Genomic DNA, 288,358 nt, shown 5'->3' with positions numbered 1-288,358 from the left:
CCCATAGGGAGGAACCCATGGATCAGGAGCGTGGGGCTGAACTGCAAACAAAACAACAGTAAAAGGGTTAAGAAGATGTAACTTTTGTTACAAAACAAATAAACTAAATTAACAAATCAAGGGACAAAGTAAAAGGCATCCCCTTAAATGTAAACTGCATAAACATAAGACAAAATTTAAAGGAAGCTTGCAAACATTAAACCAAAATGTGATTAAGAGGGTTGATAAAGCACCCCAGTCCCCACGGTGCCCACCGGGCACAGAAGCCCTTGAGGGTGCTGGCAGACACCGCGTGCTCCCTCTCCAGGGACACCCAGCCACGAACGTAGCCACGGAAGAGGGGCAGACACTCAGGTCAGACGACCCCCTCGATCGCCTGCTGCCTGAACTTGTTAATGGCCAACTTGGCCAGGCCCAGGAGCAGGTTCACAAGGAGGTCCTCCTCCCTCCCGGCACCCCTCCGCACCGGGTACCTGTAGATCAGGAGCGTGGAAGTCCAAACAAAACAACAGTAAAAGGGTTAAGAAGATGTAACTCAGAGGCAAACAATTAAACCAAATTAACAAAATGAGGGATAAGGTAAACACAGCCCCTAAGTTAGGTTAGCTGTAAAACCAAAGACAAAATTTAGAGGAAACTTGCAACATCAAACCAAAATGTGATTAACAGGGTCAATAAAGCACCCCAGCCCCCCCCCCCCCCCCCCCCCCCCACCGGTGCCCACCGGGCACGGAAGGCCTCGAGGGTCACTCGGGTCAGACGACCCCCTCAATTGCCCATTGCCTGGGCCTGTTAATGGCCAACTTGACCAGAAGGAGCAGATTCACGAGGAGGTCCTCCTCCCTCCCTGCCCCCCTCCGCACCGGGTACCCGTAGATCAGGAGCGTGGAAGTGCAAACAAAACAGAAGGGTTAAGAAGATGTAACTCTTTCAGAGTCAAACAATTAAACTAAATTAACAAAATAAGGGATAAAGTAAACACAGCCCCTAAGTTAGGTTAGCTGTGAAACCAAGGACAAAGTTTAAAGGAAACTTACAAACATCAAATCAAAATGTGATTAAGAGGATCGATAAAGCACCCCAGTCCCCGTGGTGCCCACTGGGCACGGAAGGACTCGAGGGTGCCGGCAGACACCACGTGCACCCTCTCCAGGGACACCTGGCCGCGAATGTAGCTGCGGAAGAGGGCCAAACAGTCAGGTGGGACAACCCCCTCGATCGCCCGCTGCCTGGACCTGTTAATGGCTGACTTGGCCAAGCCCAGGAGCAGGTTCATGAGGAAGTCCTCCTCCTTCCCGGCCCCCCTCCGCACCGGGTGTCCATAGATCAGGAGTGTGGAAGTGCAAACAAAACAAAAAGGTTCAGAAGATGTAACTCTTTCGAGTTATCAACAGATCGCATGTAACTCTTTTGAGTACATTCACAGTTCTTGGTTTCCGGGAGTGGGACATGAACCCACAACCTTCTGATTCAAAGGAGAGGGTGTTATGAACTGAGCCACAGCTGACACCTCAGTTAAGAAACTCTTTCGAGTTACCAACAGTCACAGATTGCAACTCTTTTCGAGTCAAAACAATTAACTAGATTAACAATAACAAGTGATAAATCAGGCACTGCCCCTAATTCAGGTCAGCTGTAAAACCAAGGACAAAGTTTAAAGGAAATTTACAAACATTAAACCAAAATGTGATTAAAGGGGTCAACAAAACACCCCAGTCCCCGCGGCGCCCACCGGGCACGGAAGGCCTCGATGGTGCCAGCAGACACCGCGTGCTCCCTCTCCAGGGACACCCGGCCGCGAACGTAGCCGCGGAAGAGGGACAAACAATCGGGCGGGACTCCCCCCTCGATTGCCCGCTGCCTGGACCTGTTAATGGCCAACCTGGCCAGGCCCAGGAGCAGGTTCATGAGGAGGTCCTCCTCCTTCCCGGCCCCCCTCTGCACCGGATGTCCATAGATCAGGAGTGTGGAAGTGCAAACAAAACAAAAAGGTTAAGAAGATGTAACTCTTTCGAGTTATCAACAGATCGCATGTAACTCTTTCGAGTACATTCACAGTTCTTGGTTTCCAGGAGTGGGACATGAACCCACAAATTTCTGATTCAAAGGCGAGGGTGCTATGAACTGAGCCACAGCTGACACCTCAGTTAAGAAGATGTAACTCTTTTGAGTCAAAACAATAAACTAAATGAGCAAAAAGAACAAGGGAGAAAACAAGCACAGCCCCTAAGTCAGGTCAGCTGTAAAATCAAGGAAAAACTGTAAAGGAACCTTACAAACATCAAACTAAGATGTGATTAAAGGGGTCAACAAAACACCCCAGACCCCGCGGTGCCCACCGAGCATGGAAGGCCTCGATGGTGCCGGCAGACACCGCGTGCTCCCTTTCCAGGGACATCCGGCCGCGAACGTAGCCGCGGAAGAGGGACAAACAATCGGGCGGGACTCCCCCGTCGATCGCCCGCTGCCTGGACCTGTTGATGGCCAACTTGGCCAGACCCAGGAGCAGGTTCATGAGGAGGTCCTCCTCCTTCCCGGCCCCCCTCTGCACCGGATGTCCATAGATCAGGAGTGTGGAAGTGCAAACAAAACAAAAAGGTTAAGAAGATGTAACTCTTTCGAGTTATCAACAGATCGCATGTAACTCTTTCGAGTACATTCACAGTTCTTGGTTTCCAGGAGTGGGACATGAACCCACAAATTTCTGATTCAAAGGCGAGGGTGCTATGAACTGAGCCACAGCTGACACCTCAGTTAAGAAAATGTAACTCTTTTGAGTCAAAACAATAAACTAAATGAGCAAAAAGAACAAGGGAGAAAACAAGCACAGCCCCTAAGTCAGGTCAGCTGTAAAATCAAGGAAAAACTTTAAAGGAACCTTACAAACATCAAACTAAGATGTGATTAAAGGGGTCAACAAAACACCCCAGACCCCGCGGTGCCCACCGAGCATGGAAGGCCTCGATGGTGCCGGCAGACACCGCGTGCTCCCTTTCCAGGGACATCCGGCCGCGAACGTAGCCGCGGAAGAGGGACAAACAATCGGGCGGGACTCCCCCGTCGATCGCCCGCTGCCTGGACCTGTTGATGGCCAACTTGGCCAGACCCAGGAGCAGGTTCATGAGGAGGTCCTCCTCCTTCCCGGCCCCCCTCTGCACCGGATGTCCATAGATCAGGAGTGTGGAAGTGCAAACAAAACAAAAAGGTTAAGAAGATGTAACTCTTTCGAGTTATCAACAGATCGCATGTAACTCTTTCGAGTACATTCACAGTTCTTGGTTTCCAGGAGTGGGACATGAACCCACAAATTTCTGATTCAAAGGCGAGGGTGCTATGAACTGAGCCACAGCTGACACCTCAGTTAAGAAGATGTAGTTGCACAGCCTGGGCATGGGTGTTAATCACTTGTACATAATGTTCACTATTGTAAATAAACTCCCAAGAATATCTCCCTGCCTATGGCTGCTTGATCTGATGAGCAGTGTTGCTTTCACTCAGATGTGAAACCTTGGTTCCTGCACAAGATAAAGGCACATGTCTCAGTCCAGGGCCTCTACCCTGTGCTTTGTGCGGCCTTCAGACCAAAGTGATGGTCCGGCCTCACACTCCCTGGACACATAGCTGATGTCTGCTCCTCTATGTCATTGCTGCCAGAATATCATGGGCAAGCATCACAGAGCTCTCTCATACTCTCTGTGTGGTCTCAGCACTTTTAAGGTGGGGCTGGCCCCCGTCTCTTCAGCATCTGAGACCAGTAACACTGTGCTCCTGAAGGGCTCAGGTGCTGAAGGCACAAAGAATCAGATGCTTCTAAAGTTTCATGGCTGCGTCTCTATGATATGACCCTGATAACAGAATGCAAGCAAGCTGTCCACGGCCAGACAGGAGTCAGACATTCACACAGGCTATGTGAAGATCTATGGAGTGTCCTCACTGCATGTCGTCGTCATCATCCTCCTGGGATTGAGCGACTATTAGGGCCTCCACTGTGTCTCCATGACAGGAGCATTAACACAGAGGGTATGTGTGCTGCCATAAGCCAGACTGGAGTCAAACATTCACAGATACAATGTGAGGATCTATGGTGTCTCCTCACTGCATGTCGTCATCATCCTCCACAAATCTAGCAGCTATGAGGGCCTCCCGAGCATGCCTGCCTTGTCCAGCCAGTGCAAGGGCCTCATCCCTATCATCATCACATTCGAGGGCCTCCTCACTCTGATTCCCATTGACATCCTCCTCATCGGAGGAGACATGCAGCTCCTCCATCTCCTTCTCAGCCATCTCGTCTCTCCATTGCAGCACCAGGTTGTAAAGGGTGCAGCAGGTGACGATGATGCGTGATACCCTCTGTGGACTATATTGCAGGGCTCCACCAGACTGGTCCAGGCACTGGAATCTCATTTTCAGCATCTCAATGGTCTGGTCCATCAAGTTGTGAGTTGCAGCCTGAGCCTCATTATACCTTCACTCAGCTGCAGTCTGAGGCCACCACATGGATGTCTTCAGCCACATCCTCTGCGGGTAGCCTTGAACCCGAGGATCCAACCCTACAGCCTCTGTGTATCCTGGAAGACGTCAGGGATCTATGACCTGTTAAGGATGTATGGGTCATGGCACTCCCTGGATGTGTTTGCGGTGGTTGCACTCCAGCTGAACATTTAGCGAGTGAAAGCTCTTGTGGTTGACATAGTTGACTGCTTATTGCCACGGAGATCTGAGCGCCACGTGAGTGCAATCGATGGCACCCTGCACCTGTGTGAGGCCTGAGATCTGGGCAAATCCAATTGCTCTTGCATCCTGGCTTTCCTGGTCCTGGGCAAAATGCACAAAGTCGTGTGCCCTCATGGATGCATTTGTGGATGGAGGCTCGTGATATCCCACAAAGGTCACCTGTGGAGCCCTGAAAGGAGCCACTGCTGTGTAAAAATTGAGCGCCACTGTCACTTTCACGGCCACTAGCAGTGGATGCCTTCCATGTCTCTGTGGCGCCAAATCCTGCAGCAGGTGGCAGATGTGACCGACCAGTTCCCTAGGCATGCGCAGTCTTCAGTGACACTGGTTCTCGGTCATCTGCAGGAATGAAAGGCGGTGACTATAGATCCTGGGTCTAACAAGGCGCCAACCAGTGATTGCTCACTTTGGCTCTTCGGTGGCGTGTGCGGGAGCCCCAGAGTGTGAGTGTGCTGAAAGTGTTGCTCCTCCCTCTGCCCAGCCAGGCGCCTCCGTTGCTCTCTTCTCTTTCGTCTCTGCTCTCTGTACGCCAAGAGGCATACAGCTAGTTCACCAGGCTCCATGGTCCTGATGTACACCTCCTGCAGGATGAAAGAAAGATGCATGGGTAAGCTTGGGTGTACTAAGGACTTCTCTTGGTTAAGTCTGAAGGCCTCTTAACTCTTAGAGAGTGCAGGCCACCACTTGGATGGCGAGAGTTTAGTGCGCTGCATGGCTGCCCAAAACCCTACCTACCTCCGCCCCACTCCACCTGGCTGATTGGTGCCGGCTTTGCCCACTGGACTGCATGCTGTGTTCTCAGCTCAGGTGCAGGCATTCTCCTAACCTCCACTGCAAGGCTGCGCTGTTAGCTTGAACTATGGCGGAGACTGGTCCAAACAGAACGATGACATTGCAAGGGGCTGTGAGCGCCTCCACCAGTGACTGCTCCATGTCCAGCTTTAGCAAGGAGATTGTACAATGTCCTCAGTCTTCCAACTGTTCTGCAGTCCATTAAAATGCTCATTAGTTTGCAGTCTGTGCCTGAGGCGTGAAAAGTTCAGGAGCATTTGTGGGACTTCCATGCCTCTGCATGGTTACTTTATACAAGGCTTCCCTAATGACAGGCTACTTCCCTCCTCCCCACTCTGCATGTGCTTGTGCATTACCATCAACCACAGTGCAGCCCTAGCCACATCAGCTGGCCTCAACCGCAGTGCAGCCCTTGCAGCTCCCCTAAACTCACCTAAACCATACAGCAGCCCTTGTACACCCCCCTCCAAACCACCCCCCAGCCAAAGTCGCCTCAACATTGAAGTCCAACAGGCAACCCTGGCGAGCGCTGCACAGCCTTACTGTGCACTCACCTCCGAGTTCCCCTCAAAGTGCAGTCAACTAAGTGCACGCCTTATATATGCTGTTGTGAAACACGCTGGTGTGGTGCTTGGATGATTCAACGTGGGGGGATGATTTTGGCAAGCTGGGCTTATAATGATATGCAGATGTATTATAATGAGGTTCCCGACATCTGATGGCGGGAGACGCGGCCCGCCATTGACGGTTGGAGCAGATGATTGCAAACTAGTTTCACAAACTCGTGAAAATGATTTTTAGCCTTTTTGCCATATTGTCCGCTCATGCCACCGAACACGCAAGATGCCAGCGGGCACAGAAAATTCTGCCCAATATCTTTAACTTCCTTAATTGTGCATGGCTGGTGCGTCCTTCCCCTAAGTCTTTTTTTCTCACTGGAATGTATCTTTGCTGAGTGTTATGAAATATCTCCTTAAATGGCTGCCACTGCATCTCGACTAACCTGCCCCTTAACCTAATGTCCCAGTTCACTCTGTCTTCTTACCAATATAATTGCCCTTATTTAAGTTTAAAACGTTCATTTTAGACCTAGTCTTCTCTCCCACAAATTAAATGGAAAGTTCACTCATGTTATGATCATTGCTATCTAGGGGTGCCTTTAGAGATCATTAATTAATCTTGTCTTGGTGAGTTGCTGAAGTGCACCTTGTAGATGGTACAAACTGCTGCAACTGTGCAATGATGATGGAGGAAGTGAATGTTTAAGGTGGTGGATGGGGTGATGATCAAGTGGATTGCTTTGTTGAGCTTCTTGAATGTTGTTGGAACCACACTCATCCAGGCCAGCAGACAGTATTACATCACACTCTTGGTTTGTGCCTTGTGTACGGTGAACAGGCTTTGGGGAGTCAGGAGGTGAGTTACTCACCAAAAAATTCCCAGCCTCTGATCTGTTCTTGGAGCCAGAGTGTTTATTGGCCTGGTCCAGTCATTTTCTGGTCAATGAGAACCCTCAGGAAGTTGATGGTGGAGGATTCAGTGTTGCGGGCGAGAGAAATTATAGAGATAGGGAAAGGCGAGGTCATGGAGGGATTTGAAAACAAGTATGAGAATTTTAAAATCAGAACTTTGCTTTACCAGAAATCAATGTAGGTCAGTGAGTGAGGGGTGATAGGAGAACTGGAGCTGGTGCAAGTTAAGACACGAGCAGCAAAGTTTTGGATGGCCTCAAGTTTATGGAGTCTAGAATATGGGAGATCATCCAGGAATGGTCAGATCTAGAGGTAATGAAGGGCTGAATGAGGATTTCAGCAAGGGTAAAATGACAGATCAGTGTTCATAAAAGAATTTAATGTGATACAAAATCAGATCATACACCTAAGGGGTAAGAACCTCGCTTACCAAAAAAAGCGAAAGGAACAACATAAAACTGAAAGAAAAAGCTCAAAAGAATGCAAGAACTAACACAGGTCCTAGTGAATGGGATAAAAGCAAATGGAGTTTGAAAATAAACTTGCAATGGATATCAAATACAGCACAAAAATATTTTGTTATTTTATCAGGAAGAAGAGAATGGTAATGAATAATGTGGGCTTCTTGAAAACTGATAACAGTGATGTTGTCAATGAATATAAGGAAATAGTAGAAATGTTGAATAATGCTGAAAAGAGAGACATGTTTCGGTGCCTCTATGATACCAGGTATGTAGACCATACGTCCCAGCGATAAGCTGATCAAATTAAACAGCAAGTTCCTTCGGTTGTTCGTAATAGCCAAAGTACAGTCTGCACTCAACAAATCTGTGCTTGCAAAACCCAAAACAATATATCTACTCTTAGATGTGTTTCTGCAATTGGACAGCGCTTGCTGAACAATCCTGTGTTCGCTAATAACTACACTAACAACCAATTTTAAGATAATCAATCGAGCTTGTAACATGGCTCATTTATGCTTGCTAGAAGTGATATACATTCATGTGTAGGGATCTGTTCTCTGCAAACAAAAGGAATAAGCTCAAGCCTTGTGTCTTTTTTGAATTACATGGGAATTTGGGGAGCCTATAGTTCCCCATTGCATTTTCCATGGCAATGCCTCGGCCAATCAGACTCACCAACCAATCAGCACCCCTTTCTCCTGTAGTATCAATTGTTGTGATCATTTGAAATTTAGCATTCTTGCCTTTGTCCTGATGAGCGGAGGATGAAAAGTTTTGGCAACTTGTCTCTCTTTTCAGCAATATTTTGTTATGATATGGCAGGTGGTATTTGCCGGGCTGACCAAATCCCAAAGGGAAACTTGGTCAGGCTATCACAATGATTTTGCAATTTGTATTTATTACAAGAAGGAATGTGTACTGAAGTCAGAAGTAAAGATTCCACTACTACTTATGGAGATTTTAAATATTCAATCAAACCATTTATTAGCAAAAGAAAAGAAAACTTAAACACACAAGATTACAGCTACACCAGTTAAATTTAGTCTTATAACATTTCCCAAAAGGTTTGTACTTAGCTAGACTCACAAATAAACACCCATTTCCATGCAGCAGTCGCTACAGATTCTTAATCTATAGAACATCCAGTAGTATTACTGCAAGGCACTCACTGTTGCTGTAAGGGAGGTATTTCACAAGCTTCTCTCTCCCTCTCACTCAACAATGGAAATCCAAGGCGTATAACAAAACCTTACTTTCTGAAACAACCAGACACTTCCCTGGGGTGGCTAGAGGCTGTTTCCTTCACAGATCTGTCTTTAAGATCACATGGCTACACACACACCTCATACAGCATTCAATCTTTCCTTAAATACATTTCATCCCCTTTCATCTTTAAACCCATGATTTTTAACTTTCTTTTGAAAGTTACCTTTCCCAGAATCTAAAAATGTTGTCTTTATGGCCACCACTTTCGGGAAACATAAACTTAATAATTTTGCTTTATTTATTTATGATCTTTGTCCAGTTATAAAGCTTCCTTTTTTCTCTCTTTTTGAAATTCAATAGCTAAAAACTCACTCCTCATTTATCTCCGAATGCAAATTCATATTCATGCTGTATCTACTGGTATTCCATTTTAGCTCACACATTTCCACTTCAAAGTGCCTGCTTTACGCCAAACCCTTTGATGATTTAAACCTTGCAGTCTGAATATCTTCAGTCTAATTAAGTTAGTCACACACACACACACAACAAACACAACCCCCACAAGCCAGCTTCACAGTATCCCACAGTAATATTGGAAAAAATGATATTTCATTTATAATTTAAATGGTGAATAATTACTTTGCACTTGTATTTAGAGGAGGGGAAGCAGATAGCATGCCAGGCAGCACAGGGAAACTAATATTGAATCAAGGATGGGGACTTAACAAAATTAACATAAGCAAAATAACAGTAATGGACAAAATAATGGCACTAAAGAGTGATAAATCCCCAGGACCAGATGATTTCAATCCCAGGGTTTTAAAGGAAATAAATAATAACATTGCAGATGCCTTAACAATAATCTTCCAAAGTCCTCTCGCTTCAGTAACCATTCCTTTAAATTGGCAAGTTATACATATCACACAGCTATTTGCGAAAGATGAGGTAGGGAAACAAGGAAATTATAGACCGGTCAGCCTTACATCTATCGTCAAGAAATTAATAGAACACAATTAAAGATAGAACAGCTAAACACCTTGAAAATGGTCAGCTGATTAGAGAGAGGGAGCATTGAGTTATGGAGTGTAGGTCATGTCTGGTGAACCTGAATGTACTTTTTGCAGAGGTGACTAAAGTAATGACAGGTGAATATTTATGGATGTTACTTAGGTTATGAACTACCAGAAGGCATTTGATAAATGCTCTCATATGAGACTATTAACTACAACTGAAGTTCATTGAATTGGCAACAAAGTATTGACCTGTTTAGGAAATTGGCTGAGGGGAAAAGAAATGGATAATGGACAGGTACTCTAATTAGCAGGGATTGTCTCATGGTTTCCCACATGGATCTGTTGGGGTCTCAACTGTTAATATTTATTATTATATGATGAGACAGAAAGCCACAGACCCAAACCTGTCACTGACAGAAAGATAGGCGGCATTGTAAGCAGTGTAGGTGGAAGCGTAAAATTACAAAGACATATCGATAGATTAGTGAATGGGCATAACCAAGGGAAATGGATTTTAATTTAGGCCAATATGAGACCATCCACTTTGGACCTAAACTAGATAGAATAGAGTGTTTTCTAAATGTTGAAAAGCTGGAAGCAGTGGACATTGAAAGAAACATAGTGGTGCAAGTACAAAGATCATTAAAATGTCATGAACAGCATATAAGTAATCAAAAAGGCTAATGGAATGCTAGACTTTGTGTCCAGAGGGCTAGAATACGAGGGGGTAGAAGTTATACTACAACTTTATGAAGTTGTTGTTGGAGTACTGTGAGCAGTTCTAGGCACTATGCCTTCAGAAGAAAGCATTGATCTTAGAGGGAGTGTAACGCAGGTTTAGCAGAATGATACCCGAACTCAAAAGTTTAAATTATGAGGAATGATTACACAAACTAGGGTTGCATCCCTGGAATTTAGATTGTTAAGGGGTGATTTGATTGATGTTTTCAAGATATTAAGGAAAACTGATCAGGCAGCTAGAGAGAGATTGGGGAGTCTATAGCTGGAATTTACCAGGCTTCTGGGGCTAGGCAGGCAGGTGGACGGACCTGTAAAATGGCAAGAGAAGGCATGCACAATATCTTCCCATCACCATGCCATCTTACCTGTGGTGGTAAGGGTGATGGGTGACCCTATTGCCCAGAGGCCAAATGAGCCACGTAAATGGCCAATGGAGGGCTTCTTCTTGATGTCACTGACACTTTACCAGTGGTGAGGGGACCCTCCGCTACATGGAATGACAGTCCAGTGAAACCTGGCAGTCTCTCACTAGGCTCAGTGGGGGATGCCCACTTGTGCAGGCACTCTTTGGCCCACAGAGGCTGCCTCTGCCCCCTCCCACCACCCCACCCCCAAAGCAATGGTGCTGCCTATCATTAACCTCAATCCTCTCTTGCCAGTGCCTGACTGACCTCGGCACCCCCAAACTCCATTTACCTGTTCATGAAGGCACCATCCTTCCATTGCATTTGCATCTTCCAGGTGCTGTCCCAGCATGGCCAACACTCCTGCTGATACTGCTGAGACTATGCAACTGCCAACCCTCCAATTGGCCAGTACCTCTTGGGGTGGGTGGCCATCCTTCATAGTGATGGCCACTTTGTGGTCCATTAATTAATTGGCTGCAACTAACAAGCTGCCGTCCTAGATCCTGTAGACCACAGAAGCGGGGTCAACACTCCTGCTTTCATGCCCATCATTCATATATATGAACACATGAACAAGGAGCAGGAGTAGGCCATTCAGCCCCTAGAGCCTGCTCCGCCATTTAATAAGATCATAGCAGATCTCATCGTAACCTGAAATCTGCATCCCACCTGCCGCTGATGACCTAACAGCCAAGAATCTATCCACCTCTGCCTTAAAAATATTCAAAGACTCTGCTTCTACCACCTTTTTGGGAAGAGAGTTCCAAAGACTCAAAGAGTGAAAATGCTTGCCTCATCTGTTTTAAATGGGCAACCCCCTTATTTTTAAACAGTGACCCCTAGTTCTAGATTCTCCCAAAAGAGGAAACATCCTCCCCACATCCACCCTGTCAAGACCCCTCAGGATCTTATATGTTTCAATCAAGTTGCCTCTTACTCTAAACTCCAGCGGATACAAGTCTAGCCTGTCCAACCTTTCCTCATAAGACAACCCGCCCATTCCAGGCATTAGTCTGGTAAACCTTCTCTGAACTGCTTCCAATGCATTTAAATCCTTCCTTAAATAAGGTGAACAATAAGTGGAGTACATAGTACTCCAAATGTGGTCTCACCAAAGCCCTGTACAACCGAAGCATAACCTCCCTACTTTTGTACTCAATTCCCCTCACAATAAATGATAACATTCTATTAGCTTTCCTAATTACTTGCTGTACTTGCATACAAGCCTTTTATGATTCATGCACTGGGACACCCAGATTCCTCTGCACCTCAGAGCTCTGCAATCTCTCACCATTTGGATAATATTCTTCTCTTTTATTCTTCCTGCAAAAATCGACAATTTCACATTTTCCCACATTGAACTCCATCTGCCAGATTTTTGCCTGCTCACTTAACCTATCTATCTATATCTGTTTGTAGACTCCTTATGTCCTCTTCACAACTTACTTTCCTAACTATCTTTGTGTTATCAGCAAATTTGGAAACCATCTTTTCAATCCCTTCATCCAAATCATTTATATAAATTGTAAACAGTTGAGGTCCCAGCACTGATCCTTGTGGCACACCACTCGTTATATCTTGCCAACCTGAAAAAGACCCATTAATGCCTACTCTCTGCTTCCTGTTAGCTAGCCAATCTTCTATCCATGCCAATATGTTACCCCCTATAACATGAGCTCTTATTTTCCACAATAACCTTTGATGTGGCACTTTATCAAATGCCTTCTGGAAATCTAAGTACAGTACATCCACCAGTTCCCCTTTATCCACAGCACATGTTACTTCGTCAAAGAACTCCAATAAGTTGATTGAACACAATTTCCCTTTTACAAAACCATGTTGACTCTGCCTGATGATCTTGAGCTTATCCAAGTGCCCTGCTATAATAATAGCTTCTAACATTTTCCCTATGACAGATGTTAAGCTAACTAGCCTGTAGTTTCCCGCTTTCTGTCTCCCTCCCTTTTTGAATAATGGAGTTACATTTACAGGAGCGCTGCCGTGATGACTAAACCCAGCTCTAGGACTTTGTATTTTGTGTATTTTAGTGCCTTTGTTAATGTTTTAATGCAAAGATCTGTATAACTTGATACTTTTGTCTACAGCAACAGTTCAGTTAGTTTAATACAGATTGCGGCAATGTACCTAATTTCCCAACATAGAATTCTGTCATGTATTGATGGAATAATTTTCATTACCTCCTAGCAATTTTGTTCAGTTATTTCTCAAAATCATTTGAAGAAAAAATAGAGTACACATTTTAAAAGCACTATTCAGAAAAAGTTCATATCCAGCACATATTTTAAACAGAGGTTGTGTGTATGAGAAAGAGAATAAGAGAACTTACAATATAATTGTTAAATACATGTTATAATATTTGCTTTGTTTCCTATAAACATCAGAAAGTATATCACACTGAAGAAAAGCAGAATGCCTTTCCTCATTCTACGAGTATAATGTTGTAACAAACAAAAAAAGTGTTCTGTTAACAGATAAAAATTCAAACATTCTAATCATTGCTACAGTATAGATTAGTATAAAAAATTAGATAGGATTGGAGAGTTAGACAAGATGTCTTTCCTCATCCTAATTTGACTAAAAAAATGTAAATTAACTTTTTGACAACAAACAAAGTCTCTGAGAAGAGAGTTAAGAGAGATTGGGAAAAGGCAGGAGGCAAGACAGGAAACAGGTTGATGATGAGGGTCCCTCTGGCCTCGTTCTACCAACTTAGAGGCTTTGAGGAGAGTGGATGGAGTTAAAGGTGAAGTAACAGTGGAGTGAGAGAGCTTTAGTAGATTGTTCAAAGGGAAAGATTTAGGGGTAGCAACAGAAGAGAGCAGAGGCACTGATGGGAATGTGGGGATGATAGAAAGGGGAAGGGCTATGGGAAGATAAAAGGTATGGGATACAATGGGAACTTGGAGGAAACATGTTTGATGGAGAAGGAATGGGACAGAGCTGTTGTTAGACTTGTTTCTTAAGCAGAAATGTATCCATCAGCAGCTTCTTTTGCTGCCACATCACCCACCATCTCCTTCTTAGAAGAAAATAAGGAAAAGATAGAAGTAAAGTGGGAGAGAACAGACAGAATCAAGAAGTTCAGTAGAGAAACTGAAGAGGAGGAAAAAGAAAAGGAGAGTCAGCAAGAATACAATAGAGACAAATAAGAGAGTGGCCATATTCTCTAAATTACTGTGCGAAATACTTTAGGAGGCCCACTATTAATATATTAAAAACTGTGTGCCTAACATCACATATAATATTATCCAGATGTCACACCCCAGTTGTTAAATAATCTTAAAATGCTGGGTGCTTCCAATCTGCAACATGAAACTCACACGTACATTCCTATCTGCAAAGTTCCCTAATGAAACAATTAAACTCCAATGATGTAGACCTATATTTACCTAATTTTTTAGTTTAAAGGAACATAGCTTCACCGCACCAGAACAATACATTGAGCAGTAGATGGCTTAACATTCCATTTCAAGCTTCTGATCAGAATACACATGTTCTGTTTTCTTTGTTATGATCATTTGCACTATTGTGCAAATCCACATGATGTGACGGGAAGTGGAGGGGCTCCTGAAATTGCTGAAGTATTGTTATGGAGACCAGCAATTGCAATGGAAGACTGAAAAATAATAAACTCTGTTTGACGCAGGTACAAAACTCCACTTAACAAACTTGGCTATGCTCCGTGGTTTGACCACACTCGAGAGTATTTTGCACAGTTCTGGTCTCCAGATACTTTGGTTAGAACACACTTAGGCCAGAACCTTAACGCCTTTAAAGATTTCCTGAGGTTGGGCCCAAAGTGGGCCCTGACTCTACAGGTGATGCCTAGATGCTTGCCTGCCTGTACGATCTTACCGGAGATGGCCAATTACTCAGAAGATACATTCTCAGTGTGTATGTTCCTGGCATCACCTCAGCTGGTTAGACTATGTGAGGATGCACACGGGGGACACATTTTAGTGCTCCCCCATGTCAATGAAGATTGCCACACGGGCCACGCAGCTAGCGGCTAGCGGCACTACCTGCCTCCAGAGAAGCAAGGTATACCTGCATCTGGATAAGTATGGAGTGCATAGCTCTGACCTCATATGCCTTGGCTGGACCACATTTGGAGTAATGGCATGGTTTTGGCTTCCATATACCTAGGTTAAATTACACTTGGAGCCCCCTGCACAGGTCTGGATCCCAGGTGTTAACAATGATATAGGGGATCATGAGCATAATATAGTCACTAATAAATCCAATGGGAAATTGAGAAAAGGCCTCTTTACCCAGAGAGTGGTTAGAGCGTGGATCTCACCACCAACTGGCGTGGTTGAGGCAATTGGCATAGATGCATTTAAGGGAAAGCTAGATAAACACACGAGAGAGAAAATAATAGAAGCATATGCTGATTTGATTAGATGAAATTCTGTGGGTGGAGGCTCAAGTGGAGCACAAACAACAGTATAGAGCAGGTGGGCTGAGTGGCCTCTTTCTGGGCTGCACATTCTATGTAATGAAATCATTTTTTATATTTGAAGCACTTTGGTGTGTTTATAAGACACCATAAGGTGCAATATGTTATTTGTTTAAATTAAGCTTAAGTGTCTACAGGTGGGAGGCACTTATTGGATAATGACTTGTGCATGTGACACTGTTGGTTGGGTTGTAGAGTTAGAAGCTATACATTTGTAATGTTTCACCTGATGAATAAGTCTAAAACTGAGTAAACATTGAAGATTGACTTCTGGTCTCCTCCTACACCAGCTGGCTATAAGAAGTTTTAAACAATAGAAATGTAACATTTTCAATGCATTTACTTCAAGTTACAATAACTCAAATTGATTGTGTTCACCATACCATGTGGCAAAAGAAATTTCAGTTGTTCAAGAGAAAATAAATGATGTGCGCTTTCCCCTGAGCCAAGCTCAGCATGTGTGGGTCTGCGGTAATGAGTTAACGTTAGTGCACTGCATCTGTGCAAGTATAAATTGAGAAAGCAGAGAGAGAGGAAGAGGAGACAGAGATAGGAAAGACAGGAGTGAGGAGGGGGAGAGAGAAAAGTAGGGAGCAGAGGAGAGAGACAGTCTAGAGAGAGAACGGATAGAGAGACAGGAGAAAGATACACAGAAAAGGAAGAGGATAAAGAAATCCAGGGGAGACGATAAAGGAAGACGATATATCCAGGCTAAATTTACAGAAAGAGCCTGGGACACCTTTGACCATCTCCTCTGTAAGTCTTTTCATTTATAATTTTAATATTTTATGGTCATTTTGCTCTTCCATATTGCAATAATGCAAAGTTCTCTGAAAATTGTTTATTTCTGTTCACTTTTAAATCTCTTAAGCTCTCTTTACCATCTCCCTCCCTCCAGTTTTCTTTGTGCTCTTTTTCTGTCTAACTTTTACCTGCCTCTTCATTCCTCACTCTTTCATCAGGTAGTGTCCTCATCAACTGAAGATTGCTAATCATGGCTTGTGCTATGATATCACTATGAGACAAAGAAGTAGGCCCTGAGAACTACCTCAGCCAGCTGTTAGGATCATTCTGCACCCCACTTTAGCCTTCTAGCCAACTCAGCTAGCCAGCTCCCTTCTCCCCGCTTGCTTTAGCATAACGTGAGAATCCACACCAAAAAAAAAAGTTTACGTCTGATTTCTACTCTCTCTTTGCCCCTGGACATAATTCAGGATGTGATTTCAGATTTCACTTCTCACATATTAGGAAAATTCTAAATTTTACAGGTTCATTCCCAAAAAGGAGAAAGTCTCTGATATTTCCTTAAGGGAGAATGATAGATGAGGCTTTTCTTCTGTTAGTTTGAAAAATATTGGAAATTTGGCAGCATTTGTAAAAACGTCAGAAAGACCTTCTGAAATAAAGTGTGGCCCTCACCTCGGTGAAATAGCAGGAGCTCTGTACATGTACATGGGGAGAAATCCTGATCCTGCTGTGTAAACTGGAATGTCATTAGCTCACAAGAGAAATATGAAGATACCTAAGTAAAGACCGAAAAAGACCATCACTGTATCAATTTATCTTCATCCAGACATGGATGGACATCACTAACCTATCAGTCACACATGCAATGTCCTGGAGAGGCAAAAGAAAAAATACTAATTACTGAACTCCAGTGTGTATGAACATCTGGTAAGGATCATTAAAGATGCCATTGATGATTTCAACCAAATTATTTTGTTTTGTTGGTGAATTGCTTGGAAACCAAATTTCTCCTGATTCTTACCTCTGAGTCAAAAGGTTGTGTGTTCAAGTCCCACCCTAGAGACCTGAGTGCAAAATCTAGGCTTTCATTTCTGTGTAGCTGTCAGGCAGGTATCTTCCTTAGGATGAGATGATATATCGTGGCCCAGTTTGGCCTCTCAAGTAGATGTAAAAAGATTCCATATTTCGATGAAGAATTAGAGCATTTTCCTGGCCAATATTTATCAATCAAGCAGCATCACTAGAAGAAATTACTTGGTAACTTTAATATTGCTGTTTGCGAGACCTTGCTGCGTGCAAATTGGCTACCACATTTCCTACATTACATCAGTGACTATACTTCAAAAATACTCAATTGGCTATGAAGTGCTTTGGGGAGTCCTGGGGTTGTAAATGTCGCTATATAAATGTGAGTTTTTCTTGCCGTTGTGTGTCTTACAAGCTGTATGTGTCATGTACCATGCATGACAGATACAATCCACAACATACAAGACAATATCACAAATGCTTCTAATGCTCAGCAGCTAGGAAAAACAAATGAGAATAACACTGATCTTGCCTGGATAGCAAATTGTAAACTCCAGGTGAAGTACAAACTAGGAAAAGGCAGTTTCAATGTTGCTTGGTCCCCAGGTAAACATGGATAACTCTCTGATAAAAGGTAAGTAGGATCTAGAAGCAGTTCCATTTAAGGTGCTAGCAGTTAACATATGGGCAAGCACTTTGTGTAACAGGCAACTCATTGTTGCAACAAAAGATGCCCCTCAGCTACATCATTGACAGTGAACAGTGTGACTGAACTTGCTTTTATATCTTCATATGTTAAATTCATCTTGTAATCTAGTGGTGTTCCTGGTTGTCCAGCAGGATCAGGATATCTCCTTGTGTACTTCTGCAGAGCTACAGTGTGGTAACTGTACAACATGCTTACAATATAACTATGCTGTGTCATTTTGACAAGCTTTAGCATTTGAACTGTGCCAGCGACAATGCTCATTATTGTAATTTTGCAGAGATCTTTTTTCTGTCTTCATGGTTGGATATGGGTTAAATAGCCCCACAACCTTACCTTAAGCCCAAGCAATGGCAGGTTAGAGATGATATAGCCTGTAGAAATAGTTCAATTCTTCAGTGCTTTTGGTTAGGCACAAAGTTGCAAAGAGGGGGTCCCCATGCTTTAAAGTAAAGCCACATGTACCCATTGTTCAGTAGATTATGAGGCTAGTTGTCCATGGTTTGTAGTTGATGATTTGTGGTATCTTATTCATCCTGGGTGTTAAGCAACATTCTGGGCAGAGTGTAGACAGAAAGACTGGAAAGGGAAGCTGGAACAAGAACCCACTGTTAAAATGAATGTAAGAAGAATCCATTGGGTTCTGTTAGGAGCATGTCAGATTCTCCTTTCCCCACTCCACCCAGCTAATGTTTAATGCTAAAGGGTTAAAAATAAGTATCGACCCCAGTGTGTTGTGACGTGATCTGTTTGAATAGGCAGATGCTAACAGCTGTGAATCTTAAGATTCTCAAAAGTAATCTTTTGTCTTCTACATGCTGGGGAAATATTTTGGTTTCTGTGTTTCACTTTGGCTAAATGTGCTCGCAGTTATTCACCCTTGACATTTTTTTTTACTTTTAATGATATTCCTAGTAAATACTGATTTTCTGCAAACTTACCTGGATTTTCAGGACCAATTTTTTCTCCCCTTTAATTTTCACTAGGGCCAGAATATTACGCTCATTGGGCAGGCGCGTGCCCAACACGAATGAGCATAAAATGGTGTGCGAGCGTCCCAATGTCATTGCACACTCGCGTGATATTTCGGTTGGTGGGTGCACGCGGGAGTTGGCAGTGCCCCCGCTGACAATTAACAGGCCTCTTAAGACCCCTAACAATCCATTTGATTTAAATATTTTGCTGCCTGTCCAACCTTACGGTTGGCGGGCAGCCGAAAAGACCAAGCGACCTTTGCACTTTTTAGGAAACCTCATCCACGGGTGGGATGAGGTTTCCAACAGCAATTAAAAATAAAATAAAAATTTTAACTTTTCATTAATAACATATCCCTGCTCATGTGACAGAGTCACATGACGGGACATGTTTTTTGACATTTTTATATTCTTTATTTTTGATTTTTTTATATCTACATCTCCCTGAGGCAGCTCTGTGCCTCAGGGAGCTTTTCCTGTGCGCACCCACGCCCATGTGCGAACTTGTGTTCTTGCCCTCCTCCCCACTCCATACAGGCAGCGCTGCAGCGCGCATTTCACACTGGGCAGGCATTAATTGGAACGTCAGTGTGAAATTGTGGTTGCGGTCCGATCATGGGCGGCGGTCAGCTTCCCGACCGCTCCCACTCGCCTCCACCGAACCTGCCCACTGAGGGCAAAATCCTGGCCTACATTTTGATGTTAAAAATAGAGTCTGGAAAACACCTGACGAAACCCCTGGGATTTAATATTGGCATTAAAAATTGACTTTAATCATCCCTATCATCTGGAAATGATCTTGATGCCCATTATCACCATACATGACTCACTCAGTGACTGAATCCACCATTACTGTCAAACAAGCACTTCACCACAGCACGAAATGTCAGGCAAACTTGAGGTGAGGGGGAGGAGACCTGGTAGGACACTGGACAGTGACCAAGTTTACCTCAAGAAACATGGAGATTAATTTTAAACTTTACGCCAGAGACAAACCTCACACCTTGCAGGACAATGTATCTCCTTGAAAATGTTATTTTTTGTAGCTAATCAGTTTCTTAGTTCATTTCAATCTTGATGTTAGGAAATATTTGTTTTAAAAAGTTTTTTAAAAATCTACTGCCTTTCTACTGAACCATTGCTTTTTGTGCTTTCTCTGTATCCTGTGCACTACTCCTGCCCACTCCCCATGGCCTCTTCTCTGTCTTCTCCATGTTAGTGCGCCTAATTAATAACAGATTATGTTTCTTCACAGGGATCTGTTAATGAATGGAAATAGTGTAATACAATGTGGTATCATTTTTCCTCTTTCCCTCTCATGCATGCAGGTATTCCAATGGAGCCTTTCATTCGTCTGTGGCTTTGGAATGCCCTGGAGCTGTTGCTATTCCTCACGGCGATCATTGATGGCCTCCCTGTCCTGCCCTGTTCAGCTCATGGTTCTGCCTCATATTCACTGGTGTTTAAAGGCAAATGGAGTCCCAGTGCCTTCCCCAAGCAATACCCACTGTACAGGCCTCCTGCACAGTGGTCACCCCTCATAGGTAGGAGGAGAAATACCATGCTGGACAATAATGGAAGAGCAGTGTGCATAAGGGCAGGGAGAAGTCAGTGGTGAGGTGGGGGAATAAGTAACTGAGAATTCAACCACCCCTCTACATACAGAAAAATGCTTGCTTTTATTTAAAGGTATAAGTGTATTATGTCCCTTTATTTAAAAAAAACATCAGTAGCACATAGAATTGTAATTCCCCTCTCCATGGTTTTACTGGTGGCACTAACCCTTTCATATTTAAGCAGGTTAAGTCCTCTGTTAGAATAATGGAGAGGAAAAGCTAGTATGAGGGCATTAATTGTTCCTACAATGACATCACTGACAGTATTTTTTACCCTTTAAGGGGTAAATGTTTCTCAGTGCTGGGCCTGGGGAAAGCTCACCTCCCTGAAGAGGGACATGGAGTGCAGGCCCATCACCTCAGCTCTCCCCCTGCTGGGCTGCCTTGGCCTAAGGTTACATCATTGGGTCAGTGCCAAGTGCAAGCTCATACAATGGAAACGAGGTGGAAAGGGATATTCCCAGCTCCTTGTCAGAAAGGATAGGATATGCTTGAAGAAATCAGATGTTCGGGTTCCTCAGGGGGTCTGTGGGGCTCCTAGAGGTGGATAACTCAAGATTCAGCAGTAAGTGCTTTCTTCATACTTAAATCTCACCTGAATGAGTTCTCAGGATGTTTTCTCTGTTGCTCTCAGAAAGCAGAGCTGATACCAGCCAGAAGCACCTCTTGGGCCTGCATCTGCGCTTCTCTGATTTGCCTCCCTCCCCTGCACCCCCCTGCTTTCAATCACAAGACCCAGGGATGGGCCTGAGCACACCCAGAGCATTCAAATGGCTCAGGACAGGAAGCTTGAACGGGCCTCATTCCTCACAGCTGCAGCCCACCTCCAATCTAGCAGGGATTCCTCTAGTATTATCCTGATTTGCCAAATATGAATCTTCCACTATGGCAGATGATCTATTTGTTAAGCAAGTACTGCCAGGTAAATGGTTATAAAAAGGTAGACGCTGTTAAAATAGACCGACAGACCTTTGTGCAATAGTGTCCAACAGTTGATAGTGAGTCGGCAATCCATTTAAACTCTCTCTAGATTGTCGTTGATGGAAATAAAAGTCAGGAGAGATGCAAAATGGACTCCTGCTACACACTCACCTGTTTTACCCCGCTGCACAAAGTCAAGATCAAAGTCAAAAGCCAGAGTAATTATTTAATCTTTCCTGGTCTGAGTGGTTTAGTTGTTCACCAACTTAATCAGCTTACCCGTCGAGGAGTTTACTCAATGACTTAATGAATGCCTTAAGCTGAGTTAATAGCTTAGTTTTTCAATGCAGCGGTCACTCATAATGACAAGTACCAGCTATGGCAGTTGGATTCCCTGGCCAGTCCTGGAGTACGGGAATACACAGAGAGAGGAACACATGCTACACTAACACAGGAGACCGAAAAAGCAAAGAACAAGATACACAGCATTGCTGGGTTCTTCAAGGCACTAGCCATTCCAAGTGGGATAGGACAGAGATCAATTAAGCTTACAGTATATCCAGCACACCCACTGGTAAGGAACTGGTGAAGCAATGTTTTTTTGTATATCAGGTGGACAGCTGGCTGACTAATTTGAATCTGGTGGAAGCACAGAATCCCATGGAGAAATTATAATGTGGTGCCAATGGGGGCAACACAGCCCAGTGCAGACCTGCCCATCTATTTGTCTCTTAGATACACAGCTGGGATTGACATATGGAAGTTAATCGGTATTACAATTAACATTCGGATGCCTTGAGTTGATGATACTAACACACCATGGTGTGCAGATCAATGAGGCAACAACCATAAAAGAACGATCCTTTCTAAATCTACAAGCCCATAAAAATTCAAACAGGACAAACCAATAAATGAGGAACAGTCATAAAGAGGACTGAATTGCTTGGGTTTTGTGGCCTGGGTTTAAGGGATTGTAGTCCATGGACTGTAGTTTGGAAACTTTTGGCTTCTCTAAAAAGACTGTGCAAATCTCAACCTGATACTCAAATTAAACTAAATTCAGGTATTGGTAAATTAATGCAAATTGATCTCATTCTGATAACCTCAAGTTCAAAATTTGGCTTCATTCCCATAACCCTGTCTCAGCAAATGATGGTTAGCTTCAGGTCTGACATTTAGTTGTGAGCAATGTAGACACCAAACCATAGAGAACATTTCAACACTGTGTAATCTCTCCCTCAAGCAGAATTTGAATGTGTATTGTCCTTAAGGGAATCAAATAGAAGAGATTAGTGTTGAGAGGGGATATCTATTGTGAGGTGATGTGCTAATTGACCTTTTCTGTTGTTGCTACCTGTAATATGTTCTGCTTGGAAACCATGAAGCAGTCTTGTTACAGTTACAAAAAAAGTCTTTATTAACATTACTGAACTATGTGATTATTTACAATAGAGGGCAAAGGTATGGAGACAATACCATACTAGGTCCTTACATGTTGCTACCTATCTCCAGATTGACTTTAGCTCTAGGTCATGTGTCTTCTTACATCACAGTGTGGGCGGTACTCTACTCGGTCCCACATTTACCCTTTAGGTACCAGAGCTTTCAACTATACTTCTCCCCAAGTCTTTATCCCCTTTATCTGAATAAAGACTGACATTAGTTTACTTACAGTTTGCTTCAAGCCTTACATCGCTACAAGTCTTGTGTACTTAACTATAGTGTTACAACTATAAACTATTCTAACTCTAAAATACTTCATGATTAACATTACAACATTAGCAACACGCATTGACAATGTTCTTACTACCCTATGGGCACCCACCACCAACCCCCCCACTTCTTGACCTCAGGGACTAAGGCGGCCTTGAGGTCTTGTACCCCTGCTACATCTTGTTTGATGTCCGGTCAGGAGAGTGGTAGGCTCTAGGGGTTTTTGATCTTGGTGGTGGATCTGGATGTAGCTACTATCTCCAGACTGACCTTAGCTCCAGGTCATGTTCCTTCTTACATTACTGTATAGTGGGTACTGTACTCAGCCCCATGTTAACCCTTTCAGTACCAGGTCCTTTTACTACACCTACCCCCCCACCCCCCCCAAGTCTTTATCCCCTGTATAAAGGATGACTTCATGTGCTCCTTCCGTTGACGGATGCTACACTATGCCTGGTTGGTTTGGTTGAAGTGGCGGTGATTTGTTGTAGTGAGTGGTGATTGTTTCTTTCTGGGTGTACGAAAGAGGTATTTGTCAGGTTGTCAGTGGTGTTCCTTCTTTTTCTTCTGCCTTTTCCGGTGTCTGGAAGCTCTCTGCAGTTGAGGGAGAGCAGTCATGTGGATGGAATAAGAGTAGCGCGGTAGCTCACCTTTGTGTAGCTGTGTTTGTGTGAGGCTGCTACCTGGTTCCAGCTGATGCTGTCGTTTTAGCACGCTGGTTGGTAGTTGTTGGCGCTGTGCATTAGGCTGCTGGTCACTGGTGGAGGTAGAGGCTTCTCTGGAGTTCCAGAACTAGCGTCACTTCCACTGGAGGTGTTGTGGAAACCTCCTGTGCAGTGAGTTGGTCTGGCCTTTGGGTAGTTTCGGGGAGCTGAAATGAAGAACAGACCTGCTCCACAAACAGAGAAGAGAGGTTACAAATAAAGTCAATATTTGAATAGTGTGTCATGGTTCGGCCTTCAGGAGGATGCCTTTCAAGCTGGGTGGGGACCACCATTGACTTCACAGCTTCTGCCGGTCGAAGGAGATCGAGAGCTATGCAGATGTCTCTGCTGAAGAGTGAAAAGGGCTGATTCTGCACTAAGTACATCAGCTCCATAATCTGTTTGTCTCCAATCCTCAATGGCTCCTGAATCATACTAATGACTGAGGTTTGGACTCCCCCTGTGCCGTAGAGTGGGATGTGCATCATTTGGGCCCCGTAGCATTGGAGCCATGGTTCCTAGTTCAATAGGACTGCCACTCCGGCACCAGAATCTAACTTAAAGTTGGCTAGGTGGCCCTTCACTGAGATGTCCGTGTTCCAGAAAGAAGAGCTGCATCATCCTTTGTCGCCCAGGAAGAAAAGCTCTGTGTGTCTTCTGGGTTGGTGGCATCAACTTGGTGGATGGCTCTCGGGTTGTCTGTGCAGTGCTGAGGTTGTGACTGGCACAGTCCACAGAAGTTTCCTGTCTGTGGCAGTGGAAGCATTTGGCAGCACTCGCAGGATTTCCGTGAGTGCGCTTCGCATGCAGAGCTGGCACAGTTGTTCGGCCAGGTGGTTGGGTGGTGGCTTACCCTGGCTTGTACAGTTCCTGCATTTGCATGTGGTGGACTGAGGTGTGTGGCCTCTGCCCCATGAAGCACCCTCCCCTCTGAGAATGATCTTGTGTTAGCCTCACAGCCCAGACAGCCTAACTAGCTGGGCAGCCTTGTCAAGAGTAAGGTCATCTTTGGCTTGAAGAATGTTGAGGAGCAAATCGTACATGACACCCACCACGATTCTGTCTCGGATGAGTTCGGACTTCAGATCATTGTATTCGCATCCTTCTGCCATGCGGTAAAGATCATTGATAAAGGAAGAGACAGGGTCCCTAGACTGATGGATTCTCCTGTTAAATTTGGCACCTTTCAAGATCTTATTAGATCTCAGGTTGAAGAAAGGGTCGAAAATTTTTAAAACATAGTCAATATTAGCAGATGATTCACCAATGGATTGCCTGGCGATGATATCATCTGTAATCGGCCCAATGGAATAAAGTAATGTGCTAACCTGTTCTGCCTGTGACTTTTTATTTAATCCTGCAGCAGTGCTATTGCTCAGGAACCTTTTCCTCCAATAACCCCAATTGTGAGATTGGTCAGGGCCATGGGTAAGGCACATTGCAGGTGGTAGGGAAGAATTGTGTTCCATCTTTAAAATATTTTAATGTGCGGGTGTCCCTTTAAGAGTGAAGGGGATTTCAAGGTGGTGTCGCTGGTATTGATGAAGACAGGATTTTTGCATGCTTCACAGTTTAGGCGTAAAATTCAAAATAACGGAGGTGGTCCGCTGGGGAAGAAGAACCCTCAAAGTCGCTGCGGGTTGGGTTACTGCTGAGGGTCATTTTAGTTGCAACGGCGTGCTGTGGGGTTGGGGGCGCAGAATTCTTGCTGGCTGGGAGGCTGAAGAATTGCAAGGCACCCAATTTTTTAAAATTTAAATTCCTCTGTGTTTGATCTCTTTCTTTTGTTTTTTCTTTCGTGATGTTCCAGACTTGGGGCGCCAAGTGGAGAGGGCATCAAGTTGGAGTTCTGGCTAGTGATGAGATGCACAACAGCCTGACTGGATTTTTAAAAAATGGTTCACAGGACTGGCTTGTCTGGAACTTTAAGAGGATCTTATCTCACCCAGCAGACTGCTGGCTGCTGACTCTGCTTTGTTGAAGCTGATCTTCCACAGAGATTCAGTGAAGACTTTTATTTGAGCTTAACTTCTGCCTTTTTTCTGCTGCCAGGCTCTCATGTCTCTGGAGTTTTTCAGGCACGTTTTTTCAGTGTCTTGCTTTTTGAGCGAGAGGTTGTTTTAGTGCAGAATTATTGCTAGTGTCATTTTCTTGAGTTCTTCAATCCTTTAGAGAGGATGTGGATTTTTATTCCCTGCTGCCACCATGGTCCATTCTGTTGTCACTACCCATGATGTGCACTGCTTGGACACCATGAAGCAGTCTTGTTGAAGTCTTATGGCACAGCCTATGGCAAATGCTGAGCTACTCAAATCCCAGGGGGAAGCTTGAAACAACTTCCACAACTTGTTTTGTAATTTGTATAAATTTCAAGATGCATGCCTTGAATTCAGTAGTAATAAGACTACCAAACCTTCTAGGTTTCTTACAAAACTAAATTAAACCTTTATTAATAGAAGAAATGATTTTAAATAGATACATAGATCTACAAATTACTACTATGATAACTTCTAAATCCCCTAATTAATCTAACTCCCAGTTACACTTTTGTTAAGGCAACAGTTAGACACATAGATTTTAAAAGACCCAGGCAAAGAAACATGATACCCTGAACAACCCAATTCGAAGTGAGTTTTCTTAACTTCAGTTTGTTGTAGACAGCAGCTTGAGGTGTAGATGTTGAAGGCGTTTCACACTTCTTAGATCTTAGAATGCCTACCTTTACACACAACCTTCTCTCCTTTATACATATTTTCCCCTTTGAATGCAAATTCCCATTGTTTCACTATGTCTTTGGACTTTACTTCTCTGATCATAAAAATCTCTCTCAGTAGTAATTTTACCAGTAATCTTTGGGAAAAATAAACACACTGTTCTTGAACTTCACCTGGCTAGGTGACACATTTCACCCCTCTTTTGAAAACAATCTAGTCTGGTTTATTTTAAAATGCTAATGTTCCCTTTACCCCTATGTCTACCTACTTAACATTTCAAACCTAGCTTATCTCCTAATACATCAAAGCCTTCAGACCAGCTGCCTTTAATCTAATTAAGACACACACACACACACACACACACCACTATTTTACAATAAATTCTAATAACATTATTATATCTTCCTGATATTAAGTTACAAAGAGCTTTATTAACATTACTGAACTATGTACATATTTACAGTAGAGGGTAAAGGTATGGAGAGGAACCCATACTAGGTCCTTACATGTTACTATCTATCTCTAGACTGACCTTATCTCTAGGCCATGTGCCTTTTACATCACCATCTGGGCGGTACTGTATTCAGTCCCATGTTAACCCTTCAGGTACAAGATCCTTCCACTGCATCAATGAGTGTGATTGTATGGAGAGTTGTATCCTTTCACTGTGGTTTACTTGTTGCTTATTCTTCAGCTGTCCTTCATGGTACGGATAGTCCCCAGTCCTGACTGGTTTGTTGGCAGTGACAACATTATTCTGTGTGAGGGGAATCATTGGAAGGAGGAACTGACGCTTGACCTTTACCCTTATGATGCTGGGACAGACAGTGGCTTCACTTTTTCCTCACCCAATTTTGCAACAGTTCCACAGGACAAAATAACAAAGGTAATCAATGTCACTTCTAGCCACAGACTTGTAATTAAATTTGAGGCACCAAAATGGGTGGAGCAAAGAAAGTACATGAGAGAATAGGTTCAACTGCTTTGTACTCTCCATAAAGAAACGCATTATATATGGCCAGTGGCCTCTGTAATTCCACTACATTAAGAGGTCACTCTCAGCTATAGTGAGCTGTACCAATTGACTGCTCTCATCTCTCTCCACGAGAGTTAACATTACGGTTAAGAGAAAGGGTGAAAAAATAATCAATGACATTACAATCATTTCAGTATACAAATACTTTGATAAAGTTCAAATGCATACCCAGAGACTTGGTGAAACCTTCCTTCAAGGACTTGGGTGAAACCGATGTTATGATGATCCCCTAATGATGCCCACCCAACAACATCATGTAATCACTTGATAGAGGTAGGAAAACAATTTTACACAATCTCTGACTCTCAAGGAGATCAAACACAAGTTCCAGGAGACCACAATGACCAGGAGGCACATCACCCGACTTCCTTTACATATTTTTTCAGGATGAGAAACAACATTATTCACACTGCAGAGAACTCCGGATTTCAAAATTTCACCGAGAGTATTTGTCAACATTAGCTAAAATATGTCCATGGTATATTCAAATTCATCTTCCTTCATCCAAACCAATGTCATGTGCAGATTCAAACCCATCATTCATTCAAATCCATATTGTCTTCAGTTTTGCTCCAAAACTGGACGTAATATTCTAGATGAGGCCTAAACAAGGTCTTGTGCAAGGACACAATGGTACTTTTTATTTTATATTGGATTGCCCTAGCAATGCACCCTAATACTTGATTTGCTTTAGTTATGGCCTGTGGCCCTGGTTGTAAACCTTTAGATACTTGTATTCTATAACATCAAAGTCCCTTTCCCATTCCAAAGACTTTAGTTAACAGCTCTGTGTGATATGCGTATGCTTGGCATTAGCCCCGTGCACTACATTTATCTACATTAAATGATACGAGGGGTGAGAGGCTTCAGTTCGAGGAGACTAGGACCATAGGACTTAGGAGCAGGAATAGGCCATTCAGCCTTTCGAGCCTGCTCCATCATTCATTGAGATCTTGGCTGATCTGGTTGTAGTTTCAGCTCCACTTTGATGTCTACCCCCGATAACAGAATCACTGAATCTTTACAGTGCAGAGGGAGGCCATTCATCCCATCAAGACTGTACTAGCTCTCTGAAAGCATTTCACCTAGTCCCACTCACCTGCCTTATCCCCGTAACCTTGCACATTCTCTCTTTTCAGATAGCAATCCAATTCCCTTCTGAATACCTCGATCTAACCTGCTTCCATCACCCCCTCAGGAAGTTCGTTCCAGACTCTAACCACCCTTTGGGTAAAAAAAAATTTCCTCACATCACTTCTACTCCTTTTGCCCATTATTTTGAATAGTTTTTGATGTAATCTTGAGTGGGAACAGTTTCTCACTAGTTACCCTGTTCAAAACCTTCAGGATCTTGAATACCTCTATCAAGTCTCCTCTCAGTCTTCTTTTCTCCAAAGAAAACAATCCCAACCTCTCCAATCTATCCTCATAGCTAAAGTTCTTTATCCCTGGAATCATTCTTGTGAATCTCCTCTGTTTTCTCTAAAATGCCTTCACATCCTTCCTCAAGTATGGAGCCTATAACTGGACGCAGTACTCCAGATGAAGCCTAACTAGTGTCTTATATAAGTTCAACACGACCTCCTTACTCTCGTACTCAATTCCCCTATTAATAAAGCCTAAGATACTATATGCATTATTAACTGCTCTCGCAACATGCACTGCCATCTTCAATGACTTATGTATATATACACTGAGGTCCCTCTTTTCCTGCACCTCCTTTAGATTTTCTCCCTTTATTTTATACTGTCTCACCATATTCTTCCTGCAAAAATGAATCACCTCATATTTTGCTGCATTGAACTGCATCTGCCAATTGTCTGCCCAATCCACTAACATGTCTAAGTCCTTTTGAAGTTCAACTCTATCCTTGTTACAGTTGACAATGTTTTCAATCTTCGTATCATCTGCAAATTTTGAAATCATGCCCTGAACACCAAAGTCTAGGTCATTAATATATGTCAGAAAGAGCAAGGGTCCCAACACTGACCCCTGGAGAACTCCACTACAAACCCTCCTCCAATCTGAAAAACAACCATTTATCACTACTCTGTTTCCTGTCATTCAACCAATTTCTTATCCAAGTGTCTATTTTCCCTTTTATTCCATGAGCTAAAATTTTGCTCACAAGTCTGTTGTGTATCAAATGCCTTTTGAAAATCCATATACATCACATCAACAGTGTTGCCCTTATCAACCTTCTCTGTTACCTCCTCAAAAAACTCCAGCAAGTCAGTTAAACCTGATTTTTCCTTAATGAATCCATGCTGGTTTTCCTTAATTATCCTGCACTTGTCCAAGTGACTATTGATTTTGTCCCAAACTGTAGCTTCCAGAAGTTTTCCTACCACTAAAGTCAAACTGACTGATCTGTAGTTGCCGGCTTTATCTTTGCACCCCTTTTTGAACAAGGGTGTAACATTTGCAATTCTCCAGTCCTCTGGCACCACCCCTGTGTCTAAGGAAGACTGGAAGATTATCAGCAGTGCCTCTGAAATTTCCACTCTCACTTCCCTCAGTACCCTTGAATGCATCTCATCCGGTCCCGGTACCTTATCTATTTTAAGTAAAGATAACCTTTCTGAACCTCCCCCTTCTCAATTGTAAATTCTTCCAGAGTACCAGTTACCTCCTCTCTCACCTTGGCCTGGGTAGCGTCTTCTTACTTTGTAAAGATAGATAAAAAGTATTTGTTTAATACCTCAGCTATTTCTCCTGCCTCCACATGCATGTCCCCTTTTTTATCCCTAATTGGCCCTACTCTTTCTTTTAACAACCTTTTATTATTTGTATGCTTGTAGAAGACCTTGAGATTCCCTTTTATATTAGCTGCCAATCTCTTTTCATGTTCTCTTGTTTTTCTTATTAGTTTTTCACTTCCCCTCTGGTCCTTCTATATTCAGCCTGATTCTCCATTGTATTTTCTACCTGACATCTGTTGTATGTGCACTTCTTCCTTTTCATCTTCACCTCTATTTCTCTTTCATCTAGGACGCTCTGGATTTATTTGTCCTACCTTTCACTTTCAAGGGGGATATACCTTGAGGTTGATTGCAATACCTTTTCTTTGAGGTGGCCCATTGTTCAGCCACTGTCTTTTTTGCCAACATTTGATTCCAACTCACTCAGCTCGGATGCATTTTCATCCCATCGAAGTTGGCTTTCCCACAATTAATTATCCCTGCTCTGGATTGCTCCTTGTCCTTTTCCATGGCCAACCTAAACCTTATGATACAATAGTCACTATCCCCTATGTGCTCTTCCGCTGTTATTTGATCCACTTGGGCCAAATCATTCCCCAGAACCAGGTCCAACTGTGCCTTCCCTCTCATTGGACTGGAAACATACTGCTGCAGAAAATTACCTTGTACACACCTCAAGAACTCTCGCCCCTCTTGTTCCTTTGCACTGTTCCTATCTATATTTGTCTATATTTGGATAATTGAAATCCCCCATTATAATTACTCTATACTTCCTGCACCTGTCTGTTAATTTATTTGCAAATTTGTTTCTCACATTCCTTCCACTAGTTGGTGAACTATATACTACACTGATCAATGTTATTGCACCTTTTTCATTCATTACCTCTAGCTAGAGAGATTCTGTCCTTGACCCCTCCAGAACATCCTCTCGCTCCAGTACTGTAATGGAATCTTAAATCAATGGTGTCACTCCACACACCCACCACCCCCCTTTTCTTCCTTTCCTGTCTCTCCAGGAATATTTAACACACAGTCCTGTCCTTCTTTGAGCCAGGTCTCTGTTATAGCAATAATCTCATAATTCCATTTGTCAAACTATGCTTGTAGTTCACCAATCTTATTAGCCACACTCCGTGCATTCACATAGATGCACATTAACCCTGATTTAGGTTTTTTGACTTTCCCCCTTATTCTGATCCCATCAAATGGCTTGCTATTGCCTACTTTAATTCTATGAAACTCTCCAAGTATTCTATTTACCACGATACTACTTTCTGATATATCCTCCTTATCAGTTAACACTTTTCTACTTCCCACTGCCAGTTTTTCCCGTCTCCGTTCTGAATTTCCCTTCAGGTTCCCACCCCCTGCCAATCTAGTTTAAATCCTACCCAACAGCAGCAGCAAACTTTCCCACAAGGACATTAGTCCCAGTCCTGTTAAGGTGTAACCTGTCCTTCTTGTACAGGTCCCACCTGACCCATAACCAGTCCCAATGCCTCAGAAATCTAAAGCCCTCCCTCCTATTCTATTTGTCCAGTCCTGTGTTGAACTGCTCAATCTTCCTATTCTTACACTCACTAACTAGCAAGTGGCACTGGGAGTAATCCTGTGATTACTGCTCTTGAGGGCCTGCTTTTTAATTCCCTTTATAACTCCCTAAAATCTGCTTTCAGGACCTCATCCCTTTTCCTATGTATGTCATAGGTCCCAATGTGGACCCTGACCTCTGTCTGTTCACCCCCCCTCAAAAGAATGTCCTGCAGACACTCTGTGACATCCTTGACCCTGGCACCAGGGAAGAAACATACCATCCTGGAGTTACGTCAATGGCTGCAGAAACGCCTGTCTACACGCCTAACTATGGAATCCCCTACCACTATAGCACTTTCACTCTTCCTCCTGTGCAGCTGAGTCACCTGTGGTGCCACGAACTTGGCTCTTTCTACGATCCTCTGAGGAACCATCTCGCTCACGAGTATACAAAAATAGGAAAATGGTTAGAGTAAGACAGCCTCAGGGGATTCCTACACTACCTGTCTGTTTCTCTTAGATACTCTGGTGGTCACCCATTCCCTCTTTGCCTGTGTACTTCTTAGCTGTGGTGTGACCGTCCCTCTAAACGTGTTATCTACGTAATCCTCAGCCTTGTGGATGCACCACAGTGACTCCAGCTGCCGCTCGAGTTCCACAACCTGAAGCTCAATTTTCTGCAGCTGGTGACACTTCCTGCAGATGTAGTCATCAAGGGCACTTTGTGCCTGCATGTCTTCCCACATCTCGCAGGATACACATTCCACATGGCCAAGCTGAACTGACATACCTTAAACTTTATATAAAGTGTTTACTACAGTATGGTATAATATAATCGCTCACCTGTCACTCATCAATTGTCTCTTCTGTGCTGAGTCCAGAAAGGCCTATACCTACTTAGCTGTAAAATCCTGGCTCTCTCTCTCTCTCTCTCTCTCTGCTGCTTTATGGGCTCCTATGACATTCAATCAGCTTCTTCCCCTGTAGTAAAGTAAGACCCAGCTACTGGAGGCTGAGAAAAGGTATAAAATGAAAGGAGCACCTCCTTCCCTGCTTCGCAAACTTCCTCACTCACCATACTCCAAATTAAGCACTGTAATGCACCAAAGCAGCACTCAAGTGCAGACCAACCCTTGACCACCACCAACCCCCCACCCCCTCTACCGCCTTGTCTATCAAAAATCTGTTTATGTCTGCCTTGAATAAATTCAATGACCCAGCCTCCACTACTTTCTGGGGAAGAGAATTGCACATCCTATCGACCCTCTGAGAAAAAAATTTTCTCCTCATCTCTGTCTTGTACGGTAGACCTCATATTCTTAAACTGTGTCCCCTAGTTCTAGTCTCTCCCACAAGTGGAAACATCCTCCTGGTATCTACCTTATCAAGTCCCTTCAGGATCTCATATGGTTCAATAAGATCACCTCTCATTCCTCTAAACTCCAATGGGTATAGTCCTAACCTGTTCAACCTTTCTTCATAAGATAAGACTCTCATCCAAGGATTGAGTTGAATGAACTACTAAAGAACTAAAAAAACGGAAACTTTTCATTTAAAGGTGAAGCGGAGATTGGAGAGAGGTTTAAAGTTCTGGGGGGCTTTGATATGGTAAATTGGGAAAACAATTTACACTTATTATTCAGTAACTAGAGGATATCACTTTAAAATCATCACCAAAAGATCAAAAGAAAAGGTTAGCAGAATATGTTTTATGCAGAAGGTTGTTAGGACATGTAATGTTCTACCAGGAATAGTGATGGAAATGGAATTTGTAATAGCTTTAAAGTAGTAATGAATAAATATTTGAAAAATGAGCAACTTAAAAGGGTATGTGGACAAAACAGGGGAATGGTATTATGTGGATTACTGTTTCAGAGCAGTGGCATGTCATCATGGGTCAATTATGACCTCTTTCAATGCTGCACAATTCTTCAATATGGGTACATAACTTTGGAACAAAATGAAAAGCAACATCAATAACACTATAGGATATTCCAGAATCCATTATCTCACTGAGTGCATTGACCAACATTTATTAAAGCTCATCCTTGATGAATTCAGTTTCATCTTCATTGACCTAAACCGTTCACAAAGACTATTTCAGATGCAAACCCATTATTCATTCAAACCCATTCATCAAGCCTCTCATTGGTGCAAACTCATCAATCATCAGTTGTGCAAACCAGCTAGGTCCAACCTTATTTTCCATGGCTCCAAATGTATTTGACAAGAATTCGTAGAAAATAATGATTGGTATTACACAACAAAATATTTGTTTTGAAAGCTGCAGAGGTTTCCTTCTCTCTCTCTCTCTTTCTCTGAGCAAATGGTCTAATTCTTGGATAACTCCAGTAACACCATATTTTAAATGCTTGCTTCTTCCAGATAACATCAGCTTTTCCCAATCATGGCGCTAATTCATTCTACTACCCCAGACTTAGACATCTCCCACCAATGGCACAAGTCACACTCCGGAAACATAAGAATTGGCAGTCAGTAAAAACAGCCACTATCAACTTAAACTTCATACCTCATGGCAGGGAAGCCGAGAGGTTTTCAGGTAAGGAAGTACCCCTGTCTTAAGCTGTTTTTACCTTGGTGACGGTAGGATGTTTGCATGAGCGGTTCTCAATAAGTGTCCAGCTAGCAGCAAGCCCCAATATAAAAATGTGTAATTTGTGCAGGCCAATGCCGAGGAAGACTTACTTAGAGTTACTTTATGCTATCCTTATTCATATTTGTGAAGGCTATGGGACCTGACAATATCCTGGAAAATCCAATGCAGCCAATTACCACCCCATCAGTGTACTTTCAATCGTCAGCGAAGTGATGGAAGGTGTAGTCTACAGTGCTATCAAGGAGCCCTTACACAGCAATAACTTGTTCACTTTTGCTCAGTTTAGGTTTCGTCAGGGCCACTTGGCTCCTCACCTCATTACAGCCATGAGCCAAACATGGACATAAGAGCTGAGCTCAAGAGGCGAGGTGAGAGTGATTGCCCTTGACCATTAAGGCAGCATTTAACTGAGTGTGGTATCAGGGAGCCCTCGCAAAACTGGAGTCAATGGGAATCAGGGGGAAAACGTTGAACCCTCAACTGCTATCATCTAGAACGACAAGGGCAGCAGACACATGGGAACACCACCATCTGGAAGTTCCCCTCCAAGTCACACACCTTCCTGACTTGAAAATATATCCCTGTTCCTTCACTGTCACTGGATCAAAATCCTGGAACTCCCTCCCTAACTGTGGGTGTACCTATGCGATACAGACTGTAGCGGTTCAAGAAGGCAGCTCACCACCACCTTCTCAAGGGCAATTAAGGATGGGCAATAAATGCTCACCTATCCAGCATTGCCCACATCCCATGAATGAATAAAAACATCTCCCCAATGGTTGGAGTCATACATAGCACCAAAAAAGTTGGCTGGGCTTGTTGGAGGCCAATCATCTCAGTCCCAGGAGCTGCAGGAGTTCCTCAGGGTAGTGTCCTTGGCCCAACCATCTTCAGCTGCTTCATTAATGACCTTCCCTCCATCATAAGGTCAGAAGTGGGGATGTTCGCTGATGATTGTACCATGTTCAGTACCAGTTGCAGCTCCTCAGGGACCGAAGCAGTCCGTGTCCATATGCAGCAAAACCTGGATAACATTCAGCCTTGGGCTGATATGTAGCAAGTAGCATTTGCACCACACAAGTGCCAAGCAATGACTATGTCCGGCAAACAAGAATCTAACCATCTCTCCGAGACATTTAATGGCATTACCATTGCTGAATCTCCCACTATCAACACCCTGGGAGTTACTATTGACCAGGAACTTAACTGGACCATGCATATAACTTTTTTATTCTTTCATGGGATGTGGGTGTCACTGGCAAGGCCAGCATTTGTTGTCCATTCCTAATTGCCCTTGAGAAGGTGATGGTGAGCTGCCTTCTTGAATGACTGCAGTCCACCCATATACTCCCAGAGTGCTGCTGGGAAGGGAGTCCCAGAATTTTGATCCTGCAACAGTGAAGGAATGGCGATATAGTTCCAAGTCAGGATGGTGCGTGACTTGGAGGGGAACTTGCAGGTGGTGGTGTTCTCATGCGTCTGCTGCCCTTGTCCTTCTATGTGGCAGACACCATGGGTTTGAAAGGTATTGTCAAAGGAGCATAGGTGAGTTTCTGCAGTGCATCTTGTAGATGGGTCACACTGCTGTTTCTATGCATTGGTGGTGGAGGGAGTGAATGTTCCTCAAAATTTCTGGCTTCTGACCTGCCCTTGTAGCCACAGTGTTTATATGGCTGGTCCAGCTCAGTTTCTGGTCAATCTGGGAATCCAGGACAAAGCAGCCCACTTCATTGGCACCACCATCCACCACCGGCTTACATTCATTCCCTCCACCACTGATACACAGTGGGAGCAGTGCGTACCATCTACAAGATACACTGCAGCAAGTTGCTAAACCTCATTCGATAGCACCTTCCAAACCCTCAACCTCTGCTACTTGAAGGACAAGGGCAGTTGACACATGAGAACACCATCACGTGCAAGCTCCCCTCCAAGTCGCACACCGTCCTGACATGGAACTATATCGCTGTTCCTTCAGTGTCGCTGAATCAAAGTCCTGGAACTCCCTCCCTAACAGCACTGTGAGTGTACCTACACCACATGGACTGCAGCGGTTAAGAAGGTGGAACATCACCACCTTCTCAAGGGCAATTAGAGATGGTCAATAAATGCTGGCCTAGCCAGTGATGCCCACATCCCATGAAAGAATGTTTTAAAGAAACTATTTATACAGTTCAGCTCAGTTACTACTGGGTGTGAGGTTGCAGCACAAAATGACCCATAAATCATTTTAGTTGGGTGCTTGCTCAATGATCAATTATAACTACAGTATCTATCTGTTTGGGCCTTCAAAGCATGTACTGATACTGAAAGATTACTAAGTAAATAGTTCCTCTAAATATGTAATGTGTTGTGAGTGGTGGCCGAGTTGGTACTATTGATAGAATTGATCCGCAGACACTTCTTGGGTGGAAACTTTAAGTTTATTTACAAGGTATTCAACAGCTACTACATTTGTGCTTTCAACTCCAACTCTACCTCTATACTACTATCTACTGAGGTAGCCTGCGCTACTCTCCTATTGGTTACTATAGATCATGTGATCTTCCTTAACAAGAATTGTTCTTAAAGGTACAATACACATGAAATAAAACCATAATTACTACATAATGGAATTATCTAATCCTGAAGTTTGACTACGTTTTAATGACCATTGAATATAAGCAGAAATGCAGCATACCATTCAACGCTACCTCCTTTCTCCATTTTGCTGCACTGTTGGAGCTACTGCCTGTTTCTCGGATGGGATGTTAAACTGAGGCCCGGTCTGTCCTCTGAGGTGGACCTAAGAAGTCCCATGGCACTCTTTCAAGAAGGGATGGGGAGTTCTCTCAGTGTCCTGGACAACATTTATCCTTCAACCAACATCACTAAAACAGATTATCTGGTCATTATCACATTGCTGTTTCTGGGACCTTGCTGTGCACAAATTAGCTGTCATGCTTCTTACATTAAAACGATGACTATATTTCAAAAGTATTTTGTGGCTGTAAAACATTATGGGACAACCTGAGGTTGTGAAAGGTGCTACATAAATGTAGACCTTCCTTTCTTCTAAATATCTTCTCTAAAATTCAGTGACTGGAAATGTACTGATAAATGTTCAATAGCCCTCCTACACAAGCAGCATTGCACCCAACGGGGGAGAACAATGTAACAGAATCTGTACAAACTAGAAAGTATGTCCTACATAACCTTTGGAGCTGCAGCTGGTTTATAATTACTGTACTGTGTCCTACAACATTCCACAGTCAGTAACCACATTCACAGAGCATATGGTCTTACTACAAGCAAACAACGGGGCTGATTTCTGGTCAGTATTGAGTTGGCTGATTTCATACAAGGAAAGAATGAAGGTGGCACCAGTGCCCCCGAATTAATGGTATAGGGTATAGGATGTTGAGGGGGTGAGTGGGGGAATGTGTAATCAAACAATGCCTCCCTACCCACAAAGTGCTGGTGCACATCAGACAGGAACAATTGTGATGTCCTCCATAGTGGAATAGCCTACTCTCACTGCCTAGGCTCACCAATGAAGAATGACCCATGGGTGAAGTTTGGGATGGCTGCTAGCAAGTTCTTTCTTTCTCTTTCTAACTAATACCAAGCTTCATTAGAATAAGTTACTCATTCAAAAGATGAGGTATGAGAAAGAAAAACACCTTTCCATCATCCAGCTCACCCTATTAATTAGATCAACTCAGGGGCTCATTTGCCTCCTGCATTGGCACCAGATTGGAACCCTTCTGCATTCTGTTCAGTCAGGAATTTGTCCAGTTCAAACCAGCTGGCCATATTTTAATGTCATTAACAAATTTCCCAACATTTTTACAACATGAAGGAAAATATTGTAGGCACCTCAGATAAATGGTGCATTTGCTGTCTGTGCCATTTTTCTGCAGCTTTCTCGATTCTATCCACCACCTGAAGTGACGATGGGTGAATGGGAGTACAACTCCAAAAATGCAACTTTTCCTGTCCACTGTGTGTCTGTCATTCTTCAGCCAGCACACTCCAAAGTGTTGAAACTATGAATAAAAGAGAAAGAAAGGCAATTGTTTTCATGGCGGTTTCTTTTGGCTTGAAGCCAAAACGTTACAATCTGTAAACTTCTCTCACCAGAAACAAATAATCAAAAATTGACCTGTAGGTGCCTATTTACAATCATTGAACATAAAGAAACAGACTGCTCTTTAGCATGAAAATAATATAATGTGTTACATTATACTCTGTTATGTGGTCAGGGGAGTGATGGATGATGCACCTAGAAGGGCTAGAGCAGTAGACACATGGGAGCACTATTATCTCCAAGTCACACACCACTATGGCTTGGACATATATTGCTGTTCCTTCACCATTGTTGGGTCAAATTCCTTGAACATCTAAGCTAACATCACCGTGGGTGTACTTTCAACATATTCACTGCAATGGTTCAAGAAGAAGGCCATCACGACCTTCTCAAGGGCAACCAGGAGCGGGCAATAAATGTTGGCCTTGACAGCAATGCCCATATCCTAAGAATAATTTATTTTTCAATGATAGTGCATTATCCCAAGCTGTACTACAAAAGAGTAGCTAGTGGCTGTCAATTGTATAAAGAATAGAGGTTCCAGACCAGAGTCCCATGGAAGTCGATTCGGAGCAAAGTATTTTTAATTTATTAACAGGCAGACCAATTTAGTTTTGTCCTCTAATTTCAGAATGGTTCCTAAAACTACACTTCCAGCCTCTGTACTCTTTTTATGCCCATTGATGCTGTTCTCTAAATTATTCAGACTAGCTGGTCTCCAGCTCAATCCATTTTCCGGTCATCCATTTCTGGAGATGCTAGAAATATTGGCCTGAGCCTCGCCTGTCTCCTCACTTATTTCCGTCATGGCTTTTTGAGTGTATCCCATCTGGTCCAGGTGTCCTGTGGTTGTTTAATGCTTCATAACACATGTTTTAGGGATCTCTACTTCTGTTGTAAATTCTGAGCCAGAATCACTGGACCTGGAACATGCCCAGAACTCTATTTGCAATTAATTTGAGACAGCTGTAACTGCATGGTCTCCTATTATACTTGGACCTAACTTATCCCTTAATGAATTCATCTGGTCTTGAAACACTTTGTAACTTTACAAAATGTGCTGGGCAATTTCTTGCTGCTATCAGACATATACTTCATAATCTGTTTGCCGCCACTGGAGCATTTTGCCCCCCTCGGCACACTCTCCACCTTGTTCCATGTACCTCCTCTGATACCTCCTCCAAGTGCCCATTCTTCATGCCTAGACAAGGACTGATAGGCTGCTATAGCACCAAAAGCGTCAAGTCCAGTCAAAAACAACTTGCATTTATATAGCACCTTTAACATAGTGAAATGTCTGAAGGCACTAAACAGGAATGTTATCAGAAAAAATGTGACAAATGAAGCACACAGGGAGGTATTCGAACAGGTGACCGATAGCTTTGTCAAAAAGGTAGATTTTAAGGAGTCCAGTCCTGACTTCACCTGATGCTTGTGCACACAAGCACCTTCTAGCAAAAGTCACTGGATAGAGAGCGGGAGCAGAAATCTTGGCTGATTCTTTCTCACACCTCTTTAACCCAGGTGTGCCGAAGCCAATAGTTATGGGTTAAGAACTACATGACAGGGATCAGCTAACCCAGTGCTGGCCAGAAATTAAACCTGATTATATATTATATCGAATCAAATACATAGATAAATTGTCAATATAATGAGAGATGTATTGCTGCACAATAATTTGACAATTATTTGTCTGCTTTGACTAGCAAACAGATTTAGATGCAGTCAGGTTCATATACACATTTATACTACTTGCAGTGAAAGCAGTTCTGCGATAGCTTGCAAATGCCTGGATTCCAAATCCATCCTGTTTCTACAATTGGATGGATTTGCATACGCTCTGTTGTGCTAAAGTTGCATTAATAGCTTTACTGTTTCCGATGCTCACCTTCCTTGACAGAATGTCAATTCAGGCCAAAAGTGCTAACATTTGGTCTGCAATGAAGATAAAATCATGGTGTTATTAATATTAATATCCGTCACTGCTGGTAGTGTTTATCACCTGGAGGCAGAGAATGAAACCTGTTAAAATCAATACTGTAATACAGAGTACAATGAAATAAGCACAGCAGATTTAAAAAAAATATTTGCTCAGACGATGTGGGTGTCGTTGGCTAGGCCAGCATTTATTGTCCATCTCTAATTGTCTTTGAGCAGGTGGTGGTGTTCTGCCTTCTTGAACTGCTGCAGTCCACGTGGTGTAGGTACATCCACAGTGCTGTTAGGGAAGGAGTTCCAGGATTTTTGACCCAGCAACAGTGAAGGAACAGTGATATATTTCTAAGTCAGGATGGTGAATGGCTTGGAGGGGAACTTACAGGTGGTGGTGTTCTCATGTGTCAGCTGCACGTGTCCTTCTAGTTCATGGGTTTCATAGGGAGGTGCTGTCAAAGGTGCTTTTGTGAGCTGCTGCAATGAATCTTGTAGATGGTACCCACTGCTGCCACTGCGCATCAATGGTGGAGGGAGTGAATATTTATGGCGGCGGACGGGGTGCCAATCAAGTTGGCTGCTTTGCCCTGGATGGTGTTAAGCTTCTTGAGTGCTGCTGGAGCTGCACTCATCCAGGCAAGTGGAGAGTATTCCATCACACTCCTGACTTGTGCCTTGTAGATGGTGGACAGGCTTTTGGGGGTCAGGAGGTGAGTTACTCTCAACAGAATTCCCAGCCTCTGACCTGCTGTTTTAGCCACAGTATTTGTACAGCTGGTCCAGTTCAGTTTCTAGTCAATGGTAACCCCCAGGATATTGACAGTGTGGATTCAGCAATGATAGTGCCATTGAATGTCAAGGGGAGATGGTTATATTCTTTCTTGTTGGAGATAGTCATTGCCTGGCACTTGCCTGGTGCGATTTTTATTTGTCACTCATCAGCCCAAGCCTGGATATTGTCAAATCTTGCTGCATATCGACACAAATTACTTCAGTATCTAAGGAGCTGTGAATGGTGTTGAACATTGAGTAGTCATCAGTGAACATCTCCACTTCTAAACTTATGATGGAGGGAATGGCATTGATGAAGCAGCTGAAGATGGTTGGGCCTAGGACACGCCCCTGAGGAACCTTCTGTGGTACTGAACTTTTTTCTCAGGTAGTGTGATGGGTGAGTGCATGTCAGTACAGGTGTATTGCATATACTATAGACAGCCAAGAGCTGAGGTGTTACATCACACATGAGTCAGAATCATGGGATTCTACAGCATGGAGGTCAGCTATTTGGCCCATTTTGTCTGATCTGGCTGGTGAATAGATGGTCCAGTTGGATGCACTCCTTTGTTGTTTTACTTTTTACGTATCCATTCCATTCCCTTTTGAAAGTTACTATTGAATCTCCTTCCATTAGCCTTTGAGGAAATGCATTCCAGGTCATAACAACACAGAAAATAAAAAATATTTTCCTCATCTCCTCTTTTGCCAATTGTCTTAAATCAGTGTCTTCTGGATACCACCTGTAAACTACTTGATCAAAATACATTATAATTTCGAACACCATGATTAACCTTTAACCTTCTCTGTTCTATGGAGCACAATCTCTTTCACTGTATATGGATGGTCATATCAGTTGTGTCGCTGTCCTTATATTTATTGAGTTGCTGTGTCAATGAGGGTTAGAGAGCCTCCAAGAAAAGTTTCACATTGATCTCTATTTGGTCTTGTTTTTACTTACAGAAACACCATTGGATTGTAAGGTTTCCACATGGTCTTCTTGGGGTCTGTGCAATGGAGATTGCAGTCAATTTGGTACCAGGAATAGGACGCGTTTTATCCACACAAAACCTTCCAGCAGCGGAGCTCCATGTCCAGAGCTGGATCAGGAGAGGAAGTGCATTCCCAGGAATTGTTTCCGGTGATGTCGTTAGATGTGTGACTGACAGCATTGCTGTTGGGTGACAACAATTTCAGTCGTGTAGGTCACAGTTAAGAGTTTTTACCAGTGACTGATGAATGCTTAAGGACATAAGAATTTTTAAGAATGGAAGAAGGCCATTGGAGCCAACAAGTCCATCCCTTTTTGATTGTTCTCAGTGCTTTCTCACCCATCTTCTCATCATATCCTTCAAACCCTTCTCTCTCCAGATACACAAATAAATGTCTTTTAAACTCGTGTACACCGTCTGCTTCAATGGCCTTCTCTGATAATTTAGTCCACAAGTTTATTAGATGAAATCTGACATCCCTTATGTCTCCAAGTCCCCATGTGTAAACTTGGTTCTTGAACCCTTTGTAATTGTGAACAATTTGCCTGAAATGAAACATAAATTATCTTGAAAAATATTTAAATTTCAGTAGATCAGCTCAAGAGCCTCCACTTCACCATCCAAATGAAATCATGTTTGCCTGAGTAGAACCATAAAACACCATTAGTCAGACTATCTGATGAATGAAAGTCAGGAAGAATTCTCTGAAGAAAGTCAGAGAATTGGATAGATTATTTGAGAAAGAAAAAATTACAGGGGAGTGGGACTAAGCGGGTAACTCTTTTAAAGAGGTGGCTCAGGCATAATTGCTCTCCTTCTGTGCTGTATCATTCCATGCTATCATCAGAGACCCTTTCAAAAGAAATGAATAAGAAGGTAACCAGAGGACATTCCCAATGTTAACTAACCAGTAGATAACTGAAACCAATTAATTTCCTGGCTCTGGGTATTTATATAGGCTAATGTTCCCTCACACCCTACACACTCCACAACACCTGGTAAGTAGCCATTAACTAGCTTCCCTAATTGTTTAGTGGACAAAGGCATTGCTCAGTGTAGTTTGGGCCACACAGAGCAGAAAAGTCTTAAATTTGATTCCTGGCTAATGCTGAGTTAGATCTCCTTCGTGACCTGGCAAATTGAGGTGCTATAATGGACACTAGCATTGAGTTGGGAAGTTTAGCAGGGTTCCTTCTCCCGCTGATTACCCAGTGACCCATACAAAAAAGTTACATGTGTGGGGATGTCAGATGAGGAAAAGATCAGTCTCAGTCAGATAATCTGAAGGCACGTGACTATCTGGCTCACACATGAAGGTTAGCCACTTGAGAAAAGTGTCATGGAACATCTTTGGTGCCCAGAGAACAGTGTCCCAGCATAAGTTGATGCTTCTTGGAAGGGCAATAAAGATGGAATTACTGAAAATTAAATAATTACATAAAGTAAATACAGAGCTCAGTGACAGACTTCAGTGATGTGGGGTGTTTAATGCGTGTGTCCCAGTTTTATGCAGCGTAAGAGGTTAAACCCTGGAAGTTAGCATGTTTAAATCTGAGTTCTTACTGGTCTATTTTAAAATGCCGCTGGAAGAAAATTGCTAGAATGGTTTCGCTATTTACAGGAAGACAGCCTGTCATGTGATGAGCTGACTATGTACCTGCTTTGAAAATGCGAGGAAATTTAAAATTATTATTTAAAAAATTAGCAGACAGAATAAAATGATGCTAACAAGAATAATTATTTCAAACTGGTGAAGAGGATGATCAGTAAACATGAGTCTAATGTATTGTGAAACTTAAGTAAAAGCTAAGATCCCAGGTCATGTCATATAACTAGCACAAAGGAAGATGTTTATGATTATTGGAGGCCAATAAATAAGCCCAAGACATTGTTGCAGGAGTTACTCAGCACAATGTCCTAGGCCCAATCTTCTTCAACTGCTTCATCAATGACATTCCCCCCAACATAAGGTCAGAAGAGGGAATGTTCACTGATGATTGCACAGTGTTCAGTGCAAGTCACAACTCTTCAGATATTGAAGCAGTCTGTGCCTGCACGTAGCAAGACCTGGACAACATTCAGGCTAGGGCTGATAAGTGGCAAATAACATTTGCACCACACATGTGCCAAGCAATGACCATCTCCTACAAGAAGGAATCTAAGCATCTCCCCTTGACATTCAATGACATTCCCATTGCTGAATACCCCACCATCAACTTCCTGGGAGTTAGCATTGACCAGAAACTGAACTGAACCAGCCATAAAAATACTGTGGCTACAAAAGCAGGTCAGTGGATGAGAATTCTGTGGTGAGTAACTCACCTGCTGACTCCTCAAAACCTGTCTAACATCTACAAGGCACGTGTCACTTGTCTGGATGAATGCAGCTCCAACAACATTCAAGAAACTTGACACTATCCACATTAAAGCTGCCTGCTTGATTGGCATCCCATTCACCACTTTAAACATTCACTCTCTCCACCACTGATGTACAGTGGCAGTCATCTGTATCATCTACAAGATGCACTGCAGCAACTCACCAAGGCTTCTTTGATAGCACCTTGCAAACTCGCGACCTCTACCACCTTGAAGAACAAGGGCAGCAGACACATGGAAACACCAGCATCTGCAAGTTCTCTTCCAAGTCACTCATCATCCTGACTTGGAACTAAATCCCTGTTCCTTCACTATCACTGGGTCAAAACCCTGGAACTCTCTCCCTAACACTACATGGACTGTAGCAGTTCAAGAAGATGGCTCACCACCAGCTTCTCAAGGGCAATAAATGCTGGCCTAGCCAGCAGTGACCACCCCTGATGAATGAATAAAAAAAATACTCCACCAATGCTGACAAGTAGGAGGGGAGGTATGATCAACTCATGATCCAAATCAAGTTTGGAAATTAATCACTTCTAAATTCTGCAAAGAAGGAAAAACTGAGGGAGGAAGGGAGGGGGAGAAGGAGTTCCAGAGGATGGAGGTGCTGGGAAAGAAGGAGTTAAAGAAGTAGCCTGCTGTGCAATAGGTTTCAATTTCAAAACAGTTAGGAACAAGGAAGGAGAATTAAACAGTAATTTTGGTGTTGTGCAAGGTGCTGACTAAGACGGGGGAAGGAAATCAAATCTCTGAGTGGTGGAAGCTGCAAAGAGATACCAGCTGTTGCCTTAAAAATTTAAGAATATGCTTTGATATAGGTGCTCAGTTTGTCAGACACACATGATGCTTGGCAGAAACAAAAACAAAAATTTCTGGAAAAACTCAGCAGGTCTGACGGCATCTGTGGAGAGAAAGACAGAGTTAACGTTTCAAGTCCGTATGACTCTTCTTCAGAACTAAAGGGAAGTAAAAATATGGTGAAATATATACTGTTTAAGGTGGATAGAGGGCCAGTGATAGGTGGAGGCAAAGGAGAGATTGCAAAAGATGTCATAAACAAAAGGTCGAAGGGGTGTTGATGGTGGTGATACTGGCTGAAGGAGGTACTAATGGTGACATTAAGAGTAGGAAGCAGAATGAGCAAGTGACAGATGGCCCTAGTGGGGATGGGGTGGGGGGAGGGGATGGTGTGGGAGAAAAGATTGAAATAGGCTAAAAGGTGGGGATAAAACAATGAATGGAAATAAATTTGAAAATTAATAATAATAGAAATAGGTGGGAAAAATATATATTTTTTAATATATATAAAAATTAAAAATAAATATTTGAAAAGAGGAGATCAAAAAGGGGTGAGGATGGAGGAGAGAGTTCATGACCTGAAGTTGCTGAACTCAATGTTCAGTCCGGAAGGCTGTAAAGTGCCTAATCGGAAGATGAGGTGCTGTTCCTCCAGTTTGCGTTGAACTTCACTGGAACATTGCAGCAAGCCAAGGATGGACATGTGGGCATGAGACCGGGGTGGTGTGTTGAAATGGCAAGCGACAGGAAAGTCTGGGTCATGCTTGCGGACAGACCGAAGGTGTTCCGCAAAGCGGTCACCCAGTCTGCGTTTGGTCTCTCCAATGTAGAGGAGACTGCATTGGGAGCAGCGAATGCTGTAGGCCAAATTGAAGGAAGTGCAAGTGAAGCGCCCTGCTTGAACAGAGGCCCAAACAATCCCCATCCACCACCACTCTCCTCCGTCTGGCTGAACTTGTTCTCTCACTGAACCTTAAACTCGTCTCACTTCCTCCAACTTAAAGGTGTGGCTATGGGTACCCGCATGGGCCCCAGTTATGCCTGTCTCATTATGGGATATGGAGAACATTCCTTGTTCCAGTCCTACTCAGGCCCCCTCCCACAACTCTTTCCCCGGTGCATCGATGACTGTTTCAGTGCGGCTTCATGCTCTTGTCTGGACCTGGAAAAATTGATTAATTTTGCTTCCAATTTCCACCCCTCCATCACTTTCACATGGTCCATCACTGACACTTCCCTTCCCTTCCTTGACCTCTCTGTCTCAATTTCTGGTGATAGACTGTCCACCAATATTCAATTCAAGCCCACCGACTCCCACAGCTACCTCGACGATAACATCTCACACCCTGCTTCCTGTAAGGACTCCATCCCATTCTCTCAGTTCCTTCACCTCCGTCACATCTGTTCCGATGATGCCACTTTCCAAAACAGTGCTTCTGGCAAGTCTTCCTTCTTCCCTAACTGAGGTTTCCCACCCACGGTGGTTGACAGGGCCCTCAACTGTGTCCGACCCATCTCCCTTGCCTCTGCCCTCATAACTTCCTCTCCCTCCCAGAACCATGATAGGGTCCCCCTTGTTCTCACTTTTCACCCCACCAGCCTCTGCATTCAAAGGATCATCCTTCGCCATTTCCGCCAACTCCAGCATGATGCCACCACCAAACACGTCTTCCCTTCACCCTCCTGGTCGGCATTCCGTAGGGACCGTTCCCTCTGGGACACCCTGGTTCACTCCTACATCACCCCAACACCTCAACCCCCTTCCCATGCAATCGCAGAAGGTGCAACACCTGCCCCTTTACTTCCCCCTTCCTCATCGTCCAAGGGCCCAAACAATCCTTTCAAGTGAAGCAGCACTTCACTTACTCAATTTGGAGGAACAGCGCCTCATCTTCCAATTAGGTACTTTACTGCCTTCTGGACTTAACATTGAGTTCCACAACTTTAGATCATGAACTCTCTCCTCCACCCTCACCCCTTTTTGATCTCCTCTTTTCAAATATTTATTTTTAAATTTTTATATATATATTTTTTCCCACCTATTTCTATTATTATTATTTTTAAAATGTATTTCTATTCATTGTTTTATCCTCAACTTTTAGCTTATTTCGATCTTTTCTCCCACACCGTCCCCTCCCCCCACCCCACCCCCACTAGGGCCACCTGGCACTTGCTCATCCTGCTTTCTACTCTTAATGTCACCATTAGCACATCGTTTAGCCAGTATCACCACCATCAACACCCCTTCAACCTTTTGTTTATGACATCTTTTGCAATCTCTCCTTTGCCTCCACCTATCACTGGCCAGTGGCCAGCTTCACTTGTCCCACCCCTTTTAAACAGTATATATTTCACCACATTTTTACTTCTCTTTAGTTCTGAAGAAGAGTCATATGGACTTGAAACGTTAACTCTGTTTTTTTTTCTCTCCACAGATGCTGTCACATCTGCTGAGTTTTTCCAGCATTTTCTGTTTTTGTTCCAATGATTGTTTGCTGTGTCCAACAGTATAACTACTGTTAGGCGTCCCATAAACTACTCCCATCGGTGTTTTCTGACTCTAGCTATTCCTATGGAGTGAAGCCAAGATTCAAGTCTTTATGGGGAGAAACTGAGGAGGCTGATGGAACTGGTTGCTACAGTGTGGCACAAACACTAACTAGATTCCATGACTTGTTAATATTGTAGCAATGCCCCTTTTTGGGAGGTGTGGGATCTACAAGCTCTAGAAACACGCTTAGACCTTACCTTAGTGGCCACTTGGCAGGCTGTAAGCTTACAAACTGAAAGTTAGTGGTTAACTTCACCATGGGAAGGGGCACCATCAAAAACAGGTCTGGTCCTATCCTCAACTGATGTGCACATGCGCATACAGATTAACAGTTACTTGATTAGGAATCATGGACCAAATCCCTTGCTTTATTTTTCCCTCCCCAGTCAGAATTGCTGAGCCAAACCTGCTAACAGCAGCCAACTCATCATAGTCAAGGGATCCAATTTGCTACCATCTTGGTCTCTGTATAAACTCTTTCACTCCACCTTCTCTCTATAACCTATTTAACTTACAACTTAGCATGCATCTTCCAATTCTACTCCTGTCACCCTCTGCCTTCCACAGTGCCCCGGATGCCAGAACCCTCATTCATTATTTCCTTTACATTCTGGAACTCTATTGCTAACCTCACAGAAATAAGTAGAGTGAGCACATGAAAGGAGTTTTTAAAAAGCACATGGATTTTGGAAATACAGAGTAAATGTTTTGCATATGCGCTATGATGATTGAGGGTGATCTATTTACAAGATGCTGGACTTGGTTTAGTAGCAGCAACCTTGCCTGTGTTAAATGATTGTGGGTTTATGTTGCACTCTGGAGCCCTAAGCACAGGATCAAAGCTGACACTTCAGTGCAGTACTGAGGGAGTTCTGCCTTGTCAGTGGTGCCATATTTTGGATGAGACATTAAACTGTGGCCGTGTCTGTCCTTTCAACTGAACATAAAATATCCATGGCACTATTCAAAGGAGAGCAGAGGAGAGCAGTGTCCTGGTTAAAATTTACCTCTCAATCAATATTACGAAAATAGATTATCTGGTCATTATCATGTTTGTGGGGTCTTCTGCGCATACATTGACAGATGTGTTTCCTACATTCTGATACTGACCACACTTCAAAAGTAGCAACTTTGGGATGCCCTGAGTTTGTGAAACATGCAAGATAAATGCAACTTTCTTCTTTCTAAAACAATCTCTTTACCCATCTCTATTAGAGTCCTCACAACCTACCTCTGAGCATGGATTTTGGTAAAACAAAAACAAAAAAGTGTGGATGCCAGAAATCTGAAATAATGAAAAGAAAATGCTTTTTATACTCAGTAGGTCAGGCAGCATCTGAGGAGAGAGAAGGAGAGTTGATATTTCAGGTCTATGACACTTTGTCAACACTAGAATAGGTTAGAGACATAACAAGTTTTAAGCAAGTCTAGAGACAGAGAAAGGGTAGGGGAGGGGAGAAACAAAAGGGAAGATTTGAGGGATGGTGGAAGGCAGGAGAGATTCAGTGACTAAAGGGAAGATGGTTCAAGGCAAAAGAAGATGATAATAGGACAAGTAAAGAAATAAAAGATGGATCTAGATGAGGTGTAAATGCGAAAAGCAGAACCATAAGCAAGAGTTGATGTTGAAAAATAAGTGGAGGCATAGGTTATGATTTGTAGTTGTTGAACTCATTGTTGAGTCCAGAAGGCCATAAAGTGTCTAATTGAAATATGAGCTGCTGTTTCTGGAGCTTACACTGAACTTAATTGGAACAGTGTAGGAGACGTGGACAGAGAAGTTGAGTGGGATTGCGCCAGAGAATCAAAATGACAGGTGACTGGAAGCTCACAGATGGTGCTTTGCAAAGTGATCACCCAATCTGAGTTTGATCTCTCTCCAGTGTAGAGGAGGCCTCATCATGAATAGTAAATACAGTTTATTAAATTGAAAGAGGTACAAGGAAATCACTGTTTTATCTGTAAGGTGTGTTTGGGGCCTTGGACAGTGGGAAAGGAGGAGGTAAAAAGACATGCGTTGCATCTTCTGTGTTTGCATGCCCTATGGGAAGAAGAAGGTGTACTGAGGGATGGACCAGGCTGTCAAAGAAGGAACTTCCCTTCGGGGTGCTAAAAGGGGAAAGAAAGATGTGTTTGGTAACACCATCATGCTGGAGGTGGTGGAAATGGCAGATGATCCATTGAGCATAGAGGCTGGTGGGATGGAAAGTGAGAACAAGGTGAACCCTATCTGATTTCTGGGAGGGACAGGAAGGAGTGAGAGCAGAAGTGAAATGGAACAAATGATTTCTGATAACTACTCTTGTACTTGCTGCTCAGTCTTTAGACCCCCTGGGATATTTAGTTGGGTGAAATTTAACGTACATGAAATCTAACAGGGCAAGTGGGTACGACTCATGCTTGATGATGCTATTATACAAGTGTTTAATATGCTTGGATTAAGCTCCTCCTCTCCCAAGGTTAGCTCCTCTGTTACAGAATCTGGGAAAGGAAATTTTCGATGTACAGGTTAAATGTTTGGATGATAATATCACAGAAAGTAATTTCTAACTTAATGTGTTTATGTAGTGACTCCATATTAATAAGGTCAGTGTGCATCATTGTATTCAGTTAGTTGTCTTGGTTACTCACTGGGCCACTGTGACACTTTGACCCCCAACAAAAAGTCATTCGTTTAGAAGAAGATTGGTAAAGGGAAAGAAATGGACACATAAACCGTACAATTGTTGCCCTAGATTTTGTGGTTAGTGGCAAAGCAAGGAAGCTCATCACTGATATCTAAGGAAGTTGCCACAAAAATCCAGTGATTTTTCTGGTGTGATTTCCCTTTTCCTGGTGGTAATTTAAATCTGGCACAAGTCTTGGTGTGCAGGAGCAGTGATGTCAACAAGCAGGTAGGAAACCAATCCAACTGAAGTATTTACATGCAGCAAACCAGGAAGTTAAAAGTGTCTAATATAACGTAATTTATCAGATAGCAAAATAAATGGTTATTATTGGATTAAGATAGAAGGATGATAGACAAACTTTTTTTAAAAATTAAAAAGGTATGGGGAATGTTTTTATCATTATGGAGAAATTTGACATTCCACAAACTTTAAGCTAGCTTCTCAGGGTGTAGGTCGTTCAAAGGTGTCACTAAGCAAATGGGGATATACAACCAGCCCGACAACTTGTGAATGTGAACTGAGCCACAGACTATGCAACATCTCCTGCAATGCCTATTACTAGAGGAACCCTGCACTGTTGCAGATCTTGCCGAATTCAACAACAAGGTGCAAAAATGTGTCCAGTTCTGGCTGGGCCATGTATAGACTGTCCGTGGACACGATAAGAAGAAGGGCAAGTGAGGTGTTTATCAGTATTAAATACACTGTTAAAAACCTAATTATACCCCATTCAACAAGGTGTAATTTTTCAGGGTTTCTACATTTACCCAATAGCATCAGAGTGGAAGTTCTTGTCAATTCATTGATTGTAGATTGAAGGAGCTGATGCTTCAACAGCTCCCCCACTGGAGAAGCCTGGAATCACTGACAGCGACTCCTAATCTTTACATTACTCTGAACATGTGCGGAGTCCTGAAATTTTTGTCAATTTTAGATGAGCAATGATGGTGAACGCTGACAATTTTGCACTGTCACGACCACTGCAAAATCTGGGCTTTTGGGATTGCCACAAACTCTAAAATGGGGAGAGACTGGCTCAACCTTAGAATAGCTAAAGTGCATAGTTTAGATGTAGCTTTCTCCCTTAGCAGATTTCACACATTGACAAAGAGGGGGAATAATGTGGAAAAAATTAAGGGAGAATTCAATAAATCAATAAAAGAGGGGACAATTGAGTGAAAATCATAAGTGTGAAACCCTCCTCAAAAATAAAGTTGACTGGTGGGATTGAGAACAGAATTTTTGGAGTAGAGATGTCTGACTTCTCAAATGTTTGAAGCAACCTTTATGATCACCAACAATGAAGAAAGAAATAAATAAAAACAAAAAACTACTGCGGATGCTGGAAATCCAAAATAAAAACAGAATTATCTGGAAAAACTCAGCAGGTCTGGCAGCATCGGCGGAGAAGATGCTGCCAGACCTGCTGAGTTTTTCCAGGTAATTCTGTTTTTGTTAAGAAAGAAAGAAAGCCTATTTCAACTTCTCACAATCAAACTTTTTTTTAACCCAAATGCCAGCTCGGCATTCCAAATCATAAACCCTACATCTTAGGGATACACCTGACCATGTAACTGAACCTACCCACAACATCCCTAAGAGGGCGACAAAGTGTCTGGCACATATATCCAATCACAAAGAAGAAAGTGAAAGCAGCCAATGAGCTGAGCCACGGCAAAAAGGAAGCGCCAATCGCCATGGCCCAGCTTGCAACCATCCAATCCGAAAAGGCGATGAAAGGGGTACGTGGCACAGTGGTTGTCGCATGCGCAGTGCCACGACGCTGCGAATGGTTACACATGCGTGATATTGATTGGGCGCTATGGCGCGGCCGGGAAGGCGCATGCGCACACTCTTCCTCTTCCCGGAGGCGGGTTGTGCGCAGGCGTAGTGCAGGTGTTTGAGCTAAGATGGCGGACCGTGAATGGTTGCGTTGCTTGGTGTTGCTGCATGTCGTGGTCACATTATGTTCCGGCCTTTACTTCCACATCGGCGAGACGGAGAAGAAATGTTTCATCGAGGAGATACCCGACGAGACAATGGTTATAGGTAAATGGAAAGGAGAACCTCTGCCTGAGGTCCCTCTTTGATTTAATCTGACTGACACGTAAACTCTGTCAGAGGTAGACGACCGGGCCCGGACTCGGACTGAGCTCTGCTGCCCTGACCGCACGCAGAGCAGAGCAGAGCAGTGGTTACTTGGGTTGGGTGCTTAAGTTAACCCCAGCAAACAGGGCAGAGGAAGTTGAAAGTTTGCCGCTTTTTCAGAAGACAGTGAATCTCTGTACCAAACTGGGGTCTGTAATTGGCTCTTAGGGATTGGTGAGTCATTAGGTTTCCGCATCAAATTTCCATGAATGAGTTGATGTGTATGAATATTTTTGAAAAGACAAGTTTCTTGTAATAGTTAATTTTATACTTCAATTTTCAAGCGACAGTATTTGTATAGTTCCCTTTTATGCACTAAAGTTTTAAAACTTCTTTATTTTTGGTGGATGCGAGTAGCAGCATGAAGTGTCACCTTGTAGTTATGGTTGGCCTTGTAACTGTGAGAGTGAGTGCAATATCAGTTTTGGTCACTAAAACATAAAGGTTTGATCCCTGGAGGTGATAAAGAATCACAGGGCTTACCCTTGACATGAAAGTAGATGGGCAAACTTCTCGGATTCAAAGGTGATGAACTTGGGTGTTTAGGATAATAGCCCTAGTCTCTTACCTTCTCTAACCTGGGATTACCAACTCTATCTGTGCAGGTTTTGTGATGTGACTTCCTACCTCTAGGTACCCTCCTTAGTAAAAGAGCTCTTTCCCCATATTCATCATTTTTCTAACTAATAAATGGAAGAGTTTGAAGAAAATTATCCCAGTTTCCACTTGATAGACAAGGTTAAGTTTTCCCATCTTGGAATTTCTCTCTGGCCTTACTGTGTCTATCTCTGATTTGTTCCAGCCTGCATCACCAAGATCTTTCTTACTCCAAGCTCTGCATTTTTTGCCCCTCCCCTTACTAGATTTTTAGCCAAACTTTCAGCAGTCTATCTTTAACCCCCACCCTCTCTCTTTTTAAAAAAAATTTCAAAACCCATCTCTGAATTTCTCTCTTCCTGGCTGTGTCTATTTTCCCTATGTCTGTGAAACAGACTTTTTTATGTTAAAGGTGCTCTAAAAATACAAGTTGCATTGGACATGATGAAAACTGCTGGTGGAACACTGCTTCAAACTGAACCATTAAAGTAAAATGGTGGGTAGGGCCTTGTTGAGTGTGATTCAAAGTGATGAATGGCATATTTAGAAATAATTGCAGGAAGTTCTTCAAATGAGTGATCAAAATATGGAATGGGCTTTCAAGTCATTGTGAAATTAGATGCTGTGATGGGAGGACAATCTTCTTTCTGACTGGGTGAGCTCAAATAGGTTAATTGACCTTATGCCTCTTCTTCAGAGCTGAGACTTTTATTCCTACTGTTGCAGATATGTTTCCTTCAACCTATAATATTTAGAACAGAGCTTAATTGGGTGATAAAGATGCAGCAAAATCTATTTGAAATGATGTGAAGAGTAAGGAAGGCCCATTCAAAGACCATGTCTTTTCATTTGTGAGTTGTGGCTCCACTGGAAACAAATGTCAAGGCATTTATTGAACAAGGAACATATCATTTCAAATGTTGTTCAGGTTGAGGTCAGTGTACTCCCACCCTTCAAACAAAGATTCTGATATGTGAAGTTCTGTGCTGGACACTTCAACCTGTGCCTTTTGGGGGGGGAAAGTGCTGGTTTGTTTCAATTAAATGTGCCACTTTTATCCCTTGATGTGAATTTGTCCGCCGCACTTGCCTTGGAGTCATTGGGTGCTGTGAATACTGCCAAATTTACTCACCCATTGGTCGATTTTCATGTTTTGACACTTTGTAGAGCTGTAATGTTTTGGCTTTGGATATACTGGCAAACTGATTCTTTGATCCAGCTTACAGTGGAAATAATCTTTGGAACCTGCTTACCCTTCAAAAATATGTAGTAGTCAGACAGAAAAAGAAACATGTCAGCAAAGGGCTTAAAGTTGTTTTATTTTTGAGATAAAATTATTTCTTTTTAACAAGATAAAGTAGAGAGAGCAAATGACAATTAAAACTTAAATGTAGAATTCGGAAGAGGTGAAAGTTTTTGCCATGAGTGTCTTATACTGGCACTTTTTCACAGCAATTTTGCTGGTCATGAACTCGATGGCTGGAGATTTGAGAGTGGGACACGTTTACGTGATTGCTGATGGTAGTTCATTTTACGCATTACTTTGTGATCTTGTATTTTCAAATCTTGTGATACATTGAGAGACTCGCACTGATGCAGTGCCTTTCACAACCTCGTTTCACAAAGTGCTTCACAGTCATTGAAAGATCTTTGAAGCCTAGTCATTTGTTGTAATACAGGAAAAGCATGGTAACCACCCATGAATAGCAATGTGATAGTGACCAGATAGTTTGTTTCTTTAGTCAAATACTCTCAGCCTAATGTTAAGTGCTGTAACCCTGGATGACCATTTACTTTTGTTTCTTTCAGTGAGCCACTTCCTTTCGCTGTGGTTATAATGGTTCTATTCTATTGAACAACATCTTCCTGCTATGCAGGCTGCGTGTTTCTTGCAAAGTGCATTTTGTCCTCCATGCAGTCCCTGAAGTTCTGCAAAGTTGAGGAAAATTTACTTGGATAGAAACTTACAAAAATTGTGGAACTCTTCTATATAAAATATTGGCTTGTGCTGGTTGTAGGTCTCCTAGGGGAACAACACAGGCATTTAGCTCCAGAAGTGATGCACAGCTCAGGTGGGCGTCATGGTGGTTTGCAGTAAGGAAATGAACTCTGCAGCAAAGTTACAAACAGGAGAACTGGTGTATTCTTTTCTGGTTCCTATCAACCTCGATTAGGTTCTGTTTGTAGTTTGAGAGCTGTGCTGCTGTTGGCCTAATTCGGGAAAGTGCTTGAGATAACTTCTGGACACCTCTAAATAGAGATGCAAGCTTTTTTAGAAGCAAAGTGAGATACTAGTCCCTCTAGTTGTCCAGAAGGTGAAACCATCACCTGCTGTAATGCTTAACTCTGCACAGCAGGAAGGTTTTCGGTTCTGTTACTTGAATGTGTCCAATCAGCTGATGATCTGAACATTGAAGTAGAAAAATAAGCAATCTGGCCCTGTAAAGGCCCTGATCGGGATCCAGTGATGCCTGGTGGAAAGGCGTGCATGTGGATGTCTGCTGAGGATCAGATTCTTCTATAATGTCTCCTCTTGCTCTCGTTCTGCCCTCATCTTGTGTGAGTAGTCTGTAGGACATCATTGATTAAGCTCACGTACAATGACTGGTTATCTGGACAACTTGCTGAATGTTTGTAAAACTTCACCCCAGCAGCAGTTGGAGCCTTCAGGAGTGGGGAGGAAAATGCTTTTGTAGCCTGAAATGATGCTCTGATTATGCTTCCTTTTCCTTTTTGTGACATCACTGGGGCTTGAGTAGTTTAAGATGCCATCAGAATGTCACTGGTTAGAAGCTGAAAATCATTTGCATTTTGACACTTTTTTTTCTCTTTCATGGGGTGAGAGTCGTTGGCATGGCCAGCGTTATCGTCCATTCCTAATTGCCCTTGAAGGTGGTGGTGAGTTGTCATCTTCAACCACTGCTGTCCATCTGATGCAGGTACACCCAAGTGCTACTCGGAAGGGAGTTCCAGGATTTTGATCCAGTGACGATGAAGGAATGGCGATAAACCTCCAAGCCAGGACAATGTGACTACGCCACTGTAATGGAGCTCAAACACTCTCTGAGACTCAGGCTTCTTTAAATCGGTTTTATTTGAGCATATGCAAGGGAGCTGCAGTCATTCTGTAAAATTACGACACAGCTCCCCGATTAATTACATTCCACAACTTTTGTACTATTTTCTTATCACAGTACAGTTGAGTACATTTAAATACATCAAATCACTGCCTGACACACTAATGCTCTACTGTTTCTACCCTGTTGAGTTCGTATACATGTTACTATGTTTATCAAATCATTCCAAAATATATATACATGATTATACTATCCAATCGTATTCAGGTACATATACACGGACCTTGGTTTAGTAACTCAAGACTGTTTGTTTCATCAAAGCCCCCTTTTTGTCCATTGTTTATCTTCCCATATCTAAGCTAAAACCATCTGCCCCTTCTCTATCTATTGAAGAGCACACTTAATCTATTCTTAATGTCATGCTTTGTCTCCAGTCTGACTCTCAAGGCTGTGCAAGGTTCATCTGGCAATCTTCAACTCCCAATGTGCTTAGTAGCACTAGCTGCCTGGAGATTTTAAATATTTCCAGCAAATTCTCACTCTGTTCTCTTTTAATACATTTAATTCCCCCTAACAGAGAGTAACTTGCAGATGGTGATATCCTCATGAGTCTGCTGCCCTTGTTCTTCTAAGGCGGCAGAGGTCGCAGGTTTGGAAGGTGCTGTCGAAGGACCCTTGGTGAGTTACTGCAGTACATCATATATTTTGTACACACTGCTGCCACTGTGCGTTGGTGGTAGAGGAAGTGAATGTTTGAGGTGGTGGATGGGGTGCCAATCAAGTGGCTGCTTTGTACTCGTGACGAGCTTCTTGGGTGTTGTGGGAGCTGCACTCATCCTGGCAAGTCGAGAGTATTCCATCACACTCCTAACTTGTGCCTTGTAGGTGGTGGACAGGTTTTCAGGAGACAGGAAGTGAATTACTCACCATAGGATTCCTAGCCTCTGACCTGCTCTTGTGGCCACAGTATTTATATGGCTGGTCCAGTTCAGTTTCTGATCAATGGTTAACTCCCAGGATGTTGATGTTGCGGATTCCGCCTTGATAATGCTGTTGAAAGTCATGGGATGTTTCGATTCTCTTGTTGGCGATGGTCATTGCCCGACACTTGTGTGGCACAAATGTTACTTGTCATTTATCCCAAGCCTGAATGTTGTCCAGGTTTTTCTGCTAATTGGAACAAACTGCTTCACTACCTGAGGAGTTGCAAATCGTACTGAATGTTGTGATATCATCAGGGAACATCCCCACTTCTGACCTGATGATGGGGGGAATGTCATTGATGAAGCAGCTAAAGATGGTTGGGCCTACGACACTACCCTGAGAAACCCCTGCAGTGATGTTTTGGGATTGAGATGATTGACCTCCAACAACCGCAACCATCTTCCTTTGTGCTAGGTATGACTCCAACCAGTGGAGGATTCCCCCCGCTGATTCCCATTGACTTCAATTTTGCTAGGGCTCCTTGATGCCAAACTCGGTTAAATGCTTCCCTGATGTCAAAGGTAGGCACTCACCTCACCTTGATTTTGGCTCTCTTGTCCATGTTTGAACCAAGGCTGTGATGAGCCGAGTGGCCCTGGCGGAACCCAAGCTGAGCATTAGTGAGCAGGTTGTTGTTGAGTAAATGCTACTTGAAAACACTGTTGACACCTTCCAGCACTTTGCTGCAGATTGAGTGTAGACTGATGGGGCAGTAACTGGCTGGATTGGAGTTGCCCTGCTTTTTGTGGCCAGGACACACCAAGACAATTTTCCCACATTGTTGGTTAGATGCCAATGTTTTAGCTGTACTGGAACAGCTTGGCTAGAGCATGGCTAGCTCTGGAGCACAAATCTTCAGGACTAGTGCCAGGATGTCCATAGCCTTTGCAGTGCCTAGTGCCTTCAGCTGTTTCTTGATAGCACAATTGAATTGGCTGAAGACTGGCATCTGTGATATTGGGGATCTCAAGGGGAGGCTGAGATAGATAACCTACTTGGCACTTCGGGCTTAAGACAGTTGTAAACGCTTCAGTCTTGTCTTTTACACGTATGCTGAGTTCCACCTTCATTGAGGATGGGGATGTTTTGGAGCCATCTCCTGTGAGTTATTTAATTGTCCACCATTCATGACTGGATGTGGCAAGACTGTAGAACTTTGATCCGATGGTTGAGGAATTCTGTCTATTACATGCTCCTTCTGTTAATTGGCATGCAGCAGGCATGAGAAATTTCTGCTCTTTGGTGATTTCCAATGTTTGGAATTCCGCCATTCTAAATATGTCTCTGACCTCAGTCCCTTCCATAGTCCAAACAGAGCAAAACGATTGAAAGGGCAAGTGTCACTGAGAGCAGGAAAATAATGCAGGGTTGCGATTGGAGAAGCAGCAAGCATGAGAGAGAGAGAGAATCTGAGGAGCTGCACCTCCAGCCACAGATTGTGTCTCTCCCACACTGGCTGCTCCAGCTCCTCCAATCACAGGTTCCTGATCTTGCTGCTCCTCCAGAGACAGAATCTATGATTGGAGGACCAGTAAGGGTGGGAGGGAGGAAGCCTGCCCATGGAGGTTGAAGAGCAGTTAGTCTGACCGGACCTGCTGTCGACATGCAGGCGACTGCGCTGTCACAGATCACTTCGACCAGGTGTATGATCACTAGTCCGACCCAGTCAACGTCTTCTGTAACGCTGAAGATGAGATGAATAAGAAAGAGGCAGGCTGAAACCCAGAGTGGTGGGGTGTCTGTAACAGGCTGCGGTTGAGGTGGGAGTTCTGTATTGGGGTAAGGGGCTCTGTAACAGGCTTAGCTGGGGGCGGGGTGGTTCTGTATTGGGGTAGGGGGCTCTGTACCAGGTCGGGAGGGTTGTTTCTGTATTGGGGTGGGGGGGGTTCTGTGCTGGGCCGGCGTGGGGGTTTGGAGTTGACTCTGAGTTTATGACTGGATTGCATTCATTCCGTCCTCGTGATATCTAAAGGTTGATTTTCCCAGGTGCTCAGCAGATAGTCTGAGTATAAGGTGGTGTGAATGCTTGACTGAGCTGAAATATGTATTCCATCATCCACTTTTAATCAGTTAAAAACAATGTACTGATCATTAAATGGTTCAGTTAAAGCTTCAATACACAATATTCTGCGATAGAATGTGAAAGGTTCCGATTGTAATCTGAACCTGTGCATTCGAAATTCCTCATGGTGTCTGAATGGCCTCATTTATTGCTGGAATGGTTCTATGACTCGAGTAGGGGAAGAAGTAGAATAGGGTAATTTCCCAGTGCTTGTGTTCCTGCAGCTGTGGGGGGTGATTGGGTATGCGGTTGGTATTGGGGGAGGGGTCGGGGTCTGTACCGGCCTGCAGCTGGCTGGCGGGGCGGGGTCTGTACCGGCCTGCAGCTGGCTGGCGGGGCGGGGTCTGTACCGGCCTGCAGCTGGCTGGCGGGGCGGGGTCTGTACCGGCCTGCAGCTGGCTGGCGGGGCGGGGTCTGTACCGGCCTGCAGCTGGCTGGCGGGGCGGGGTCTGTACCGGCCTGCAGCTGGCTGGCGGGGCGGGGTCTGTACCGGCCTGCAGCTGGCTGGCGGGGCGGGGTCTGTACCGGCCTGCAGCTGGCTGGCGGGGCGGGGTCTGTACCGGCCTGCAGCTGGCTGGCGGGGCGGGGTCTGTACCGGCCTGCAGCTGGCTGGCGGGGCGGGGTCTGTACCGGCCTGCAGCTGGCTGGCGGGGCGGGGTCTGTACCGGCCTGCAGCTGGCTGGCGGGGCGGGGTCTGTACCGGCCTGCAGCTGGCTGGCGGGGCGGGGTCTGTACCGGGCCATCTATTTCACTGGATGTGCAAGGCTCGGTGTTTGAGAGTGGGAACCCTGTCTGGGATTGTCACTGCAGCACAGGGACTCTTCTTTTGTTTTAAGGGGATCCCGTGCACAGTCTTTTCTGCACGGTACTGTGATGGGTTTAGTGATATCTAAAATTGCAAGTGGGTGATGATACACTGGGGAATATTGCTACCCTCATTCCCACAGTGTTGCATCAAAATTACACTTGAATCTGTTGATTCTTGGCTGCTGCATATTTCCACCGAATCAGCCAAGATCAGCGCAGCAGAGATAATAAACCCTGAGAAATTCCTAAGGTAAAAGCAAAATACTGCGGATGCTGGAAATCTAAAACAAAAACAAAAAATGCTGGAAAAACTCAGCAGGTCTGACAGCATGTGTGGAGAGAAAGACAGAGTTAATGTTTCGAGTCCGTATGAAGAAGAGTCATATGGACTTGAAACATTAACTCTCTCTCTCTCTCTCTCTCTCTCTCCATAGATGCTGTCAGACCTGCTGAGTTTTTCCAGCATTTTTTGTTTTTGCCTGTGAAATTCCTGATTTGTGAGATTAGTGCATTGGCTTCTAGGACTTCAGGATCTTGACTGCTACCTTTTTAAATAAATAAAACTGGTGGTGAATTGGAAGGCAATGACAAATGAGAAGAAAGTGATCAAAATGTAGAAAATAATTTGGTCTGTTAATAACTTAGATAAACTGTTTCTTGTGTCTGTCTGATTACTGCTTCATTATGTTAAATAGTTGAAATTTGAGATTAATCTGATCTTGGTTTACTTTTGTAAATTGGGAGTTTTACTTGGAATCCAAATTTGCGAGAAAATACCGAGGGACTAAGGAAGACTGGTATCCTCCTATGTTGACTGCTTTGGATGACAGGGACTGAATCACCTTGTCTTTGTAGGTGATGAGCAGAGATTTTTCAGATGACAACCGTAGCTCATGAGTGGTGACGCCTTGTCCCTTACTGAAGCTTCCCTGCCATCCAGCAAGGTGATGTTTTGTTGTAATGCAGGATGAAGTCTGCTAATGTGTACTAACTGCATGAAAAGCTGACGTGTTGAAATGTTGAGGTCACTTTGGTGATTTTATACAAGTGCATTGGTCCACAGTCTTGACAATAACAAGGTAAACGAATGGAAAATGAATGTTTCTACACACTTGAAGTCTAATAATTTCATCCATTTGAAGTGGCCTAGAAGCATTTGCATTTCACGAGCGCTTTAATTTCCAGCCCCTCATGTTGCAGTGACGTTGCTGCTTTGCACTGTGTACTTGATTCCTTGTCTCAAAAAAATTTCAGACCTTATTGTCTTTGACCACTCTCATCCCTGCATGTAAGTAATCACGTTTTGCCACTTCACCAGGTTGACACCTCATTTTTAGGTATGCCTGGTGCTGCTCCTGGCATGCCCCCTGCACTCTTCATTGAACCAGGGTTGGTACCCTGGCATGCAGGCAATGGTAGAGTGAGGGATATGCTGGGCTTCAAGGTTACAGATTGTGGTTGAATACAATTCTACTGCTCCTGATGGCCCACAGTGTGTCATGGATGACCAGTGTGTGTTGCTAGATCTGTTTTGAATATATTCCATTTAGCACTGTGGTAATGCCACACAACATGATGGAGTGTGTTCAGTGGGAAGATGGGACTTTGTCTCCACAAGGGCTGTGTGGTGGGCACTCCTATCTATACTGTCATGGACTAATGCATCTGCGACAGGCAGAGGATGGTGAGGTTGAGGTCAACTAGGTTTATTCCTCTTGTTTGTTTCAACACCTGCCACAGGCCCAGTCTAGCAGCTTTGTTCTTCAGGGCTCTCTCATTCGTGGTGCCACCAAGCCACCCTTTGTGATGGACATAGAAGGCCCCCACCCAGAGCAATTGTTGAATTTCACTTTTATAAATGCTCAAATTTCCACACCCCTCCTTCCCTTGAATGTCCTTAAGCTGGGTGGTGGTATAAGAATCATGCTGCTTGGCTTTTCACATCAATGTGGTCATGAATCAGTTGGCAGGAGGCTTGTTTAAGTAATGAACAATGTCTTCAACCTTCGTTTCCTCCTCCTATCCTACCTGACAGCTGCTGCTCATTGACAAGTTGTAATTTAGCAATTGATGGAATTAACGGTCAGTTTGTTTCAATTGAATTTTTCAGGTAATTACAAAACTCTGATGTATGACAAACAGAGGGAGGAGTACCTGCCTTCTCCTCCGGGACTAGGAATGTTTGTGGAAGTCAAGGATCCCGATGATAAGGTACGGCACATCCAAGCTGAGAAAGCCAAACCAGTTCATTTGCTCACTTAAAGAGCATTATCTACTGGATTAAGACATTTTCTCTCTCAGCAAATTACTTTTTCAAGTGAATTTTGCATCAATGGTGAATGATAGTGCTGGGAAATTGAATATTTTTGCACTTGATTTCCTTCCAAGTCAGGGTTTGATGCAGCGTAAAGCATTAATCTAAACTTTAGTGAGATTTCCATTTGCTATATGATTTTTGCAAAAGCAAGCTTAACCAAACAGTGGTAATATTTCTATGATTCTGTGTTTCTGCCATTAGATAATAAATAAAACCTATTTGGTACTATAATTTGCTCAATGACAAGCCACAGATAAAATTGTTGAGAATAATACCCATATGAACATTACAGTGCACGGCATTACCATTGCCAAATCTCCCAACATCAACACCTTGGAGGTTACCATTGACTAGAAACGTAACTGCACCAGTCCAATAAATACTGTGTCTACAAGAGCAGGTCGGAGGTTGGAAGTTCTGCAACATGTAACTCTTGAATCGTCAGAGCCTGTTCACTATTTACAAGGCACAAGCCCGGAGTGTGATGGACTACTTACCACTTGCCTGAATGAATGCAGCTTCAACAACACACAAGAAGCTCAACACCATCCAGGTCAAAGCAGCCTGCTTCATTGGCACCACTTCCACCACCAGCGCATAGTGGCAGCAGTGTGTACCATCTACGAGATGCACTGAAGCAACTTACCAAGGCTGTTTCAGCACCTTCCAAATTCGCAATCTCTGCCACCTGCAAGTGGAATAAGGGCAGCAAACGCATGGGAACACTGCCACCTGCAAGTTCCCCTCGAGTCACACACCATCCTGACTTGGAACTGTATTGTTGTTCCTTCACTGTCGCTGGGTCAAAGTCCTGGAACTCCCTCTATAATTGCACTGTGGACCTGCCTAAAACAAGACTGCAGCAGTTCAAGAAAGAGGCTAATGACTACCTCGAGGGAAGTTGGGAATGGGCAATAAATATTTGTCTTGCCAGTGATGCTCTGATCTGATTAGCAAAAGTATATTAAACAAATTAGGATCTCTGAAGCTACAAGACTTCCCCAGCTCTGTTTTTTAATGAAAGGACTGTGAAGCTCTAATATATGTGCCTGTCTCTAATACACACACCACTCTGCAATTGTTATGTATTTGCTCAGAAGCTATTCCAAAAAACCTCAAATGGTTGTAGGTATATCAGCAAATCAAGGCTTATAAAGGGAAGATTGGAGCTAAAATCCAATGCAGAACTAATGATTTAATGTCTGTCTTTTTCTATAGGTCATTCTGTCAAGGCAGTATGCTTCTGAGGGAAGATTCACATTCACCTCCCATATTCCAGGAGAACACCAGATTTGCCTACACTCCAATTCCACCAAACTTTCTCTATTTGCATCGGGAATGCTGGTAAGCAGCAGATTTGTAAGAATAATACAGCTTAGGAGAAGAGAAAGGTAAAATCGGTAATAAATATTGATTGTGAAACCTTCACATAGAACTTACAGCACAGAAACAGGTCGTTTTGTCCAACTGATCTGTGCTGCTGTTTATGTCCACATGAGCCTCCTTCCATCCTACATTATCTAATTCTATCAGCATATCCTAATATTTTCTCCCTCATGAACTTACCTAGGTTCCCCTTAAAATGCATCTGTGCTATCTGCCTCAAATGTGGTAGCAAATTCTACATTCTAATCATTCTCTGGTTAAAGAAGTTTCTCCTGAATTCCCTATTGGGTTTCTTAATGACTATCTTATATTTATGATACTTAATTTTGGACTCTCCCACAATGAAAACCTTTTTTCTACATCTACCCTATCAAACTGGGTTATAATTTTAAGGACTTCTTTTGGGCTCCCTGTCAGCTTTTTCTTTTGCAGAGAAATGAGCCTTGGCATGTTCAATCATGATAGTTATAATTGCTCAGTTTTGGTAGCCTTTTAATTTTTTTTTTACACATAGTGTCTCCTATCCTTTGTGTGATATGAAGACTGGAGCAGTACACGTTATTGTAAGCGTGGTCTCGCCAGGGTTCCATATAAGTGTTTAGCATAACTTCCCTTCTTACAATGTAAATACCATTTTGCCTATTTTTCCCTCTGTATTTTAATGGGTAAGATCTGTTCTGATTTCAGTGTGGTAACTGACAAAATGTTAGTGAGTTTGATGGCTTTGCTCGTCTTACCATGGTGATGAATCCATTGCTTTCTCTAATCATAGTTAAAAATCCAACAAAAATATTACTGTTAATTTTAATTCTGTATCATTCTCCTCATCCTGTGAAATCTTTGGATGCCCTGTGGGTGGGGAGGGAGAATGACTGATTTAACTTCAGATACATTAACTTAACTATTGCCTTCAAATGTCATATAATGGGACAAAATGACCTTGGAAATTTCTGGCTATGAAATTTGAAAATATTTTGGTGGCCATATTCGATTGTCAGATAAGCTACTTTAAAATTACTTTCACCAGCTCCACACTTGCTGTCAGCGTGAACCATGATTTATTTTTATTTTTAAAAGAATCATAAAGTTCCTTGCTTTGAGATGTTTGTCCAAGAAATGAAATGTATTTCTTCTGATGTTGTTTTTGTCTTGAAGTGGGGTTGGGAATCGGCCACACAAGTGCAGGCTGATGTTCCTAACCCAGCTGGGGTTTTTGTCACCAGAACTTGACATTTGCATTGAATGTTGAAGTTTCATGTATTTCACCAGTAGGTTTAAGAGCCTGCCCTCCTTTTATGTCAGTGTTATGCTAATCCTCTAGCCCACTCTTTTTTAATCCTGTTCAATAAAACAACCAGAGCATTATTGAATCATCTTAATTAAAGAAGCACTGAAAAGTAGCCTTGTGGTCCAAAATGCCTATCTTAATTCCTCTCCTTGCATGGCACTGACCCATTCAAACCAGGATACTCCTAGATTTAGTTGAACAGCTAAGTTATTTTTTTATTTTGAGGGCAACTTGAGTAATGAGTTTTTTTTCCCTGCAGCGGGTTCACTTGGACATCCAAGTTGGTGAACATGCCAATGATTATGTTGAGATTGCAGCGAAGGACAAGCTGTCAGAGCTCCAGCTTCGTGTCAGGCAACTAATTGAACAGGTGGAACAAATCCAGAAAGAGCAGAACTACCAGCGGGTAAGTGGGGGTAGAGGGGAGGGTGTCTAGGAGAGAAATATTGGGATAGGTGAGGGGTCAAGGACATAACTGTTGGAATGAATGAGGAGCAGGAACATAACCACTGGAAGGGAGGATAAGGGCAACCAAAGTAGAGTGAGGGCAGGAACAAGGTAATTGAAACCCCAATTACTAAGAAATAAGAATCAAAGCATGTGTATATGGATTCGAAGCAGCAATAAAACTGGGTACAAAAGTAATGCGCATCATGGGGAGTCTAGAGAGTCAATAAGTTTAGCTTAGTACCACACTCCACCTTTAGAAATTGTGGATATGGGCCTCAAACTTCTAGTTACTGATTCCTGGTTTTTATTGTTTAACAAAATATTCAAAAATACTTAAGGTTTTTAATAAAGATACTGTTGATTCTTGATGTGACATGTGATGAGTCCACCGTACATCTGTTGTAATTGTATTCAATGGAGTAGTGCCCTACTTTTGAAAAATCTGATGATGCATTGGTATAGATGTAGGGCTTTTTATTCTGGGGACCAGAATTGCTGCCTAGAGTAACCATTTATGTTCAACATGGTACAATGTAATGATTACTCCAAGATATGGCCTCCTTGCTGTAAATATTTCTATACCCTGAACATTTTTTTTCTGTTCCAGTATCGTGAGGAGCGGTTCCGAGTGACTAGTGAGAGCACCAATCAACGAGTCCTGTGGTGGTCAATCGTGCAAACGCTGATCCTCATTCTGACTGGAATCTGGCAGATGAGGCATCTGAAAAGCTTCTTTGAGGCCAAGAAACTGGTGTAGGTCATGACTGCAATGACCTGTATTCAATCGATTTAAATACATTACAAGGCTGATCGGTCAAAGTTACGTTCTCAATTACACAATTCAAGTCATGGCTCATTGGATTTGGCCCAATTTCATTCCCCCTTCCCAACCTCCATGACATGCAGTGCTTCCTACATAACAGTGACCACATTTCAAAAGTACTTCAGTGACTGAAGTGCTTTGGGATGTTGTGAAAGATGCTACAGTATATAAATGCTAGTCTTTTTTCCAAATGGATCCTGGCAAGTAATGGATAGTATGTTTGCTAGGTGTGTTTTTGGAAACATGCCCAATGACATAAAGGCAACTCTGACCAACCCACAGTAAAGCTGGAGTTGACTGTTTTGTTGCCTCTGGGACCCTGTATCTTGTTAAAGCTTGTAAATCTGGTTTTGTTTTCATTTTACCAAAACTTTGAATACCCCATTGCTGAAGCATTCGAAGCAGGGTTATGCAGTATTTAAATTTACTAAGATATGTATTCCTTTCCCCATCTATAGCAGCTGAGTTGTTAAATCCATTGGCTAGTCTTAACATTTTTGAAACTATTAAGCACCAAAAAATGTCTTGCGAACTTCCCTTTAAAGCCTAAATAGTCCATCTTTTGTGTGACCTTTTTCATTTAAGTCATCCCTAAATATTGTGCAGTGGCAACCTCAGTGTGACCAGGTGTGATCCTGGAGGTATGTTTGCAATGTTACCAGACTTGGTCTGTATGGCTAAGCAAGAGTTAATTATTTATAATTAGCTGTTCGGAATTAATTTTCCCTGACTTTGGGAGGGCAACACTGCAGAGCAATTTAGTGCTCTGATTTTTTTTTTGTAATGTTCTCAAACATAATTTATTGAGTTGCCATTTGTCTTTGTAATTGGAAACATTGGTTTTGGTCATATCAATCATTGAGGGATAAGGATGTAGGAACCACTGTGTACATGTTACTGTGGGGGATATCCTGTATGAATTTGAGTATGAAAGGGTTGGGGTTACATTTGTGCAGCTGCGCTTGATTCTGATTGTTTGTAGGCAGCTGTAAATATTTGTACCACGACTGCTGACTATCTGGGATCCAGTAGCAGCACTTTGGCAGGAGTAGAAACGAGAGATATTCTTCTCATTCTGACTGCATTCAAATTAACATTTTGAATATGATGGAATCAATCCAGTAAGCATTTGTACTGTCTGTTCATAAAGTTTTGAACTTTGCTGCTTTTTCTGGATTGACAGAGGTTGGGTGGAAATGTTAGATTGGTATAGGGGCTTTTATTTTTCTGTTTTTTTTGTCTTTCTCTCCCTTTTTATTGGGGTAGATAAATGTGTGGTCATTGCTACTTTCCACTGTTGTCAACACAACCTGTTCAATGAACTGACCCCATTGGTTTGCATTTGAGGTTTTGCAGTTTGAGGAACTGACAGAATACCCGACAGGGTATCTATGTCTGTTCATATTAATTGAGTACACCAAGGTACTCCATATGACGTAGGTCATCCTGCTGAATCTGAGAGTTGTTGCATACTTCAGGGCACCCCATCATTGAACTGCTAGATGGGAAACCAAGTTGACTGCCATTATCCAGATATATCCTGTCTTGCTCATTTGATCATTGACATGGATGCCTGGACATTCATGATCCACTGCTGCCAGAGCTTTGGTATTTTGTTGGAGGGTTGCTTAAGGGGCCATAACTATGGCTCTCCAGATGCAAACTGCTCTAAAAGCTGAGGTAATGGTCCCCATCTCTGAGCAGCAGTTTCTTTAGATTGCTTACTCCTTCCAAAACAAATGTCATGCTTATTCTAGCATAAACCATGCTTGTCTAATTATAACTGATGACTTTTGACCCCAGCTTTTAGTTTGAATTGCTCCTACATGCTGAACTTTGTCATCAACCAAACTGATATGTTGAAAAAATCGAATATTAATAAATGTCATTTCTTCCCTTTTAGGGAAATAACCTATTATATTATATTGTATCCCCAGAACCATTTTTTCTGCTTGGGAATCTCTATCTGGAAAACTACCACATAAGGTGGCCAGATCAGTTCATATTAACCCAGTAAACAAAGGCATTCTAGATATGTAATGCCTCCTGGTGAATATTGATGTGAACCAATTCACAGGTGTCATGATCATCTCTACAGGACTTCAATGCATGTTTTCTTCAAGTTTAACAGACCTGGTTTCCTCAACTACCTTGAGTCAGGACCATCAGGGTTGTGCGTCACTCCATGGCAGTTTTAGTGTTGCACTGTAACCAGCAGTCCAGGAGAATGCAGCCAACTGAGCCAATTACAGTAGTGCTTATGTGAGGCGTGGGGGGCAAATGAAGAGAAGGCATCATCCTAGGTGTCTGGAGCATTCTGAAACAGTGATGGGCTCACTGATGCATTCAATGGTTGGATTGAAAAGTGGGTTTTTGTGTTAGAGATATTTGTCATTTGTCAGGGAGAATGCTATAGTGGTTAATGATATTTCGCATGTGTTCTCTTCAAAAGCACCTGTGAAGGAGCTGTCTGGATTGTAGAGTGCATGCTACATGGGCACTGTTTTTCTTATGCTAAAAGACAGAATATGGGTGGTTTAATCTATTACTTGCATCCCTGATATCTTTAGATGCGAGATTTTGCTGTAACTAATAACACAGATGTAAGGACTGTTCTAGGTGTAGTGTGTGAAAAGTTGAAATGAACAGAACCATTGTGTGCTGCCTGGAAACAATCCTAATCAGGTAAATGGTTAGAACATAGACCAGGGCAACTGTTGCAAATGGGCAATTGGCCTTGGACACCCAAGGTGTAGCCCTCTATGTTGTAATAAAGCATCGGAGCCAATTCATTGATTATATAAATGTTGAGAAAATAAATAGTGCCTCAGAATGTAAATTTCTGCTTTTTCTTCAAGTTATTGTTTTCCATTCTTTTAGTCCACCCTCCTTAATTTCTTTTCCTTTTTTGAACTTGATGCATTTTGTGTAGAGATTACATTGTTTAGTGAGATTTGTTCCTCTGTATGTTGCAGTAATTGACATGTACAAGTTCTTAGTCACTGCTACTGTGGACCATTTTTCATAAGTTCTCACTTTTGAAATAAACCAATTCCACCTTTTTAAAAAATTCTCATTCTTCATGCTGGCTACCTCTGAACTATGCATATGTAATTTGCATTTTAAAAACAAAATCTTTGGTTTGATAAATCTTTGAGGATAAATCAAAACCGCATTGTAGCCCAATGACTGCATTAAACTACAGTTGCCAATTGTTGTTGTCCCGTGGCTTACAACATAAGTGTGCTGTGAGATACTGAACCATATAGACCATGCACTCTGAATTAGATCTCAAGTGAATTAACTGACCTTGACTGGGATGTGGTGCTAAGCGATTTTGGCATCCCTGGACTAGGAAGGGTGGGGATGGGGGATGTGGGGGGGTGGGGGGGGTGTGATGTTGGTGGCGTGGTGGGAGGGGGCATGGAAGGAGAGGAAAATGTAGCCACAACTTTGACTGCTAGCCAATGATCCCTGCTGGACTGCATGTGGATGTTGAGAACAGAATTTGGCTCAGCTTTTAAGCTACAAGTAAATAGCTTTCTGACACTTGCTGCTCTGGTTCATCAATGAAGAAAGACAACTTGATTCAGGTAGTGGAGAACTTTGAACCCCCATGAAATCCCAGAGGGGTGGTGCACAGAAAACTGGAGGAATGAAAAATTGTGACTGTTGAATTTAAAGTCAGAAGTCAATTGATTTTTACAGACTGGAATTAAAAACCAGTTAGACGTGGATAATCTGCTTTCACTTATGTTTGGCTTTCGGATTCCATATAACAGGATGCAGTGAGATCCCGGTGGATCTGTGAAAATTGTGTGGATTCGATGCGTGTTTCTGGAGCTGACTGCATTCTGATTTGGATGTCTTTACAGTATTTAAATTCTGCAGTCAGAATTGCTGTATCTGATTATTTTACAAAAAACGATGAATTTGTAAATCATTTTTAAGCTGATTTATTTTTCACTTAAAAGGTTTAATAAAAGTGTTCATATACCCAACCTCCATTGTCCTCTTTGTTCCTGTAGAGTCCAGTTTTTGTGTTTTCCCCTAGAATGCTTGCTGAACAGAACTGGTTAGCATTGTGGTCGTAAAGTTCACATTGAATGACCGCTCAGCACCAACCTTGTTCCTATCAGGAAATGATCGCAAATACTCCTGGGTCTTTTTTTTTTTGTCAGATGCTAGCAAAATATTTTTGCTTATTGCTGTATATGACTTGGTTTGTGGGAGAGTTGTGTCTGAGTAATCTTAACCTATTTCTTAATGGGTGTACAATACATAACACACAATTGTCAATACATGACTTGGGAATGCTTAATAGCACTGGGTCTGTAATTGGAAGAGTTCTATTCCTCAGTACCTACTGTTCAACCAATGAACCTAAAAATTAATAATATTGAGCATTTTTAAAATTCATTCTTGGAATGTAGGTTACCAACAAGGCCAAGCCTAATTCCCCCTGAGACAGTGGCAGCAAGTTGCCATGGTAGCTTGCTAGACTTTTCACAGAGCAGTTCATTGATGTCGGCCAGGAGTTACACACAGGCCAGACTGGATAAGGGTGGCAGATTTCCTTCCCTCAAGGAAATTAGTGAACCAGATGTGATATTACAACAATCCAGTAGTTTCAGGCTCATCAATACTGACCTAGCTTTTTATTCCAGATTTATTTAACTGAATTCTGCTAACTGATTCATGTGTGACTGTTTCTGCCGCCCCCCACCCCCCCGGCCCCAATCCTCCTCTCATCAACTTAGTTGGTGCTGAGATTACGCAACAAGTGTACATTAAACTATTAGGAATCTGTATTGAAAGTGATCTCAAATGGAATTGCCAAGTGCATGAAATGCTTGAGAGCAAATGGAAGACTTTATATGCTATGTCTTCTCAAGCATCACGATGTATCTCAAACAAATCTATTCAGTGTTTACTAGTTATGTAAGACCCATCGTTGAATACACTGCCTGTTTGGAATGCTGGAATTACCCACGATCATGTGGAAAAAGCTAGAAAGCATTCAGAACCGAGCACTGAAACCAATCCTAGGTAACGGTGACAAGGGTGGTGCTGTTGTTGTCTGGTGCACTGACCTCTATCTTGCAGAGGCTGAGCGTCAACTCGCAGACACTTCCTCCTACCTCCCCCTGGACCATGACCCCACCACTGAACGTCAAGCCACTGTTTCTAGGACTGTCACTGACCTCATCTCCTCTGGAGATCTTCCTTCCGCAGCTTCCAACCTCATAGTCTCCCAACCTTGGACAGCCCACTTCTACCTCCTACCCAAAATCAACAAACAGGACTGTCCTGGCAGACCGATCGTGTCAGCCTGTTCCTGCCCCAAGGAACTCATTTGCTATGTTGACTCCATTCTCTCTCCCCTTGTCAAGTCTCTTCCCACCTACATCCACGATTCCTCTGACACCCTACGTCATATCAACGATTTCCAGTTCCCTGGCCCCAACCGCCTCCTCTTCACCATGGACGTCCAATCCCTCTACACCTCCATCCCCCACCAGGATGGTTTAAGGCTCTCTGCTTCTTCCTCGAACAGAGGCCCGAACAATCCCCATCCACCACTACTCTCCTCCGTTTGGCTGAACTTGTTCTCTCACTGAACAATTTCTCCTTAAATTCCTCTCACTTCCTCCAAATAAAAGGTGTGGCTATGGGTACCCGCATGGGCCCCAGCTATGCCTGTCTCTTTATGGGGTATGTGGAACATACCTTGTTCCAGTCCTATTCAGGCCCCCTCCCACAACTTTCTCCGGTACATCGATGACTGCTTTGGTGCTGTTTCATGCTCTCGTCTGGACCTGGAAAAATTTATTAATTTTGCTTCCAATCTCCACCCCTCCATCATTTTCACATGGTTCATCTCTGACACTTCCTTTCCCTTCTTTGATCTCTCTGTCTCAATTTCTGGTGATAGACTGTCCACCAATATTCATTACAAGCCTACCGACTCCCACAGCTACCTCGACTACAGCTCCTCCTGGAAGCACTCCATCCCATTCTGTCAGTTCCTTCGCCTCCGTCGCATCTGTTCTGATGATGCCACTTTCAAAAACAGTTCCTCTGACATGTCTTCCTTCTTATCCAAGGTTTTCCACCCACGGTGGTTGACAGGGCCCTCAACCGTGTCTCACCCATCTCCCGCGCATCCGCCCTCACACCTTCCTCTCCCTCCCAGAACCATGATAGGGTCCGCCTTGTCCTCACTTATCACCCCACCAGCCTCCGCATTCAAAGGATCATCCTCCGCCATTTCCGCCAACTCCAGCATGATGCTACCACCGAACACATCTTCCCTTCACCCCCCACCCCCGGTGGCATTTCACAGGGATCATTCCCTCTGGGACACCCTGGTCCAGTCCTCCATGACCCCCTACACCTCAAGCCCCTCCTACGGCATCTTCTCATACAACTGCAGAAGGTGCAATACCTGCCCCTTTACTTCCCCACTCCTCACCGTCCAAGGGCCTAAACACTCCTTTCAAGTGAAGCAGCATTTCACTTGCACTTCCCTCAATTTAGTCTACTGCATTCGCTGCTCCCAAAGCGGTTTCCTCTACATTGGAGAGACCAAACGCAGACTGGGTGACCGCTTTGCGGAACACCTTCGGTCTGTCCGCAAGCATGACCCAGACCTCCCTGTTGCTTGCCATTTCAACACACCACCCTGCTCTCATGCCCACATATCCGTCCTTGGCCTGCTGCATTGTTCCAGTGAAGCTCAACGCAAACTGGAGGAACAGCACCTCATCTTCCGACTAGGCACTTTACAGCCTTCCAGACTGAACGTTGAGTTCAACAACTTTAGATCATGAACTCTCTCCTCCATCCCCACCCCCTTTCTGATCCCCCTTTTTTCCAATAATTTATATATATTTTTCTTTTCCCACCTATTTCCATTATTTTAAATGTATTTCCATCCATTGTTTTATCTCTACCTTTTAGCCTATTTCGATCCCTTACCCCCACCCAACCGCAACTAGGGCTATCTGTACCTTGCTCGTCCTGCTTTCTACCCTTAATGTCCCCATTAACACATATTTTAGCTAATGTCACCACCGTCAACACCTCTTTGACCATTTGTCTATGACATCTTTTGGCCATCTCCACCTATCACTGGCCCTCTATCCAGCTCTACTTGTCCCACCCCCTCCTTAAACCAGCTTATATTTCACTTCTTTTCTATTTTTCCTTAGTTCTGATGAGTCATTCGGACTCGAAACGTTAACTGTATTCCTCTCCGCAGATGCTGTCAGACCTGCTGAGTTTTTCCAGGTATTTTTGTTTTTGTTGTGTACAAAAGCTCCTCCGACAAAATCGAACAACTGAAGAGAGATCCTTTTGCTGAAAAGCAGCAAAAGCTCTGTCTGGACTTCACTAGAAAACTCTTGAATCCCATCTCCTACTATCATTATCTCTTGCAGTAACCACATACAAGTAAATATGTGATGGACTAACAGAAAAGACACCATTCCACAAATAAGATATAGAAGGAATAAAAACTCATAGCATTTAAATAATTGAGAATTTAATTAACTCAACCTGACAATATATATATATGGGCATTAATACGAAATGCAGTGCAGTCAGCCTTTCATTTCTATTTTGCAAATTAAGGAGACCTGTTTTGCAACATACTGTGACTTGTATGCTGAAATGATCATAATTGTGCAATCCTTTTTATAATAATGATAATTCATGACATTGTGTATAACTGACTACTTGTTTTATTTGTCGTCTTCACAATTCAGCACCTGCAACCATTGTGATTTTACAATAAACTAATTATCTATCTACCTAGCTCACAAACTACCTAATTTTCAAACTGCAATGATGAGATTTGAGCTCTTGGCTCTGGATGACTAGTTCAGTAACATAGCCAAGTGGTTTTAAACTGGTAGTGCTCATAATCTAGCATAGGGGCTATTGTAGCCTGCCATTCCTCATGTGTATCTTGGCTGATTTGGTACTGCATGAATATTGGGTTATCGTTCACAGATGCCTCATTGGTGGTTGTTCATTACATTTGGGTGTGGTGTGGCACGCTCTCTTCCTTGCCACTAAAAGAGAAAAGCTATTAAGGAAGGTTATTTAACTTCATGCTTTTAAAAAAAAACCTTTTGAAATGAACCTATTGGTCATATATAACTGTAACTTCTGAGCTCCCCAGCATCATATTGGGGTGTACCCAAAGATACGTTGGGAATCCCTTTCGGAAATTTCCAGGTAAGGTTTGCACGGCAACTGTCAAGAAGTGTAAACTCTCCCTGGGCAATTGCCCCTGCACTGGGAGCCATCTGAAAATGTGATTTTAAATTGCAAACTTCAGATGGTTCCAACTGGGTTACACTATTAGTTACCCAGGAAAAGATAGGAGGATTAAAAGCACTCTTCGCTTCTGGATAACAAAGGTACAGACCCAGACTGACCCCCGATGGGGCTGTCCCCTGCATCCCTGACCGCCCCCGAGGGATTCATCCAACTCTTGAGATTCCCCTCACCCCCACAGGGACACCCCCACACCAACCGCCACCCACTCCCCCCCCCCCCCCTACAATCCGCTGGGCCTGACTGACCCCTACCCCTCCCCAGGCCCAACCTGTCCAGAGGCCCAACACACTCTTTCTTTTCCCCCCCACCAACCTCCAAATCCTTTCTACTTAGCTTCTTCCTGGCCTGTCAAAGACCTTTAAATTTCAATGGATCTTCAGCTGCTGTAAACTAGGTCATTTTAGTGCTGTAAAAAAGGGTGTGGCCTCTTTCACTTTGACTCAGCTGCATTTCAATGCTAGACCCCGGGGACGTGGTACACTGCCTGGATCTCACCTGGCCTGAGTCGGAAGGTCAGATGAGATAGGTCTGAAAACAAAATTAAGGTGAGAAATTGTGCATGGAATGGCAATCCAACACTGAGTGCCACTTTGAGGAAGTTCAGGTCCATAATTTGTTTCCTGAGAAAGCACTTGGCATTCTCTTGCTAACTACCCACAATCATATGGTTGAAATACAGAGCTCACCTTGTGGGGGCTTGCAGTTCCAGACCTCCACCCGCTTTATTTCAGCATTTGCGGGTACCCTTTAACCAAGATACCAATTGGGATTGTCATTTTTATCAAAAAGCAGTGCTTAATTTTGGCTTAAACCATCAAGGAAACTTTGTAAGATAGTTTTAACAGTCCAGTAATATTTGGCAAAGCGATAACTGAAAATCTGGTTTAATTTAAATTAGTTGATCCACAACCATTGAATCAACAGTTTCCCAGGGAGAAACATCCTTTGCAAATAATTGGCGGGTACAATTTGATATTGTTGAGACTAATCTGGAGCAGTGGTTGTATAGATGTCCAGGTTCATAAATGGAAAGTAACTTGACTAACTCTTAATGTTCAGATATGGAGTCCTACAGTTGTGCCTTTTGAAAAGACATCTTCAATGTATTTTTTTGATTCTTAAGCTTTGAAGATTCAAAGAGGACAAAAAAATCCACAAGTGAGCTTAACCTGGACCCTTTGCCCTAGTATTAGAGCATGAAGCCACCACCTACTTTATGTATGGGAAGCTTGTATGTGAGTACAGAATTTACAGGCTTGCCCAACAGATCTATGCGGTTGGTTATGCTCCACGTGAGCCTTCGTCCCACCATATCAACATTATCTCTCAACAGTAATATCAGATTAAGTGATTTACATATAGACAGGTAAAATTCCATTGATGTGAAGTTGCAGTCAATTGTAACGAAATAACAGGGCCAATAATAGCACAGAAAGCCACAACAACCACATTTCATTCATTCTGGATGATCCCCCAGACTTGATGCAGTTTTTGTATCTACTATAATCGACATCTTTAATAGCACAAATGTGATCAGTACGGCACCACTCGTTACATTCCCCCAAGTCGTAGCTGACCGAGTTATATTCATAATACTTCTGCAGATGACTCTTGTCCTGGCTTAATTTATCCAGCACAGTCTGCATGGATTCAACTGTGGCATCAGGTACTTGGAATGCTTCTGTTAAGCGATATTCTTTTTCCCAACGTGGAGCCCAGGTGTTAGCAAAGGTTAAGTTTAAATAATAGGTCACCACGTCCTAAGATGGGAGAAGGGGAGAAAGATATAGATTAAAACCAAGCAGTCTTTTTATTTTGAGTTCATAAAGCATGTTCCATTTCATGCAAAGGAATGTTCTACAGCTGCTTTAGAGAGCGAATGCAGTGCATTGTACAGTATTAAATGAAAGATTGACCAGAAGCTGCGGGGCTCAATCCCTGGTCTGCTTTGTAACAATTATTTCCTGTCATTCGGGGCTAAGGAGGTTCTTCTTAAAAAAAAATCAAGGTACTGGGGTTCCCACTCCAGACTTATCGTCTTGCTCACCAGTGTTTCCTGCTGGAGAATGTATGCGGGTGGACATTGGGAGCAGGCTTAGGTTTCATGACGCTCAGTGCTGGTGCACACAGAAAACAATGGCCACCTGAATGGGGTACTGGGGCTGACATTGCCTGCAAGAATATACCAAACAGAATCCCGTGGCCTAAGGGGGAAAATTGGGAAAAGATATAGGCACACAGAGTCAACTGATGATTCAAAGTGGCTTTTTGGAAACTTTCCAAAGCCTAAATGGGCCAATAGATGTAATTCACAAAATCTAATGAATGCCAAAGCAAATGTGGAGAATGGAGATTTCAGGCAAGAGAGCTGGTCCGGAGCAGATGTTGAAATGGTACCGAAGGCTTGCTTCCCTGTTTGGAAATTCTGGGCACCCCCACCAGATGAAAAGCAGTGCAGCATGCCTGGTAGGTATAGGCAACCATGGTTAGTGCTGTGCAGAATACCTGCGGAACCCACAAATGGGTTTGGAAGAAGGGGAAAATCCTTAAAGCTTTCATTTGTTAACCATGTGTACCTGTATTCCAGCAGCACACATGTAAGTCGCAACTTATAACACAAACTCACATTGACAGCTTGCATGGGCTTCATGCAGCAGATCATTTTAATGTAATCTGGCTGATCAGCTATTGATACAAAAGATGCTACGCAGCTGGAGAGATACTTATCTGATTTCATTCTCAAGACTACTCTGCTTGAATGACAAAGTAGAACCTGGTACAAATGAACAGACTCAAACTGGAGGGGACCTACAAATTATTATGCTTTGCTCCCTTTCAGAAGGCCACTGTGAAGATCCTTTCTTCTAAAACCCTGAAGGGAGACAGTGAAACTAAAGGCTCATGGCTGGTACCGTCAGTTTGTGCTTATTGTCCGCACAGCTTCAAGGCTTTTCTTGACTGAGTAACTAAAACTACGCAAAGTGCACTCACCAGGCCACCATACAGTTTTAGCATGTCTCTCTTCATTGCAAAATGAGCACAATTTGAAGTTCATTATTCTATCTGATGATTGCTGCCCCAAAGCCACAACTTTGAGTGTGGGATACAAAGATATGAACCAGGAGTTTTAAACTGCAGCAGATGATTACTTCCATCAAAGGACATCCAAGAATGACAGGTTAACATTTGTGACTACTAAAATTCTCAACTAATCGTTCTTCTAGACATTGATAGTTTACTGTTCTCTATCTCATGATAGGAAACACTTGGAGACTATCACATATTAACAATACCCTGTTTGACAATAGCCCTTATTTTGCATTAATGATAATGTTGAGACCAACAACATTCACCATTATTATGGAATAAATCAGACTGCAACTTCTGGCGGAAGGTAAAAGGATATGGCAGTGGGACAAGAGAAGAAACAAAATATGTGACTACAGGAGATGTAAATGGAAGAATAATCACCACCATAGTTGCCATCAAAAAACAGAAAATGTGCAGAGATTATGATGTCAAATTGTTGAACTCAATGCTGATTGGTGATTCTGCATTTATAGCAAACGTCGATAGATCTTTTGTTTCTTGTCCCATTGCTACCAACTTTTGCCTTGCAACATTAATCCCTTGGTTATTTAAGCTCTCCTGCCTTCCGCCCTATCAGAGAACTTTGTTTTTGTTCTTTCTTCCCCTCCCCTCCATCCCTCCCCCCACCCTCCATACCCTCAACACTTCTTCCCTGCCTGGCTTAAAAACTGTTACATCTCTAAGCACTCCCAGTTCTGATAAAAGGTTACTGACCTGACACATTAACTGTTTCTCTCTCCAAAGATGGTGTGGACTTGCTGAGTATTTCCAACATTTTCTGTCTTTATTCAGGAGCATTCTAACTTTGCTGCTGCAAGAACCATTTTCTTGGACACTGAGGCTAATTCTCTATTCACAATGGCCAGATCATCTGGTCTCCGGGCTGTTGGAGACCAGAGGTATCACCCAAGATGTGCACCGGGACCTTGCGAAAGTCCTGACATGCTGACCTGTGAGGGAATTACCCAGGAAGTTTGAACTTCCGGCAGGCAATTCTCCTGCTCCCCGGGACCCTCCGCGAATGTGCCTGACTCTGAGTTAGTGTCGGAGACTTTGAACAGTTTTGACATACTTACCTGAATAGTTACCCAGGAAAAGTTAGACAGAAAAATCCTAGTCTAACTCCATTAAATACATTATTCCCCCCCAGTATAATCTCAAACTCCAGTGGAAACCTGTTTGACAAGTGCAAAGTCTGAGGCTCCTCCACTACCGTCTGCTCAGTCCCATTACCTTCCTCACTCATGGTCACATCCTCCTATCCCTCACTGCTGACCAAAACAGACGACCCTATTCTAAGAAGTGTGACTGTGTTCTGGAACAAAGTGTCCAGGTATTTCTCCCCCTCCCTTATATTGCGCAGTGTCTGCAGTTCGGCTTCCAGGCCAATAATCCTGATCCGGAATTCCTCGAGCTGCTATTAATGATGTAACTGCGACATCAGTAGTCAGATTACTGAGAGGTTCCAAAAGAGCTAGACGCAGAACAGTCTGTGTCCTGAAACCATGCCCTGGAACTCTCTCCCTTACAGCGCTGTGGATGTACCTATACTACATGGACTGCAGCGGTTCAAGAAGGCAGCTCACCACCAACTTCTCAAGGGCAATTAGGGATGGACAACAAATGTTGACCGAGCCAGCGACGCCCACATCCCGTGAGAGAATAAATTTAGCAAAAAAGACATAGTCAAGCGTTTCCCATCCTTAGCCCAGGACTGATGAAACCATTTGTGGTGCCCCAAACCCCAATCAGAGAAGGCAAGAAGAATCACAAACAAACCAAGAGCCTTCAGCTCTGCAGAATGCAGCAAGTGACACCCATTACCAACAGCCAGGGATCAGTGGCTGTTTTCAGATTTCTGTTTGTAGACATCAGCTGCATGAAAACAGCAATATTATACCAGATTTGGAAGCAAAGCAACATCGATCTCGTAATCTGAATATACCCAGTTAAGTTAAAGTTCTTACAGAACAGTGACCACATTTTAATACCAGCCCATGATCAGCTTAACATGAAAGCCAGGCCCAAAGCGCAGGATCCTCCCTTAGGAAAAAACAATGAGGTAAGTTGGGAAGTAGTGATTAGGGGGTAGAATTGTCATGGGGTTCACCTGCCGTAACTTCAGTGCCAACTCTCGAGAAACCAGGGGAAGCGGCCACTAATGCTGTTCACTAAACTTCTACTGATCCACCAAGGTTATGGCAGGAGATGAGGGGAACCTCCCCCATGTGTAAATTCCAGGCGCAGGTGAGGGGAATGGGTTGGGGTAGGTGGCGTAGATCAGGAGTTCCACGTTTCCAGACTGCACTACATAATGTTTCAAAGAACGTGGAGATGACATTATGGATGCTGAGCCAGCCAGTCTAGCATGTATGAATTCTTACCAAGATCTGGAGAGTGTCTGTATTATATTCAAAGAGGCGAATCCCAGGGTTTTGTGATCCATCTTGTAAGCCAGCTAATGTGGTTTTCCAAGGGGTCACCGCAGGGGCAATGAACATAGCACTAACTGGAGAACCTGCAATGAAATACTTCTATGATTTATTAGTCGAAGACCAATGGCCACATATAAAATTTAGTGTGGAGAAATCTGTGGGAGGAAGCAATAAACACTCAATAACAAAACTTTCAAAAGAATAGAAGAGCAGAAAGGCTTAGAGGTTCTAAACCTCAAAAGTAGGAGGACAAGTTGATAAAACAGTTTTATAAATAGGGTGAGGTAATGCTAATACCAATCACTGGTTAGGCTACAGTTAGAATTTCTGTCCAGTACTGCATACTTTAACTTTAGGAAGGATGTCAAACCTATGATCAAGGTGCAAAAACGATGATTTGAACAACAAGATTTGTTGTAAGAGATCTATAGCTTATGTCATCTATCCATGTAGCTCAAGTTGTTCGTACAGTACAGTATCCTTGGCTTTGTTATGGATGTAGCAACTTTGAGTAAGGAGAATATGACAATACTGGGAAGAAAGTCCTTGAGGGATCAAAGACAGAATCTATTTGGTCGGAGTTAAGAAACACTAGAGAAGCTATTACACTACTTGGTGTACTTTATAGACCACCAAATAGTGGGAAGGAGGGAGAGGAGGAGATTTTCAGGGAAATCATTGAGAGGTGCATGAACTAAAGAGTGGTGATCATGAAAAACTCTAACTCCGCCAGCATGGAAGGGGGCAGTGATTGTGTTGAGGGCTGAAAAGAGAAGAAATTCTGACAAGTGTTCAGGGAATTTTCTTGATTGATATGTTTCCTGCATGATGAGGAAAGAGGCATTGCTAAATCTAGTCCTGGGGAGTGAAGTGGAGAAGGTCACAGTGATGGAATATCTTAGGAAAAGCGATCGTGGTATGAAAAGGCTCATTATGGAGGACATGGAAAAATCCAAAATAAAAATACTCAGCTTGAGGAGAGCTGATTTCAGTGAATTGAGGAGAGCTCTTACCCAGGTAAATTAGAGTCAAAGATCGGCAGACAGTAATATAATGGAGCAACGGATGGCAATTGAAGTGGAGACGGTTCGGGTTAATCTAGATACAAAACCACAAGAGAGAAAGGGAGGGCAACAAAAGCAAGAGGTCCCTAGATGATGAAGTCAGAGAGCAGGATGAAGCAGAGAAAGTGGGTGTATGATAGATGCCAGCTGAATAATAGAAGGGAGAATCAGGCTGAATATAAAAAGTACAGAGGAGGAGTGAGAAAGGTAATGAAGGGCAAAATAGACAGTATAAGAAGGGTTGGTGGTTAAAACAAAAGGGAATCCAAATATCTTCTTTTGGTATAGAAATAATAAAAGGGTTATTAGTGGAGCGATGGGGCTGATTAGGGGCCGAAATGGAGATCTATTGGAAGAGACAGTGGGTGCAGCCGAGATCCTAAATGAATATTTTGCATCTGTGTGTATCAGGAGGATGTTTGCTGAAGTTATGGTAAATGAGGTTGTTGGAATACGATATTAGAGAAAGAGGAAGTTCTAGAAAGTCTGGCAGTTCTGTGGTGAGTAAGAATCTTCAACAGTCCTTTAAAAGAGCCAAGACATATGGGATTAGCTGGATTGCTCTTCAGGAGACCCGCACAGACTCAATGGGATGAATAGCCTCCTTCTGTGCTGTACTATTTAATAATTCTAAGAACTTGCATTTATATAGTGCCTTTAATGTTGTAAAGCCCAAAAATAATAATTTTATAAAGTAACCAGGTTGACATAGATATATATATATATATATATATATATTTCCTTCCTGTATTCTGGCTGGGACACAGGAGAGAAAGGAATTGTCCAACACAGCTGGTTTTGCTGCGAGTATGTTTCATAGACCTATATACTTCATGTGGAAAAAAATTCCTGTTTTGATTGAGGTGTTTTAATTTCACACTCAACTTCCTCCAACTGAGGATCAGGCACAAATTGATCCCAGGTCAAAGCAGGAGATATTAGGATAGGTGAATTGGTGTAAGAGGTGGGTTTTAAGCAACATCTTAAAGGAGGAGAGAGGTAGAGAGACAGAAACATTTAGGGAGGGAATTCTAGAGCTTGCAAACAACGTCCGCATAAGAGGGTCAGTTCTATGCTTAAGTCTTGGTGAAGATGTGTCAACCTAAAAGTAAGAGATCTGCTAAATAAGCCAAGCTGACACATATTAGTCATCAGGAACTCATTGAAAAAAACAAATTAGGTTTGAAAAATCTAAAATACTCTCTCTTCTAAAATAGAAGAATTGATTGGTTAATTGGTTGATTTGCCAAATGACAAGAAATTAGTTAGTGTCTGTTTGTCCTACCAATTTCAAATTGGTGGAAGTTGAGCGTGAAATTAAAACACCTCAATCAAAACAGGAATTTTTTTCCACATGAAGTATATAGGTCTATGAAACATACTCGCAGCAAAACTAACTGTGTTGGACAATTCCTTTCTCTCCTGTGTCCCAGCCAGAAGACAGGAAGGAAAAAAATATATATATCTATGTCAACCTGGTTACTTTATAAAATTATTATCTTTATTTTAAAAGGCTTTACCCTGACTAGCCATGAATCATACCCGAGGAATTTCTAACCTTCAAAAACCAGCAGGGCCCTTGTTATCTTTAAAGAGGTATTTATGCCCTTTGTGACTGCTAACAATCAAATTCCGAAGAAATGCACCAACATTTGCACTACCTTTACATTTCTAAGGCAGTGCTCTGGCCAACAGAGATGGTATGTCAGCAAAAGGGACTCTGACTCCTCTATTGAACACCTCAAGATTTCAGACCTTGGGAAAATACATCCTTTGTCCAACACTCAGGACAAGAAGTGGGAGGTTGGTTACATGACCTCCCCCAAGCTGCTAGAACCTGTGATATTGTCACTTGGAACTGAACCCAAGCAGGCTACCATTTTATCATCTAACAGGTAGCAGCAAAGAGAGCTCTGTCCAGGTAAAGTGCCTGACCCTCATCTACACTGTGAACTACTGGAACATCGGAACTCTTGTATCTGTGTCTATGAGACTCATTCGTCTCTATCTGTCTTCTTCAATCATGGAAGCCTCGCTTCTGGAAAGTCAGATCACCCTGCAACATTTTCAGCCACTAACCTCTGAAGGAATACACCACTGGACTTTTGATTCTGGACTCTGAGCTCATGTGAAACTATAACTCTTAATTTTAATGTGGTCTTGCTCTGTACCCCTTTCTTTCCCTTATCCCTCTTTTATTGTATGAATGTAAAAAGGGGCGGATGTCGTGAAACCCCATTCCCACATTTTACGTGTTTGTAAAATAAACTAACCCTCTTATTTTACCTTATCTCGCGTGTGCTGTGGGGTTATTAATAGAGGATTGGATCACTCCAAAACTGACGGGTTGGGAAAAATACACCACCACTTACAAAGGGGGAAATCAGAAATCGAAAACACCTTTCTGTTTACGGACAGGTAGTGAGTGGAGAAATCAGGGCTGTTTTAACTTAACCCCACTCCTGTCATAACACCTTGCTATATTATCACGCATGGTGGTGCAGTCAACTCTTCATTATCTCACCTAATGATCAATTCATGTGTCAGCCTAGTTAGTTAGTGCTGCCAGAGTATATCATCATGAGGAGGTTGATAAATTTATTTTTGTTTAATAAAGACAATTCTATGGTTTTCACAGTTACTCAACTGGTTTTGATGGTTAGTAGCTGAACATAATGTCCATGAAAATCCTGTGTTAAATTTCCATCTGTGCTGAGTTTGAATATCTCAGTCACGGTGCCTCAGTTGGACTCAGTGTCCACTGGACTGGGAGGGGAGAAGGATATTGGGTGGTTTCGAGCTGGTGTCTGTCCTGTGCAGGTGAGCAGGTGGAATCGAGTGAAATAATCTTTATGGCCGCCCTGGGGTTCTGACTGAAGGAGTAAGGACTTTAGGAGTTAGCTCCAAGTGTTATAGTCAAGTGATTTTCTTCCTTTATCATTTCAATTATGGTTGGCAATGCATCCAAGGATCAGCTAGGGAGGTGCATCTGGGTTTTGTTGTGACATGTCACAATAGTCACTCTGGAAATGGATTGATTTCCAAGGAAACATTGCAAGGAGTTCATCAGTTACAAGTGTGGGGAAGCTGGCCTGGCACTGTTGGCGTAGAGAGTTGCAAGGCTTGTCCAGGTGCGGATTGACCATTTTAGGGAAAGTTCAAGATCACATTAGAGCAGTTTTGACCAATTATGTAATTGTGAAGACAAATGGAAAATAATTATTGACAATTATACTGCAAAGTGTGAGGGGAAAAGATGTGTGGCATAGCTACACAGTGTAAAGAACATATTTTTTATTTTTTGGACTGTGGCTTTAAAAACTACCGTGGCTGCAGTTTAAAAGAGATGTTCAATGGAGCAGGAAGAAGAAAATCTACAATGTTGCTATTCTGCAACAGCGTGAGCCAGGTTGGACAGAATGGTGCTGTAAAGGAGACTTGGTTTAAGAGGGAACTGCCCAGCGATGGCGTTTTGATTGGCTCCTGAACAAGGGACCAGGTTCTGTGTGAGGATAGTGCAGTAGATCAGCTCCTAGCCTGAAAAGAGGAAAGGTCTGAAACCTCTCTCTCCTGTGCTTTGTAAGACTCCAGTAATCCTGCCATAGTAGCTAGCTGGTTATTTCTCACATTGCTGTGTCCTGCTTTCTTTGAGAAACCCGTCAGGAGGAAAAGGGGAAAAATCATCAGCAGAGACATTAAAAGCAAGTTTCAATCAGAGAACCACAGACTGCAAGTACTGGGAAACCATCTTGTGTCAGCCATAACAGCCTACAGGGAATTTGGAAGAAAGCAATCAAAGTCAACCCATCTAATCCTGAACTCCGGACTGGTGTTATTGAATTGTCTTATCTCACCCTTAAAATCCATGTTTTGTGTGTGTGTGTGTGTGTGTGTATTTGTGTATAGGGGTTAAGAAAGGGTAGAATTTAAGTTATAGAGTTAAAAGTTAGCACTTCATATTTCTTTTTTTTTTTGCCACTGTTTACAGGCAATGTGTTTAATAAACAGTTATCTACTTATTAAGTTTACAAACCTGGTGCCCGTATTCTGTTAGCCTAAATTAAACAGTTAGGTAGAATTGGGGCCTAATCAAACTTCTCACATTTGTCATGGCTCAGGGAGCAGTGGGCTTGTTATTACAGCGTACTATCCCCAGTGAGTTATGACAACAGTCAATAGAATAGAATTTGTACATAAGTTTTGACGGATCGAGAAGAATTTGTAAACTTGTTGCTTTTATTGTCCAGATAATGTGATGAAGTAACTAAGAAAAATGATAGAATGTTGACTTATAGAGGCAGAGTAGCAGAGTACAGATATGCGGAGATTATACTTGAAGCTATTATTTTCTGTTAATTATGCTAAAATGCATTGTTCAGACCAAACCTAGATTACTTTGTTCAGTATTGTCACTGCTCTACGGTAAGAACATACATGTATTGGAAAGGGTGTAGGAACACTTAGGAATTATCCCAAATAATAAAGGGTTGAGCCATAAGGAAAAATGGGATACATTTTCCATCCACTGACTTTGAATCTAACTAAAGTATATAAAATATTAATATTGATAAGGAAAAACCATGGTATTACTTTGGCCTAAGCAAGGCTAGTAGAGTTAGTGTTCATCAGTTTAAAGTAATGTAGAATAAATGAAAAATAAAGCTTTTATTACTTAAAGGTTGATGAATAGATGACATAATCTTCCAGGTAAGGTAGCAGAGGCAAGAATATTAGCATATTAGCAGAGTTAAAAATACAGCTGGGAGAGTTGGGTACCAGAGAGAAGAATCTGATGGACAAATAATCTCTTCTTGTCCTTTACTTTTCCCATATTCTTACAGTTAACCAGGGACTAGGCCTTTAATCTAGCTCATCTTTGGAGATCCAAGTTTTCCCTGTCTGCTGTTGCTAACTATCCTCCCTGAAAAGAACCTGAGGTTATTCTTAGCTAAATGTCCTCTGATTGCACAGCTCTGAACTGTCACTCACTCGTCATTCTCAGCTAAGGGAGGCCACAAGGATGGTTGGAATAGGAAGTGCAAGTAGCATGCCAGCATAGATGGACGTACCATGATGGTATAAAGAAGAGAGGGCTTTCCACTGCATCCATCTCATAACCCACTTGGGAGTGCTTATTGTTGACACTGGTGGCAAAAATGGGCATGTTCTATTTCTCTGTACTCACACTGTGTTCTCCTTAATAGACACAAATCTACACCAAAACAGTGAAGTGATGTGTGCTGGAAAGCCCTGAATTACACAACCACTCCAGCAGTCCCTATGAAAAGTCTTTAGTCAGTACCGCATTTACAACAGTGAAGTGTTGCAGCCTTTGTGTGAGTAGTGCTATACGCTTTGAACGAGGTAAACTGTTGCTGATAAACACGAAAGTTAATTGGGAGAATAGCTGGACAGGAATAGGCTACTCTACCTTAGCTCTCTTGACATTTATATACAGGCGCTTGCCAAGTGTTTTTGACTTACTCTGTACAAAAATCAAATTATATATTGATCAGAATTTAATTTTAATAGGAAGAGACCAATCTTACTGTACCATTGTTGGAATAGAAGATTTTAAAGCTGTCACGGTGTTGATGTCCAAAAAACTGTCCTGCTATCACTTGATTGTGCTTTGTGATGATTTCTATATACCTCTTGTTGAAATTTTCTTGGAACCAGTGTGTTCCCCGTTTCTTCTCAAAGAATCCTGGAGGTACGTGCCCAATGATGTAAACCTGACAATAGGGTTTCAAATGTTAGCTCTAATTGCATCTCATCCTTTCTCTAATGCTCAAAACATATCTATAGCCCTCACTACCCCGTCCTAGTGGCAACCCATTGTGCACTGGCCTACGCACCAAATATTGGCTGCTTATTTAACCATAGGGGCACCACTTGATGTTCCCCACATAATAAGCTTTTTGCAAAAGAAAGTCATTGGATAGTGATCAGGAGTCAGAATCCTGGTATAATTTGTCCGCTCGACTGCACTTGCACTGCTGCGCCATCCAGGAACAGTTAATTTACCACAGCCCAGGGATTTAACCTGAAACCTATTTGGCTCAGTATCATAGCATGAGGTACATTTACCCTCTGAGCCTTAATGACTGTCCTTTCAGTCATCATTTTAATGAATACCTAGCTTAGGAAATTGTTCTTTTATCTGTGATATTTGTTACTTTTAATGACACTCAGGGTCCATGCAGATCAGACACAAACACAAGAATACTACCCTCACTTCTGTTTCATAGAGTTCCATTGGATCAAATTTTTTCCTTGCAGTGTTATAGAGCTGCAATGAAGCGAATCATGTCTTGGGATTTCTCAATATACAGAATCCCATGTACCAAACCTTCCTTCCATTGATGGTCATTGTATAGAATCCATGGACAAAGGAAATTGGTAAACATGAACTCTGGGATGTCTGTTCGCTTCTGTCATTTATCTCACTGATGCCTGTATGGGACATTGCTGTATGGGACATTGCTGTGTGCAAATTGGCTACGTTTCCTACATTACAACAGTGACTACACTTCAAGAAATACGTCATTGGCTATCAAGCACTTTAGGAGTTTATAAGGTCTTGAAAAGAGCAGTTTAAATGCAAGTCTTTCTTTTCTTTTTGTAGGACACTGTGGGTTTTGGTGTATTATCATGTGGAGAGATCCAACGCCCAAGAATGATAATCTTTTACTTTCTCGCCTGCTGCTGAGGCTCTGGAGAGGACGTCATCAAACCACTGAAACTGTCCAGCAGGGTCACTCAGATCCACAGTCAGTGCATTCTTGTTGTAGTAGAGGTTTGTATTCAGGATGATTATTCGCTGTCCCTTCTGATGCAGCAGCTTCTCTGTGTAAAAGGAACCTGCACATTAAAGTGACAAGCAAATGGTTAATGGAAGCAGCATGCACGTACACTGGAAAAAATATAAAGGGCAGGATTTTCCAGTCCCGCCCGTGGCCGGGATTTTCTGGTCCCGCCGAAAGTCAATGGACTTTTGGCTGCTTCTCCAAATTTGTCACGGGTCGGACCGGAAAATCCCAGCCTAAGTGATTGACAGGAGACAGACAAGGGTTCACATAGGTCAGTGATAAACTCCATCAAACTGCATCAATAGATTGCCGTTATTTTTCTTTTATCTGTTCTTGGGATGTGAGCGTCTCTGGCAAGACGAGCAATTTTTTCCCATCCCTAACTGCCCTTGAGCAGGGTAGTACACTCAATACCCACCCTCCCACAAGTACTGTCTTTTGCTGGGTTATGATTCCCTGAGCTTCAGCAGCCCCCTTGGCACTTCACCTGAATGGTTATTTTTCATTTGCAAGTCTGGATAGTATGTCTGGCAGGCTATTTGACTCTGGAGAGAATCACAGCCAAGCCTGATTTTGCATTCGCTTGATGTTTGCACACCTTGCAGGAGTCACTGGAGAGTAGTCAAGAGTGAAAACTCTGATTTATTTGTTTTTCTCTTCTCTAGCTGAGGTGCTGAGTCTAATTACAGTATCCATGGACACACCTGGTGTGTATTTCTCATTGGACTAGGCATTTCAAGAAGTGGAGGAGGGCCTTAGGCCAAAACTTAATCACTTCCCACGTTTATCTTGAGACTTGTTACCACAATACACACCCACCTATAAAGTCTGTGCAGATAGGTAACGTGGCACATAGGAATTGCTAAACAATATAAGACCAAAGTCCATCTAGTTCACCATTGATCCTCCTGCTAGTTGTATCAAACAACGATAATAGAGTTGTCAATCTCTAATTGATTATTCTACAACAGTGCCAAACATGACATGAGGGAAACCTCAGTGGTGGACAGCTTTGGGAACCATAGGCCCAAAATTACCAGTTTTTTCCTAATCATTTACCACCTATGTCTCAAATTACTATATCCCAAAATATAATTTTCCTGAAAGAAATCTAATGTGAATTTAAATGAATTATTACTAACCACTGCCACCGCGTCCCAGAGAGCCTTGTCCATAGATTGATCACTTGCTCACAGAAATATTAATGGGCCCAATTTTGACTTAAACAAAAGAACCTTATTCACTCTACACAGAGTTAAAATTGGGCCTGAGCCCATTGTTTCCCTGGGTGAGTTTGGAATTGACCCCTTCAAGTGCAGACAGTGTCCTTTGGTTTTACTTGTTCTGGACAAGTTTAAATAGCTTGTCGTGTTCTACATTATCTAGTCCCTTTAGAATCCTAAAGGCAACAATTATGTTCACTCTCAACCTTCTCTTAATTGTTGAGAATTTGCCAATTTGCCTAATTGGTCCTCAATTCCGATCCTTCCAACTCTAGGAATCATGCTGGTTGCTCTAGTCCATAGTCTTTCAATAGTTGCAATATCCTTATATGGTGACATGAATTGTACACAGTATACTAAGTGCATCGTACCAATGATTTATAAAGTGGCAGGATTGTTTCACTATTTTGACCCAATATTGACCTTACAATATATTGTTATTGACTTTACTCACTGCCGCTGGGCATTGTTACGATAGCTCCAATTTATTGTCAAGTCACAAAGATCTCCAAAACAAAATAAAAATACCTAGAAAAACTCAGCAGGTCTGGCAGCATCTGCGGAGAGGAACACATTTAACGTTCCTTGAAGAGTCCGAATGACTCTTCAACAGAACTAAGTAAAAATAAAAAAGAGGTGAAATATAAGCTGGTTTAAGGGGGGGAGAGGGGTGGGACAGGTAGAGCTGGATAGAAGGCCAGTGATAGGTGGAGATAACCAAAAGATGTCATAGACAAAAGGACAAAGAGGCGTTGAAAGTGGTGATATTATCTAAGGAATGTGCTAACTAAGGGTAGAAAGCAGGACAAGCAAGGTACAGATAACCCTAGTGGGGGTGGGGTGGGGTGAAGGGAAGGGATCGAAATAGGCTAAAAGGTAGAGGTAAAACAATGGATGGAAATACATTTAAAAATAATGTAAATAGGTGGGAAAAGAAAAATCTATATAAATTATTGGGAAAAAAAAAGGAGGATCGGAAAGGGGGTGGGGATGGAGGAGAGAGTTCATGATCTAAAATTGTTGAACTCAATATTCAGCCCGGAAGGCTGTAAAGTGCCTAGTTGGAAGATGAGGTGCTGTTCCTTCAGTTTGCGTTGAGCTTCACTGGAACAATGCAGCAGGCCAAGGACGGACATATGGGCATGAGAGCAGGGTGGAGTGTTGAAATGGCAAGCGACAGGGAGGTCTGGGTCATGCTTGCGGACAGACCGAAGGTGTTCTGCAAAGCGGTCACACAGTCTGCGTTTGGTCTCTCCAATGTCTAGGAAACCACATTGGGAGCAACGAATGCAACAGACTAAATTGAGGGAAGTGCAAGTGAAATGCTGCTTCACTTGAAAGGAGTGTTTGGGCCCTTGGATGGTGAGGAGAGGGGAAGTAAAGGGGCAGGTGTTGCACCTTCTGCGGTTGCATGGGAAGCCGCTTTCATTTTCCACACAGTTTATTTGAGTGGAGGCAGCCTGTTTTTACTGGTGCTCCAACCTACAAGTCTTCTTGAATGGCTCCTTTTAAAATGAAGTGCAGGCCCATGTGCCTGCTCACAATCTTAGTGCATCATTTCTGTTGCTACCACCTTTTTCTTTTATCCTGGGAGCAACAGGGTGTTGAACAGGGGAGGTTGGCAGGTGTGAAGCTCTGAGGAGGAGGAAGGCGCAGTGTCTGAGTCAAGAGGTTAACGAATAATTTGTCAATAAGTCAAGAGTGGTGTCATGACTTTTTGGGGTGATGCAAATGATGTTTTAAGCAGAAAATAAAAATATTGTATCAACTCGGCAGTGCAAACTGTACCTTTCTGGAAAGTGGGAATTGATGCTGCATCCAACCATTGGGCCCACAGCTCCACAGTTCGATTATAAATCAGGTGGCCAGTGGCAGGAAACTGACTCTTTGGATGCATATCATGGTTTCCCATTGCAGCGTAAACTTTGGTATCTGAATGAAGAATAACAAAATAATTATTGTCCAGATGTTGGACAATTGACTCAACTGATTTACAGACTCCGAGACTGATTTCTCCTTTCTCCTGAAGGCATGGTTACAGTATATAGCTTCACAGGCAAGGGGTGCCCTCCACTACCTCATCAAAATGGCCATTCTTCAACAGTGGGCCCAGACAGCCCAGTGGACTAAACAAACACAAAGACAGGGGGAAGGACAGTAGCAGTCACACCTCGTTCAGGCTCCACCCAACATCCACAGTGCTGCCAGAATCATGGGATACCTTTCAGGATGTTAGTCCAATTGGAGATTGCAAGCAAGTTTCTGTTAATCTCGTCATCTAATCAATTCATTTTTTGGTCTCAATGTGTCTCCATTTTGGAGAGTCATTATGATGCCATAAACAGGATATGGAATTAAGGTTTCCCCCTTGAGCCTCCTGCCTCCTCCCATGGCTAGTCCAGTGTGGAGCTGAGCCATGAACACCAAGTGGGTCTGGGCTGCATTTGTTGAATACAGTTGGATTGGCAATTGTGATACTATAATTAACCTTAAGAACTCTGGACTAGGGAGCAGAAAGAAAACGAGTCAGGGTTTTTGCTCTTGATTGTTTTCTGGAACTGTTGGGTTTTGTGGCCATCAAGTCAAAGCAAAATCAGAGTTGACTTTGGTCAACAGCAGGCACTTTCCCCTGTCGTGATCAGGGCCGACTCCCATTGGTATAATACTTTATTTTATTGGTGTAACCACTTTGTACTAGCTGACATTTTATAGTCCATTGCTTTCTGTTTCTGCTAGGTTCATTGGCATCCTATCTCAGCAGAGATCTCTGTTTCCTGCTGCCAGCCTGCAAAGGGGCAACAGCAATGTGATGTAGTACAACCCCGCCTGTCATTTTACCTCAGGGAAGCCTGTCTGTCAAAGGCCATGGCAATGTTACCACTCACCTGGGAACACATGCTGTATGAGCTGCGACACATTCCCTATCATCATCAGCACTGCTTCATCACTGAGCTTCTCATTGGGGATGTGTGGAGTGTCATCCCTGGAGAAGAAGGGGATAAAGGTTGCTCATTAATCCCATTGGATAGAAGGAAGATCTAGGTAAGTTCCTGATTGAATAAACTTTCTTAACTGGACTCTGTGTGTCTCCCGTTTGTTTGTCACATCTGGTCCTGCTGTGTGTCTTACAAACAGGATGGAGAAAGTAAACCCAGAACAATACTTTCAGACGTGCCTGGGCAGAGAGACAAGTGGTCACAGGCTCAGGGTGATAAGGGACACCTAGGTCAGGTGCCAGGAAACAGTTCTTTACAGAGATCAACAGCTACCATGATTTGCCAAAAAGCGTGAGTGAGGTCAGCACACTGGACTCGAGAAGATGCTGTATTCAGGGCTGACCTGTGACCCAGCTCCATATGGGGCCTTTACCCCATATCTTTTACTACCTCTCATTGACAGAAATATATCAATCTCAGATTTAAAATTAACAAATAATCTAGCCACTAGCTAGTGGATAATCTAGCCACTAGCTAGTGGATAATCTAGCCACTAGATAGTTCTAAACTTCTACTACCCTTTGCATGTGGAAGTGTTTCCTAATTACAGCCCTGAAAGTCCTGGCTCTAACTTTTAGGCTATGTTCCCTGGTCCTAGGTTCCCCAACCAATGGAAATACTTTCTCTTTATCTACCCTATCTGTTTCCATTAATATCTTGAAAATTTCGAACAAATTACACTTTATTCTTCTAAATTCCAGGGAATACAACCCTGGTTTGTATAATCTCTCTGCATAACTTAACCCTTAGATTTCAGGTATTGTTCTAGTAAATCAATGCTGCACCTTCCTCCAAGGCCAATATATCTTTCCTAAGGTGTCTGCCTAGAACAGTTCTCCAGGTGTGGTCTACCTAGGAGGTTTTGTATAGATAAGCATGACTTATAACCCCATTTGATCCATTTGATGTTTTAGGGATCAATATATGTAGATTATTAAGTCACTTTGGACCTCCACTGTTTCTAGCATTTCTCCATTTAGATAGTACCCTGTTCTATCGTTTTAGGTCTAAAATGAATGACCTTACACTGAAATTGGAACAAACTGAGATCCATTTGCCGCAGTTTTGTCCATTCACTTAATCTATTAATATCTCATTCTAATATTACGTTTCCATATACACTGCTTACAATGCTGCTTATCTTTATGTCATCAGTAAACTTGGATATGTCTTTAATCAATGCATTCCATACATGTAATAATAATTTGAGGCTCCCATGTTACCCTAAACCCATCAAACTTTACAAAGTTATTTCAAATGAGGCTATCTGTCAAAGGAGGTTAAATAGACAACAAAAGCACACCACCACACTTGGGGTAAATACTCATCATCGTATTCTTTATAAGTCTTATAAGAGATGAATTGTGATGTCTAATTAGATCCAATTTCATTCAGGAATGCAACTGAATGTATACATAAGGAATGTGGGAGATTGGAATGTTAGCTGCCTGTTCAGAGGATGCTGAAAGTTAAGACTCACTGTAAGAGCAGTATAAAGGGAGCTCTAAAGCACAATGTATGAACAGCAAAGGCGATCAAAATGATTTTCCAGCTTGGCATTGTTTTGGGTTATGATTGGGATCAAAGATTTGAAAAAAAAACCTTAGCATTTAATAGCCCCTCACTTTGAGACCATAACAATCTGTTTCACCTTGCCAAGACCAGGAGAACCAGGGGGCGGGGTAAATCCAAAACTAATCTTCAGAAAAATTTCAGTGAGCGAGTGATCAATTTAGGGAACAGTCTTCCCAGAGAGATGGTGGAAGCAGTTAGAGTGGATTCCTTCAAATACAAATGAGATTTATTTCCGAGAATAACATTTTGGGGTACAATATATGAGTAATTTGAGACACAACATGTGTTCAAGGTAGCAGGAGGAGCAGGTGACTTTGGCTCTATGATTCCCAAAACTCTCCACCACTGGGGTTTCCCTCATGTCATGTCTGGGCCTGTTGAAGATGTTCCTACACAGGCATGTATTCAAATGTCACATATTCACACACAACAATATATACATACCCACCCTGTCCAAATGATAAAGTTGGGATTCGGGAAGATATCCTTCATGGCATAGATTGATGAATTGATCAGAGCCCACGGGGAATCGCACAGGTAATTACCCCATTTTCCAGGATTCCTTACAGGCTCTGAAGCAGAAGGGCATACTGCCAATGGATTGTCAGTAACTTGGTAATCAGGATCCCAGTGCATATCTGTGATGTGCCAGAAATAACCTGAAAGCAAAAAAAAGTACACCTCATTACTGAAGGGACAAAGATATTTCTGCATTTCTGGCCCAGAGCCAGGACCTGTCAAAATGGATTGAGCTTGGTTTAATGTCACTGATCCAGCTATGTTAATTCAGTATGTTCTCACCCTCTGAGCAACACAGTTCCCCTCTCTTTGAGGCTACAGAGACTTGAGGACAAAATATAGTCTGACACTCCCACTCCCAGTGCAGTACTGAGGACGTGCTGTACCGGCACATGTGCCAATTTTCAGATAAGACATGAAACTAGAGACCCCGTCAGCCCTTCCAGGTGGATGCAAAAGATCCCATGGAAATATTCCAAAGAAGAGGAGGGGAGTTCTTCCCAGTGTTCTGGTCTATATTAATCACTCAACCGGCATCACTAAAACAAATTATCTGGTTATTATCATATGGCTGTTTGGGTTGTGCACAAGTTGGCTGCTTCATTTCCTGCATCACGACAGTGAATACACTAAAAAGTACTTAATTGAGTATAAAGTGCGTTTGGTCATTCTGAGGTGGTAAAAGGAGCTTTCCCAATGTTTAACATTCAATATCTCTCTGTTACAAGTGTATAACATATTCCCAGTCTTTGCTTCACCCTCTGTGTAATACACTCCACCTCTGTTTCACTGTGTGTAACACATCTCATTTTCCTCTCTCACACTCTGTGTAGCACACTTTAATTCTCTGTTGCCCTGTGTGTCATACTCCCCTGGCCGGATTTTCAAAGTGGAGTCAAGAACCAGGGTGACCAACTCTTATGAAATAAAATAAGAAATTAGAACATAAGAAAATAAAGGACACTGTGATTGGGTTTGAGGGGGGTGGGGTGGTGTGGTGTGGGCATTGGGGTACTGGTGACCAGGAGTGTTGGGGAGGAGAGCTACTGATGACCATACGAGCGGGATGGGGGTGTTCAGATGGCTATAACTCCCCTGGTGCGCAAAAAACAAAGAAGCAAAGGCAAGAGGAGACTCCCAGGCTCAGTCTACCACAGGCTGTTCTAGAAATATGGGACATAAGGCTTCACTTAAGGGGCATGGGACTAACAGTGAAAATAAGGGACAATCTGTTAAAATATGGGATAGTTGATTACCCTGTCAGGAATCTGATGCCTGGATGAACTCCAGGTCCCGATCCCAAGGCTGAACTGTGTCATCCTTGTGACATTATTTTTATATGTAAATGTCCTAATTGGGCAGGAGGCAAACTTGGCCTCCAATTAGTGGCACCGAGTATGTCCAGGAGGCAGGAGCTGCCTGCCTGGTGCTGATGGCAAAGGCACCTGGTAGCCATGTTGGTGGCTGCTGACACCTTACCGAAGGGAGGGGGAAGCTCCTTACAAAGGCAGGAGGTCAAATGCAGCAGAAAGTGGCTATAGACAACTAGTTATGGTGCAGCAGTCATCCTGATCCTTGTTGGCCCCTCAAATTTGATTTTAAAACAAATGCACACAAACTTATATGAGCCCCAAGGTGAATCCAACATGTGTGCACAAATGCACACAAGCCTGTTCTAGCTCGCTGTAAAACAACATTGAAAATTTCTACCTCCACGGGCAAGGTCTGTTGGGGGTCGTGTAAACGTCACTGTGCTAGTAATCCAGAGGCCCAGGCTGATGGTCTGGGGACATGGGCTCAAATCCCACCACGGCAGCTGGTAGGGTTTAAATTCAATTAATAAATCTGCAGTGTAAAGCTACTCTCAGTAATGGTGACCATGACAGCTATAATCAATCTATCATCCTTACCTGGTCTTGTATATATGTGAATCCAGACCCACAGCAATGTGGTTAATTCTTAACTGCGCTCTGAAATGGCATAGCAAACCACCCAGTTCAAGGGCAATTAGGGATGGGTAACAAAAGCTGGCCTTACCACATCCCATGGAAGAATTTTAAAAAATTCCTTAAGGGGCTGTTAAATGACGACCAACAAGTTTCCCATTCCCTCACCCCTGCTGGCCCTTTGAAAATTCCAAACTGTGAGACACCGGAATCCTGGACCAGCATGGGGACCATGGTCTTCAATTCCCAACTGCACTAGGTCCTGACCCTGCAGCCCTTTGAAAATCCTGCCCCCTGTCCCTCTCTCATCCAGAACGCTTCTAGCTCTCTCTATTATCCTGTGCATCATGTTTCCCGTCTCTCTTCTTCATGTAACACACATCCCGGGTACTCTCTTCACCCTCTACGTTGACCTTCCATGCTGTATCATTTACATCAACATCGTGTTTCTAATTCTACTTCTAGGTTGCACTGGCCAAAAAAACAAGGGCTATACTTAAATAATTAATTGATTATAAGCTTCTTAGAAAAGGCTGTTCAACCATATGGCTGCTAGACTTCAGAAGCACTTCATTTCGAAGACCCTTCTCAAAGGCATTTATTGCCCATCTTGACCAAGAACGCCCACAAAGAGTCAACGTTAAACAAAGTTGGCTGCAAAGCACTTTGGGACGTGCCAATGTTGTGAAAAGCATGCTATATAAATCATATCCAGACCCCCACCCCTACCCTACCCCACCCCCATCCCCCACCCCTACCCCACCTAACAGGCAGAGGTTGGGGCTGAGCACCGTTGAGATGTTGAGGAATGCTTCATTCTCACCTGTGGAAGACAGGGCAGCACCGCAGGTCACCAAAAAGAGGAACAAACGGAGGAGAGGCATGACAGAGCAGGAAGTAACTTCTGCATTCCCTCCTGGGCGACCCTTGTGATCCAAGACTCAAAATGCGTTTGGGGTTGTAACAAGAACTGAAAGTCGCAGAAAGGGTTGTAACAAGAACTGAAAGTCGCAGAAAGAGTTGTAACAAGAACTGAAAGTCGCAGAAACTTTTCCTGGGACCGTGAGCTCCAGAGCTTCCCTGGCGTTGGAGTGTGAAGATTTGTGAGGAGGGGAGTGGTTTAATCGTTTCATAACTGCGAGTTTGGATCCAGGTTCAGAGGTTGCACAGGACATGATGTTATGGAAATGGACTTTCCATCTAGATTATGGAATTTAGTCCGGGACGAGTGGCAGGTCTTCCTGGGTGGCCGACTTTTTTAATCCGCTCACTTTATTTCGACCTCACGATTCGGTTAAAAAATAACCCTGGAGATATTTATACTTCTCTAAACATTGGGACATCGAAACACACGAACGCACAGAGAAACAAAACATACCGAAACATTGCTCCAGGCACAAACTCACAGGAAACGACCTCTCTACACGGATACTGACACACACACTGAACTAGACAGACAGAGACAAACACACACAAACACCAGGAGAGACATGCATTACACACAAACTCGAGAGACAGGCAATTGAAGGTGAGAGAGAGAGACAGGCAATGAAACACATCACTCAAACAGGGAGAGAGAGCGACAGAGACTGACCCATACTGAAACACACCTACATACAGGGAGAGACGGTGAAATACATGTGGATGGTGGGGATGGGCGGACAGACATACGCAAACATAGAAAAAATGCACTGGAGGGGGTAGACACGCTGAAGCACACGGGTAGAGAGAGAGAGAGAGACTGAAGCTGAGAGAGATGCAGGCACCCAGAGTAAAAGATGCTGAAACAGCCCGAGGCAGTCTGAAACTGAGAGGGAGACACACATTTGCACTCTGAAACATGCACACAAAACACATAAAGTGAGAGATGCGGATCCTGACGATGGGTACACAAACCGGCCAGAATTTGCTGTCAATATAATAGCAGGGATAATGGTGCTCGACATTATTTGTGGGTAAGCAGAGTGAGCTGAGGAGCAAGCTAAACGCGCGAATGTCCAGTATCCCGCCCATTACTATTTCTGTTTTTGTTTTGGATTTCCAGCATCCGCAGTTTTTTGTTTTTAGCCTCACCGATGTTTTTGGGGAACTTGCTGTGCTTACTTACTTAAGGGTCATTAAATGTACGACAGAAAGTTAAGTCTTGCTATTATAAGTGTAACAACAACAACTTATAGCGTCTTTAACATAATAAAACAAAATATGATACAGAGGCACATACTAGAGTATGTGGCACATACAGAGCCACATACTCATATTAGGTCAGATAGCCAAAAAGCTTGGCGATAGAGATAGGTTTTAGGGTAGGAGGAAGCGAGGTAAAGAGGCAGATAGGTGTAGGGAGGAAATTCCAGAGCTTGGAGCCGAACTGGAGGCACAGCCACTAAAGGTGGTGTGATTAAGGTCACAGATGTAAAAAAGGCCAGAACTAGAGAAGCGCAGATATCTCGGAGGTTGCGGGGATGGAGGTGATTACACTGATAGAGAGGGGCGATGCCATGGAGGGATTTGAAAACAAGGATGAGAATTTTAAAATCAAGACATTGCTTGACCGGGGGTCAATGGAGGTCATCGAGCATAGTGGGGGTAGGGGAACAGAAGTTGGTGTAAGTTAATACATGGGCAGCAGAGTTTTTGATGACCTCAAGTTTTTGGAGGTCAAAATGTGGGATACCAGCCGGGATTATGTCGGAATAGTCAAATTTAGCAGTAATAAAGGTACGAGTGAGGGTTTCAGCAGCAGATGAGCTGAGACGGGGATGAAGTCGGGCAATGTTAGACAGTTAGAAATAGGCACGCTTAATGATGGCTCCAATATGAGGTCAGAAGCTTATCTCAGAATTGAATGTGGCAACGAGGTTGTGAACAGATTGGCTTAATCTCAGACTGTTGCCAGGGAGAGTGTTGGAGTCAGTAGGTAAGAATGGAGCTTGGACCTGGGGTCAAAAACAATGGCTTAGGTCTTCCCTATATTTAGTTGGAGGAAATTTCAAATCACTCAGTACTGGATGTTGGATGAACAGTTTAATAATTTAACAACAGTGGAGGAGATGAGAGAGGTGGGGCTGGATGCTGTCAGCGTGCATGTGAAAACTAACACTGTGCCTTCAGATGATGTCGCCAAGGGGCAACATGTAGTTGAGAAATAGGAGGGGACAAGGACAGATCCTTTGGTGGACAAAAGAGGTAATGATGTGGGAGCAGAAAGAGAAACCATTGCAATTGATTGTTTGGCTATGATTAGATAGGTAATAATGGAACCAGGTAGGTACCCTTTAACAATGTGAAAGGTGTTAATGATTGTTAGTCAATCTCTCTGGCACTGAAATGAACAAGTGTGGAGTCTTGTTTCTTCAAGTTTTGAATTTTAAAAATGTCAAATTTTAAATACGTTTTTATTTTGTTACTTTTCCTTTTTTGTCTATTTTATTCTCCCTTAATCCAATCTCTATCATTCTTTTTATTTCCCTTTCTGCACCTGATTTCATCTTTAGTTCATCCTCAGGTCTTCCTGTGTTTATTTCCAAACCTTTGCTCTGTACACTCAGGTCCCAGATGCCCTGTTCCCTCACTGTGCCATTATCAACTTGCACTTCCAGCAACTTTGTGGACACCAAATGTTTTGAGCTGAAGGGCATTGGGGCAAGTTTAACTAACGGCAGAGGCTTTTAGATGCTTTGCTACAGCAAATTTTGGTCTACTCTATTTCTTCTAATTTACCCTTAGTACATCACAAAAATAAAACCAGGAAATTCAGGGCTGCAGTGTCACTTGTCCTGATTATCATACATTATATTGCATGCATGAGACCAAATTGTGTTTGGAAACTTGAGCGGGCGAAGAGAGAAGAGGTCTATTTTGGGACAGAAAGCTGGTAGAAGCTGCTTTTGCCCCATTGATAGTGCCATGGAATCTTTTACATTCACCTGAAAAAGCAGAGTGGGCCTCGGTTTAACAACCTACCTGAAGGACTACATCAATGACAATGCAGCAATTCCTCAGTGCTCAGTGTTAGCTTCTGACTCAGAGATGAGAGTGCTACCAACTGAGCCATGGCTGACACTATCGTTTAAGGAGAGTGCACCCAGTTCGCCTATATTCTAGAAATGTCCGCATGTCGTACATTGATGCAATATCTTCGGCCCGTGGTATCTGTCATTCCAAAAGAGACAGGCTGAGGACCGTGAGACCTGGCTGAATGGATCTTAGCTTATTTAATTATAAAATGAGAATAAACTATTTTATACTTCGTGAACTTGCAAGCGTACAATTCCTCCAATTTAGAAAGAGAACATTTTAAAAAGAAATATTTTTAAACTGAAGATTTTCAACATTAATGTACTATAATGGGTTATAACTGCAGGTTAAATTTGAATCTACACTGTGAGCTGTGATTTTACACACTGTAGATGAAGTCTGCCACCTGGTGCTAGGAGATGGGATAACGCCTGCAATTTCCCTGAGAAATTAACTTGCACTATATAGTGCCTTGTGTGGCCTCAGGAAGTCCGAAAGTGCTCTCCAGCCAATTAGATACTTCTGAAGTGTGGTGACCCTTGTGTGAGGGAAATGCAGCAGCCAGTTTGTGCACAGCAAAGCCCCAAACCAGCAATATGATAATGGCCAAATCTGTTTCAGTGATGCTGGTTAAATATTGGTCAGGACACTGGGCCGACCTTTCCCCGCTCTCATTCGAAATAGTACTATTGCATTTTTTGTGTCTGCCTGAGAGGGGTAAACAGGCCCTCAATTTAAGATCTCATCTGAATGAGGGAACCCCTGACAGTGCAGCGCTCCCTCAGTACTGCACTGGTGTGTTGGCCTCGACTTTGTGTTCAATTCTTTGGAGTGGGACTCGAACCCAGAACTTTCTGACTAAGGGGAGAGTGCTACCCGTCAGCCATGGCTGACATGTATTTTATACACATAAAAATAGTTTGGCCAGTTGAAAGCTGTGGCAATGTTCACTTTAAAAAGTGACACGCAGCCGAGGTGTTGGACAGCTGCCAATGCACGGGTTGGTTCCTTCAGGACATCAGCACATAATCTAGGCTGATGCTTCATAAATTTTCAAGATAATTACGGGCTGCAAGGGCATTTTTATCATCTGAATTTGCCATCCAGATTAACTTTAACAATCTCCTCCCACACCCTCACCTCCACCCCGATGCTGCATCCAATTGGTTCTTAAATGATTCTGGGGTTTTACCATGAATCTGTTCTGAATTCCTTTCACTCTTTATTTAACAAAGAATTTCCTCTTATTAGTCCGAAATTCACTTTTACTGCTTTCACCCCGTGGATCTTTGTCATGCTCTCACAATTTAGTTTAGATTAATTTTACAGATTTACCTTTTCCAAATCATTTACTATTTTATCAATCTCTGTAAGATCACCTACAGCTGCCTCCTTTCAAGACTGAGAGCTCACATTTCCCTTGTCTTTCATCGTAACTCAGTCCAGGGATCCACCCTGTGGCTCTCCTCTGCACCTCCTCCAACACATGGATCCCTTGTGTCTCAGTGACTAGAACTGGACACAGTGCTGAAAGTAAGCTCTGACCAGAGCACTGTGCAGTTTGATCAGGACTCCCCAGACTTGTACTCGACTATTTTGGAGATGCAGTTCAACATTCTCTTAGCTTAAAAGCAAAAAGTGCTGGAAATACTCAGCTGGTCTGGCAGCATCTGTGGAGAGAGAAAGAGTTAAGGTTCCGAGTCCAATATAACTCTTCTTCAGAATTGGTTCCAGTTCTGAAATAGAGTCATATGGGACTTGAAATGTTAAATCTGTTTCTCTCTCTCAGATGCTGCCAGACCAGCTGGGTATTTCCAGCGCACTTTTTTTTCAGATTTCCAGCATCTGCAGTAATTTGCCTTTATTCTCTTAGCATTGTTGATTGTTGCTCTGAATGAATTCTGCATGTAAAGTCTATTCAGACTACTATACCTCTTTCAACTTTAACCTCAGCCATTTCAACACAGTTCCTGGAATAAGTTGCCCATTTTTCCTTCCATTGCTCTGCTCACTTTCATGTTTTGTCCAGCTCATTCTCTAATTTTTGTACTGCCTCTTTTGATTCCACTTTCCCCCCCCTAGTTTGGTATTTGCTGTTACTTTGACCATTTTGCATTGGGTTCCTGAATCTATGCCATTGATATGACTGTAATAGGAAATCCCCTCAGTACTTCTCCCAACCTCTTCTAACATGTATGTCCCTGTTGTTTCCTCCTTTTCAGTGTCCTTGTCCATACCTGAATTCCCACAGCACCGGGGTTTAACCAATAACCTTTTGTATGGAACTTTGTCAAATGCCTTCTGCAAGTTAAGATAGAATGAAGAAAGTTGGTGTCGCACAAAGAGCCAAAGAACGAAGCCAGTGGGTCAGCAATATGAAGATAGGTAGAACCAAAGAGCAACAATATTAAGAGGAGTGACCAAAACTTAGACAAAGTGGTAGGTTTAAATGAAGGCCAAGGAGGAGAGGGAGTTAGAAAGGCAGAGAGAGAATTTGTGGGTTTGGGGGAGGGCATGCCAGAGCATCTCGCTGTGCTGGATGCATGGCCAGCCATGGTACAACAAAATATATGACCAACAGATTAAGAACAAACAGCTTGCTTGAAATCGACAGTGCAGATGAGAAAAAGCGATCAATTAGCCATGTGTAGTTATCTTGTCTTCCCATGTGAACTGTTCATAAAAACTGGAATAATGGAGTGTTTACAAAAATTGAAATTCTCGTTAGTGGGATAGTGATAGTTGTGAAAAGTTATCCCTGCGCTACAGCAGTATTAGGATTCCCAAGGCAAATCAACAATTGGAGGAGCGATTACCTTTGAATATTACCGTTCTTATACCTGCTGTCCGAGAAAGCTTGTGTTGACAAAAATACATCAAAGTCACTGAAGGAGTTGGTGATTCCTAAAGGTGAGGAAGAGAAGCTTTGATTTGGCCAGGTATGCTAGCATCACTAGCTGATGACCAACATGCTGCACATACAGAAATAAGGTGTCCAAAGAGCCATTGAAAGCACTTGAAATTCAAGGAGAGCATGGCACAAAATTATGGTGACATTTCTGATTTGTGTTTCAATTGTTATTTAATCATCATAAAAGCATTTTTCAACAGCCCCCCCCCCCACCCCCCGCCCCCCCCAGCCCCGAGCCCTGGCCCCATTCCGGTTTTGGGCAGGAGGACAATTCCAACTATAAAAAAAGAGATTGTCAGTTAAAATCCTCCGGAGCATTTTGCAGTTTCCTGACATTAATCCGGTTCTCCTGTTAGAGTCGGCCTTCATCACTTTTTATTTGGGATGTGGGCAAGGCTAACGTTTATTATCCACCACTAATTGCCCTTGAGAGGTGATGGTGAGCCGCCTTCTTGAACCACTTCAGTATGATGTTATTCTTTGTAGTGATTGAGTGGGTGGCTGGGTCACTTCAGAGGACGGTTAATAATGAACAGTGTTCATGTGGGCCTAGAGTTGCACATAGGCCAGACCAGGCAGGAATGGTCAGTTTCCTTCACTAAAGAACATTTGGGAGTTGTACAACAATCTAACAGTTTCCTGGTCATATTTACTATATTATATCTTGTTTTTTAAAACTTGAGTTTAAATCCTGAAGCTGCCGCAGTGGAATTTGATCTCACATTCTCTGTGATTATCAGTCCACATCTCTGGATTACAAATCCAATGACATAACTGCGCGTATAACATCCTTCCATGGGCTGGGAGATGGAGGTAAAATTTTTGAATATAAAGAAAAAAGAGAGACTTGCATTTATATAGTGCCTTTCATGACCGCAGGACATTCAAAACCAGGCACCTGGCACTTGCCTGGATGAGTGCAGCTTCAACAACAAGAAGCTTGACACCATCCAGGACAAAGCAACTCGCTTCATTGGCACCTCATCCACAAACATTTACTCCCTGCACCATCGATGCACAGTAGCAGCAGTGTGTACCACTACAGGACGCTCTGCAGGATTTCACCAAGCCTCCTTAGGCACCTTCCAAACCCATGACTGCTACGTTCTAGAAGGACAAGGGCAGCAGACACATGGGAACACCTGGAAATTCCACACAGACATATGGAAGTTCCCCTCCAAGCCACTCACCATCCTGACTTACAGATATATTACCGTCCCTTCAGTCGCTGGGTCAAAATCCTGGAACTCCCTCCCTAACAGCACTGTGGGTGTACCTACACCACATGGACTGCAGCAGCTCAAGAATGCAGCTCACCCACCACCTTGTCAAGGGCAATTAGGGATGGGCAATGTATGCTGGCCGAGCCAGCAAGGCCCACATCCCATAAATGAATAAAATAAAAATTTTACAATTAAGTACTGTCAAAATGTAGTCAATGTTAATAGGAAATGCAGCACAGCAAATCCCACAAACAACAAGGAGACCAGATACTCTGCTTTTAATTACTTTGATTGAGGGATAACTATTGGCCAGAACACTGAGCTGTACTCTCCTGCTCTTCTTCAAAATAGTGACATGAGGCACTTTTGTCCAACTGGGAAGGCAGATGGGATCTTGCTTTAACTTGCCATCCAAAGTGCTCATTGCTGCACTGGGAGCATCAGCATAAATCATGTGATCAAGCCTCTGGATTGATCCATTATGAAATAGAGATAGTTTAAATAAGTTATATTTGTATTTGTCGCTGTTAGGAATGAGTTTTAGCTTTAAGTTAAGTTTGATTTAACTTATTTGTGTGTTAAGAAAAGGAGAAGTTGAGTTTTAGTTTCGCTTTAAAAGATGCCTGCATTTTAACGATGGTTTAATGACTGTTGAAGGGAAGGTAAAACAACACAAGGTAGAGAAAAATGCTGTTTCCCAACAACAGGAGGCCCTTCAGAGACAGAAAGGTAGTTTCTATTCAGTTTGAGTGCAGCTGGTCAATGTACTCCAAGGTTGAAAGGAATTTCCAGCAGAAGCAGTATGAGAGAGGGACAGATAGCAAGTCCCAAAGTAGAGTTGGAAGCAGTGGTCAGCAGAAGCAGGACAGGAGAAGGAACTGCAAGGAGCAGGTTCCAAAAGCCAAAGAAAAAAGTTCCCCAAACCAGGGAGTGGAACAGGAAAAGTCCCAAGAGGGCAGTTAAGTCAAAGGAGACAGACAGGAACCTGGAAAAAGTGCTGTTAAGTGAAGTTATGGGTGAGGAGCAGAGGAAGGCTCCAAGCTCAAAGGGGGAAAGCTGCAGGACACAGATTTAAAGCAATATAGGCTTGCGAGAAGTCAGAAGATCCAAGGGGACAGCGGAAAGTCTGTAACACTTTGGGCATGTGAAACAATGGTGTTCTGTTGGCACAGCTGAGTCAAGAGAGAGCATGGAAGAAAGCTTGAACGCACGTGGCAAACCAGGGGAGAGGAATATCGGAAGGAGAGTTTGAAACCCTGTAGGTGGACCCTCGTGAAAGGCATCTGGGAGAAAGCATCATTTGGGAGAAGATTCCAAAGTGAGCTATTTGAAAGTGGAGATTGGAAACCCCATGTGAAAGGCAGAGTTCAGTGAGACTGGTTGGCTCACGGTGTGACAAGGGGAAGTTGATGAGGGATCCATAGCATCTGTTTGGGGTGGCATCTGTCACTTGGGGCAGGATTTTCCTGTCAGCGAGCGGGGGGCGGGGCCCACTCGCTGACACGTAAAATGACACGCAGTGACATCGGGCAAAACTCCGGACGTCACCACGCCCCATTTAAATTTTTGAAGTAGGTGGGGGCGCAGCAAAATCAGCTGTGTGCCCACCGACCTGTCAGTGACCAATTGAGGCCATTGACAGCGTCATTTAGCTAATTAATGGACCTGCCCGTCCAACCTTAAGGTTGGTGGGCAGGCCAGGAGCCCTGGCGGGAATTAGAAAAAGCATGAAACCTCATGCATGGGCAGGGTGAGGTTTCATGTAGGTTTTGAAAAATGTTATTAAATTTTTTGTAAAAATTATGGACATGTCCCAACTCATATGATAGTGTCACAGGAGGGGACATGTCAGAAATTTTTTTTTTCTATTTTTAATATTTGTGACAGAACAGTCGATCTCTCTGAGGCAGCACTTAGCCTCAGGGAGATGAGTGCGCTCTTTTGTGCACTCTCAATTTAGGGATTCCCCCCGGCCTGCATTGGGAGCGCATAGCGCTTCCGTGCAGACGTCGCGCTGGGCGGGCCTTAATTGGCCCGCCCACGTAAAATGGTGCCTCACCCCCGACCGTGGGCGCCGATCGGAGGCGCGGCTGTGCGCGCCTGCAATTCAACTTCGCACCCGATGGGGGAAAATCCTGGCCTTGGTTTCAGAGTGTGGTGTGCCTGACCACAGGTCACCTATTATTTTACATGGACTGTGTGCTTACAGTGAACATTAGAGTGTAAGGTAGAGTGTAATTTGTGTTATCCTTACAAATCTGTATATACCTGTGAAGGTATAGTTGTGGGTGAACGAATATTGTAATATAGTTAATTTTTTCTTGTTTAATAAATGTTTTATTCTTTTTTTAAAAGTTCATCAGCTGACTCCTGTGACTCTGTTCAGCAGCCACTCTCCACATATCTAAACAAAAAATAAAAGTTAAGATCTACCAAGGTGGGGTTCCATACTGAGATCTGTCTTGTCCAGTAGTAACATTAGCTGGGATCATAACACAGGGTGATATGGTGTGGTTGGTCTTCTGACAGTTCAAGTAGGCTAAACCTGTGGACATCTCAGGACATCAGAGAATACACCAGTGCTCTTCCCTTCCCTCCTCTGCAGAAAATAAGGAACTGCAAACTTCATAATATACCTTTTATGTTCTCAGAACATCCTAACTCTGCTCACAGCCAATTAAGTGTTGTCGTTGCTGTAATGTAGAATCACAGGAGTCTTGAATCCCTGCTGCCATATATTGCCATAGGCACCTGGCCCCCTCTAGTACCTTGCACAAGTGGATTTTAAAGGGGAACAGATAAGGGTACATTGAGAGAAACTATTTCCTTCAGTTCGGAAGTCTAGGACCAGAGAACAGGGTCAAAAAATTGGAGTCATTTCAGGAATGAAATTCGAAAACACTTCACTCAACATGAAAGGTGGTAGAATTTTGGAACTCTCATCTGCAAATGGCAATAAGTGGTAGATCAATTGTTCATTTTCAAGCTGAGGTTGATAGATTTTTGTTAGCCAAAGGTGTGAAGGGATTTAGGACAAAGATGGGTATATGGAGTCAGGTCACAAACCAGCTATGATCTAATTGAAGCTTTGAGGGGGTAAATTGTCTACTCCTGTTTTTCTGTGTCCCTATTTTATCCATATTTGAACCTTGACAGTGGAAGCAAGACATTCCTTTATAGTAGTCATCATACTTGAGTGGGTGCGATTGACTCTCAGCCCCTCAATGCCTTAAATTTTAAACTCTCCTTGTTCTCGCCCTTCCCTATCCATGTTTCCTCCTCAAGTCCCAAATTTCCCTCTCCAAAAACTCTCTGCTCTTCTGTCTCTGAGCTCTTGCACATCCCTCTCTTCTCTTTGCCCCACCATTGATAGTTGTGCCTTCAGCTGTGTAGGCCCTACACTCCAGGATTTGCTCCCTAAACCCTTCTACTATCTTCTCCTTTAAGGCACTCCTTAAAACCCATCTCATTAACTAAACATCATATTACCATCACTTCCTATTCTCTCCCTCTTTGTCTTTTAGTTCATTTTTCTTTTATGCATTTGTGGTGCACTTTAGGATGTTTTTCTGTGTTAAAGTCACCTTCTAAATGCTTCTTGCTGTTTGTTTCTATCTAATATTGACACAGTCATACCAGCAGCCAATATAGAGCATCAATCAGGAAACGGGATCCTGGATGGCTTATCCCTTCCTAGGCTAGAGCACACCAAGGCCTATATTGCTCTGTCCCTACATTTGCCCTATAACTGAACCAATTTCAGTTGTGCCTCAGTTGGTAGCACTCTGGCCTCTGTATCAGATGGTTATGGCTTCAAACTTGCATTCCAGGTACTTGAGCATGTAATCTAGGCTGACACTGCAGTGCAGTACTGTGGTAGTGCTGCACTGTCAGAGGTGTTAAACCAAGGTCCCATTTACCCTCTCAAGTGGATGTAAGATCCTAAGGCACTATGCAAAAAGAACAGGGGTGTTCTTCCCTGTTAACTGACCCCACACTCTACATCACTAAAAAAGATTATCTGGTCACTATATGCTGTTTGTGGAAACTTGCTTTTTTTATTCATTCACATGATAGAGGAATCGCTGGCAAGGTCAGCATTTATTGCCCATACCTAGCCTTCTCAAATCGCTGCAGTCCATGTGGTGGGGATACACCCACAGTCCTTTTAGGAAGGGAGTTCCAGGATTTTGACCCAGCGACGGTGAAGGAACGGTGATATCATTCCAAGTCGGGATGGTGTGCGAAGAGGAAGGGAACTTGCAGGTGGTGGTGCCCCATGCGTTTGCTGCCCTTATCCTTCTAAATGGTAGAAGGTGCTGTTGAACAAGCCTTGGTGGATTGCTACAGTGTGCCTTGTAGATGGTACACACTGCTACCATTGTGTGCCGATGGTGGAGGGAGTGAATGTTTGTGGATGGGTTGACAATTGAGTGGGCTACATTGCTCTGGATGGTGTCAAGCTTTGTGAGTGCTGTTGGAGCTGCACTCATCCAGGCAAGTGGAGCGTATTCCATCACACTCCTGACTTGTGCCTTACAGACAGAGTTTGTGGAGTCAGGAGATGAATCACTTACTACAGAATTTCTAGCCCCTGACCTGCTCTTGTAGTCACAGTGTTTATATGGCTGGTTCAGATAAGTTTTTGGTTAATGGTGAACCGCAGGATATTTATGTTGGGGGGGGTTCAGCGATGGTGGTTTACCATTACAACAGTGACTGCACTTCAAAAGTACTTCATTGGCACTATTGGAACCTCCTAGTATAGTGCAAAACACTTTAGAATAGCAAGTCTTTATTTTTTTAAACACAGACTGGGCCTAAACATAGGTCTATCGTCACTTTGCAACTAACTGGGTAAACCCACTGAGGTGACTGGTACGTTAAGGGACTTTTTTTTAAAAAAAAGCTACAAATGAATGGCTGAAAGCAAAATACTGCAGATGCTGGAAACCTGAAATGAAGACAAAAAATTCTGGAAAAACTCAGCAGGTCTGGCAGCATATGTGGAGGGTGAAACAGAGTTAAAGTTTCGAGTCCTTACGACTTCTTTAGAGCTAAAGAGAAGTAGAAATGTGATGGATTTTATACTGTTTAAGAGGGGGTGGAGCAGATGGAGGAAAATAGAAGGTGAGGGATAGGTGGGAGATAAGGAGAGATTGACAAAGATGTCATGGACACAAGGCAAAGGGAGTGTTAATGGTCGTGGTAAAGACTAAAGAAGGTGCTGATAGTGGCATAAAGGTGAGAGCAGAATGTGTTAATAGCAGAACAAGGGTCAGCACTCAGTAAAGCACAACATAGAATCCAGTGACAGATGACCCTGTGTGTATTGGGGGGGAGGGTGGGGGTGTTGGGGAAAAGTATTTTAAAAAATGAATAAATAAATAAAAATCAAATGGCATTCTGCATGCTTGTGGTCAGTGCTTATCACATGACTGTGGGAGCAAACAGTAATAAAGTGCTGCTCACACTGAGGGTATTTTTAAAAAATCCTCAGTTTCCACCTTGCCAGGAGCAGGAAATTCACTTAGTTCACTCTTTCCTGCACTGAGGAGCTTCTGAATGACTTCACTGGCTGCCCTGGGTACAATAGGGTCTGTGTTCTCTGCTATTATTAATAGACTCCACTTCCTGCCGTATCCGTTTGCCAGTCAGACACACGCAGTCCAACATATGCTTGCTGTTTCTGAGCAGCCAGTGATTCGAGACTTGGAGTTGCCACATCTGCCAATACAATTGCAGACTCTGACCTTGCAGCAGCCTCTGATCAGCACATTAATGTTCCTGAACTGAACTTCACTCAGATTTATACTTTTTGCTTAAACCTGTGGGTATAAGCAGGGGAATATTCAGGAAATTTGATTCCTCATGGAGCTTAACATTGAGCTCAACAAGCTCAGAGACCATTAAATGTTGACCAAAGACCCAGACCTGGTGACTCACCCTCCACTTCCTCAAAACCATTTGTCGGTTAAAGTAGATCACAATTCAGCCAGTTTGATTCCCATAAGAGGTGGTGAAATTGGTCAGTCCATCAGCAGCTGATTGCTTAGGGTGCTGGATTAATCCCTACAGCTTCCTCCCCACTCCCTCCTTTTCCTTTCTGTTGAGAATGATCCCATTTTAAAAGGTAACAGTAACATTGCCACACCTACCCCATCCACCCACGATAGAAAATATCAATGCGGATGTTCCCCCTTGGCCTCCCCAAGGTGCCAACTCTCCCCTCAGGACACAAGCACTGGGCACCCACTGCCTCTTTGCCCAAACAGCCGTTGCTCAGCTGTGAGCCTAAACAGTGAGTGTCGGCAGCCTGTTTGACTGCATGGGGCATCATTGACAGAGTTTGACCCTCTGCCTCCCGACATCCGCAAAGGCCAAAGGAGACAGGTCAGGACATGTCTAAGGAATGGGATCACTCACTGAAGTCCACTGTAGCTCCCCTAGCTGTCCCAACTGGGATCAGTATGGACCAAGGACTTTAGTTAACGTATTGAGTCGACTATGACTGTTATGAAGAAGAACCATATTTGACTCGAAGTATTAACTCTCTTTTTCTCTCTCCATAGATGCTGCCAGACCTGCTGAGCATTTTCAGCACTTTCTGCTTACATTTTAGATTTCCAGCATCTCCAGTATTTTGCTTTTATTACAGACTGAGGATCTTTCTGGTCTGGAGGGCTCGCCCTGCGCCAGCTGAGCGACATCTCAGATTTGAGAGCTCGCTGGGAGACTCCAATCTGCATGAATGCCCATGGAGATTCAGCTGTGAGCATAACTCAAATGCATTGCATAATCTAAAAGCTGGAATGTTGCACATGGACTTTGTGACGACAATAGATATTTATAGATGCACAGTGCCACTTCTCCAGTAATGTCCAGCCACCATCATTCCACTCAGAGCAGCCAAGTCAGCTGGGAATGTAGACGTGTTTAAAATGATTAACGGGTTCGACAGGATAGATACAGGGAAAATATTTCCTCTAGTGGGGGAATCCAGAACAGCGTTAAGATTAGAATCAGGCCATTCAGGGGTGAAATCAGGAAACACGTATTCACATAAATGTGAAGGGAACTCTCTCCCCCAAAATGCTGTATATTGAGGTCAATGGAAGTCTTCAAGGCTGAGGTCGATAGAATTTTGTTAGGTAAGAGTAGCAAGATAGATGGAGCATTGGTGGCTAAATGGAGTTAAGATACAGATCAGCTATGATCTAATTGAATGGCGGGGGGAACAGACTTGAGGGGCTGAACTTCTGTTTCTCTGTGTCGGGCTTCTTCTAGTCTGTGCAGCTAATTATCACACAAGGCGGTGCATTTCTCCACAGAGTCAGAAATGATTGACTCAGACTGCTTTTTTTTATTAAAAAAAGGTAAAGGCTAATTAATGGTCCAAAGTTCAGCCTTCTTATTCAGTGCAGCCCGTCTTTACTCCAAGGAGACCCTTGATCATTCAGCTAGTTGACGGTGGTGTGAAGCTCAGAGGTACAGACTGGAGAGTGCCAGGTTGAATTCCCAATCTGCCCTGACTTAGTTTCAACAACAAAAACAAAAATACCTGGAAAAATCAGCAGGTCTGACAGCATCTGCGGAGAGGAATACAGTTAACATTTCGAGTCCGTATGACTCTTCATCAGAACTAAGGAAAAATAGAAAAGAGGTGAAATATAAAATCCTGTCGGAGAGAAGAGCAATACTTCTTCAAGGTAGGCATTCCTTGAAGAGAGTGGCAGTCAATTAAACACTAAGATAAAAGCAAAAAACTGTGGATGCTGGAACGCCTTGATAAGAATGAAGGGGGGAGGGGGAGGGGTTGTGAACACAAGTCGACCAAGGCCTGGTACTCTTCATTACTACCCAGTTACTCCACGTTGGAAGCATGCTAAGGGAGGTCAGGCAGTTCAACAGTCAAACCAGGTATAGACTCACAGGCAAAGAATTGACACTTGGATGAAAGATCACAGATGAAAGATCACTATCCATGTAGCTGAGCTCCTCAGGGTATCATTGCTTTCAGGAGAGCAGCAGAAAGGGGAGAAAGTAAGCAGAGTACAATGGGAGGGAAAAAAATTCTGCTTTACAGTCAGAAAACAGGAGAGAATTTCACTCCTCGATAGATGAGGCCTCAGAATTGGGCAAATATATTTCAGGTCGTGTGGCCTTCAGACTATTAGAAGGAACTAGAAGGAATGGCCTAAGGATGTTCTAAAGCACATCCCAGCCATTGAATTAACTTTCAAAGTGTAGACAATTACATTAATATAGTGACAGTAAAATATAATGTGCTTCATAGGAGGGTAATCAAACAAAATTTAATGCTGAATTGGCAGGGAGATGGGGTGGGTGGTAGTGCGGAGAGGTATTAGGTCTGATGACCAAAATCTTGGTCAAAGAGGTAGGTTTTAAAGGAGCATTGTAAAGATATAGAGAGATGTAGGGAGGCAGAGAAGTCTCGGCAGGGAATTCCAGAGCTTGAGAGCTCGGACACTAATGGCAGATGAGTTCAAATTGGGGATGCACTAGAGGCTCTTGGAGGAGCGCAGGTAGCTTGGAGCGTTGTAGGGCTGGAAGAGATTAGGGAGATAGGGAGGAGCGAGACTGTAGAAGGATTTCAAAATAAGGATGAGAATTTTAAAATTAGTCCTTTGCGATACAGAACTTGAATATTGCTGAAAGGAGACATTTTGTCGAAGTTTTTCGTCTTGCACTCAGCAGGACAATCACAAGAATATCAATGTCAGGGAAAGCAACAACTTTATACTGCATGAGAAAAGTGTGCTGATTGGTTGGCAAGTGGGCTCTGATTGGTAGAGGCATTGCTATGGCGAATGTACCAGTTAATGGAGACTGACAGTTAACTGCCATTGTTTGAAATTTTAACCAGACAGCTTGACTCTGATTGGTCAAGGCATTGCCCTGAGGAATGAACCAGCAAATGGCTATCATTTATTTTGTTTAGCTGAGACATTGCGCCTGTTTTATTGGAATAGTGAAGCCTAGAGGTAACGACAACATGGATGTGGGTTTCAGCACCAATGAGGTAAACGTGATGGCCAATTGACACACAGCAAGATCCCTCAAAGAGCAACATGTTAATCAATAGATAATCTGTTTTAATGATGTTGGTTGAGGCAGTGTCTCCACCCCCAGAGGAGAAATAGTAACTTCTGTCCTCTTCTGGTGATCTTGGCCAGGAGCCTGGGGAGAGAAGATCAAGTTGGACTGCAGCACTGAAACTTGAGGGGAGGCTGATATCATTGTCCAAAGCCCCTGAAAATATTTCTGCCTTGTTTATTATCTTTCCCTTGCCTATTATTTTCCCCTCCTCTCCTGAAGGCACCCACTCAGGTCAAAGTAAAATCCCAGCCGTCTGATGCCTCATCTATCTGTCCCATTCTTCATTACATGGATCTGGAGTGAGACAACAGTGAGGGTTGGCAGGCTTATTGACCAAGTAGCTGAGCCTGAATCTGTCCTCACACAATGTCCACATAAGTTCACGTCTGGCATGGTTTTACAGCGAATGGTAGCAATGAGTTTTAGCAATTATCCACTCCCTTGACCAGGCTTGTCCAACTCATAGCCCGCGGGCCGTATTGCAGCCCCTGAGGTCTCTCCCCCGTCAAACTTGTTGGACGTTCAGCTGACTTATATTTGAACAATGCTGTAAAGCTGTTCATTCACTCACAGGCAAGTTCCTCCCTGCATTTGTTGCTGATAGGCTCACTAGTGAGCCTATCAGCAGCAAATGAAGAGAGAAACCATCCTGTGGTTGGATGAGCAGCAAAGAGTGGGAAAGTCAAGGGGTATGGGGAGAGAGCGGGAGTATGGCGTTGAGATAGAGGATCAGCCATGATCGTATTGAATGGTGGAGCAGGCTCAAAGGGTTGAATGACCTACTCCTGCTCCTATTTCCTATGTTTCTATGTTTAAGTCAGTTTTGAAGGTAAGTTCCAGGGTTTGGATCGCGCGGCAGCCAGAGCGAGTCATGTGGCAGGCGGAACGGGGCCCAGATGAGCCCAAGCAGAGCGCGGGGCAGCGGAGCGGGCCCCACTGGTGTCTGAGTTAGTGAGTGACTGGAGACTGTGTGAGAGAGAGAGAGTGTGAAGTGGGGAGAGAGTGTGGGGGAAGAGCGGGGAGAGAGAGTGTGGGGGGTAGAGATAGTGTGGGGGTGGAGAGATAGTGTGAGGGGAGAGAGAGTGTGGGGGGAGAGAGAGGGAGAAAGAAAGTGTGAAGGGGGTGAGGGCGTGTGAGGGGAGAGTGTGTGGGCAGTGTGTGTGCATAGGTCTGGCTCACTCCCAGTCTCAGGGTACTCATTCCCCCTCACCCCCGCAGACCAACATGTGCTCTCACCCACTCTCACAGTGGGTGAGGATGAGTAAGTGAGCACCCTGAGAATAAGAATGAGCCAGACACACACACACACACACACACACAAATACCCTCTCACAATCTAACAATCATCTTTATTTATCACTGCTATTTTTTGGCTCAGCACATTGTTTCTTTTCATACCTCATTTTTTTTAAGTTGATGTTTAACGTGCCAAACGTTATCTTTCTGAAATTTGCTCATTGGCCCTTTGAGTGAGAAAAATGTTGAAATGTGGCCCCCCAACATGAAAAGGTGGGACAAGCCTGCCATAGACCATGGGAGCTGTGAAACCAGTTGTACTGGTTGTAATTATACTTCCTGGCTGAGATTAACCAGCTGGGGTGGACTAAGGACCAAAGCTGTATGGTTTGTGCCACATTCTGAATTTTCCAATTAAATCATCAGGGGAGCCGTGAGACTTTGCCAATCGGAATCATTTATCTGCCTATGTATCTGTTGGTAAAAAGAGATCGAAGACAATAACTTTGTCACGTGCTATGTCAATGCTGTATGATTGAAGGCTTTGACAGAGTGCACCTTTCCTGCCACACAATGTGAGAAAGTTCTGGAATTCTGGCAGGGCTATTCTCTGTCTTGGCACATCAAAGGGGGCACCCACTTGTCTGACAGGAAGAGACGCCGCAATGGAAAAGTATTTCAGAACTCCAAAGCCCTGGGAATGCTGGCTTATGTCAGCTAAGTTACTGAATCTGCTACCAAAGTGGGAACTCCCAAAGGCAGCGAGTACATAATGAGGCCCAGTGAGAAGAGAATGAAGTTGCAAGAGCTTTAACTGATGCAGTTTATAGAACTTCTGTATTTTAGAGGTTCTCCCCGCTTAGTTAAGTTTAATCTACATGCCAGCATTAGGCAGATTCAGATTTCCTGCTTTTCCTCCCCTCCTGCCCTTAAGGCACTGACTCTGGCTGGTTCTGCAGCTTCCCTCTGGTATCAAAATAATATGATCACTCAGCAGTGAAGTGCCCAGGTCAGTGGTGGTTGAGTCAGTAACACCTTTCACCTTTAAGTGAGCAGGTCATGGATTTGAGTCCCACTCCAGACACTGGTGTGCGTACACCAGTGCAGTGTTGCATGAAGAAGTGCTGTGCTGCTGTTTGGATGAAAGCCCAGTCTGCCCTCTTGAATAGGGCACTGTTTTGAGGAAGGGCAGGGGAGTTGTCCTGGTGTCCTGTCCTATAAGCATCCCTCATCCAACATCACTGAAAACAGTGGGTGGTCATTATCACATTGCTGTTTGTGCAAGCAACTGTGCGCAAATTGGTGTCACATTGCAACTGCAATGGCTGTAAAGCACTTTGGAATGTCCTGTGGTTGTGAAAGGTGGTATATAAATCCATGTTCTTTCTTTAAGTGTTGGTGGGCTATTTTACAATGGGGAGCAAGGATCATCACAGCTTAGTATGACTCAATCTCCAAAATAATTGTGATCTATTGATAACACTGACTGACGTTAACCCTCTCTAAACAAGGGTGTGAGACTGAGGCCAACTACACTGGCATAAGTGCTTCTCCAGTTGAATTCAGCCCCCAGGCATGGATCAGGAATCAGGGATTGAGCCCGGACCTTCTGGGCAGTAAGACCTTTGGATGTTGTTTTTGGATTATGCTTGCAATCATAACAAGAAGGGTCTTGAGTTTGTGATTCCACCCTCTTATGCATTGGGCTCTTTACCCAAAATATTCCCAGAAATGTTCCTGGTTTATTTCCAGTTTCCTGTTAATGTTTAAATATGATGTTTAGAATACTTGCACCCAGGTGTAATAACTGGATTTGAATAACACATCTGTAAATATTTAAGGGGCTCTCACTCTCATCAAAGTTTTATTTTCCAGGATATTTTCAGTACATTCAATTTGAAATATTTCAATCCTGGTTTCAACAATGTCACCATATATTTAATTCAAATTTCAAAGTGCATTTGGAATCCTGATATTTTACCTGTTTTTTCAAAAAATATTTGAAGGCAGGAAAAATAGCAAGAGTTTAAATAAAAATGTTCTTTGAGTATGAACTGAGACCTGCAAAAACAAACAGCCAAAAGAGTTTGGAAAGAAGTTTGTCCTCGGCTGTCAGAGTCCTTTGGCAACAAACTAAATGAGGGGCTGATGAAGAGAAGACACTGTGCTTAAATTGGCCTCACCTGCCCTGGATAATCAGAGAAAGAAAGAAAAACTTGCATTTATATAATGCTTTTCACAACTTCTAAGTGTTTTATAGCCAATGATATAGTTTGAAAGTGTAGTCACTGTTGTAATGTGGGTAATAGAAATTTACAATATAGAAACAGACCATTCAACCCATCATGTCTGTGCCAGCTCTTCACCAGTGCATTCCAAAATTAAGGCCACTTGCCCCACTCTCTCCCTGTAGTCGTGTGCCACTCTCTGCTTCAAATATTTATCCAAATTTCCTGTGATAAAATCTTTATCTCAGCAGCTTCCTGTGGAAAAGTATTCCATGCTCCATCAACCCTTTCTGTAAAGATTGTTTTCCTAAACAGCTGGTCTCACTCTTTTAGTGACAATCTCAAATTGATGTCTCCTCATCACTGACTGCTGAAACATTCTAATTCCATCCTTCATAAATTTCATTTCTTCTTGGCTTTCTTTGCTCCTGTGGAAATAGTCCTGGTATCTCAACTCACTTCAGGATTATAGCTTCCCACTTTTGCATTTGTAGTGTATTTGGTGGATCCATGCTCTGAGCTGTTGATGCCTTTAATATCCTTTCTATAAAGTGACATTCACAAGTTGCACAAAGCAACTGTGCCCTTAATATTTTGTACAAATTTATCATTACTTCTTTACTCTTGTATTCGAAGCTCTCACTTACAAAATCCCAAACTCTTTTGGTCTTTACGGCTTTGTTTAACAGTAGGTCCAAGGAATGATATACCTGAATCCCTAGGTCTCTTTTTTCATCCACACCTTTCAGCATCTTTCTAATCAGCATGTACAGCAATTTCTTATTTCACTTGGTAAAATGTAATACCTCACACTTTTCCATGTGAAGTTGCATTTGCACTGTGTCTGTCTGGCATCTGTCTTGATGAAATATTTTACAGTCCTTCGTGCTGTCTGCCAATTCCCCCAGATTGTGTCCCCTATACCCAGGTCCAAACCATCTATCCAAATGCTGAGAACAAGAGTGCATCCAGCACTGACTCCTGCAAATAAATCACTTCCAACCCTTATGCAACACGAGCAGCGTCCATTTACCCTGCTTCCTTTCCCTCAACCAATTTTCTATCTAAGCTGCTTCATTCCTTTTACATCATACACTTGAATTTTCCTAACTAGCCTCTTGTAAGACACTGAATATTTTCTGAAAACCCATGTACACTACACCAGTTATGACCCCTTTATCTCTTCGATTGGTCTTAGAGAGGGTGCAGAGGAAATTTACTAGAACAGTACAAGGGATGAGGGATTTCAGTTATGTGGAGAATCTAGAGGAGCTGGGGCTGTTCTCCTTAGAGCAGGTGGGTTGGTAACCAAAGGCCACAGATTTAGGGTAGTTGACAAAAGAAACCATGGGGACATGAGGAGAATTTTATTTTGTATGCAACATGTTATCTTGATTTGGAATGTACTGCCTGAAAGAAAGTTGGAGTCATATTCAATAGCAACATTCAACAGGGAATTGAAAATATACTTAAAAAGGAAAAAAAAAGTAGGACTATTGGAAAAGAGCAGAGGAATGGGACTAAGTGGATAGCTTTTTCAAAGAATCAGCAAATGCATGATGGGCTGTATATTCTCTTTTGAATATTGTATGATTCTGTGAAATTTGACTAACAGCACCTTCGCTTAACAGATCCTTGATTAACTCATGGATTTATAAATGCTAATTAATTTTATCTCAAATAATGGATTCTAAGAGGTTGCTCACATTTGGAATGGACAGATGGAAGTCAAAGTTGTGTGAAAATGGTGAAAAGGTTGTAGCAAGGAAATCGTGATCTAGCTGTGTCCAAAGATCCTACAAATGTAAGAGAGGAGAATTAAGAAGGTTAGCCCAGCTCACTATTGAGTACAGTGTCCTTGAGCTCTCCCTGTGCATTTCACTTTCACTAATGATTTAGAATCATATAAGATTATAAGACAGAATGAGGCCATTTGGCCCATCATATCTTTTCTGGCTCCTTATTTCTGCTATTCAAAGTCAATGCCACAAGACTGCTTGATTTGGCACTATTATTCTAATGTGTGTGATTCATGGGTGATAGAAGGATTGAGGGGCAAGAGACAAAGTTGCCAGGTGAGCAAATTCATTAATATTCTCCTAACCATCGTCTGTAAAGGTGTCAGCTACTTGAGACAGTAATAAGTAAACCCCACACACATCAATGTTGATCCATGTTCAATCTGAAACAATCATGTGAACAGGAGAAGTTTTTTGAGAACATAAAGATTGCACAGGACCTTCAAACGTGGAAGGCTGATTTACTCAACTGATCCACCCAGAAATATCCTCTACCACTTTACTTGCTTGCCATTCTCTGTGTGAGGAACCTTCTGATATTTATCTTTATTTGTTTGAACCATGTCCCTTTGTCTTACTCCCAACATGCTATTTGCCTCGATTACTTATCGTGGTAGCCAGTTACATTTCTAACCATTCTCTGGTGAAGAAGTTTCTTCTGAATTCTTTATTGGATTTATTCATGACCATCTTATATTTATGGCTCTTAGCTTTGGGCTTCCCCACAAATGGTGGTGGATGACATTGAGAAAAACCTAAGAGCTTTAGTAGACTCATAGCTCAATATGTCTAATTAACACAGAGGAACAGAGTCATGAGAATGTTGAAGCACACAGTCAAAGCTGTAGAAGGCAAATCAGAGGAAGTCAGGATGAAACTGTACTGTGCATGCTGAGTATTGCATTGTTTACCAAGAGAATGGTTAGAATGTGGAACTTGCTACCAAATGAAGTAGCATTGATTAGCAGATGATTAGCATTGATACATTTAAGGGGGAGCTAGATAAGTACATGGAATTGTGTGACAGTATCCACAAAATACTGATAAGATTAGAATTTGCCATATTCAGACACCATGTATTGTCCTCTACTCTAAGATGGACATCCTCCTTTGTTGCTACTATTATACACTCAGCTATCTCCCCCCCTCTGAGATCTCCCTCATGTCTTTCCCTTCTGGCCCATCATTTCTGGTCTCTCTCTGCTCCATATGCCCTCTGTCTCACCCTTTACCTAAAATCTCCATTCACACCCATGATCACTCCATTACCCTCACCATCATATGAAGCCTATTACAGATAGGAAGAGGGATGGTGCTCTTTTTTATTTATTCATGGGATATGGTGAATACCCATCCCTAATTATTTATTTAAGAGTCAACTATATTGCTGTGGGTCTGCCAGCAGATTTCCTTCCCTAAAGGACATCAGTGAGCCAGATGGGCTTTTATAACAATTATTTCATTGTCATCATTAGACTTTTAATTCCATATTTTTACCATCTGCTGTGGTGGGATTTGAACCAAGAGTTCAAGAGCATTACCCTGGGTCTCTGGAGTACTAGTCCAGTGACAATACCACAATGCTACCACCTCCCCTTAACTTTTCACCTTATTCCTCACCTCTTGGTTGTCTGCAACAAAATGGGTTTTTGAGGAAGTGTTTTAAACCTTTTTTGTGTTGTGATTTTAAGTGATAAACATGAAGCAGGCTTTCAGGTAAATTTCAATCAAAAGAAACGATAACGTTTATTCATACAACATCCTGAAGTGTAAACATAAGAAATACACTCACTCCCTCACGCACGCAGACACACACACACAAGTAAAGATAGATTCTAGAGAACAAAGCATGCAGCTAGATTATTAACAGAACACAATAAGCAAATCATGTTCAGATTTGAGTCCTATAAGATGCACATGTTGCAGGCCTGGATGGGTTCTCTCTCGTGGTTCTTTGGTAATGAATAGAAGTTGGAAGTCTCTGGATTTCCAAGGAAGATTATGGCCAAGTTTCTGTTGAGATGGATCTTTGCCGGTGAGAACAAATTACCACCCCCACCCAACCCCGTCGCACTGGTTGTTAGGCAGAGTTCTGTTCTTCTGGTTGGAGGATTGGTCCTTCTTGTCCTGATGGTTTCCAGATTGATCTAGTTTCTTCCTGGTGCTTGGAATAAAATATTTGTTATTTGAAGACGGTTTCAATCACATAACCAATACTTCTACTGTCCTCCCAGAACGGTTTGGAAGTCTGAAACTATTGCTACACAATGGAGAAATGGATGGGGTTTGATTAACTAGTTTCTGCAGCTCTCTGTTAAGTATTGAGCTCAGAGACAATGGGTCTGGAAATCCAGTAATTTTGAATTTTGGATAAGTCTACAGTAGAAGGTGTGAATTCCACACAAGGTTTTTGTCTCGGTGTGGCCATTCAAGAGAGGGCATTCCAACCATGGTCATTTACATTTTAAGAACATTCCAGAAGCATGTTCAGACATAAGCTAATCGTTTGTCTGTCTGGAAATCACAAAGGGTCACCTGACCCTCGGCGGTCACCTTGGGCAACATTTTGACCACTTTCGAAAGTTAATTTCAAAAAGTCCACATTGACTGAAGTCTGTATCTTGAAAGTTAGGAAATGATATCCTTACTGGGCATGACAAACCTCATCACTGTGTGAGACTTGATCACATCCAGAGCTGTTGCCGACAACTTTCTCATCTCTTTGTGCTTGTGCATCCTCCGCTCTCAGGTCCTATGGTGTTCAACATCATCAACAGTAACACCAGCATGATCCCAACCCTTTCAATTACTCTGTCAACACCACTGTGCTCTCCCTTAGGAAAATGTCTACCCTCATCCCCTCTACTCCTCAAACTACCACCCTGTTCCAAACCAGTGAATGAACCCTGAATACCTTGTTGCTCCCAAACTACCCATTTACATTTCTACCATTTCCATTTGAGTCTGTCCAATGTGGTTCTGTCCAATGAGCAGTGTTGATCTTTGCTCAATGACATCCTGTGTGAGTATGACTCACAGTCCCTTCACATCTTATCGACCTCTGCCGCTTTCAATGCTTGGCGACCATTTCATTCCTTATGGAACTCTGACATGCTGTCAATCCTCTGCTATCTACCCCAAAGCAGTCACTTCATCACCTCAATCATTTTTATTTCCCCTGTTTGCATCGTCAACCCTGGGGTTCACATTTCCAATCTTAGCTACCTGCAATTCTTAATTTACACAAATCCTAAGCAATATCAATGCTAAGGACATAGAATATGGTCTTGGTGCTTGTTCTATCCCTCCCCGCTAGCATTAACTATAGGACTATTACTGCACTTTACAACCACCTGTTGACTTTAAGTCGAAATTTCCTTCAGTTCAACATTGGTAAAACGTTCCTTTATTTTTCATCTCCTTCAGTTTAGTAGTTTTCACTTCCCCATGCGACCAACCGTCCCCAACAGCCCCACAATGAACTGAAATTTCTCAGGAATGAGGGTTAGGGAAATGTTATGCAGTTCCTGGCAATTGGAGTCTTTTACAAGACAGACATATCCCTGTGCAAATACTTCACGCTTATTTCCATAAAGGCCCTTATATTGGGCCCATGAATGTGAGCACACAGCTGATTGAGTGGGTAGCTTGCAGAGTGGGATGGAGAATATCAGTACAATTGCACAGGGCCGTAAGGCAAACAAGGGTCCCGAGTGGATAACTATTTAGTATCACTATTGAGTAAAATGCAAGGGCCTCAATGTAAGGGGTCCTCCTGGGAGAAGGTGTATCCAAGATTTTCAGAGTGACATCATTTGTGGAAGTTACTGGGTGAGTTTGTGATTTTCTTGAGTTTTCTTTCCATTTGGTTATGTGGTAAACCATACTCTTAGGGTGTATAGTGGAATGGGTAAAAAGGAGGTCTTCTGGTGTAATGATGGTGTCCCTGTCTCTAAGCCAGAAGCTCTGGGTTCAAGTCCCACTCCAGGACCTGATGGCCAAGGAAGGTTAAGTATTAACTAATGTCAAAGGCAGGCAGCAAGAGCAGGAGGTTCTTGGCCATTCATGTGATGGAAAGAAAATTGAAGCCTCTATCATTGCTATCCATAGCTCTGGATTACAACATGAGTGTAAAAGTGTATGTTGCCACAGCAACTCAAGAGTCCTTGCAGGGTTAGTTGGCTGCATGGCCAATGTAGATCAGATTGGTGGCAAAAGCATGGAGTTTGATCCCCATTCAGGGTGGGGCAGATTTGGGACCCTCTCTCCTTGCCCTACCCATGGTGAAGGTTGTGCTGCTGTGGGTTGGACCTGCCTTTGGACAGAGAACTGAAGAAGTAGAATGGGTGAGGTTCTGTTGTGGCAGTGATATCTCAGAGAGTATTCTTCATGGGAATGAGATAGAGTAAGGAAGTTAAAATAAGGGAGAAAGCATTTAGGTAATTGGAGAATTACAGAAAGTGAAAAAAGACCAATCAGAAAGGAGAAAAGCCCAGGGATAAAAATAATTATACAATGTGAAAGAAAATAGATCAGCTGATTGACAGTTATAAGGTAAAGATTTCATTTCTATCTCTATTGCTGGTAATTGGTACAATTAAGTTCTTCTATATATTTCAATCAGAGGTAGAATCACAATATTAAGGCTACACTGACTCAAATATAACACCAGAGGGAGGCAAATACCACCTGCGAACAGTTCTGACTGGGTTTGTGCATTCTGGTGATTGGGAGCTGTGACACACTCGTCTGCTTAGGCCTTGCACACTATACTTTTAATGCACCTGCGTGTTTGAGAAGTGAGTACTAAACTTATACCAGCGATGATCTAGAGCTATCTGGTGAGCAGTGCGCCGACCAATGACTGCTGTCCAGGGTCAGTGGATAAGCGATCTGCTTCACTGGTTGCTTTGGTGTTGAGCACCACACTTTCATAGAACCACAGAATCTTATGGCACAGAATGAGACCACTCTGCCCAATGTGCCTGTGCTGGTTCTTTGAAAGAGTGATTCAATTATTCCGTCTCCCCTGCTCCTTTCCCGGCAGCCCTGTTTCACTGTTTCCCCATCAAGCTTTTATCCAATTCCTCTTTGAAAGTTATGATTCAATCTGCATCCCCCACCTGTTTAGGCTGTGCATAACAACTCACTGCATAAAAAAAGAATTCTCATTTCCCCTCTGGCTCTTTTGCCAAACCTCTTAAATTTGTATCCCCTGTTTACCAACCCGTCTGCCTCTGGGAACAGTTTCTCCTTACTTACTCTAGCAAACTGACTCATGATTTTGAACACCTCTATTAAATCTCCTGTTAACCTTCTCTGCTGTAAGCAGAACTATCTCAGCTTCTATAGTCCCTCTATTGAACTGAAGTTCCTCATTCCCATCTGGAAGATATTTGACAGAATTCCTGGTCAGGGTAAAAATTCCCGATGGGACTCCTCCAATGACTCAGTTGGGTCAATACAGCACTTGGTATATCGGCATTGGGTGACAATAGGGCCAGGCTGATGTGTGATGCCCATTTTGGTCGGATAGCTCACCAGCACTTACAATCCAGCCTCACAAACCTGTTGGGATCAGGTTGTTTCACTGCATGCGGCCCTCATGGAAGTGTGCCGGAACAAGAGTTATGCGCAACACGGAGAGAAGGGAAACAAGTCAGAACTGTAAGAAAGGTCAGTTTACAAACAATTTATTCCACATTAACAAGTGTCTGATGGGTGAGAATTTCTGTTAAAGGGACAAAGCTGTCTGAACTGCAACACGTTGATAAATGAAGCACCTGATAGCCAGTCCAATGAAGCTTTGTCTGCTTTGGCACATTTCTAATTGAAAACAACACTCTACCTGCTCCCTCCAAAAAGAGTGTGTTTTTATGTTAAACTTACTTTGGGGTTCATTGTAGTCCAGCATTAACTGATGGAGGAATAGAACTTAGATGCTGAATTTCTTTTTAGCTTACAAATTCCAGCTTACAAACTGATTCAATCGGATGGAATTAGTGGAGAAGTCATTGTCAAATAAGTTGTCAAGACGAGAAGTAAGGGAACATCTGTACATGTTGACATTAAATGATTACAGGGTTTGAGGTACACCCCATGCTACAACTTTTTTGCACCCCAGTCTCAGCGTACAGGGGTGGAAGGAAAGGCTGTGTATACCCTGTGCTACGGCCCATGTACAGTGGGCCTGTGTGATAGAGTTTGAGGTGAGGTTCTAGAGCAGTTCATTCTTGGCTGTTCTGGGATCTGTAAACTGCTTGCTGTAATCCAGCTGAATGTCTCTTGAAGCAAAAATGGGGTTTTGAACAGTAACATTTTCTATTGACTACTTGTTGCAGTCTTTCCTGTCAATCTTAAGATTGCTGTTGAGTGAATATTTACTCAGCAAGTCACCTCAGCCCATTCCCAGTGCTGGGTCACCGTGACCTTCTGTGGTAATGAGCCAATGCTGATTGCCACCACCCCCCACCACTAATTTTCCCCCATCTATACTGAAGACGCTGGTATTGCAGCATTGCACTTTCATTGGGGTTTCTCACAAGATAATGCATTTCCCAAGGGCAATGCTTGATATGTGAGCTTAATTATTTGACCATGGGCTCCATCAGTCCAGACCTCAATCCTGACTATACCCAATATACATGCACATGCAATTTCCAGCAGGAGTCTACAAAGGTCCTGCAGTGTGTGTCTCCTGGTGCAGTTCCTGCAATGCGAGTCTCCTGGTGCAGTTCCTGCAGTGCGAGTCTCCTGGTGCAGTTCATGCAGTGTGCGTCTCCTGGCGCAGTTCCTGCAGTGTGCGTCTCCTGGTGCAGTTCCTGCAGTGTGCGTCTCCTGGTGCAGTTCCTGCAGTGCGAGTCACCTGGTGCAGTTTTTGCAGTGCGAGTCTCCTGGTGCAGTTCCTGCAGTGCATGTTCTCCTGGTGGAATTTCTGCAGTGCGAGTCTCCTGGCGCAGTTCCTGCAGTGCGAGTCTCCTGGTGCAGTTCCTGCAGTGCATGTTCTCCTGGTGCAGGAACTGCAGTGTGAGTCTCCTGGCACAGTTCCTGCAGTGCAAGTCTCCTGGCACAGTTCCTGCAGCGCAAGTCTGCTGGTGCAGTTCCTGCAATACCTGTCTCCTGGTGCAGTTCTTGCAATGCATGTCACATGGTGCAGTCATGCAGCGCGAGTCTCCTGGTGCAGTTTCTGCAGTGCACGTCACCCAGTGCAGTTGCAGTAGTGCGAGTCTCCTGGTGCAGTTTCTGCAGTGCGGGTCACATGGTGCAGTCCAGCAGTGCGAGTCTCCTGGTGCAGTTCCTGCATTGCATGTCTCCTGGTACAGCTCCTGCAGTCCGTGTCACCCAGTGCAGTTGCTGCAGTACAAGTCTCCTGGTGCAGTTCCTGCAGCGCGTGTCTCCTGGTGCAGTTCCTGCAGTGCATGTCTCCTGGTGCAATTCTTGCAATACATGTCTCCTGGTGCAGGTCCTTTAGTGTGTGTCCCCTGGTGCAGTTCCTGCAGTGCGAGCCTCCTGGTGCAGTTCCTGCAATGCGAGTCTCCTCGTGCGGTTCCTGCAGTGCGAATCTCCTGGTGCAGTTCCTGCAGTGCGATCCTCCTGGTGCAATTCCTGCAATGCATGTCTCCTGGTGCAGTTCCTGCAGTCCGTGTCACCTGGTGCAGTTGCTGCAGCGCGAGACTCCTGGTGCAGTTCCTGCAGTACGTGTCACCCGGTGCAGTTGCTGCAGCGCGAGACTTGTGATGCAGTTCCTGCTGTGCGTGTCACCCAGTGCAGTTGCTGCAGTACAAGTCTCCTGATGCAGTTCCTGCAGCGTGTGTCTCCTGGTGCAGTTCCTGCAGTGCCTGTCTCCTGGTGCAGTTCTTGCAAAACATGTCTCCTGGTGCAGGTCCTTTAGTGTGTGTCTCCTGGTGCAGTTCCTGCAGTGTGTGTATCCTGGTGCAGTTCCTGCAGTGCGAGCCTCCTGGTGCAGTTCCTGCAGTGCGAGTCCCTTGGTGCAGTTCCTGCAGTGCAAGTCTCCTGGTGCAGTTCCTGCAGTGCAAGACTCCTGGCACCGTTCCTGCAGTGCAAGTCTGCTGATGCAGTTCCTGCAATACCTGTCTCCTGGTGCAGTTCTTGCAATGCATGTCTCCTGGTGCAGGTTCTTTAGTGCGGGTCTCCTGGTGCAGTTCCTGCAGTGCGTGTCAGATGGTGCAGTCCTGCAGCGCGAGACTCCTGCTGCAGTTTCTGCGGTGCATGTCACCCAGTGCAGTTGCAGTAGTGTGAGTCTCCTGGTGCAGTTTCTGCAGTGCGGGTCACATGGTGCAGTCCAGCAGTGTGAGTCTCCTGGTGCAGTTCCTGCGGTGCAGGTCACATGATGCAGTCCAGCAGTGCGAGTCTCCTGGTGCAGTTTCTGCAGTGCATGTCACCCAGTGCAGTTGCAGTAGTGTGAGTCTCCTGGTGCACTTCCTGCAGCGCGTGTCTCCTGGTGCAGTTCCTGCAGTGCGAGTCTCCTGGTGCAGTTCCTGCAGCGCATGTCACCCAGTGCAGTTGCAGTAGTGCGTGTCACCCAGTGCAGTTGCAGTAGTGTGAGTCTCCTGGTGCAGTTCCTGCAGCGCGTGTCTCCTGGTGCAGTTCTTGCAAAACATGTCTCCTGGTGCAGGTCCTTTAGTGTGTGTTTTCTGGTGCAGTTCCTGCAGTGTGTGTTTCCTGGCGCTGTTCCTGCAGTGCGAGCCTCCTGGTGCAGTTCCTGCAGTGCGTGTCACCCAGTGCAGTTGCAGTAGTGTGAGTCTCCTGGTGCAGTTCCTGCAGCGCGTGTCTCCTGGTGCAGTTCTTGCAAAACATGTCTCCTGGTGCAGGTCCTTTAGTGTGTGTTTTCTGGTGCAGTTCCTGCAGTGTGTGTTTCCTGGTGCAGTTCCTGCAGTGTGTGTTTCCTGGTGCAGTTCCTGCAGTGCGAGCCTCCTGATGCAGTTCCTGCAGTGCGAGTCTCCTGGTGCAGTTCCTGCAGTGCGAGGCTCCTGGTGCAGTTCCTGCAGTGCGGGTCACATGGTGCAGTCCAGCAGTGCGAGTCTCCTGGTGCAGTTCCTGCAGTGCGAGTCCCCTGGTGCAGTTCCTGCAGTGCGAGTCCCTTGGTGCAGTTCCTGCAGTGCAAGTCTCCTGGTGCAGTTCCTGCAATACCTGTCTCCTGGTGCAGTTCTTGCAATGCATGTCTCCTGGTGCAAGTTCTTTAGTGCGGGTCTCCTGGTGCAGTTCCTGCAGTGCGTGTCACATGGTGCAGTCCTGCAGCGCGAGACTCCTGCTGCAGTTTCTGCAGTGCATGTCACCCAGTGCAGTTGCAGTAGTGTGAATCTCCTGGTGCAGTTTCTGCAGTGCGGGTCACATGGTGCAGTCCAGCAGTGCGAGTCTCCTGGTGCAGTTCCTGCGGTGCAGGTCACATGATGCAGTCCAGCAGTGTGAGTCTCCTGGTGCAGTTTCTGCAGTGCATGTCACCCAGTGCAGTTGCAGTAGTGTGAGTCTCCTGGTGCAGTTCCTGCAGCGCGTGTCTCCTGGTGCAGTTCCTGCAGTGCGTGTCTCCTGGTGCAGTTCCTGCAGTGCGAGTCTCCTGGTGCAGTTCCTGCAGTGTGAATCTCCTGGTGCAGTTCCTGTAGTGCGAGTCTCCTGGTGCAGTTCCTGCAGTGCGAGTCTCCTGATGCAGTTCCTGCAGTGCATGTCTCCTGGTGCAGTTCCTGCAGTGCGTGTCACCCAGTGCAGTTGCAGTAGCGTGAATCTCCTGGTGCAGTTCCTGCAGCGCGTGTCTCCTGGTGCAGTTCTTGCAAAACATGTCTCCTGGTGCAGGTCCTTTAGTGTGTGTCTTCTGGTGCAGTTCCTGCAGTGTGTGTTTCCTGGTGCCGTTCCTGCAGTGCGAGCCTCCTGGTGCAGTTCCTGCAATGCGAATCTCCTGGTGCAGTTCCTGCAGTGCGAGTCTCCTGGTGCAGTTCCTGCAGTGCGAGGCTCCTGGTGCAGTTCCAGCAGTGCGGGTCACATGGTGCAGTCTAGCAGTGCGAGTCTCCTGGTGCAGTTCCTGCAGTGCAAGTCTGCTGGTGCAGTTCCTGCAATACCTGGTGCAGGTCTTGCAATGCATGTCTCCTGGTGCAGGTCCTTTAGTGCGGGTCTCCTGGTGCAGTTCCTGCAGTGCGTGTCACATGGTGCAGTCCTGCAGCGCGAGACTCCTGGTGCAGTTTCTGCAGTGCATGTCACCCAGTGCAGTTGCAGTAGTGTGAGTCTCCTGGTGCAGTTTCTGCAGTGCGGGTCACATGGTGCAGTCCAGCAGTGCGAGTCTCCTGGTGCAGTTCCTGCAGCGCAAGTCTCCTGGTGCAGTTCCTGTAGTGCAGGTCACATCGTGAAGTCCTGCAGCGCAAGACTCCTGGTGCAGTTCCTGCAGTGCATGTCTCCTGGTGCAGTTCCTGCAGTGCGTGTCTCCTGGTGCAGTTCCTGCAGTGCGTGTCACCTGGTGCAGTTGCTGCAGCGTGAGACTCCTGGTGCAGTTCCTGCAGTGCGTGTCACCCGGTGCAGTTGCTGCAACGCGAGACTCGTGATGCAGTTCCTGCTGTGCGTGTCACCCAGTGCAGTTGCTGCAGTACAAGTCTCCTGATGCAGTTCCTGCAGCGTGTGTCTCCTGGTGCAGTTCCTGCAGTGCCTGTCTCCTGGTGCAGTTCTTGCAATACATGTCTCCTGGTGCAGGTCCTTTAGTGTGTGTCACCTGGTGCAGTTCCTGCAGAGTGTGTATCCTGGTGCAGTTCCTGCAGTGCGAGTCTCCTGGTGCAGTTCCTGCAGAGTGTGTATCCTGGTGCAGTTCCTGCAGTGCGAGTCTCCTGGTGCAGTTCCTGCAGTGTGAGGCTCCTGGTGCAGTTCTTGTAATACATGTCTCTTGGTGCTGGTCTCCTGGTGCAATTCATGAAGGCAGCTCACCACCACCTTCTCAAGGGCAATTAAGGATGGGCAATAAATGCTGGCCCAGCCAGTGAAGCCCACATCCCGTGAATGAATTTTTAAAAAGTTCCTGCAATGTGCGTCTCCTCATGCTGGTCCTCTGGTGCCGGTCATGGAGTTCAAATCTACATTCCCATTAATGTGCGGGTCTTCTCATTTAGGATTCAGACATGCGGTAACAGCGCTTTAAAAACATCTAGGTCTACGAATGTTAAGCAACAAAGCTGCAAATGAGAGACCGGTGTGAATCGAACTGAAATGTGCAGTCTTTGCAGTGTTTTGCCACAGGTATCAGATTAGACATTCCTGCTATAGGGGAGCAGAGCCAAGTCTGGCTTTCTCCTGACTAGTGTCACAATGTCATGTTTCAGACCTGGTAAATGAATGGTGACTTGGAGTGGGAATCTTTGATATTTAGATCCTCCATTTCTTGTCTATTGCACAGGCTGAGAACACCTAACTCAACACTGATCAGGGGTGTGAATGTGGACCAACAGGCTCTGTGTATTGGCTCAATTCCACATTGGTTCCACGAGCTGGCAGAGCCGTTGTGGAAACTCTTTTTGCACCATTGAATCATGTTGTAAGATCCCATTTAAAAAATAGTAAAACAAGATTCAGATGCTTACATTTCGTGAGTTGCTGTTCACAGATTATGTACCTCTAAAGTATTTTGAGAGCATTGGGTCAGATGTATATTGCCTCTATGTCAGAAGGTCGTGGGTTTAAGTCCCAGTGCAGTATTGAGGGAGTGCTGAACTGCCGGAGGTGCCAAGGTAGATTCTTGATAAACAAGGGGTTGAGAGGTTATCGGGGGCAGGCAGGAACCTGAAATTGAGGTTAAAATCCGATCAGCCATGATCTTATTGAATGGTGGAGCAGGTTCGAAGGGCCGAGTGGCCTACATCTGCTCATAATTCATATGTTCATATGTATCTTTCAAACTTATGAACATACAAACTAAAAGCAGAAGTAGGCCATTTGGCCCCTTGAGCTTGCTCCATCATTCAATAAGATCATGGCTCATCAGTTTGTATTTTGAATTCTACATTCCCATCTACCTCTGATAACCTTTCATTTCCCCTTGCCTAACAAGAATCTATCTACCTCTGCCATAAAAATATTCAGTGACCCAGCTTCCTCTGCCTTCTGAGGCAGAGAGTTTCAAAGTCGCACAATCCTCAGGGAAAAAATTTCTCCTTATCTCTGTCCTAAAAGGGCGACCCCTAATTTTAAAACAGTGCCCCCTAATTCTGAATTCACCCACCAGATTCACCCACATTCTTTCTACGTCCATCTTGTCAATACCATTCAGGATCTTATATACTTCAATCAAGTCACCCCCTCACTCTTCTAAACTCCAGTGCAAACAAGCCCAGTCTGTCCAACCATCCATCATAAGACAACCCGCTCATTCCAGGCATCAACCTAGAGAACCTCCTCTGAACTGCCTCCAACGCATTTACATCCTTAAATAAGGAGACTAAAACTGCACACAGTATTCGAGATGTGGCCTCACCAATGTCCTGTATAACTGAAACATAACATCCTTACTTTTATGTTCAATTCCTCTCATAATAAAGGATAGCATTTCATTAGCCTTCTTGATTACATGTTGTATCTGAATCCTAACCTTTTGTGACTAATGTACGAGAACACCTAAATCCCTCTGCACCTCGGAATTCTGTAGTCATTCTCTGTTTAAATAATACTTTGCTTTTTTATTCTTCCTGCCAAAGTGAACAACTTTACATTTTCCCACAATATACTCCACCTGCCAGAGTTTTACCCACTCACCAACCTGTCTATATCTGCCTGCATCCTCCTTATGTCTTCCTCAAAACATACTTCCCTACCTATCTTTGTGTTGTTTGCAAATTTAGCTACCATGCCTTTGCTCCCCTCATCTAATTGTGAAAATCATAAAAAGTTGAGGCCTCAGAACAGACCCTTGCAGGCCTCCACTAGTCACAATCCTGTCAATCAGACAAAGACCGATAAATGCATATTCTCTGTTTTCTGCCAGCCAGCCAATCTTCTATCCAAGCTAAATATGTTACCCTTTACATCATGAGCTTTTATTTTTTGCAATAACCTTTGATGTAGCACCTTATCAAATGCCTTTCAGATGAGACCTTAAACCAAAGTCTCATCTGCCTTTTCAGGTCAGCATGAAAGATCCCATAGCTATATTTTGAAGAAAAGAAAGTGGAGATTTTTTTCTAGTATTTCTGGCCAATATTTATCCTCAATCATCATCACTAAAGATACAGATTATCTGGTCATTACCACATTGCTGTTTATGGGAGCTTGCTGTGCACAAATAGACTGCTGTGTTTCCTTTATTACAACAGTGATTACACTTCAAAAATACTTAGTTGCATTGTGGATGAAAAAGGTGTTATATAAATACAAGACTTTCTCGTTCTTGTGTGGACAAATGAAAATCTCTGTTTTGCTGTGTTACTGATATTTTCATTAATTCTAGTATAATCATAAAGGCAAAAAATGTAGTCAACAGAATTTAATGGTAGGGAGTCACACACCTCCATTGAATAGAGCAGAGGGATATTGCGCACACTGGCTGTGTTACTCCCCCTTTATTAGCTATTATCCTTCATATTAGTATGGTGTGAGCCAAATGGTACAATATCATTCACAAATATCACTACACAGTTCTTTCAAAGAGGGCGGTGCAGGTGTGAGGGACCAAATGGCTTCCTTCTGTGCTGTAAGATTCCAAATAGCAAGGAAAGCAAGGAATGACATCAAAGAGGCGGTGCAGGTGTGAGGGACCAAATGGCTTCCTTCTGTGCTGTAAGATTCCAAATAGCAAGGAAAGCAAGGAATGACACCTTAGGGAGAAAAAGCTGGAGGGGGAGCCGCTCTGGGACTGCTGTCTCATGTGTTCTGCTAGACCTGCATAACCTGATCCCTTGGAGTACATATTGCAGGTGGTGATGAGAGAGGATTAGTGCTATTTCCCCTCCGTTCCCCTCCTGCCATGCACAAGTCCTGCTGGAAGTGTGGATGAGCCACCACTAGATGACACTCACAAGCCAGTGCTGTTGAATTGTGTGTGAGGCATCCAGAAATGATTCTTTCCTCCTTGTGGCAAAGGTTCAAGTGCCGAGGTTCCACTCACCACATCACAAAGCCACGGGCGAGGTAGGGAACTCAGAAGCTGGAGGATGGCGAGGGCTCTAAGGACCAGTGCACACCCTCCCCTACTGCTTGTTCACCAGTTAGATTTGAAAAGTTCACCAAAGAGATTCTTCAAATCCATCTGCTCTGTAGATGTCGGAAATAACTGAGCTAAAGGATCCCACACTGGAGTGTTTTACATTTGGCCTGTGCAGGAGCCAGCAATGTCACAATATAAATACAAGACTTCTTTTTTTATTAATAAAATTATTTGAATTCTCATAAATATTTTGATGAGAAAATATCATCCAATTACATCCTTTGTACATAGTGTTGTCTTTTTATCTCATACTGTTGGGTATATGTACAGTCACGCACTTCCATACCTCAGTGCAGAGGTGTCCAGATATTTGCCTGAAAATGATGGATTAGACTAAAGGGTTGAGCAAACAAGCCTTAATTTAGTTTTTCAGATTGGCGCTGATCCCAATTTATTTACCTGGGTCCTGGTTCTGGATCACTGAATTTCAGGAGCCAGGCCATTCAGAAGAAAAAACATTAGCTGGCTTTTGTTTGTTGTGAATCTTCATTTCTTAATGAGACTGAAGTTTGTCAAAAAAGCTGAACTGAGTAAAGTGTTGAGAAGAGATAATTTGGCCAAACATTACAAATTTGGGCCAGTGTTGTCCAGATTGTTAGGGTTGCTACTTCTGTGAAGTTTAAAACAGAACAGTGTGGCTGGGCCTGGGACTGAAGAGTGAGTGGAACTGTAGCTTGAGTTGTTTTTTGCTTTTTCTCCTTGCTTTGCTGATGACAGTCTTTGAAAACCTCAGCAAGCTCACAGCAAAAGGACCCTGACCTCTTGAGGTGCGAATGTCTAGCTGAGCAACGGGCTATCTTAGAAAGTCAAAACTTTACATCTGCCTTGTTTTACATTTTAGACATTTCTGGACACCTCATTCAACGAATAAAAACTGGACTGTGCAGAACAAAAGTGGACAAGTAGCAATCCTGTCCATGAGTTTAGAGAGATTAGTAGCATAGAGAAACAGGATAAACAGACCAAACAAAGGCACCATTCAGAATCTCTTGGAGATAGTTCAGTCCAGGCGCCCCCAGCAGCCACCTCTCCTACAGCGTCCAGGTCTTTCAGCAGAGGTATAGACCATGATTGCTTCAGTCCGCCCCTGTAGCCAAGTATGGTTTCTGTCAATGGTGAATGGCCAGAGGGATGCCACTTGAGGCAGAGGTACCAGAGGCTCAAAGAGACTTCTGAACACTGGGCTGCAGGCAGTGTGTTCACATTTTCTTTTTAAATACATGATGGGCAATGAGATTAGGAGTCAACGTGCCATTTAACACTTGGTGTTCTTTCTTTCGTGAGAGCCCCGGGATGGCATAGAACAGTGCCAGGATCGAGGCCTTCACAGCTAGCACTGATAGTGGAAGTGTTGATGCTGGTGGATCTTCCCCTCTGTGTGCGCATGGGTGTGGGTGTGGAAGTCCGTGTAGATCTTGGGGTACATTTTGGGGGTGACTGTGGGCACCATGGCGGGGGCTTGAACCAGCAGGTGAGGCTGGGCTGCCACTGTGAATTCTGGGTTTCCGATTGGCACGCAGTCTTTGTCCAGGACCACACAGTCCCGCTGGTGTCGGTGCGGGGGTGGCACAGACCCGTGCCTCCTGGTCTGGCAAAACCAAAGCAGAATCATGCCGGAGATGAAGATGGCACCAGCTGGGATTCCAATTATTACTGGCCATGGTAAGCCACTGGCCGCACGCGAAGAGGTGGTTGTCTTCTCGATCTTGGGATCTGTGGCAAGCAACAGTCCAGGAATAACATGAAAAAGAAGAGGAAGAAAAGCAATTACCACAGTGTTTCCAAGATAAAAGTCAGTATTTATTGGGATAGTGGAAAGTTATTTGGTGGCAGTGGTTTGGCAGAGAGATGTATATCTCCAAACATTCGCACAAGTTTAGCAGGAATTTCTCACAATCATGACCAAATTCATGGCATCAGGTTGAGAGTGCAGAATAACAACCAACTGCACTATTCTCAATGCTCTCAGACCAGGTGCAGCATGGTTTGTACGTAGAGTACAGCTCCCACCGTGCTACCTCCTGGACAAAGTGTGTACACTTCCAGATCAGATGAAGTTCTTCTATCCTCCCCCCAGCAATGTACTTTTACTTTTGAAGCAACTGCTCACATTTCCATTTGTCACACCTACCATTTTCATTCTCTCAGACTGAGTTTGCCAATTTAATACCAACTAATGCTGAAGTGGGGCAATTTCGAAGCTGTGGACTTGTGCCCAATAAGTTCTGAGCTGGTGCCTGGCCTGAGTCTGCCTAAACTCTCCAAGCATAGGGTTTGTATAGCCAGCAAAGAGAGAGAGCTTTCATCAAACTCATATCTGGGATAGCAGACAATGTTCTAAGCTCGTCTACTTTTTCATTTGTTGCTACATTGGTAAAGGGAAAAATCTTAAAGAAAAGCTACTTGAGGAAGACATTGGAAACTCTTACGCAAGAGTGAGAGGCGTTTAAAAGACCCTTACAAAGAGTTTTGGGATTTATTAATCATGATGGTTGCCATACTGATGAGGATTAGGAATTACATTGAGCAATTTCCTCTCTCCCTGTTCTATTTGGAGAGGTTCCTGAATCACACCTTCTCTAAGTAGATTCCTCAGCCCAAGGCAAGAGCAGTTGATGGTTGACCCACCTGGAAGCACAGTGAGAAAGGCACTGCGAAAGCTGTAGCCCATTGTGTTGGCCCCCAGACAGATGTACATGCCGGAGTGGTCTTCTGTCGCCCGTGCTATCAGCAGCTTGTTCAGGTAAGAACCATCTGGGCGGAACCAGACATCACCGGCTGGTAGGACCACAAACTTCTGCCCCCCAACCTCGATAGTGGAGTTGTACTTGTTCTCAGTTCCGTACTCTACGCGTTTTAGCCACTGGACGACAGGCTTCACATCACTGCGCACCTTACATTGGAAGGACGTTGTGCCTCCATATTCTACTGTTGTGTTGACTGGATGAGTGCCAGTTAAAACAGGTTTGGACCTTGTCCTCTCTGCAAGAAAAGAAAATTGAATAAAGACTAAAAATGATTGGAATTAGATAAACTTTGTGGGTTTTTTTTTTCCCCATCAGAATTTGCTTTGCTTTTATGTCTCACCAAGGAGATTATATACTTTGAGGGTACAATGGGGAGGAGGCAAAGTGGTAAGTGTGTAGTCATTTTGCTTCACCCGTCATATGAGATGGATGACACCTGATGGATCAACTGGGTTTTTTGGAACATAGGAGCAGAAGTAGGCCATTCAGCCATCGAGCCTGCTCCACCATTCACTACGATCATGGCTGATCATCTACTTCGATGCCTTTCCCCCCACACTATCCCCATATCGCTTTAAGTCATTGGTATTTAGAAATCTGTCAATTTCTGCTTTAAACATACTCAATGACTGAGCTTCCACAGTCCTCTGGGGTAGAGAATTCCAAAGGTTCACAACCCTCTGAACAAAAAGAATTATCCTCATCTCAGTTCTCAGTGGCTTCCCCCTTATTTTGAAATTGTGTTCCTTGGTTCTAGTCTCCCCAGCTAGGGGAAATGTCTTACCTGCATCTATCCTGTTGATCCCTTTAAGTACTTTGCAGGTTTCAATGAGATCATCTCTCATTCTTCAAAACACTAGAGAATATAGCCCCAGTTTCCCCAATCTCTCTTCATAGGACAGTCCTGCCATTCTGGGAACAAGTCTTGTGAACCTTCATTGCACTCCCTCTATGGCAATAATGTCCTTTCTGAGGTAAGGGGACCAAAACTGCACACAGTACTCCAGGTGCGGTCTAACCAAGCTTCTATACAATTGAAGCAATACTTCACTACTCCTGTACTCAAATCTTCTTATCATAAAGGCTAACATACCATTAGCCCTCCTAATTGCTTGCTGCACCTGCATGTTAGCTTTTAGTGATTTATTGATGAGGACACCCTGGCCTCTGGTACATCTATACTTTCTTATCTTTTACCATTTAAGAATGCACATCTGTTCCTCCTGCCAAAGTGGATAACCTCACATTTTTCCACATTATATTCCATTTGTCATATTCTTGCCCACTTACTAAGTCTGCCCAAATCTCCTTGAAGTCGCTTTGCATCTTCCTCACAACACACATTCCCGCCTAGATTTGTGTCATCCGTGAACTTGGAAATATTACATTTGGTCCCCACATCCAAAATCATTGATACATATTGTGAACAGCTGGGGCTCCTTGATCCTACTGATCCTTGCAACTCCCACTAGTCACAGCCTGCTCACAGGAGAATGACCCATTTATTCCTACTGTTTTCTGCCTGTTAACCAATCCTTAATCCATGCCAGTATATTGCCTCCTATTCCATGTGCTTTAATTTTGCTAACTAACCTCCTGTGGGGGACTTTATCAAAAGCCTTTTGAAAATACAAGTATACCACATCCACCAACTCCCCTTTATCAATTCTGTTAGTAACATCCTCAAAAAACTCCAACAAGTTTGTTAAACATGATTTCCCATTTATAAATCCAAATTGACTGTGCCCCCCAATCAGATCATTATTATCTAAGCGTCCATTTATCATATCCTTCATAACAGATTCCAGCATTTTCCCTACTACTGGTGTAAGGCTAACAGGTCTGTAGTTCTTGTTTTCTCTCTCCTTCCCTTCTTCAATCGTGAAGTGACATTTGCTAACTTCCGATCTGTTCCAGAATCTATAGAATTTTGGAAGATGATCACCGATGCATCCACTATCTCCATAGCTACCTCTTTCAGCACTCTGGGATATAGAATATCTGGTACCAGGGACTTACCAGCCTTCAGTCCCATTAATTTCTCCAACACAACCTTCTTACTAATACTAATTTCCTTCAATTCCTCAATCTCCCTAGTCCCTTGCATCTCTAATTCTGGGGGATTTCTTGTATCTTCCTGTTGGGACTTGTGAATGCCAGCTGCATGCTTGTTGAGGGCCAAATTGGTAATGGAGTGATCAGCAGACACTTCTTAGGTGGAAAACAATATGTTTATTGACAAGGTTACTCAGCAGCTACTCATGTGTGCTTTCACATCAAACCCTGTCTCCATACTATTGACTTCAACTACAGACCGCTGACTGCAGAGGTAGCCCCGCTACTCCTCTATTGGTTATACAAGATCATGTGATCTTCATTTATAACATCCTTCTTAAAGGTATACTACACATTAGATAAGAGGTGTCAGCTGTGGCTCAGTTCATAGCACCCTCACCTTTGAGTCAGAAGGTTGTGGGTTCATGTCCCACTCCAGGACTTGAACAAAAAAAAAGTCAAGAACTGTGAATGTGCTCGAAAGAGTTACACATTAGATAAAACCATAATTGCCACACTTCCTCAGTGAAGACCGACACAAAGTAATCATTTAGCTTCTCTGTCATTTCTCTATTCCCCATTATAAATTCTCCTGACTTTGTCTTAGCCAAATGTTCCCTTTTTATATACCTATAGAAGCTTTTACAGTCCATTTTAACGGTTTTTGCTAGTTTATGTTCATATTCTTTTCTCCCTTTCTTTATCAGTTTCTTTGTCCTCCTTTGCTGTATTCTAAAATACTCCCAATCCTCAGCAACTTTATAGGCTTTTTACTTTAATCTTATAGAATCTTTAACTTTCTTTGTTAGCCACAGTTGACTGACTTTTCTTTTTGGGTTTTTGTACCTTGAAGGAATGTATAGTTGCTATAAACTATGTAATAATTCTTTAAAGACATTGCCTGTGTACTCTCATACCTTTTAATGTATTTTCCCAATCCACCTCAGCCAATTTGTCCCTCATATCTTAATAATTTGCTTTGTTTAAATTTAATACTTGGGCTTCAGATTGAACTACCTCACTTTCAAACAGAATGTAAAATTCTATCATATTATGGTCACTCATCCCGAAAGATTCGTTTACAACAAGATTATTAATTAGCCCTTTCTCGTTATATAATACTAGATCTAAAATAGTCTGTTCTCTAGTCCGTGCCTCAACATACTGCCCTCAAAAATCATCCCTAAAATCTCCAGAAACTCGTCCTCCACAGCATTAGTGCTCATCAGGTTTACCCAGTCTATATGCAGATTGAAGTCACCCATGATTACTGTATTACCCATGCTACATGCTTCTCTAATCTCCTAAGTAATATCATGCCCCACATTACCACTACTGTTTGGTGGCCTATAAGCAACTCCTACCAATGTTTGCTGCCCCTTGCTGTTTCTTAGCTCCACCCAAACAGATTCCATATTTTGTTCTTCTGATTGAGATCCTCCCTTTCTCATGTACTGATCCCATCCCTTATTATCAGCGCAACACCACCTCCTTTTCCTTTTTGCCTGTCCTTTCTAAATGTCGAACATCCTTGAATATTCAGTTCCCAGCCTTGGTCACCCTGTAGCCATGTTTCCATAATGGCAATTAGATCATATACATTTACCTCTATTTGTACCTTTAAATCATCTACCTTGTTGCGAATGCTGCTTGCATTCAGGTAGAGTGCCCTTAATTTTTATTTTTGACATTATTCCGCATTCTAAGCCTAAGTTAATGCTCACTTTTTTCTCACCTGCCTTGTATTTTCACTTGCTGCTTTTCTACTTCCTGTTACCAGCTTTACTTCCTTCCAATTTGAGCTACACCTTAAGTTCCCATCCCCCTGACAAGCTAGTTTAAAACCCTCCCCAACAGCACTAGCAAATCTCCCTGCGAGGATGTTAGTCCCAGTCCTGTTAAGGTGTAACCTGTCCATCTTGTACATGTCCCACCTGCCCCAGAACCAGTCCCAATGCCCTAGAAATCTGATGCCTTCTCTCATGCAATTCTCCAGCCATGTGTTCAATCATTTAATCCTCCTATTCTTATGCTCACTAGCATGTGGCACTGGGAGTAATCTTGAGATTAGTGCTCTTGAGGGCCTGCTTTTTAATTTCGTTCCTAACTCCCTAAAATCTGCTTTCAGGACTTCAGCCCTCTTCCTACCTGTCATTGGCACCAATGTGGACCACGATCTCTGGTTGTTCACCCTCCCCCAGAAGGATGTCCTGCAGCCGCTCTGTGACATCCTTGACCTTGGCACCAGGGAGGCAACATCATCCTGAAGTTACATTTACTGCCACAGAAACGCCTGCCTGATCTCCTGACTTTTGAACCCCCTTTCACTATTGCTCTATTGTTCTTCCACTCTTTTTCCTCCCCGCCTGTGCAGCTGAGCCACCCGTGGGGCCACAGACTTGGCTCTGGCTGCATTCCCCTGAGGAACCATCGCCCTCACCAGTATTCAAAATAGAAAATTGATTGACAAACAAGATAGACTTAGAGGACTCCTGCATTACCTGCCTGGTTCTCTTAGACAGCCTGGTGGTCATCCATTCCCACTCTGCCTGCACACTCCTAACCTGCAGCGTGACCACCTCCCTTAACGTGCTTTCCACGTAGTTCTCAGCCCCGTGGATGCACAACAGTGAGTCCAGCCACTGCCCAAGTTCTGAAACCCAGAGCTCAAGCTTCTGCAGCTGGCTGACACTTGCTGCAGATGTGTTAGTCCAGAACACATGGTGCATCCATGACTTCCCGCATACTGCAGGATGTACATTCTGCTCGGCCAAGCTGACCTGCTATACTGTAACTTCAAAAACTATTTATTACAATTAAAATAAGTAGAATAACTTACCAATTGCTCACCAATCAGCTTCTTCCCCTGCACCAAAGTAAGAGCCAGCTACTGGAGGCTGAAAAAAGGTAGAAAAAGAAAAGAGCACCTCCCTCACCAAACTCCCAGCTTGACACTCTGTGCATTCGAAGCAGCACTCAGGACAGACCAGACAGCGCTGAGGAAGGATTGTTTTTATACTTTCTGAGAAACAACTGATTTAAGCTTCTGAAAACCAGTTTAAGCTAGCTATCTAAATAACTAGCTGCAGCTGCCCTCAGAGAGCTTGTATACCCCTGTTGTAAGGTTGGAATAAAACTTAACTTCTCTTAACTTAAGGAGTAATTTTAGTTAATTATTAAACTAAAGAGAAAATATTGAAAAAAAAGCTAGACTTTAGACAGCAATTAACCCTTAAACTCCCTCACTCATCAGACTCACCAGCTCTCACTGAAGACCCTGTCTGGTACGAGAGTTGATAATATTAACATGCTGGTGTGTATTCCTTCTTTCTGTAAACTACAGCGTTACAATAAGGAGGCTAACATTAAAGCACTCGAGGGAGGAATTTGAGATAAGATGGTTATACAATAACATTACTGACAGCTTTAATTTTTTTAGTTTTATTATTATTTTTCCCACCTCTCTGCCCTACTTCAAGTTCCCCTGTTCTGCAAACAATTATCTGGCTGAAATGGAAGCTCCCCCTCCGTCAATGCTAACTCTACTGTCACTTAATGTCCATGACGGCTTCCTCCTGATGATAGTCTATCTGACCTCTAGCAAAGGATTATATGGCTGCACGGTTGGGGGATTGGAGTGCTAAGTGCCCAGTATTGAAGCTCCAACTATCGTGAGTGTGGGGCTGGCTTTGTAGACCTTTTAAGTCTTGTTAAACATGTCAATGTTTTGCATGACCCTCGTTGAATACTCTGACTCCCCACACTCCCAACATATTAACATTTAATATCCATGTTCTGATCTATAAATCTCTCCCCGGCTCCCTCCACTCTAACTCTGCAACCTTCACCAACCCCAAATTGCCTCCCAAACACTCAGTTCTTCTTCCTTCAATCTTCTGTGAATCCCCCCCTTCCCTTCACCTAACCAACAGTGATAGGGCCTTCAGCCATCTCAGTCCTAGGACTCCCTCTCTAAACTGCTCTGGTTCTGCATTCTCACCTCTGAGTCAGAAGGTTGTGGGTTCAAACCCCACTCCATAAGACTTTGAGTACACAATCTAGGCTGACATACTAATGCAGTAATGAGAGAGCACTGGACTGTCAGAGGTGCCACCATTTAGATCTTTCATTCTTTGGCAGGATGCAGGACCAGCATTTATTGCCCATCCCTAATTGCTCTTGAACTGAATAGATTGCTAGGCCATTGCAGAGGACAGCTAAGAGTCAACCAAATTATCGCCAACCAGGTAAGGATGGCAGCTTTCCTTCCTTAAAGGGGATTAGGGAGGTTTTTGTAACAATCAACAATGGTTTCATGGTCACCATTACTGAGACAAGCTTTCAATTACAGATTTTTATTATTAATTCATTCAATTTAAATTCCACCGGCTGTGGGATTTGAACCCATGACCCCAGAACATTAGCGTGGGTCTCTGGATTACTAGTTCAGTGACATTACCACAAGGCCACCATCTCCTCCATGAAAATGAATCCAGGCAGTGCCTGCCCTCTTAGGTGAAGATAGAAGATTCTATGGCATTATTATGAAGAAGAGCAGGGAGTTCTTTTTGTCCTTGCCAATATTTATCCCTCAATGAATATCACTGAATCAGATTACCTGGTCATTATAGCCTTGCTGTTTGTGGGAGTTTGTGTGAAAATTGGTTGCCTCATTTCCTTCATTACAACAATGACTACACTTCAAAAGTACTTCATTGGCTGTAAAATGCTTTGAGATATCCTGAGGTTGTGAAAAGCTCTATTTAAATGCAAATCCTTCCTTTTTTGATGCTAGCTCTGGTGACAACAGCAACTTACCAACAACATCAAGTTTATATGTGGCGTTGATCTCCCCCGCTGTGTTGAAGACGCGACATGTGTACTTCCCACTGCTCTCAGGCTTTAGATTCCTCAGGCTAAGTGTCCACCTGTTCCTCTTGTTCTCGGAGAGCCGCTCGTCATCCTTCCACCACACAATGTCTGGGCGAGGGTTCCCACTTGCGGTGCACTTCAACCGGACTGAACTGCCAACAGGCCGTGCTATCACTCGCTGACGCATTTTGCTGGGCTGCGTAAACCTTGGTTTAACTGTGTGGGTGTTGGAGGGTGGGGTAGCAGAAAAAGGAGCCATCAACACACTGATGCTTGTCAAGGTCATCGTTTAGCACAGATTAAAACTGGGAGCTTGGGAACCCACTCCCTTTTCACCCCACCCCCATGCCAGGAACTGGCACCATCAGCAGCAGCAAGCTGCCTGGTCAAGTTTAAATAAGAAAAAAGATTAAAAAGAGTGTAGGTGCTGAAAATACAACAATAAAAACAAAACACACAAAGAAGCTAGAAGTACTCTGCAGATCGTTCCAGTGAGTGTGGCAAAGTTATCAGAGTAGCTAAAGCTCCCTCTGGAGTATACGGGGCATTTCTGTGACAGGACCAGCATCTTTGAGTCATTGCTATCTACACGCTCTGGTTTTGAATGTGTGTTTAACTAATTGGTGTCTCTGCTCTCCTCTATGCCTCCTAGCAACTGGTAATGCACACCAGTGGGCATATCCTGATTTGATGTCTTGTCTGATGAGCTAAACTAATTAAGGTTAGCACCAGCTTCGTCTAGAATAGTTAGGGGATTTCAGCACTCCAAGTGCATGGAGTCTGGAACTATGGAAGAGGCATATGATCCTAGCAAGAGGATAAAGGCAGACATCTGAAGGCAGACATCAGCAAGATGTGTGACACATCCAGGGCACTCTCCTGATGAAGTGGACTTGTCACCTTGGAATTGGAACCTTACCAAGTTTCATCCCGTTGTTAGTAATCAAACCTATGCGTAAAAATGTGGTTGCTTACAGTAGAAGCGATTGGCACAAAATTGCCTTCTTCCCTTGGCAAAAGGAAGGATTGTGAAGAAGAGAAGCAAACTCCCTCCCTATTTTGTCTTATCATGCATTCTCAGGTCAGGAATCGCTGGATTACGAGGCAGAGTAAACCTTCCTGGATTATGCTCTGTCAAATACTTTCCGGTCAAAAATACCGTGCAGAACAGACAAAATTAGGCTCCCCCTGCCCCCACCACTTTGCCCTAACAATGCGCTTTATGCTTAACTTCAAAAGATGCATCTATTGTACCTTTGTGACAGCTTATTTTCCAACAGCAGGGTATTTTCTTCTCTCTCTGTGTGAGAAGAGGCATTTTCCTGGCAATTTTATACTGAGTTCGAAACAATTTGCTCCTGTGGACTTTGACCCAACAGGTACGACATGGAACAGCAGTGAGGCCATCCTAAGTCTACTTTGGCTTCAGACACTTCAAGCTGGCAAACTTTCAACCTGTCAACCTGCACCATGTTAGAAGCCAGGTCTTGCTACATCATGCATCACGTTTTCAGTGGCCACCTACCTAGCTGCTTTCCTGTGGGCTCCTCACTTGCAAATTCAGATTGGGGTCCTTCAGGAAGGGGCTGGCCGCTGCTTACAGTACTGCTGTCATCTGTTAAAAAAAAACACACCACATACTTTAACTGAATGGACAGCATCTTTCCACTGAGGAACTGTCCCTGGAAGGAACCCTGTGTATTGTTTTACTCAATGATTTAAGCTGATAGTCAACGTGTAATTCAAGCAGCCATTACCAACCCAGATCCAGTCTCTTTGCCCATTCTTTTGTCCAATCCTCACCTTCCAAACTTTAAAGGGGGTAATGAAGACCACCAGAGAACTGACAATCTTGGTTCCTATGGTGTGCTTAGTGTGGCCTAACTCCAGATGGGCCAATGAGTTTGAGATATCCAAGGCCAATGTATTGTGATACAGCTTCCCCTACTGTGCCACAAACTCAATATTAAATTATAAAAAATAATCTAAAATACAAGAGATGTGAGTCATGTGCCAGTGGAACTGTATTACTGGCAAATGCAGCACTTTAATTTGGAACTTGCAAAAGCTTGTTGCCCCAAGATTTCTTGTAACTCACCCAAAGAAGATTTATTTTCACTTTTTTTTTTAAAGAACCATTTCGTCTCCAATTCTTAGCTATTCTTGAAACTGAAGTCAGTTTTTCTGCTGATTTTAATTTGATGAATATTATTCTTGGATTTTTCCCATTTCAAGAAAACAATTTTGAAATATGAGGTCCGATTAAGAAGAAGTAAGCTATTTTTAGACACTGCGTTATCTTTTGTTAATTCTAGCACTCTTTTCCTCTGGTTTTATCACAGTTTTCTGTCCCTCTCCAATACAATCTACTCTATAGATATCATCTGATGATAAGTTGACAGGTAAACTTCAGGCCTCCGGTAGCCCAAGAAAATGTTCTTCAAAACCAGTGCTATTTATAATACTGCAAAGGTACAAAATCACTTGCTTAATAAAGTCAAGTTGGCTATTTAGCCCCTCGAGCTTATTCCAACATTCAGTGAGATCATAGCTGATCTATACCCTAACAGCAGTGGCTCACTATCCCTTAATAACCTTGGCTAGCCAAAATCTATCAATCTCAGATTTTAAATTATGAATTGATCCAGCATCCATTTCTTTTTGTGGGGAAGAGTTCCATACTTCTGGCACTTTTTGAGTGAAGAAGTGTTTCCTAACTTCTCCTTAACCTGAATTGTCTGGCTCTGATTTTACGATTATGTCCCCTTGTGCTAGACTCTCCTGCAAGCAGGATAAGTTTTTCTTTATCCGCCCTATCAATTCTTTTCAAAATTGTATAACCTCATTCAAATCACTCCTTAACCTTCTATATTTCAGGGAGAACAACCCTAGTTACACAATTCTCCTCAGAATTTAACCCCTGGAGCCTTGTGACATTCTGGTGAATCTGCGCTGCACTCCCTTCAATGACAATATACCCTTTCTAAGGTGCAGTGTCCAGAATTTTATACAGTACTCCAGATATGCCTTAACCACACCTTCGTATATCTGGACAAAAACTTCCTTCACTTTATTCAAGCCCTCTAGTTCTTCTTCTTCAGTTCTCTACCTGAAGCCAGGTCCGACCCACAGTGCCGTGACCTCCACCATGAGTAGGACAAGGAGGCAGGTCCCGAATCCACCCCAGTCAGAACAGGGATTGAATTCCATGCTGTTGGCACCAATCTAATCCACTCCGGCCATCCAGCCAACTGGCCCCCCCAAGGAGTGCTTTTCCATGCATGTTGTAGCCCGGAGCTCTGTATAGTGATGGTAGAGGCTCCAATTTCCTTCCATCACAGGGCTGACCAGGAATCTCTCCCACTCTTACTGCCTGCCATTGTTGTGTATTGGTAGGATTTACAAGTTGATACTCAACCTGTTTGGCCGTATTATGAACACACTTAAGGTGACTATCAAGTCCTGGAGTGGGACTTCAACCCAGAGCCTTTTGCTCAGGGGCAGCGTTGATGCCAACTGTGCCATAAGACCTGCCCCTCTAGTTATAAAGGCTAATATTCCATGAGCTTTTCTGATTATTTTTTTGTACCAGGCTACTACATTTTAGTGATCTGAGTACATGGACTCCTAAATCTCTTTGGATTTCCACTGTTCTTAAGTCTTCACCCTTGAAAAATGTCGTTGACTCTTAAATGCCCTCTGAAATGGCCTAGCAAGCCACTCAGTTGTATCAAACCGCTAAAAATAAGTCAATAAGGAATGAAGCCGGACGGACCACCCGGCATCGACCTATGCACAGGAAACGATGACAGCAAACTCAGCCCTGTCAAACCTGCAAAGTCCTCCTTACGAACATCTGGGAGCTAGTACCAAAATTGGGAGAGCTGTCTCACGAACTAGTCAAACAACAGCCTGACATAGTCATCCCCACGAAATCATATCTTACAGACAATGCCCCAGACACCACCATCACCATCCCTGGGTATGTCCTGTCCCACCGGCAGGACAGACCCAGCAGAGGTGGGGGCACAGTGGTATACAGTCAGGAGGGAGTTGCCCTGGGAGTCCAGAATGTTGACTCCTGATCACTTGAAGTCTCATGGCACCAGGTCAAAAATGAGCAAGGAAACCTCCTGATGATTACCACGTACTGTCCCCTCCAGCTGATGAATCAGTGCTCCTTCATGTTGAATGCCACTTGGAGGAAACACTGAGGGTGGCAAGGACGCAGAATGTACTCTGGATGGGGGACTTCGATGTCCATCACCAAGAGTGGCTCTGTAGCGCCACTACAGACCGAGCCAGCCAAATCCTAAAGGACATAGCTGCCAGACCCGGTCTGCAGCAGGTGGTGAGGGTACCAACAAGAGGGAAAAACATACTTGACTTCATTCTCACCAACTTCCCTGCCGCAGATGCATCTGTTCATGACAGTATCAGTAGGAGTGATCACTGCACAGTTCTTGTGGAGACGAAATCCCGTCTTCGCATGGAGAGTACCCTCCATTGTGCTGTATGGCACTACCACTGTGCTAAGTGGGATAGACATAAAACAAGTCTAGCAACTCAAGACTGGGCAACAATGAGGTGCTGTGGGCATCAGCAGCAGCAGAATTGTACTCAACCACAATCCATGACCTCATGGCCTGGCATGTCCCCCACTCTACCATTACCACCAAGCCAGTGGTTCAATGAAAAGTGCATCTGTGGCAGGGAAGTTGGTGAGAATGAAGTCAAGTATGTTTTTCCCTCTTGTTGGTATCCTCACCACCTGCTGCAGACCGGGTCTGGCAGCTATGTCCTTTAGGATTTGGCTGGCTCGGTCTGTAGTGGTGCTACAGAGCCACTCTTGGTGATGGACATCGAAGTCCCCCACCCAGAGTACATTCTGCGTCCTTGCCACCCTCAGTATTTCCTCCAAGTGGCATTCAACATGAAGGAACACTGATTCATCAGCTACATGCTCCAGGCATACCTAAAAATGAGATGTGAACGTGGCGAAGCTATAACACAGGACTACTTGCGTGCCAAACAGCATAAGCATCAAGTGATAGACAGAGCTAATTGATTCCACAACTAACAGATTGGGTCTAAGCTCTGCAGTCCTGCCACATCTGGTCATGAATGGTAGTGGACAATTAAACAACTCACTGGAGGAGGAGGCTCTGCAAATATCCCCATCCTCAATGATGGGGGAGCCCAGCACATCAGTGCAAAAGATAAAACTGAAGCACTTGCAACAACCTTCACCCAGAAGTGCAGAGTGAATGATCAATCTCGGCCTCCTCCAGAGGTGCCCAGCATCTTAGATGCCAGTCTTCGGCCAAATCAATTCACTCCACATGATACCAAGAAATGGCTGAAGGCACTGGCTACTGCAGACGCAATGGGCCCTGACAATATTTCGACAATAATACTGAAGACTTGTGCTCCAGAACTTGCCGCGCCCCTAGCCAAGCTGTCTCAGTACAGCTACAACACTGGTATCTACCCGGCAATGTGGAAAATTGCCCAGCTATGTCCTGTACACAAAAAGCAGGGCAAATCCAACCCGGCCATTTAGTGCCCCATCAGTCTACTCTTGATCATCAGTAAGGTGATGGAAGGGGTCATCAACAGTGCTTTCAAGTGGCACTTGCTTAGCAATAACCTGCGCACTGATGCTCAGTTTGGGTTCTGCCAGGGTCACTCAGCTCTTGACTTCATTACAGCCTTGGTTCAACCATGGACAAAAGAGCTGAACTCCAGAGGTAAAGTGAGAGTGACTGCCCTTGACATCAAGGCAGAATTTGACTGAGTGTAGCATCAGGGAGCCCTAGCAAAACTGGAGTCGATGGGAATAAGGGGAAAAACTCTCCGCTGGCTGGAGTCATAACTTTCACAAAGGAAGATGGTCGTGGTTGTTGGAGGTCAATTATCTCAGTTCTAGGACATCACTGCAGGAGTTCCTCAGGGCCCAACCATCTTCAGCTGCTTCGTCAATTACTTTCCTTCTAACATCAGGTCAGAAGTGGGGATGTTCGCTGATGATTGCACAATGTTCAGCACCGCTCACGGCTCCTCAGATACTGAAGCAGTCCATGCCCAAATACAGCAAGACCTGGACAATATCCAGGCTTGGGCTGACAAGTGTCAAATAACATTCATGAAACACGAGTGTCCGGCAATGACCATCTCCAGCAAGAGAGAATCTAACCATCACTCCTTGATATTCAATGGCATCATCATCACTAAATGCCCCACTATTAACATCCTGAGGATTACCATTGACCAGAAACTGAACTGGACTAGCCATATAAATACTGTGACTAGAAGAGCAGGTCAGAGGCTAGGAAGCCTGTGGCGAGTAACTCACCTCCTGACTCCCCAAAGCCTGTCCACCATCTACAAAGCACAAGTCAGGAGCGTGACGGAATACTCTCCACTTGCCTTGATGAATGCAGCTCCAACAACATTCAAGAAGCTTGACACCATCCAGGACAAAGCAGCCTACTTGATTGGCACCCCATCCACAAACATTCACTCGCTCCACCACCGGCGCACAGTAGCAGCAGTGTGTACCATCTACAAGATGCACTGCAGAAACTCACCAAGGTTTCTTAGACAGCACCTTCCAAACCCATGACCACCTTCATCTAGACGGACAAGGGCAGCAGATTAATGGAAACACCACCACCTGGAAGTTCCCCTCCAAGACACTCACCATCCTGACTTGGAAATATATCACTGTTCCTTCACTGTCGCTGGGTCAAAATCCTGAAGCTCCCTCCCTAACAGCACTGTGGGTGTAATTACACCTCATGGACTGCAGCGATTCAAGAAGGCAGCTCACCACCACCTTCTCAAGGGCAACTAGGGATGGGCAATAAATGCTGGCCCAGCCAGCAAAGCCCACATCCTATGAATGAATAAAAAAAAAATTGTCTGCTGCAGTTTTTGCCCAAGCATTGTTGTTTCTGTCTATGTTTCTGTCAACAGTACTTACTATTCCACCAATCTTTATATCATTGGCAAACTTGAATACATGGCTTTCTGTTGTATAAACTAAGTCATTAATAAATATAGTGAATCATTGAGACGTTCGACAGAGACATTTGTTGGTTGTCACTTGTCACTTCCTTCCAATTCGAGTACATACCCTTATCCCTACTCTCTGATGTCTAATGCCTAACTAATCGCCTAACCAGGTCAATCATTAGCCTTCAATTTCATGAGTTTTAACTTTAGTTAACAGTCTCTTTTGTGGAACATTATCAAGCGCTTCTGGAAGTCCATATACATTCATAAACTACATTTTTGACTACAACTTTGGTTATTTCCTCAAAAACAACTATTTAGTTCGCTGCCCTTCATAAAGCAATGTTGACTGTTTCAAATTAGTTCAAATCCCTCTTTAGTGCTCAGTCATATAACTTCTCCACAACAGCTGTTAATCTAACAGGTCTATAATTTCCTGGTTTCTGTCTCACATTTTTGAAATAATGGAGTTACATTTGCAATTTTCAATCTGAAGGGGCAATTCCTGAATTTGAGAGAGTTTTGGGAGATTACAGTTAAAGCATCTGCAATTTCCTCAGCTACTTCCTTTAATACCATGGAGTGGAAACCTTCAGGTCCTTAGTCTTTAGTGCTGGTATTTTTTCTAATATTTTCTTGCTTATGATAACTTTAGTAGAGTTCTAGTCCTTGATTTATTATTAGTTTCCCTTGAACGTCATGTAAATTATCCTCTACCGCTATAGTCTTCACGACTAACGCAAAGTAATTATTCAACAGGTTTGCCATTGGCTTATTTTCATTTGCAATACTATCTGCATCTGTAATTAAAGGGGTCACATTTCCCATAAAAACATTGTATAAATGTAAAGACATTTTGTGTTAATCTTGATGTCTTTTCAAGTTTCTTCTCACATTCCTTTTTGCAACTCTTACTATCTTTTTTTGTCTCCCTTTTTTGTTCTTTATATCCCTTCCAGTCCCCTGGATCTTGACTGTTCTTTGCACTTTTGCATGTTTTCTCCTTTAGTTTTATCTTATCTTTCACCTCTTTTGTTGACCTCGGCTGTTTCATTTGGTAAATAGAGCTTTTTCCTCTTAGAACTATATACTGGTCCCGTATTAAGCTAAATTCCTTTTCTGAACTCTGTTCATCTGTAGTTGTATCTGATAACAGGTTTAAGCGGTTTACTTTCATCAGTTTCTGTCCCATCCTGTTAAAGTTAACTGTATCAGAATTAGAATCTTAGTAACCATGTTATGTTTCGCTTTTTCAAACCTTACTTTGAATTCAATTATATTATGATCACTGCCAGATAAATGTTCCCTTACTGTTAGATTATTAACTAAGTCTAGCTCATTCCTGAATCTAGTATGGTGTTTTCTCCTGTTGGCTGCAGAACCTATGCTGCAAAAAGCTATCCTAAAAGCACTCAAGAAATTCACTATCTTTGGGACTTGAGCCGTTTTGCTCTTCCTGATTGAAATTAAAGTTTCCCATTTAAGAAATCTCTGCTTTTTCCTACAAGCCCCTGGATGCAACACAATCTGCCACTTCAATACTGCTATATCAGGAAACTTGTAGGCTTCCTTCCATGATGGTTTCCTCCAATGCAGGTTGCTCCAATGACGGAACCTCCTCTTGGAATGTCCAGCGAAGGGTTCATCCCACAAAGCATTGTTCCATGAGGGGTCCTCCTATATTTCTGGGACTGTGAATTATTAGTTGAACATTTCCAAGGTAAGTTGTTCCCATCCTAAATTCTGTTTCAGCTCACATCTTCACTGCCAATGGACAAGCTGCTCCCATGGCCGAACCAGTGCGTCCCATTGACCTGATTGCTTGGAGCAGGAATTACTGCCTTGCTTGTTTCAGCTGACTAGCTGCCCCATTAGCTTAGTGACAAGTCAACATCATGGTAGCTGTTGTAGTGAATTTTTAACAATGCATTTTATAAGTGTTTAATCTTTATTGCTCATTAATGCCACAAATGTTTGTGTATGACACTAAGTGAAGACAGGATTGCATTGAGTTTAATGCCCTCCCAGTCAAATTGCTAGCATTCACAGACTAGTTCACATCTGTACATATTTTGAATAATAACATAATATAACTGCCATAGCTGTCTATTACGTATTAGTATGCAAAAGAATGCTCATAATATCACAATATCAGTGACTCTGCTGCAAAGAATTAATTCCACACATATGTGGGTCCACTGGAATATAGTGGATGCTTTCAAATATCTTTACTTTCCTCCTCCTTCAGCCCTTAAATGGTTAATGGCCTTGCTCCATTTGACACAGAACAAACAGCGACTCTGAAGTGCTGGTATTCGATCGGAATAGACGAGGCAAGCACTGACTGCCTGATGGTACACACCATCCTAGAATTCCCCTAGGATTAAGTTGCTTTTAACAAATACCATGACTTCATGGGAATCTGACCAAGTGCATTCATGCACACTACTGGAGCCATCAGGATCCTTTCCTCCCCTTCAGAATCTCCCCTTTTTAGATTACATTAGCGAGGCAGAGGGGCTTGAACTGGTGCAACTGCATGTTAGGATTTTAATGCTTAGGAACAAAAAGAAAGGGTAGGATGAGCTTAGGTACAACAACCTGCATTCGCCAAACTATGTTTTTGAATTAGGCAGGGCCACACAGAGGTTGTGGTCTCTTTATAGGAGGGAGGGGGAATCGGACATGCGTCAGGCCTAGTGGTCCACTGTGCACCCTGTCAGCAACTATAGGCGGGTGCACGCCCTGCTCGCTTGGCAGCAAAGGTGGATCGACCAGGCAACAACTTCAACTTGCACCTATATAAAGTCTGGGTTTTCAAGAGATTTTTCAAAAGTGAGGAGGGAAATACGGAGGAAGGTTTTAGGAAGGTGCAAAATCTTCTTCACCAACCCGGTCAGGGCCAAGATTAAGTAGACCCAAGATTGTGAAAGACCTGTAACTAATGGTTGAATTGCTGCTGGATGAGTTCTGAGAGAAAGAAATAGATTGGGGATGCGTGAAGCTGTAAGGGTAGAGCAGTGTAAGTCGGGGTGAGACCACGGAAGACTTGTACATGGGAACAAAGATTTTAATTTGCTCCAATGATGGAACAGGAAGCTAGTAACCTGGTTGTTTTTTTTGAGTGAGGTGTGGGGTGGGGTGGGTGCAGGACATGTGATGACAGCAATGTTGAAAGGGAGAGGTACAGTTCCTGAGGCAAGTTAACCTAGAGTTCATGTGTTCTGCTTACAGAACTGTCTCCAGAGATAATGACAGAAATTGAAACAGAATTGACAAGGTTACTGCCTCAAGAGACCACTAAGCAGCAATTTTTACTTAAATCACTTGGTGGGAATGGTGTGGGCTCAGGTTTTACTCTCCACTGACTCCAATGCCTGGGTTTTCAATTGCCAGCAATGGGTGTGGGCGTATTGTGAAAATCACAATCCCGGGGGCAGTACTGGATCCTGCCATCTCCGGAACGCGACGCAAGCTTCAAAGGGAAGGGGGAATGGGAACCCACACGCATCCAATTAACATCGCATTGAGCTCCTTGAGGAGATTGTTAAGGGGCTAGGAGGGTGAGAAGGCAATTTTCAAAGTGAAAAACATTGAGCCCGAACAATTTGATGCATCTAGTGCACAGCTGTGAGATTCAAAGCAGGCAGAAGTGAATTTTTAAAAAATGTTGAAACAGGTTGGGGACTGGGGGCACTTACTTTTGACCGAGGGCTTTACCTTCATTTTGCCGCTTGACCACTTTAGTGCTCAGTAAGGCCTTGGTCGTCTGAGGAGCTGCACCTGCTCCCTTCTGAAAAGCAGTAGCAGGCCCCAGCATGGCTGCTGTCTGCCTTTGCTGCTTGGCGCTGCAGGCAGCTCCCGCCTCCTGGTTACACTTGGTGCCACTAACTGGACGATGAGCTCGTTTCTGGCCCATTGGGCACTTCATTCTAAAATGGTGTTTGTGTTAGTGATACAGATGTGGCATGAGGTCAAGGCCTGGAAATTATCCAGGCTTCTGGTTCCCAACTCCAATTTGAAAATCTAGCCCCTTGAGTGTAAAATGGGTTTCTAACCTGAATCCCCCTTATCCCGCTGGGTAGCTGTTTAAAAATCAGGACAGTAAAGTCACCCACAGAATGGAGAGCAAAAGCCTAAAAGCACAGACCAGTCTGCCACCCTTTGTGGAAAAAAATAAAGGAAAAAGGGATAAAAGCCTGAAAACACCCCAGCATGGGTGTCAGACATTTGCTTTTTAAAAGCTCACTCTGTTCAGTGGGAGAGGTTGCTGACTATTTTTCCTGGCCTAACTTGTGCAGCACCAGGGCTGAATGAGGAAGATTGTTCCTCACAGTGCATTTTTCCACACTTTGACCTGCCAGATGCACTAGCCTGTTTCCATCATCAACACGGTGAAAGTACAGCAAGAACTAAATCAGCCAACAAATTTTCAGCCATCATGAGCCCACCAGACTGACTTCAATTACCCAAAGGAGTGACTGACTGATACACAGTGTCTTTCAAACAGTGGATAGACTTCACTCAGCTTATCCCTGAGAAATAAGAGGTGAAAAAAAAACTTGAATTTATACAGTTGTGCCTTTCCTGACCTCACAATGTCTCAAAGCACTTTACAGCCAATGAAGTACTTTTGAAATTGAGTATCGCTGAAAAAAGGATGTGTCGAAGCTTTTCATCTTGTACTCATCAGGACATTTGCAAGAATACCAAATTTAAAGGGAACAATTTATACTTGGTGAGAAGAGAGTGCTGATTGGTTAGCAAGTGCACTCTGTTTGCCAGGGGGCTCTGTACTACTGTCTACCACAAGCCTACCTTCATTGGTCAATATATGCGTTGGGATTCGTACATTTCCACGTGCTATAAGATTGTCCCTATTGGCAATCTCAAATAGGATCCAAGCCAATTGCTCACCATGCAAGCTTGATGCCGACATAGGGCACCTTAAAGCCATCCTGCGAGATAATGGCTACCCTGATCAGATCATTGCTCGCTGCATATTGCATAAACTCATGAATGGACCTAAGGCCGCCACTTTCAGTCCTGAAAATGCCCAGTCTACCTCAGATTACCCTGGAAGGGTAAGGTGTCTCAAAAATTTGAGCAAGTTTCACACTGCTACTATGCAGTAACAACACGAGTTCATCACTAACAGGATGCTGCAGTCAAGCCAAAAAACATTCTGCTTATCACACAAATGAGTAATGTGATATATGAATTTCAGTGCCGGTGTGATGCTAGCTATATAGGCTGTACATCCCAAAGATTGGTGGATCGTATCAAACTGCACGTACCTTTGGCTGTTCACAACAGGCAAGGTACTGATTGTACTCATGGAACACTGGAACTCCCTAACAGTGCTGTGGGTGTACCTACATCACATGGGCTGCAGCAGTTCAAGAAGGCAGCTCACCACCACCTTCTCAAGGACAATTAGGGGTGGTCAATAAATGCTGGCCTAGCTAGCAATGCCCACATCCCATGAATGAATAAAATAAAACCCAACCAGCCCATGCTTGCTAAACTCAAAACACAATGTCCAACATTAGATATGATTCTGCGATTGGACAACATTTGCTAAATAATCCTGAGTGTCCCAAGAATTACACTGACAACCAATTTAAGTCATTTTATTAGTCAGGCTCGCAGTGTGGCATGTGTGTGTGTACTGGAAGCTACATATATTAATACACAGGACCCTGTTCTTTGCAGACAGAAAGAACATGTACACATATTGCGCCGGTTTCAACTAAACAAAATAGGTGACAGCCATTCTCTGGTTCATTCCCCAGGGCAATGATTTGACCAACCACAGTCAACCTGCCTGGTTTGAATTTAAACAAAGCTTGGCAGTTAACTGCCAGTCATCAGTTAACTGGTGGTTTCTCCATGGTAATGCCTCTACCAGTCAGAGTCTATTTGTCAACCAATCAGTACTCTCTTAAAGTATAAATTGTTGATCCCTTACATTTGGTATTCTTGTGACTGTCCTGATGAGTGCAAGACAAAAAGCTTTGACATGTCTCTTTTTTTCAGCGATACTCAAGTTCTGTACTACCAAATGACTACTTCTGAAATGCAGAAACCATTGTACATAGTAAATGTGGCAGCCAATTTGCATGCAGCAAGCTCCCAGAAATGCGATCATGGTTGAGGGATAAATATTGGCCAGGACAGTAGGGAAAACTTCCCTGCTCTTCTTCCAATAATGCCATGGGATCTTTTCCATTTGCCTGACGGCAGATGGCATCTCGATTCAACATCTCATTCAAAAGGCAGCTCCATCAACAGTGTAGCACCCCCCCATTGTTGCCCTGGAATGTCAGCCTGGATTAGGTGCTCAAGTCTCTAGATTGAGACTTGAACCCACAACATTCAAACTCAGAGAAGAGGGTGCTACCACTGAGTCACAGCTGACACCTGATAAATTAGAAATAAGCAAGTCTTTTCTTTTCAAACCAAATGTGTGACCCTTGTTCCTGGTTCTAACCAGCTTGAGGGTGGCAAAGTTTAACATCTCTTGTTTAAGCAAATTTTCCCTCATTGAAGTGAAGCATATCGGTACAGGGGCAACAACACTTGTCATGTGTACTACCAAGCCAGTTATAGTGGAATATAGCTCCAGCTAACTCTGCCTGAACTAAAAGCTTCAATCTTGGAACAGTACCTGCCAATTGTAGCAGTGTGAATATTTTCAAATCAACAACAACTTGCATTTATACAATGTAGAAAACTCTTCACAGAGATGGAATCAATTTTAAAAAATGGAAGCCAAGACTAGGAAAGAGATATTGGGAGAAATGTTTAAATGCTGGGTCGAAGAAGTGGATTTTAAGGACAATCTTAAAGTAAGGTGGGGGTGGGAGGTGCTTGTTAGAAGAGGAGGAAGGGTTTATAGAAGAATTCCATAGCATTGGACCTAGGAATTCCAGCCTTTCCCAATCTGAAGAAGATTTAGTGCATTAGGAGCAGTATTGAAGCCCCATAAACCGGATAAAACTGTTCAAACTCATTTCGTGTAGGCCCTTTACTGCCAAGACAGCTCAGTATGCAAACCCACTGCAATCTCCAACCCCTTCCTCACCCTCATCAGCTGTATTGCCTTTTTGAGGTTCAGGTAGCTTTGCAATTCATTTGAATTTGGTTCAAGTGCCCCATTTCATCAAATGTTGCATGATTTGTTAAAACATGGGAACTACACTAAAACATTTTATGCCATTCCACTGAACTACACAGAATTACTTGGAGTTTTACAGCACAGAAACAGGCCGTTTGGCTCAACAGGTCTTTATCAGTAATGATGCTCCACACAAACCTCCTGTCATCTTACATCATCACGCCTAATCGACATATCCTTCTATTCCTCACTCCCTCATCTGTTTATTTAGCTTTCCTATAAATGCATCAATATCATTCACCTCAACTGCTCCATGTGGCAGCAGGTTCAACATTCTCACCACTTTCTGGCCAAAGAGGTTTCTCCGGAATTCCCTATTGGATTAATGACTGATTACATATGAACATATGAATTAGGAGCAGGAGTAAGCCACTCGGCCCCTTGAGCCTGCTCCGCCATTCAAGAAGCTCATGGCTGATCTGATTTTAACCTCAACTGATTAATTTATATCGATGAGTTTGAACTTTGCGGAAACAAAGGTGGAAACAACTTCACTAGTATTGCACCCCCTCATAATTAAAAAGATTTCAATCAGGTCACTTCTCAATCTTTTCTATTCTAGAGAAAACAGCCCCAGCCTGACAGCTTTCCTGGATAGTAGTACCCTCTCAGTTCCGTTATCTTCCTATTCGATCTTTTCTGCACTTTCTCCAGTGCTTCTATATCCTCTTGTAATATGAAGACCAGAAATGTGCACAGTAGCCCAAGTGTGCATAACCAAAGCCCTGCATAAGTTTAACATAACTTTGCTTTTGAATTGTATTCCTCTGGAGACAAACCCCAGCACTTCTTTAGCCCAACTGAGTATGGATACTAATCAATAATATACTGAAGGTGTTGCCTTACTGGCTCAAAATGTGTTCAAAAAATTTCCTGAGAAGAAAGCATTGAAAGAAGCCTTCTGAACATTAGCTGCTTGTTCCATGACCAATATCCCCACCTTTTCCACATTTCCAGAGCCAGTCAGCTCCAACTGACTTCCACCCGGAGCGAAATGTTAAACTCTCCGAGTCTTTACAGTGAATATCTGAGAAACACAGAGGTATTAAAAGCGGGAAGAAAGAGTTATTTAAAGCTCCAAAAAATTCCATTTCCTTGGGGTTTTCAGCCTGTGTGTGTGTGCGTGTGTTGGGGGTGGGGGTGGTTATAGGACAGTACTTCTTTGTAACACCTCTTGCTTATTTTCCATGGAGAAAGGTCACTGTTGTAAACTTAGCATGGAACCATGTTGACATAACCCTGCACAGGAAACCAGGGGAATGTAATTAAACCCAAACTGCTTCAGACTCTTATATGAGCTCAAGCTTTGAATTGGACTTTTCTGTGCAGTACAGTGATCCTGTAAAATTGCTAGCTCTCTCTCTATATCGTTCTCATTCCCTATTGCTCTGCTTGTTTTGAGCCTAGACTCCATAGTTGCTAAGAGAATGTGCACTAACCTCAGCTCTTTTGGATGGCTTGCAGCTTTCCCACATCTTGGGCGTGGTGTTATTCATACTTTGTCACTCCCAGTGCAGCCAGGAGTCTACGAGTTCCCACTCTTCAGATGTTGTGCACTTCTGCAATCTAACTCCCAACTGCTGGATTGCCCCCTTAGCAACACAATGCCCCTCAGTATCACAAAAGTTCATATCAATGGTTAAAGTCACAAACTATCAGTAATTCTGCTTAATGGCTTGACTCACCAAGCCTCCATCGGCAGAGTAACATACTACACTCTAACTCTGTCTCTCTGTGGCCCTGCCACCCCTCCTCCACTGGGTCTATTACCTTCTGTGTAACTCTCTTTGCTTCTCCCAGGAATACCACTCTCTGTATAATTCTCAGTGCCCAGTCTGTCCTGGTGTCAGTTGTGCCTCAGTTAGTAGCATTCTCACCTCTGAGTCAGAAGATTATTGATTGAAATCCCACTCCAGAGACTTGAGCACATAATCTAGGTTGACACTGCAATGCTGTAGTGAAGGACTGGTGCACTGTCAGAGGTACTGTCTTTCAGATGAAATGTTAATTAAATTGAGGCCCCATCTTCCCTTTCAGGTGGATATAAAAGATCCCATTGCACTATTTCAAAGAAAAGGGGAATTCTCCCTGGTATCCTAGGCTAATATTTATCCCTCAACCAATATCACAAAGAACAGATAATGTGGCCATTGTCGCCTTGCTGTTTGTGGGAGCTTGCTATACATAAATTGGCTGCCAAATTTTCTACAACAGTGATTATGCTGCAAAATTACTGCATTGGCTGGAAAGCACTTTGAGATGTCTAGCAGTTGTGAAAGGTGCTATATAAATTCAAGTCTTTCTTTAGTACTCTCTATGCAACTCACTGCCTCCCATTAGGAAGAAAAGTTTACCCTTCACTTTAAGGGTGAAACCTTAAAAGATGAATAATGATGAAAATGCTAAGGAGTAAAAACAATGTAATGTGGTACTGAGTCATTTGACCAGGAGGGTTTTGCTTGGTGTTGGCACTGAGAATTTGTAGTGGAGACCTGGAGCTGGGTTCCCTCCAGTGAATCTGACTCTGCATCGCCCAGGAGTCAGGTCAGGAGCCGACATCAAATCCCCACGCCAACTTTAGCTTTGCCATGAAGTGACCCGATTCAGGCTGAGTGTCTGCGTTGGGGGGGTGGGGCTAGTGGGCCATGATGGCAGGGGGGCAGCCAGTGCCAGGGGGAGAAGGCAGGAGTCAACACTTCACACAGAGGCAGAGAAAAGGGAGAGGAAATTGGAACATGAAAAGAACATGCCTGGAGGGGCAGGTGTGAATGCTGTCAGACCAACAGTTCTAGTGAAGTGCCTGTCCCTTTAGCCCAATGCTCTTAAAAATGACTGTGGGATGAGCTCTTGGATTTTGGGGAGGCCCGTGTAGAGCACAAATACCAGCAAGGAACCGACTGGCTTGTCTCTATACTGTGAATTCTATTCAATGTTATGTGCATATAAGACCAGACTGGAGATTTTGGTCTATAACGTGTTTGTAGTGTGTTCTGTTTTTTTTTCCTTAAAGCTCACCTATATCTTGTGGCACAAAAGCTTATTTGTTTGAAAAAAATAAAATTTGTAATAATAAAGAGCTGGCGGCAGCTCTGTTCTCCGGAACTCACCCAGTTACTCAGAAACACTACACCTGCTGAAAGGCCTTGATGGGCCTGATCGGGGCCTTTGAAGGCCTGCTTGGAAAAAGCAGCTTAATCCACAATTACACACCCCACATTTTCTACTGAATCAGAAACAAATTCAGCCACTCCAGAGCCTGGGGGGGCTTAACTGCAGGGAGGAGTTGAGCTGCAGGCTAGATGAAAGGGCCTTGCCGCTGGCACAGGGATCGCTCCCAGGCATTGCACCCAAGTAAACGTGGAACGAAGGATCAAGTTAATGCGCCGAGACTAAATATAGGGTATCACGTTGGTAATGCTGAGGTGCTGGGTTTCGCTTGCGTCCTGTGAAAGATTCGGATCTCACCAGAATCCCGGGCTGATGGAAGCCAGTTTTGGAGAACAAAAAGAGGTTTAATCTCCGGGAAGGAGGGCAGATTTCTTCTCCAACACCAACCCTCCCCCACAAAAAACACCCTGGCTTTCCCTAGATGAGGAAACAGAGTAACTTCAAATTCCCTAAATTTTTTATCTTTGAAAGAACACGTAAACCTCTTCCCAACATGGATAACTCCTCCTGTTCCAACACCGCACACCCCAACCTACCACAACTTTCTTCCCTTTTAGCCACTTCCTGCTTAAAGGATCTGGTGTTCTCTGGCACCTTGTCTAATGGTCAATCTTCTGGTCTGAGGCGACATTATAAGTGCTACTAGCCTATTTGACTGTGTCCTGCAGCATTAACCCAGGGAGCTTGTGGAGGAACCAGCTTGCCTATTTATAATACAAGATACCACACACGTGATACGCTTCTCCCTGGTTTTACAGCATATGGCACAGTATCTCCTCCATTTAGAATATATACATTGTTAGTGGGAAACTTAAGGTTGGTATCTTTAAGGTTAAAGTGTCAGTCTGGTTCAGTTTGTAACACTCGGTCTGGAGTCAGGAGTTTATCTCTAACTACAGACCTGAGCGTGCAATTTTTAAGGCATCAGCCTTGGCTCAGTGGTAGCACTCTTACCTTTGAGGCAGAAAGTTGTGGGTTCAAGATCTACCTGAGCACATAATATAAGACTGGATTTTTTGTGGAGGCAGTGGCCCCATCCCCAGGCTTAAAAGCCAGGGATGCGCCTGCCTCTGCTTGGCTGTGTTGCCCTGAGCTGTTTTTATGGCCGCCGAGCTGTTGACTCACGGTGAGATTTCTGGCCTCATCTAGGAGGATGTCCCGCCTTCCAGTGCTGCCAAGTATAGCTGGCACTGCACTGCAGTCACCAATGCTAAAGTTCAGTGGGAGTTTTCTTGGGGCCAATCTGCCAGGCCATGGCAAGGGTGATGGAGGTTGAGGGAGTACCAGGTCAGGAGGGTGCGGGAGGATCTCTGTAAAGCACTTGTGCCCAAACAGGAGACATCCCCTCTCAGCCTGCAAAAGGCCATGTGGTGTTGGCACCCAGCCGCTGGTAAAATAGCAGCAGCAGCAGGACAAGGCTCATAAGTGACCATTGAGTGGCCACTTAAGGGTCCCAATTGGCCCAAGTGTGGGTGGGCTACATGACACCTCCACCATTGTTGGTCAAACACCAGAGGTGGGTCGGCAATTGGCATGGCGCTGCCTCCATGGCACCTGATTTCATGCTCCCACCCTTGCCAGCCTGCTCCCCAGGGTTGGGACATAAAATTCCACCCAGAAGGTATCACTGTATTGCATTTCTGAGGGAGTGCTGGATTGCCAATAATGCCACCTTTTAGGAGAGGAGACCTTGTGGCTCAGTCTGGTAGCGTCCCCGACTCTGAGGAAGAAGCTCTAGGTTCAAGTTCCATTCCAGGGCTTAAGGGCCACAGAAGGAGCATTCATGACACGGTTCAACAGATTGATAATCAGCCTGCTAATCCTTCCAATACTTTCCACTATTCGCCAAAGGGGAAAAAAATGTTTGTGTGAAGATAGAAAACAAACAAACCATAAAATGTTTGCACAAGATGGTTGTTTATACACTGCATTCTGCAAGCTCATGGAGCATAGATTAAAATGTCATGCTCAGTGGGCAACACCTTGAAGCACTGGGGTGCAAAATGGGCAACATGTTGGGGATAGACATCCTGAAAAGGGGAGATTGTTTCAAATGATGCAAGTGACGACCATGGATTCCAGCACAACGCTCCTAGATGCTAACAAGCTTCTTTTTGTAAGTTAGATAGGAAGCTGGCAGCTAGGGAGGCAGCTGAGAAAGGAAAATGAAGCTCTTTGATTGAATTATTTATCTTAACATTTTATCTGACCCAGCAATGACAGCTGACGGTAATTACACGTTGTACATCCCGCCCTCTTTGGGCTGTACATCAACCACACACACACTCCATTCACTTCAAACCGCCGTCTCCACCCCTTTCTATCAGAGATGGCCAAGATGAGTGACAGGTTAAAGGCTTTCGACTAGCACTCCAACTAAATGTTGACACTTTGTGAATACTTGGGAGAGCGAACAGTTCCCTGATAAGCAATTAAAATAGCCACAAACTTGCCAAATGCGCATTTAAATTGAGCTCCATCTGGCTGAGGCACTCTGAAAATCCATGAAAGCGCTTCCTGTCCACAATTTGATTCCAGGTTAAACGGATTCAGTACAACTCAGTTGTTACCCCTCTGGCTCAGTTAGTTGTGGCTAATGGTCCCGCTCCAGAGATTTAAACACGCAGTCTATGCTGACACTCCAGTGTGGTACTGAGGGAGTGATGGATTGCTGGAGGTGCTGTCTTTCAGCTGAGACTCCTGTCTGTCTGTTCAGTTGGATGTTAAGGTTATTGCAGCATTGTTTGAAGAACAGGGAGTTACTGGTGTCCTGGCCAGCAGGCCTGATTTAATCAAAGAGAGACTCAAAGGTCATTTGTTGTGCTCCTCGTAGGCAACTGGCATGGCACTGCCGCCAAGACACCGGATTTCATGCTCCCACCCATGCCAGCCTGCTCCCCAGGGTAGGGACATAAAATTCCACCCAGAAAGTATCACTGTATTGCATTTCTGAGGGAGTGCTGGATTGTCAATAATGCCACCTTTCAGGAGAGGAGACCTTGTGGCTCAGTCTGGTAGCGTCCCCGACTCTGAGGCAGAAGCTCTAGGTTCAAGTTCCATTCCAGGGCTTAAGGGCCACAGAAGGAGCATTCATGACACGGTTCAACAGATTGATAATCAGCCTGCTAATCCTTCCAATACTTTCCACTATTTGCCAAAGGGGAAAATAAAAAGTTTGTGTGAAGATAGAAAACAAACAAACAAAAAAATGTTTGCACAAGATGGTTGTTTATACACTGCATTCTGCAAGCTCATGGAGTGCGGATTAAAATGTCATGCTCAGTGAGCAACACTGCTTTGGGGTGCAAAATGGGCAACATGTTGGGGATAGACATCCTGAAAATGGGAGACAGTTTCAAATAATGCAAGTGATGACCATGGACTCCAGCATAAAGCTCCAATATTCCATGGAGACAAATAACGTTTAGAAGAAGGGAATCCCCACAAAGCCAATGGAAAGAAAACCGATGGACGAGATTTCACTATTAAACACTTTTACTGCAGCAAATCAACTAAAATCTACATGATTTAAACTTTAATTAATAGATGAAGGATACTTCAAATAAAAGGATAAATTTCACTTTAAGTAGTCACTATAACCACACTACAAGCACTTGCATTACTTCCCGCACAGATGTGGGACCACATGCAATCTCAGTCTTTCTAACTCAGCCTCCGCTATGTGGAAGCTCTCACTTCCCAATCAAATCGATTTGGCCCTTGAGTCACATTCACCAGCAGCCATAATCCATCTGAAGTCCCCGGACACAGTTACCACAGAAAAAGTGCATATCTAGGAACTTTCTCTCATTTGGGTCACAACAGCCAGTCAGACATAATGTGAGTCAGATTATGAGACCAGAAAGACCCTGAGTGGGCACTCTCTCTCGCTCTCTAGCCATTCTGAAAGCTTGTTGTTTGACCAGCCACACACCAGGGGCAGCATCTTAAAAGTCAACTGCTGACCCCCATTGAAAAGGCAGGAATCATCCATCAACATCTATAAACGTCTCAATGCAGAATCTGGAAAGACCATCAAGTCCAGTCCAAAACCATCCAAGTCATCAATCTACAAGATCTGTACACAATTGCCTTTTTTGGACTCTTAAACAATTTTACCCATCTTCTCACTTTGTAACTTATTTCTGTGTGTATTTTTGAACTTTTGAATGCACATCTGAGTGAGATTTGGAGCGTTTTTATTATTTTTATTTACATCAAGTGTTAAGTCCAATAAATACTACTCTCCTTTATTTTAAAACTTAGAAGAAAACCTGCCTGAGAGTGCTTTACAGTCAAAGCACTTAAACAGTTAAGTACTCATTGAATTCGCAAGTGAACCTTTAAAAAAACACTTGTTGTGGTCAAACGAGGGATGGGAGGGGAGCCATTCTGACACTTCTCACTCTCCATGGCTTTGTCCCTCTCAAACTCTAATCTCCTCAAGTCTTACAACACTGTGAGATCTTTGTGCTTCTCCAATTCTGATCTCTTGCTTGTCCACGGTTTTAATCACTCCACCATTGGCGGCCGTGCATTCAGCTGCCAAGGCCCTAAGCTCTGGAAATCCCTCCCTAAATCTCTCTGCCTCTTTCTCCTCCCTAAACCCTACCTCTTTTTCTGAGCCCTTGATCACCCGTCCTACTATCTCCTGATGTAACTTGGTGTCAATTATTTTTGACATTGCTCCTGTCAAAAGTAACTTAGGACTTTTTACTACGTTGAAGGTGCTATACAAATGCAATTTGCTGTTGTACCAACAGGGGAGCTCGGGGGGGCTGCACCCTTCAACATGTTCCCTTTCCTCTCCCTTCCACTGTACCTCTTCTCCCTGCAGCCACAAAAGCCAACAATTCCCTGTTGAAATATTTCTAAGCCTGGGAATTGAAACTGGAAAATGCAATACCCTTCAAGTGTGGAGCTGCTTACCGGAAAGGAGTGCAGGACATGAGAAATAATTCACACAGAGACAGCTGGAAGACATAACTCACTATAACCAGGACAGGGAGTAGGCCACAGACTTCCTAATGTCACAAGAAAATTATCCGACACCTTGACAGGTTAGAGACAGAAGCAAAATAAATTAGCATCAGTGGAAGTCCAACTCATGCGACTCAGAGCTCCAATCTCTGTTGGGATTCTCCTTTCTCCATTGGATTCCCAAATTTACAACATATCTGGTCAAGCAATTCCCGGTGATCCTACCAATAGCTAATTTCCAACAATTTCTGGGGCACACAACTGGGAGTTAATTTGAGGTTGTCGATTTTCTTTGAGAACCTCCATGGTTTTTGATGGAGGGGAGGGATGGATGGTGGAACAGAAACTTCAGGGAGTAAAAAAACAAAAGAATAGAAGAGAGGCACAGAAATAGGATGGAGATTTGGAACACTGAGAAAAACGAAGAAAATGAAGAGTGGAGAGAGAAACTAAGAAACAAAAAGAGACAAAAACAAATATTGGAAATTCCTGGGCTACAGGAAAGGTTTGAGGGATACAGCAGCATTGAATTATCAGACACCATTCACAAGCTTACACCATATTATAAGATCAGCAACCAAAAAGGCAAGGTCATCTTGTGAATCTATTTGATAGAGCTATTTTTATTTCTTTATAAACAGTGTGATGCCCTAAATCATATCTATCAGTGGGATAACTGCCCTTCAAATCCTGTGTGTATGTATAATAACTAATAAATAGCCCCATCTCTCAGACCGTGTGTGTGATATAACTGTAAATACCCCATCTCTCAGGCCCTGTGATATAACTGTAAATACCCCCATCTGTCAGACCCTGTGTGTGATATAACTGTAAATACCCTCTGGTCTCAGACCCTGTGTGTGATATAACTGTAAATATCCTCTGGATTCAGACCTTCTGTGTGAAATAACTGTAAATAGCCCGTCTCTCAGACCCTGTGCGTGATACAACTGTAAATACCCTCTGGTCTCAGGCCCTGTGTGTCATTACAGTAAATTCCCTCATTTCTCAGACCGAGTCTAGATAACCGCCTGTCTGCTCAACCTCCTTCTCTGTGACCCTTCTCGGCTTCTTCCCCACTTATCCTTCTAAGCCTCCCCTCCTGCTAGGACCTCACCCATTTCTTCTCTCTCATCTTCAGTCATGACCATTTTAGTCTTCAGTTACCTCCTCTCTCTCTCATCCCCCTCCAATGCAAACTGCAAGACGAATTGGTGATGTAATGGTAATGGCAAAATGTTCAGACTGGAATGGTCATCGAGTTATCTGTAGTGAAAACTAAAGGGCATCACCCATGTACACATCCACACTCACAGGTCTCTTTTTTCATCTGTTCAAGAGAAACAGAGCAACAAGAACAGCTATAAGTTGACTGGGAACTGAACAACTTGCACGGTTAGCAGACAAAAGCAGCTCCTTCGCAGATGGAGCATGGCACTTGGAATCCTGGAGCAGGTGGCGCTGAGGAGGGGGAGGGGGTCAAACTGGTGCCAGCTGACAGACAGGCAGGTTGACGTCACATTGGCTGGCATTGAAACATCTAGAAGATGAAGGGGACCTACGTGGTATTTATAGTCAGCAGGTGCTGGGTGACACAAGTGCTGGGATCATTGAGTGAAGGGGCGATATTTTAGAACAAAATCATGATAGATCGCTAATTAACAGCAGACAGATGTCAAACTCCTGCATTGTAAAGATGCATACCTCAGGAGCAGTGCCCGGAATAAGTCAGATTTCCCATTAACCCCTCCTCTGCTGAATTGCATCTACAACTTTCAAAGATTTAATACTCTCTAAGACCTTGACATCTGAAAGTGTCTTTTATAAAAGTTTAACATAACTTCCTTGTTTTTAAAATCTATTTCTCTATTAATAAAGCTGAGAATCCCTATTCTTTCTCAACTGTCTTCTCAACTTATCCCACTATATTCAAAAAATTGGGTACGTATACACTTTCTGTTCCTGCACTCCCTTTAAAATTGTACCTTTTAGTTCATATTGCCTTTGATCATGCTTTTACAAAAATGCATCACTTCAAACTTCTCTACATTCAACTTCATCTGATATGTGTCTGCCCATACCACCAACCTGTTCTCCTGAGGTCTGTTACTATCCTTCACATTCTTTACTACATTTCTGAGTTTATGTGAAATGAGTTCATGGCAAATTGTGAAATTATACTTTGGATACCCAAGTCCAGGTCATTAATATGTGTCACAAAGACCAGTGGGCTTAATACTGACCCCTGGGGAGCACAACTGTATACCACTCTCTAATTTGAAAAACAACTGCTCACTATAACTTTTTTATATTTATTCATTTACCAAATGTGGGCATTGCTGACCAGACCAGCATTTATTGCCCATCCCTAATTGCCCTTGAGAAGGTGGTGGTGAGCCACCTTCTTGAGCCACTGCAGTCCATGTGATGTAGTTACACCCACAGTGCTGTTAGGAAGGGAGTTCCAGGATTTTGACCCATCAACAGTGAAAGAACGGTGATATAAGGCAGAATCTTCTGTTTGGTGTGCGGGGGTGGGCCCCACACGCCGACGTGTAAAATGACGTGTGGTGAGGTCGGGGGTGTGTCCTGACGTCACCATGCGTCATTCCAATCTTTTGTTCGGCACGCTCACGCTGGAGTTGACTGCGCGCCCGCTGAACTGTCAAAGGCCTATTAAGGCCATTAATAAATTCATTAACATAATTGACAGGGTTGCCTGTCCAACCTTAAGGTTGGCGGGCAGGCAAAGAGCCCAGGTGACCTTCACATTTTTCATGAAACCTCATCCACGGGCGGGATGAGGTTTCATGAAGGGTTCATTAATTAAATAAAAATTTTTATGAAAATTCATAAACATGTCCCAGCTCATGTGACACTGTCACATGAGGGGACATGTCTGAGTAATTTTATTTTTAAATTTTTTCCACCTTTAAAACTGAACTTAGTCTTTTCTGCGCTCTTTCACACACATGCGCAAAAGAGCGCAAGCCCCGACTCTTCCTCCTCCCCCACCCGCACAGGTAGCGCTGAGCGCTACCGGGTGCGCATCACACTGGGCAGGCCTTAATTGGCCCGCCCACGTAAAATGGTGGCGCGCAGCTGATCGTGGACGGCAATTGGCTTCGCGCTCGCCCACGCCCACTCCCGACCGGCCCGCCCGACGGGGAGAAAGTTCTCCCTATAGTTCCAAGTCAGGATGGTGTGTGGCTTGGAGCGGAATTTGAAGGTGGTGGTGTTCCCATGCATCTGCTCCCCTCATCCTTCTAGCTGGTAGAGGTTGAGGGTTTGGAAGGTGCTGTAGAAGGAGCCTTGGTGAGCTGCTGCAGTTCATCCTCCCTGAAAACTCCCTGTTTTCTGACCCTTAGCCAATTTTGTATCCAGCCACTGCCCCTTTAATCCCATGGGCTTTAAATTTGCAAATAACTCTATTTTATGGTGCTTGATGAAATGCTTTTTGCAAGGGCATATAAACAACATCACCTGCAGTACCCTCATCAATACTTTTCATTGCTTCAGTGATTGTAATCTCTATAATAGTGATTATATCTCTATTCTGCAGTGATCATGTCCCTGCACATTTTGAAAGAAGTTAGAGAAGAGATAGTAGAGATGCTATTACATATATAATAATTCATTAGAAAAAGGGAGTAGTCTGGTGGATAACTAATGGTTATTCCTATATCTAAAAAGACAGATAAAACAATCCATAGAATGATAGATGAATTAGCTTAACTTCAGTGACAGGAAAAATAATAGAATCTTTACTCAAACATGCAATAGAAAAGCATCTAAAAATTGAAAATATAATGGTGGTGAACACAGAATTTAAAAGAGAAGGTCATGCACGACCAGCCTTACTGATTTTTTTGAAAAAATAACAGAAAGTGCAGATAAAGGTAACATAGTAGGTGTAATATATTTGGATTTTCAAAAGGCTTTTGATTAGGCCTCATGAATAGAGTCCCGACCAAGGCCAGAACATGTGGAGCCAGGGGACAGGCAGAAGAATGAATAACAAGTTGGCTACAAAACTGAAAACATTGAGTAGGGGTTAAGGGCAGCCTCAGGCTGGCAAATGGTGGGAAGTGGTGTTCCCCAGGGATTGATGGTGGGACTATTGTTGCTCCAAATTTGTGTTAATAATTTGGGCTCGGGAATTGAAAGTAAACTTTCTATATTTGCAGATGGTACCAAATTGGGGTGTTGCTGATACAAATGAAGATTTGACAAAATACAAGAAGACATTAATAAACTTGCAGAATGAGTGTTCATTTGGAAAAGAATTCCAAAATAGGTAAGTGTGAGGTGGTGTCTTTTGGTAGGCAGATTAGGGAGGCCACATACTACTTGTGTAATAAGTGGCTAAATTAGTTAGGGGAATAGAGGGTTATGGGGTACAGATGCAGGTTAATATCACCATTAAGAAAAGCAAACCAAACACTGGGGTTTATCTCTCGAGGGATAGAATTGAAAGGCAGATAGGTTATGTTCAACTTGTTTTGGAACTTTATTAGAACACACTTGAAGTCCGGTGGACAGTTTGGATTGACATATTATGAAAGGATATAATGGCACAGGAAAGAGTGCAAAAAAGATTTACATGATGATACCAGAAAAGATTATACCAGAACTGAATGGTTATAGCTATCAGGAAAGAATGAACAAGCTATGGCTCTTTTCTCTGGAAGAAAAAGCTGAGATGTGACTTGATAGAGGCCTTTACAATGTTGAAGGGGTTTGATAGGGTAAATGGAGAGAAGATGTTTCTATTTGTAGGGGATTCAAAAACTAGAGCTATTAATATAAGATAGTCACTAAATGCAGTGTAGAACTCAGGGGGAACCCAAGGAGTAGGAAGATTTTGGAACTTGTTACCACATGGAGTAGTTGAGGCGAATAGCATAAATGCATTAAAGGGGAGGCCAGATAAGCAAATGAGGGAAATAGGAATAGAAGGGTGATTGTATCACTGTAATACACGACATTACCACAGCGACTATACTTCAAAAGTTCATCATTTGCTGTAAAGTGTATGAAAGGCGCAGTTTAAATTCCAGTCTTTCTTTTTCTTTCTATAATACAGTGAATAGCGATTGTATCTCTGTAATGCAATGATGCTATCTCTATAATGATAATGGTAACTCTGTAATAGGATGATTACATCTCTGAATACAATGATTTGTATCTCCATAATATAATGACTCCCATGGAATATTGAAACAGGTGTCTCTTTTACATGCCTTCAGTTATACACCCAGTCAGTTATGCACACCCTATTACACACCCAGTCCATTACACACCCAACCCATTATAAACCCCGCATATTATACACCCTCTGTTATGCACCTGCCTGTTACACACCCCACATGTTATGTAGTCCATCCATTATAAACTGCCTGTTAGACACCCTGTCTGTTATACGCCCAACCCCTTATTAACCCCACCTATTTTATAGCCCATCCATCATAAACCCTGCCCGTAATACGGCCCGCCCATTATAAACCCTGCCCGTTACATTTCCAGCCATTACACACCCAATTTTTTATGTAACCTGCCCATTATAAACCCTGCCTGTTAGATACCCTGTCCATTATATGGCCCACCCATTATAAACTCTGCCCTTTATACGGCCCACTCACTATAAAACCTGCCCGATACACATCCAGCCGTTACTCACCCTGTACGTTAAATGGGCCCACCCGTTATAAACCCTGCCTGTTAGACACCCAATTCATTACACACCCGCTCCATTACATATCCGTAATTAAACACCCTGCCCAATCTTTCTTTCCATTGACCGTGGCCAATCTGACATCACCTGCTCTATTTGGGAAACAGAAGCCGATAGATGGACAGTTTTTTTTGTGGGTGAGATAAGTGAAAAGAAATGGAACAGGCTCCTGTGGTACCTAAACAATCTTACTTATCTCTCAAACACTGACACCCTCACTTTGCTACAAAATCCAAAAGCAGAAATAAGTGGGTCCTCAGCAGGTAGTTTTCAAACATTAACTGACATTGGAAGTCCTTTTCAACTTCGTCATCTATGGGGAAACTGGCAGAGTGCATTGGTCGCTGCTTTTTGGACCCACCCACTCATTGAGCACTTACCCACTGGTTCTGGAACCCGCGTGCCAGTTGAACAGTCACCTCATTTTAATTCCATTGACTTTAACCAGATAAATATGGGGTGGGTTATACCATAGGTGGATGATCTACTTTGGTAAGTTACTGTCCAGGGTGTAGAGTGAAACACTAGCTCCTACTCTCATTATACTACACCAGGGTATTGGCTGGAAAATTCATGTCACTGATCTAGGCCTCATTGCCCAAGTTTCTGCTATCTTTTTTTTAATTCATTCATGGAATGTGGGATTCACTGGCTGGGCCAGCATTTATTGCCCATCCCTAATTGCCCTTGAGAAGGTGGTGATGAGCTGCCTTCTTGAACCACTGAAATCCATGTGGTGTAGGTACACCCACAGTGCAGTTAGGGAGGGGGTTCCAGGATTTTAACCCAGTGACAGTGAAGGAAGACGATATATTTCTAAGTCAGGATGGTAAGTGACTTGATGGGGAACTTCCAGGTGGTAGTGTTCCCATCTATCTGCTGCCCTTGTCCATCTAGATGGTAATGGTCGTGGGTTTCAAAGGTGAATTCCTGCAGTGCATCTTGTAGATGGTACACACTGCTGCTGTTGTGCGTTGGTGTTGAAGGAAGTGAATGTTTGTGGATGTGGTGCCAATTAAGTGGGCTGCTTTGTCCAGGATAGTGTCAAACTTCTTGAGTGTTGTGGGAGCTGCACTCATCCAGGCAAGTGGGGAATATTCCACTATAGACTGATAGGAGAGTAGACTGATGGGTGGTAATTGGCTGGGTTAGATTTGTCCTGCTTTGTGTGTACAGGACATACCTGGGCAATTTTCCACATACCTGGGTAGATGCCAGTACTGGAACAGCTTGGCTAGGGGCATGGCAAGTTCTGGAGCACGAGCCTTCAGTACTATTGCCAAAATATTGTCAGGGCCATAGCCTTTGCAGTATCAAGTGCCTTCAGCTGTTTCTTGATATCACATGGAGTGAATCGAATTGGCTGAAGAATGGCATCTGTGAGGCTGGGGACCTCCGGAGGAGGCCGAGATGGATCATCCACTCGGCACTTCTGGCTGAAAATTGTAGCAAATACTTCAGCCTTATCTTTTGAACTGATGTGCTGGGCTCTCCCATCATTGAGGTTGAAGATATTTGTGGAGCCTCCTCCTCCTCGAACAATATGTTGTGAATCCAACCAGGGAGCAGGCTATTTTGGATCTGGTAATGTGTAATAAGGCAGGCTTAATAAATTATCTCAGAGTAAAGGATCCCCTAGGAAACAGTGACCATAACATGGTAGAATTTAACATTCAGTTTGAGAGTGAGAAACTTGGGTCAGAAACAACTGTGCTAAACTTAAATAAGGGTAATTACAATGGAATGAGGGCAGAGTTGGCTGGAGTTGACTGGGAAAACAGTTTAGCAGAAAAGACGGTTGATGAACGATGGCAGACGTTTAAGAAAATAGTTCATGACTCTCAACAAAGATATATCCCAGTGAGGAAGATGGGGCAGAATATTGCTGTCGGTGAGCGGGGACGAGCCCGACACACCAACGTGTTAAATGACGCGCGATGACGTCGGGCGTGCGTCCCGACATCATCGCTCGTCATTTTGATATTTCACAGTATTCACAGGCAGTGCTGAGCGCTACTGGCCGCGCATTATGCTGGGAGGGCCTTAATTGGCCTGCCCGCGTAAAATCGCGGCCCCAGCTGATGGCAGGCAGCGATCGGCTCCGCGCCTGCGCCTGTCCCCACCCACCCAGCCCACCCGCCAGAGGAAAAATTCTCGCCATGGATTGAAGGAAGGGGACAAACCAACCATGGTTAACCAAGGAAGGTAAGGACAATATCAAATTGAAAGAAAAGACATACAATGTGGCAAAGAGCCAGAGGATTGGGAAAGTTTTAAAGACCAACAAAAGATGACCAAAAAATAAATAAAGAGGGAGAAAATAAATTTTAAGAGTAAACTAACAAGGAATATAAAAACGGACAGTAAGAGCTTCCTTAAATACATAAAAATGAAGAAAGAGGCCAAAGTGAACATAGGTCCCTTACAGAATGAGGCTGGGGAAATAATAATGGGGAACCAGGAAATGGCAGAGGAGTTGAGTAAATACTTTGCTTCAGTCTTCACGGTAGAAGATACTAAAAGCATTCCAAAAATACTAAATAATCAAGGGGCAAAGGGGCAAACAATCAAAGGGGGGAAGAAGTAAATACAATAATTATCACTAGAGAAAAAGTGCTAGGGAAACTAATGGGGCTGAAGGCCGATAAGTCCCCTGGACCTGATGGGCTGCATCCTAGAATATTAAAGGAAGTAGCTACGAAGATAATGGATGCACTGGTAGTAATCTTCTGAGAATCCTTGGAGTATGGAAAAGTCCCAGAGGATTGGAGAACGGCCAATGTAACATCCTTATTCAAAAAGAGAGGGAGACAAAAGACAGGTAACTGTAGGCCAGTTAGCTCTACATCTGTCATTGGGAAAATGTTGGAGTCTATTTTAAAGGATGTAACAGCATTTAGAAATACATAATCAAGCAGAGTCAGCATGGCTTCATGAAGGGGAAATCATGCCTAACAAATTTATTAGAATTCTTTGAGGAGGTAACAAGCAGGATAGATAAAGGGGAGCCAGTATATGTAATATATTTGGATTTCCAAAAGGGGATCAATAAGGTACCACACATAAGGCTACTTAATGAGATAAGAGCCCATGGTGTTGATGGTAGAATACTAGCATGGATAGAGGATTGGCTAACTAATACAAGACAGAGAGTTGGGTTAAGGGGGCCATTTTCAGGATGGCAACCTGTAACTAGTGGAGTGCCAGAGGGATCATTGCTGGGGCCTCAATTATTTACAATATATATGAATGACTTAGATGAGGGAAGTGAATGTACTATTGCCAAGTTTGCGGATGACACAAAAATAGGTGAGAAGGCAAGCGGTGAGGATGACACAAAAAGTCTGCAGAGGGATATAGACAGGTTAATTGAATGGGCAAAAACTTGGCAGTTGGAATATAATGTGGGAAAATGTGAGGTTATGCACTTTGGCAGGAAGAATAGAGGAGCTGAATATTATTTAAATGGAGAACGATTGCAGAAGGCTGCAACACAGAGGGATTTGGGAGTCCTTGTGCATGAATCCCAAAAAGCTAACGTACAAGTTCAACAGATAAGAAGGAAGGCAAATGGAATATTGGCCTTTATTTCAAAGGGAATGGAGTATAAAAATAGGGAAGTCTTGCTAAAACTATACAAGGCACTAGTTAGACCACACCTAGAATACTGTGAACAATTTTGGTCCTCGTATCTAAGAAAATATATACTGGCATTGGAGGTAGTCCAGAGAAGGTTTACTAGGTTGATCCCAGAGATGGGATTTTCTTATGGGGAGAGGTTGAGTAGGGTGGGCCTGTACACATTGGAGTTTAGAAGAATGAGAGGCAACCTTATTGAAACATATAAGATTGTTAGGGGGCTAGACAGGATAGATGCTGAGAGGCTGTTTCCCCTTGTGGGAGAGTCTAGGACCAGGGGACATAACCTCAGAAGAAGGAGGTGCCCATTCAAAACAGAGATAAGGAGCAATTTCTTCTCTCAGACGGTAATCAATCTGTGGAATTCTTTACCACATAGGGCTGTAGAGGCTGGGTCGTTAATTATATTCAAAGCTGAGATGGACAGATTTTTAATCAGTAAGGGAATCAAGGGTTATAGGGACAAGGCAGGAAAGTGGAGTTGAGGATCATCAGATCAGCCATGATCTCATTGAATGGCAGAGCAGACTCAATGGGCCGAATGGTCTACATCTGCTCGTACGTCTTATGGTCTCCAGTGAGATGTTTAATTGTTTAATTGTCTATCACCACTTACGACTGGATGTGGCAGGACTGCAGAGCTTAGATCTGATCTGTTGGTTGTGGGATCGCTTAGCTCCATCACTTTTTGCTTATGCTATTTGGCATGCAAGTAGTCCCGAGTTCCAGCTTCACCAGGTTGACACCTCATTTTTAGGTATGCCTGGTGCTGCTCCTGGTATGCCCTCCTGCACTCTTCCTTGAACCAGGGTTGATCCCCTGGCTTGATGGTAATGGAGAGTGGGGGATATGCCGGCCCATGAGGTTACAGATTGTGTTCGAGTACAATTCTGCTGCTGCTGATGGCCCACAGCGCCTCATGGATGCCCAGTCTTGAATTGCTAGATCTGTTCGAAATCTGCCCCATTTAGCACGGTGGTGGTACCACGCAACACAATGGAGGGTATCCTCAATGTGAAGGCGGGACTTCGTCTCCACAACAACTGTGTGGTGGTCACTCCTACCGATACTGTCATGGACAGATGCATCCGCGGCAGGCAGGTTGGTGAGGAACACAACGAGCAGTGCAGATGCACAAGACCTTGGTCAAAGAGGAAGGATTTAAGGAATAATCGTGTTGATTCCCTCATCACCTGCCGCAGACCCAGTCTAGCGGCTTTGTCCTTTAGGACTCGGCCAGCTCGGTCAGTAGTGGTGCTACCAAGCCACTCTTGGTGATGGACATTGAAGTCCCCCATCCAGAGTACATTCTACGCTTTTGCCACCCTCAATGCTTCCTCCAAATGGTGTTCAACACGGAGGAGCACTGATTCATCAGCTGAGGGAGCACGGTATGTGGTAATCAGCAGGAGGTTTCCTTGCCCATGTTTGACCTGATGTCATGAGACTTCATGGCGTCAGGACTCAATGTTCAGGACTCCCAGGGCAACTCCCTCCCGTCTGTATACCATGTGCCGCAATCTCTTTTTCCAGTGGGACAGGACATACCCAGGGATGGTGGTGGTAGTGTCTGGGACATTACCTGTAAGATATGATTCCATGAGGATGACTATGTCAGGCTGTTGCTTGACTAGTCTGTGAGACAGCTCTCCCAATTTTGGCACTAGGCCCCAGATATTAGTAAGGAGGGCTTTGCAGGGTTGAGAGGGCTGAGTTTGCTGTTGCTGTTTCCGGTGCCTAGGTCGATGCCGGGTGGTCCTTTCAGTTTCATTCATTTTTTTGAGACTTTGTAACAGTTTGAGACAACTGAGTGGCTTGCTAGGTCATTTCAGAGGGCATTTAAGTGTCAACCACATTGCTGTGGATCTGGAGTCACATGTAGGCCAGACCAAGTAAGGATGGCAGATATTCTTCACTAAAGGACATTAGTGAACCAGATGGGTTTTTACAACAATCGGCAATCATTTCATTGTCATCATTAGACTCTTAATTCCAGATTATTTTTTACTCAATTCAAATTCCACCAACTGCCATGGCGGGGTTTGAACCTGCAGGGCATTACCCTGGGTCCCAGGATTACTAGTTCAACAACAATACCACTACGCCATCGCCTCAAATTGGGGCTTGTTGGGAATTTTGAATAGTTGTTGTCTTTTGTGTTATTTGCTCATCATTTTCCTGAGCCATTGGAGATGACCTGAACAGAGTGACATGACATGACGCTATAGCTGGATGGATGTGTGAATATCACTCTGGTGGTACAGAATTCACGTTGCAACTCTAAAGATAATACCCTTCGTGGGTCAAGTCTCCATGCCACCTCTAAATGGCTGGCGTGAGGAAGAGGAAAGATCTGCTCCTTGCTTCTGTGATTCATTTATCATACGTGACCAAATATTGGAATGTCACAAATAGAGCTGCCAACTGGTTGGACATATTCCTGGAAGTTTCATTACATGAACTCCCAGCCCCCATCTGACCCACTCCGTCTAACAGCCTTTAATCCTATCTCTAATTTTTTTAAATAACCAGTCAACACAATATGTTCAAAGAAAATTTTGTTTCATGTCCCTATGATTCTTCTCTCGTTTGCAGCAGTGTCCAAGGGATTCATTTTTAATTCCTGGAGACTCCAGGGCAATCCAGGAGGATTGGCAACCCTAGTGTCACAGGCTATATGAGGCTTTACGTGTCGCTTCCTGTGTTGGACCACAGTATAGGGCAAATCCACCATCTCATGCACTGAGCATACAGGGTGGTCTCAGTGTCACTGCTCAGCCTATACTCTTCTGTTTGAAGCCCAAACACAACATTCCACTGTTACAGTACTAGTGATTTTAGACGGAACACCTCTACAAAGCCCAGTGTGTGAGAATAGAGAAGGGTTTATTTGGCAGTTTTTATATTTTTAAAAAAAATTCTCATTCAGAAATGCTGAGAGGCTCCGTCTTTAATTGCTGTGTTTTCTCTTGAACAAAATGAACATTTTGCTGAAAGGTTAAACAAATAGCTGGCACTTTCTGTAGCTTGTCAATTCCTGTACTTCATGTAATGAGAGGAAAATGGGAGCATTAACCGAAGACAGATGGGAACAATTTGATCCGACAATCTAGCTTTTCATGTGTTAAGTGAGGGAGACTTGGAGAACTCCATTTCTCCCTCCAGCTCCTTTACTTGTTTCAATTTAATTTTAATCATATTCTCAGATTTAATAAGGCAACAATTACTGGGTAGTAGTGTCACCAGCCTAAATTGGTGCGTGTCTACATCAGCTCCACCAGACTACAAATGACTGTTAGTGGGGGCAGAATGTGCTTGTGTAATGCTCCTCTGTCCATTATTGTAGTTCAGCTGCACTGGCTCCTGCTGGTTCCATCGACAAGGACCACTATGGGTCCGCTGCTGCTGAGGGCTTCAGACCAGTAAAGACTCAGGTTTACTCCAAGGCCTAACCTGGCCTCAGCTCAAGCAATGCTGGAGGCGCTAATCGGTCACAGTCTGCCTGTGGGGGCTTGCTGTCCACAAATAGGCTGTTGCGTTTTCAACATTACAGCAGTGAATGCACTTCAAAAGATAATTCATAGGCTGTAAAGTGCTTTCGGATATGCTGGTGAATGTTACGTGGTGGGTGTGGGGGACAGTGTCGAGTTTGGGGAACACATTGCTTGTCCCTCCAGTACAAAAGTTGGTCAGCAGCTCACCGGCTTTAGAAAGGGCTGCCCTGCAGCAATAATACCCTGGGGGCGCCTTCCAGAAGGTGAGAGTGGGACTTGCGCCCCTCAGGGACAGGAAGTCCTGCTCTTGAGTGCTGCCGGCCAATCTGACTGACCAGCAGCTGAGTAGTCCCACCAGTGCCAGAATGCAGTAGTGCCCACTGCAGGGACTACAAGAGAGTCCCGAGAAGATGATCACGGATACTGGACTTTAAGGTAAGTCCAGGGTTTTTGGTCGGGGAGTGTTCAGGGACCATACATTGGAGAGGGGTGAAGGTTTGGGTTTCAGAGGCTGGGGGGAGACACAAAGGGTGGGGTACCATCTTACTGGGCTGGTGGTGGGGGGTTCTCTCAAAGGAAATACCCGCCACTTCCTACCGAGTTGGGAAAGTAGGAGGCTGGCCACTTTCCTTCTACCATTCCCACCGATCATATTATAGAGGCAGAGGTGGAATAAGGTCTTTAAGTGGATTATAATTGGCAACTTAAGGGCCTCAATAGACCTAAGGGCAGGCAGGCTGGTTGATGCTTTTCCCACCCATTGTAATTATGGGAGACAGCTTGGGTGTGGATGGGAAGGCGGTGGGCTAGCCACCCATTTTATTTTAAGTACCTCCCACTACTGTCTTCATATATGCTGGTGGGGGAGCTGTAAAATCTGCTCCCCATCCTGAGTTTGTGAAAGGCGCAACTAAATTTCAAGTCTGTCTGCCTGCTTTTCCTTTCTTTTCTTTCTGTATTGGAAAGCACATGTGTCATGTTGAACAATGAAGGTTAACTGAAACTTTCTTCTTCTCCATCACTCCGACTGAAGAACAGTGGACAAAGTACAATTGGCAGCTGTTAAAAACCTTGTGTCTATGCAAAGAGGGTGATGGTGGCAGACATCAACACGGTAACAGTGAGGCACAACTAGACTTGACAGCTAACCATCTTTGGTCTGGCTGAACAGGCTGCATGGAAATTTTGAGAATGCAAATTAGGTGCCATTGAGGCCAATTTTCTGATGGTGTGCCATCTGATTGGCAAGGTTTGCCACTGGCAGTGGGAATTTTGAGAATCAGCCACCTAGACTCTGGTTTGGAGCAATATGATACCATCTTTTCACTGACTGCAGAGTCTTATACTGTGGAGGCAATTGTGAGTGTCTTGTTTTTTTAAAAGTACAGCGTTGTGTTTTACTTGGAGCTGGCATACTTGGCAACAGCTTTTGTCACTTCTGATACTTGGCTGGCTTCTTCAGGCAGTAGCACAATGGGTCTCCTGGGAGCTGATGGTCAAGAGTTTGTTGTAATAGGTTGGATAGGAAACTTTATCATAAGGGGCTCGCATACATTTAAAAAAATTATCCTTTCATGGAATGTCAGCATCGCAGAACAAGGCCAGTATTTGTTACCCATCAGTAATTTCTTTTGAATTGAGTGACTCACTAGGCCATTTCAGAGGGCAGTTAAGAGTCAACCACATTTCTGTGGTTTCAGAGTCACACATAGGCCAGACTAAATAAGGACAGATTTTCATCTCCCTGAAGGGCATTAGTAAACCAGATGGGTTTTTACAACAATTGATGACACTTTCATGGTCACCATCACTGAGACTAGCTTTCCAATTCCAGATTTTTATTAATTGAATTCAAATTCCATCAGCTGCTATACTGAACATACAAAACAGGAGCAGAAGTAGGCCATTCGGCCCCTCAAGCCTGCTCTGCCATTCAATAAGATCATGGCTGATCTGTTTGGGTTTCGAGTTCTACATTCCCATCTACCCTCGATAACCCTTGATCCCCTTGCCTAACAAGAATCTATCTACCTCTGTCTTAAAAGTACTCAATGACCCTGCTTCCGGAGGCAGAGAGTTCCAAAGTTGCACAACCCTCAGAGAAAAAAATTCTCCTCATCACTGTCCTCTGAGGGTGACCCCTAATTTTAAAACAGTGCCCCCTAGTTCTGGACTCACCCACTAGATGAAACATCCTTTCCACCTCCACCTTGTCAATACCATTCAGGATCTTATATACTTCAATCAAGTCACCCCTTACTCTTCTAAACACCAGTGGAAACAAGCCCAGCCTGCCCAACCTTTCCTCATAAGACAACCCGCTCATTCCAGGTATCGATCTAGTAAATCTCTGAATGGCCTCCAATGCATCCTTCCTTAAATGAGGAAACCAAAACTGCACACAATATTCGATTGGTCTCACCAATGCCCTGTATAACTGAAGCATAACATCCTTACTTTTATGTTCAATTCCTCTTGCAATGAAGGATAGCATTCCATTAGCCTTCTTAATTACTTGCTGTACCTGCATAGTAACTTTTTGTGATTCATGCACGCGAACACCTACATCCCTTTGCACCTCGGAATTCTGCGGTCGTTTTCAGTTTAAGTAATACTCCGCTTTCTTATTCTTCCTGCCAAAGTGATTTGAACCATGTCTCTGCAGCTTCAGCCTGGGCCTCTGGGTTACTAGGTCAATGACATTGCCACTTCACCACCCTCTCCCTCCATTGTTCACAAAGGAGTTCATTATGGACAAAGCTTTGGAGGAGATGCCTTTGTCAGGGTGAATGGCTTCATTACTTAGTAGATTCAGATGGAGTAACTATCCTTTTTCACCCCTCTCTATATATCAATGTTTTCATCAATGTAATTCCCCTTGAATTACAACAGAATTCAAGGGGAAGCCTGATAAGCACATTAGGGGATGTTGATGGCGTTAGATGGAGAAGGATGGGAGGAGGTTCATGTGGAGCATAAATGGACCTGTTGGGCTGAATGGCCTGTATTTGTGCTTGCACAGCCTTAGGAGCCTCTTGTGGGTTAGTCCAGAACTAGGGGGCGCTGTTTTAAAATTAGGGGTCACCCTCAGAGGACAGAGATGAGGAGATTTATTTTCTCTCAGAGGGTTGTGCAATTTTGGAACTCTCTGCCTCAGAAGATGGTGGTGTTGGGGTCACTGAATATTTTAAAGACAGAGGTAGATAGATTCTTGTTAGGCAAGGGGATCAAGGGTTATCGGGGGTAGATGGGAATGTAGAACTCAAAACACAAACAGATCAGCCATGATCTTATTGAATGGCGGAGCAGGCTTGAGGGGCCGAATGGCCTACTTCTGCTCCTATTTCGTACGTTCGTAATCCCAATATAGCAGCTGATGGAATTTGAATTCAATTAATAAAAATCTGGAATTGGAAAGCTAAACTAAGAGTTTAGGTGATTGACACCCAAGTTTACTGGACTGACGTAAGTGCAGGGCATATAAGTGACATATATAATGACATATAAGTGCTTATATTTCACCTTTCTCCTAACTATACTCAGTTCTGCCGAAGGGTCATGAAGACTCGAAACGTTAACTGATTTCTTCTCCACCGATGCTGCCAGACCTGCTGAGTTTTTCCAGGTAATTCTGTTTTTGTTTTGGATTTCCAGCATCCGCAGTAGCTTTTAGCTTTTAGTTTTTATTTATGTAAGTGCAGGGTATGTCTCTATGGGGTGAAGATTGTGTACTCCGCACCAAATATCCAGAAACACCAGGTGCAGACTTTTCAGTAGCTGCTTTGGAGACTCCAAACAGGGCAATGGGCTTCCACAGCATGAAAAATCAAGATTTCTTATCACCTGTAGCACTGACCATGACTGGGCAGATTTTCTCCGTGCATCGTCCTGCGAACACATTGACTGTCATGAAGAACCCGGAGGGTTCAAAGTTCATGTGCCCTAAACAAATGCTCAGCAGCGATGAACTCTTGTCCAGTGTCATCCCTCTACTACATAAAACTTAACCTGTTGACGCACTTGTAAAATGCTGGTCATCTAGCTGAACTGCAGAAATACCAGAAATGTGTGGGTATACATATCAGGAAAGGATTGACAGATTGGGTCTCTTTATTCTAAAAAAACGAAAGCTGAGGGGTGACTTAACAGAGGTCTTTTGAAATTATGAAAGGTGTTGATTGTGTGGTTTTGGTAGTGTGGATACAGGGAAAATGTTTCCTCTTGTGGGGAAGAGCATAACTAAAGGCCATCAATGTAAGATAGTCACCAAGAAATCCAAAAGGGGATTCAGGAGAAACTTCTTTACCCAAAGTGTGGTGAGAATGTGGAACTTGCTACCACAGGGTGCGGTTGAAGCGAATAGTATTGATTCATTTAAGGCAAAATTAGGCAAACTTATGAGGGAGAAGGGATTAGAGGGTTATGATGGTATATTTAGATGAGAAAGAATGGAGGAGGCTCGAGTGGAGCATAAAGACCAGTATGGACTGGTTGGGCTGAATGGTCTGTTTCTGTGCTATATGTCCTATGCGAATCTGAAAAATCCTTGTTTGATTGGATATCTGGGAGCTAAAAGGGAGAGGGATCGAATGCCACCTGAAGCTGTAACATGGCACGAGGAACACGCACTGCATGGCAGCGATGAGGGGAAGGAGGGCTATGAAATGGGGAGTGAAGAAACAGGGAACAAGGGAGAAGAGTGCTCTTGAGGAGAGCGAGATCAGGAATACAAGCTACTCCCCACAATTTAATCATTGAGCAGCAACATGAATCATGAGGATAAAGAATAAGCAAGGAGAAAAAATCTGCAAGAGCAAAAGCCTGAGAAAACAGAGAAGTCTCATCATGAGAAACACTTTCTCCTCTTTGGATTAATGTGAGCCGCATGCTGGGGAGTTACTGGCTTTCCTTAGTCCTCTCAGATCTCTGTCTATTTACTGCTTCAGTACAAGTGCAGTGGAGAGTGAATTCCACAGACAAATTTCTGCCTTTGTTGTTGCTGGTTTGAAAGACAACCACACGTCTGCTCCTACACATCAAGAGCATTCCTCCCTCACATCCCAGCTTAGCCTTTCCCATTTCAATCCCCTTTCTCTTCAACTGTGACGCACAACCACTCCCCCTTCTAAACGTGAACAAATTACGCTAATCCTCCCTGTAAAGAATGGCCAAAATAGTGCAGCCTTTGAACTCTGGGCCATCCATTTTGCCTCCTGCTATTTCACTTCATCCTTTTCTCTCTCCTCTCTCTTCTCATTAGTACTCCCACTGCCCCTCTGCTGTGACCCCAGCCCTTTAGCCATGCCCTTTGATAAATTTGATCTTGTACTAACAAGAGCCTGGACACATTCTGAGGCCCTTTTTAATTGCTGCAGTCCCACGAGCCTCGGATTCCGAAAATGCACACGCCCCTCCATCAGTTTGAATGCTCGCTCTCTTGGCTTTCACTTCCTAGCTCGGCTCTGACTATCATTTAGTTTTGTTCACACAAAAAAAAACAAAAGTAAAAGCTTGAGATATCTTTTGGATTATGTATCACTTGGCCTTCATGGACTGTGAAGTGTTATCATTAACGCTCCATGAATGCAAGCTTGGTGCAGAAATTCAATACTTAGGGAATTAGTTGAGACATTCTTACTTTGAATAACCTACCCTCCACTTTCCCAACCATCACTACCACTATACACATACAAAGAAATGGACAGGCTGCATTCCATTATGATATTTTGATGTAATGGTCAGGGAATCCTGGAAAGTAGTTTGAGAGACCTGTATCTCCAAACACCATTCTTCTCATTTCTTGCAGTGTCCCACGGCTAGTGAGATGGGGAAGCCTGTTGGAGGTAGGCCTCAATTTTGCTTTGCATTTGGCAGCAGCTCCCCGGGTGTCACTGATGGTGTAGTATAGTGTGGGCCTTTTGGATTTGGGGCCAAAAGCACATGGTAAACTGACAATCAAAAAGTGCCAAGGGAGAAAATGGCACATTAATTGGACAATAGAACTATACTGGTGCTGGCACTAAATTGCTTTGTCTCCTTTTCCTCTTCAGCAACGCCCAACCGCCACTCCACCCTACCATCAACACCCCGCCCCCCCCACCCAGTTTCTGAACAAGCAAGCTTTGCATGCTGATGACAGGTTAAAATAAAATATAGGGCAATGCACAAAGCTCTTTATCACTGGCACACTGCAGCTTTGTGTAACATACTGCACCCACAACAAGGCAACCTATACATGCCACACAGGCTTCACTTCCACAAGTCAATTTGCCAATCAGCACAGAACCCCAGTCTGTAATTATGTTTAGTTTAATGAGCCATACTACAACCCACAGCATCAATTGAGGGCCTAAGGTTTACACTGCTGGAATGTACATTGCGTGTTTCCTAGTTAAGGCAGGCAGCTAAAATTATATATTGTCTCAATTTGAGTGGCGTATGCACACTTCCATAGTTTCCCCGGTTTCTTTCGTGAAATATGTTTAGACTAGCAAAAGACTGAATCAATAAACTCTTTGTTTGCAGTTTATGCTCCTTGTGTATGTTATTGCTTTGTCATATGCTCAATCCATCTCTAACAATAACTCTAGGTTCTGTGTTATATATTGTGTCCCTGTATTTTACACTTGCCCACAACACGCTCTGGGGCCTGTGCTACACCCTGTTACACAGCGTACTCTCTTCTGTTGCCTTCTACTTCACACACACTGGGATTTCTGCTAACCTCATTTGAATCCATGATGGCTGTCCAATTGATCAACTTATCTGAGCCTCAGATAAACTTGAGAGTTTGAGACAGAAAGAAGTGCATTTCTACAGCTCCTTTCATGACCTCAGGTTGCCCCAAAGCACTTTACAGCACATGAAATACTGTTGTAATGTCGAAAATATTGCAGCCAATTTGCTCACTGCAAGATCCCTGAAACAGCAATACGAAAATGACCAAATAATCATAAGAACATAAGAAATAGGAACAGGAATAGACCATTCGGCCCCTCGAGCCCAATACACCATTCAATAAGATCATGGCTGATCTGCTTGTGCCACATCCCCCTCTACTTCCGATAACCTTTGATCCCCTTGCCTAACAAGAATCTATCTACCTCTGCCTTAAGAATATTCAATGACACTGCCTCCACCGCCCTCAGAGGCGGAGAGTTCCAAAGTTGCACAACCCTCAAAGAAAAAATTTCTTCTCATCTCTGTCCTAAAAGGGTGACTCCTAATTTTGAAACAGTGTCCCCCTAGTTCTGGACTCACCCACAAGAGGAAACATCCTTTCCACATCCAACTTGTCAAGACCATTCAGGATCTTATATATTTCAATCAAATCACCTCTCACTCTTCTAAACTCCAATGGAAACAAACCCAGTCTGTCCAACCTTTCCTCATAAGACAACCTACTCATTCCAGGTATCAATCTGTGTTGTTGAGTGAGGGTTAAACATTGGCCAGAACACCAAGAGTAACACCCCTTCTCTTTGAAATAGTGCCATGGGATTTTTTCCATCCACCTTTTGAAGGCAGACAAGGCCTCAGCTTAACGTTGTATCTGAAAGATGGCACCTCTGACAGTGCTGCACTCCCTTAGTACTGCACTGGAGTGTCAGCCTAGGTTTTTGTTCTCTGGTCTCTGGAGTGGGACCTGAACTCACAACCAGATAGCGGCGTTACCAACTGAGACACAATCCATTCCCAGTTCTAGACAATTTCCCCACCTGTACCTTTCATAATCCTAAACACAATATCAAATAAAGCTGTGAGAGAATCCCACCCTGTCCATTCAGAACAGCTGTTTCATCCAGCAGTGGATAGCTCTCATCACAGAGGGCTCTAAACAAAGACAGGAAAGCAGTTTGGAATCAATCTGAAAATCTGAGCAGCCACCTCTAACCTGACAGCCTGGTCCCATCCCCACTAACACCCCGCCCATGCCCCTGGCCTGCCACCACGGTGCATTTGTTCAATCAATTAGCATGGAACATCCAAGGGCCTAGTAACCGTGTCTGGAAAAAAATAAAATAGGTCCCATGAAAACTATGCGAGACTACCCTCCCCCCACCATCCCATCAGATTTGTACAGATTACTGCCTCCTCTCATCTCTCCTTTGTCAAAAATAAAACCATCTCTTCATCTCTGCTTTAATCCTACTTGAGGCAACCCAGAACCTACGACACCATTCAGATAAGAAAATAGACTCGGCAAAGGCTGCTTTATGGATGCAGAGAAAGATCAGCTCCACTTCAGAGGTTTTAGATTGATGAGGTCCTTATTGTCCTGTATTGTGACAAGCCTTGTATGAATGAGGGAACATGACAGTTATCAGTGGTAGCCCCATAAAACCCAATTTGCAACTCGGTTTTCCCAGTTACCATGGAAGATTAAAATTATACACCACAACAGGGTTATCATTGCAAAATAATATTTTACTTTTCCGTTATTGGTAACATTTTCCCTCAACCTTCAGCAGCCGTTTTGATTGTTTGGTCTGTTGAATGACGGGAGAGACTTTTTTTTTTTAAAGTTGATGGTATGTCCTTTTGCAAACATGGTTCAAGATAATTCACTCCTGGGATTATGCAGTGATGTAGCCTGTCCGTGCAATGAGGCAATGTGCCCATAAGAAATTGGATGTGGATTTGCAGCAGTAATTCCATAGCCTGGTACAGGTTGCGATGATTGGATGGTGCAGAGGTTAGGTGGGGGGATGGGTGGAGAGGGGAAATATTTTGTGAATTGTGGCAATGCACTTGTTCACAGAGGAAGAGATGAAACAATAAGTTAGGAGAAACTTCACTTAGGTCGGACATAGAATCACAGAATTGTTACAGCGCAGAAGCTGTTCAACAGACCGAATAATCAAAATGGCTGCTGAAGGCTGAGAGAAAATGTTATCATTGACGGAAAAGTAAAATATTATTTTGCAATGATAACCCTGTTGTGGTGTATAATTTTAGATGGGCCATTCGGCCCATCGCGTCTGTACCAGCTCTCCAAATGGGCAATTCATCGAGTGCAATTCCCTGCCCTCTCCCTGTAACCCTGCACATTCTTCCTTTTTAGGTCATTCATACAAACTCACTGATGTGTTTCTAGTGTGCAGGTGTGCAAGAATTCATGGTGGTGGTGATTTTCCACTAAGCGGTGTACTTGAACAATGGTGACTGCAGGAGGGCATGCCGGGAGCATCACCAGGCATATCTAAAAATAAGGTGTCAACCTGGTGAAGCTACAATTCAGGACTACTTGCATTGCAAACAGCAAGTGATAGACAGAGCTAAGCGATCAACCAACAAATCAGATCTAAGCTCTGCAATCCAGCCATGTCCAGTCATGAGTGGTGGTGGACAATTAAACAACTCACCGGAGGAGGAAGCTCCACAAACATCCCCATCCTCAATGATGGGGAGCCCAGCACATCAGTGCAAAAGATAAGCCTGAAGCATTTGCAACAATCTTCAGCCAGAAGTGCAAAATGGCTGATCTATCTTGGCTTATTCCGGAGGTCCCCAGCATCACTCATGTCAGTCTTCAGCCAATTCAATTCACTCCAGGTGAAATCAAGAAATAGCTGAAGGCACTGGATACTGCAAAGGCTATGGGCCTTGACAACATTCTGGCAATAGAACTGAAGACACACGCTCCAGAACTTGCGGTGCCCCTAGCCAAGCTGATTCAGTACAGCTACAACATTGGCCTCTACCTGGCAATGTGGAAAATTGCCCAGGTATGTCCTGTACACAAAAAACAGAACAAATCCAGCTCGGCCAATTACAACCCCATCAGTCTACTCTCGATCATCAGTAAAGCAATGGAAGGGGTCATCAGCAGTGCTATCAAGTGGCACTTGCTTATCAATAACCTGCTCAGTTTGGGTTCTGCTAAGGATCATTCAGCTCTGACTTTATTACAGCCTTGGTTCAAACATGGACAAAAGGGCTGAACTGCTGAGGTGAGGTGAGAGTGGTCTCCCTTGACACCAAGGCCACATTTGACTGAGAATGATATCAAAGAGCCTTAGCAAAACTGGAATCAATGGGAATCAGGGGGAAACTCTCCATTGGTTGGAGTCTTACCTAGCACAAAGGAAGATGGTTGTGGTTGTTGGATGTCAATCACCTCAGTTCCAGGACATCACTGCAGGAGTTCTTCAGGGTAGTGTCCTAGGCCCAAGCAACTTCAGCTGCTTCATCAATGGCCTTCCATCTATCAGGTCAGAAGTGGGGATGTTCGCTGACAATTGCACAATGTTCAGCACCATTCATGACTCCTCAGATACTGAAGAAGTCCATGTCCAAATGCAGCAAGATCTGGACAATATCCAGCTTGGGCTGACAAGTGGCATGTAACATTCGTGCCACACAAGTGCCAGGCAATGACCATCTCCAACAAGAGAGAATCTAACTATCAACCCTTGACATTCAATGGCATTACCATCGCTGAATCCCCCACTATCAACATCCTGAGGGTTACAATTGGCCAGAAACTGAACTGGACTAGCCACACAAATACTGTGGCTACAAGTGCAGATCAGAGATTAGGAATCCTGCAACAAGTAACTCACCTCCTGACTCCCCAAAGCCTTCCACCATCTACAAGGCACAAGTCAGGAGTGTGATAGAATACTCTCCACTTGCCTGATGAATGCAGTTCCAACAACACTCAAGAAACTTGACACTATCCTGGACAAAGCAGCCTGCTTAATTGGCACGCTGTCCGGAAACATTCACTCCCTCCATCACTGACGCACAGTAGCAGCAGTGTGTACCATCTACAAGATGCAATGCAGAAACTCACCCAGGCTCCTTAGACAGCACCTTCCAAACCCACGGCCACTACCATCTAGAAGGACACGGGCAGCAGACACATGGGAACACCACCACCTGGAAGTTCCCCTTCAAGTCACTCACCATCCTGACTTGGAAATATATCACCATTCCTTCATTGCCACTGGGTCAAAATCCTGGAATTCCCTCCCTAACAGCACATGGACTGCAGCAATTCAAGAAGACTGCTCACCACCACCTTTTCAAGAGCAATTAGAGATGGACAATAAATGCTGGACCAGCCAGTGATGCCTACACCCCATGAACGAATAATAAAAAAATTTGAATATGAAACCAGCAGAGAAGGGCAGGCTAGAAACGAAGGCCATGATTTTCCCCACGAACTTCGGGATCCTGACGTCAGGGTTAAATTGTGGTCAGAAGCTCGTACTGTGTTGGGAACTGTCACCCAGTGGTGCTTTTCCCTGTATTAGCCAGCTAGTGGTCATGGGCTGGCTAGCTGCCCAGTTAAGAATGGTGGGTGGGCCCTCCAGCATAGAAGACACAGCAGGCTGTCTTTTCAGAGAAGAAAGAGAGAGCGCACCTCACGATGGAAGCCCCCTCTCTCCAACTTTTATATAGAAATTAGAATCAGCAGCTGGGCCACAATTGTGGAGTGGGAAGTACTTCAAAGCCTGCCTGAAGCTTTGGCCCCCTGGGCTGCCACCAAGAGACCTCCAGGCAGCTGGGCTGGTCCCCAACATCTCTAATAATGTGCCTTAGTAGGCCTTAACTAGCTCAATTAGTTATTCACCGCTTTGGGGCCTGGACATGCAAGACCGACATACTGACCAACACCATGAATTTTTCTGCCCTCCCTGTGCGCTCCCAACCCCCCACCCAACCCCTCACCTGCCCCTGTACTTGCGTTGGGGCTAAAAATCCTCCCCGGAATTTTGTTAACACACCTCCAAACTGTGTATAAAGCTGCACATTACTGGTTAATCTGCACTGTACCCAACATATCCTTCCTGAGGTGCGGTGCCCAAAACTGAAACTGCTCCCACAGGCATCTGATCAATCCCCTAAGCAACTGAATTATAGCTTCCCCCTCTTTGTATTCAGCCCCCTTGAGCTAAAGCCATTATTCCATTCACCTCTTCGATTACTATTTGTACCTGTCTGCCAGCTTTCACTGCAGGTTTCATAACACCAGTGAGGAACATGAAAATCCAAGTGAGACTTCTCAAATTCTTATGCGCTAACTTCCTTTTCATAACAGCAGAAAGAATACTTCTTTGTTAGCACTCTGCTGCCAATCGTTTACCGTTTAGAAAAAAAAAGAAATGAAATCTCACCACATATACATAAAGGGCCAAAGAGTTTCTCCCAGTTGTTCAGCTGGTAACTATAACAGCTAGTGTGGAACTCAAGCCATACAATCCGATTCAGTTCTCATCTGTGTTGAGTTAACCACTCTCTGGAAATCCACTACCGGGGGCTAGGAAGGGAGGCTGTGATTGGCTTCCTCATTTCTGGATATGGAGGTAGGGGATAAAAACCTGCCAGGTATCCTGTCCTCCTGCCCCAGTGATATCCTCCAGAGAAAATGTTCTTGTTTTTGAATTTGGTTGAGAACGGGATGGAGGCGTCCAGCTGTGCTGCTTCCTACTGTTGAACAGCTTCCTGACTAACTCATGGAGAATGGTCACATGAGTGACTGGGTGGTGATGGTGGAACCCCAGTGCAAATCAGTATCTTTAGAGGGTGGAAAAATATTGGGTGAGTTTGCAGGGTAAAAAACATAGGAACAGGATTAGGCCATTCAAGCCCTCAGGCCTGTTCCAACATTTGATTGTGGCTAATTAACACCATCTACCCATGTTGATTCCATATCCCTTAATACCTTTGCCTAACAAAAATCTGCAATTTTGAAGTTTTCAATTAACCAAGTGCCAACAGCTTTTTCAGGGTGAGTCCCAGATGTCCACCTCCTTTATTTGAAGTAGTACTTCCTGACATCTCCCTGAGCAGCCTAGCTCTAGTTTTAAGACAATGCCCCCTGCTCTGCACTCCCACACCAGAGGAAATAGTTTCTCTCTATCTACTCTACCAACTCCTTTAATTATCTTAAAGAGCACAATTAGATCACCCCCTAATCTTTAACACTCAGGGAATACAAGCCTAGTCTATGCACCCTGTCCTCATAATTTAACTCCTTAAGTCCTGGTCATTCTGGTAAATCTGTGTTGCACCCCCTTCATGGAGCGAGCAGGAATGCACGTGGAGCTTTAATCTTGTCCTTTCCCTGTCTACTCTCTGACAATGATGACATTTATGGACTGCTCCTAAGTAAAGCATATAACAAGCCATCCATAAGTCTCCCAAAGACAGCTGTACAAAGGACCCACTGTATTTACACAGTGATCTGAATCCATTTATGGCATAAGTAGATAACTTAGCAAAACTCTGTCTCTTTGTGTGTGTGTGCATGCTGATCCCTTCATGCACTAACATGTTTATTTTCCTAAAGCCTCCATCGGATTGGGTTTGTGGTGTGATTAACAAGCAATGGAAAATCAGTTCATTCATTCTGCATGATTCTGGGGGTGTGTCAAGTCATTCATAGGAAGCAAGCAGGAGAAACAGATGTCAGGGATTACTACAGAGCGTCAAGGGCCTGGAAACGGAGGAACAGTGGAGAGATGAATATCATTAAAAGAACGGAGACTTTAAAAAAATCAAGAGTTTTCTGATGGCTCAGTAGGGGAAGGCAGGGAGTAACTGAGATAAACAGATCATTAGGTGCCAGGTTTGAAGATTGCTCAGCTGCTAGTTAGCAGAATGTAAGAAGGGAGGTGGTTGAAATACTGTGAGCTGCCTCCACACATGCCTGGACTGTGAAGGGGGACAAGCAGCCAAGGTTTCCTGCTCCAGATTGTTATTCAGGGCATCCATCTGGGAAATGGAGTGGTCTGCAATGCACACTCCACCACAAAGCTGAGCTCACGTGTGAAGATCGCCCACTCAGCTGTGGTACTGGAGGATGCAACCTTTGGAGTCACCCTGCCCCAGCATGAAGCAGTCCCTTCAGTACGTGTCAGCTGTGGTTCAGCTGGCAAAAATCAGGAGGTTATGGGTTCCAGCCCCACTCCAGGACTTGAGCACAAAAATCAAAGCTGACACTCCAGTGCAGCACTGAAGGAGGTGCTGTCTTTTGGACGAGTCTTTAAACCAAGACTCCAACTGCCCTCTTAGTAAAGATCCCATGGCACTATTTCAAAGGGGAATTGTCCCTGTCAATATTTGTCCCTCAACCAACAATAGAAAAAAAATTACAGATTACTGGTAATTATTACACTGCTGTTTGTGGGAAATGGCTGTACACAAATTGGCTGCTGCATTTCCTACTCTGCTAAATGGCTACAGTTCAAATTTTATTCATTGACTGTAAAGTACTTTGCGACATCCTATGGTCATGTAAGGCACTATATAAATGTAATTTTTTCAGCCTTTCCTTCAGGAGAGGTTTAGAGACACTTGGGATGGTAGGAGGAATCAAAGTACTTGAACTCCATTGGTACTCTTCCTAATTAAGGCCTATAAAGGGTCAGATATAGTAACATAAACTACTACAGTAAGCTGCCATAGAAATGATATCAGGCAGCAGGGGATTAGTCATAGTCAGACCTAGCTCCTTAAATTGGCTCCTCTCCAATATGGCAGAATTGATGTGGGGACAAGCAGAATTGTCTGGATTTCATGCTTTAGCAGAAGTTTTTAATCTTTATTTTAGCAGAAGTTATATTTCAGAATTGTCAGAATCGTTATATTAAAAGAATATGAGTCTCACTGACTGAGCATTTGCTAAAAATGTCTCAAGTGGAGAGTGGTGAGGGAGCTGCATTAAAACACTGTTGATGCTGAGCCATGTCTACGTTTGTAACTGTGTGTCTGCGATTCAAATAACTGCTGTGAGTCAGTAAGCAAGCCTTAGTAATATCAGAACACTGTTTAAATATAGTATTCAATAATAGAAGTTGTCATATACTTTTTGGCATAGAATTATATAGGATGTCCAGCATAGACACAAGCCACTCTTGTCAATGCCGGAGTTTATGCTCACATAAGCTTCCTCCAACCTGACTTCATTTCACTCCCCTCAGCCTATGTTTCTCCCTCATTTACTCATCCAGCTTCTCATTAGATTCTAATTGCCTTAACTATTTCATGTACGAGTAAGTTCCACTCTCTACTTAACAAAGTTGCTCCTGAATTCCTTATTGGATTGATTAGTGACTGTCATTTTGGACTCCTTCACAAATCTTTCCTCATCTACTCTATTAAACTTCTTCATATTTTAAAGACTTTTATAAAAATTCCTTCATGGGATGTGGATATCGCTGGCTAGGTCAGCATTTATTGCCTTTCCCTAATTGCCCTTGAGAAGGTGGTGGTGAGCTGCCTTCTTTAACTGCTGCAGTCCATGTGGTGTCGGTACACCCACAGTGCTGTTAGGGAGGGAGTTCCAGGATTTTGACCCAGTGACAGTGAAGGAACGGCGATATATTTCCAAGTCAGGATGGTGAGTGGCTTGGAGGGAAACTCCCAGGTGGTGGTGTTCCCATCTACCTGCTGCTCTTGTCCTTCTAGATGGCAGAGGTCATGGGCTTGGAAGCTGCTGTCTAAGAAGCCTTGGTGAGTTCCTGCAGTGCATTTTGTTGATGGTACACACTGTTGCCAATGAACGTTAATGGTGGAGGGAGACAATGTTTGTGGATAGGATGCCAGTCAGTGGGCTGCTTTGTCCTGGATGGTGTCAAGCTTCTTGAGTTTTGTTGGAGTTGCACTCATCCACACAAGTGGACAGTATTCCATCACACTCCTGACTTGTGCTTTGTAGATGGTGGAGAGGCTTTGGGGAGTCAGGAGGTGAGTTACTCACTGCAGGATTCCTAGCCTCTGCTCTTGTAGTCACAGTATTTATATGGCTAATCCAGTTCAGCTTCTGGTTAATGGTAACCCTCAGGATGTTGATAGTGGGTGATTTAGCGATGGTAATGCCGTTGAATGGCACGGGGTGATAGTTAGGCTCACTCTTGTTGGAGATGGTCATAGCCTGGCACTTATATGACACAAATGTTACTTGCCACTTGTCAGCCCAAGCCTGGTTATTGTTCAGATCTTGCTGCATTTGGACATGGACTGCTTCAGTATCTGAGGAGTCGCAAAAGGTGCTGAACATGATTATACAATCAGTGAACATCCCCACTTCTGACCTTTTGATGGAAGAAAGGTCATTGATGAAGCAGCTGAAGATGATTGGGCTTAGGACATTATCCTGACGATCTCCTGCAGTGATGTCCTAGAATTGAGATGATTGATCTCCAACAACCACAACCATCTTTCTTTGTGCTAAGTATGACTTCAACCAGCAGAGAGATTTTCCTCCTGATTCCCACTGACTCCAGTTTTGCTAGGGCTCCTTGATGCTACACTCAGTTAAATGATGTCAAGGGCAATCACTCTCAACCCACCTCTGGATTCTGGTTCTTTTGTCCATGTTTGAACCAGGGCTGCAATGAAGTCAGGAGCTGAGTGGCCCTGGCGGAACCCAAACTGAGCTTGAGTAAGCAGGTTATTGCTAAGCAAGTTCTGCTTGATAGCACTATTAATGACCCCTTCCATCACTTTACTGCTGATCGAGAGTAGACTAATGGGGCAATAATTGGATGGGTTGGATTTGTCCTGCTTTTCCTGGACAGGACAGAATTTTCCACATTGCTGGGTGGATGCCAGTATTGTAGCTGTCCTGGAACAGATTGGCTAGGGGTGCAGCAAGTTCTGGAGCACAAGTCTTCAGTATTATTGCTGGAATATTGTCAGGGCCCATAGCCTTTGCAATGTCCAGTGACTTCTGCTGTTTCTTGATATCACGTGGAATGAATTGAATGGGCTGAAGACTGGCATATGTGATGCTGGGGACCTACGGAGGTGGTCGAGATGGGTCATCCACTCGGCACTTCTGGCTGAAGATTGTTGCGAATGCTTCAGCCTTATCTTTTGCACTGATATGCTGGGCTCCTCCATCATTGAGGATGGGGATGTTGTGGCGCCTCCTCCTCCAGTGAGTTGTTTAATTGTCCACCACCATTCATGACTGGACGTGGCAGGACTGCAGAGCTTAGATCTTATCAGTTGGTTGTGGAATTGCTCAGCTGTCTATCTCTTGCTGCTTAAGCTGTTTGGAATGCAAGCATTCCTGTGTTGCAGCTTCACCAGGTTGACACCTCATTTTTAGGTATGCCTGGTGCTGCTCCTGGCATATCCTCCTGCACTCTTCATTGAGCTAGATTTGATCCCCTGACTTTGTGGTAATGGTAGAGTGGGGGAAGATGCCAGGCCATGAGGTTGCAGATTGTGGTTGAGTACAGTTCTGCTGCTGCTGATGGCCTACGGCACCTCCTGGTTGGCCTGCCTTGAGCTGCTAGATCAGTTCGAAATCTATCCTAATTAGCACTGTGGTAGTGCCACACAACACGATGGAGGGTATCCTCAATGTGAAGATGGGACTTGGTCTCCCAAAGGACTGTGTGGTGGTCACTCCTACTGATACTGTTGTGGGCAGATGCATCTGCAGCAGGCAGGTTGGTGAGGGTGAGGTCAAGTATGTTTTTCCCTCTTGTTGGTTCTCTCATCGCCTGCCGCAGACCCAGTCTAGCAGCTATGTCCTTTAGGACTCGGCCAGCTCGATTAGTAACAATGCTACTGAGCCACACTTGGTCATGGACACTGAAGTCCCCCACCCAGTGTACATTCTGTGCCCTTGCCACCCTCTGTTTCCTCCAAGTGTGTTTAACATGGAGGAGCACTGATTCATCAGCTAAGTGGGGGTTTTCCATCATCCTTTTCTTCTCTAGTGAAAAGCCAGTATCTATAGGGAATTTGTAGAAATTAGGGTGACAGTGAGGCATCCATTGAGTAAATTTTTTCCATTAGATAAGTTTGCGTTTTCAACTTGACACATGATGTTTTCTCCAACAGTTTTAATAAAAGAGATGAATGGGTGGAACGAAGCCTCAGTTAATGATCATATTTACAATGAATAACATGTCAATCAAACCCAGAACAGCACTAATGACAGTCATGAATGTCAGCATCGCCTTCTATGGCAGGTGTGCACAGTGGACCCATTCCTATAAAAGTGACTGAGACATATGGACCCTTTCCTGTAACAGTGACTGAGACATGTGGACCCTCTCTCCACTGACAGTGACCAAGAAATGTGGACCCGCTCCTGTACCAGTAACTGAGAACAGGGACCTCACCTGTAACGATCACTGAGAAATGTGGACCCTCTCCTGTAGCATGGACCGAAAAATGTGGATGTTATGTTCCTTCTCTGTCAGGTAGACTAACACTGTTAGCTAACACGGTTGCACGTCTAATTACAGGTGAGTGAGTTGGTAAACAAGATACTGCAGATGTAGAGATCAATGTAAGATGGAGCACATGCTGTTTATAAACACAACAGAACACTAACTCAAGTGTGCTTCTCCAACCAGACCCTATTCTAAACTACTGATTAACATTGTAGCCCACACTACACAGCAATTGGGTAATACAGTCACGTGGTCAATCTACTCACATTCTCTTAAAGGCGTATTGCACCTCAGATTACCACAGCGGACCTATTCCGGATGGTTCTAGCATGCAATCGTGCTCGAGTGTCCACTATGCAACAGAAGGAGTCGACCTAACATTGGCTTCCACACCCTGCTTGCACCTTTATTTTTGGTAAAGGCAACAGCATCCCAATAGCTGACATAGCTGTCTTTCAAGCATTCAGCTTTCAATGTTTGGAACTCTTCATTGAGTCAGTATGGTAAGGATGCAGTCTCCATGACTAACCTGACTCTACTTACACCTTTGATTCCTTCACAATTCGGGTATCCTAGCTTTTTATCTCTCTCCCTTTGTGGTCACCACAGGGTGTTTTGGTAAATTTAGACTCGATTTATTTTTAGTTGGCTGCAACCTAATTACTGGATCCCAAATTACCTCTAAACAGTTCAAGTTCAACAGAGGGATAACCATCAGGTAATGTCTCAGACACTGAATTAGCAAACAATGCCAAAGTTTATTGAACATAAGCAAACTCACAGAATTGTTATGGCACAGTAGGAGGCCATTCAGCCCATCGGCTCTCCAAATGAGCAACTCACCTAGTACCATTCCCCCACCTTCTCCCTGCAACCCTGCACATTCTTCCTTTTCAGATAACAGTCTAATTCCCTTTTGAATGCTTCAATTGAACCTGCCCCCACCATTCAGGCAGTGCATTACAGACCTTAACCACTCATTGCATAAAAAAAAGTCTCTCATGTCACTTGTGCTTTTTTTTTTTACTAATTACTTCAAATCTGTGCCCTCTTGTGGGAACAGTTTCTCCCTATCTACTCTGTCTAGACCCCTCATGATTCGGAATACCTCTTTCAAATCTCCTCCCAACCTTCTTTTCTCAAAAGGAAAACAGTCCTAACTTCTCCAATCTATCTTCATAACTGAAGTTCCTCATCCCTGGAACCATTTCTATGAATTTTTTTGCACTCTCTCCAGTACCTCCACATCTTTCCTGATATGTGACTTATACAAATTAAACAACCTCCTTGCTCTTGTATTCTATGCCCCTATTAATAAAGCGCAGGATTCTGGATGCTGTATTAACTGCTCTCTTACCCTGTCCTGCCATCTTCAATGATTTATGCACATGTACACCCAGGTCTCTCTATTCCTCCACCACCTTTAGAGTTGTACCTTTTACTTTATATTGTCTCTCCACATTCTTTCTACCAAAATGAATCACCTCACTCTTCTCTGCATTGAACTTCATCTGCTACCAGTCAACCCATTTCACCAACTTGTCTATGTTCCTTTGAAGTTCTATACTATCCTCCTCATAGTTCACAATGCTTCCAAGTTTTGTATCATCTGCATACTTTGAAATTGCGCACTGTACACTAAAATGAAACAATGAACTTATTAATTAACCAAAGACTAATCAACCAACTTACTCAATGAACTAAAACTTATCAGCTAACTAATAAGAGGAAACAAAGGTAAATTATACTTGTTATATAAACTGCAAATATCCATGAATAGCTAGGAACTAATGTGTTATGTGTAAGTGCTCCAGGGGGCCACACTTCACAGCTGCACTAGAGACTGAAGTGATGTGTACATAACCAGTTTAGCCTGTTTTTCCTTTTGAATCAGACAGCATGGCAAAATTAAACAGAGTTTCAGGTTTTTACAAACTTAAAATGTGATTATTAACAACATCTGAGAGCCAGGAGACAACAAGAACACATAGCAATACTTATCAACAAATCTCTACAGACTTCACATCCTCAAATGGATAGCCAATCCAGAAGTGGAAACAACTTCAAGCCTTCACACCAACAGGTATTCACATGTCTCCAAAGAACACTACACCTTCCTAGAATCAAGGAGGTGTCAGCTGTGGCTCAGTTCATAGCACCCTCGCCTTTGAATCAGAGGGTTGTGAGTTCATGTCCCACTCCTGGAAAACCAAGAACTGTGATTGTACTCGAAAGAAGTTGCAATCTGTGACTGTTGGTAACTCGAAAGAGTTTCCTAGAATCAAGGTGACAGGAGTTTGCCTCTGTCCTGGCCCAGTACTACTATCGTGATCTCCTCACTGAGGAATCTCACCTCTGTCCCCAAGGATCTAAACCAAGTCTCCCTTCATTTACTCTATGCAACAAGGTGGTTGCCATAACCCCTTTTTATATCTAAAAAGACATGTCACCCCACCTTAGTCCATGTTGTTGGAAATGGCTAATTGGTCACTAATGCTGTAAGATTTAATTTAATTGGTTCTGGCTAACTGCACACATTGCCTTAAACTTAAGACAATGGGTTGCTTCAGGATGCACTCCTTATCTTAATGCCTTTACAAGCAACCCATTCTTCAGACCAGAACTGAGCCAATTGAGGCCAGTATGTTCTTGATAGGCCAATGAAAGATTGTGTTGGTTTCTTTCTCACAGTTTCTGTTACAGCACTTTTAAGTTTCAAACTTAAATCCTAACAAATGAATATTAGTAGAAACTGCAGAAATTATATAATCCAACTCTCATTATCTATTCAATTAATTACTTATCCTTCAATTACAGGGTATTTGAGGTACTTCTAATACGTTCATCTGTCACCAGTTGGTGACTACTTCACAGTAATTGTATTAGGTTAGCTACATGGCTTCTTTTCTACCCCCATGCTAGTACAAAATGGCCTTTAGGATAAAATGGTCAAGTTAAGCAAGCACACTAAATCCTACTAAAATAAAATCTAAAATCCAGGCCAGTTTACACCCAGTCCTGTAACAGTGACTGAGAAATGTGGATTCTCTCCTGAATCTTGACTGAGAAATGCGGACCATCTATCCTGTAATGGTGACTGAGAAATGTGGATCCGCTATCCTTTAACAGTAACTGAGAAATGTGAACCCCCATCCTGTAACAGTGAGTGGAATCTTACAGTCCTGTCACCGCAGGGCCGGGGCTGTAAAATGCGGCGAGCAGTTCTGCCGAAGGGTCATGAAGACTCGAAATGTTAACTGATTTCTTCTCCACCGATGCTGCCAGACCTGCTGAGTTTTTCCAGGTAATTCTGTTTTTGTTGAGCAGTTCAATAGTCCATTGACTTCGGCAGTTCCGGAAAATCCCGCCAACGGGAGGGGCAGTAAAATTCCGCCCAGTAACTGAGAAATGTGGACCCTCTCCTGTAACAGTAACTGAGAAATGTGGACCCTCCCCTGTAACAGTACCTGAGAACAGGGGATCCTCTCCCACTTTGGTAACTGAGAACGCTGTGACCCTATAGTAACCCAGACTATGCCACTTTCCTGTTAAAGGAAGGCATGTGTTGCTTAATGGTCTGCAAATGTGGAGCAAACAAAATCTGAACTGAGTTGCAAACCCAAGTTGTTTGGAGCTGGGCCATTCAGTTCAATTGGTGACTACTTGTATTGTGCTAATTTTGGATCGTTGTTTGCTTCTGGTTGACTATCCCTTTAAAAAAATGAGTGAAGAACACAAAATGCCTGCCCCTCTATTTTTTCTGACTTTACCTTCATGGGGAAAATATAGTTTATTTTATACATTTACTTTCCTTCATCAAACAGCAGTGGATTTCTTCATATCCTTGGGCAGTTACAGATAATATTTGTCCCACTCAGATTCCACCAACAAATCTCAACTAAAGTCCTGAAAGCAACTCAGATTCTTACCCATATTTTAACAACAAGGACTGTATTCTTCTGCAGAATCTACCCTTTCCTCTTGCCAATCGTTTCAAAAGGTGAGTGGTACATAATATTCATGCCACACAAGTGCCAGACAGTGACCATCTCCAACAAGAGAGATTCTATCCACCTCCCCATGACATTCAAAGGCATTGCCCCTGCTAAATTCCCCGCCATCAACATCCTGGGAGTTACCATTAAGCAGAGATTTATCTGGACCAGCCACAAAAATACTGTGGCTAAAAGAGTGGGTCCAAGGCTAGAAATTCTGCAGTGAGTAACTCAGCTCCTGAATCCCCAAAGCCTGTCCACCATCTACAAGGCACAAGTCAGGAGTGTGATGGAAACTCTCCACTTGCCTGGATGAGTGCAGCTCCCACAACACTCAAGAAGCTCGACACCGTCCAGGACAAAACAGGCCACTTGATCCATATCACATTCATCATCTTAGACATTCGTTCCCTCCACACGCACAGTGGCAGCAGTGCATACCATCTACAAGATACACCACAGCAACTTGCCAAGCCTCATTCAAGAGCACCTTCCAAACCTGTGGCCCCTACCACCTAGCAGGCCGAGGATAGCAAGCACATGGGAACACTGCCACCTGCAAGTTCCCCTCCATGCCACACATCATCCTGATTTTGGCACAGTGTTGGTATTCTTCCACTGTCGTTGGGTCAAAATCATGGAACTATCTACCTCACAGCAGTATGAAAGTACCTACACCACACAGACTACCGCAGTTCATGAAGGCTGCTCAGCATCACCTTTTCAAGGGCAACCATAGACGATAATTGCAGGCCTTCCCTGTGATGTTCACGTCCTGTGACTGAATGAATTAAAATTAAAATTCCCTCCCCTGGCCCCCACATTCTTACGACCAGAATACCACAACTTTGTGGCGCAAATACACCAATCCTGCGAACTGTGCTGGAAGAAAGCATAAAGCAGGGTGTAGTGGTATTGTCACTGGATGAGTAATCCAGGGACCCAGGGTAATGCTCTGGGGACCTGGGTTCTAATCCCACCAAGGCAGGTGGTGGAATTTGAATTCACTAAAGATCTGGAATTAAAGCTCTAATGATGACCACAAAACCATTGTCGGTTGTTGTAAATGCCATATGGGTTGTAAAAACCCATCTGGTTCACTAATGCCCCTTTAGGGAAGGAAATCTGTCGTCCTTACGCCTACGTGACTCCAAGCCCACAGCAATATGGTTGACTTGTAAATGGCCTAGCAAGCCAAGTCACTCATTGCTACAAATGGCTACAAAGACACAAAAAATGAATGAAACCAGACAGACCAACTGGCATCAACCTAGGCACCAGAAACAACCCTTCAAAGTCCTCCTTACTAACATCTGGGGGGCTAGTGCCTAAATTGGGAGAGCTGTCTCACAGACTAGTCAAGCATCAGCCTGACATATTCATCTTCATGGAATCATACTTTACATACACCAGCATCACCATCCCTGGGAATGTCCTGTCCCACCAGCAGGACAGGCCCAGTTGAGGTGGTGGTATAAAGTCAGGAGGAAGTTGCCCTTGGAGTCCTCAACATCGGCTCTGAGCCCCATGAAGTCTCATGGCATGGGCAAGGAAACCTCCTGCTGATTACCACGTATCGCCCTCCCTCAGCTGATGAATCAGTGCTCCTCCATGTTGAACACCACTTGGAGGAAGCACTGAGAGTGGCAAGGGCGCAGAATGTACTCTGGGTGACTTCAATGTCCATCACCAAGAGTGGCTCGGTAGCATCACTACTGACCGAGCTGGCCAAGTCCTAAAGGACATAGTTGCTAGACTGGGTCTGCGGCAGATGGTGAGGGAACCAAGAGGGAAAAACATTCTTGACTTCATCCTCACCAGCCTGCCTGCCGCAGATGCATCTGTCCATGACAGTATTGGTAGGAGTGACTACTGCATAGTCATTGCGGAGATGAAGTCCCACCTCCACATTGAGGAAAGCCTCCATTGTGTTGTGTGGTACCACCACTGTGCTAAATGGGATAGATTTCGAACAGATCTAGCAACTCAAGACTGGGCACCCATGAGGTGCTGTGGGCCATCAGCAGCAGCAGAATTGTATTTGAACACAATCTGTAACCTCATGGCCCAGCATATCCCCCACTCTACCATTACTATCAATCCTGATTCAATGAAAAGTGCAGGAGGGCATGCCAGGAGCAACATCAGGCATACCTAAAAATGAGGTGTCAACCTGGTGAAGCTATAACACAGGACTACTTGCATGCCAAACAGCATAAGTAGGAAGTGATAGACAAGGAAAAGCAATCCCACAACCAACGGATCAGATCTAAGCTTTGCAGTCCTTCCACATCCAGTCGTGAATGGTGGTGGACAATTAAACAACTCACTGGAGGAGGGAGCACCGCAACAATCTCATCCTCAATGATGGAGGAGCCCAGCACATCAGTGCAAAAGATAAGGCTGAAGCATTTGCAACAATCTTCAGCCAGAAGTGCCGAGTGGATGATCCATCTTGGCCTCCTCCGGAGGTCCCCAGTCTTCAGCCAATTTGATTCACTCCATGTGATATCAAGAAACGGCTAAAGGCGCTGGTTACTGCAAAGGCTATGGGCCTGTAGTAATAGTACTGAAGACTTGTGCTCCAGAACTTGCTGCGCCCCTAGCCAAGCTGTTCATGTGCAGCTACAACACTGGCATCCGCCTGGCTATGTGGAAAATTGCCCAGGTATGTCCTGTACACAAAAAGCAGGGCAAATCCAACTCGGCCAATTACCGCCCCATCAGTCTATTCTCGATCATCAGTAAAGTAATGGAAGGGGTAATCAACAGTGCTATCTAGGGGCACTTGCTTAGCAATAATCTGCTCACTGATGCCCAGTTTGATGCCAAGGCCACTCAGCTCCTGACCTCATTACAGCCTTGGTTCGAACATGGACAAAAGAGCTGAACTCTTGAGGTGAGGTGAGAGTGACTGCCCTTGACATCAAGGCAGCATTTGTCCGAGTCTGGCATCAAGGAGCCTTAGCAAAACTGGAGTCAATGGGAATCAGGGGGAAAACTCTCCAGTGGGTGGAGTCATACGTAGCACAAAGGAAGATGGTTGTGGTTGTTGGAGGTCAGTCATCTCGGCTCCAGGACATCACTGGAGGAGTTGCTCAGGGTAGTGTCCTCGGCCCAACCATCTTCGGCTATTCATCAATGACCTTCCTTCCAACATAAGGTCAGAAGTAAGGATGTTCGCTGATGATTGCACAATGTTCAGCACAATTTGCAACTCCTCAAATACTGAAGGAGTCCACGTCCAAATGCAGCAAATGGACAACATCCATACTTGGGCTGACAAATGGCAAGTGACATTCGTGCCACACAAGTGCCACGCAATGATCATCTCCAACAAGAGAGAATCCAACCATCGCCCCTTGATGTTCAATGGCATTACCATCACTGAATCCCCCACTATCAACATCCTGGGGGTTACCATTGACCAGAAACCGAACTGGACTAACCATATGAATACTGTGGCTATAAGAGCTGGTCGGAGACTAGGAATCCTGTGGTAAGTAACCCACCTCCTGATTCCCCAAAGCCTGTTCACCATCTACAAGGCACAAGTCAGGAGTGTGATGGAATATTCTCCACTTGCCTGGATGAGTGCAGCTCCCACAACACTCAAGAACCTTGACACCATCCAGGACAAAGCAGCCCACTTGATTGGCTTCACATCCACTCCCTCCACCACCGGCACACGGTAGCAGCAGCGTGTACCATCTACAAGATGCACTGCAGGAATTCTCCAAGGCTCCTTCAACAGCATCTTCCAAAAACCACGACCACGATCATCTCGAGGGACAAGGGCAGCAGATAGATGAGAACACCACCACCTGGAAGTTCCCCTCCAAGCCACTCACCATTCTGACTTGGAAATATATTGCCATTCCTTCACTGTTGCTGGGTCAAAATCCTGGAACTCCCTTCCTAACAGCACTGTGGGTGTACCTACACCATAGGGACTGCAGCTGTTCAAGAAGGCAACTCATCACCACCTTCTCAAGGGAAACTAGGGATGTGCAATAAATACTGGCCCAGCCAGCAAAGCCCACATCCCGTGGATGAAGTTTTAAAAATTGGCGATAGGCCTACATTCGCACAATGCTAGTTCTCCAACCTGTGCTCCCTTTGAATGCTGGTGAATGCGGGATTGGTAAAGTCCCCATATTTTCAATTAAACTTCCTTCATCATGTGAAAATACCTCGCACAACGGTTGAAATCTGTGAACCAGTGGGGATGATTAATCCCTCAGCTGTATTGCTTATGTTAAGTGATTGGTAGACCAAAACTGGAATTGATTAATCCATTGCCCAGTGTGAAAAGGAGCCGTACTGCCAACGTTGTGCAGAGTTAGTGGATCTCATGTGTGGAGGCTCTGCAATTGATCAGATCAGGGAAGGGGAAAGAACAGGTCAAGATCCTTGCTCTGACTGCCATCCAGTGAGCCCACCCCGGCCCCCACTGATGGAAAGAACATGTGTGGAGATCTGATGATGGAAGGATACCTGCCAAAAGGTGATGATTGACAGCCTACCTGACACTGATTGTTGTACAGATCCAAGTATCCACAGGGCCACTGCCTTATGTAAAGAGCTTTGCGCACTTCCAGGAACTAGAAACAAGTGGCAACTTCAGAAGAAAAAGAGGAGGGAACTCAAAAAGTGAAAGTTGCTTTGATGAATCGGTGCAACAGCCGGCTGGCATTGACTCGTAAAGTAAAATTCAGAATGACAGTCTGAAAATGCATTTACTCCTGCTTGCAACAGATGATCATCCTCTGCACAAAAGTAAAATGCTGCAGAAGCTGTAAACGTGAAATAAAATTAACTTCCCTTCCTCATTGAGATTTAAACTGTGACTCTTTTACATTTGGCTAGCCTGCAAGTGTTTTCCTCCCTAGAATTTCTTCAGTGTGTAAAACAGGAAATTACTGTGTTACAGACATAACTGGCCCTTACAGGCTCCAACCTACACAATGAGCTCTCACCAGCACAGCAGGGAATACTAGAGCCCCTTCTAGTTCATTTTTCCCCTCACAGATACCTCAGTAAAGAAAACTGAGGAAAGTGTTTCTGAATTCCAGAAAATGTACATAGCACAAGCAGTGCACAGTCCGCCAAGACACACAGGCAGAGGAAATCTTTCTTCATTCCTAAACAGAAATGGCTCTGTGCAAAGTCAGGGCCAGGGTCCAACGGACAGAACACCTTTTGTTGGTTTTTGCAAGGCCTTATGTTTAAGAGATGGTTCTTTGTGACATCACATGACCTCCTGGCAGGATCACTGCTGTACTGGGCATGGATGATGAGGTGCTTGATATATTTTTTTCATTCTCTAAAATAGCTTTGGGGCTTCCTCCAAACCCTGTTCTAGAACTATGCAGTCATGATGGAGCCATTTAACCCATCATGCCTGTACAAGCTCTGAGCACTCTATTCACTTTGTTCCTTTCCCCTGTTCACTCCCCAAACTCTTTTCATATGTTTATCTTTCAAGTATTTTATGACTTCCTTGCTAAAAGCTACCATAGATTCTGCTTCCACCACTATTTCTGGGATGATATTCCATTTCCTAATGATCCTCTGCATCAAAAAACAATTCCCCAATCACTCCTTATGTTCCTTCGGTGATGACTTCGGTGCCCTCCAGTTATCGACTCACCAACCAATGGAAACAGTTTTTTCCCCACTTACTTCCCTGAAATTGCACCAAAATTTTAACATCACCACAAAACTTCCTTTTAACCTCCTTGTTCCCATACAAAGGATGCCAAGCTTCTTTTCTCTCTTATGATTAAAGGCTCTCATCTCAGTCAATTGCTTCTCCTCATGACATTCTTTCTAAAGTAAGGTCCCCAAATATTGTCAACCTCTCTGTGGATACAGATTTTAATTGGCGGGGGTGGAGAGGAGAATGGACAAGGGAGGTCAAAGCTATCCGGTACTTTTACTTTTATTTTTTTCTTCCCGCACTATGCAACATTCCCCACTAAATATACCATACAGCTAACTTTTTCCTTAACTGGTCATTAGGAGGTAAATGACACTGTCAACAAGGCAAAGTCACCCCTCTGGCTTTTGGCTATTTCCTGTGTGAAAGCACCTGGAATTCTGAAGCTCTTCTAGAAGAGTGAAGGAAACACATCCTGGAAATCTGAAATTTGAACCTGGAATCTAGGACACAGTAGCCTCAGCAAGTTCTACTGCCAGACTGTCAAGCCTCTTTGAACATAGTTGCAATCATCCTTCCAGTATTCATACACGTGTCTGGTACATGCTCTAGGGACAGGGAAATGCATCATAACCAAGCCCATCTTATCTTATGAGGATAGGTTGGACAGGCTGGGCCTGTATCCATTAGAGTTTAGAAGAATAACAGGTGATCTTATTGAAACATAAAATCCTGAGGGGACTTGACAGGGTGGATGCTGAAAGGATGTTTCCCTTTGCGGGAGAGACTAGAACTAGGGGACAAAGTTTAGAAATAAGGGGTCTCCCATAAAAGGTGGAGATGAGGAGATATTTTCTCTCTCAGGGGGTCATGAGTGTTTGGAACTCTCTTCCCCAGAGAGCAGTGGAAGCAGGGTCATTGAATATTTTAAAGGTAGAAGTAGATAGATTCTTGACTTAACAAGGGAGTCAAAGGCTATTGGGGGTAGGTGGGAATGTGGATCTAGGGCCACGATCAGATCAGCCATGATCTTATTGAATGGAGGGGTAGGCTTGAGGGGCCAAATGGCCTACTCCTGCTCCTAATTCATATGTTCGTATGCACACCTAATGACCCAATTGCTCGATAATTCACAGACTATCTGTCCTGTTTGACCTATGCCTCTGGGCAACAAATAACACTGACCCTATCAACAGGTGCCGCAACAATGTACAGAACTATTCAAGATCCTCAATGTATGTCTATTCCGTGTGACCTGTAACATTGTCCAAAAAATCTTAGTCCAAATAAACAAAGCATGGCACTGAGCCACATAATGAGATATTGGAGCACATGGCCAAAAGCTTGGTCAAAGATGTAGCTTTTAAGGCATATCTTAAAGGAAGAAAATGAGGTAGGGAGGTAAAGAGGCTTAGGGAGGTTATCCCAGAGTTTAGGCCTAGGCAACTGAAGGCATGGCCACCAATGGTGGAGTGATTGAAATCAGGGTTGCTCAAGAAGCCAGAATTAGATGAGCACAGAGACCTCAAAAGGTTGTGGGGCTGTTTAAAAATTAAAATTAATCAGGCTTCTTTTTTAAAAGTACTTAAGGTCACCACAAACTTGCTGCCCTTTGTCATGATGGTCAAACAAAATAAAGCCTTGGAGAAAGGTTAGAATGGAGGACAGAAGAATGAGGTAAAAGAAAGGGTCAGCGTTATCTGTCTGAGAAATAAGAACTGCAGCATTAGGAATAAAGAGGGCATGAAGTGGGGTTCACAGAAGTTATCAGAAACGGTTCTGACAAAGGTTCAGAAGCAGGGGCTACTGGTCAGGGGCAAAGAGAAAACAGATGAATCCGCCTTTCAATAAAGTTAAATTTAACTCCTCTAATTTATCCAAGAAAGTCACCTCACCTCCTCATTCTTTCACTAGGTTGACAACACCTATTTAAGGGACACATGATGTCTTCAAAAGCCAAAAATCTGGGGAGAGAATTTCTAATCACTTTTGAGATGCTCTTTTGCCTGCAGTACATCTCCATATATAAACCACATTAAACCTTACAACAAAAAAAGACTTACTTGCAAAGTCTATCAATTTTATCTTCTAGTTTAGAGAATGAAGACAACATGCAGCCTCAATAGTCTCCAAAACATAAATCTAATAATGAATAACAGGCCCGAGGCCTTTCATCACTGAGGAGTGAGAAGCCTCTCCTGTTGATTGCCATCCCTGGGAGGCCAGTTAACCTTGAGATTCAGAGGCAAGCATTCCTTTAGACAGAACAACCGTGACCTTTCAGCCTTGACCTCTATTAGGCCCCAACAAATTGCCCAAAAAAAGACACCTGCCACGTGTTAGTAACCTGAGACTGGTGCCCAGCAGTGTCTCGGCCTGAAACTGCTGATAAAATAATCATTCATCCCGAATGGCTGCGTCTGGCACAAGACCTTGAGGACTGTGCCTTGAATTAAAATAAAGAAATATCCAACTAAACCTGCAGCAGCTGCAACCTTCCACCGACTTCTACAGATTTAGATTGTGGAGCTTGTTAGTGAAACAAGAACCCTGCCCTTCTCATCAAATATCTGCCAATACATAGCTCGTCAAAAGTGTGCACTTGGAACTGGAATTCTTACCTGCCTAGTAACGCTCTTGAGACCAAGTAAATGTAAGAAAGCACTTACTCAAGGGATCTCTCGATTTATATCGAGGCAACAGCTAAAAGAAAAAAAAAGTGCATTCATATAGTGCTTTTCACTACCCAAAAACATCCCAGTGTTTCATAGCCAATGAAGCACTTTTGAAATTTAGGGCAGAATTTCTCAAGGCTCTCGGAGGTGGGTTTGAGGGTGAATGGGGTGGGAAAGTCTCGTAAAGTGAGGTCAGGTTGGGTTCCTGATGTAAGCTACACCGTGTTGGCTTTCCTTGGGTGGGATTGAAGCTGAGCAGAGAACCCCCTTGGATTTTTAAAAAATTCATTCCTTTTTATTTATTTGTCCATGGGATGTGGGTGTCGCAGGCTAGGCCAGCATTTATTACCCATCCCTAATTGCCCTTGTTTAGAGGGCATTTTAAGAGTCGACCACATTGCTGTGGGTCTGGAGTCACATGTAGGCCAGACCAGGTAAAGATAGCGGATTTCTCTCCCTAAAGGACATTAATGAATCAGGTGGGTTTTTATGACAATTGGCAATGGTTCTGGGGATGTGAGCATCACTGACCAGGTCAGGATTTGTTGCCCATCTCTAATTGCCCATGAGAACATATTGGTGAGCTGCCTTTTTGAACCGCTGCCGTCCATCTGATGTAAGTCTTCACATTGAGGATACACTCCATCCTGGTGTGTGGCACTATCACCGTGCTAATTGGGATAGATTTCGAACCGATCTAGCAACTCAAGGCAGGTCAACCAGGAGGCACCGTAGGCCATCAGCAGCAGCAGAATTGTACTCAACCACAATCTGTAACCTCATGTCCTGGCATATCCCAACTCTACCATTACCATCAAGCCAGGGGATCAACCTTGGTTCAATGAAGAGAGCAGGAGGGCATGCCAGGAGCAGCACCAGGCATACCTAAAAATGAGGTGTCAACCTGCTGAAGCTATAACTCAGGACTACTTGTGTCCAAAACATCATAAGCAGCAAGTGATAGAGAGAGCTAAGTGATTCCAAGACCAACGGATCAGATCTAAGCTCCGTGGTCCTGCCACATCCAGTCGTGAATAGTGGTGGATAATTAAACAACTCGCTGGAAGTGGAGGCTCCACAAATATCCCCATCCTCAATGATGGGGGAGCCCAACACATCAGCGTAAAAGATAAGGCTGAAGCATTTGCTACAATCTTCAGCCAGAATTGCCGAGTGGATGATCCATCTCGGCCTCTTCCGGAGGTCCCCAGTCTTCAGCCAATTCGATTCAATCCACGTGATATCAATAAATGGCTGTTGGCACTGGATACTGCAAAGGCTATGGTACCTGACAATATTCCGGCAATAGTACTGAAGACTTGTGCTCCAGAGCTTGCCGCACCCCTAGCCAAGCTGTTCCTGTATAGCAACAACACTGGCATCCACCCAGGTATGTGGAAAATTGCCCAGGTATGTCCTGTACACAAAAAGCAGGACAAATCCAAACCCGGCCAATTACCGTCGCATCAGTCTGCTCTCGATCATCAGTAAAGTGATGGACAGGGTCATCAACAGTGATATCAAGTGGCATTTGCTTAGCAATAACCTGCTCACTGGCGCTCAGTTTTGGTTCTGCCAGGGCCATTCAGCTCCTGACCTCATTACAGCCTTGGACAAAAGAGCTGAACTCTCGAGGTGAGGTGAGAGTGACTGCCCTTGACATCAAGGCAGCAGTTGACCAAGTTCAGCATATAGGAGCCCTAGCAAAACTGGTGTCAATGGGAATCAGGGGGTAAACTCTCTGCTGCCTGGAGTCATAACTAGCACAAAGGAAGATGGCTGTGGTTATTGAAAGTCAATCATCTCAGCTCCGGGACATCACTTCATGAATTCCTCAGGGTAGTGTCCTAGGTCCAACCCTCTTCAGCAGGTTCATCAATGACCTTCCTTCCATCATAAGGTCAGAAGTGGGGATGTTTGCTGATGATTGCACAATGTTCAGCACCATTCACAATTCCTCAGATATTGAAGCAGTCCATACCCAAATGTAGCAAGTACCACACTGACTGCAGCAGTTTAAGAAGGCAGCTCACCACCACCTTCTCAAGGGTAATTAGGGATAGGCAATTAATGCTGGCCTGGCTAGCAATTCCCACATGCCATGCACAAATAAAGAAAGGTACACCCACAGTGCTGTTAGGAAGGGAGTTCCAGGATTGTGATCCTGTGACAGTGAAGGAACAGTGACCTCGTTCCAAGTCAGGATGGTGTGTGGCTTGGAGGGGAACTTGCAGGTGATGGTGTTCCCATGCATCTACTGCTCTTGTCCTTCTAGCTGGTAGAGGTCACAAGTTTGGAAACTGCTGTCGAAGAAGCCTTGGTGAGTTGCTACAGTGCATCTTGTAGATGGTCCAAAATGCTGCCACTGTGCGTTGGTGGTGGAGGGAGTGAATGTTGAAGATGGTGGATGGGATGCCAATCCAGTGGGCTGCCTTGTCCTGAATGATATTGAACTTCTCGAGTATTGTTGGAACTGCACTCATGCAGACAAGTGGAGAGTATGCCATCAGACTCTGGCTTGTGCCTTGTAGATGTTTGTCAGGCTTTGAGGAGTCAAGAGTGAATGACTTGCCTCAGAATTCCCAGTCTCTGACCTGCTCTTATAGCCACTCTTATGGCTAGTCCAGTTCAATTTTTGGTTAATGTAACCCCTAAAATGTTGATGGTGGGAAATTCAGCAATGTTAATCTTATTGAGCATCAAGAGGAGATTTCGATTCTCTCTTGTTGGAGATGGTCATTGACTGGCACTTGTGTGGAGTGAAAGTTACTTGCCATTTTTCAGTCCAGCCTGAATGTTTTCCAGGTCTTGTTGCATGCCTGCACAGACTACTTCAGTATTTGAGAAGTTGCAAATGGTGCTAAACATTGTGCAATCATCAGTGAACATCTCCACTCCTGACCCTATGATGAAGGGAAGGTCATTGATGAAGCAGCTTAAGATGGCTGGTTCTAGGACACCACCCTGAGGAAGTCTTGCCATGATGTACTGGTGCTGAGGTGCGTGCTCTCCAACAACCCCAACTATCTTCCTTTGTGCCACATATGACTCTAACCAGTGGAGAATTTTCCCCCTGATTTCCATTGACTTCAACTTTGCCAGTGCTCCTTGATGCCAGCCAAATTCTGCCTTGATGTCAAGGGCAGTCACTCTCACCTCACCTATTGAATTCAGCCCATATTTGACCAAGGCTGTAATGAGATCTAGAGCTGAGTGGTCCTGGCAGAACTTAAACTGAGCATTGGTGAATAGGTTATTGCCAATTAAACTACCTGATGGCACAAATATCATATTTCACTGGTTTGCCCATTGCTGATGATAGTGGGTAAAGTGTATTAGATCCCTAGTGAGTGGTCAAGAAACTACATCATCTTTCCAATAAGCAATGCAATTCCTTTAGAGGTGCCCAGATAAGACACTGTGAGATCATGCCTCTTCCTGGTCTCCTAACATATCATTGATGAAGGTATTTAATAGAATGGCTGACAGCGCAGGGATTTGCCTTACTCTACTTTTAGAGAGAGACCTAGGTTCAATGAATTTCCCAGCTACCCTTCCATGGAATTGGGAGCAGGAATACCCACCATGGAAAAATGTGAGATTTGCCCATGTGCTCCCATAGCTTCCAGCTGCTTTGTAAGGGCTGTGTGAGAATTAAGATTAGGGAGGTTTAAAAGGTATTTTTTTTCCAAGGAAATTAGAATATGGCATGCATTCCCTCAAGCAACTACTGGAACCAAATTACAGGAATTTAACAAATATTTGAAGAGAAAAACACTAAAAGGAATAAGCAAAGAAAGGTAAACAGATGTGGAACCTGCACAGATACAGGGATAGGCACAGATGGCAGCACAGCTATGAAATTTCCATGATGTTATGATTGCTGTACTATATATATTATTGTCCACTGTATATAAAAGAATCTGATCTATAAAATTGCAACGATATATAAAAAACTCTGTTGGAAGCACAAAGTCATAAAAGTTAGCCAGCATGTGATACAATACGGAGTATTGTAAAGGTAGTAAGCAGAACATGTAATGTGTAGTACACTATATCTGACTGTGCGCTGTGTATACTACAAAGTACATTGTAATACACAGTAATGTGATAATATATACTACACATGAACATTCACCCCCTTCACCACCAACGCACAGTAGCAGCAGTGTGTATCATCCACAAGGTGCACTGCAGGAATTCACCAAGGCTCCTTAGACAACACGTTCCAAACCCACAACCACTACCATCTAGAAGGACAAGGGCAGTAGATAGATGGGAACACCATCACCTGGAAGCTCCCCTCCAAGTCACTCACCATCCTGACTTGGAAATATATCGCCGTTCCTTTACTGTCACTGAGTCAAAATCCTGGAACTCCCTCCTAACAGCAATGTGGGTGTACCTACACCACATGGACTGCAGTGGTTCAAGTAGGCAGCTCACCACCACCTTCTCAAGGGCAATTAGGGATGGGCAATAAATTCTGGCCCAGCCAGCGAAGCCCACATCCCGTGAATGAATGAAAAAAACACAGCACTGAATGCAGTATATAGCCTGTGATAATTTACAGTGCATTGTACTTGTTAGTATGCAATGCATACTACTGTAAACCACAAAGTATACACTATATACAATGAAGTACTTGTGATAGAGAGCAATATACAATACACTGTCCATTGTGAGGGTAATTCTGTATTTCTAATGTACAGCCATGTGGAGAGCATGGATCAAAGAATTCAGTTGCAATATTGCAGCTCTGTGTCCAACCTTTACTCCTTTTTTGGTAGCACAGGATTGTGGAATTATTTTATCCATATGAAAACATACTCTGTAGCGTGTCACAGCACATGTACTCCATAATGTTGAACATTCTATCATTCTGTACACTTGATAGAGCTCCCAGAAAATGTTAAAATATTGTGAATAAGGTGCAATTTTATTTTTAAATTTCATCTCAGTTGTCCTTCACCCCATGATTGGAATCTGCTTGGGGAAATTACTGTTATATCTCAACATTGTAGCCAAGGCAATGAGGAGTTTGGATGCCAAGGTGAGGCAATGCCTGGTGACAGGAGTCAGTGGACAGATTGTTTGCTTGTCTTCCTCACCCTGGAATAGCCTGAGGTCCAGCAAAAAAAGAAGAAAGGGGAAAGTTGAAAATGTAACAAAATCATGGAGTGTTGTCTAAATATTTTGCCGCTGCCTCCTCAAACACCAAAATATCGCTTCTACCTAGTGGACGGTGATGCAACGATTTCAATGGGTTTCGCACATGGCAGCAGCTCCATCCTCATTATGGTATAAATACGCGTTTGTCCGAGTTCCTTACTTGTATCTGACCAAGCTGGCAGACACTAGGACCGTGAGGACAAGCTCCCTGCTATTGCTGGAGGGCCCCATTTGAAGCCATGGTCTTTTCCATCAGCTGATGCAGCTGACCCAGGCTGAAAAGGAGCCAGAAATTATATGCACTCACCCCTGGGCAACAAGTGACTTACAGGAACAGGCTCCTCATGGTGTGTGGGGCTCACATTAGCATCACAGCCTGTGGTAGCTGGCTGCAGCTTATTTTGTACATTGCCTGCCACCTTTCCAGCTTCAGCTCTTTCCTTTCTAATATTGGATTCCCATGCATCCATTATCTATTCTCATCAGCGATGCACAAGGGGAAGCTCTTTATCCAAATCTAGACTCCGGTCCTTTATTTCTTTTTAGCCCCTGACCTTCAAGTATTTCCTTCCGAACTAGAGTTAATGCCAAACTTTCTGTTTATTATCCACAGCCTGAAGCACCGAGGAATGACAGGAATTATTTAAGAGATAAACTTTGTTGTTTTCACTACTGGACTGAGCACATTTTTCTGTTAAAGGAACCTGTTAATACTGACTTTCACAACTAAACTGGGTCAAAGCTGAAATCTGTTTGTTAAGCTAACTAACTGGAAATTCTCTTGATTGCTCGTGTTTGGTCTTTCAGAACTAAACTATACAGGTCAGCTTCATCCCTGGTCTGAGCTAGTAACCTCAGCTGGGGAAGTAGTTAATGTCAATAAATCTGGTCTCGCTGTCCCTAGGGTGGGGAGAGGGAAACTGGCCAGCTTTACCACTCCTGCTAGTTATACCAGTGCATGTTGAAGGTTGTCAAATGAGGACAGAGCAAAGTTTGGCTGTGATGGCATCCACAGTTGAATAATCTGTGAACACTAATCTAGCGTTACCACCTGAAAGAAGTATCTGAAAGTTGACAGTGCTCATCCTACTGCAAAATCTTGCACCTACAAGAGAGGAGTGACAGGTGTGTAGAGTGAGAGGGGTTGGTGGGGGCAGGATGGGGGCAGGATGGGCGTAGGGGTGGAGATGTAAGAGGCGTGTGGTGGCAGAATTGGAGGCAATGAGTCGAGCTGGATTACATAATACTCTTCAATAAGATTGCTGCCTCGCAGCATTTTCCCTTTCCCTGTTGAGCTCTACAGCACTCAGATCTTAGATAAGGAGGCACAGGCAATCCTCAGTGCCACAAATGCCTAACTTGAGGACTCTGCCACAATGCCAGCTAAGGTAACATTGGTTACAGCAGCACAAGGTGCTCCCAGCAGGCAGCACCCTTATACTTGCCATTCAATAAGGGAGAATGGGGATTTAGCATTGTGAGGCACGATTTTCAGGCATGTGTTGCATTCTTAAAAATGAATGCACAGAGATTCAATCTGCAGCAACCCTGAAATGGAGTCAGAAATCAGTGAATTACAGTCATATAAAGCTCCAAGTCCTTTGACTGCATTTAGAGTAGTGTGTTCAATTCCGGGCATTGCACCTCAGGAAGGATATATTGACCTTGGAGGGAGTGCAGCACAGATTGCCTAGAATGATCTGGGTTAAATGGGTTAAATTATAAGGATATGTTGAATACAGTAGGCTTGTACTCCCTTGAGTATAGAAGATTAAAGGGTGATCTAATCGAGATGTTCAAGATGATTAAAGGATTTGACAGGATAGAGGGCAATATTATCTGGTGGGGGATTGATCCCAAGGGCTTACAATTAGAGCTAGGCTATTCAGGGATGATAACAGGAAATATTTGTCTATGTAAAATGTGGTGGAAATCTAGAACTTCCTCCCCAGAAAGCTTCTGAGGTTTAATTAATTGAAAATTTCTAAACTGAGATTGATAGATTTTGTTAGGCCAGGGTATTAATGTTTACAGAACCAAGGTTGGTAAATGAAGTTCAGACCTAGATCTGTCTTGGTCTAATTGAATAGAGCAACAGCCTTAAGGGGCTGAATGGTTTACTCTTGATCCTATGTTCTACGGATTTTGTAAAAGTCTCATTAATGATTTGGATCCAAATATAGACTACAGGCGTTTTCTCACTCTTCCTGACCTTCAAACATATCTCCATGAAATAAAGAAAGATTTGTATCTATATAGTACGCTTCACAATTGTCAGGTGTCTCAAAGCACTTTACAGCCAATGAAGTACTTTTGAAGTGGAGGCACTATTGTAATGTGGGAAACATGGCTGCTAGTTTGCCTATGGAAAGCTCCCACAAACAACATTTGACAAGATGGTCTGGTTTTGTGATGTTGATTGGAGTTGAATGTTGGCCAGGACACCAGGGATAACTCCTGGGCTCTTCTTCAAATGGTGCCATGGAACATCTGACATCCATTTGAGAGAACAGACAGCTGGGCCTCGGTTTAGCATCCTATCTGAAATATTGCCCTCCAGCGGTGCAGAATCCCCTCAGTACAGCACTGGAGCATCAAGCTTCATTTTTGTACTCAAGTCTTGGAGTGAAACTTGAACCCAGGACCTTATGACTCAGAGTCAAGAGTGCTGCCAATTGAGCCACAGATAACAGAACCTTTTTTCTACAGTTAAGGTTAAATTTTCTCTTTATTATCTACAATATTACACACACACACAAAACTCTCATATATAACAAAATGAGCTGGAATTAGTATTTATTGCAAACCCTTGATTGAAGGTCCAAGGCCCACACATGTCAAGATATTCACCAAGATTGAAAAGAGAGGGAAAATGATTATAAAAGCCTGAAGATTAAAGCAGACAGTGGGATGTCAGAACACTGAAGATGATTAACTTTAATTGCAGTTTTACCCCAAGAACTGACAGTTACTGAGCAAAAAAAAAAGTACACAAGCCCACTTTCTGTGATCCTCCACAAGCATTGCTTGAAAAGAAAAACTTGTTCCACTTTCAGTAAATGTGCTGAGAATTTCAGCCTATTTCCCCCTAAATTTGGCTCTGGGGACAATTTAAGAATGAAAAGGTTGAGGACCGAGTGCACCCATTTCCTTCCCTGGGCTGTCAGTCAAAGTTGTGCAAATCACTGCCGAAATGTTCCCAACAGGAGAAGATAAATCCACAAATACAAGATGTTTTGTTACTTGGAAATCTGTTTAAAAGCTTGCTTCCTTTTCCACTTTTAATACTAGATAGTTCTGTCTGAATAAATCTGTCTCCCACCACCATCCTCACCCAGTAAGGGAAAAATAACATTAATTCTTCACGTATTCTTGCCCTATTAACTCTTTGAGGGATGCAAACACAGTGGTCTCACACCTATCTTGAATCCATTAGCTCGCTTCAATGCTTAACAAATGTAAACCTGCTGACCATCGGAGACTGATGTGGATGACCCGCATTCGTGGGAGGATAGTCTGCGTACATGGATGAAAATCTGTGCAGAAGAGGCGGGGCAGTCCAATGCAGCAAAATTAACTTGCTTCCATATTTTACAACTTCACTCACGCCTTGACAGGGTAACACATGAGTGCTTGACAAAGAATATACTCACTCTCTGTGAATTTGTGATACTTTTCTCTTTCCCCTCCCCTTGTGTCTCTCTACCCATGTGCTATTATCTCACACTCACAGTATTGCAGTTATCTTTTTCTTTCCCTCCCTATCTATAGCTTCTCTCTGACTTTATTTTCTCTTTCTATCTGTAGTTTCTCTCGCTTTTTCACAAGCTGGGTTTTTCTCTTTCCTTCTTGCTGCGCGTCTTTCATATTTGCTTTTTCTTTAACTCTGTATCTTCATTTACCATGACATTTTTTCACCCACAATCTTAAAATTAGAGCTCGAAAATTCAGGTACACTTTTTCCACAGAAGGATGAATAGAAATTTGGAACTCTTTCCCAGAAAAAATTGTGAACTGGGGTCAACTGGAGCTTTTAAGATGGAGATCGATAGATTTTTGCTTGCTAAGTGTACCAAGATGTGTGGAACATAGATGGGAAAAACAAGTTAAGGTCCATGTAGTGTTCAATTGGTCTGTGTTTGATTATGCGAGTCTGGTAACTGATCTCTGCTCACTGTGCTTGATTGGTTAAGCCTGGCTGTAGACTCAGAGCAAAGTATAAACAGATGCACCACAGGAAATTGCTAGAAGCTGAGCTGAAAGCTTGAGTACAGACAATTTATAAATGCAGATATATTTTAAAACTCTTGTAAATGAAGCTGTTGTACATGGGAAAACTCCTGTATCTATGTTCCTATCAATTCTAAAGCATAACGATGTTTGAAATTAATTGGGGGAATTTGTCTTCAGGCCCCTTGAAATGCACATAAATTGGTGTGAAGGTTTCAGGGGGTAGTGTTAAATGAAAATATAGAATAGAATTGGAAACAAAAATGATTTTTGTAACGCCCGTTTGATCTTTCTTCCAAGCGACACACAGTGGTGCCCAGGAATATTAATGCAAACCTTTTCCTCCTAGTTAATAGATCATCTACTAATACTGAGATAAAAGTTATGCAGGTAAAGAAAAATCATAATTCTCCAAAGTGGCAATAAGATAATAATGTTCAATAAAATTGAGTACATGTGCCTTTCCCTCTCAATAAAAAGATTCTTGTCTGCAAAATGCAGGGACCTATTGAAGGGTATTGGAGAGAGTAGTTATGATAGGGTTAACTGGATGGATGATGGGGAGAAAAACACCAGCACAAACCTCATGGTCAAATGGTCCATTTTGGTTTTACGTCATTCTATAATTGTATGGTCAGTTAAATCCTATTTTCAACCTCAAGGATTGATTACAGCTTCAATGTCTTTGGGCTAGGAAGACATTAAGCTCCTGACTGCTATCTAGTATATCCACCCTCATCTTCCACACCCCATATCTTGTCCACCTCCCCGATTAGAGTATGTGCACATTTAGGTGCTGGGTGAGTCTCCGCAGTCAAATAATGTGCCCACCTAAATGGGGAGGGTCACAAATGAATGATGGGCACCTGGCTGAGGTAGTAGAGAATGGCAGGCACCCATGGAACTGGCATGCCCCAGAAAGAGGTGACACTTTGGCAGGGTGGGGAGAGCTGCAACACTGTTGATCCAATTCTACACCATGTGCTTCAGTCTAACAAGGCTACTTACTGGGAGGGATACCTTGTGATTTCTGCCATAGAACACTTGCTGGCGTACATACTAACACCCCATCGAGGCAATCACCTTAACTTATTTTGGTCATTCACTTTTATAATAATTTATTATTTATACCAGTGGCTCTCAAACTGCAGTCCCTGGAATCCTGGAGATCTACAGTGCCAGTCTAGGCTGTCTGTGATGCAGGACCACCCTTACAGGCTGGTGTCATGGACAAGCACCCAAGGCACTTCCAAGATTAAGTGAGTGAGCAGTAGACCTCTTCTGCTCATCCTGTGCTCCATCTCCCTACCTGTTTCTCTAGTACTTCCCCCATGCCCCTCTTCCCTCCCATGCTCTGCTCTCTCTGTGTGAGTTCTTTCTCTCCATGCTCCTGTTCTCTTCATTCTTTTGCTTGTCCTATTCTCTTCAGGTTTTCCCTGGGCTCCTGCTTTCTCTGAGCTCCTATTCCCACAGTGCACCTGCACTCTACATGCGGCGATTAGCAGGAATATATATCTCATTGATATCTGCAAATAAATACCAATTTTCTTAAAATAATTAACAGTCTCTTCATATGCAGCCCTTTTATGACTCCTCAGATGCTGAAGCAGTCCATGTCCAAACGCAGCAAGATCTGGACAATGTCCAGGCTTGGGCTGACAAGTGGCAAGTAACATTCGTGTCACAGACATGCCAGGCAATGACCATCTCCAGCAAGAGAGAATCCAACCATCTCCCCTTGACATTCAATAGTATTACCATCACTGAATCCCCCACTATCAACATCTTGGGGGTTACCATTGACCAGAAACTGAACTGGACTAGCCATATGAATACTGCGGCTATAAAAACAGATCAGAGGCTAGGAATCCTGTGGTGAGTAACTCATCTCCTGACTCCGAAAAGCCTGTTCACCATCTACAAGGCACAAGTCAGGGGTGTGATGGAATGCTCTCCACTTGCCTAGATGAGTGCAGCTCCAACAACATTCAAGAAGCTTGACACCATCCAGGACAGAGCAGCCAGCTTGATAGGCACCCCATCCACAAACATTCACTCCCTCCACCACTGACGCACAGTTGCAGCAGTATGTACCATCTACAAGATGCATTGCAGGAACTTGCCATGCCTCCTTTGACAGCACCTTCCAAATCCACGACCACTACTATCTAGAAGGACATGGGTAGCAGACAAATATGAACACCACTACCTGGAAGTTCCCCTTCAAGCTACTCACCACCCTGACTTGGAAATATATCGCCGTTCCTTCACTGTCGCTGGGTTAAAATCCTGAACTCCCTTCCTAACAGCACTGTGGGTGTACCTACACCACAGGTACTACAACGGTTCAAGGCGGCAGCACACCACCACCTTCTCAAGGGCAACTAGGGATGGGCAATAAATACTGGCCTAGCCGGTGTCGGCCACATCCCATGAATGAATAAAGAAAAAGAGACTCTATATAGATGCAAGTTCTTTCTTTTGCAAGTCCTTCAGTGCAAGTATTTGCAGATACCATAGAAAAGGTAAAGCATTGTGTAAGAGGTTACACCAGGACCTGACAAGGTGTGTGAACTTTAACACAACTGAAAGAAGAACAAACTATTCCAAAAAAGATGGGGTCAAAAGCCATCTGTGTACTTACTGATGATGATGAGGGTATAGTTGAGATGGATGCTGCCAAAACCGTTCGTTGCTCTGCAGACGTAGACTCCTGCGTCCTCCACTTCTACCTCCTTGATCTTGAGACCGTGCTGAAGAACCCGGAACCTTGTCCAGCCGCTGTGGATGGTGCGTCCATCTTTGATCCACATGGTCAATGGTGGAGGGTCGCCCTCCACTGGACAGGCCAGCCTGACCGTGTGGCCGAGCTTCACTGGTTGTCGGCTCATCACTTTCTTAGCAATCCTTGGAGGTCCTGGACACAGACATTAAAGAGAAGTCAGCAGTCAGTGATGGTACAAATGGAAGCTAGCGTGAAACGTTAAGGGATGGCCATAAAATGAAATCAACTCTTTGAAGTGTCTCAGCTCTCGAGTTTCTTCCAACCTTCTGACAGCTCCTGATCTTGGAAAACCAGGAACCTATCGGTCCAGGATAGACAGGTTTGAGAGTTGTGCGGGTGGGGGGAGGGTGGCATGGTTGCTTAATCCTGTTTCTCTTTAGTGGCATTATCCATGCTCGTGTGGTCCTGGGCGGGGAATATACAGTGTTGACTGGTATGCTTGAGGCCTTCAGCGACAGGTGGGTACCTCAGGGTACAGAGTTTCTCATTGATATTCACAACAACCTTATAATTTAATTTCCATTTGTGTTCAATTGCTGTACTGAGCCATAGTTATTGTTGTTTAGTTATTATTAGTTAATGGTGCCCTAGGGCATGTGCCATAATCTTTCAATGTTTCAGGCTGGGGTAACTTCATGTCAGCTCTATAGGCTGCTTTAGAAAGGCCTAACTGTAGATGAGTGGCTGACTTCATACAGGTGGTTATTTAATGTGGATTGAGACCCAATAGGAAATGTGTTAGTTTCAGAAAATCATGTCCTTCACCCGATCCAGAAGTTCTTTGAAATCTGCCAAATGACTCATGTCAGGTCAACATATCAACCGAAATCATCACTCATAAGAACAGGAGGAGGCCATTTAACCCCTCGAGCATGTTCCGTCAGTCAATTAGCTAATGGCTGATCCATGACCTAACTCCAAAGACCAGCCTCTGCCCCACAAAAATCTATCAATCTTAGATTTAAAATTAACGACTGATTGAGCATCAGTTGCCATGTGGAAGAGAGTTCCAAACCTCTGCCACTCTTTGCATATAAGTTGTACGCTAAGCTGTCACACACTCCACTTCACATGGAAGTTCTCAAGCTCTTGTGCCAGAACTGAATCCCACCAGGCACTTGAACAGTGGGCAAACACAGTGAAACCATTCCCATTCTTTGGAATAAGTCTGCAGTATGGTCCATAACTAAAACTTACCCACCACCACAATGTACCACGTACTATATCATGTATCCTGCATAACATGCATCTAACGTGTTCCACACTGCTGTAATTAAAGAACAGTTACTGTAGTACATTCTGAATTGCCCTTGTTTGGCCATTTGCCTCAACTCCACATTAGACAGCAGCAATCAAAGGTTACAGGTACCATCACCCATCACTGTCCTATAACACATACCAACCACTCTGAACCAGTGTGAAACAGTCCTTCTTTCCCTCTATCTAAGATCAATTTGAGCCTATAGCTCCTAAATGCGAAAGCACACAGCATCATACACTGCCAGCCAGTCCCAAAATAGGAGACAGGAGGCTTTGTTCCTGCTTGAGTACACTTGTCAGTGGATGCATGTGTCTGTGTGTGCGTGAGATTCAGTGTAAGGTTGTGTGCTTGAATGTGTGTGCATGTGAAGGCATGTATGTGTGCTGCATATGTTTGTGCACATGCATGTGTAACTATATGAATGTATTTGCATAGTTGTGCTGTATTTGCAGGTTGAATGGTGATGCTGTAATTTCCGTGATAGCAGAAAGAAGACAGGGACAGTGGTGCCTGCAGATTTTGGGTTTCTACTTAGCAGTGATTTCCTGGTCTTTCAAAACTGTGCTCCCAATGGAGCTCCCATTCTAGGAGGGAGCACCGGTCAGTGAGAGGATCACAAAACTAGAGGCCCAATTCACTGAGTGCAGCTCCTTACTGGGATTGGTGGTGTTTACAGTCCTAACAGACCACTGTGCCTCGTTTCAATCAGAGACAACCACTCCGTCTGCTTTGCAGTTAGACATAGCTACTGGAGGTGAAAGTGCATCATTCACACTTGAATATGACCACCCACCCAATTCCCCTTTTTAAAAAAAAATTTTAAAAATGACATTTTTGTACACAACTGTGATACATTATACTGGATCAGAAAGTGCTTCTCACAGCATTTGCCGTGCCAACCCTGCATACACACTCCTTATTTATTCAGCAGGGCAAAGGTTAACAGAAAGTGAAAACATCATGTGATGTTTTACTGAAATGGATTTCAGCTTCAAGCCTGTGTTTCTTGGATGTGCCGATGCCCGTGCTCTTCCTCCCTTGCGCCTCATTCTTTGCGTTCTCAGTTCTGACTTTCCTTCCCTGGAGGTTCCTTTGCTGCGTTTATGTTGGAATGTTCCTATGCCAGAGACCTGGCAAGTGTGTACCTTGGACGCTGCTGCACCATCACATCTATTCAAATCATTTCCTGTTGCATTACCAGCTTATTCCAAACAGCAACTTCTTATTTTCACTTAAGACATGAATGAATCATTTGTGAACATAGTTTGTTAATGGATTATCTTTGTTTTGCAGCGGCAGGGTGGTGGTGAAATTGAGATTGAAATAACCACCGGCACTTTGTGACAAAAGGCCCAAATCAGTGCAGTTAATTGCTTTTCTTTCAATACTGCTTCACATTTTCTCTCCTTTCTGCAACCAGTGCCAACTTAGCCTGTTCTTGTACTTTCATAAGTGCTGGTAGTCCTATTCAATTGAAGTGAGCATCACCAATTATGTCCCTCACTTTAAATCAGTGCATTTTCACTTTCCAACACATTGTTAGAGAGCGGGCAGGTCTGGAAACTTTCCCTGTGAATGGCATTCGACCACCACCACTCCACCCCCCTCCCCCCGCCCCACCCCACCCCAGCCCAGCCGGCCCTCCGCAACCACAGCACTGTCCTTCCCACCCAGGAACGCTGGGACCATTTTTTACTGTCAATTGGGAAACTCAGCGCATACCAGAGTGACCATTTGTATTTTCACAGCACTCCCCGTACACAAAATAGTGCAAAAGTGCCATACAGAATAGAGAAATACAACAAACACTGAGGGCAGAAGTAAAAGGGAGCTGCTGGGGGTGGGGAAATGGAACTGAAAGCACAGACGGTCAAATAAAAGGTTTTTTTTTAGCAGCTTCTGGAAACAGGAAAAGGAGGTGACAAGGTGAAGGAATTTCAAGGTGGAGTTCCAGGCAGCAGGGACATAATGGCTGACCAACCTGGCGACCCGTGCACTCAATCACACAGAACTGCAGCAGAAAATGCATCCAACAACTGAGCTGTAGCAAAGGAAACAAAAAACCTTCTCAAACAAAAGGGTTTCTTTCTTCTTCCTAACATGAATTGGGCTGTTTAAGAAATGGAAAGAGAGAAAAAATAATATACAGGAAATAAAATCAGTAAGATAACAAATAATAAAAAACAAAGATTTTATTTAGAATTCTTTTTTCTGCCAGCTTTCTCTTCACGATTATTTATTTCTTCAAACCGTGCCTGATAATTACAGATCTGATCCAAGTATAATTCCTACATAATTCCAGAATGGAATTCCAATATATCAAATCATTTCCACTTTCCTCATATGATTTAGAATTCCCAAGCCAGGCATAACACTTGCACCCATCATCTGATCCAATGATAATATTTCTCCTAATTCTTTATGTTTTCAGATTCCAATTCTCCTGCAAGCTGAATATTGGGAGCTCGCTGTCTACACGCACACTCAAGTTGCCACTTTCCTCAGGACCCTGTGTCACACAGAGGCAGTGAGGCCAAAACTCTGCCTTAAACCATTCCCCCATGCCCCTCAGCCCTCTGAGATCTCTGTGCTTCTCCAACTCTGGCCTCTTGACATCTCCAATTATCGTTGCTCCAGCATTGACATCCATGCTTTCAGCTGCCTAAGCCCCAAGTTTTCCAATTCCCTCCCTGAACCACTTCACATCACTGCATCTCCCTCCTCCTTTAAACGCTCCTACCGCTTTCACCAAGCTTTTGGCCACCTGTCCCAACATCTCAAGGCTGATAAGTTTTGTCTGATAACACTTCTGTGAAGCAGCTTGGGATGTTTTTACTACGATAAAGTTGTTGGCGATGGATGCTTAGAGTTCACTCTGGGAATCCGAGCAGCTACCAGCAACATGCACTTTTTACATGCATGTTGTCATCTTGAGTTATGGATAGTGAAGGTAGAGGCTTCAACGTCTTTCCATCACATGGTTGACCAGGAATCTCTCCTGTTCCTACCACCTGTCATTGGTGTGTGTTGGAAGGATTTGCAGATTGATATTTAACCTGTTTGGCCACCTTATGAATGCACCTCCCTTGGTCATCTAGTCCTAGGGAGAGACTTGAATCTGGAGCTTCTGGCTCAGAGGCAGGGATGCTACTCACTGCACCACAGACCATTAAAGGTGCCACATAACTGCAAATTGTTATTAAACCCTTTTCATTTGCTATGCACCTGAGCAATCACATCCCTTTGAGGCTGACTATTGTTCCTGACTCTTTTGTTCTGGAGGCAGGACGGGGGTGGGGTGGGGTGCAGTGGTGGGAGGGTGAAGGTGGGAGACACAATGGTTATATTGCTGTCTATGCAGTAAGGCCCTGAGCTGTGAGAGTGGGAAATGTTGGGAGCAGAAAGCAAAGAGTAAATTGAAATCCAAGAAAAGAGGGAATGGAAAGAGAAAAGAAACCAGGCTTGAGTTTGAGCGAGATGAGAGCAGACAGTCAAAGGAAGAAAGGTAAAGCTGAGGGAAAAAAAGATTAGATGCATAAGGGGGGGGATGCTAACTGTCAGAAGCTGAGTGGAACAGGAGTTAAAATCGAGATCTTTCTCAACTGATTGTTGTTTCCTCGAACAGTTCAGGTACTTGTCAGACATGTAAATTGGGGTAGCGTGATGTAATTCAGACTGTCAAACGATTTTAATGGTCTTATCGAGTCAAGGATGCTCTGCTAGATAAAACCTGACAGAAGATCAACTGATGCCTTGTTGGGATAATTTCAAAGCCACCTTGGTGGAGTTTAGAGGAGCAGGAGTGGGTCCCACTAAGAAAGTTTGAGTTGTGGTATAAAGGGTTAATAGCAATTATGCATTAGCTAATGTACATCATCAATGATGTTAGTTCATGTGTCTCTAGAACTCAGAGAGAGATGCCTCTGGAAGGACCCTTGTGCTTATCTGTCCCTTTTCATAGTTGTATATAGTTAATAAATGTTTGGAAGTTCCTGGATTGTTTCTAATAGTCTCTGTCAAACACATCCTGGGCCTGTTTCTGATATTACTTCATGGTAGCAGCAGTAAACTAACTGATTTGCAAGGATCCCTGACAAAACTGCCAATGGTTGGAAAGGAAAAGCCATCAAATATACAGCAGCAAGGGAATGACTGCAGCAAGGAATCGAAAAGAAAAGTGCAAACAGGGTCCCAGGACAGCCGATTAAAGTAACAGACGACCATGGAAAAAGCCCTAACCCTACCCGACTTTTTTGACCACGTACAAGGCCCCGACCTAGCACCACACTGGAAAGACTGGCACTGCAGATTCGACAGGAACGGGACTGCTTCAGGGTTTGCACAGAAGTCTGAGCAAGAGCAGGTCAGCACACTCCTCCATCCCATTGGCTGCTGCACAAATGACATTTTAATAAGACAGGGTGTTAATGAGGGCACAGCAACCTGTGAAGAGGTTGTTAAGGCCTTCGATTTGTATTTCAGTCTTCACAAGACTTAGCTGACTTTTTTGCAGCCCAGAAAAGAGCTAATGTTATCCAAGGCAGTTCAATTAGCGAGACAGGCTGATTTTCAGAAGTAGAACCAAGTTTTAATCGAGAACCTTTGTAGAGTTAGGCTACTAACTCAGTCCAGTTTGTGAGCAATAGGAGTACCAGCGCACCCACTAAAAAGCAGACCCAGAATGAAGAAAGGCCACTGCACAGTGTCATGCCTTCTGGAGGCGCAATCACTTTGAAGTGGTATGTTGCAACTGTAAGCCTCCTACACAAAAATTCCAAGGGAGACTGATCAGGTCAAGTGCTATCCAGGGAATAGAAAATGTCAAGAAAAAAATGTACCGTCTTTGGGTGAAGTTGCAACACCCGAGGAGACCTTTTGAAGTGTGGATATTGTAGTTGAAGGCCGAAAAACCCACTTTTAAATTGGACACGGGTGCAGGAGTGTCCATTCTATCTGATACGTGGCTGAAGCCTGAATTTCTCAAAGCATCTACGATTCAACCACGTGGTCCAGGCGGCACCCCAGTCAAGATGCCATGGAAATGACTGTCACACTTCGATGTAATGGATCTATAATCAAGTTTGCTCTTTATTAAGCAAAGGAGCTTGTATAGCTTTGCAGTTTCTTTATGCACCAGGTGCAATGGAAACTCAAGTTGACTCAGAACAGCTTGAATTAGTTTCCATATTGAAAGCTCCACACCTGCAGCCACAGGAAGACATTCTGGAACTTGCATTACTCTTTGAGGAGAGGGCGGACGAAGAAGGAGGTCAGACCACTACTGATGACAGTAAGCAGCCAGAGGAGGAAATTCTGGACCTCAGGCTACTTTTTGAAGAGAGAGTGGATGAGGATCATACTCCAGATACTGCTGGGTAATGTGGCCAGGATGCCAATCTCACGGACTATTCTGGTAAAGATGCCAGTGACCTAGGGCAACCTGATTCGGGCACAAAGAGAAACCAGGAACAGAAGCTCTAACAATGGCCAGTGAGAGAGTACAGAATAAAATGCTGACTCCCTAAACTCTGAGGTCAAGGCTGAAGAAGAAATGACTGAAACTGCTGATATACAAGCTGCTAATCTAACACACACTTCTGATGTACAAGGAAGTGTAACTTCTCCGAATCTAGTAGAGGCAGCAGAACAAAAACCTGACCCAGTAAACCACAATATAGCCACAGAGCCTGAGGTGACATTCAGCTCTATTCCAGATATTGCTGTCACTGTTGAAGCTCTCGAATTGCCAATACCTAGTGAAGAGCAAACTCACACTGATGTTATAGCAGAGTGTGCAGGTGCTGAACAACCACAAGCAGAAAGACAAGATCCTACAGTATTGACAGAAATATCAGTAAATCCACTTGAGAATAATCTTCATTCTTCTGTTTGTTCAAGCAGATTATTCTTGAATGTGACATTGGGAGTGCACAACTCTTTATTCAGGGTACAGGAATCATTGAATATACTTAAGCAACGGATGCTTTTTCCAGGCAATGACATTGTTGGATCAGGGGATTGCAGACTTGCTACAGCTCTACAAACCTTAACGGAAGCTGACTGAGTCTCATTCCTTTTAGAAAGGGCAGGCAACAGCGTGATCTCTAAAGGGGATGCAAAGAAGAAGAAGAAGAAACAGAGAAAATGTCTGTTCGTCACCTTTGTGCTGTACACCAGAAACAGGAATCTTTGTCCACTGACTCAAGTGTATTCCAGGAAGAATATGGAGAACATATGTCCTACATGTTCTCTAAGAGAGCCTAGAACATGGTGATGCCACTGGTACAAGAGACTATGACGGGGTGCGGAATGAGGAGTTGGATGTGTAAATAGTTAATGAGTAGTTTAATGAGCAGAATGAAAGACATGGGGGAGGGGAGAAGTAGTATAAAGGGTTAATAGCTATTATGCTCATAATTAATGTACATCATCAGTGATGTCAGATCATGTGTCTCTAGGACTCAGAGAGAGATGCCTCTGGAAGGAGCCTCATGCTTATCTGTCCCTGTTAATAGTTAATAAATGTTTGTAAGTTCCTGGATGCCTTGTTTCCAGTAGCCTCTGTCAAGCACAACCTGGGCCTGCATCTGATATTACTTCATGAGTCACTGCCCTTTACTCCCGCATTTCATTCTGTCTGCTCCAAAAAAACACTCCTCACACTCCCCTCCTCGTCCCTGACTTACCTGGCTTCCTCTTGACTACCTGAACTTCACAGGCACAAAATTGTTGAGCTGCCTCTGGACTCCCTTTTCATTTGGACAGTTGGCTGGCAGAATGTGTCCTGGTCTTTAGAAGGGATCAGGCCTCCTGCGGCCATTGTTGGGCAGCCAGCTTCTCACAAGAGGAGAATTCCCCAGTAGAGACAGACCCTAGGAAGGGTGAAAGAGAGTAGGGTGGCCACTGCTGGAAGCCACAAACACTGTGGCGACACACAGGGATGATGTCTTTGCCTAGGCCCATCGAGTCTGCTCCGCCATTCAATAAGATCATGGATGACCTGGTGATCCTCAACTCCACTTTCCTGCCTTTTCCCCATAACCCTTGATTCCCTTACTGATTAAAAATCTGTCTATCTCAGCCTTGAATATACTTAACGACCCAGCCTCTACAGCCTCTGCGGTAAAGAATTCCACAGATTCACTACCCTCTGAGAGAAGAAATTCCTCCTCATCCCTGTTTTAAGTGGGCGCCCCCTTACTCTGAGATTATGTCCTCTGGTCCTAGATTCTCCCACATGAGGAAACAACCTCTCAGCATCTACCCTGTCAAGCCCTCTAAGAATCTTATATGTTTCAATAAGGTCACCGCTCATTCTTCTAAACGCCAATGAGTACAGGCCCAACCGAATCAACCTCTCCTCATAAGAAAATCCCTCCATCCCGGGATCAACATAGTGAACCTTCTCTGGACTGCCTCCAACACCAGTATATCTTTTCTTAGATAAGGGGACCAAAACTGTTCACAGTATTCTAGGTGTGGTCTAACTAGTGCCTTGTATAGTTTTAGCAAGACTTCCCTATTTTTATACTCCATTCCCTTTGAAATAAAGGCCAACATTCCATTTGCCTTCCCTATTACCTGCTATACTTGTGTGCCAGCTTTTTGGAATTCATGCATGAGGACCACAAAATCCCTCTGTGCTTCAGTTTTCTTCAGTCTTTCTCCATTTAAATTGACCTTATTATTTTAAAGGTATTGAGCAGAATGATAAAATTTATAAGTACAGTAACATGTTTGCACTGCAGGCTGTTCATTTACCTGCCCTATGCTAAATTTCCAGCCTAACAGATTACATATACAACCTGCCTACTGAAGACAAGTGGAAATCATATGGTAACATGATATATTCCAGAAAGTTCTGGGATGCCAGGGAAGAGTGACGAGGGTTTTCTACTTGAGCCCCCGGTCTCTAGATGTTGGACACATGAAAGCACACTTTAGGACGTAGAGAATGGTCAGTAATGCTGAACTCCAGTTAACATTATCCACATAAAAGCTGGAATAAAAGTAAAGTACTGTGGATGCTGGAAATCTAAAATAAAAACAGAAAGTGCTGGAAAAACTCAGCAGGACTGGCAGCATGTGTGGAGAGAGAAACAGAGTTAGCGTTAGGAGTCCAAAATGACTTCTTTGGAACTGAAGAAAATTTTAAAACCTAGATGTTGGTGGAGTGGAAGCTAATGTAGTCATAATCTAGGCTGACACTTAAGTGCAGTAGTGGGGGAGTGCCATGTTGTCGGAGGTGGATGAAACATTAAACCAATGCCTAAACGTTTGTTCAGGTAGATGAAAAAGATCCCATGAAACTATTTCAAGAGCACAGAAGTTCTCCTAGTGTCCTGGCCAACATTCCTCAATTACACAAATTAGCTGCTGTGTTTGCCTACAAATAAAATTGACAACAATTCAAAAAAAATTCATTGGCTGTGAAGCACTTCGGGATGTTCTGAGGACATGAAAGGCATAAGTTAAATGCAAATACCAGCTTTCTGTTAAATGGTAAAAAAACAGGTGCAAACCTCACCAGTATCAGAGCACGTTTTCTCCTCATAAACAGTTAATTTGCATACTTATTCAAAACTATGGTCAGGATTTTCCGGCCCTGTCATCTTGTCGTGGAGGGACCCACTGTGGGAGATTTGGCAGTCCAGCCAAAGGTCCATTGACTTTTGGCGGGACCTGGTGGCGGGCAAGGCCAGAAAATCCCACCCTTGAGTACAGAATTGGATGGATGCAGGTAGACACCCTTAGTGGTGGGTCCAGAAAATTGCCTGTACTTGTCATTTAAAGGCATATGGAGAATTGAAAGGTCATAACAAAATAGGGAGGGCAAATGCCTTACAACATTTACATAGGCTTAAAAGGCAATTCAACCTGTTGGCAGCCTTTGCCAAAGTCGGGTAGAGATGGGGTCAAGACATGTTGGGCAAAAATCGAGAGAAAGGAATATAGGAACATAAGAACATAGGAAATAGTAGCAGGAGTAGGCCATTCAGCCCCTTGAGCCTGCTCTGCCATTTAACTAGATCACGACTGATCTTCTACCTCAATGCCATTTCCCTGCACTATCTCCATATCCCTTGATATCTTTACTATCTAGAAATCTATTGATCTCCATCTTGAATAAACTCAATGACTGAGCCTCCACAGCCCTCTGGGGTAGAGAATTCCAAAGATTCACCACCCTCTGAGTGAAAAAATTCCTCCTCAACTCCATCTTAAATGGACTGCCCCTTATTTTGAGACTGCGTCCCATGATTCTAGACAACCCCCAGCCAGCAAAAACATCCTTCCTAGCATCTACTCTGTTGAGCCCTGCAGGAACTTTGTATGTTTCAGTGAGATCAACTCTCATTCTTCTAAACTCTAGAGAATCTAGGCCCAGGTTCCTGACGTACAGGCAATGATTCCGTAGGCAAGCGATGGTACAGACCAGCGCCTGACCCTTTGTTTGATGGCTACTTCAGGTGATGTTGCTTGAGGTAGCTGACAGGGAGGCAGCTCTGTTCACCACCCCATGTAACTAACCTCATCGAACTGTATGACAGCATGCCTCAAAGAGGTGGAAGCAGGTGAAGATCACAGCTGACCATCACTGTCACTGGCTGTGCCAACCCCACACTTCTTCTTTTGAGAGCTGCAGGTACCTTGCGGCAGTTGGCACAGATCTGCATCTGCTTCTCTGCTGGCCTGGATCTCAAGGGGAAGAATTCCCATGATGGGTGGCAGACAAGTGCCACCAGTACTTTCGGATGCAGTTGGTAGCATCTTAGGGGGAGTGGCCAAGCTGGGGTACACTTGGCTTTTGAATCACCCTGGCTTGACTTTTCTTATTCAGCAGGATTGGCGCACTGTGATCAGAATGTGTTTGAAAACTCATCCAGCCTTCACATGTCTAGGCCATTGCAGCCCACTGGAAAACTGTACACCAATTCTCTGTGAAAGCCAACCACGTTCACCTATATGAGAACCAGCTGGCAGGCACAGAAACAGTTCTGGGGTGGCTTGAACAACCTGCTGTTTTTCTGCTGTTTAGAAAGGGAACTTCCCCATGAGAAACGAATTGGTGACATTAATAGCGTTAGTGGAAAAGAAATGTCTTCATAATAACTGGTACCAAGGCCATCAGCAGCAACAGTACTTTGTAAAAAATAAGCCTTTGCAGAAATGGCTTGATACTGTTGAATGTGAATCTCCATAAGGCCCTTTAACCCACTTTCCATCAACGTCTCAGCATCTACCAACCCCAAATGCTCCTTATATACAGGCCTGGTGACCCCTCAGGGTAATGCATGCTGGGATGTTTTAGGGGGAAAGTTCCGGACCCTGATTTTTTTTCTCAGGAGCTCAAATTGGGCTCAGATTCCACAGAAGAAATCACTGAAAATGTTCCCAATAGCCTTCCTGCTATATATCCCCTTAAGTTAATCGGATGGTGAGCCAGCATTAGTCCTCCTAGCCTGGGGAATTGGATCGAAGCAGGGCCACTACATAGGTACCGAACTGGGTTTAAAATGTAAATGTGAGAAAATAATAATAAAAATGTGAACAGTACAGATGCAATAAATAAAGGAGCCCTTTATGTGTGAAATGTTATGTTACCCAACCCACAATCTTTTAACAGATTTTATAAATCAGAGAGTGAAGCCAATGTTATTTCTTTATCGCCTGTCTGACCTCCACAACACTTTGAAGTTCCCTCATGAAACTTTGAACTGAACAATTCTCTGCGGGCTTGAAGCACTGACAGATAAGAGGTTCCAGAAGGGGGCTTGGAGCTGGGCCAGCTGGCTGGGCTTGACTCAGCCTATGCTAGATCTATACTAGATCAATGCTGGAAAAAGAAAGTTTCCTCATGGTGGGTTGCTGGATTGGCCCGGGGATTTGGATATCGCTTCTCACAACAGGTAACACAGGAAGGTGAAAGAGTTAAGTGGCCCCTCAAGAGCAAAGGGCATCACCTTCAGCGTGTCTCTGTGAGACACAGGGGACTGCCGGACTTACAGGACTGCTGTCAGTGGAAAATATCAGAATGGTTAGACTGTTTTATCAATGATCAAACCACAAAGATCTGTTAAAAAGGGGACAGGCAACTTAGTTAAATACAAATATACATATCCAAATCTCTCTTCAATTTCACTTTCAAAGGAATTATCCTTGCAACTCAGCCATTTGGCCTCCTTCTGCGCTGTATAATTCTATGATCAAAGATTTAACTTTGACTGGATGAACAAGGATGTTTTCTCCCCCAACAGTGCCAACAGCTCAAACTTATTTTGCTTGAGGTCGAAGTTCCCCAAAGATGCAGATTCCATTGCCAAATTTGGTGGTGGGCTCATTAGCATTCTTGGGGTGGACAGCTGGTGACCTCAAGGGTTTGTCAGTTGCACAAAATGGGGTCCCAGAATACTGAAAAAGTGCCATGGAATCCTAAGTTAGGAAAAGGAGATTCTGTTTTGTTGTGATGACCTGGAGTCCTCTTTTCTCATAGTCTGAACTCCCACTGCAGCACTCTGACTACAATGGAAGCTGAGACATCGGCCATCACGGTTGGGTCAATCGGTTGCTAATGGAGGTGACTGCCCTCTCCATACTGGAAAGGCTCAGCTCCGAGCTCTACGCAAAGCCACGTGCTGAGTTCTTCAATGGATACTCAGTCTGCTGTCATAGCATTCCAGAAATCTGTTCTCCAACAAATGACTAGGGTTACTGAAGTGTTGTGCTGTGGGGGATGTGTGGCAGTGGCTCCACTGAGAATGAACCTGCTGGCCTCTCAGCCAAATGGCATTTGTGTTCCCACCCATTTCACCTCACAGCCCTTGCTGCTCAGTCAGCCAGCCCAGGTGGCTGCCGCTCAGGCCCAGACCCTTCTAGGCTCGAACTATTTGAGGTCGTTCTGCAAGGTCATCTGCAGTCTCCCCCCAGGGAAAGTTAGCAGCCTTCCACCAGCCATGCTGCAGCCACTGGAGCAGCTGCAAAGAAGCATCAGGACAGGCAAAGACATCCACAGAATAGACACTAAGAGAGTGCACAAGGGTGATTTGTTTATTTTCATATGCACTATGACATGATTTCATTCATAAATTTGGACTGGAGTGTGTATTTTGTGTTGGTTTTTGTTTTCGCATTGTGGGAAATATGTTGGTCAGTGACAGAGAAAAGGGAAGGAGATAAATGGGGAATTGAGGTTGAGGTTACTGGTATCTCACGCAAAGTAGTATGTCACATACAACCCTGGCACCTCCACCTCTTCTTCCTCCTCCTCCTCAGCTTCTTGCCTGATAGGCGGTGGCAAAATTTTGTAGCATGCAACAGACCACGACAGATCTTGTGACCTGCTCAGCCGACTATTGCACTGCACCTCCAGAGCAGCCGATGTAGTGGAATCATTGCTTTAGGACACCAGTATTCTGCTCTATCAGAGCTCTTGTGGAAGCATGATAATGAATGCATGACTGCTGTGCATGCGTGCATGGATTACACACAGGATTCAAAAGTCACGTCGTCAGCAGATAATCCTTGCACACCAGTGGTCAGCCCTTGGCTTGTCATGATGGTTAAAATTCAGTGGTGCAAAGAACTGGCTCAGAATGCATGCCTTCTGATTGCTACTAGGATACTAGGGATTTACCTGCATGAGGCACTGCCTGTGGTCACACATCAGCTTCACAACGAGTGGAATCCCTTTCAGTTCCAGTGTAAGGCAGTCTTGACATTCAGCGCCCACAAAGCAATGTGTTTGCAGCCAATGGCTGTCTGCACTGCGAGGAAGCCTGCAATCCTTGCAAACCCACCATGTTCACTCCACCTGCTTGTCTCCAGCAGGAAGGAATGAGATGAAGTGTCTCTCTCTCCATAGTAACCTCAATGACCTCCCTTAAATAGCACTACACTAAAAATTGAGAGGTATTGCTTATAGCTCTAGTCACAGTACGGCAGAAGCCAAACGCATACATCTTCAGAGCCACAGGCACCTTGACCGCTGCAGGCGATGTAATCCTTTCCTTCCTCTGAGATTGGGTTGTGGACACACCAGTTTCAGTGATAACCTTCTTTATTGAATCACAGATATCTCAAACATTGGTTGTCGCTGAAAATGTGGATTGTTCTCTGAACACCCTCTGTGGATATGGCTTCCTGCTAAGAGCCCTTTCCCCATTCTCCCCCTCCTCCAGCCTTCCCCTTCTGACAGCTTGTACTGCTCTGTGTGACCTCTGCTCATTTTTCCATTCCTGGGAAAGGACTGCATTCCTGTGGCTGTCAAGGTGACAGTGGCTCTGAACTTCTATGCATATGCTCAATGCCAAAAAGAAGCCCAACTAGTCCATCTATGTCTGGGAACAACTTGTTTGTGCAGAAGTCTAAGCCAGTAAATATGTACTTTGGCACCTTGCACACCACTCCCTATAGAATATTTTAACACTGATGACCAGGAGTGGGGGTGGGATATCCTTCATGCTCCTTAATGTCGTGCTCAACAACGCATGATGATTGACGTCATGATGCCTGTTCTACATGCAAGCAAACACCTTTACAAATATGGTACCTGATGTGTGTGCGTGCACTGAGATGCCATTTTTAACACTTAAGGGGCATTGTAACATCCAAAACATGAGCACTACAGAGTCCAAATATACCCATGAGATGTCAAATTTGTATAAGCTATTGATTGACTACATGCTGTTCTGGATACTGTGTTAGAGAAAGGTCATGACATAGGTACAGCTAAGTTACAGTATTGAGATCTCAGGAAAAAGCGGTGTGAGTCATGAAGAAAGGTTTCATTATGCCTCCCCTGCATCTACCAGCCAGTGTGATCCCACTTTGCCTCCCCTGTACCTACCATGCGGTGTGAATCCACTGTGCCTCTTGTGTACATCTGAAATTTGAAATCAATCAAATCCTTCCAGAAAAGCTTCTAGAAGAAAGAAATCCTGAGCTGATCCTTTTGGGATAACCTTCAAGTGGCATGCAACCACAGGCCTGCTGGATGTTAAGACTGTGCAAATATGCATCAAATAAATCACATTTATTATATCAGGTGGTGTGAATGCACTGTGCCTCCTCTGTGCATAACAGTTGGTGCCAGGACACTAAGCATTTGGATGAAGATTTCACAGGCTTGAAGCTATTTCTTCTGTAATCCAGGCATACTTTTAAAAAACTGCTCAGAAAGCTGCCCTTCAATATTTCTCTCATCTCTGGGCTGTGCCGAGAAATCTCTTCTAAGCTGGGCTGGGAATTGGCAGAAGATAGGAGGGTAAAAATCCCTTTTTGTTGCTGCCATTAGGGATGACCCAGCCTCGCCTTACACAGAAACAAATTGAAACCAGGCCTCACAATAATCCCCATTACTTGATTTTCAATACTGCTACTTGTTACACATAATTGAAACCTGGTTGGTTCATGGTGAATTGCAAGCAGCAATTTATCAAATAATGTTGAAGAAGGGATGACCTCTGCCCTCCTTAAAGATTTTAAGATTAATCGTTCAATCAAAAACACAGTTCCATTGCTCAGTGTCCTGAACTATGTGTGGCCATGTCATTCCATTGAGGCTTGCAAAACCAAATGGTTTTCTCTTTATAAATATCAAGGCTGCGGCCTAGCTCTGTCTGTTCCCCTCTCTTCCCACCCTTTATAAACCACATTTCATTGAACCCAGTGGTAAAAAATATGTCAGTAACTGTTACGATCGTTATAGGACATGAAGGTGGGTCAAAAACAGACCGAGGATCCAGTGTTAGGAATTCAAAGAAATTTAGAATGGGCTTTCTCCTGACATGGGCTGCTGCTGTCAAAGTATTTGATATGCTCAGCAAGTCTTCTCTAGGACCCTGTGGGCAGCTGATTGTGAAGATCCCTAGCTTACGTCATTACTAAGCAAGGTATTTATCAGGTTACAATGATGGCAAATGTTTGTCTTAACTGAACGGACATTCAGCCCTCCAGTCTTGGGTTAGCCTGAATAAAGTTAAATGTTCCAACATATAAAACATGCCACCAATACGCAGAAATATCGAGTTAAGTTCAGCGTTCCCAGCTGAGAACCATGCCTGAAGACAACCTGGAGCAGAAATGGGACTACAACACTGATTTTCTGAGCACCGCTCTCTGCTGGGTGCACTGAATTTACCCTGATGTTATCAGGAAAACCTTTCTAACTAAATTCCTTATTTTGGTTGTGGAGGGGTGGGGAAGCGTAAGGAGGTGAGGATTATGGCTGAGGAGGTTTCCAAAAGACCCTGTGGTTATTTTCACTTTTCATAAAGATATTTGCCCTTTGTCATGAGTACTTTTGTTACCCTCTTTCCCACCCATGCTGGCTCTCCCTGAACTACGACACACTGTGGCTTTTCAACCATCTTAATTGGTAATGGTGAAAGTTAGCAAATTATATTCAGTTGTGGAGAGCATCATCATCAAGCCTGATCCTGTTCTTGTACCCATATCCATATGCACACTGGATTTCCAACCAGGGGTTACTAGGTATTGTTCACTATTCGGAGAACAGCAGCCAATTGTAGCATCCTAATTGTATCAGAACATAACTGTTGTTGCCTGGGATATTAGTGAAAACATATATATTTATTGGGATTGATTTTGACCAATTAGCCTAGCAGTAAACAAGGACAATACTGTGAAGGGACAATGTGAGAATAGAAATACTAATATAAGTGGTTGTACAGGTCTACATGATTTATAAGGCTATTATACACATGACACACAAGCCAGCCAATCTATCACCCACTGTACACACACGATTCCCTCCAATATGGCAGTGATTCACCAGTTACATTCAGTTCACAGATTCAGATAGAATTACTCCAAATCTCAGCCTTGATCTGTCCTGTATCAGTTGAGAATCTCCCAGTCCCAGCCTTGATCAGCGAGTGAGGATCTCTCAATCCTGGCCCTGATCTGTCCTATATGAGTGAAGATCCTTCATTCCTGGTGCTAGCTGATCTATCCTGTATCAGTGAGGAATGATCTCCAAATGCTGGACCAATTTGTACACTAAGTGATGACGTTTGACCTGGAAGCAGTACAGTAACAGTAAGGAAAATTTCCTTAAAATATCTGTGGAATCTGTAATTGTTTTTAAGAATGTTTGAAAAGGACTTTTAAAAGTTTGCATCAATTGTAAAGGGATCAATTGTAGTTTTCTTGGATAAGAAATACTGGTTGTGTCTTGGTAACCCATGACCTGGAAGTAGTACCAACAGGAAGTTAAGAAAGAAGCATTGAGGACAGGTTAAGAGTGCAGTTAATAAAGCATACAGTATCCGAGGATTTATTTAGGGGCATTGAGTTCATGTTAAATTTGTATAGAACACTTGTTCAGCCTCAACTGGAGTATTGCATCCATTTCTGGGAGCCACACTTTAGAAAAGATGTGAAGGCATGAGAAAAGGTGCAGAAAAGATTCACGAAAATGGTTCTAGGGATGAGGAACTTCAAATACATAGATAGATTGGAGAAGTACGTCTGTTTTCATTGGAGAAGAGCAGGTTGAGAGGAGATTTAACAGAGGTAATCAAGATTATCAGGCATCCAGACAAAGTAGGGAAAAACTGTTCCCATTGGTGGAAAGATTGAGAACAAGAGGGCACAGATTTAAAGTAATTGGCAAAAGAACCAATGGAGACATGAGGAAAAACTATTTCATTCAGTGAGTGCTTAGGATCTGTAATGTGCTGCCTGAGAGAGCGGTGGAAGCAGGTTCAATCAAGGCATTCATGAGAGAATTGGATTATTATCTGAAAAGAAAAAATGTGGAGGGTTATGGAGAGAAGACAGGGGAATGACACTTGATGAATTGCTCATTTGGGGAGCTGGCGCAGATACAGCAGGCTGAATGGCCTTCTGCGCTATAATACTTCTGTGATTCTGTGAGCTGGCAGACACAAAGGAGAGCTGCAAAGACAAAAGAGAACAATGAGCAGAGGAGATGGAGGGTGAAGACAATCAGTGCACAGATGCAGACACAGAGAAAGCAGACAGAGACAGAGATAGTTACAGACTAGGAAAAAGCCAGTTAATGATATTATTCCCATGAAGATTCATGGTGTGATATTGAAATAGTTGCTAACTACAAGTATCTAGCTATCAAAGTAGATGATAAGTTGAATTGGAAGGAATAATGTACAGATATGGTGGCCAAGAGACATACACAATTATACTACCTCAAGAAATTAAAATCCTTTCGAGTAGATCCCATAATTATGAAACTCTTCTATATGGCTGTAGTTAAGGGGGCTCTCCTTTTTGGATATCTCTCTTGGTACTATTATCTTAGGAAAATAGACTCTTTAAGAGTACAGGGATTTTTGAACCAGGCAGGAAGGGTATGTCATGAGCGGATCTTTCTTGATGAAATGTGCTCTTGAAGAATTTTGACGAAAGTAAAAAGTGTCATGAGCAATGAGAATCGCCCTTTGTTTCAGTATTACTGTTGGATGCATTCAGTGAAAAGGTTACAATCCCTCAGATGCAGAACAAATCAGTTCCTGAACTCATCTGTGTCCTTCTCGGTAAGAACTTTTAACAAGAGTTTGATTATGGATGAGGATATGCACTCATGATGGGACTGACTGGGTGATTATTTTAATGCATTGGAATAGTTTTTAATGGATGTTTTAATTAAAGTTAGGTTTCTGTGATAGGGTAATTTAAAAATTTTTTATTGTTATTATCCAGTTACATGTAATTTTTTAATGAATGAGCAATGTACCTGAAACGAGTTTCCAAATGGACAATAAAGTGAATGGAATTGAATTGAAAGAAGAACACAGCGAATTGTTGTGAGAAGAAGCAAATCCTTCTGAGGAAGAGGACAGTTTTTCTGCTTGGCAGAAAAGGAAACAGGAGCTCTTGGAAGTACAGTGTGAGCTGCTGGCTAATAAGGTCTAAAACATAGAAAGCTATGGGAATAGCTCAGAGATGCTAAAGATGAGGGATGTTTCTCCAAAAGTGGCCAAACATAAACTGGGGTGTTATCAGTTGGTTGGTTGAAAAAGAACTTTGAAAAGGAACAGTATCAGGACTGTAATGATCTGAGGGAGAGAGGGTTCGTAGAACTGTGCCTTGTTGATGATAATCGTACCCATAAAACTCAAAGGTGAAAGCTGTTGTAGAACTCCTGAGCTACCCTGTATGAATAAAGAACCGCATATTGTGCAACTGTGTAGCTGTGTGGTGCCATGACAACGGGAAATTGTGACTGAGTGAGATAAAACCATAAGGCGTAGGAGCAGAAGTAGGATATTCGGCTTATCGAGTCTGCTCCACCATTCAATGAGATCATTGCTGATCTGATAATCCTCCCTCCCAGAACCATGATAGGGTCCCCCTTGTCCTCACTTATCACCCCACCAGCCTCCGCATTCAAAGGATCATCCTCCGCCATTTCCGCCAACTCCAGCATGATGCCACTACCAAACACATCTTCCCTTCACCCCCCCGGCGGCATTCCACAGGGATCATTCCCTCCGGGACACCCTGGTCCACTCCTCCATCACCCCCTACACCTCAACCCCCTTCCCACAGCACCTTCCCATGCAACAGCAGAAGGTGCAACACCTGCCCCTTTACTTCCCCCCTCCTCACCGTCCAACGGCCCAAACACTCCTTTCAAGTGAAGCAGCATTTCGCTTGCACTTCCCTCAATTTAGTCCACTGCATTCTCTGCCCCCAAATGCGGTCTCCTCTACATTGGAGAGACCAAACGCAGACTGGATGACCGCTTTGCGGAACACCTTCGGTCTGTCTGCAAGCATGACCCAGGCCTCCCTGTCCACTTCAACACACCACCCTGCTCTCATGCCCACATGTCCATCCTTGGCCTGCTGCAATGTTCCAGTGAAACCCAATGCAAACTGGAGGAACAGCACCTCATCTTCCGACTAGGCACTTTACAGCCTTCTGGACTTAATATTGAGTACAACAACTTCAGATCATGAACTCTCTCCTCCATCCCCATCCCCTTTCCGATCCCCCCTTTTCCAATAATTTATAATTTTTAATTTTTTTATATATATTTTTTATATATATTTTTCTTTTCCCACCTATTTCCATTATTTTAAAATGTATTTCCACCCATTGTTTTATCTCTACCTTTTAGCCTATTTCGATCCCTTCCCCCCACCCCACCCCCATTAGGGCTATCTGTCACTTGCTTGTCCTGCTTTCTACCCTTAATGTCATCATTAGCACATTCCTCAGCTAATATCACCACCGTCAACACCCCTTTGTCCTTTTGTCTATGACATCTTTGGCAATCTCTTCTTTGCCTCCACCTATCAATGGCCCTCTATCCAGCTCTACCTGTCCCAACCCCCTCAACCAGCTTATATTCCACCTCATTTCTATATTTCCTTAGTTCTGATGAAGAGTCATGCGGACTCGAAACGTTAACTGTATTCCTCTCTGCAGATGCTGTCAGGCCTGCTGAGTTTTTCCAGTTATTTTTGTTTTTGTTATGATAATCCTCAACTCCACTTTCCTGCCTTTTCCCTATAACCCTTGATTCCCTTACTGATTAAAAATCTGTCTTCCTCTACAGCCCTCTGTGGTATAGAGTTCCACAGATTCACTACCCTCTGAGAGAAGAAACTCCTCCTCATCTCTGTCTTAAGTGGGCGATCCCTTGCTCTGAGATTGATCAAAAACATGTTGAACTGTTTAAAGAGGACTGTTTTTTTTAAAAAATACAAGAAAAGATACCTAACAAAAATAGCTGCCATGAGTCATCTGATGTTTGGAATTGTAAATTGACCTTTTCTGGAAGGCGATGGTATTGAATGCACTGCTGAAAGGTTGCTCATGGAATTTCACAGCTGAGGATATCAAGGTCCATTTCAAAAAGCGGCTCTTGAATGAAAGGCATTAAAAATGCAAAATGCAAGATTTTAATCAACTGTAATTCAGTCAAGGCAATGGGAATTGCTAACCAGCCAGATACCCAACAGACATTCAAAACTCCCTGTGGAGCATGAAATAACATATCTCCTGTTAGTTTCTACTATCTTGAAATGTGTCAAAAGTTTTTGAGATGAAAGATCAAAAATTTTAACACTTATTCGGCAATAATGACTGCAAGACATGGTAATCAAATTCTTTCTTGGAATATATAAACAGGAGGTTTAAGAATTAATTTTGTCAAGCCAGAAACAGAGAGAAAAAAAAAAATCCTCTGGAAACACTGCTGAAGGAAGCAGTAAGGAATCTCTCTCTCTGAAGTCAAGATTGTCTCCAGCAATGTGCAGTTACCTGAACTTCAATTCAATGCCAGGATTTTAAGGGAAGCAACTAACTTCAAATGGCTGCAATGTTCAACAATCTATGCCTTGAGGACAAGCTAAGGACTAAATCATATATTTTTTTAACTTTTATTTGGACTCTAACTTCTTACTTCTGAGATCTGTGTGTGCGTTGTTGCATCTTTTATTATTTTTCTCTCGGGTTTAGTAACTAATAAACTTACTCTTTCTTTGACTCAAGAAAACCTGGTTTGATTGGTTCCTTATTAAAAAGTACATTTGCAATTAATTAGTAATTTGAATAAAATACGATAGCGATGGCAGGACGGGTGATGTGTTGTTGCTGCAACATGTGGGAGCTGCTGGGCACCAAGGTGATCCAGAGTGAAGGTACCTGTATCAGGGCAGAATCTTCTGTTCGGTGTGCGGGGCCTCCGATGTGTAAAATGACGCACGGTGACGTTGGGCACGCGTCCCGATGTCACCGCGTGTCATTCTGATCTTTAGTTTGGTGGGCACGCACCAGAGTTGGCTGCACACCCGCTGAACTGTCAAAGGGTTAATTATTAATGGTTGTTAAGGCCATTAATAAACAATTCAAGCAATTGTCAGGGCCCGGACAGGCGAAGAGCCCAGGCGGCCTTAGCATTTTTTTATGAAACCTCATCCACGGGTGGGATGAGGTTTCATGAAGGATTTATTAATGAAATAAAAATTTTAATCAAAATTCATAAACATGTCCCAGCTGATGTGACACTGTCACATGAGGGGACATGTCTGAATAATTTTTTTTTCATTTTCTCAATGATACATACTGAAATTAAGTTCCCTGAGGCAACTCCGTGCCTCAGGGAGATTTCTGCGCTCTTGCGCACGCATACGTAAAAGAGCGCAGGCCCTGACTCTCCCTCCTCCCTCCGACCATACAGGTATTGCTGAGCACTTCCAGGTGCATGTCATGCTGGGTGGGCCATAATTGGCCTGCCCACGTAAAATGGCGGCGCGCAGCCGATCGCGGGCAGAAATTGGCTCTGCACGCACCTGCGCCCGCTTCTGACCAGCCCACCCGACGAGGAGAAAATTCTCCTCCAGGTGTTTGGAGCTCGAGGAACTTCATAGACGAGTTGAGGAGCGGGAGTCTGAGCTGCAGACATTGCGCCACATCAGGGAGGGGGAAAGTTACCTGGACACTTTTGATCCAGGAGGCAGTCACACCCCTGAGATTAGGTAATTCAAATTTGGTCTGTGATCAGGGACAGGAGGGTGTGACTGCAGGTGAAGCAGGTATGGGGACCCGGGGGTAGCGTTTGAGGAGCCTCAGCCCCTGCAATTATCCAACAGTTACAAGGTTCTTGCAAGCTGTGTGGACGAGAGTGGGAACTGCAGGGAGGATGAACAAACTGACCACGGCACAGTGGTACAGGGAGACATTCAAGTGGGGGGAGGAAACAGGAACGTAGCAGTGGTAGGGGACAGTATAATTAGGGAGATTCGTACTGTTCTCTGCAGTCGTGAGTATGATACCTGAAGGCTGTGTTGCCTGCCCGGTGCCAGGGTTAAGGACATCTCCTCAGAGCTGGAGAGGAACTTGGAGCGGGAGGGGAGGGATCCAGTTTTCGTCATCCATGTTGGTACTAATGGCATTGATAGAACTAGAAAGGAGGTCTGCTGAAAGAATTTGAACAGTTAGGAGCTAAATTAAAAAGCAGAACCTCCAAGCTAATAATCTCAGGATTACTACTTGAGCCACTGGCAAACTGGCATAGGGTAAATAAAGTCAAGGAGTTAAATGCATGGCTCAAAGATTGGTCTGGGAGGAATGGTTCTCAGTTCATTGGGCACTGGCATCAGTACTGGGGTAGAAGGAAGCTGTTCCAGTCAGACATGCTTCACTTGAACCATGCAGGGAACAGTGTCCTGGTGAATCGAATATCTAGGGCTGTAGAAAGGGCTTTAAACAAAATAGAGGGAGTGAGGGTTCTGGAAAGGGGATACGTAAGCTTGCAAAGCAAAAGGATATGGCAGCCTTGCAGGGCAGCTATTTAGGTAATAATACCCAGAGTGTGACAGGAAGGGTCAGAGTATACAAACATAAAAAAACCCCGCAACTAGGGTGAAAAGGGGGAAAAATGGTAAAAAGACAAAATTAATGGCTCTTTACTTAAATGCACGTAGTATTCGGAACAAAATAAATGAATTAATGGCACAAATAGAGGTTAATGGGTATGATCTTATAGCCATTATGGAGACGTGGTTACAAACAGATCAAAGCTGGGAACTAAATATTCAGGGGTATGTGACTTTTCGAAAGGACAGACAGGAAGGAAAGCGTGGTGGGTTAACTTTGTTAGTAGGAGATGGAATAAGTATGGTAGCAAGAAAGGATCTTGGATCGGAAGATGTAGAATCCACCTGAGTGGAAATAACAAGGGGAAGGAGATACTGGTGGGAGTAGTCTATAGGCCCCCCAACAGTAGCTATACTGTACGATAGAAAATAAAGCAGGAGATAATGAGGGCATGTAAAAAAGGCAGTACATTAATCATAGGTGACTTTAATCTTCATGTAGATTAGGAAAATCAAATTGCTAGAGGTAGCCACGAGCAAGAATTCATAAAGTGTATTCGAGACAGTTTCCTAGAACAATATTTTGTGGATCCAACCAGGGATCAGGCTATTTTGGATTTGGTAATGTGTAATGAGGATGAAGCAGGTTTAATAAATGATCTCAGAGTAAAAGATACCCTAGGAAACAGTGACCATAATATGGTAGAACTTAGCATTTAGTTTGAGAGTGAGAAACTTGGGTCGGAAACAACTGTGCTGAACTTAAATAAGGGTAATTACAAAGGAATGAGGGCAGAGTTGGCTGGAGTTGACTGGGAAAGCAGTTTAGCAGAAAAGACGGTTGATGAACAATGGCAGACATTTATGAAAATAGTTCATGACTCACAGCAAAGGTATATCCCAGCGAGGAAGAAGGATTCAAGGAAGGGGATAAACCAGCCATGGTTAACCAAGGAAGTTAAGGATAGTATCAAATTAAAAGAAATGACATCTAATGCGTGAAAAATTAGTGGTAAGCCAGAGGTTTGGGAAAGTTTTAAAAACCAACAAAAGATAACCAAAAAATATTAAAGAGGGAGAAAATAAACTTTGAGGGTTAACTAACAAGTAATATAAAAATGGACAGTGAGAGCTTCTTTAAATATATAAAAAGGAAGAGAGAGGCCAAAGTGAACATAGGCTCCTTACAGAATGAGGCTGGGGAAATAGTAATGGGAAACCAGGAAATGGCAGAGGAGTTGAATAAATACTTTGCTTCCGTCTTCACGGTAGAAGACACTAATTACATTCCATTACTAAATAATCAAGGGGCAAAAGAGGGGGAGGAAATAAATACAATAACTATCACTAGAGAAAAAGTACAAGGGAAACTAATGGGGCTAAAGGCAGATAAGCCTCCTGGACCTGATGTGTTGCATCCTAGGATATTAAAGGAAGTAGATGCAGAGATAATGGATGCACTGGCAGTAATCTTCCAAGAATCCTTAGATTCCAGATGATTGGAAAACTGCCAATGTAACAACCTTATTCGAAAAGGGAGGGAGACAAAAAAAACAGGTAACTATAGGCCAGTTAGCTTGACATCTGTCATTGGGAAAATGTTAGAGTCCATTATAAAGGATGTAATAGCAGAGCATTTAGAAATACATAATCTAATAAAGCAGAGTCAGCATGGCTTCATGAAGGGGAAATCATGCCTGACAAATTTATTAGAATTCCTTGAGGAGGTATCTAGCAGGATAGATAAAGGGGAATGAGCAGATGTAATATATTTGGATTTCCAAAAGGCGTTCGATAAGGTGCTGCACGTAAGGCTACTTAATAAGATAACAGCCCATGTTGTTGGGGGTAGAATATTAGCATGGATAGAGGATTGGCTAACTAATACAAGACAGAGAGTTGGGATAAGAGGGGCATATTCAGGATGGCAACCTGTAACTAATGGAGTGCCACAGGGATCAGTGCTGGGGCCTCAGTTATTTACAATGTATATTAACGACTTAGATGAGGGAAGTGAATGTACTATCGCCAAGTTTGTGGATGATACAAAAATAGGTGGGAAGGAAAGTGGTGAGGATGACACAAGGAGTCTACAGAGGGATACAGACAGGTTAAGTGAGTGGGCAAAAATGTGGCAGATGGAATATAATTTGAGAAAATTTGAGGTTATGCACTTTGGCAGGAAGAATAGAGGAGCTGAATAGTATTTAAATGGAGAATGACTGCAGAAGGCTGCAGCACAGAGGGATTTGGGAGTTCTTGTGCATGAATCACAAAAAGCTAACGTACAAGTTCAACAGGTAATAGGGAAGGCAAATGGAATGTTGGCCTTTACTTCAAAGGGAATGGAGTATAAAATAGGGGAGTCTTGCTAAAACCATACAAGGCACTAGTTAGACCACACCTAGAATACTGTAAACAGTTTTGGTCCCTGTATCTAAGGAAAGATATACTGGCGTTGGAGGCAGTCCAGAGAAGGTTCACTAGGTTGATCCCGGGTATGGAGGGATTTTTTTATGAGGAGAAGTTGAGTAGGTTGGGTCTGTACTCGTTGGAGTTTAGAAGAATGAGAGGTAACCTTATTGAAACATATAAGATTCTTAGGGGGCTTGACAAGGTAGATGCTGAGAGGTTGTTTCCTATGTGGGAGAGTCTAGGATCAGAGGGCATAATCTCAGAGTAAGGGGTTGCCCATTTAAAACAGAGATGAGGAGGAATTTCTTCTTTCAGAGGGTAGTGAATCTGAGGAACTCTACCTCAGAGGGCTGTAGAGGCTGGGTCATTAAGTATATTCAAGACTGAGATAGACAGATTTTTAATCAGTAAGGGAATGAAGGGCTATGGGGAAAAGGCAGGAAAGTGGAGTTGAGGATTATCAGATCAGCCAAGATCTCGTTGAATGGCGGAGCAGACTCGATAGGCCAAATGGCCTACTTCTGCTCGTACGTCTTATGGTCTTATGGATCGGAAAAGTCATTTAAGAGGAAAATAAATTTTCAAAAAACCTTTGTTGCGGCCAACTGAGGAGGCTGAATAAAGGGGAGCCAGTTCATTCCTCCTCACGTGATCGTAATAGTAGTGTCACATTTGTGCGGGAAGTGATGGAAATACCTATAGTTGCGTAAGAGTATTGTATCAACTCTTTGAAGCAAAATTTACCTTTCTATTTGAAGCATCATTTGCCTGATAATTCACCTGTAATTTGCATTCATTCTGATTTGCGTTAAAGTAAAAGCTACAAAAAGTGGAATCTTGTTGGTAATTTCTTCATCTGGAAGTCATTCAGTAAATTTGATTAGTTTGTTTTATAGATACCCCATAGAGATCATAACAACTGAATAAGGATGCTTCCATTTCTGTGTGGTAAAGTTTCTCCACTCATGAATGATCTTGTGGACCACAGATCTTTCACTGAAACATTGACCGATTCCAGGTAGAAACCAAGGCCATCCAAACATTCCACAGGTGTTTCTTCAAAAAGTGCCGAATGCTCCTTTCAAGTCTGAAAGGCATTCAGCACCCTGTATAATGTCTGTCACCACGCACGCATGTAATCTCCGGCACATTCAGAGACCCTCACTTTCCTCCCTCACAACAGGCCACCATCAAGTTCTGCAAACAGACCCTTTGAGAAGTGAATCCAGCTGACAGGCATTCTCTCCGCCTTATTCGCGACAGGCATGCAACAAGCACCATCAATTCAACAGCTGTACAAACAAGAGTTCAGCCAAGCTCAGAGTGCTCTGGTTAAGGCTGACTTACACTGAACAATAAAGATCTGAATGGTTACTACAGCACTGCTTCTGTTAACTAGTGAGACTCAAGCATGGAGAGGGCTGGAGCAAGAGATCAGAATTTCTAAATTGAGCCATATCGCTGCCACATACCTCTCCCACCCTCCTCAATACTACCCCACCACATCCTCTCTCCACTGGAGGCTGGCCGCAGTCGCCATTTCTAGTGGAACTGCTAACTCTCCCCTTTTAAATCATGCTCTGTATTTGAGTCTGAGTCACGGATTCATGGAGCTGACTTGTTACGAACAAAAACAAGGGCCAAAATGGGCACTGTGTGGGTATAACTGGCATCCACGGTAAGGGAGAGAAATCATGGGTCCCAGTGCTTCCCCTCTTTCTGCACCCCTTATTCAGCCCCTACTATCCTTTAATCCTCCCCCTCAATCATGCATGATATTTTTTCCCCTTTCAAGATTCACCAACCAATTCACCAAACAATCACAGAAATGTCCTAATAAAATGATAATGCCCATTGTTGACATCCGGTTACAATTATCATCCAATATGTATACAGCATGGGTCATTAATATTAAGAGCAGCAATGATAAAATGCAGTGATAATTTGTGTGTGCCCTATAGGTGATTCAACTGCAACTATTAAACAAACCAGAAAGTACAAATTTTATAAAAGCAAAATACTTTGGATGCTGGAAATCAGAAACAAAAACATAAAATGCTGGAAAATCTCAGCAGGTCTAACAGCATCTGTGGAGAGAAAAACAAAGTTACATTTTGAGTCCGTTTGACTCTTCTTCAGAGCTAAAGAGAAGTAAAAATGTGATGAAATTTAGACTGTTTGAGGGGGGTGCAGCAGGTGAATCTGGATTGAAGGCCAGCGATAGGTGGGGGCAAAGGAGAGATTGACAAAGATGTCATGAACAAAAGGACAAAGGGTGTTAATGGTAGTGGTACCGACTGAAGGAGATGCTGATGGCGGCATTAAGGTAAGGAAGCAGAATGTGTTCAATGGCAAGACAAAGGTTAGCATGAAAAAGTGACAGATGGCCCTCGTGGTGGTGGGGTGGGGGGGAAAAGATCGAAAATAGGATAAAAGGTGGGGATAAAACAATGAATAAAAATGAATATAAATAAAAATAAAAATAAGTGGATAAAAGATAAAAATAAAAAAATAAAAATGAATATTGAAAAAAGGGGATAAAAAAGGGACAAGGATGGAGGAGAGTGTTCATGGTCTGCAGTTGTTGAGCTCAATGTTCATTCCGGAAGGCTGTAAAGTGCCTAATCAGAAGATGAGGTGCTGTTCCTCCAGTTTGCGTTGGGCTTCACTGGAACATTGCAGCAGGCAGGAAATGTGGGCATGAGAGCAGGGTGGTGTGTTGAAATGGCAAGCAACAGGAAGGTCTGGGTCATGTTTGCGGACAGACCGCAAAGCGATCACCCAGTCTGCATTTGGTCGTGTTTGTTCTACGATTGTGTGGGAAGGTGCAGTGGGAGGGGGATGAGGTGTTGGGGGTGATGGAGGAGTAGACCAGGGTGTCCCGGAGGGAACGGTCCCAGGAGTAGACCAGGGTGTTCCAGAGGGAACGGTCCCTATGGAATGCCGACAGGGGAGTGAAGGGAAGATATGTTTGGTGGTGACGTCATACTGGAATTGGCAGAAATGGTCGAGGATGATCCTTTGAATGCTGAGGCTGGTGGGGTGAAAAGTGAGGATGAGAGGAATCCTAGCATGGTTCTGGGAGGGCCACCACATTACAGGAAGTACAAATTTTACTTTAAAACATCGTGCAATGTTGTTAATTTGACAGGAAAATACCCCATTAGTTATTTATAACACTGTGCAGATGATAACACTGATTTCGGTGACTCCCTCCAGCCCTCACCTACATGTTCTGCACATTGCACCATATGGACACAGTGACAGTAAATTCATATTTGGCAAAAGATTCAAAACTTGCAACCCAGATAAACTGTACAAGATCTTTTCCATTCTGTGGAAGAAGTAGAAGACTTTCTCTTGCCTGGGAGCATGATATTATTCAATATAATTATTTCATACAGAGGCATGAAGGTGGCAGGACAGGTGAATAAGGCGGTAAGGAAAGCACATGGAATGCTTTCCCATGATGGGCTGCATGGCCTCTTTCTACACCATAAACTTTTCTATGGTTCTATGAGTGTAATTGGGTTATATTTTATCAGTAATCTCACAGGATAGAAAGATCAAATGACTCCTGAGCAACAAAGTGCAATGATTGAACAACATAGGTCGTCTCTGTCAGTGAGAAGCATTAGAGCCCTCAGGTGTCTCTGTGTGACATGTCTTTTAAGAGACCAGAATACGGACTAACTAGTTCACAATTTTATCTGTGTTTTCTTGATCAGCAAATCTGAAGACTCTGCTGATTGCTGCTTCTCACTATTATCTATTTTCAATATCTACTGTGCAATACAACTTTATCTTGGTGCCTTTATGAGTTTTTTAAGGTATTGAAATATGGTGATAGAGTGCGATAAAAGTAAGTAGACAACAGGACAAGATTGAGGTCAATGGATAAGACTCTTGAGAATCATGTGCAGTGTAAAGCAGGTCACTGATTCACTATGAGCCCATTACGTAGTCCTGTCCTGGCAATTTCATGCCACAAAGCCTGCTCACAGTAAACTTTCATTAGCAACAAAATAAACAGAACTCTACCCATGATTTCACCCACTGTTCACAAGATAATTATGGGTGACAAAGGCCATCTAGCCCAGCTCATCTCATCCATCAAAATAATATACAAACATACATATTAGGAGCAAGAGTAAGCCATTTGGCCCCTCGAGCCTCTCCATCATTTGATAACATTGTCTATGTTATACCAGTGACTACAACTCAAAAGCACTTAATTAGCTGTAAAGCGATTTGGAACATCATGAAAGGTGCTGTATAAATATAGATTTTGTCTTTCTTTCATTACACCTGCATACAGTAAGCAGAGTGACTGTAGCAATGGTGAAATTGGAGGCCCAATGTTGATTCTCTAAGGGTAATTAATCATACAGCAATCAACTGATGTTAGTTAGGAATGTGGCTACAAACATATCACTACACTTACAAAACAATTCAACTCTGTAGCTAACACAACCTTACTATTCTGACCTCTCTGGTGCCAAGCCACAATATACCATAAATGGCATCTGCCCTTTTACACTAATGACACTATCCCCAGAATTTGTCAATCAGACATTTACCAGCAGCTTAGGAAAAATGTACATTGAATTGTTGATCTGAATTTTTTTAGAGAAGAATGATACATGGTACAAAAATATAGTATGGCCTTAACTCAAAAACTGGATTGTTTCCCCTCCCTTGAGAAGCTGTCATACAAATTGTGTTGCACGCTGTGAATTTACAGCCTATCTGGGGTGACCCTAGGATGGAGTAGAAATTTGTAAAACCTTTTGTTAAGTAATCTCCTTGTGACAAATGGGGATTTAATTCCCAGATATCGCAAGAGTACTAAGATGGGCAATAGTAAGTCAACAACTGTCTTGTATCAGTTCAGATTTTTATTTTCTTAGATTTATTTTGATTAGGCCCAAGATTCTCAAGTCTCTGGTACATCAACACAGTATCAGAATTGCGCCTACTTTAGGGCATAATGAAAATTTAGACTGCTATTTAAATGCTGATGTAAATTCAAAAGAGAATTTTGAGAAGTGTATGGTATTTAATTTTGTGGTGCTAAACACTGAAAGTGACCCTCCCACCACTCCCCCCACCCCCCACACTCCAACACCCCTAACCACCATCCCTCCACCCTCCCCACCACCACCTCACTCCACCCCATCACACCCCCAAACCCAGCAGCCCCCACCCCCCACATCCCACAGCACCCAATTACTCTAAAATGATTACAGGGACTTATCACTTTCAAGCAGATATTCAACTAAGAACACCTATTGACAGCTGCTGTGCTGCTGCTTCTGACTTTTAGGCAGCTTTGTGGTTTTCTGGCAGGCTTTTCAAAACAAATCGGAATCACAAAGCTGCCTGAAGGTTGGAAGTAGCAGTGCAGGAACTGTCAGTAAAATTGACCTGAAAGACTGGCTTTAAAAAAAATTGGAACCGTCAGGTTGACAGCTCCGATTGTTTTTAAGCCGGTGGTTCAGGTCTGCTGCTTAGTCTGGATGGTGTTTAGAACAATGAGCATGGGTCCCTCCCCCGCATCCCCTGGGGCCTGGCATTTGGCACCATCTGCACATCCCTCTCCCAGGCACACTGTCCTCCCAGGGCAGTAAACAGTGGGAGTGATCACTAAGGAGGTCTAATTCAACCCCATTTCTCCTGATGAGCTGCTGCAGGCTAGCAAGGGTTGCCAACAGTGGTTGGACGGATTCCGGGAGGTTGCAGCACATGACCTCCTACCTCCAACCGCCCCAGCCCCACACTCCCGCCATTAGTTGCCCAACATGTCCACACTCACAGAGAACACTTCCAACACCAATTAGGAAGCGAACAGACTCCCTGTCAGTCGGATAATTCTTGGCTGCCAGCCAGTCGATTTTTTTCTTTGCCATCTCCAACATTTTTGCAACTAATAGATGAAAGTGTTTCAAAACAACAAGAAAAGAAACACAACCTTAATTTTCATTTCCCTACGATTTTTTTCTTGGATTTCTTGCTGCAATGCCCAGGAGATTAATTCCTGGAGGGTTGGCAACATTCGGGCGAAGATATCTCAGACTTCTTTTCAGATTTAGACAACCAAAGTCAGCCCCGATGAAAAGATCAATAACACAATACACGCATTACTAACTCTCATCCTTTGTTGAGCTGCAGGCCCTATGGTACACACATCGGACAGCAGCTTGTTGGAAGCTGTAACCCGTTAGGGCTCAGCTAATGCAATGAGTAGCCTGAAGGCCAGAAAATCCCTGGTTTCCAAGCCCCTGGCACATGCAGAGTTAGTTATCCTCAGCTGTCAGGTGACGTGGTAACAGTGTTGTAAGTGGCTTCAGCCACGCCCCTCCCCCACTCCGGTTTAGAGAGGAGAAAATTAACCGGGATTACCTGATTTTGCTGGTTAGCTGTGAATGAAATGCTGCTTCAAGGCAGGAAAGTTCACACCGCCTCAAGCAGGGGAAGCTGCTCTTAAGAGCAGAAACAAACTAGCATGAATTAAACATGAATCTGCTCCACCAATCTCTGATTGTAACGATTCCACTGAGAATTTTGCCTGAATACAAGGATCAGATATAAAATCTCACCCGGCCGAGAACAATTAGTCTCGCAAACTGCAGTTTCAGACTAAATACACTCAAACACTATTTGCATTACATCTCTACTTCCAGAGGCTGCAACATAAATCAGTTTATGTGGGCCCAGTTTTAACCCATTCACTTACACAAAGTTAAAATTGGGCCCATGCGTGTCTCTAAAGGGAATGCGGCAGAAAGGGGGCGCATATGAGTCTCTAAAGCATAGCTCTGTAAACAACTCCATCCCTACAAGCCTCTGAAATCCAGTCTCTTGTGAATCCCTGATTTTCACTGCTCCATGATTGGCAGCTGTGCCTTCAGCTGCCTAGGTCCTAAGTTCCAAACTTCTCTCCCTAAACATCCCTCTTCCTATGAGGCTGTCCTTAAAACCTAACTCTTTGACCACGATGTTGATCACTTACCCTAAAATCTCCTTTTGGCTCAGTCTCAAATTGTGTTTGATAATGCTCCTGTGAAACATCTTGGGATATCTTATTATTTTAAAGATGCTATATTAATGTATGTTGGAGACTGCATATAAGTGGGGAGCACATCTGTCTATGAATAACAGAGGCCAATCTCAGGAAGCAGTTTTGATTCCCACCTCTGGAGTGCACCCAGTGATAAAGATTAACAGTTGCTGGCATCAGATGTGCTCCTTTGACCAATGTTGTGGGTAGGCTGATCTCCCCAGACTTCCTGCTGACACTGAGAGGTTAATGTGGCTGCTGGCTGGTGCAGCCCTCCTTCCCCAGATACTGGGGGAGTCAATGATGGTAAGGCTTCTTAAAATTTTTTCATGGGATATGGGCGTCGCTGGCTGGGCTACCATTTGTTACCCATCGCTTTTTGTCATTGAGAAGGTGGCTGCAGGTCCATCCACAATGCTGTTAGGGAGGGAGTTCCAGGATTTGGATCCTGCAACAGTGAGGGAGGGAACGGCGATATAGTTCCAAGTCAGGATGGTGTGTGGCTTGGAAGGAATCTTCCAGGTGGCAGTGTTCCCATGTAGCTGCTGCCTTGTGCTTCTAGGTGGTAGAGGTCATAGGTTTGGACATTGTGGTCGAAGAAGCCTTGGTGAGTTGCTGCATGGCATCTTGTAGATGGTATGCACTGCTGCCACTGTGCGTCAGTGGTGGAGGGAGTGAATGTTTAAGGTGTGGATGGGGTGCCTTTCAAGTGGACCACTTTGTCCTGGATGGTGTCAAGTTTCTTGAGTGTTGTTGGAGCTGCACTTGTTCAGGCAAGTGGAGAGTTTTCTATCAAACTCCTGACTTGTGCCTTGTAGATGTTGCAAAGGTTTTGGGGAGACAGATGGTGAATTACTTGCCTCAGAATTCCCAGCCTCTGAATTGCTCTTGTAGCCACAGTGTTTATATACCTGGTCCAGTTCATTTTCTTGTCAAGGGTAACCCCAAGGTTGATAGTGGAGGATTCAGCCTTAATAATGCCATTGAATGTCAAGGGGATTTGGTTAGATTCTCTCCTATTGGAGATGGTCATTGCCTGGCACTTGTATGGCTCAAATGTTATCTGCAGTTATCAGCTCAAACCTGTATGTTATCCAGGTCTTGCTGCATATGGACATGGACTGCTTCACTAACGGAAGAGTTGCGAATCGTGCTGGACATTGTGCAGTCATCAGCGAACACCCCACTTCTGACCTTATGATGGAGGGAAGGACATTGATAAAATAACTGAAGATGGTTGAGCCTCGGATGCTACTCTGAGGAACCCCTGCTGTGATGTCCTGAGATGGTTGACCTCCAACAACCACAACCATGTTCCTTTATGCTATGTATGTCTCCAACCAGCGGAGAGTTTTCCCCGATTCCTATTGACCTGTTTTTCTAGGGCTCCTTGATGCCACACTCGGTCAAATGCTGCCTTGATGTCATAGGCAGTCACTCACACCTCACCTCTTGATTTTAGCTCTTTTGTTCATGTTTGGACCAAGGCAGTAATGAAGTCAGGAGCTGAGTGTCCCTGGTGGAACCCAACTGAGCATCAGTGAGCAGGTTATTGCTAAGCGAGTGCTGCTTGATAGCATTGTTGACGACACCTTCCATCATTTTGCTGATGGTCGAGAGTAAACTGATGGGGCAGTAATTGGCTGGATTAGATTTGTCCTGCTTTTTGCGGACTAGAACACCTGGGCAATTTTCCACATAGCTGGGTAGATGCCAGGGTTGTAGCTGTACTGCTACAGCTTGGCTGGGGGCACGGCAAGTCTTCATTACTACTTTTGGAATATTGTCAGCACCCATAGCCTTTGCAGTATCCAGTGCCTTTAGCTGTTTCTTGATATTACATGGAGTGATTCAAATTGGCTGAAGCCTGGAATCTGTTTTGCTGGGGCCTCTGGGGGAGGCCGAAGTAGATCATCCAGTCAGCAGTTCTGGCTGAAGATTGTTGCAAATGCTTCAGCCTTATGTTTTGCACTGATGTGCTGGACTCCCCATCATTGAAGATAGGGATATTTGTAGATCCTCCTCCTCTAGTGAGTTGTTTAATTGTCCACCACCATTCACGATTGGTTAAGGCAGGGCTGCAGAGCTTAGATCTGATCCATTGGTTGTGGGAATGTTTAGCTCTGTCTATCACTTGCTGCTTATGCTGTTTGGCACGCAAGTAGTCTTGTGTTGTAGCTTCACCAAATTGGCACCTCATTTTAGGTATGCCTGGTGCTGCTCCTGGCATGCCCTCCTGGACCCTTCATTGAACCAGGGTTGATCCCCTGGCTTGATGGTAATGGTAGAGTAGGGGGTATGCCAGGCCACGAGGCTACAGATTGTGTTTGAGTACAATTCTACTGCTGCTGATGGCCAGCAGCACCTCATGGATGCCCAGTTTTGAGCTGCTAGATCTGTTTGAAATCTATCCCATTTAGCACAGTGGCAGTGCCATACAACATGATGGGGGGTATGCTCATTTTGAAGAAGGGACTTCATCTTCACAAGGACTATGCGGTGGTCAGCCTTACCAATACTGTCATAGACAGACGCATCTGCAACAGGAGGATTGGTGAGGTCAAGTTCAAGTATGTTTTTCCCTCTTGTTGGTTCCCTCACCACCTGCCACAGACCCAGTCAAGCAGCTATGTGCTTTAGGACTCGGCCAGCTCGGTCAGTAGTAGTAGTGGACATTGAAGTCCCCCACCCAGAGTACATTCTGCACTCTTGCTAACTTCAGTGCTTCCTTCAAGCAGTGTTCAACATGAATAGGTCCGCCAATTTCTGATGGTAACGATTCATTTGAGAATTTTGCCTGAACGCAAGGATCAGATATAAAATCTCACCCAACTAGGAACAATTAGTTTTGCCACCTGCAGTTTCAGACTAAATATCAGCTGAGTGGGGGAGGGGAGGCGTGGTGGTAGGTGATAATCAGTCAGAGGTTTCCTTATCCATGAGACTTCATGCGGTCCAGAGTCAATGTTGAGGACTCCCAGGACAACTCCCTCCTGACTCCTGACAGTTGCAGTTGTTATGGTGATGCTGAATCTTCCCTGCAGTGTATGGAAGCTGTGTGCACCATAGATACCCTGTGAGAAACTCCTCGAATTAATGCAATGGAAAGAGGGAGCAAGCGAGAAAGGAAACAATGAAAGAACTTGCATTTATGCAGCACCTTGTTACACATGGTATTTTACAATCAATGGATTATTTTTGAAGTGTAGTCGCTGTAGTTATGCAGATTAGAGAAGCAAATTTGGGCACAGCAAGGTTTCACATACGGTAACAAATGAACAATTTGTTCTTTGGTGGTGTTGACTGAGAGAGGAATTCTGACCAGGATAACAGGAGAACTCACTTCCTGACTTTGAATTATGTCATTTGCCCATCTGAACAGGTTGAACGTCACATCTGAGGGAAGGTATCTCTAACAGTACAGTGCTCCCTCAGTGTGCATTGACATCTCAATCTAGATTGTATGCTCACGTACCTGGAATTGGGTTTGCACTCACGACCTCTGACTCCAAGACAAGCTTCCTGGTGACTATCACTAGTTAGTTGCGCTGTCAACTCTGAGTTAGTAGGAGTTTGAGAAAGAAGCTCTTTTCTTATGGTTTAGAAGAGAGGCCGCTCATTGCAGCTTGGAAGAGAAACAGAAAGGAAGCAAGAACGGACTTTCATTTTTTTTACAGCAGACTGATTAATATATTCATGTGAAATTTCTTTGTGGACTAGTCTAATGTCATCTTTAACCCATTTGTTTTATACAGGTTAATGGTTAAATCCGAGTCATGCACAGAAGAATTTTACAGGAATGCATTAAGACAGTCCACTATGAGAGTAATTAGATACAAATGAGAGAACAGCACAGAAAAATAAAATCGGAAATAGGGAACAGGTTATTATCGAGTGACAGCTGGCCTCAATTCTGCTACGCGATCCTAATTTTTCATGTCAGGCAAATATAAAAGGGGTCAGTCTCAGACAGCAGCTTATGTGATGAAGCAGATCACATCAGTGCTCCTGCAACAGTCACACCCACAATGTCAGGATTCCACTATTACTGGGTCAGTCAGTCACACAATGACAGGACCGCACTTTCGCAGAGTCAGTCAGTCACACAATGACAGGACCGTACTTTCGCAGAGTCAGTCAGTCACACGGTCACAGGGCTACACCATTAGAGTCAGTCAGTCAAACAGTGACAGGGCCGTACTATTACAGGGTCAGACAGTCACACAGTGACAGTGCTGCACTATTACAGGGCCAGTCAGTCACAGAGCGACAGTGCTGTACTATTACAGGATCAGCCAATCACAAAGTGACATCACTGTACTATTACAGAGTCATTCAGTCACAGACTGGCAGGACTACATTATTACAGTTAGTCACACACCGACAGGACTGCACTATTACATTGTCCATCAGTCACACATCTACAGGGCTGCACTATTACAGGGTCATTCAGTCATTCAGTCACAGACTGACAGGACTGCACTATTACATTGTCAGTCAGACACACATCTATAGGACTACATTATTACAGGTACAGTCAGTAACAAAGTGACAGAACTGTACTATTACAGAGTCAGTTAATCACACAGTGACAGGACTGCACTATTACAGGGTCAGTCAGTTACTCAGTGAGATGGCTGCATATTACAGAGTCAGTCAACCACTCAGTGACAGGACTGCACTATTACACGCGCAGTCAGGCATCCAGTGACAGGAGTGAACTATTACAGAGGCAGTCAGTCAAACGGTAACAGGGCTGCACAATTCCAGAGGCAGTCAATCACCCATTGACAGGGCTGCATTATTACAGGGCCAATCAGTCCCACATTGACAGGATTGCACTGTTATAGGGTCAGTCAGTCACCCAGTGACAGGGCTGCATTATTACAGGGCCAATCAGTCCCACATTGACAGGACTGCACTATTATAGGGTCAGTCAGTCACCCAGTGACAGGGCTGCACGATTACAGGGCCAGTCAGACACACACTAGTCAGCCAATCGCCCATTGACAGGACTGCACTATTACAGAGTCAGTCAGTCAAACAGTGACAGTTCTGTAAAATTACAGAGGCAATTACCCATTGACAGGGCTGCACTATTACAGGGCCAATCAGTCCCACAATGACAGGACAGCACTATTGAAGGCTTGGTAAGTCACACCGTGACAGGAGTGCACTGTTACAGGGTCGGTCGGTCTCCCAGTGACAGGGCTAGGCAATCACCCTGCTCTGTTGTCCATGTATCAGTCACACAGTGATGGGTTAGGTTAATTTGTTCAATAATGACTAGGCGGATTACATAGTCACCCAGTGATTGTAGGGGTTGGCGGGGGGAGGGTGGAGGTTAATGAGTCACTCAGTGATTGTGCTGCACGGTTGAGTCAATAGCTCCATATTGCAGTAAGAGAACCGGTAAAATACAACCTCCCAGCACCATCAACAACATAGACGTTAAAGAGGTCATTTGCAACAATAACTTTTTTACTGACAGCCAATCAACTCGAACCTTATTCTATTCATGCGGGACACACTGGCTACTCAATCATATGAGCAGCTGAACTGAGTCAATAGAGGCTTTGTTACACTAGGTATTCGCTGTAAGAGCAGGCCTCCAAAGCAGGTGAACCATACATGGCCTGCTATTTTCTTAACTCCAGGCTCTCTGATATCGGAAGACACTAAATGAGAGAATTATAATGTTAACAAAACAGATCTGTGCAATCTACCTGCTGTGGAACTGGGTTCCTGCTACTCTGGAGTATTAACCCGTTCCAATTCCTGCACCTACACCTATAACTCTTTTCCAAAATTAAGCTCCTGATAAGGAATGTGGAAACATTAGCAATTCTTCAAACAGGTTGTTTAGCCCATTATCTTATTAAAAGGAGACATCTGCTTCTGAAAAAATGAGGTGCTCCAGGTGTTCCCCAGCAGTGTAGAGAGGTGAGGAGATACCGGGAGTTACCCAGAGTGTAGAGAGGTAAGGAGACAGCTGGAGTTCCCCTGAGTGTTGAGAGGTGAGGAGACACCAGGACTTTCCTTGGAAACTAAAATCAGAAGAGGTTAGAAGCGAGTACAAAGACCAGTGGAGGCAGAAGTTTCAGAGAGAAAGCTCCCTGGAAGTGTGGAGAAGGGATTTATTGGAGGAAATTCTGCAGCAAGCCAGAGTGAGAGTTAGAATAGTCATTGGTAATCTAGCAATGCAAGGTGATGACACGTCTTGCAGCTCATCAACCTTTCCCACTTACAACTGAATTGCTGGATTTGAATCTTTATCATCAACACTTCATGCAATGACAATTTGCTGATTGTAGCATAGCAGTAGGAACATGGTCAGTTAACTAAACAGGAAAAAATGATCCTCAAGACTGCTGAGGGGAATTGTCTAATGCCTCCAAACTGCACAGGTCATTGGCAGATTGGGACAACCTAAAAAGGAACCCCCAACCTCACACAGTCTGAAAAGAACACTAGATAGAACAGCTCTCTGAGGTCCCACTCATGCCTCAGTGGATAACTGCACAGTCTGTATAATGAGTCATACAAGTCAGATTCCATCCTTGATCAGTGTTATGCTAGTTGGTTAGGAGAGTTAAAGAGGCACTGCAATTGTTTCCAACCAAGCCAGAAAAATATCAAGCAGCATTCTTCTCCTGCTTTCAATCTGGTACCTGTGACAGAACTGTAGGTATTAAATTAAAGCAGGATTAAGCTGAACTGTGATACATATCACAGACAAACACACACCTGATACTGAAGAATGGTCACCTTAGTGAGACGCTAGAAGGCGGCTGACCCTGTGGACACATACTCCAAAGGGAATCCACAACCTAAAGGGAGGGGAAGGAGTAAAAAGAGAAGACTGGATGGACATCAACAGCACAGGGATGCATTTCCACCAGGGTTCTCCCATTTGTCCACTATAACTTTGGCAGAAGGGCTGTGGAAATCCTAGAATTATGGTGAATGATGGGGGAACCTCCCTAATGGTTCACTACAAATTCTGGAAAGCAGCCTTAACCCTTCATAATGGGGAACTAAGTCATATAGTGTCCAGTTTGGTCTGTGATGAGTTGGCTGGTCACAGCTAGGCAGCAATTGGTCTCAGTATGCCTGGGTTGGAAGGGGAAAAGAAAAATCAACTTGCATTCCCACTCATCATTGTATATCAAGTCACTCTTGCTGGACTGCATGTACGTGTTGACATATTGTCCAGGTGTACCTGAGGGCTGTTGGGATAGAACCCTAGTAAGAGTCTGCAATGTCAGCAGTGATGAGGATGAAATGTGAGGAAAATTGCTGCCAAAATTAAAAATCACAGACTTCAGTAATATGTTGCATGGCTGGATTTCTGGAAAAAATTAACTACACTTTTCCTTAGCCCCATATTGATCTTTGAGAAATTGTGCTCCAACCTACTAAAATTTTTTAAAAATTCCTCGTCAGTCACACTTGAATTCAATGGCTCCTTGGTCAGAGGGTATGAGGGCCTCTATCTGACTTTCAAAGTCCTTTATGCTCTATGATCCTGTCACTAATGAGGAAGAAGATAAATGAGTAGGCCTAGGCTTCTAGGCCTGTCAGAGTGATGTATTATTGTGGTACAGTGATGACAGGCTGTGATTGATCACAACATAGGTCCTGGTGGAAAGACCTCTTACAGATTCTATACTAACCTTCACTCTCACTCTGAGTTTGAAGGATGCATTGGACAGGAAGGCAACAGCCTGCCTCTACTCTCAGATCAAGTGTCAGGCACCATCAGGAGACCGAGTGCAGTATAGGCTTGGATCAGAGCATATGGTGTATTACAGGCTGATATTATGATATTAATAATGTAAACATTGTGACATTAGACATACCAATAGCACATGATCCATATAAAAAAATGCATAAATAACTCTGATGGTGGGCTTAATCATGAGGAAGTCGCTTTTTAAATGTGTGAAACACTCTGATTGATGAAAACGGCTTCAGGCTATTTCCAATTGGAAACAGGGCCACAAGATTTTGAAACTTCTTGTTTGAACATCTTCTTGCTTGCAAGCAAGAAAAATAAGCCTGTGTTGGTGGCAATGACCTGCCAACCTGTGTGGTTGGGTTATGAGTAATGGCCCAAGCTTGTCCTTAGCCAACAATCACACAGGCTGAAAAATCATGGGTGCTGGATTGTGATCGGGAGCAGGAATCCTACTGCCTTTCCTCTTTTAGCTAAGGACAATTGTCTCACTGTTACTGAGAGGTCAGCTAACTGGGGATAGAAGCTGGGACTTCCTAGTTCAATATGACTCCCATGTCACACCAGATAGAGTCTTAATCGAAAAAGGAACCAGGGAAACTTGCATTTTAAAATAAAGTCACGCATAATCAATGACCCTGCTGGGAGCTGGTGCAATGGACAATGCATCGACAGGTTTCTCTTGTTCCTTCTGTGCTTGAAATATGCCATCCTGCACAAACGTCCTCTTCCCTTCATCACTATATGTTCAAACCCAGAATCTAACACTTATCCTTTGCTTTGCAAGGCCTCAAAAAAATATTGTCCCTCGTCATCTTTCTTCCTCCCACATCATGCAGGCTTTGAAAACACACATTGGGCACCCTCTGGTCTCTCCTGTTATTTAATCACCACTGCCCTTCACTCTATCCTACACCCTTTGGATCTTATCCTGGCCACCTCCTTCCCCACACTTTCCCTGGCTCTATATTTGCTTAGAAGCTGTTCATTTCTAATAGATTCCAGTTCTGATGACCTGAAATGTTGGGCTGAATTTTCCCCACAGAGAAGGGAAAGAGGAGTTCGGGACTGCTTTCAGATCCCAAAATTATCTTCAGTGGGAAACTGATTAAAGTCAAGGTTTTCACCTTTATTGAAAGATATAAGATTCTGAGGGGCTTTGACAGGGTAGATGCTGGGAGAATGTTTCCCCTCGTGGAGGAATCTAGAACTAGGGGGCACAGTTTAAAAATAGGGTGTCTCTCATTTAAGAAGGAAATGAGGAGGAATTTCTTCTCTCAAGAGGGTCATTGGACTTTGGAATTCTCTTTCACTGAGAGCCGTGGAGTCTGGGTCATTGAATATATTCAAGGCTGAGTTAGACAGATTTTTGATTGACAAGGGAGTCAAGGATTATGGGGGCAGGCACAAAAGTGAAGTTAAGGGCACAGTCAGATCAGCCATGATCTTATTGACTGGCAGAACAGGCTCAAGGGGCCGAATGGCCCATACCTGCTCCTATTTTGTGTGTTTTTATGTTTAAGTGGGTGATTCCTTAATTGGCATGGAGACAGGTTTCCTGTCCAATTACAGGTGGCAGACAAAGGTGGAGGGCCAGAGGCGTTCCAGATTCAGAGAAGCCCCTAGCTGCAGTAGAAAGGTAACTGTGAGGGCGCCTTATAACAAGGTGGTACCCTCTCAGCCACTTTTCATAAACTTTAACAAAAGAATTCAGAAACAGCCAGACACTCTAAAGGACGGCCTCTGTGGCTGTACACCAGCCTAGGCAGGCAGGGAGGGCCTGTAGGCCTGCTAGCCATGGCACCCCAGGCTGCCAGTGGGGACTCACTTCCAGAGCGTTAAACTGCACCCTCCTCCCCTACCCATTGTGTTAGGAAACTGGAGACCAATCTGAAAATCCTAAACTCACCCTTAGCAAGGTTCTTACTGAGCCTAAATGCCTCCCCCCGCCCCGAACCCATGTTGGGAATGGATTTGGGGAGCCAGCACACCAGCCTCATAACTTTCGGATCCTTGTCGCTGCCTCTGTTCCCTGTGTCAACGGGACCCGGAAATTCAGCCGACAAACTCTTGACCGGAATTTTCCGGTCTTGCTGCAGTCGGATACGTCACGCCAGACACAGCGGCCCAGCCAAAGGTCCATTTACTTCAGGCGGGGGCCAGAAAACCCCGCTGCTTGTTCTGTTTCTTCCTGCATGAATGCTGCCAAAACCTGTTGAGTGTTTCAAGCATTTAGGGTTGTTATTCCCAATTGCCGTTCCTTGCTTTACCTCATCCTTTTTCCCCCCTCTTTTCAAACTTGTTGCCCTCCTCCCGTGAGAGTTTTGGCCAATAATTTACCACCTAGAATTCTTGAACACCATTGCAGCCCCTTTGAAGAATGGAGAAACTGTCTGTAGAGGTAATAGCACCCCTTCCCATCGCTAACTCAAAACAATTCATTTAATCTGGTGTTAAAAACACCACAAGCTGACCTGCTGTTGATTCAGACTGCTGCTGGGCCTCTGAAGCTACAGAGGGAGTCATTTTCAGAGAGAGTGCTGATTTGGAATGTGGAGCACAATATTATCAGCAAGTCTGTCAACGGTCACAGCTGTCCCAGGATCTGAACACCTGTCTCTGGAAGGCTCGGAATTTCAGTGAGAAATCACGCACCCTTTCCTAAAGGGACATTGTCACTCAAGATGGTCTGTGCTGGCTTTGTTGTAGAAGTTAGCCCAGTTCCCAGAGAGAATGAAGCTTCAATGACTACCCTCGCTGATTTTAACCGCATTGGGTAAATGGAGCAAATCCAGGAATTTCAAGGCTGTCATTAAAAGCTTGGGCTCATGTTTAAAGAAATTATATATTTTTTAATCTCTTTCTCTCCTGGTTGTAATGATCTGTGCTGGGTTACTGTGTTAGGGGCACCAACAGTGTGCTTCATCTCACTTGAGCGACCGATCTAGGCCTAGGTGGTGAGATTTGGCACGTCATTCAACAGTGGGGCTGTATCACAGTCAAGTCCTGTCCTATCCTCTGCAAACCAGTCACTGGGTAGTAATGGGATTGGAATCCTGGCCGATTTTACTCCCATCACTACCCCACCTTCATCCCACAAGTAACCTGAAAGGAGCTACACAGACCAGGTTTAATTCAGTTTGTAGTGAATTGGTTATTATCAGTCTTTTGGGACAAGGTCAGTTAGCACACAGAGGGTGGTAAAGACTGAGGATCAGACTGAGCCCTTCGTGGTATGAATAGCTCAGTATCAGAGTAGAAAACCGACAGGACGCCTACCAAAGTCAAGGAAAGGGTTAGGAGAAGGGATGTATTCTTTTTACCTCTCCTGTTCTGGGGAGTCCCTCTCCAGTACTGAACCCAAAATGCAGAACTGTTAATAATTCAGAGAGGATGACTGTTATTGTGAAAAATGGAAAGGTTATATTAATGTAAAGGAAGAAAGCCCTGCATTTATATAGCACCTTTCACAGCCTCGGGGAAAGCACTTTACAACCTCTGAAGTGCTTTTGAAGTGTAGACACTGTTGTAATGTAGTCCCCAGTTTTGGTGAGATTTATAATTCTGTCAATTCTCCACTCCTTGTCACATGTCATTTCCTGGTTGCTCAGTTTTGATTTGTAATTGGTGCTGGAGAAGCCTTGGAACATAGAAACTTAGAGCTTCTGGCTCAGAGGCAGGGGTACTACCAAATGAGTCATAAGACCTCCGCTTTCAGGAGGAAACACTTATTCAAAACAAAGGCCAGTGGAAGTTTGGAACACTTGACCATTTCGCCTCCTGGGCCTGTTCAATCACTCAGTGAGATCATGGTGGATCTGTGACCTAATTTCACGTACCTGCCTTTTTCCCCCTATCTCTTACTACCTTTGGTTAAAAAAAACTACTGATCTCAGTCGTAAAATTAACAATTGATCTATCATCAATTGTCATTTTTTGAAGAGTTCCAAACTCTCCTGTGAGTGAGCCCACAGCTATAGCTCCATGGTGCATTGGCAATAGGCTACCTCACCAGGTTGCGCCCATGAGCTCACATCTAATCCTGATCATCCCTGGCAGTATCAAGAGGAACTGCCTCAGCATTAATCAGAGGTCTTGTTTCTTTGATTAGGAGGGGAATTATCTAGTACAAAGAGGGGCCAAGTTAACCCTGGTTGCCAGGGCAATGCTTTTTCCTCAGGGCCACGATAAAATGAGGCTGTGAGTCTAAGCGGCCTATTGCCTTGATGTTAGAGAGAAATTTCATGTTTGACTAAAGGCATTTCATCTCATTTACATTATGTGGTGGAGCGTGAACAGCAGCTGAATGATGTGCTTGTGTGCATGGTGTCTGTTTGGGCTCTACTGGTAAAGGGCACTTTGCTTGGATGACGAGCTGCTCTCTTACTATCATTCCCATGTTTCTGATTGGAAGATGCAAGAGTCTGTTGGCCAAGCGTTGATTACTGATAGACATTATCAACACCAACCAGGAACAGGAGAGGCTGGTTCTTTTGGCGATCCAGTGTTTATGCTCAAGGGCAGATGAAAGACCTTCTAATGCTTTGGCTATTTTGAGCTGAATGCAGCAAAAAGTGCTCCCCAGTCTGATACAGAACAGGTCAGACGGAGAGTAAAACTCCAACTATTCTGGCAGAAGCTCCCAAGTCAAATCGATAAAGCACAAGCGCAGATCGATTAAAGCTCGTGTCTATTCCATCCTCAAATCATTAATCCCCAATCTTCCACTACATTACAAAAGTGTCTACACTTCAAAAACACTTCAGTGCTGGTAAAGTGCTTTCCCCGAGGCTGTGAAAGGTGCTATATAAATACAGGGTTTTCTTCCTTTACATTAATATAACCTTTCCATTTCTCACAATTAGAGTAATTCTCTCTGAATTATGAACAGTTCTGCACTTTGGGTTCAGTACTGGCTTGTGGCCACCCAAACCTATTTCACACGGCCTCATAAAGCTACCAAAATACACTTTATGTTTAGCACCTCATCAGTATGGATGGTAAGGAAGCAACATGTGTGCGCTGGCTTGCTGCTTTTTCAATGCCAAACTAGCTAGGAGAGAGCCTGAAAATGATCTGGGAGTGAGAGTGATCACAATACTGACAAGAGCCGCTCTTTGAAAAGCAGCAACTAACAAGGCAAACAGATTGCTGAGCTATGTTGTCCAAATTGTACAATACAAAACTCTGAAGGGATCTGGCGAGGCAGTGCCCTGGATATTATTTTCCGATCTTATTGTTGAAGCACAAAGGGAATATTCTAGGATCAGAAGGACCACAAGACTAGCCATTAACATCAGAGTAATGAGGTTTGAAAAATAGAAATTTCTCCAAGTTGCTTCTATTCCACTGCCTAGACTTTGCTGCAAGTGTGGCAGAAACACTGGGCACAATGGTGCAAAATTTAGCTGTTTATTTATTCGTTCATGGGATGTAGGTGTCACTGGCTGGGCCAGCATTTATTGTCAATTCCCAATTGCTCTTGTTCAGAGGGCGTCTAAGAGTCAACCATATTGCTGTGGACCTGGAGTCACATGTAGGCCAGACCAGGTAAAGATGGAAGATTTCCTTCCTTAAGGGGCATTAGTGAAACAGATGGGTTTTTACAACAATCGACAATGGTTTCGTGGTCATCATCAGGCTTTCAATTCCAGACTTTTACCGGATTCATATTTCACCATCTGCCATGGTGGGATTCGAATCCGGGTCCCCAGAGCATTACCCTGGGTCCCCCACTGCGTATAACTACAGCAACTGCAGTTTAAAATGGTTCATTGGTTGTGAAACATCTCAAGGATGTGAAAAGTGATAAGTAAGTGCAAGTTCCTTCTTTCATACCATGTAGTGCCATTGAGTAATTGAAGAAGCTAAGTTGGAAACCTGCAAAACTGGCTCAGATGCAAGAGAGAAAAAGGTTATCAGAGGAAAAGAGAGGTGTTTGGGTAGAGAGGAAGGGAGGGACATAAGATATGTTCAATAAAAATTCCAAAGGAAGCTAAATTGGCGTCAAGTTGAAAAACAACCATGCATGTAAGCAGATGATTAGGTGGGCAAGGAGAATTGAGGGGAGGGAGGAGGGGGACAATATTTTTTATTTATTCATACACAGTATGTGGGCATCACTGGATAGGCCAGCATTTATTGCCCATCCCTAATTGCCCTCAAGAAGGTGGTGGGGGTGAGCCTTATCTCAAACCGCTGCACTCCATATTGTGTAGGTACAACCACAGTGCTGTTCAGAAGAGAGTTCCAGGATATTGGTCCAGTGACAGTGAAGGAACAATGATATCAGTTCCGAGTCAGGATGGTGTGTGGCTTAGAGGGGAACAGTCAGGTGGTGGTTTTTCCATGTAGCTGCTGCCTTTGTCCTAGGTGGTAGATGACGTGGATTTGGAAGGTGCTGGCGGAGGAGCATTGATGATGCAGTGCATATTGTAGATGGTACACACTGCTACTACTGAGCATCGGTGGTGGAGGGAATGAACATTTAAGGTGGTGGACGGGGTGCCAATCAAGTGGGCTGCCTTATCCTGGATGGTGTTGAGCTTCTTGAGTGTCGTTGGAGCTGCACTTATCCAGGCAAGTGGGGAGTACTCCATTACACTCCTGACTTATGCCTCGTAGATGGTGGACAGGCTTTGGGGAGTGAGGAGGTGAGTTACTCACCACAGGATTCCCAGTCTCTGACCTGCTTTTGTAGCCACAGTATTTATATGGCTAGTCCAATTCAGTTGCTGGTCAATGGTAACCCCCAGGATGTTGATAGCGGGGGATTCAGTGATGGTAATGCCATTGAATATCAAGGGGAGATGGTTAGATTCTCTCTTGTTGAAGATGGTCCTTGCCCGGCACCTGTGTGGTGCAAATGTTGCTTGGCACTTATCAGCCCAGGCCTGAATGTTGTCCAGGTCTTGCTGCATTTGGACATGGACTGCATCAGTATCTTCAGAGTCTTCAGTAGCTTCAGAGTCGCGAATGTGTACAATCATCAGCGAACATTCCCACTTCTGACCTTATGATGGAAGGAAGGTCATTGATGAAGCAGCTGAAGATGGTTGGGCCTAGGACACTGCCCTGAGGAACTCTTGCAGTGATATCCCAGGACTGAAATGATTGACCTCCAACAAACACAACCATCTTCCTTTGTGTTAGGTATGACTCCAACCAGTGGAGAGCTTTCCCCCTGATTCCCACTGACTTCAGTATTGCAAGGACTCCTTGATGCCACACTTGGTCAAATACTGCCTTGATATCCAGGGCAGTCACTCTCACCTCACCTCTGGAGTTCAGCTCTTCTATCCATGGAGGGGGGATAAAGGTATAAAGGTGCACTGAGGGAAAGAGATTCAGAGATAGTGGAGATCTGAGGGAAGAATGAAAGGAACAGGTTTAGGGAGGAGAGTCAGCCTGTGACAGGCGCACACCTCTTCTGAAGTGTTTCCAAAGGGCTCGGACCATCTCCTCTTAACCCATTCTCAATTTCTGTTTGAATTGAGGCATTTATTCTTATGACCTGTTAAGTACAGTCATGTAATGGCAGGATTAACCTCAAGCATTCATTCATTTTGGAAATCTTCTTCTGCAGTTGAAAGTCTGGAATACTCAGTTGACATCTCACTCTGAAGGTAACATGGTAGCCCAGGTTAGTGAGAGAACAGGGACTGGCTGTCCCAATGACTGCTTGGCTCAGCTCCCACTTTCCATCAATCTAGCTCAGGATTTCCTGATTAACACAGGGTTTCCACCATTTTACAAGAGCTCCTAAATCTGACCAATTGGATGTGGATCTGACTTTTTGAACTGGAAAACCCCCACAATCACCGACACAAACCCCATGTAAAAGAAAGAAGCAATTTAAATTGGTGGTTAGCCTGCCAGTTTTACTTGTGAACTCAGGCAGAAATCTCCATTGCTTCCACTAGGTATGAACATGACTACGCACCAGGGCTGCTCATTAAACCATTACCAGGATCTGTGCTTTAGTAACCCTGTGCAGTCAGGCATGAATATGTAACACTACTGTCCTGTCATTCCCATTTAGCTCATCAGCTTATAAGGAGTTGGTAACATAACATTGGAGTTCACTCACAAACAAAATCATATCTGGATAATGACCAGTTTTAATTGTGTGATGATGCTTCATTGACCCTATCTGAACAGTTGATATAACCGTAAATAACGATATTGCTTGCTCACACAGACAGCAGGGAGTCAGATCATCGTAATAGAGTCATAGAGGTCTACAGCACAGAAAAAGGCCCTTCAGCCCATCGAGTCTGCACCAGTCAAACAAGTACCTAACTATTCTAATCTCATTTTCCAACACTAGGCCCATAGTCTTGTATGCCATGGCATCACAAGTGCATATCCAAATACTTCTTAAATTTTATGAGGGTTTCTGCCTCTACCACCTTTTCAGGCAACATCAGATCGTGTTGTGGCAACACTATAACCTTGTGTACTCTGTATATGTGTGTGTGCAAGTATGTGTGTGTGCGTGTGCATCAGAGCATTCTGTATGCTGTGTTTGTGTCAGAACTGCATACCCCTTGTGTGTGGGTGCATGGGCACAGCATGCGTCTTGTGTGTGTGCCCAGGCATATAGTGTGCGCGTGTGTGTCTGAGAGAGAACGAGAGAGAGCACTATGTGTATTGTGTGCATGACCACTATGTATGAGAGAGAGAGGGAGAGAGCACTGTGTGTACTGTGTGCATGACCATTCTGTTTGTGTGTGTCTGAGATGGAGATATAGTACTTTGTGTAGTGTGTGTGAGCACCACGTGTAGTTAATATGGGGCCACTCATGACAGGTCAGCAGCACCAGAGCTTCCATGCTGGGAAACAGCAGTCAAGTTAATTGCACCAATATAGCAACATTTATTTGGCAGCAGGGATTTCCTGGTTTACAACAGTCTACATTTTGCATGTGAATGTGCAAATTTTCACTGTGTGTTTCAGACTCCGTTAAACAAACATGGGTTAGAATATCTGTGGAGTTTCTCCCATTCTCTGCTGTAACATCAGTGAAAGAACAACAAAAACCTAGGGGAAAGGAGGTCATTGTAACTTGTGGTGAGGAGTAAAATGAGTGCTGTCAGATCAACCACTACACTTGGACAGATTTTACTTTCCTAGCAGGTCTGCATAGTTAGCTTTAGATCCCTGCTAAAACTTACAATGACCCCCAACAGTAACCACTGTCTGCCAAAGTTCCAATAGGAGATTATGAGGGGTGTCTGTGGAAATACCAAATGATGATAAAGATGGGAATTAAATGCCCTTTTACTGCAGCCCTCCTCACAGGGTAAATGAAGGTGAAAGTTCCTTTGAATAAGATGACCATGACATTAAATGGAATTCATCCAGCTAAACACAGATACAGACTCTTCCCGCCACTGCCCTTCATTCTTACTGCCTGTTTGTTTTTCCCTAATAATCACATTGTATAACTGACATCAATTAAACAGTTTCACAACAGGGTGGTTTTGTTAAACATCAGCAAGGCACAAATTGCCAATTAACACTTCAGCATGCTCTGTTGGCTGTTTCATATTCATTGTGCTTTGCAGGAGATATGTTCCACTTTTAAGGTTTTGGCATGCAGAATGTCCGAGCCCAATTTTGTTATGTTTTTAGGCTATCTCCTCCTGGAGTCCTTTACAACACTCTTCACTGTTTGCTCCCCATTTCCTCCACCACAATCTCCTCATACTTTTATGTTGTCAGCAAATTTTGAGATTGTGTCCACTCTGCCCAAGACCAAGTCATCCATCTATACACTGAGAGGGTAAATTGACCCAGCACTGAGCCCTGGACTACACCACTGCCAACTCAAGCAAGACAAACCAGTATTTATCCTAACTGTTTGCTTCCGGTCACATTACCGCATGTTTAAACAATTGCATGAAGGTCCTCAACAGTATTTCATTTAAAACAAACAAATTAAAGCTTTGTTACAATAGCAGACCAAGAGATCCTATATAATTCCATGTGTTCCACCATACAGTGCAATTCACCCTAGGTCACTCTCCTGTCTTACATTAGGAGGGCATCGCTTAATGTAGAAACTGTGTTTCCTGATCAGCAATGACATCATAGTACTAATTCTGCAAGAGACCTCAATAAACGGTTACAGTTATTACTGTTGGACACACTTTAGCCTTCATGGCTAAAAACGACATCAGCTTACCTTGGCTGCTCAATAAAACTTAGGCCCCTTTGATCTGAAGAGTGAAAAACAGGCTATGAGTTTCAGTCTTTAGGGAGCGGCTGTCCTCCTCCTAATATAAATCATTCCGAGAGAAAGGTCGGCTGATTCATGTAGAAGAACACTGCCTTTGAAAATCAATTTCCTATGATTTTCTCTTTCCATTCCTCCCCACCCAAGGATACCTTTTCCCCAATTATTTCGGTCCCCGCTCCTCACTCAGATAATTGCCATTATTTGCCACCCAGCTTCCGCTGCCAGCACTGACTCTTACAGGAGGAAGATCCATGGGCACCAGCACTCCCAGTAATTTGTCCAAATGGTCATTCTTCATACGTTTGCTAGAGAAAGAACCAGCATGCATATGACAGGCCAAGTGGCCTCCTTCTGTGCGTAACCATTCTTTGATTATGTAACATCTAATTGTGGAGCTGTCATGTTGGGCCTGATCCTGTTCTGACCACCATTCACACTCACACCTGCTTTGCAGCAGCGATAGTAACAACCTGAAGTGGAAACCCTGACAGAAATGTTGTCCCTCTCTAACCCGGAAGTGCTGAGGCTTAACTTTAGAGTCTGAAAACTGACTCAATGCAGGCCGGGAACCTTCTCAGCTGTATGATTTACTGGGGATATTTTTTTAAGAATAGTCGTTTCTCACTTTCTAAGGTTAATTTACCCAATACTGGTTCTCAAAGAAACAGTCATCACATTGAAGTAATTATTCACCTTGTTCTGAAACCTTGCTGCTTAAACCTGCCTTTAAAAGTTGGCCTTTGCTTATCTGGTATTGCTTCCCCAATCCCAACACATCTCACTCCATCTTTAAAAGTATTCTTAAAACATCTCTTTGATCAGGAATTTCATTTCTCTCCTTGCTCTCCCAGCATAGCTTGGTGTCTGTTTCTATTTTGTCTTCAGTAAAAGTGCTGTGGAATGTTTTTCTGTGTTAAATGCACCACATACAAATAGTTAGAGTCATAGAAAGGTGCAACACAGAGGAGTCTATTTGATCCATCATGCCAGTGCTGGCTCTTTGAAAAAGAATTATAGAACGATTACAGCACAGGAGGCCATTCAGCCCATCCAGTCCATGCCTGCCTTCTGCAATTCAGTTAATCCCATTCCCCTGCCTTTCCCTATATCCCTAAACATTTTTTTTAATGTTCAGGTGCTTATTCAACTTCCTTTTAAAAGCCACAATTGAATCTGCATCCACCACCCTTTCAGGCAGTGCATTCCAGATCCTAACCACTTGCTGCGCAAAAAAAAAGTTTCTCGTCATCTTTAGCTCTTTTGCCAATTAGCTTAAAATGGTGTCCTCTGGTTTCTTCAACAAAAGGAACAGTTTCTCCCTTTCTACTCTGTCCAGACTCATGATTTCGAATACCTCTATTGAACTCTCCTCTCAACCTTCTCTTTGCTAAGGAGAACAACACCAGCTTCTCCCATCTATCCTTGTAACCGGAGTCCCTCACACCTGGAACTATGCTGGTAGATCTTTTATGCCCCCTCTCTAACACTGTCACATTCTTTCTAAAGTGCGGTGCTCAGAAATGCTCTGCAATTAATCCTATTTTGCTCCCAGAATCCTGCATTTTTTCCCAATGCCCTTTTGAAAGTTAACATGGAACCTGCTCCCACTAGCCTTTCAGCTCCTGCATTCCAGATCATAACAATTCAATACATAAAGAGATGTTTATCTCCCCTCTGGTTCTTTTGTCAAATACCTTGAATCTATGTCTTCTGGTTACCTATGCCCCTCCCATTGGAAACAGTTTCTCCTCATTTACTATAGAAAAGCCCTCAAAATTTTGAGTGCCTCTACAAATCTCCCCTTAACCTTCTCTGCCCTAAGGAGAACAATCCCAGCTTCTCTAGCCTCGCCATGTAACTGAAGTTCCTCAACACCGTTACTGTCGAACCCTGACTGTGCTTTGCATTCAACCAACGGCCAAAATACAGAGCTGTATCATATTTTTTCCCACAAAAACCTGTTACTGAAAATAAGCAAGACTTGAGAAGTGTGGACTTTGTAAAATGCTGGAAAGGGCAAGGTCAAATACAGCAACTCCCTTTGAAATCATTCATTCAATCCAGAACATCAGCCTGTGGGTGGCAAAATTAAAAATATGCCCTACACCTTCAGTCATCACAGAATGCTCTCAGCTTTGCAGAGATGCTTCATTAGTTACATCCTACCTCTCAGTGAATCTCAAACAACAGTTTTGAAATTATTCCATACTGGAAATCATTTTGATATTAGAGAGTGAGAGATTCGGTCAGCACTAGAGAGAGCAAATGTGCAGCGCGGTCTGAGAGATAGTAATGGGGAGAGAGAATAGCAGAGAACTAGAGAGAGCAGAAGTCTAGAGAGAGCAGAAGTGAGAAAGTGAGGGATAGCAATGGTGCACTGAGAGAGAGAGAGTGGCTATAAACAGAAAAAAACATGCGCACAAATACAGGGAGAGAGAGACTGGGAGAGAATTAGAGCATGCAAGGATTAGACATGGATCTGAATTTTGCAATAAAAATACAGTAATGATAAGGCTGTCAGTGCTCACCATTATAATGGAGCAACTTTTGGCATCCATACACAAATGGTTAAATGTGGAAATCTGAAAGTTGCTGAGTGATTTGACCTGCTCCTCCACGAGCTTTGCTACACTGATACCACATCAAGAGACTGGGCATTAAAATAAATGAAGAGCTTGAAGTTGCTGTACTTACCCAATAGGGACTCATTAAACATGCCAGAAAAAGCTGGAGCATTTTTAATTGTGTTATATGAATTAATGACTGCCAAATAACTTCTGTGGCACTGAAATCATAATTTTACAAGTGTGGAGTCTCATTCCTTCAGAATTTATTTCTTGTTGGAGGTTTTAAAAAGTTAAAATTTAAAGTTTAAGATCATTTGTCTCTTCTATCTCTCGCTCTTAATCCCACCTTTCTTTCCTCACTGTATATGATTTTAGATGTAATTAAACATTCTAATTCATACTTCCTGGTTTAGACACTGTGTGTTTCAGTGAGGCTTCTTCAATTTGATTGTTTGAGGAGTTGTGCTGTTGTTTGTCCTGCTCAGATACCTTAGATCCCCTGTAGAGATGCCACACTGATAAGTATCTCTAAATTCCAAAAGTTTTCATTCAAAAGCCTATGAAATGTCTGTGGCCAGCTGTAAGGGTAATGAATGGCGAGCCCCAATCCTTCGTTGTGGACCATAAAATCCAGGCCTTATAGTGTGAGAGGAGAGGGCAAGTGTGAAATTAAGCAATGGAAAAGGTCAAAAGGAAGGGACAAGGTTAAAAGGACAACAGCAACACCAAGAGGCATGAGAAAGTGTTGCTAAGACATTACTGTGGGCCGGAGTTCTTCTACCTTGTTATAATTATGACCATTTTGATTCCAGGAGCCTGCAAGCACAATTCAGAAATGCACTGTTTCTGCTAAGAGTTTAGAGAAGAGCTTCAGACAGCTTTTACCAAGAACAGACAGTCCTAGTTCAAATCTTTTACATGAATAATGAGAGCTAACAATAGGTGGGTGTCAAGCTGGAATTTATAGTTAGTTTATTTATTCTTTCACAGTATTAATGAAATGCACAGAGAACCCCTCCTCTCCTCTCCCCACCATTGCCTAAATCTGAAGAGGATGTGTCTAAAGTGACTGTGGTTCTTTTACCAGTCAGTTACTGTTCTTTCACCTGAGAATGTGTGCTAACTCTAATCATAGTCATTAAGACCAGATCTACCAACATTAGAAGAAATTTTCAGGAACTAGATTAGAGTGTGGCAGATTGCAAACCTACTTAGAAAGAAACATACTTCCATATTTATAAGAGTAAGATGCAATTATTACAGTATCTTGAAATGAGGGAGACTTCACAGATTCTGCCAGAGGATCAAGTCCAACCATTCACATTCACACTGCTTCAGGAACAGGCCACTAAATGGACCGGTAATTTATTTCTATAGATCCCACTGCCAATGATCGCTCTCTCAAGTCACCCGAGTACCGGTGTGCATACCAATATAATGGTGATGTGGCTCATTTGGTAGCACTCTTTCCTCTGAGGCAGAAGGTTGTGAGTACAAGCTCCACTGTAGGACTTGAGTATATAATATAGAGTGGCCCCTTGGTGCAGTACTGAGGGATGCTGTATAAGTACAAATCCACTTCTTTACCATGAGCTCCTCTGGGATCTTTACTCAAATAGCTGCTTTTTCATTCACAGGCCTCATTGCCTTGCACTGTCATCCTTTTTATTATTTAATCACTTCTGTCTTCCAGTCCATAACAGACCTTTGATTGGCAAGGGAGTCAAGGGTAATGGGGGCAGGCAGGAAAGTGGAATTAAGGGCACAATCAGATCAGCCATGATCTTATTGAATGGTAGAGCAGACTCGAGGGGCTGAATGGCTCATAATTCTTATGTTCCTATAATCATTACCTTCAATCCCCCAAGCCTCACATTATCATGACTAGGAACTATATTACCATTCCTTCATCATTTTGGGTCAAAATCTCGGACCCTACCCAACAGCAGTGGGAGTACTTACACCGCACTGACTGCAATGGTTCATGAAGGTGGCTCACCACCACCTTCTCAAGGGCAACTGTAAATGGACAGCCTTGCCTACAATGCCCACATTCTAGAAATATTAAAAAGAAATCAGGTTCAGAGTCAGTATCAGGTTAGCAGTGCACAGTGTGCCAGCTGGGCACTCCAAATAGCTTTGAAATTAGGAGTGGGCCACCCACCAGCCTCACTAGCTAAGAGTAGTTAATGGCACAGGAAAACCAGAGGCACAGGGCAGAAAACAGAGATTCACCAGAAAAAGATATTTAGAAACATGATACATGCAAGGGAAGCATTGTTTCTGAGCTTTCATTATTCAGATTTCTGCTTTAATAAGTTATTTCTTCTTCTCAACCAAATATTTTGCTGTCATTTTGATAAAGGCCTCCTGGATGTAACCATGTGACTGTGGCAATTCATTTTCTAGGCTCAAGTAGATGTGGATATAATACGCATTCTCTTGTTACTGTAGCAAGAATGTAGAATTGCTAATCAATTCCCCCATTGGCTGCTCACTGTCCGCTCCTTTACACACCAAGAGGTGTCAGTGTACCAGCACACAATCTAGGCGGACACCCAGTGCAGTACTTTAGTGGCACGGTCTTTTGGTTGAGACGTTAAAAGCTTCTTATGTTGACATAAGAGATCCCATTGCACTATCTTGTAGAAAGCAGAGGAGTTCTCCCTGGTGTTCTGGCCAACATTCATCTCTCAACCAATACCTAAAACAAATTGATAAAGGTAAAATATTGCGAATGCTGGAAATCTGAAAGAAAACCATAAAATGCTGGAAAAACTCAGCAGGTCTGACAGCATCTGTGGAGAGAAAGACAGAGTCAACGTTGCGAGTCCGTATGACTCTTCTTCTCTGAATAAGTTTTGCTGAGATTTTCCAGCATTTTTTGTTTTTCTCACCTAAAACAAATCCCCTGGTCATTATCACATTGTTGTTTGTGGGAGCTTGCTTCCTACATTACATCAGTAAGTACACTTTAAAAAAGTAATTCATTGTCTGCAAAGTGCCTTGGGGCATCCGGGGGTTGTGAAAGGTGCTATGTAAATGCAAAGCTTTTTTTCTCTTACAACAGTGGTCACCACTCCTCCCTCAAGAGTTTCCCCTTTTTTGTACGGGGCAGAACAGAGAGGGGAAAACTGGGCAGGATACTCTCGACAGAGCCCAGCTTAAGTTTAAGGGTGGAAATGAATTGGGTTCAGTCTTTGTAAATCCATTTTCACCAAGCTTTTGAAAGGAAACCTTACCCCATCAATTCCTATCCCTTAAACCTGCCCCAAGCACTTTTGAATATTTTCGACTTTTCCTTTGTCCCACAATCTAAAGGCTGTTAAGTCCAAAGCTTGACATCTAACTCCCAATTCATGATTTACCTTTCCTACCCATTGGAACCTCACTGGGGTGTCCAGGATATGGACCTCAGCCCTTCACCTTGGCGGCTCAACGTTTAGCTAAAAAGATACTTACTACTTACCCCTCACACTATTGCATAGTCCAAACACCATTGTGAAGGCAAGGAGATACAGGAAATCCATCCTCAGCTTACTGCCTCTTGGCATCAACCCACTTTCTCAAGGCTAAAGAAAATGAAGCAAAATAAAAATAATTAGTTTACTTGCCTTTCTCTTGTTTGGGTTTCCCCAAATTCCTCCAGCAGCCATCCTGTGCGCTTTAGCAAGTGGCAGCTCAGGCACTCAAACAACCACTACACAGGCAAGAATCATGGACATCATCAACAGTGTCACCAAAGTGACTCATTGTCTTTATAGCCAACAAAATGGTTGAATTCAGACACTTGGTCTAGGCCACATGCATCTTGACAAACCAGTGAAGGGGAGTTGTCACGTTGTTATGTGCAGAGGAACATTACTGTGTATAATACAGAGCTATTTTACCCTATAATAGAGCAATGAAATTGCCTATTAAACAGAGCAGTGTTAGTCTATGTAATTGCTGCAGATAATAGAGCTATTTCACTGTATATAACAGGAAGCAGTGATACAGTATATAATGGAGCTGTTGTTAATAGGGCTATTTTACCAGTGATATTGTATATATAGAACATAGGAACAGGGGTAACCCTTGAGGTTGTTCCATTATTCAATGATATAATACATATTATTGTGTATAACTCAGAGTAGTTATACCATATTTAATATGGAACTGTTTTATTGTATATAAAAACTACATTACTGTATATAACAGAGCAGTGTACAGTATATAATACAAAGAACACAGCAATGTTACTTTATATAATGGAACTGTATTCTTATATATCATACAGAGCAGTGTTACAACACATGGTACATTGAACAGAGTTACTGTATATATTGTATATAACAGCATTGCTGTACAATACAGGGCAGTAATACTGGATAAGAGCTGAGTTCCTATGTATAATAGAATGTGTTACTGAATATAATGCAGTGTTACTGTAGATAATATACTGTATATAGCATTTCTGTAGATGATACAGAGCCTTGTTACTCTACACAATACAGAGCCGTGCCACTGTATATATAAAAAATGCATTACTTTAGAGCTGTGAAATTATATAATACTCAAAGCAGCATTTTTGTATATAATTCAGAGCATTATTAAAGCAGTACTTCATGGCTGTGAATTGGGGTATCCTGAGATGCCGAGATGTAGTATATAATTGTATAATTATAAATTCTTTATCATTCTTTATACTAAGCAGTTTTACTATAACAGACAGAGCAGTTTCTGTCTATATAATGTAAAGTTGTGTTACATTTTGTAAAATAGTTGTGTTATTATATATAGTACATAAAACCATGTATTGTATACAGAGCTTGATGACTTGTACACAGAGCACCGCTATTATATATAATAGAGTGACACAATATGTAGCACCCCTAAAGTCGCTCTTGCCTCCGACTCAGAAGGTTGTGGATTAAAGTTCCATTCCAGAGGCTTGAGTGCAAAATGTATGCTGACATTCCAGTGCAGTACTAAGGGAATGCAGCACTATAAGAGGTGCCATCTTTCAGATGAAATGCTAAACCGAGGCCTCGTCCACCCTCTCAACTGGACATAAAAGACCGTGTTGTACTATTCAAAGAGCTGGGAAGATCTCTTGGTGTGCTGGGCAATATTTATTCCTCAAATAACATCACTCACGAAGATCATCTGTTCAATTATCTCATTGATGCCTGTGGGATCTTGCTACGAACAAATTGGATGCTGTATTCCCTACTTTACAACTCTTCAAAAGTACTTAATTGGCTGTAAAGCCCTTTGGGAAGTCCCAAGATCATGAAAACCACTCTATAAGTGCAAGCCTCTTCTCTTTATGCACAGTCTGGCTATAACAGATTTGTATTATTACTGTACATAAAGCATGAGCAATATTATACATAATACAAAAAGAAATGCCACAATATAAAATATATGGCAGTGTGACTATAATAATTAGCAGTGTTACTTACATAACACACAAAACAATATATATTACACATTGTATCACCCATACAATATACAGAGCAGTGTTATTTATAATAAAGAGCAATGCCACTACATATATATATATATATATTACACAGAGCTGTGTTATTTTATATGATAAACACAACACTGTCCTCTAAATGCAAGAGGCATAAAAGTGTATATAAAACATAGAGGAATGTTACTATATTAATATATAATATTATATATTAATTTTATATATACAGCAGCATCATTATATAACACAGCAATATCACAATTTGCTGTGGCATGATTGTATATCAGAAGTGTGATAAAGAACAAAAGACTTGCATTTATATAACGTCATTCATGGTCTCTGGACATCCCATCTTTATATCTTTCCTTTTAAAAAATGTATAGTATAAAGAGTGTTAAAATATAATAAGTCTACTACAATATGATAATATGTAATATTCAAAATGTTATTAATTATAAAGCACTGCAATTAACCTATTATATACTCCACTGTAACTTTCTGATATGTTTCGTGGCACTCTGTATCACTCTTTAATATAACCATACCCGCACTATCAGATATATGCCACAGCTTCACTGTAACTGTCTAGCATTTCCTGCATTTGTCCCTGCAACATTGATATAAAACACAACACTCTTTGTGGCACTCTGATTTACCTTTAAACTTAATTGCAACCTTCTGATGTTCTAGACACATAGCCACTCTCTAATATGCCCTACAACCTTTACAGTAATATTCTTTCATATTTTTCACAACTTTCATATACCTTACAGCCCTCAGTGACATTTTATCATAAACCTCATAGCCCAGTGTAACACTTTATCATACACTCCATACCCCTCACTGTGACATTATCATATACTCCATACTTCTCATAACAACACCTTCTCACATGCCCCACAACCTTCAGTGTAACACCTCTCATAGGAACATAGGACTGAGGAGCAGGAGTAGGCCAATCAGCCCCTCGAGCCTGCTCTGCTATTCAATAAGACCATGGGTGATCTGGTTGTGGTCTCAACTCCACTTTCTAGTCTGCTCCCATAACCCTGACTCACATGCCTATTAAAAATCTGCCTAACTCTGCCTTGAATAAATTTAGTGACCCAGTCTTGACTGCTTTCTAGGGGGAGAATTCCGCATACTAATGACCCTCTGAGGTCTCCTCATTTCCATCTTAAAAGGGAGACCTCTTATCCTTAAACTGTGTCCCCTAGTTCTAGTCTCTCCCACAAGGAGAAACATCCCGATATCTATCTTATCAAGCCCCCTCAAGATCTTATATGTTTCAATAAGATCATATGTATATATATATATAAATTATTAATTTATTATATTAATATACTATATAATATATGAATTATTAATATATAATAATATACTCTCATATACCATTGCAACATTCTTATATAACATTGATTTATATTGATATTCTCTTTCTAGCCAATTCCTCACTGGCAAACTCTTGGAATCACTCTGAAAGTCAGCTTTATAGAAATTGTATTTCTTAGATTTCCAATATATTTTAAAAACACTAACACTGGTGCCTAACCAAATAGAAAGAAAAGAAAATAAAGTCCGGGTGGTTTTCTTTTACATACATTTGAACAGCAAAAGCAGAAGTGCAGAAATTAAAATTACAGCTAATTGTGGCTGCTGATATTAATGATATCAAGAACAAGCAAGGAGTGTTTTTCAGCATTATTTAAATTACTTTAAAAAAAATCACTTTGCAAGTATAGTAGCTTTTTGTTGTAGAGTTTGCATCTTTCCACTCCCAGAGTAAAGAACCTCCTTTATACTCGATTGTACCCAGCTGCATTAAATTTACATTATCCAGGAGGTATCAAAGAGCTTGGGAAACGTCACCTTAACTCCTGATATTCCCCGCGCTCCAAGGTTCCTTAATTGTCACTTTCTGTATTTCTTTCTCTCCCTCTGTTCTTCTTTCATTCATATTTCTCACTTCTTCTGTCTCTCATTCCCCATACTCTCTTGCTCTGTTCATCCCCTTCTCTTTTCCGCCTCTGCTCTCCTCTTTTCCTCTCTCCGTTTCCTAGTTTTAGCTTCTCTCTACTTTAGTAGCTCATCTTCTATCTCATCCTCTCCTTGCTTATATGTTATGCTTGACTTGTCTGTTTTTCTCAATTTCCAAATCTATCCACCTCACTATGTCTGTCACTCACTCTCTCTTCTTACACGCACACACATTCTTGCCCTTAAAACAAACTGTGAACGCTCCAATTATATTTTTTCTTAAAAAAAGCAACTTACCCCCACAAGGTCTGCACCCACTAGTTCAAACGGTTTTCCATAAAACTTTCACTTTTGTGATAAATCAAACCATCGCTGCGCTGGTCCAGGCATTACAAATAAGGCTCCAATACTAAAACAGTTCTTGAAAAAACGTTTGTAACTTTCAGTACATGTATATTTTATAAAAGGGGTTATTAATTTCCAGAATCTGTTGGTAGGAAAAGAGAACGGTTTAAATGTCACTGTCAGATCCCTAGGCGTTCACATGCCCTGCAAGGTCCTATAGAGTGTCCCAATTTTAGAGGTTTCACTGGCACCAGTCATGACTGATTTTCTTTTCTATATATACATGGAGTTCTGTTCCTGAGATTGCTAGTCGATACGATTCCTCCGTGTCAGGTTGGCGGTGCCGGACACACTGTTGAACCAGCCTTCAACCCCACGACTCAAACTTTCATAGCGGCTCGAAACTTTTCACCAATCAGATTGCAACCTCGGCTGTCCGCCGCCCTCTGCTGGAAGCTTCCAGTCATTATCAATGTACCCGACTGGAAACGAGGTGAATAACACGCTGGATAGAGATCTAGCAAATCAACGCTTTTGCAATGTTCAACTTTTCTTTCCAAAGATGCTAACCGTTGCCGAAGTTCCAAAACATCCTTACTTTGTCAAACTAGCTATTCGTTCCTCATGGCGATATCTGTCAGCTACTATTTAACCACAGACAACATCACAGCTGATGCCAACCCTGCCCTCCCTCGAGGGGGTACTTTCCACAAGGTATTTGTGTGTAGAAGTTGGGGGGCGAAAGATCTGGATAATTTCCTTCACTCACCTCTGTCGGTCAGGTATGCCGAGGCTAAGTCTAGTCCTATTCTGCTGTAGATGTCATCAATTACCTCAGCATGGGCTGAAAATTGATCCTGGGACCATCTCACTGATCAGATTAATTAAAAAATTTTTTTTTGCATATTGCCTGAAGGTATCCTCAATTCTGCTGAACTCTCTGGTGTTAGAAAGGATGGTCAAGATCTCAGGTTCTGTCCTGGCCTGTACTGTGCAGTGTTACAGCAACTGGAATCAATGTTCCTTAAACAAGAAGGGAGACATCAGGCGGATCTCTGCTTCTGGAAGGTGCACCTCGATGAATGTTGGGTGAGGATGGGTTGGATTTGGTTGTGGTGTACTCACCATGGCTGAATGGCTCATTAATACTGGTTAGGAATTACCACTTGGGGGGAGCTATTGAAAATACTGAGGATGTTGATGGGGTTCAGAGACCTATTATAACACAAGACCTTCAGAAAGGAAAGAAAGAAAATAAGACTTGAATTTATATAGCATTATTCACAAGTTGCTCCAAAATGCTTTACTGTCAATTTAGTACTATTTCTGAAGGAGGGAGTGGTTTAGTAATCCAGAGGCCCAGGCTAATGCTATGGGGACATGGTAACCCTAACATGGTTCCCACCATGGCAGCTGGTAGAATTTAAATTAATGAATCTGGAATTAAAAACCTAGTCTTGGTAAAAGTGACCATGAAACTATTGTTCGTGGTCGTTAAAATATGATCTGGTTCACTAATGTCCTTTAGTGAAGGAAATCTACTGTCCTTACCTGGTCTGGCCTACACGTGACTCCAGACCCACAGCAATGTGGTTGATTCTTAAATGCCCCCTGAAATGGCCTAGCAAGCCACTCAGCTGTATTAAAACCACTGCAAAAAGGAATGAAAACAGACGAACCACCGGCATTGACCTAGGCACCGGAAACAATAACAGCAAACCCAGTCCTGTTGACCCTGCAAAGGCCTCCATACTAACATCTGGGGGCTTGTGTCAAAGTTGGGAGAGCTGCCTCACTTTCCCACAGACTAGTAAAGCAACAGCCTGACAGTCATCCTCATGGAATCGTGCCTTGCAGATAATGCCCCAGACACCACCATTTCCATCCTTGGGTATGTCCTATCCCACTGGCAGGACAGACCCAGCAGAGGTGGCGGCACGGTGGTATACAGTCGGGAGGGAGTTGCCCTGGGAGTTCTCGGCATCGACTCTAGACCCCATGAAGTCTCATGGCATCAGGTCAAACATGGCTAAGGAAACCTCCTGCTGATTACCATCTACTGCCTTCCCTTATCCCCCGCACCCCTCAGCTGGTGAATCAGTACTCTTCCATGTTGAACACCACTCAGAGGAGGCACTGAGGGTGGCAAGGGCACAGAATGTACTCTGGGTGAGGGACTTCAACCTTCGCCAGAATGGCTCGGTAGCACCAATGCTGATTGAGCTGGTCAAGTCCTAAAGGGCATAGCTGCTAGACTAGGTCTGCCTCAGGTGGTGAGTGAACCAACAAGAGGGAAAAACCGACTTGACCTCATCCTCACCAATCTACCTGTTGCAGATGCACCTGTCACTAACAGTATCGGTAGGAGTGATCACCACACAGTCCTTGTTGAGATGAAGTCTCAACTTCACATTGAGGAAACCCTCCATGTGTTGTGTGGCACCACCACCGTGCTAAAAGGGATAGATTTCAAACAAATTTAGCAACTCAAAACTGGTCATCTATGAGATGGTGTGGGCCATCAGCAGCAGCAGAACTGTATACAACTAAAATTTGTAATCACATGGCCCGGCATATCCCCTACTCTACCATTACCATCCAGCCGGGGGATCAACCCTGGTTCAATGAAGAATGCAGGAGGACATGCCAGGAGCAGCACCAGGCACACCTAAAAATGAGGTGTCAACCTGGTGAAGCTATAACACAGGACTATTTGCGTGCCAAACAGCATAAGCAGCAACTGATAGACAGAGCTAAGCGATCCCACAACCAACAGATTAGATCTAAGATCTGCATTCCGGGTGGTGGACAATTAAACAACTAACAGGAGGAGGAGGCTCCACAAATATCCCCATCCTCAATGGTCTGGGAGCCCGGCACATCAGTGCAAAAAGATAAGGCTGTAGAATTTGCAACAATCTTCAACCAGAAGTGCTGAGTGGGTTATCCACCTCAGCCTTATCCGGAGGTCCCCAGCATCACAGATGTCAGTCTTCAGCCAATTCGATTCACTCAATGTGATATCAAGAGATGGCTGAAGGCACAGATACTGCAAAGGCTATGGGCCCTGACAACATTCCAGCAATAGCACTGAAGACTTGAGCTCCAGAACTAGCTGTACCCTTAGCCAAACTGTTCCGGTACAACTACAACACTGTTATCTTGGTTCAGGAGATCAGGATGTAGAATTGGTTTGGGCGGAGATGAGGTATATAGCGGAAATAAGTCATTAGTGGGAGTGGTCTACAGGCCCCCTAACAGTAGCCACAGTGTAGGACAAAGTACTCAAGAGAAAATATTGTGTGCTTGTGATAAAGGGACAGCAACAATCATGGGTGGTTTTAATCTAAACTGGATCTAAATATCTTAATCTAAATATAAATTGAAAAAATCAGATTGGCAGTAGGAGCTTGGATGAGGAGTTCTTAGAATGCTTTTGAGATAGTTTCTTAGACCTTCTTAGCGCATTCTGGAACTAACCAGAGAGCTGGTTATATTACACTTGGCATTGTGTAACATGACAGGGTTAATTAATGACCTCAAAATAAAGGCACCCCTAGGTAGCAGTGACCACAATATGATTGAATTTTATATCCAGTTCGAAAGGGAGAAGAGTGCGTCCAAAACTAGTGTCTTAAAATTAAATAAGGGCAGCTATGTGGGGATGAAAGCTGAGCTAGCTGAAGCAAACTGGGAAACTAGGCTAGAGGATAGATCAATAGAGAAGCTATGGCAAACATTTAAAGGGATATTTCAGAGTATTCAGAATAAGTACATTCCTATTATAAAGGAAAATTCTAAGGGGAGGACAGACCATCCATGGTTAATTAAAGAAGTTAAGGAAAGCATCAAACTTAAGGAAAAAACATATAACTCCACAAAGATGAGTGGACAGAATATAAAGAACAGCAGAGAATGACTAAAAGGTTAATCAGGTGAAAGAAATTAGAAGATGAGAGGAAGCTAGCTAGCTAGCTAAAAACGGTTAGCAAGAGTTTCTACAGCTACTTAAAAAGAAGAGTAAGTAAAGTGAATGTTGGTCCTCTAGAGAGTGACAATGGGGAGTTAATAGTAGATAACAATGAAATGGCGAAAGAAATGAACAATTATTTTGCTTCTCTATTCACTATAGAGGATACAAAAACATTCCAGTAATAGTTGCAAATCAGGAGGTGAAAGGGAGAGAGGAACTTGGTGAAATTGAAATCACTAGGGAAACGGTGCTGAGCAAGTTGATGAAGCTGCAGCTGGCAAGTCTCAGGGTCCCAATGGACTACATCCTAGGGTCTTAAAAGAGGTGGCTGATGAGGTAGTCGATGCACTGGTGTTAATTTTCCAAAATTTGCTAGATTCTGGAAATGTTCCATCAGCCTGGAAAATAGCAAATATAATCCTTCTATTCAAGAAGAGGAGGCAGAAAACAGGAAACTGTAGGCCAGTTAGCTTGACGTCTGGTATGGGGAAGTTGTTAGAATTGATCATTAAGGAGGTTATAGCTGGGCACTTAGAAGAGCTCAAAGCAATCGGAAAGAGTCAGCATGGTTTTGTGAAAGGAAAATCATGATTAACCAATTTATTGGAGTTTTTTGAAACAGCAATATGAACAGTGGATAAAGGAGAGCCTGTAGACATACTCTACTTGGATTTCCTGATTGGCTGGCTGGCAGAAAGCAGAGAGTAAGCATAAATGGGACTTTTTCCGATTGGCAGGATGTGACAAGTGGAGTCCCACAGGGGCCTGTGCTGGGCCCTCAACTTTTTACGATTTACATCAATGACTAGATGAGGGTAGTGAAGACATGGTAGCTAAATTTGCAGATGACACTAAGATAGGTAGGAAAGTATGTTGTGAAGAGGACATGAGGAGGTTGCAGATGAATATGGATAGGTTAAATGAGTTGGCAAAGATCTGGCAAATGGAATTTAATGTGGGAAAATGTGAAGTTGTTCACTTTGGGGAAAAACAAAGAAGCAGAGTATTCTTTAAATAGAGAATGGCTGCATAATTGTAAGGTGCAGAGGGATCTAGGTGTTTGAGTAGATGAGTCACAAAAAGTTAATATGCAGGTACAGCAAGTAATTAAGAAGGCTAATGGAATGTTATTCTTTATTACGAGAGGGATTGAACATAAAAGTAAGGATGTTATGCTTCAGTTATACAGGGCATTGGTGAGACCGCACCTCGAATACTGTATGCAGTTTTGGTCCCCTTATTTAAGGAAGAATGTAAATGCATTGAAGGTGGTTCAAAGGAGGTTTACTAGATTGATACCTGGAATGAGTAGGTTGTCTTATGAGGAAAGGTTGGACAGACTGGGCTTGTTTCCACTGGAGTTTAGAAGAGTGAGGGATGATTTGATTGAAGTATACAAGATCCTGAACAGCCTTGACAAGGTGGACGTCCCCAGCGCTGGATTTTTCGATGTGACGTTCAAGCGGGTGGCAGACTGCGTCCAGCTCCTGAGGGTGTTCGAGGAGAAGAGAGACCTGCCGGAGATGAAGATCCTGACGGCGGAGCCGCTCTTTACTCTGCCGTTGCAACGGGACCATGTGGTGATGGTGCATCTGTACAACCCCTTCGTCCCTGTCGCCGACGTGGTCACCTTCCTCACCAGGTACTTCGATAAGGTGGGGAGCGGCACCGAGATTCGAGACGACTTGGGGATCTGGACAGGCAAACGCCAGTTTAAGGTCACGCTAAAGACCGACGGTAAGGGAGCCATTTTCCACCCTCCTTCCAGATTCGCTATCGGGGGAAACCGTGGCTACCTGGTCTACGCTGGGCAACCCAAGCATTGTCGCTCATGAGGCAAGGCTGGTCATGTGGCGGCCAACTGCAGCGCCTCCCTCTGCAAGATCTGCAAACAGGAAGGGCACCAGACAAAAGACTGCAAACAGGCCAAGTGCTGCAACCTGTGTGGCGAGGCAGGTCACCTCTACAGGACCTGCCCCAAACGCTGCCGTACTTACGCTCAGGCAGCCAAAGCCAACGAGGGGGAAGCAGAAGAAATGCTTCGTGTCACTCCAACCACCAAGGCCCCCAGGGAGCTCAACGGGACAAAGGAGGACACAGAGAGACAAGGTGGAGGAAGAGATTGAGGCAACAGATAGCCAATCAGCAGCACTCCCCCCTGAACCTTCCAGTCCTCAGGACAGCGAATCAATGGAGGAGGAGGCAGCAGTGGAAAAGCAGCAGGGGGAGTGGCAGACGGTGAAGAGAGCCAAAAGGAAGAAGGAGCGAAGAAGAAGCAAAGCCACT

The 288,358-nt window shown here is 43.6% G+C and overlaps 4 protein-coding genes across 6 annotated transcripts; 2 read left to right on the top strand and 2 right to left on the bottom strand.

Annotated features, from left to right (window-relative positions):
- The first annotated feature begins 20,096 nt into the window (after positions 1-20,096).
- LOC144685242 (spondin-2-like) lies at positions 20,097-42,458 on the top strand. The gene is made up of 5 exons (XM_078549674.1): positions 20,097-20,306; positions 21,650-21,873; positions 27,125-27,316; positions 34,087-34,261; positions 42,057-42,458. Exons 1-5 carry the CDS (start codon positions 20,099-20,101, stop codon positions 42,236-42,238), a joined length of 981 nt encoding a protein of 326 aa, XP_078405800.1. The 5' UTR covers positions 20,097-20,098; the 3' UTR covers positions 42,239-42,458.
- Positions 42,459-52,353: 9,895 nt separating this feature from the next.
- LOC144685738 (transmembrane emp24 domain-containing protein 9-like) lies at positions 52,354-69,488 on the top strand. Its single transcript, XM_078550566.1, has 5 exons — positions 52,354-52,528; positions 62,265-62,365; positions 63,690-63,815; positions 65,405-65,551; positions 66,203-69,488. The coding sequence occupies exons 1-5, from the start codon at positions 52,390-52,392 to the stop codon at positions 66,350-66,352; spliced, it is 663 nt and encodes a 220-aa protein (XP_078406692.1). The 5' UTR covers positions 52,354-52,389; the 3' UTR covers positions 66,353-69,488.
- A 6,140-nt stretch (positions 69,489-75,628) lies between these two features.
- Positions 75,629-97,523, bottom strand: LOC144685737 (acid sphingomyelinase-like phosphodiesterase 3b). Its single transcript, XM_078550565.1, has 8 exons — positions 97,251-97,523; positions 94,411-94,621; positions 92,277-92,374; positions 91,180-91,323; positions 88,051-88,220; positions 86,911-87,091; positions 80,242-80,375; positions 75,629-76,527 (listed from the first exon to the last, which is right to left on the bottom strand). Exons 1-8 carry the CDS (start codon positions 97,309-97,311, stop codon positions 76,162-76,164), a joined length of 1,365 nt encoding a protein of 454 aa, XP_078406691.1. The 5' UTR covers positions 97,312-97,523; the 3' UTR covers positions 75,629-76,161.
- Positions 97,524-133,293: 35,770 nt separating this feature from the next.
- On the bottom strand, positions 133,294-283,392 carry LOC144685736 (fibroblast growth factor receptor-like 1). Of its 3 annotated transcripts, XM_078550562.1 has the most exons (7): positions 282,052-283,392; positions 277,786-277,888; positions 220,560-220,832; positions 144,346-144,435; positions 142,767-143,036; positions 135,775-136,128; positions 133,294-134,859 (listed from the first exon to the last, which is right to left on the bottom strand). In XM_078550562.1, the coding sequence occupies exons 2-7, from the start codon at positions 277,868-277,870 to the stop codon at positions 134,477-134,479; spliced, it is 1,455 nt and encodes a 484-aa protein (XP_078406688.1). In that variant the 5' UTR covers positions 277,871-277,888; positions 282,052-283,392; the 3' UTR covers positions 133,294-134,476. The 3 variants fall into 3 exon arrangements, with proteins under 3 accessions (XP_078406688.1, XP_078406689.1, XP_078406690.1); XM_078550563.1 differs by lacking the exon at positions 144,346-144,435; XM_078550564.1 differs by lacking the exon at positions 282,052-283,392 and having other exon boundaries at positions 277,779-277,889.
- Between the last annotated feature and the right edge of the window lie 4,966 nt (positions 283,393-288,358).

This window comes from Cetorhinus maximus, chromosome 10, assembly GCF_964194155.1.
Source record: "Cetorhinus maximus chromosome 10, sCetMax3.hap1.1, whole genome shotgun sequence".
Taxonomy (NCBI): domain Eukaryota; kingdom Metazoa; phylum Chordata; class Chondrichthyes; order Lamniformes; family Cetorhinidae; genus Cetorhinus; species Cetorhinus maximus.
Note: the sequence above shows the minus strand (reverse complement) of the source record. Positions and strands in the feature narration are given on the sequence as shown.

Bases quoted from the DNA above. Each gene is read 5' to 3' on its own strand.
- LOC144685242 (XM_078549674.1), top strand. From the start codon at position 20,099: ATGGAGCCTTTCATTCGTCTGTGGCTTTGGAATGCCCTGGAGCTGTTG. The intron at 20,307-21,649 runs GTAGGAGGAGAA...TTTTCAATGCAG, and splicing joins ACAGTGGTCACCCCTCATAG to CGGTCACTCATAATGACAAG. The intron at 34,262-42,056 runs GTAAGGAAGTAC...TTTTACTTACAG, and splicing joins GGAAGCCGAGAGGTTTTCAG to AAACACCATTGGATTGTAAG.
- LOC144685738 (XM_078550566.1), top strand. From the start codon at position 52,390: ATGGCGGACCGTGAATGGTTGCGTTGCTTGGTGTTGCTGCATGTCGTG. The intron at 52,529-62,264 runs GTAAATGGAAAG...TGAATTTTTCAG, and splicing joins CGACGAGACAATGGTTATAG to GTAATTACAAAACTCTGATG. The intron at 62,366-63,689 runs GTACGGCACATC...CTTTTTCTATAG, and splicing joins TCAAGGATCCCGATGATAAG to GTCATTCTGTCAAGGCAGTA.
- LOC144685737 (XM_078550565.1), bottom strand. From the start codon at position 97,311: ATGCCTCTCCTCCGTTTGTTCCTCTTTTTGGTGACCTGCGGTGCTGCC. The intron at 87,092-88,050 runs GTAAAAGATTAT...CCCTATTGTCAG, and splicing joins CCTCAGCAGCAGGCGAGAAA to GTTTACATCATTGGGCACGT. The intron at 80,376-86,910 runs GTACAGTAAGAT...ATTTCATTGCAG, and splicing joins AATCTTCTATTCCAACAATG to GTTCTCCAGTTAGTGCTATG.
- LOC144685736 (XM_078550562.1), bottom strand. From the start codon at position 277,870: ATGCCAAGAGGCAGTAAGCTGAGGATGGATTTCCTGTATCTCCTTGCC. The intron at 136,129-142,766 runs GTAAGTTGCTGT...CTTTTCTTGCAG, and splicing joins ATATAAACTTGATGTTGTTG to AGAGGACAAGGTCCAAACCT. The intron at 134,860-135,774 runs GTGGGTCAACCA...TGCTTGCCACAG, and splicing joins CTTTCTCACTGTGCTTCCAG to ATCCCAAGATCGAGAAGACA.